Source organism: Chelonia mydas, chromosome 3 (genome assembly GCF_015237465.2).
Source record: "Chelonia mydas isolate rCheMyd1 chromosome 3, rCheMyd1.pri.v2, whole genome shotgun sequence".
Classification (NCBI taxonomy): domain Eukaryota; kingdom Metazoa; phylum Chordata; order Testudines; family Cheloniidae; genus Chelonia; species Chelonia mydas.
The window spans coordinates 151,510,244-151,735,983 of NC_057851.1; the positions used below are offsets into that span (position 1 = coordinate 151,510,244).

General features: G+C 46.1%; 1 protein-coding gene and 1 long non-coding RNA gene across 5 annotated transcripts; one reads left to right on the plus strand and one right to left on the minus strand.

Annotated features, from left to right (window-relative positions):
* Nucleotides 1–10,134: 10,134 nt before the first annotated feature.
* On the minus strand, nt 10,135–200,316 carry GALNT14 (polypeptide N-acetylgalactosaminyltransferase 14). Of its 4 annotated transcripts, XM_043543546.1 has the most exons (16): nt 132,416–132,468; nt 125,038–125,144; nt 118,435–118,604; nt 82,492–82,590; nt 64,855–64,922; nt 61,931–61,996; nt 59,178–59,299; nt 51,397–51,484; nt 49,102–49,186; nt 46,986–47,089; nt 36,700–36,826; nt 33,489–33,581; nt 29,896–29,979; nt 28,645–28,789; nt 16,394–16,513; nt 10,135–15,701 (listed from the first exon to the last, which is right to left on the minus strand). In XM_043543546.1, exons 1-16 carry the CDS (start codon nt 132,453–132,455, stop codon nt 15,543–15,545), a joined length of 1,677 nt encoding a protein of 558 aa, XP_043399481.1. In that variant the 5' UTR covers nt 132,456–132,468; the 3' UTR covers nt 10,135–15,542. The 4 variants fall into 4 exon arrangements, with proteins under 4 accessions (XP_043399481.1, XP_037751526.1, XP_037751525.1 ...); XM_037895598.2 differs by lacking the exons at nt 125,038–125,144; nt 132,416–132,468 and adding an exon at nt 199,467–200,316; XM_037895597.2 differs by lacking the exons at nt 125,038–125,144; nt 132,416–132,468 and adding an exon at nt 199,467–199,734 and having other exon boundaries at nt 46,905–47,089.
* A 63-nt stretch (nt 200,317–200,379) lies between these two features.
* LOC119565832 lies at nt 200,380–207,112 on the plus strand. Its single transcript, XR_006289786.1, has 3 exons — nt 200,380–200,951; nt 205,026–205,085; nt 206,448–207,112. It is a non-coding gene; the product is annotated as an uncharacterized LOC119565832 (long non-coding RNA).
* Nucleotides 207,113–225,740: the final 18,628 nt, after the last annotated feature.

Below are 225,740 nucleotides of genomic sequence, written 5' to 3' on the forward strand. Positions count from 1 at the left end.
CTAGTAGAGCCCTTTTACCCCTCCAAACTTCCTATCAGGACACTCCCCTAGAGTATCAGGTGAGTGAATTTTGGGCTAGCTGGTGATTCTGGTTCTTTCACTCTCAACAACTCACATCCTACTCCCAAAGTAGTCCCATTAACCTCATTGTGAGTAAGGGCGTCACAAGTGGCTTTTTATACGAGCTCCCAGAACGCTCAGTGCAGACGAGACTCGCTGGCCTAACAGCGTAGATAAGGAATTGCTTCTGGACTCTCTTCCTTTACTGTCTAGCGGACGGATTGCACAGTACTGAATGTTGTTGGTGCTGGGAAACTGCCACTGAGGAAACACTGGTTTCCTCCAGCATGGCCCTTCTAAGGCCCGTCCTTGTCAGGATTCTCCAACTTTCTCCAAAAAATGCCCAGGCTTCGACAAAGCCAAAGCCAGAGTTCAGGATTACCGATTTTCACCCACATTTTGGTCGTTTTGGAACCCTGGAGTTTTTGGATGGGGACATGCCACAGGGCTGTGAGCATGGGCACCCTTCCCTCCCCCGCCAACTGCACCTCTAAGCACCAGGCACCCCTCTCTCCCCCACCCACTGCAACCATGAGTACTGGGCACCCACTGCCCTTTGGTTTTGGTTTTTACTGATTTTTACCAATTTTTAAAAGTTGTGAATAAATCCCTGTAAATTCCTAGGAAACATTTAAAATATTGAAATTGAAAGTAAAGGGCCTTGGCACTTTCTATGTTCCTCTGCCACTCGCTCTTCCCTGCCAAGCCCTAGCTTCCCCTCCCGTGTTCTCTTCTGAATCCTGGGCCCCCCTCAGTGTTAAGGGAACTTGAGCCTCTGACAGGTGTATCAGCTCTGGAAGTCCTTTTCCATGAGGCAGGCGTATTCTCTCCTCCATTTATCCTCACTCACATTTTTAGCCAACACTTCAGAGAAACCCTCCTGCCAGCTATAAAGAGAAGAATGCACTTTCAGGGCCCAGTCAGAAGGAGTCACTCAAGAGTAACGGAAGGTAGGGAGCCCAGAGCTTCAATCTCTCCCCAGCACCTGGAACCCTGGTAGTGGGCTGTCAGACCCTAGGGATCTGAGCTATAATTGGAAACTTATCTGTGAATGTCAATTATTATGCATCATGTTCTACTGGAATGATGGACGGCAGTGTCTGTTTTATAATGTGAGTTAAGCGCAGGTGTGACAGTTTGTGCTCCCATGTGCGTGTATGCATACTGGTGTGTGAGCATGCACGAGAGCCTGCATGTGCGTGAGCGAGAGAGAGAGAGCATGCGTGTACATGTGCACAAAGTGAAGGTATACTGCAATCTCTGAACTCCTTATTATGCTTCAGACCAAACCTGACAGCTCTGCCTCCCAAGCACACTCCAAATCCCCTTGCTTGTTTCCATGCAGACCTAATTAAAATGAAGAGAACTTGCCACTCACTTCCAGAGGACTCGTCCTTTCCAGCAGAAATATTTGACACCAGATATGAAATTTACAGTCACCCACACTGATCAGCTGGGCTCTGTTTTGCTGGCTTTTTGTTTTGTGTACTGCTTCCCCATTCTAGTGGAGCTCTGCTGGGCTCCTCAGCAAATAACTCATGCCGTAGTCACTGCACGTCACAGAGTGTTTTCACTGGGGTTGGGGGTAATTGCCTGCATTTATCACTTTAACAGCCTAATGAAGGTGAGATGTAATTAGAAAGGGTGTCAACTGGAGTATAGAGTTTGTTTTACAATTATCTATTCAGCGGGCATCCACTGGCACAGAACAGTGCCTTTTAAAAAGCTAGTAACACCTGGCATAAATGTTCATCATTGGATGACTTAAATGACCCCAACCCATGTTTTGTAATTGCTGGCTTTCTTCCTAACCACTTCAAAGCAAACATGCAAAGATTGAGCCCTTCCCAAGGCAGCTTTACAGTACTGTATTCTAAACTTGGTTCAAACCCATGCATTTGAGCCTTGCTAGTGCCACCTTATCATCACTCCCACTGGCACAGCGATCAGCAGCGATGTTGTCTGAATGACTTTTTGTCTGGGTAAGCAAACATAAATGATTGGAACAAAAGCAATGAGAACTCCTAGTGCTAACATAAGAAAATCTCCAGATCTACATGTACGGCCTCATCAGTTGCAAAAAGCTTGAGGTTGAAAATTGGAAGAGATTTGGGTGGATGGATTCTTTTTTTTTTTTTTTTTAAAGATTTTAAATCATTTTTAGCACCCAGGGTGAAGTCGGCTCTAGATAGTCAGCTGGATAGCTGACTGTTATTTAAGAGATAATGTCAGGGGAATAAAGAACATTGCCACTGGATAATGATCTCCTGCTGCTAGTAAATGCCAAGGTTTGTTGCCTGATGGATGTTGTACAGGAAAGTCATGATTGTTGACACTGCTGTTATTGGATAGGTGTATGCTGATTGGGCTAGAGGAGAGAAATTCAGACTGAGTGTTTTAGCCAATTGCAAACCAGCTGATCCATAAAAATACACTTCAAATTATTCTGTTGAAAGAAAGAAATTGGTTTCACACTGTTTTTTTAAATTATGAAGTCTCTGAGAGCCCTCCAGATTACTAGAAAGTGGATTACTTCAACACACCAAGTTCCTTCTTCTGAAGAATGGAAGTGCTGCATCCTTACAGTATATTTTGGTCCAAAAAGTTTTCACTGGGGTGAAAAAGTTCTAGCAGCAGGATCAATAACTTGGTAGGGTAACATTATCCAACATGGAGTTTAATTCAGTGCAAAAGGCTAACCAGAATGAAATGCAGAGCTTGAAAATTTCAACTCACAGAATCAATACAGGAAGAGTTGAGGCCTGAAGCCAAGGTCTTTCATTATATGGGTTGAGGCCTGAAGCCAAGGTCTTTCATTATATGTGATGTGCCACTTGTTCATGTTACAGGTGTGCACTCCTGTCTGGGGAACGGGAAAACATTGCCTCTGCTGGGCAGGGAGCTGGTGACATGAGTGATTGTGTTTACTTGAACCGGCAGGCCATGTAATGACAGTGAGGGTTTGAGAGAAAGCAATGTGAATAGTAATTGCAGCAATTAAACTGTAATGATATAATTAATGTGAAGATTATGCATGGCTCAACTCCAAGCTATCAAAGTGTGAGAGTTGTTTATCAGGCCTAGATGAAAATTATTCTTGTTGAGATCATATCAGTTCTGCTTTTACGACTTGATCCTGGATAACAGTTTACAAGAATTCTGGGAACAGTAACCCGCGATCACTAGTGATAACAACCAGGCTGCTGGGGACAGGGAGGAAACACAGCAGGATTGTGAACAGGGGTGGACAAACTGGACAGTGAAAATGAGAACAGCCTGGGTACGGTAAAATACCTTCCATATTCACTCCCAAAGCCCACAGAGCAGTTGTACTACCACATATCAACCGAATCCAGCCTCTACTCCTTCCTGAAATCCATTTCAGGGTCTCAGTCAATCTGGCAACCTGACTGCAGAATTTATGAGGGGAAACTGAGGCCCAGAGCAGTGAACTGAAGTGCTCAAGCTTACACAGCAAGACTGGTGAAGAGATGAGGCTAAAGGCCAGATCACGTGACTCCCACTCTGTGCTTTAACCACAATGCAAGCAGCCTTCTTCTCCCCCAAAGCTGTTAGGTGAGAAAAATACATTGAAAAATGACCTGATCTCAGGATATTGCTGTTCAGGTGACATGGTACAGAATTCTCCAGGTCTTGAAGGGCTACATATTTTCCAATGGCCAGTGAAGAAAGGCCCCTATTAAATCCTGTTCATTGTGTTTCCACTGTGTCTGCCCTGGCCCTGAGCCCCCTCTCTAATCTGGCTTCTAAGTTCTCAAAAGCCAGCTTGTCATATTTCAAAAATCTCTCAGTTGTAAAGACAGGTAAAAATTATGGGCGATAAACCCTCATAGATCACACAAAGGGACTTGTCAGTGTCAAAAGCCAGCTCTGACCACCCAATTCAATACAGTGCTCATGGATCCAGCCAATCACTTGTCAAGCAGGCATCCTAACTGAGGAAATTGTGCACATCGTACGGAGCAAAAGAGTATCTTTTTATTCACCAATTGGAACCTGTGATGACGTTCCTTCCCAGAGGCGGCTGCCTTTTAGTGGTGGATCTTTGTATGCACAAAGCCAAATTCTGGTTTCAGATATGCAGATGCAGCTACCAGTGATCTATCTATCGGAGGTAATTTTTAATGTACCTGTCATAGCTCACTAGGAACGTACAGAGTAATAATACCGGAAATCTCTTAGCTGCCCCCGGCTGCCACGTAACCTGCAAATACAGCCTTCCTTCAAAGCATGAGGCACCACTGTTGGTCCCATTCTCTCACTCAGGCAGATCTTCAGATTCTGACCCTTACATCCTGAGAGGCAAATTCTGCTCAGATGAGTGCAACAGCTTCCACTGAATGGGGCCTGTGGTTTGCAAAGCTGGTTGGGAACCCATCAGGATTCCATATTAATTGTTGACCCCCTGAAGGCAGGGGTTGCAAAACTTGGGGGGGTCTGAGGCCTGCAGAATTTTGCAGCAGGGAAAGGACAGAGTGCCAAGGGCTGCATAGCCAGAGCACCAGGGCCAGCTCCGGTTTTGAAGGCTCCCTGGGAAGGGGATGCATAGCAAGGGGCAGGGTAGGAAGTTTAAGGTAGTGTTAGACCACAAGGTCCAGATCCACAAAGGTACTTTGATGCCCAAGTCTGGGGTTTAGGTGCTTAAGTCCCAGTGTTGGCTCCCCTGCGAGCCACAGAACTCCCGCTGAACCCTATGGGGTTCCTAAACTCACTCCGCACCTAAGTTTTCAGGGTAAAAGTTCCCTCGATGCCTATGTTTCTGTCTCTGAGCATGTGCATTGCTGCCTCCTTCTAGGCATCTGGGTACCTATCTTCTGCCTAAGCCCCAGAATGATACATCTGTTCACCCACCTAATTGCATGCGGGGCCCAGTCTGGTGGCCATGCTCAGAGGCTACCTACTGAATCAACCCCATTCAAAATGTGACTGTGGCAGTGCTTGCCTTATAGGCTAAGATTTTATCATGGATATTTTTAGTAAAAGTCAGGGACAGGTCACGGGCTTCTGTGAATTTTACTCTATTGCCCGTGACCTGTCCCTGACTTTTACTAAAAATATCCATGATAAAATGGGAAGGCACTGGGCAGCTGCAGGGGCTGACTGGGAGCTCCATGGGCCCCCCCACCACCCAGGGGGGCTCAGAGGTCCAGGATCCCCCTCCACCCACAGCTCAGAGCTCTAGGATCCCCCTGCTGCGGGACCCTGCAGCTCCCAGTCGTGTGAGCCAAAGTCACAGACAAAATCATAGCCTTGCTTCTACCCCAGCAGTTACAATACTTGCATAGGATATGGGAGACCCAGATTCAATTTCCCCCTCGCTGCCTTTTTACAAAGCATGGCCCACATGCCCTCTCTCTGTTGTACCCAGAATCCTTTGTTCTTTTTCTCATGGAGTCACTGTGGGAACTGGCACAGTGGTTTATGGGTCACTCATGGGACCAAAATTAATACCTCTGGTGTAGGGTTTTGTTCCTGAATAGTATAATTTGCGGTTTTATTTGCCTCTAGCCAAACACAGAAAGCCCAGAGGTCCTGTAAAATATATAAAATAGCCCTATATTTGCCTTCGTGCTAGCAAGCAATATATTGGCCGTTCAGCTTTAAAAATGCACCTTGTTGAGCATCTAAGGAAGAATAATGGTTTTCTATTTAGATTGTGTAGTGTGCTGCTTAATAATAAATACATTCCTGACATTGTTCAATGATAGCCTGCTTCTAATAAACCCCATGCTGATCCATGCATTGGTTAGAGTGGGTAATTCATCTTCCTGGGCTGCTAAAACTTTAGCTGAGATTATAAAGACAACATGAATCAGACGAGTCGGCTTCTAAAATAAGCTATTCCCCTAGCTGGTTTGCTCATTTTCACACCATAACAAAATATTGGCCATTTTACCCTTTGGTTTTTGGCTCCCATTACTAATTTATTTGGTTATTAGTCACTCATAAGGGAGGCAGTTTCAAGGCATATCAATGAGGGACCTGTGGGATTTTTGTTTTGTTAAAAAACAAAACCTCTCCCCTTCCCCCTCTCCCAAATCTACCTGATATCAAGCTGTATCACATCCATGGTATTTAATAAAGAGCCTGTAGCCAAGCTCCGACTCCACTAGAATGAATTGAGTGCTCTAATTCTTCCCTTGATTTGCTACTGAGTGCAGGGAAAAACCCTATTATCTTCAAATCTAGTTATGGCTCTAGCCGCTCCTGAGGAGTTGGCTTCATGAAGTGGCTCATAAAAGTCTTTCTTGTCATCCTGCCCACTAATACCCTTTGGTCTCGTGATCCAACCAGAGTCTGAATCCTAGTCACAGAGCGTACAGCCAGAACGGATCACCAGACCAGCCAATCTGTATATTACAGGTCACCAATACCACCTATCCCCCCACACGCTAAACCCAAAGTATCCACAGCCCACATGAGACTAGACTCTTACGTGCCACAGGAAGAGAAGAGGAGGGACAAAGGTACACGGGTGCTCAAGGCCCCTGCAGTGGCAGTCGTTTCAAATTTGGTGATAAAAAGCCATCGGGTGGGCTGCAGGATGTGCAAATCTAGTGTGCCCTGCAGCCTGTGACTGAAACATACAACTTCATTAGCTGAACTGGATGGAGCAAAAAATCTAGAGCCTGATGGAGGGCTCCATGGAATTCCCTTTGATTTCAGTGGGCATTAGATCAGGCCCCTGGTGACTTATTTCTTCACCATTTTTTTCCTGGGTATCATGTTACCAAGGGGGACTGGATAGTTCAAATGCTTGGTGATGGACTAGGATGCCTTTCACCTCTAGGTCACTGGCTCAAATAGGCCCCAGGCAGCAATGAGTGTGTAACCAAGTTATTTCCTTCTGACCGCTTAATCCACCCATTTTGAAATGGATGGATGTACAGAGATACATAGAAGTGCCACAAAACATTGGTACCTTTGCTGACAGGCTCTGCAGAGAGGTCAGAGATTGAATGGGCGCTGGAGACAGAACAAGCATGGGGGTGGTTCTTCCAGGTCATGTTTGAGGCATATTAGCAGGGCAGTGTGGAAAAGCTGGCTCGGCGGCTGATCAATAGAGGAACTCTGTTCCTTGGGCCGTGGCTGTGGCACCTTCCATGTGAACAAATAAATGGATTTATATACCAGAGCTACCTTGAAAAACCATGGGCCAGATCCCCAAGTCCTTACTCAGGCAAAACTCCCATTTGCCTGCCTAACATTCACAGTACACTCAAAAGCAGCTCGCTGGGAGTAATTCTCTGTATGCCCCTGTGCTTTTACAGTTAATGAGTAGAGGTCTTTGTGTTTCACAAAAAGCTCCTTTCCCTCAGAGGCCAGACTAGGAAATAAAGAGCAATCTCACACATTACTGGGACTCTGAAGACTTGGCTTTTAATCCCAGCTTTGCCTCAGACTGACTCTGCGAGTTATATAGGGCCTGTCTTTTAGCTCCCAGCCTGGATAGCTAGAGCTATTTACACCTTTCAAAATTGTACCGGCTATTATTTGCCACTGCAGAAAGACAAGTCCGGTTAAGGACCCTCTTTTCATCCAGTTGCTCCTAGCTATGGTGCCTTGAACCACCATACATGTTTCTTCTCCCTCCTGGGCACTAGACCTTTCAGATAAATGTTTAATAAATAATAGTTGTTGTCAACAGCTATGTGGGTTAGTAAATTTCAACTGAACTCTACAAACAGAGATAAAACCACACATTCCTTGCCCTCAAAGACCTCACAAACAAACAAGACAAGACACAGGGCAACAAGGCAGAAGAAGGAATCAGAAGAGGCCCTGTGGAGTTGCGATGAACTCAAGGGAGGAAGGCCTACTTGAAGACAAGGGATTGCTGGAGGAGGGTGTGTTCGCTTGGTGAATGAGGGGAGGGATCATTCCATGTGTAGGAGATAGCATGGTACAAAGATAGAAGATACAAAGCTGAGAGGGGAAAGAAGAAAGCTGGAGAAGTGTGATAAGAGAATGGGAAGCGAGAGGTGAGAACAGAGATAGATGGGGACAGGTTATGCAGAGACTTGCACCAAGGAAGAAGTTGAATCAGATATGTTAAAATCTAGGAGGCCAGTGGAGGGATTCAAAAAGGGTGGGAGGAGGAAGATGGCTTTAACAGCAGCCTTTTGGACAGACCGGAGGAGGGAAAAGGCAAAGGCAGATAGGAGAAGACTGCACAAACCCAAGTGGGAGAAAAGCAGGGTGTGCACATGCCCCTCCTTAGTTGCTGCTTATCAGAGTCTTTCTCAAATGATTTCTAGCAGTTTAGACCGAGCTTTCTGGACCTAGCTTCTGATCATGAGAAGAGGTTACAGAGTTGCGCTTGTCTCAGTTTGCTGGTTTGCTATGGTTAAACCTCCACATCCTCTGGGTTGTCACACCAGACATCGGGAGTCTTTGTAACAAGATCAGGAAATATGACACCGAAGTTCTGAATCAGAGCAAATAGACGCATCTCGTTTCAGAGTTGGCTCACGGATGGGTAGAGATCAGATCGGCTGTAAGAAATTCCCTTTATTGTGCAACTTGTTATTCATGCTAGGGTGAAAACAGTTTCAAAGGTGATCCCGTGCACTCCGAGGGATATCTTCTTATAGCTAATGTATTTTATACAAACCAAATTGTTTTTTGCTTCAAACGTCTCTCCGCAAAGGAAAAATCAATTTCAAGTTACAATGGCTGTGATCTTTCAAGCTAAAGATCCATTGCAAATGTGTTAAGCAGTGGGGATGCAGTGCTGTGTAGCCTGAATGTGTAAAGTGCATGTCCACACACTGCTGTGCTCAGATCAAGGTTTGGGTTTTCACCCCCACAACGCTAGGGGTTAAAATACATCATTAAAGATACTGGAAACTGTCATCTGAACAGGCATGGATCATTTCTACAAAGCTGAGATGAGGAGCTGCATTACCGAGCTTCCTCTGCAAAGAGGCACAAAGAGACACTTGGGGGGCTTTCATTGTTCAGATCATGTCTCATTGGCCACAGTCTGTTTGCAGCATGCTCAGTAATGCATGATTAAAGTGTGATGCAAACATACTGTACCTTTAAGAATGGAGGCATTGCAATGCAGACCAAAACCCCAAATCCAGTAGAATTGGAGTTTCATTACAAACCTGGAACTTGGGCCAAGTTCATTTTGACCGTGAGAGGGCTAAATCAGGACTGAATTTTGGCTTCAGGTGAAAATGATTTCAATCCACAGCTACAGGGACAGATTGCAGCTGACCCTACCTGCCCCCTAGGGAACTGAGGCAATCAAGATACCCCTCACCCCCTGAGAGTGTTACCTGAAATGCAGGTTACAGCTCTGCCAACACAAACCACTGAGTTTCACCCATCTGTAATAAGCTGCCAATCAGTTGTGTAAGATGAAGGCCAGTTACAGCCGGAGCAGATGGAAAGCTTGTGCACGAATAAGTGCGAAATTAATGCTGGCAGGTGAAATGCTACATTTAAAAAGAAAACAAACCTTTGACCTGTGTTACTGGAATTATTAAAACTATGCTATTTTTAACGTTTTGTTTTGATGTGAGTTGTACATTTTTTTTGCACGTCTCTCAATCTGACCAATGGAAATGAACTAGTCAGTTTTTTTTTGTTTAGAACCAATTTTACTTTTAGGTTTTCATATCCTAGCTCAAGGCTACAGCATTGGGGCTGCAAAGAAAACAGGAGGAGGTTTGTTTAGCATAACCTAACATCCGTTTCCACTGAATTTTATTCCCCAGAAAAAAATATTTCTGTTGGAGTTAGGGTTTCAGAACGCTATTAACTTGGGACCAGACCTGACCTGACACTGTCCTCCCTTTAAATACTTGTTTTATATGAAATTGTGTGTTTTTTTTTCTTTTTTGGCACAACTAGATTCAGAAGTGATGTATTTACATGAACATTTTTCACTCAAATCTACTACATGGCTGCGTATGTGTATTACATACAGAGGGAGACATCAGTTAGCATGGCGATATATATATAAAGAAAAGGTGTGCGTTTGGTGGAGGGGATTTTTGAAAGGGGGTTTGAACAAACATATCCATGAATGCAGACCATAGCTTTTGTCAATCACAAAGCACCAATTTGGACTTCTTTAATAGGGCTAGCTGTTATTTAACACCAAAGATGTAAAGAAGCTAGAGAGAAAAAGCAGCAGTCTTACCAGCAAACATCCCAGCAGCTCAAGAGCACCTCCATCTTCAGCCTAATCCAGATTTTAATTAGACTCAATTAGAAAGCATGTGCAAACCATCAACTGTGACAATGTTTTACTCTTAAATGGTTCCTAGGCACTTCTATCCAATAACACAGCAGACATGGAAATTCTAACTCCATTAAAGTTGTCCCCTTGGGCTTCAGTTTAATTCAGTGATACTTAGACCTCACTCTTTCAGGAGCCAAATTAATGATCAGCATTACCCCCAAGAGCCACAGTAGTGTCAATTCATTGATTCATTTACTATTTAGATACGTATAATTCTCACAGCAAAATGACTGACCAAGTATTCGACAATTGGCTATTAACATAAAAGCATCCTGATTGATTAATAATTAAATCACACAATGTTTTAATATCATGTGCTGAAAAGAGCCACTTGTGGCTCCCAAGTCTCTGTCAGAGTATCACTGGTTTAACCTACCTGCACGTGTTCCGGTATTAATGAACCCAACAGCTGATGGACTAAACATTGTGTAAAACTCTCTGTGTAGATAACATTGAAACCGGAGCTGAGAACATAATTAAGAATAACTTAACCAGAAAAATAAGCTTTAGCTTCTTTTGCTAGTTGTGAATTGACCCTTACCTTGAGCAGTTCATGATTCTCTTGAATTTGTTATTACAATTGTTTTCTTTATAATACCTATGAATAATTCTTGGTCTGTAGTTTGATGTCTGAATAGTCAATGTCCAAAATATGAATGGGGCAGGTTAAATTTGATAGGACACATGAGTCCTATTGTAACTAGGGGTAGTTCTAGGGGCACGCTACGAGGGCAGCTGCGCTCGGTGGCAACTTCCAGGGGGTGCCGTATCACTTGGCTTTTGGGGGGGGGCAAAACACCTAGGGTGGCTCCTCATTGTACCCCTGTGGCCAGTGGTTTATCTGTCTGATCCATAAAGGATGTGAGTCTGTTACAGCAATAGAGCCTGGCTCCTTAGCTCAAGCTATAGAGATTAGCATACTTTAGCTCTGAAGTTTGCTCGTATAGTCTTTAGTGTGCTGGGCAAGGGGGTGGCTGCCAACATATGGTATAATAAATAATAACACTTGGCACTCCACCAGTTCAAAGCACTTTACAATCATTAACTAAGTCTCGCAAAACCTGTGTGAGATAGGTATGTATTATTCCTATTTTACAGATGGGGGAACTGAGTCCGCACTGAAACCACTACTGCAACTAGTGGAAGAAGCAGGATGAGAACTCAGCACATTTCCTCTGGACCACATGCCCACTCCATGTTAGGTCTTTTCCATGACTGGATAATCATAAATCTTCAAGTCAGAGTTCCTGTGTAGCCCCTTCATTTCTGAGTTACAAATTCACTTTCCATTTATTTTCCCCAACAACTGAGTAAAATTGGTGTTTCAGCCACTGCTCTTAACCTTAAACTCCATTGCTATGCTACTGACAGGAGGTGAAGGCAAAATGGCCTGAAATCAGGGGAACCAAATGACGATCTTGGGGAGGTGGGGAGTGTTTGGTTCCGCACTTCACACCATCTTTCAGATTAGCTCTCATTAGGACATCAATATATTTTATAATTATATTGTTAACATAACTTGTTCACCCAGGGTAGCTCATTTTAAAAGCAGCAGAAGTCTGTGTCCTTCTCTGAGTTTCCTGCTTTGGATCCAATTTTCCAGACGGCTTCCACTCAGGCACAAGGACAAGTGACTTACCCAAAGGTCACAAGCCCAGCCAGGATTAGAACCTTATCTTCTCTTCCTCGATCAGTGTAAAAAGCTGCCAAATAGCATTGCTGCTGAGAGCACAGAGGTATAAATATTACAGCCTATTTAGACACCTTGTCAACGGTCTCCCAGCTCCCAGTTTATGGCAGGTGGAATCGTAATAAATATGAAGGGGAAAAAACAAACATTAAAAAAGCAAGTTAATCTGTAGCCAGAATATTTTAACAAGATAATTAAACCTGTGGGGCTGAGTTGGATTTCACCAACGCTTGCTTTTCTCCTGACACCCAAAGCAAGGCTTTTCGTGAGGGCAGTAAAGAGAACATTCGCAAAGTGCTGGAGAGCTGCATGACTGCTCATATTGAGTGTCATGGGAGTCGCGCTGACATTGCTCTAAATATGTTGCTGATCTCGCGCGCTGGGCCACGAAACAGGCTTCAGATAAAGGGCTGCATGGTGGACACGGGGGATGGACTCATCCTTCCAGGCTGCTCTGTGGTTGCTTCTGCTGCCTCATCACTGCAACATACTTTGCAGCTGCTGTGCCTGCACTAGGTGGGTGGAGGGCTGGCTGATGTGTTGTTGCAATTCCACAGCCACCCACCACACCTACGTCCAACTTATCTGTGCCAAGCCTTCTCAGGGGTGCCTGATGGAGCACCTGTGTGGCACAGCTCCACGGTCACAGGGGCTGCAGAGCCTATCTTTATGCTCGCTGTCTCCTGCCCCCAACCATCTCACAGCAGCTGCACTGCAATTAGCGCCTTCTACAAACCTGACTTGGCCCAGAGGGTTAGACCCCTGGAATAGTATTCAGATCTACCTCACCATATCAGGGAAGTGAAGTGAATTTGAACCAAGAGCTTCTTCTAACATACATTTACATACCTAGACATAAATGCACATGCACACCTATGTACGTACAAATGCACATACACTTCACATCTATGCACAAATGCAGGTGCATGCACACATATGTACTGACACATAAATGGACACATGTACACGAAGACACATATATACACATACACCTGTGCACTTGTGCAGTGAGGTAGCGCTTTGATTTTCTGCTAAGGTGAAAAACAGGGTTTATTGTCCAAAACACTGGTTTTGGCCATCAGCAACATGGATGTTTTGAACCCAAGGTGGGAAATGATTTGTTATTTGCACAATAGTTTATTCACCCAGTTCTGGGTGGGAGCAAACCTGCTAAAGCAGAGAATTCCAGATTTAGACCCAAAGTCAAGTTGTTAATCGAATGCCTGGAGAACGGTGGAGAGCAGCGGCAGGAGTTCTTAACAAAAATGGCAAAGACAGCATTTTGCCTGCTTATTTTGCAGGGAGCAGAAATGATGCAGCATCAAGGTATCACAGTGCAAACACGACACAGGTTTGCTCAAGGTAAAATCCAAGCATTTGAGAGCTGCTTTACCTCTTGGGCCCTCCCATCACTATTAGACGGTAAATTATTACAGCCTGCTTGTCATTTGCAGTGGGAAAAGCAGTTATGATAGTCACTGGCTCAATTAAATAAGGTAACCAGCAAGGTCATTGACAGCTTTGCGAATTGGGGTTTCTTTTTTCCCCTGTTCTATTTTTAATTGTACTGTTTCCCACCGGAAAGCTAAGCAATGAAAATGGTGCAATGCACTGCTGTGAAATGACGGCTTCCTTTAACCCTTTCACAATTCAAGTCCTTGAGGTTCACACCATGGTGGCATATTTGATTAGTAACCTAGTCTGCAGCAGATGGAAAAGCATTTATAGCCTGGGACCGTTTGTAAATAACAATAGCTATGCTGGTGCTGCGCTTGATGTCCAGGTGATTTACATGCATGACTCCCTCCATGCACTGATGGGAGAAGCTAGTGTAGAGGAAGCCTATCCCTAGCACTATATCCAAGAAGGTGGGCTAGGTAAACTGGATAAGGGGGTGCTTCACCTCCAGGTCACAGGTTTGAAACCGGCACAGAGGATGGGACTTTTGTAGGAGCTTACATGATTCAGGAGCACAAATCTCACTGACTTTCAAGTCACTTAGGCCCTTTTGAAAATCCCACCCAGCGTTGTTCTCAGAAGACATGTATGCGGGGCCCTATGTGGAATGTCTTGGTGATTCCCATGCTGTTGGAAAGTCCTACTCCCCACCATTCCCTTTTGCTATGCTGGGACCTAGCCTGAAGACCAGCTCAGAAAGGACCGTTTCCCCTCAACTTCGCATCCTGGGGTCTCCACTTCCCTCTCCCACTGAATCCCTTCACCCCACACAACCATTATCTTGGCATTTTACATCTGGCCAATGCCTGCTTTCTGGAACCTAAACACGTTACCTCTATCATGTCCAGGAGCACTAATGACCACAGGGGAGAGAGAACCCTCAGGGATCTCCTGAGTTGGGGCTTTCTGCTCAGTGATGCAGCTGGGGGAATCCCAAATCCTTCCTTAACCACTCACATTCTGGGAGGCAGCAACTACATTGGGGTGGTTTTCCTCTCTTCTGCTCTCTACAACAGTCCTCTGGGTGACCCCCACCTTCATCTGTACCATGCAGAAGGAAGACCCATCCCCTCAGGGCCCAGGGTCTTGTGCTAGCACCAGCTTTTGTATTAAGCAGATTGGAAAACGCAAATATGGCACAATTATCTTCAAATAGTAAAATATTACTTGGGTGACATAGTGTGGACATTTGAGTTATGCCAGGTGTGAAACACGAGACATGTATTGAGGTTAATGAGGAATACTCAATTATCTTGGCTTGCCCGAGCCATTCAGACAGGAGACGTAACAGTGTTATTGCTCCCCTCACGTCATCAGAAGAGTTTGTAGATTTAGCGCACTCAGACGTTTGGCCCCCACGGCATTGTTTGCTGGGTTCCATGCCTGGAGAGCGGTGCAAACCCTCCGTCATCTTGATTCTGGTCACACGCACCAGATGACAGCATGGGCTCTCTGTACGCCATGTGTACAGACTATATACAAAGGAGAACGTGCAATATAGCGTCATTCTAGCTGCCTGCAGAAGACAGGCTCATTCACATCCATGAACAGTGCAAGGATTACTTGGCATTTTCCGCTCATCCCCCAGGCAACCATTTTTGTTTCCCTTTAGCATCTCCTTTCCCCACCCACCAGCCTCCCCGCCACCTACGCAGCCAACTAGACACTTGTCTCCACTTTCTCTCCAAGGCTCTTCCACCAAAGTTTCCATCTTTGCAGTAAAACAATAAATACTGTACACACCGTATTTCAGTAGGGCCGTCCTCAGGCCTCAGCCGGGACTCAGTGTTATTGAAAGACATTTAGGGATTGGTTGTGTGCGGTTCTTACTCATTGACTCTATAACCCCAACTGGCCACTAACTGCAGGTCTCACAGCTGACATCCCTTCTTCAACCTGGAGCTCCCCGGCCTAACCCTTTTTTTCTCTGGCTCCCACCTCACAATGAACAAGGGCGCCCAATGGTTTTGCTGTTGAGTTCCCAACAGCCTCTGCTGTGTGCCATGGCTGCTTCCGATGAAGCCCTTGTGGCTGGTTTTGCTCGATGACAGGCGGTCAGGACATCACCATGTCCCAGCGCTGACTCATGGCTGTGCTCTCACAAGGGTTGATGACGAGCTCTCTGGTGCTCTCGTTGGTGTCCCCCATCATTTCAGTGTCCAGGCAGAGGCGCGAGGCCATGTGCTCAATATGAGAACCAACTTTACCCCATCGCTGTGCAGGGAGACACGGGAAGAGGGATATGAGCGAGGCCTCAAGGGATGGCGCTAGCAGTATCAACAGCTGTATAACAATAATCACCCTTTAGATATACTGCTGGCTCCACCCAAGCTGCAGCAAGTACCAGGAGAGGGCAGAAGATATTTGAACAAGGAAATCATATTCAATTCTGTTTGCCCTGGTCCTAGGAGGTGCTGAGCACCCACAGCTCCCACTGAAGTCACTGAGGACACTCCGCAATCCTTGTCAGCAGTAGGCATGTTAGGTGGTAGCCTCTTCCTAGCCTCCAGGCTTCAAAAAATAATACATCAGCACAGGTTTTCTCCTCTAGCTCTGTGGTTCAAACACCACCCAGGACATTAACTCCTGAGACATGGTAGCATCTGATGGCTGGCTGGCAGCCTGTGTGCAATGAGCTGCTGGTTCCTGTTGGGTTTCTAATGGGAAATGTCCTCATGGCCAAGAGTCATGCTCACTGACACACTCGGCTGAGAGGCCAAGGATTGAATGGGCCATAGAGACTCCAGTGCCGCTAGCAGCTGTATCTCCAGGATCCAGAACACACTGGTGGGATGATGTGGGGGAAGCTTATACTGCCATCGCCAGTGCTGTACCTGCTCTGGGGATAAACAGGACTCCAGCCTCCAGGGCTGTCAAAGACAGCAACAGATCAATCAAAGACTCACCTGTTTGCCGTCACCTTCTTTGCAGGGGGACAGCAGCACTTGGGAGCCGGGGAAGAGGGTGTACACTGACCAGCAGAGCTGCTGCTGGCGGACCTGATGGTTGTATGTGTATGCCCATTCCTGAGAGGAGAGAGAGGAGAGACCAGGACAAAATCAAACTCATTGTTTTAGCATCCTTTCACCTTGAAAGGTGGAAACGAAACAGTTTGGCCCAGAGCCTGATCCCTTTTAAATCAATGGCTAAAATCCCATTGGCATTCGTAGCAGTAGGGACTTCTCATTTAGGGACTAGGGAGTGTCATTTCAGTTAGTTTACCTACTACTTTGTTACCACTACACCAACGATTGGCAGGGCAGAGCCAGTCCATTTGGGCACATGGGGGCACCATAGCTGCAGATTCTTGAGAGCGTGCATCATGAATTTGGGAATCCACATCTGCATAAGCCAAAGGGAGAGTCTCAAGACCTGGAGAGAGCTGCTGGGAAAAGGCCCTGTGAGGGGAGGGACTCAAAGAGAATGAGGGGTGAGGACAATAGTGGTAGAAAAGATGATCCCTTCTCTCAGTAGGGGAAGAGAGACAGAAATGGTGCCCTCTCCTGTGGATGCTTCCCCTGTGGTGTGGTTGGGGGGGAGGAGGAGGACATGACGTGTAGTAGCTTTTGCTAGTCACCTGGGGTGTGATCCAGCTCCCATACAGTTCAATGGCCAAACTCCCCCTGATGCCAATGGTGCAGAAGGGAGCCCCAAATGTTTGAAGCGGTCACACATATTATTAACTAGCTATTGGGTGCTGCCACCATGTCATTCATACTGATCAGAATCGCCTTATAGCTTCCCTGTGGTCCCCCCACCCCATCTGCTTGTTGTAGACACCTGTGGTCTCTCATCTTCTACTTACATTGTAAGTTATTTAGCGCAGGGACTGTCTCTTTGTTATGTCTGTACAGCACCTAGCACAATGGCGACCTGTTTCATGATGGCCAAATAGATAGTAATAGTAATATGCGTGTGAGATGCCTGGGCTGGGTGGTGCTCCCCCTCCTATTCAGGAGGAATTCCTGTTGGCTTCAATGGGTATCCACAGAGGGGAGAGTTGAGTCTGCTAGTAGTTATTGCCCCATTAATGCCCCCCCACTGTTTTTTGGCAAGCTTTCTCCCAGGAATGTTTCCCTCTCTGGGAAGGGTTCCTTCTATTCATGTCTCATCCATTGCTTGCCTCTATGTATATGTTAACCAGGCGTACATCCTGCAACGTCTCACCCACATGCTCAGGGTCTAACTGATCACCATATCTGGGGTCAGGAAGGAATTTTCCCCTGTGTCAGATTGGCAGAAACCCTGGAGGTTTTTCACCTTCCTCTGCAGCATGGGGCATGGGGCACTTGCAGGTTTAAACTAGAGTAAATGGTGAATCCTATGTAACTTGAAGCCTTTAAACCATGATTTCAGGACTTCAGTAACTCAGCTAGAGGTTAGGGGTCTATTACAGGAGTGGGTGGGTGAGGTTCTGTGGCCTGCAATGTGCAGGAGGTCAGACTAGATGATCACAATGGTCCCTTCTGACTCTAAAGTCTAAGTCTGAAACTGTCCAGGCAGGGATGGCTTTGTTCCACGCATGTGTGCGCTGATCGGGTGAGAGCTGGTGGGAAGTAGTCCACCATTCTGCACTATAACTGGATAGAGTAACTCAATGGGCACATTCTTTGCTTCTAACTTTACACTAGGCTCAATCCTCATTGAGTATTCCTCATTAACCAGCTTTTTAAAACATTGAGAGACAAGGAGGGTGAAGAGAAGGGAAATCAGCAGCAACTGGAAGTGGGTTGCTGAGAGGGGTTGGTAGCGGGGGAAGGGACTGGTTCCTAAGGGTGTAGTCACCAGCCAGGGGAAGGAGCTGGAGGACATGAAGTGGAAGAGCACAGGTCAAATAACTCCAGGGGGAAGCTGGAGGATGGGGCAGCCGTAGTAGTGGGGGAGTCAGCAGTGGCAGGGGAGGGGCTGACAAAAGGAATTAGGAGGCAGCTGTAAGTCAGAAGCAATGAGAGAGGCAAGGAAACCTCTAAGGAAGCAGGCAACAAGACAGGAGAGGTGGGAGGGAGCTGATGCTAACTTAGAGAGAAGCAGGGAGGAGCTGCAGCTGTTAACAGATGACCCAGTATATGAGAGGAGCTAGACTGGGGTGGGTCAGTGGAGAAGCCTCCAGGGCTTGGAGCAGTGACTTCCAGGCTGGTACTGGAAGATGGAAAGGCTGCTTCACAAAGCCCTGCAATGCTTTGTTAATGTGAAGGGAATTAATGGAGAATGAATGGCCTGATTTTCAGAGGTGCTCAGCGCCTGCAGCTCCCATTGACTTTGATTTGTAAAGGTTTCAGGCCGCATTATTTTGCATTATTAGAGAGAGAGAACACCTTCTGCCCCCAACAGTGCAACACAATATGGTCAGCAGTTCTAACCCCTTTGATACGAAGATAGACAGCAACAGGCTTTTAGCTCTTGGGCATACAAATTCTGTTTGATCTCGGCGTTTAGCCAACTAAAAAGGAAAAAGTGCATTGTACAAAAGGCCCAAACCTACAAAGACTTTACACTTTGTCTCACTTTTCTGTGCTTCTTAGGACCAGCATCCACTATCTTCTACCAGAAATCAAAGCTAGCTGCTCACATGGGCTGCCCAGGATTTCAGCACAAGCAAGCAGCATGCAGTCTGGAGATGTATACTGCGCCCAAAGGGCCTTGCGGCAGCTCATTTTTCTTTGTCAGAGTTCGCCTCATCTTACAGCTGTCGAATTCCAACCATTCTACAGTTCGTGCTGTCAGCTGCTGTGCAAGCGCCCAGCCTGGGAACCTGTGCACCAGATTAGTCCCGCATCTGTCAAGAATCAAGCCCCCCGGGGCCAAATCCAACACCCGTTCTTGATGCCTGTACCTCCCATAAACTGCTCTGAAAATTGATGTCACCCTCTTAACCAATTCTCCTTTTAAATAAAGGGGGGCCCAAGCCCAAACCATGGCTCTGAACGTGCCTAACTCTGGGGGAAGTTAACTTTGCACCTCCAGCTCATTGCTCTGGGCCAGCACTGATTCACAAGGTATTATCTTACTAAACAAGTAGCCCCATTGGCTTCAACTGGACTACTAGAAAAATGTACTATTCCAGTGAGACATCAGGAGCTCCTTTCTATACTACAACCCCCCCTATACACACCTCCCCTCTAAATGGGACCATCCTCCCATTTAGCAGTATGGAAAGGGTGACCCCTGTGTTGAGATTCTCATCTACTACTCATTGTAAGGCAGTAGACATGAGCCCTTTATAAGCAGGTTTATACGGTAGCAACACAATAGGGAATCCTCAACCGGTTCGAAACTGTGATGGGGGAAGGAGAGGGGCAATAAGAACCAGTTTCAAAGTCATCATGACCCAAGCCCCCTTTCTTAAGGATTGGATTGGTAATGGGAGAACATAAGAATGCTCATACTGGATCAGACCAATGGTCCATCTCACCCAATATCCTATCTTCCAACAGTGGCTGGAGCCAGCTGCTTCAGAGGGAATGAACAGAACAGGGCAATTATTGAGTGATCCATCCCCTATCATCCAGTCCCAGCTTCTGGCAGTCAGATGCTTAGGGACACCCAGAGCATGGGGTTGCATCCCTGACCATCTTGGCTAACGGCCACTGATGGACCTGTCCTCTATGAACTTATCTAATTCTTTTTTTGATCCCAGTTATTCTTCTGGCCTTCACAACATCCTCTGGCAACGAATGCCACAGGTTGACTGTGCACTGCATGCAGAAGTACTTCTCTATGTTTGTTTTAAACCTGCTTCCTATTAATTTCAGTAGGTGACCCCTGGTTCTTGTGTTATATGAAAGAATAAATCACACTTCCTTATTCATTTTCTCCACACCAGTCATGATTTTACAGCCCTCTATCACATCCCCCCTCGTCGTCTCTTTTCAAAGCTGAACAGTCCCGGGTTTTTTAATCTCTCCTCATACGGATGCTGTTCCATACCCCTAATCATTTTGTTGCCCTTTTCCAATTCTAATATATCATTTTTGAGATGCGGTTACCAGAACTGCATGTAGTAGTGAAGGTGCAGGCATATTATGGATTTATATATTTGCATTATGATATTTTCTGTCTTATTATCTATCCTTTTCCTAATGGTTCCTAACATCCTGTTAGCTTTTTTCACTGCTGCTGATGAGCTTTTTTCACCACTGTGAGCAGATGATTTCAGAAAACTATCCACAGTGACTCCGAGATCTCTTTCTGAAGTGGCAACAGCTAATTTAGACCCCATCATTTTGTATGTACAGTTGGGATTATGTTTTCCAATGTACATTACTTTGCATTTATCAACATTGAATTTCATCTGCCATTTTGTTGCCTAGTCACCCAGTACAGTGAAATACCTTTATAACTCTTTGCAGTCAGCTTTGGACTTAACTATCTTGAGTAATTTTGTATCATCTGCAAATTTAGCCACCTCACTGTTTACCCCTTTTTTTCCAGATCATTTAGGAATATGTTGAATAGCAGTGGTTCCAGTACAGATCTTTAGGGGATCCCACTATCTACCTCTCTCCACTGTGAAAACTGACTGTTTATTCCTATCCTTTGTTTTCTATCTTTAACCAGGTATTGATCCATGAGAGGACCTTCCCTCTTATCCCATGACTGCTTATTTTGCTTAAAAGTCTTTGGTGAGGGATCTTGTCAAAGGCTTTCTGAAACTCCAAGGCTACTGGAGCTAGTTGATCACCCTTCTCCACGTGTTTGTGGACCCCCTCAAAGAATTCTAATAGATTGGTAAGGCATTTTTTTTTCTTTACAAGAGCCCCGTTGACTCTTCCCCAACGTATGGTGTTCATCTGTGTGTCTGATAATTCTGTTCTTTACTATAGTTTCAACCAGTTTGCCTGACACTGAAGAGAGGTTCACCAGGCCATAATTGCTGGGACTGTCTCTGGAGCTATTTTTAAAAATCGGCATTGCATTAGCTATGCTTCAGTCATCTGGTATAGAGGCTGATTTAAGCTCAGAGAAGGGCGTAAATGTTCAGAGGCCCCTCTGAACTATCTGAATATCAGGTGGGAAATCTCAAGACAACACCATGCGCCGGACTTTTTAGAACTGATGATCTCCCACAGCCTGAGCTGAAGTCAACTAAAAAAAAAAAAAAACAGACTCTTTGGGAACTGCTTCTCTCGTGGCATTATGGCACTTTCACTTTCAGCCCTAGTGCTGACAAGGTACAAGAAAAGGAAAAATACTGGAAAAACAAAGTGAACTGAACACTTCTAAACCTGCAAGATGCTTTGCTTTGAAATATGGGGTGGGTGGGGGCAAAGGCCCATGTGGGTTCTTATTTTATCCCATTCAACCCTTGTTTGGATCATTTCAGGTAAGTGTACCTACTTCCTCTTCACAACAGACATGTTATCTTTCCTCAGGTTCTTAATGGATCAGGTAAAGGTAGGTACACCGTAGGGCTGAGTACAAGCTTCAACTCTCATATGATCTAGGGCTGGAGGTGCGCAGACCGTTCTGGGATAGCTCTGATCCAGGGGAGTCCCCATAGAGTGTACCAGATGTAAAGGCAGCAGATTGTCCAGAAGAGGCCACTCTGCAGGCTGAAGGCCTACCACGGATAGGATGTGACAGTAGACATGAGGTGATGCAGAGATTACAGTTACAGCTTTTCAAAGACAAGCCAGCCTCTTGTTACAAGGTGGTGGAATTGTGTCTGCTAGTGGCTGGGGGGGCGGGAGGAGGGAAAGGGGAATGGGGCTGGATAGAGCAGAGAGGGTCACCAGCTGATCACAATAAATGGCAACGCCCCCCATGTGCTAAATGCTTTCCTCTGAAATCCCAGCTATGCTAACTCCAGCTGAGGCTTGGGACTATTTTTCAAAGCTTTAACATCATTCAAGGAGGCATCTGTCACTGCTACTCAGCATCGTTATGAATTAACGACATGGTTTTAAATCGGCACCTTCGGCTTAGTGTAGGCTGGTTGACATATAAAAAGAACTCGTCTCAGCCAATCAGAGAGCAGCCAGCTGGAAGCCCTAGATAATGCGGGAAGCCTAGCGAGGTTCTACCTTTGAGATATAAGAGCGCAGCTGTGCCCTGAGGCTGGAGAAGGAACAAGGTAAGGAAGGGTTAAAGCAAATAATTGCTGGAGAAACCTGGGGTGATCTCAGTTTATTAATAATTAATAACTCAATGTAACATTATAATTAGCATTCTATAGTCCCTTCCATCTAAGGCTCTCAATGTGCCTCACTGCTATTAGTTGATCAGCTTTTCTCATGCCCTGCTGAGGTAGGTATTATCATCTCCATCTTACAAACTGGGAAGCTGAGGTACAAGAGAGGTGACATGTCTCAACTAATATCACTTAGGGCACCAGCGCTGGAACAGGGTCGAGAACTCCCGGGGTCGACTGACTTCCAGTCACCTACTCTAACTATTACATTACACTGTCTCCCAGGGCAGTGAGCAGCTTGATTTTTTATGTGTTTTAAAAAGCTCTCATGGCCAGACCAGGGGCAGTGCAATAGCATACTTAATAAATTGCCTAGGGGGAGGTTGTGGAATCTCCATCATTAGAGATTTTTAGGAGTAGGTTAGACAAACTCCTGTCAGGGATGGTCTAGAATGATAATATTTAGTCCTGCCATGAGTGCAGGGGACTGGACTAGATGACCTCTCAAGGTCCCTGCCAGTCCTACAATTCTATGAATCCTTTGTGTGCTACCCTCTACCAAGCCCATCTAAGGCCACACCTTTAAAGTACTAGCCTTTATTTGCAATTGCCCAGGAAGGCTGATATTAAATGCCAAGAGCCTCACTGGGGCCACTTTAGAAGATGTGTTGAATATTCCAATGCAGTCAAGTGAGGTGAAGGGAGAGCTGGTCTCAACACTTCTATTAGCTCTCCAGTCCCTATTTTGCCACATAAGCCACAGCATGTGTTCAGTAGGTAGATGCTGCCTTAACACCCCTCACCTGTTGGCCCTGATTCTGGACTAGGTTGCTGCCTCTCTGCTGTGACTGATCCACCATAAAGTGACAGTTAAGTTGGCCTAACTGTTCCCAGTGAACATACCTGGTGTAGGGAAGTGCATGACTCAGTGACCCTGCACTGCCCCGTTGCAGTATCCAGTGTAGGGGAATGGCAGGGAAGCAGCAAGAGTGGGAGAGGGCATATTGGGAAAGGGAGGAGCTATGAGCAGAGTGCTCTGCTCTCAGCTATTCATTCAAAATTGCAATAAGTTAGAGCTTCCCTTGGGGCAAACACTGAGGTCTTAAAGTCATGTTTGCTGCCCCCCGCCCGCACCCAGCTCAGAGTTGGGGCCACTGCATTTAGCAGGATCACAGTAGGATCCTGGGGACCTGGATTCAGTGGTCCGAGAAGGTCCTAAGTACGAGGGAGTCTCTGAGAAACCAAGAGTCTTTCCAGGAGGGATTAAAGGGGAAGATCAAAAAGTCTGATCAGGTGAGGTTGGATTGGGCAAGTAGGCCAAGTTCATTGAGGCTTCGGGGAGGAAGATCAAGGAGCTCATTAAGGAGGGACAGAGAGAGGAAGAGAGTCTGAGAGGCAGAGCAAGGATTTAGGAGGGAGACTCTGTGATGGGGGATGGTTCTGATGTTTTTCAGACCCTGAAAGTTTTGGTGGATGCACAGTTTTTGTAGTGCTAGTCCTCCCCTCGGGTGGCTAGCAGTGAACCGCGAACTTTGGGACACAGCTGCCACGTCAGGTCACCATACTGTAGTTCTCTCGCATCAGGACTCAATGACGCAGCATCACAGCGTTCTGTCGGAGAGCGGCAGCTTCTCTCTCCTAACGCACAGTCATCTTGCTACTGCTGCTGCCGTGCTCAAGTGCATCGAGGCCTAAGGGGCTTCTGATTTTTCTTCTCAAGCATGTCAGGCTGCCAGGAACTGCTAATGATTAATGGATTTATTAAATGAATCCCAGAGTCAGAAATCTATTCCAAAAAGGTTCCTGCACAGCCTACTATCAACTGATGCTCAGTTACAACAGAAAACAAATGCACAAGATCACCGGTGACATCTTCCCTAGAGGATCCAGGGCAAAATTACGATCAATTATTTACTCCCAAATGCATTTTGCTAGTGAAGAGCTAAATCAAACAATTCCTTTAGTAAATGAGACACAAGATGGAAAAATACCAAGCTTCTGGCTGGGAGCACTGTAGAGATAGCACACTCAGCCCTGGAAAATCAGCATCTAGTCCTGCTCCACAGAACTCCCTCCACACAGCATCCTTGGACTCAGCAGGGAGCAATACCACACCTTCCTCACCAGAGGGGAGAATGCCACAATGCAGGGAGGGAGGGATGGGACCAGGAGGGAGGCGGCCTGGACTCTCCTGGCTCAGCCACTGATTCACTGTGGCAAATCAACACATGGCTATCGTTTTCAAAGGGGCTTAATTATCAAGTGACAAATCTGCGGGGCCTCAGTTTCTCCACCTCTAAAATAGGCATTATACTAAACTACATCAGAAGGGTGTTGTGTGAATGAAGGCCAGATCCTCAAAGGTGTAAATCTGCCTCGCTCCTAGATCCACTGAAGTCAATGGAGCTTCATCAGTTTATACCAATCGAGGCTCTGGCTCTTAATTCATTAATGTTTGCAAAGGGCTTTGAGAGCATTGTATGGAAGGAGCCATGGAAGTGCAAATAAGTAACCAATATACTACTACTAATACTCATGGGGAAAGGTCTTGGAGAGACAGGATCCTTTCAATGTATTTGGTGCACATCAGGTAACACAGCCTTGTTTTAGATAAACCCATTTTCCAAATAATCAAGCTTTGATTAAACAAGATTGGACTCAACGATGATAGGACATAATTGACAGGAACTGCACTGTTTTCACAGTCATAAATGCACATAAGCAGGATTTTGAATTACTGCCTATTCTATATTTTGTGATCTGTTAATGGAAGTCCCAATGGCAATGCACACATTTGGGCTTTGCGTACACTACCACTTTTGTCGGTAAAACGTTTGTCGGTCAGGGGCGTGAAAAAAACACACTCCTGACCGACATAAGTTTCACCTACAAAAGTGCTAGTGTGGACAGCACTGTGTCGGCAGGAGAGGCTCTCCTGCCAGCAGAGCTAACGCTGCTCATTGGGGGTGGTTTAATTACGCTGGCAGGAGAGCTCTCTCTTGCGGGCAAAGAGTGGCTACATGGGAAAACTTACAGCTGCACAGTTGTAACAGTAGAGCTGTGCTCCTGTCACGGTCCATAGTGTACAGATTGCCTTAAGGGACAGAGTAATTTCCAACATTTTTGTGATAATCTAAACTTTAAAGGAACACTGCCAACTTAACAATCATATTTTTGTCTCTACCTACTTTAGTTACAAGTAACACCTAAGATCACTACAATTGCCAGAGACTGGAAATCAGTTTTTTCTATTTTTGTCTGTTTGCTTCCTGCAGTTGTTACTATTTTGTGGATCATCACTTTCACTGTTCTTCTGCAGAGTTAGTCCTAGAGCTGGACAAAAAATGGATTTTTCATCCCACAGGAAAATTTGACTTTTTGAAACGATTTTTCACCTTGAATCAGAGCGGAAAGTCGAAAATGTCAGAAACTGTTGTGGAACAAGAAATTTTCTGAAAAGTTCCTAATTAGAAAATGTTGTTTCCTTTTGATCAAAAATGTTAATTTGATTTGTTGAAATTATCATTTTTCATTCAAAAGTACCATGACACTGCAAATGGCGTTTCATTTTGAAACGTTGGCTCAAAGCAACATTGTTCATTCTGATTTTCCCAATTGGAAAAATTTGAAAATGGCGTCAAAATGCATTGAAACTTCCAGTTTTGACTAGGCCGCATTTTCTGACAGAATTTGTTACGCAACATGTTTCAGCCAGCTCTAGTTAAGCCTTTCCCCTGGTGTTTGTGTGGATCACCTACACAGCAGCGGACAAAAGACAAAGATTTTTAAAACCAGGATAATGTGACCATTATACTATAAAAACTGTCACAGAAATTCCGTGGTAACACCTGGAATCCGACTTGCCGTTGTCTATTTAACAGTACAGAAAAGTAGGCTTTTTGCTTGTATTAGAGATGCAGAAAGGTAGGTTAAATGCATATACCACAGCGGCCCTCATTTGCACATGCAAATTAGGTAATTCTGCAGCAATATAGCCACTTTTGGTCACTTATGTGACTAATTACCCACTTTGCATGTGTAACCCCCACACACTTAGGCTATGTCTAGGGTGACCAGACAGCAAGTGTGACAAATCAGGACGGGGGTGTGGGGTAATAGACGCCTATATAAGACAAAGCCCCAAATATTGGGACCGTTCCGATAACATCAGGACATCTGGTCACCCTAGCTACGTCTACACTACAAGCTAGAGGTGGGATTCCCCTGCTCTTGTACACACACTCGCACTAGCCGGCATAAATCGCAGTGTAGCCATGGCAGCATGGGTCGTGGCAGGTTGGCTGTGCCTCCCCTGCTGCTACCCGTGCTACTTCAGCTACACTTCTACTTACGCTTGTGTGAGCCTGAGGAGAGCTAGCATGAGTATGGTACACAAGCAGGGGAATCCCACCGGGCGGGCTGGTGCATTGATGCAACAGCGCCCCCTCTGGCCGCGTAGAGTGTTGAACCAGAGTTCACACAGTCTGGCCAGGATATGTGGTTTTCTCTTTATTCTTGGTGGGGTCAGCTGGTCCTGGTATCCAGGGGTGGAATTTCCCTCAGTTCTTAAGTCTCTCAGGGGTTAGTAGGGGAACCCAGGACTGCCCACTCCACGGAGTTGCAGCTCAGCACCCTTAAGCCAAATACGCAGAATTGGGCCTACACAACTCTTCCTGCTGCACCATGAGCTCCTTCCTACCTTCCCTGGTTTTCGTAGGTTTTTCAGCCTGTTGGTCCAGTTGTCCTTTTTCAGGATGTGGACTCTGTAAGGATCCTTAGCAGCTTGCTGGCAGGAGTTTCCTTCTCCAGACTGCTTGCTCCTCTGACAGCAGCCCTGCCCCTCTGCCTCCCAGCTCTTATTCTCACAGCTGCTGTGAGGCAGCCTTAACCCCTTGGCTGCAGGGCCAGCATGGGGTATATACTCCCCATGACACACCCCTAGCTCACAGTGTAGACGTAGCCCTAGTGAGAGTTGCACATGTACAGTTATTGCATTTGTGTGCACAAAATAGGTGTACAGTTACATACTATCCATTTTTACAGCTCCCATCACTGGAGTATCTGAGCACCTCATAGACCTTAAAGAACTTATTTTCATAGCACTTCTGTGGAGTAGGAAAGTGTATTATACCTGTTTAACAGAGGGGGAACTAAGGCTCGAAGAGATTAAATGACTTGCCCAAGGTCACAGAGGAAGCCTGTGGCAAAGACAGGATTTAAACCCAGATCTTCTGAGTCCAAAGACCTCAGCAGAAGACCACCCTTCCTATTCTAATGTGTCTGAGAATCTGGAGCAGAGAACACATGCTGACTGATGTTGCAGATTTCTTCTCTCAGTGAGATTTTGAAAAATAAATGAGGTCACGCTCATTAAGCTCTTGCTAGTTTAATGGGCAATTTAATATTGAATGAATGCAGACTATGAAGTTATAAATACCATCGCAATTCAGTACATTTTGAAATAGAAAGAGGAGTAAATAGGTCACAAAGATGAGGGGAAATTATAGTTCTCATTTTCTTCCTCTGATCTCTGCATTTGAATTGCAAGTGAAAAGCAGAGAGGTCAGGATGACCTGAGCTGCTGAGGAGGAGTGCTCAGTGCAGCTCAGGAAAGGCGGGTTAGGCCAAAGGTGGTCTTAGGCCATCTTTGCATTCACTTGACTCTGGGGCTGTCTGATTGCAGGGCTAGTCGCCTGGTGGCTGCGGCAATTGACAGGGGCTGCCAATGGCCCCAAGTGATTTTGATTGATTGATTTATTGGCAACTGGGGATGATCAGGGGTTCCTCATCACACCCCCACCCCCTTTTTCCAACCACTGGGACGGGAAGTGGTAGAAGCTCAGTGCCACACAGAGATTGTCCTGCAGGGGGCAATCTTCCAGCGGCCGACTATGCGGGCAAAGCTGTCCCCATAAACTGGAGGCTCAGGGCCCCTGACGGATCAGCTTTAAGAGCCCCAGGTGAACTCCTATGTGTAGCTCAGCTTTCTTTTCATCGGTATTAGAGGGGCAGGCCTAAAACAGTTACCTGTGCCACTGCTGCCACACCTTTGCTGCTGATACAGGGATTTAAGCTCAGGATGGGGAACTCCTGATCTTCAGACTTCTGGGACTCCAGACACCTCTGTCTCTGCCGGATCATTCCAGACTGATACAATGATTCCTCAGGAATCCTGGGGAAATAACCCAAGATGATGTTACCTGCTGCTGTAGACATGCCCGGCATTCAGAGAAAGGGGGGGCTGTTCACCTAGTTGGATGGGTTCGTTTCTGAAACAAAAGAACTGCAAGGCCCATCACAGTGATGAGTCGCTGTGTGTATTGTAGAGGATGGCTATTTACACTGCAGAACAGGTATCTCATGATGGACTGAGAGCCTTCCTACGTGGCATCACTCCAGGCGATAGGCTAAGAGCATGGCATTTGGCAAACACAGCAGACAGAAATAAATTGGGTGCCCGTTAAAGGTCTGTCTTTGACTCACAAGTGTGAGGGAACCTCAAATTCAGCTGCCCACCAGGCTTTCACTCTCAGTGCAAAGCCTCTTTGTATGAAGAAAGCTCTATACAGTAAGAGCTCATCTACACGTGATATGCTACAGCAGCACAGCTGCACCGCTTTAGGGCTTCAGTGTAGACGCTACCTAGGCTGATGGGAGGGGTTCTCTCATTGGCGTAGGTAATCCACCACCCCGAAAGGCGGTAGCTAAGTCAACAGAATTCTTCCATCAACCTACTGCATTCTATACCAGGGAATAGGTCGGCTTATCTACGTCACTCTGGGATGTAGAGTTTTCACATCTCTGAGCAACATAGCTGGGTCAACCTAACTTTTTACTGTAGACCAGGCCTATCTCTCAGTCTTTTTCTCTCTCTGACTCCACATTCAATCACTCCCAGTGGGTCCCTGGATGCATCTCCAGAATCCTTTGCACCATTTCCCAAGATGGCTGATGGTAGCCACTGAGGGAATTGCTGCAATGGCTTCTGGTGCCTGTGGGGGAGCCAGTTGAAAGTAGCGAAGAAAACACACGTTAGCAGAAAACCTGAGACACAGAGTGAGATGGGCTCTGGCTCAGCAGCCCTCAGGCATCTGCTGTTGCCTCCGGCAGAGAACAACTTCCTGAAAAAGGTTCTCAGTGATGATTTCTGAGTTCTCCCCTCTCCCACAGAACCTGAAAGCACTGGTGGAAACGGAGGTCCGTGACGTATCGGTCACATCCCAATCAGCTGGCACTAAATCTTTATGAAGAAGCATATAACCAAGAATTGTCCAATACCTAAGTTCTGGATAAACATTTTCCAGGTACCACTTGAAGGTCTGGCATTTCAAGCTCTTCCTCAGTTCCAGTCTGCTCTGGATGCTGTGGGGAAAAAACATGACATAGTTATAATAATTGCAGTGAACACACAGATGTTACATATGGAGGCAAATCTGAGTCACGAAGATCAGGTCCAAGTCACAAGGGAGGAAGAAAAGGTTTGTATATGTACCAAGCCAATAACATGCAGGCCTGGGAGTCAAGAGATCTGGCGTCTATTCCCTACTCTGCCACTAATATGCCGTATGACCTTGGGCAAGTCATTTCACCTCTCTATACCTTGGTTTCCCTGTCTGTAATATGGGCCTAATGATACTTCTCCACCTTTGTACAGTGCTTTGAGATTGAAGGAAGAACAGGCTGATATAAGAAGAAAATATTTAATATATGCTATTTAATGTACTAAATAAATATTAAATTAATAGAGGAATTTTACATGAAATGAATATGTATTATATGCTAATAAAATAATAATTAATGTCCTAATTCAGCAAAGCACTTAAATATGTGCTTAAATCCCTTTGAAGTCAGTGGGATTTAAGCACATGCTTAAGCACCTCTTGATGTCCAGGAGGCAGGCAGGCAGGCACAAGCCTGCCCGCATCTGAATGCTCCTTCCCCAGCCTAAGGGAATAGCTACTGGACCCAGGATTCAAATGAGGACAGGGGACAACCGTTTTTTCCCCCCTTCTTACTGGTACTTTGATGAATCAAGGCCAAATTTACCAGATGGCGGAGCATACTGTACAGAGTAGCTGTTTCCTGGTGCCAATCCACTACCTGGGTAGGCCATGCCCTCTTTTAACCGTCAAGCTGAGCAAGTGTCAAGTGAGCACATGTGGGCTGTTAGTAACTATGAAGCAGTAGGAAGCATCTCACACAGTTTGCTTGCCCCATCCCAGAACCCTGTGTCTCTGCAGTCCTGTTTGCCTAGTGTGACAGAGCTTTTCCTTCCCTCCGTGCTGGTAGCAGAGAAGAGGATGTGGCTGACTGTAAACAGGTCAGGCTGCACAGTATTTTAATAATCTAGATTCTCTGAAAATTGAAAAGCAGGAGAGACTCTGCTCCAGCAATTCACCTTTGGACTGAGACCCTGCATGCTCATTCTGAGCTTGAAAGGAGAATCTCTGTGAAAGCAAGGAGAATGTGAAACTAGGGGATTAGAATGCAAGGCTGGCTGCTATCTGAACTCAAGAGTTTGCTGCCTGTGAATACAGACCTTTTTTTTAATAAGAAGGATATCTGACTAGCCACGATTATAAGGGACAGAATCATAAATGTCCTGGTGGAGTATAAAGCAGTAATTCAGCTTCCATAAAGCCATGTCTGCCAAGACGGGGTCCAGAACATGCCGATTATTTTTCTTGCCTGCTGGTTTCACTTCTAAACTACAACGTTAAAGCCCATCTCTAGGATAGAGCTACTTGAAGTCAAGAGCAGGAATCTGGCTGGGAGCGTTCGGGGGGAGGGGTGGATTCCCCAGCAACAATTCAGTCCTCTCCTTGGCATGACCTAACAGCTTCTAAATAGGCTGTCAATTAAAAAGTGATTAAAAAAATGAATTGCGCACTGTTAAACAATAATAGAATATCATTTATTTAAATAGTTTTGGATGTTTTTCTACATTTTCAAATATATTGATTTCAATTACAACACAGAATACAAAGTGTATGGTGCTCACTTTATATTTATTTTTGATTACAAATATTTGCACTGTAAAAAACAAAAAAAATAGTATTTTTCAATTCACCTAATACAAGTACTGTAGTGAAATCTCTTTATCATGAAAGTTGAACTTACAAATGTAGAATTATGTACAAAAAACCCTGCATTCAAAAACAAAACAATGTAAAACTTTAGAGCCTACAAGTCCAATCAGTCCTACTTCTTGTTCAGCCAATTGTTCAAACAAGTTTGTTTACATTTGCAGGAGATAATACTGCCCGCTTCTTGTTTACAATGTTACTTGAAAGTGAGAACAGGTGTTTGCATGGCATTGATGTAACCTGCGTCGCAAGATATTTACGTGCCAGATACGCAAAAGATTCATATGTCCCTTCATACTTCAACCACCATTCCAGGGTACATGTGTCCATGGTGATGACGGGTTCTGCTTGATAATGATCCAAAGCAGTGCGGACTGATTCATGTTCATTTTCATTATCTGAGTCAGATGCCACCAGCAGAAGGTTGACTTTCTTTTTTGGTGGTTTGGGTTCTGTAGTTTCTGCATCAGAGTGTTTCTCTTTTAAGACTTCTGAAAACATGCTCCACACCTCGTCCCGATCAGATTTGGGAAGGCACTTCAGATTCTTAAACCTTGGTTCCAGTGCTGTAGCTATCTTTAGAAATCTTACATTGGTACCTTTTTGGCGTTTTGTCAAAACTGCAGTGAAAGTGTTCTTAAAATGAACATGTGCTGGGTCATCATCCGAGACTGCTATAATATGAAATATATGGCAGAATGCAGGTAAAACAGAGTAGGAGACATACAATTTCCCCCAAGGCAAATTAGTCACTAAGTAATTAACACATTATTTTTTGAACAAGCATCATCAGCATGGAAGCATGTCCTCTGGAATAGTGGCTGAACCATGAAGGGGCATACGAATGTTTAGGATATCTGACACATAAATGCCTTGCAATGCCAGCTACAAAAGTGCCATGAGAACGCCTGTTCCCACTTTCAGGTGACATTGTAAATAAGAAGTGGGCAGCAGTATCTGCTGTAAATAGAACCAAACTTGTTTCTCTTAGCGATTGGCTGAACAAGAAGTAGGACTGAGTGGACTTGTAGACTCTAAAGTTTTACATGGTTTTGTTTTTGAGTGCAGTTATGTAACCAAAAAAAAAAAAAAATCTACATTTGTAAGTTGCACTTTCACAATAAAGAGATTGTACTACAGTACTTGTATGAAGTCCTTGAGTGGTCCATTTAAAGATCTGGGGCAAAAAAAATCTGCAGGGGATTGGTCCTGCTTTGAGCAGGGGGTTGGACTAGATGACCTCCTGAGGTCCCTTCCAACCCTGATATTCTATGATAATACACATGTTCAATTCAATTCTATGAAGTGCCTTGAAAAATACTATTTCTTTTATCATTTTACAGTGCAAATATTTGTAATAAAAATACAATAAAATACAGCATTTGTATTCTGTGCTGTAATTGAAATCAATATATTTAAAAATGTAGAAAAACATCCAAGAATATTTAATAAATTTCAATTTTATTTTACTGTTTAACAGTGTGATTAAAACTGAGCTTAAATCGCAATTAATTTTTTTTTTAAGTTAATCGCGTGAGTTAATTGCGATTAATCGACAGCCCTACTTCTAAACAAACTGGATATATGCTTGGGAGCTGGGACTGTATCTCCTTAAATGTAGCATCTGCCTATTATTAGCACTTAATTAACTGTTACCACAGAAACTACATGGTGACGTCTCCACAGCTGCATACAATGCCCCTGTATCATCACCTTGAACTTTTCATTGCATCAGGCACACTGGGCACCTTTGCGCTTCCACTGGCCACCAGAACCACCACTTACTCTCCGTAAGGTCTCCCTTGTGCTGCAGGCCGGGCAGCATAGTAGTATTGTTTGAACTCATCCATCCACACTTCGGCTGTGCGCTTGGTATTTCTAGAGGGGCAACACAAATGGCGGTGGTGAAAATCTATGAAGCGTATAAAGGGACTTCGAACATTCTATCAAGGGAGCCCACTAACTCTGTGACTATACCGGTCTCTCCACCCCATCACCAACATATCTGGGGTGCTACTTTGGCTCCACCCAGGCCACACTTGCCTTAATTCCTGGTTACCACGGAGGTTCCACTTCTTCCCTTTTCCTGCAATTGCTGTACACAATCTAGGCAACAGCTTAGAGGAGGAGTTCCTCATCTTGGCTGGTGTAATAAGATAACTGGATGCTTTGCAGCTGTTGTGCTTGGAAGCACAGCTAATTCTCCTCATGGTAACATTCCCGACAGGCCTGCTTGGGGCTTGGTCTCACAGCTTGGTGGGGGTCTCTAAAAGGCTGTATACAATTCGGCTGTTTTGCTTCTCGGGGTTTCAGTCAAATATTTCCTTCATTTCAGGCCATGTGCATTTGCCCTCTTTGCCTCATTTGAATAAACTCAAAGTGAAACTCAATAGAAACCATTAACGCCCCCAGCTTCAATGTGAGACCAGAAAATGGCTCAGGTGTTCTCCATGTCAGCTCGGAGGTGTGCAGAAGGCTTGCAGACTTTCAGAAATCTTGTAATGACCCTGAGCGGAGTTTAGAGCCAATAACAAACCCCTGAACCAGGTGAGTTTGATGAAGCTTCAAATTTACTTGCAAATATTTCTGGCTGCTCTATGTCTATTCTCTCACTTCTCTGTGTTTCAGGAATACTCCCTCTGCAAGTAATGGCCTCAGGATTTAATGGTCCAGACTATCACTGTAAAAACCACCGGATTGTAAACTCCTCAGGGCAGGGACTGACTTTAGATTTATGTCCTGTTTAGCACCAAACTCACTTCTGGCAATTAGCAAGTAACAATCATCATGTGAATTGTGCATGATTCTGGAACCTGAGCAGTCTTTCACTGACACTGGTACAGAAAGGAGTGGCAAAGAGGCTGCATGGAAGGAGTTAATCCCTGGAAAAAAGCCTAGACACGTGAATTTTTTTTGTAATATCTTTGTACTGGGTTTCTTTTGGGAGCCCTGAAGGGAGACAGGAGTATTGGGCTACCAGAGTCCACACTTCAATCAAATTCACATCTTGGAATACTAGAGGTTAGGGCTACAAGGCAACACAGGCCTCATCAGGTCCCAGCCCTCGATGCCTTGCTATAGCCTACACACACAATTCCCCAGAACAGTTTTCCAATCCACTTTGGAATGGTTCTATTGACAATACCCCAGCTACCTCTCACAGTGGCAGTTCCATTTGCCTAATTGCTCTTCTTGTTGGAGATGGACCTACATCACAATGTTCCAACCCTGATCTAAACTTTGCCTAAGCTCAACGGCATTCTAATCAGAGAGTTTAGTTTGGCCTATAATAGAGATGGCGGCCAAGAGCAAAGCTGAAATCTGGCTTTGGAGCCAAAGCGTCCCAAAGTTCAAGGGTGCCTGTACATGAGCTATCGGGTTGGGCTCCTCTCTTCTTAAATTCATTAAAGCTTCTCTTTTTTATTACGAACATTGGAGCCAGAACCTGTTTAAGTTCACCCTGTTCATCCCCAACAGGGACCAGCTCAGGTTTGTTCCCTATAGCACCTTATCAAATACTTTGTCTATTCCAGGTTTAAATGACTCCAGTGATGGGGCTTTAGCCACTTCCTAACCTTTACTTTAAGGTCCAGACTTCTTGTCATTACTGAAGGCAAGGCCATTCCATCCATGGTCAGCCTCAAAACTTGTTTCCTTCCTCCTTTATATTTACTAAACATCTATATACACCTCTCCTTCACTGCTCCCTTTGTGAAGTTAGGTGATGTATTCATTTCTGGGCACCTATTTGTGAAGGTCCTTTCCTTACCCACTTTGCTGCATGACTGAAAAGCACACCTAACATGCTATAACTGAGAATGGAAATGAAAACATAACTGACTTGTAGGTCTCGCCCTCTTCCAATGCCATTAGTCCATGATAAGCCTGAGTAAGACGTATAGTGGACAGGTAAGAGGTGACCATGCTGCAGGCAATTGGCTATTCACATTTGTTGTTAGTTATTCTTATAACATCAAGAAATATACACAAAAAAGGGACCGACAAACACACAGCTTATCTGGGAAACAACTGGTGATAAGAGCAACTCTTTCCAGCTGTGGACAATGCTTTCCTTATTAACATATCCATGGACAGCCCTCAGCTTCGAAACTTGAAAGGGGAAAAAGCCCTTTTTGACTCCATTGGCTCTTCTGCACTTTCTCCTTAGCTAACGATTTCCAACACCTTCCCAGACGGGTGAATGGTGCCTTCACAGGGTAATAACTTGGCCATCTTAGCTGTGCAATGGAGTGCTTAGCTTTGCCCACGTGAGCCTGTGCTTGAAAGGCTATACATGTCTTTACAAGAACCCGGGTCTAGTGGCCTCTAATCAGGGATCCCAAGTCCCAGCCTGTCACTCAGCATCCTATATCTTAAGCAGCCAACCACAGTGGAGCCAGTCGCTTCCAGCTGTCAGAATTCCAAGCATTCCCGAGGGTCTGCTCTGGAGGCAGACCCAACTTGGAGGGGGGGCGGGGGTGTGAAACTGTTCGCACCACATCTCAATCCGACACGCTGCTCTGCTCGGTCTCCATTATCGCGATGGTCTTGCATGCATTTGGCTCAGATTTTCTGGTCTGGCAGAGCTGTCCTCAGCCCCAGGCCAGGATCAGTGGGGACAAGGTAGCATTATGACACTTCTATGTTTCCCTGATTTCAGAACCGCTAGCTGCCAGCCTGGTGGCATCTGGGAATCAGCCAGGGGAAGGGGCATTCCCCACCACAACTCTTGTGTTAGGGGACAGGGAAGGTGGCACAGGAACCACTACCACAGTGGTGAAGGAATCCCCTGCTCTGGGGAAATCCTGAGAGGCCCAAATGCACTGGGTTTATGTCTGCTTTGGGCTGGGAGACTGCTGAAATGCTGACACGTCCAATCTTTCCCCCTTCATCCGTTACCGATGTGGGCTGCGCTCTTCCAGCAACACCCAATTCCTTTTCACATAGGAACAAATCATTCAGCAGTACATGAAGGCAGCCAGAGCGCAATACCTACTTTATATAGGTGTTGGCATTTCCCTCTGGAAAGACATAGGGGTGTTTCTTCCGGAACACGTGTCCAACCCGGCTGCAGGGGATAATTTCCAGGCTCCCTCCGCACATCCACACACGGAAGGAGATTTCTGCAAGAGAATCAGCTTCAATCTTTTATCTCCTGACTCCTGGAGCAGGGTGGATCCTGGTTTTCTCTCTCACTTCACCCACTGCCACACCAAAGCCAGGTAAATCCATTATTGGAGGGGCTTTCCTAGGCTCAGCTTTCTTAAAAGTGCATTTCAAAGCTACTTACTCTCTGTTTGAAGTTAGCCCACTTCAAACCAGCCTATAGCGCAGCGGGTAATAGCACACTGGGAAGAGCAAGACATGCAGCACAGCTCACATCACGGACGTAGCTTGCTGTTTGTTCCTCTTGTAATCACTTCTGCGAGGCATAACTCAGAGCCCCGTCCCTCCACGCTGGCTCACCAAGAAAGGGTCTGAATTCGGTTTATTAATGATTGCAACGTGCCTTTAGAAGGCCCACGTTTTTATGAATCAGGGCCTGATCCTGCAAAGCACTGAGCTGATCATAAAAGGTCCTGAGCACCCTTCAGTTCCTACTGGAATCAATGGGAGCTGAGGGCGTTTGACACATCCCAGGAAGTGCTCAGCAGCTTGTAAGATGGGGCCCTTGGTGCCTATGCTGCATGCACATATACAACAAGGTCACTCAAACATACATTTGCCTGCGCAGCTCTCTGCAGGATCAGCCTGGAAAACAACGCCGCTGGTGTCAGGGAATTTAGTCCAAATTGCCCACAGCCAGTTTCTGACCATCTGGGTGGGCCTTTTTGGAAGCTTTTATATCCCCTGTGGATCAAGGATTCAATACTGGAGTAACTGGGTGAAATTCTATGGCTGTGCTATGCAGGAGGTGAGACGAGATGATCTAATGATCCCTTCTGGCCTTAAAATCTATGCATCATCACCTTTCGACAGAATAGGGATTCGCACACCCGCTGGGAAACAGAGAGAAAATAAGAAGAGACCAGTTTCACAGTTTCTTGTATCCTGGATAATGATAGTGATTTTTGAAATTGCAGTGCAATATTTAGCACTCATCAAGCTTTACAAACATTGACTCGCTCCTCCCCTGGAAGACAGGAAAGTACTGTTTGCCCCCTTTTACTGTTGAATCACAGAAATTGGGCATGAAAGACACCCATTAGATCATCCAGTCCATTGCCCTGCCCATGCAGGATTGTTCCTTACACTTCATTTTCCAGTGTTAGCACACTGGTGCTGCTCAGTTGCTACTTCAATACAAATAACCACCAATAACAATGGGGGAGATTTTTAAGGCACAGGTGGTGATTACGTGCCTAACTCCCATAGAGTCAGTGGGAGTTCAGCACCTTTCAGCCATTTGTACCTTTGAAATGTCCCCCAGCTGGCCTAGTTTTAAAAGTCCTAAGAGACGGCTCTTCCACCTCTTCGCTTAGGAAACTGTTCCTCAGCTTAATACATCTCACTGTCAGGAGGTCTGACCTGACATTCAGCTTTCTTAATTCCACCCCATTACTCTTAGTTACACCTCATGCATCACTCTAATGATTCTTCGCTCGCCCTGTGAACACCCTGCAAATATATGTGGAGTGTTATGTCCCCACCTTTGGCGTGGGGTGATCAAGCTCTCAAAACAATCTTTGGCGCTTAACATTTTCCCTAGTAATTTCTGCTGCTCTCCTCAGAATGCTCAGTTTGTTAATACCTGATGGGGGTAAACTGAGGCACAGAGGTTAGGTGACTTCTCCAAGGCCAAACAGAAAGTCAGTGACAGAGCCAGCACCAGATCTCTAGATGTCCCTGGGTCTCAGATCATTAGACAAGGCTTTCCCTCTTTCTCTCTCTTTGAGGGTTGAGTCCCCTGAAGGGAGGGACTCCTCCTGTATGCCCTCTCCCTTGGCACTGGGATGATTACTGTGCAATTTTTGTTTTAATTCATGGAAGCGTATCTGTCAGTCAGGTTTTGTAAAAGGTATTTTTTAATATATAAAACCCAAATTTGGGGGAGGGGGAGGGGAATTGGGTGAGTATCCCTTTAAGCATGGTGATAATAGTATCAGGTAGCGCAAAACAGCCAGTCATGATCATAGCACTCATGTGACAGCAATGAGCCGCATATGCACTGCTTTGGGGGGTGTTCAGACACAGCTGTTCCCAGCCCTCACCACACACTGCGGCGTCTCTCTGGGAAAACACAGGAGAAACCAAGCTAGCTGCAAAGCCTTCTTGACTTTGGGATGCTTGACATCTGGATCCAAATTTCATGGCTTGAGCCCCGCTCTAACGACAAGGCCCCAGCAGGAGGTGCTGCCAGAGGTCGGGAGAGGAAGCACAGCAAGGAGAACAGATGCGAGTCCCTCCTTTCAGAGGTCCCCTCCCTGCTGCCACTCCCCCCCCCCCTTTTCCCTTTTGCTGCAGCATTTATTGCGTAGAAGGCACCAGCAAGAAGGGGAACCTCACAATTCCCCCAACGGCGGGTATTAATGGGCCAATAAAACATGCCCTTGTGCCGTGTCTTAGTGCTATATTGGGAGCCACCTTAATCGCAACAGAAAGGAAATGAGATTAGTGAGGGGTTTGGAGGCTCTAAGTTGTTACATTCAGCTCTCTTCACAGCCGGGTGCTTTTCTTCATCAGTCCCTGTGTCCCGTGCTGTATGGTCCCTGAGTATCGCTGCAGTCAAAAGGGGGCACTTATGAATGCACAGTTAGCCCAAGCAGCTGGGAACAGGCTTGTGGATGCTGCACCATTCATCCCTCTTCCTCCCCCTTTCTGTTTAGCCCGCTAGGGACTATGGCTCTCTGAAGGGTTTAGAGAGAAGGAGGGCTGTATATTTCAACCCCCTGCTTGCTTGTGTCTTCAGTCACAATGAAGAGGAAGGATGATGTGATTTCAATGCACTGGAAATCAGCCTGAAAGCACAGTACTCAAGCTGCAGGAGACGCTCTGTAAGTGAAGCGGCAACTTCCAAACATCTAGCAGCCTTGCAGACATCGGGTCTAATCCTAGCAGGAGCAATTCAAAGCCTTAATTTCTTCCCAGCTTACTGGGTATGGAAATAATACTTGACCCTATCTATATCTCCTTCCCTCCAAGGATCTGAGTGTGCTACTGTAGTAAGTAATCCTCACAACCCCCCCAGAGGGAGGTGGTTTTATGCTCATTTAGCAGATGGCAAAACTGAGGCCCTGCAAGGTTAAAGCATGGGTCCAAGTCACACTGAGCCAGGAATAGAAGCCCCAGATGCCCTGGTGCCTAGACCTGGCCCTTACCCACAAACCATTTCTGGAGTTTAAAGCCAATCCCTGGTGCATTGTTATTTTTGCCTCTGTTACTGCTAAATCCATCCATGTTCTGTTAAACACATTTCAGGAAGCTGGTGTGTAACAGAAAGTATCAGACTCTAAAGTATCCCCAGCTCGGCCACGCAGGGCTCTGTCCTGACAGGGGAACACTCTTCTGCTTGTACCACGACTCCATCCTATTCTTCCTGTCACCGTTTGCCACCCGCTTGACACGGCTACTACAATGCACACCTGAGTTACATGGCACTTGGTACCAAGGCCTGACAAGAGGAACTGCAACATCTGCAGAGAGGGAAAGACAGCAGACAAACGGAGACAGCAAAGCAGAGGGTGGACTGGGTGGTGGAAGGGATTGCTAATGGGCTACCAAACTGTTCTTTGCCAGGTCTCTAGCCTGAATCGATTCAGGGTTGGTACTCAATGGATGTTACCACTATCCAAAGGATGTTCTGTGGTCTACATGAAATATGTGGCGGGTCTCACCGTAATACTACCAGCTAAGGGTCCACATCCCATTTAGCATCTCTGCTGGCACTCTCGGCAAAGAAAGTGAATGGCCAGGGGGACTAACCACCCCAGCCACAGTCCTAGCCATGGTCCCTGCAGGTCAGGTTTGAGGTGTGCTGGAGGCTTGCCCATGCCGTAGTGGGATGAAGCACCTTCAATCTGCAGGCTGACACTCGGCAGCCTGGCACCAGCAGCAGTACATTCACTGACAAAAAGCTCAAGAACAAAGTTTCAAACCAGTTTGGGCACTGACAACATCCCCAAAGGCCTCCCTCTAATCTGAATGCAGATTCCAACTTGCTTTTGTTTTCGATGGAGTCTGGCAGTCCCCTGTGGCTGTCAATCACACGGCCATAAAGCAGCGGAGCTCAGTTGTTAATGCTGAAAAAAACCCACCGCTGCAGTGCTACATCATACTCCGAGGGCTCCATCTAATTAGGAAGAAGAGTAAATCACCAAAGGGCTGAATTGTATTTCACTGCAAACATAATGAAAGGAACAGTCAGTCATTCCAGTCCTGCAAAATGCACCACAAGATCCTGACTTCCCAGTCACTTACCCTGAAGCCAGTGGAGTTGCTCTGGCGCAAGTGAGATCAGACTCTGGCCCCATGAATGCCTGGAGCAGGGGAGATTCTTTTCTGTCACAGCTGGAAGGTGAGCAGCGCTGTGACTAGGACTCTGAGGGGCATGCTCTGACCTCCCTGAGTGGGGCTGTGCAGAGGTGCGAGCAGGAGCTAACCTCACGTAGCTGGAGGCACAAGTTCACCGCTTTGGTGTCACTACGTTAATCCGTTTGGTCTATTTTGTGTCATATTGCTTTCCCTTTTACACACAAGCTGCCGTCCTGCTTCTCAGCTACCTCGTGTCTGAGTGCTCCGAGCTTGCTGACTGAGCAGTCGCTGCCTGTTACGAAGGGTCAGACACACCACCGTTGCTGTAGGGAGAAGCCAACTTTCCCTCTCTGGGCCAGTGAGACTCACTGTGGTCCAAGTGGGGTTTCCACCCTGCCTACCCTCATGAACTCTGCTGATGGAGAATAAAAAGGACAATTATTGCTGCTATTACACCAGTGCCCAGAAGCTGCAACCGAGACCAGGGCCCCTGTGTGCTAGGCCCTGTATATACACACACAGTCAGAGACATTCCCTGCCACAAAGAGTTTACAGGAGGCCCAGCGAGATGAAGTGGCTTGTAGTCCAAGGTCACGCTGCAGGTTAGTGGTAGAACTGGGAACCAAACCCAGGTCTCCTGCCAGTCCAGGGCCTTCCATAAAGAGTGTCTCCTCCACCCTCCATGATCATAATCCAAGCTTGGCCAATGTCACTTGTTTTTGCACTTCATTGTACCCCTGCAACTCTTGTCTCGCTTAATCTAGCAGTGAGATAGGCAAGCCCCATGGCTAGCAAAACTTGGGTCTGTTACAGTTTGAACCTTGGTTAAATACTGCCTGGGGGCTCCATGACCATGGCTGCCCTCTGATACTGGGAAGGTAAGAACGAGACATTATCAGGACCAGCCTCAAAGGGAACTTTGTTGATAATGAAAACAGCCAGCGACATAACATAGGTTAGAACAATGTATAAGGGGTGTAAACCCTCATGCTTCAGCGCATGAGCCAACTGCTAACTGATGGGTTGGGAAGAAACTTCTCCTACAGGCAGGCTATTCCACAATAGTCCATTTTGGTCCCTTCCTGGAATGAGGACACCAGACTAGATGGACCACACGTCTGATCCAACATGGCACGTCCTACATTTATGTTTCATTTTCTTTGCAAAGACATGTTTTAGACGATTAATCCAAGAGGGAGAAAGGGGCTCACTGCGGCTTTTTGTGATTAATTTTTTCAGACAGCAGTGCAAGAAAGAGCAGATGCTGCAAGTCAGACCACTGGCAAGAAATTCTCTCTCTCACACAGACACTTTACATTGCAAGAAAGAAATAAAATACTTTAGAGAAATAGTGTATGGAAGACAACAATAGCTCTAAACAATGGATGGGATTATTACAAAACACAAGCATCTGTTCCTATGGATCCCTGACAGCGTTGCTACATCTGTTAAGACAGGATTTTTTTTTCGTTGCTAGCCACACTCCCCAGAGGTGCTGAAGTATTAAAACCAGCTTAAGATCTGTCTCCGTGTCATCAAGTGCCTCGTTCTTCTCTTGTTTTTTCATAGATTCATAGATTCCAAGACCCGAAGGGACCACTGTGATCATCTAGTCTGACCTCCTGTATAACACAGGCCAGAGAACTACCCCAAAATAATTCCTAGAGCAGAACTTTTAGAAAACATCCCATCTTGATTCAAAGGCTGGCAGTGATGGAGAATCCACCATGATCTTCAGTAAACTGTTCCATTGATTAGTTTAAAAAAGTACCTCTTATTTCCAGTTTGAATTTGTCTAGCTTCAACTTCCAGCCATGTTTTACCTTGCTCTGCTAGACTGAAGAGCCCATTATTAAATATTTGTGCCCCATGTAGACACTGATGGCCTGTAATAAAGCAACCCCTTACCGTTTCTTTCTTAAGGTAAATAGATTGAGAATCTTGACTCTATCACTATATAGCATAAAAGAAAAGGAGGACTTGTGGCACCTTAGAGACTAACAAATTTATTTGAGCATAAGCTTTCGTGAGCTACAGCTCACTTCATCGGATGCATTCAGTGGAAAATACAGTGGGGAGATTTATATACACAGAGAACGTGAAACAATGGGTGTTACCATACACACTGTAAGGAGAGTGATCAGGTAAGGTGAGCTATTACCAGCAGGAGAGAGGGGAGGAAAAAACCTTTTGTAATGATAATCAAGGTGGGCCATTTCCAGCAGTTGACAAGAACATCTGAGGAACAGTGGTGGGGCCGGGGGGGAGGGGGGGTTAAACATGGGGAAATAGTTTTACTTTGTGTAATGACCCATCCACTCCCAGTCTTTATTCAAGCCTAAGTTAATTGTATCCAGTTTGCAAATTAATTCCAATTCAGCAGTCTCTCTGACTGAAGTGTTCTCTGACTGGTTTTTGAATGTTATAATTCTTGATGTCTGATTTGTGTCAATTTATTCTTTTATGTAGAGACTGTCCAGTTTGGCCAATGTACATGGCAGAGGGGCATTGCTGGCACATGATGGAATATATCACATTGGTAGATGTGCAGGTGAATGAGCAAGAATTCAAAAGTGGCAATTCTTCAACAAAAAAACTTCAAAAACAGACTCCAGCGAGAGACTGCTGAATTGGAATTAATTTGCAAACTGGATACAATTAACTTAGGCTTGAATAAAGACTGGGAGAGGATGGGTCATTACACAGAGTAAAACTATTTCCCCATGTTTATCCCCCCCCCTCCCCCCACTGTTCCTCACATGTTCTTGTTAACTGCTGGAAATGGCCCACCTTGATTATCACTACAAAAGGTTCTCTCCCTCCACCCCCACCCCCGCTCTCCCGCTGGTAATAGCTCACCTTACCTGATCACTCTCCTTAGTGTGTATGGTAACACCCATTGTTTCGTGTTCTCTGTGTATATAAATCTCCCCACTGTATTTTCCACTGAATGCATCCGATGAAGTGAGCTGTAGCTCACGAAAGCTTATGCTCAAATACATTTATTAGTCTCTAAGGTGCCACAAGTCCTCCTTTTCTTTTTGCTGATACAGACTAACACGGCTGCTACTCTGAAAACTATACAGCATGTTTTCTAATCCTCTATTCATTCTTGTGGCTCTTCTTGGGAACACTCTCCAATTTATTAACATCCTTTTTGAATTGTGAGCACAGAACTGGACCCAGTGTTCCTGCAGTGGCTGCACCAGTGCCAAACACAGAGGTAAAATAACCTCTCTGCTCCTACTCAAGATTCCCATTTATGCATCCCAGGATCGCATTAGCTGTTTTGGCCACGGCATTGCACTGGGAGCTCATGGTCAGCTGAATATCCACCATGACCCCTTAATCTTTTTCAGAGTCGCTGCTTCCCAGGATAGAGTCCCCCATCCTGTAAGTATGGCCTAGATCCTCTGTTCCTAGATATACAGATTTACATTTAGCTGTATTATTGTTTGCTTGCACCCAGTTTCCCAAGTGATCCAGATCACTCTGAATCAGTGACCTGTCCTCTTCAATTTTACCACTATCACAATGTTTGTGTCACTGGCAAACTTTATCAGTCATGATTTAATGTCTTTTTCCAGATCATTATTCAAAATGTTAAATAGTGCTGGGCCAAGAACTGATCCTTGTAGATTTATAGTTTATAAATTTACAGTTTATATTTACATTTACAGTTATATTTTGAGACCTATCAGTTAGCCAGTTTTTAATCCATTTAATATGTGCCACGTTAATTTTTTATTGTTCTAGATTTTTAAATCAAAATGTTGTGCAGTATCAAGTCAATTACATCAACACTATTACCACTTTTATCAACCAAACTTGTAATCTCATAAAAAAAAATACCGATTTAGTTTGACAGGATCCATTTTCCATAAACACACATTGATTTGCATTAATTATATTACCCCCCTTTAATTCTTTATTAATCAAGTCCTGTATCAGCTGCTCTATTATCTTGCCTGGGATGGCTGACAGGCTTATAATTACCCAGGTCATCCCATTTACACTTTTAAAAAATTGGCACAATATTAGCTTTCTTTCAGTCTTCTGAAACTTTCACATTTCTTCAAGACTTCTTGAAAATCAACATTAACAATCCAGCAAGCTTCTGAGCTAGCTCTTTTAAAACTCTTGAATAGAAGTGAACTGGACCTGATGATTTGCAAATGTCTCATTTTAGTAGCTGCTATTAACATTCTCCAGAGACACTGATGGAATGGAAAGTGTGTGATCATCACCATATGATGAAACTATATAATCTGTTTTGCCTCAAATACAGAACAGAAATAGCTATTGAATGATTCTGCCTTTTCTGCATTATTATTGATCATTCTATCATTTCCATCTATTAGTGGACCAATACCATTGTCAGGATTCTTTTTGTTCCTAATATATTTTAAAATATCTCCTTATTGTCCTTAACTCTGCTGGCCACATATTCATCCTTGTACCCCTTGGCTTCCCTGCTTCTGATTCATATTCATTACTGTCAACTTTCCCTTTCTTCAATTTGTTCTATATTATTCTTTTATTTTTTTTTTACAGATGTCTTCCCTTCCCCTCTAGATCAGTTTGGTCTTTTAACCAGTAAAACCTCCTTCCTTGATTGTGGCTTTTGGGGCCTCTAGTAAGGTGTTCTTAAATGATTCCCAATTATCATTCAAATTTTTCTGATAAATTCTTCATCACAGCTGATTTGGCTCATAATTGTTTTCAGCTTTGTGAACCTGGCCTCCTTAAAGCACTCTCTACATATTACTGATCTGCACTTTATGTGGCTTGCACATTACAAATGTTATCAAATCATGATCCCGTGTAGCTAAGCTGTTTGCAACCCCCCTGCCCCTTCGAGAACACCTGAGCTAATATTTCAGGCATGCTGCAAATTCAGGCAGGTATTACTGCATCCATTCACATTTTCAAGGTGATGTCTGTGAACGTAAGAGCTAGAAACATAGCTGGATGTTTTAAAGAAAAAAGAAAGAATGAGAGGGAATGGGAGATTCCTGGCAGTGCCCCAGTAACATGTTCACAATCACCAGGTTGAGAATCTTTGGTTTAGTGTATTTAGCAGCACTATATCTATTGCCATGGAGGAGATGGAGTACTATGGACCAATAATGGCAGCCCTGTCAGTGTTGGAACATTTTGAGACATTGAAAAGCTCCCATACTTGCACAGGATACAGATGAAAATAACTAGGGGAAACCATTCAGAGCATTTGGAGTGAACCCAGTATTAGTCAGACACTACTTGAGAGCATGGGTGGTGCATGGAACCCCCCTACCCCAGTTCAGGGAAGCTAGCCCCCAGCCCCACCCCTTCCATTCGAGGCCCCCCCTCTACCTTGCCCCTTCTGCCCTTCTCCCCCACCAGAGCCCAGAGCCCCCCACTACAGCTGGGGGAGCCCCGCCCCAACTCTGGAGCGCCGGCCCGCCCCAGCCTCAGGTGGCCCCAGCCCCAGAGCACCAGCTGGCCCCAGCCCGGCCAGCCGGTCCGAGCACCCACCCTAGGTGCCCCAAGTCCTAGGCCACCAGCCAGCTCTCCCTAGCCCCAGCCCTCTTCGGGGGGAGAGGCTAAGCAAGGGCAGGAAGAGGAGCAGCCTGGTCTGGGACCATGAGGGAAGACTGGGAGGTAGAAGGGGGCCTCGGGGTGGAGCGTGGGTGGGGCCATGCCTGGCTGTTTCAGGATGCTTAGCGTCCCCTGGCCTATGATACCCACCAGCCATGCTTGAAAGGAAGAGCCAGCCCCATCTCTTGGGAGGATGAAGATCCCCACGTCCCTGCAACAACAGAGACTCACCAAAGTTCTCCCCACCCCAGATGTCCATGGCAGTGTCGTACTTCCCCAGGTGGTTGAACCAGGTTTTGTCGATCACAAAGAGCCCCCCTGCAATGATTGGAGTCCTGCAGAGATACAAAGGGAAGAGGGGACAAGCCCTTACTCAAAGACTGGAGTAGAACGCGAGATGCACAGTAAGCCACCTCCTTTCTCTTCCTATTCTGCTTTCAGAGCGATATATCTGTGAATCTTCCTATTATCCCGAAACAAGGACACATGTCTCAACATGGCAGAGCCATTTAACTGGCTGGCTTGGTATTTTTCTGTCGATCATAAATTGCTCGGCACTTAAAAACAGGTTAATGCACACATTAACACAACTCCTATGAGCCCAGAGTTCACAGCCCTTATTGTACGCTTCAGAACCAAAAATGCACTTAGCACTTGGGAGTTATTTACATGGCATTACCCAAATGGCCTTTGTGCCAGGAGAGATCTTATTAGGAACACCACTGTATCAGGGAGAGGAAGCCTGTGCCTATTCAACAGGGGATTTTTAAAAGCCATCACTGTGAGTTTGATCTAGAATTTCTCAAACTAGGGGTCCCGACCCAAAAGGAGGTCACAAGACTATTGCAGGGGGGTCACGAGAGCGGTGGCTGCTGGCTGGATGCTCAGCTCTGGAGGCACCACCACAGTCATCAGAAGCAGCGCAGAAGTAAGGGTGGCACGGTGGGGGGCAGTTTGTCCCTTTTTAGGGGGGATCGTCACAGCCTGAAATATTTTCAAAGGGGTTCTCAGCAAAAAAAGTTTGCGAACCCCTGGTTTGATCTTTATTTCCAAACAGGACTACTTTTTGCCTTCTGGATTAGCTGAGGTTATCAAAGAGAAGTCATGTGGAGGGGTTGGAGAGAGAGAGAGGAGGATCATTTTAGGAGTACCACCCATTCGATGGGGCAGGCCCCATGCCTATGAGCCTGTGCCACATCCTGCAAACATATACAATTAAGATGCATTGGATTTGTCTCGGGTCTCATGACCTCTCTGCACCGCGAGGGGGCTCCAATTGTTTCTGCAGGCAGGACAATCACGAAAATGAGATGGGGCACCGGGAGATGAACATGAGCTCGTTACAAGAACCAGGACAAGAAGCAGCAAGATTTGGTTCCCCATGATGTGTGTCCTCTGCATCATTTCTGGAGCTCTGAGCTTTCACCACCACATTCCCTGTTCCGTGCTTCATGTCACAACAACGACATTTCTGCTCAAGGACCGGACAAAATACCAGCCAACATCATACCTTAGCCAGCAACAAGGGGTGAATAAGGTGAGGCACTCCCTCCAACCCAAGGGATGAGGTCAGATTTTTTTCTCTTCCTGATTTGATTAACTCTCCTGAGATTCATCACTCACTTCCTATTACCTTCAGACTTGCTGTCCGCCCCTTAGGCGGCTTAGAAGGGCAAGGCTGGTTGGGAATGCATGATCTGGATCACTTGCTTTCATCAAGGGTTTCACCCTTTTTCAGGGATTCCTCTTGTTCTTGGATAAAATATGAGTTGTGAGAAGTAAAGTAAGAGTCTTTGTTGGGGGAAGAAGGGTCTCGTTCACAGGCTGGAAGAACTAGGAGCCTTCACCTATTCTTACTTAGCCTTTTGGGGTGGGGGAATCATGTGGAGCCCTTAGGCACTATCTTATTACAATAATAATAATTGTGACCCTGAGTTGTAAAACCCAAAGTAAACTGGAACTCAGGACAGACCCATGAGACTCAGGACTGTTATGGGACGGGTGGGAGTACCTATCTGTCTCCTCCATGGTGCCATATGTGTTAAACCAGGTCCCTAATTAGGTACTTAGATTTCCTTCTGGACCAGCTAAATAGAAACATGTGCTGTATCTACAGAATTGGGCAATATCTCCAGTCAGGGTCAGATCCATAGCCGGTGAAGTCAATGGAAAGACTCCCGTAGACTTCAATGGGCTTTGAGTCTAGTCCTTAATGTGCAAATTTCCCTGCAAGTGAAAAGGGGAAAATCAGACAAGGCCCTGGACACAGTCTGGCTGGCACCAACTTCCACAGAAGAAAGCCCTCCATTCACCCCAGTTTTCCCCCCTCTGCTGCCTTGCTACTTACTTAATGGGTTCTGTAGGGTCAATTCGTTTGGCTTTCTGCTCTGGGGAAAGCTGCTCCCATTTGAAATGTAGACTCCAGTCAAACCCTAAAAACAAAGTATAGAAGGACCATGGTGAAATTGGAGATGGACACAAACTAGGAGATCACTAAACCCATCCCCTAGCCAGCACAAAATTGTTTTTGATTCTCCCATTTTAAATGACCCAGATAATGGGTGTGCAGCCAGTTCTCTGAGGAGACGATTCCAGTGTCTAACACATTTAAAGATTACAAACAAAAAACTACATGAAAGGAGAGCTACAGTTGCAATGTCCAGCACTCAAAAAAGTCAGAAAGTGCCTGAACAAAGGTGGCCTGTAAAGCCTTAATTCAGCACCCTTGTGCGTATGCATTAGGATACAGTCTCTAACTTACGTGAGCACACACTATTGTTTTCACAGGAGCCCTGCCTCATTCAGTGAACAGAACGGACAGGGCTCAGTTGATGATCAGCAATATAATATTTCATTTTACCACCATCGTTCAACATGTGGGCCCATGGCCTTATTTATTTATTTATTAATTTCCTCATGGGCTTTTCTATTGTGCTCATCACTGTAATACCTGAGGATTCACAAGCACTGGCGAATTTACCTTCACAACCCCCCTACAGAATGACGGGGTGACACTATCCTCATTTTACGGATGGGAAACTGAGGCATGGAGGCATTAAGGTCCAAAGTGTACATTAACTGTGGGTGCCCTGTTGGAGAGACGTAGGGCCTGATTTTTCAGAGTACTCAGCATTACACAGCGTTTTGAATGTTCAAAGCACAACTCCTATCGACTTCAGTTGCATTTGTGAGTGCTCAACACACCTGCAGATCAAAACAGGCGCCAAAAATTGAGGAACACACAAGTAGTGACCATCTCTGAAAAGTCTACTTTAAGTGCCTGTTACAGCATCACACAGGAACTCTGTGGCAGGCATAGAACCCAATTCTCCTAGAGGCCTAAACTCCTGCCTAAACCCCGAGACTCTCCCCTCCCTTTCTGCAGTCCCCTGCCTCATTCACTACCCACCTTTCAACTCTGCAACAAGTGAAACAGGGGCCCTCAAACAAAAGCCTCCTTTGCTGCACAGCCTGGTTCATTCTCTCAGCATGTGGGAAATGTCGCATGTTCTGGGGCTTCTAGACAGAGAGGTGCAGAGCACAAAGGGGCACAGAGACAGGAATCTCAGAGGACCAGCAAGTTTGCACTGAGGTCGAAACTAGAGACTGCCTCATCTGCTGGGCCCCCATCTTGAGAAGGGGGCTCAAAGATTGTAGCAAAGAGGCAATGAGCCAAGCCTGTCTGAACTTGAAGAATGGCTTTGGTTCTGTTTATAGAACTGTATAAATTGCCATACCAGAACACATTCATGGTTCATCTAGCCCAGTTACCTCTGCAGAGGTACCTCTGCAGAGGCTATAGAGACTGGACTTCAGTATGGGCCATGTCTCCTCTGGCACAAACCTGTTCATCTGTCGTTAGTCTCATAATAGATTCCATTTGCCTCTGTGTTAAAACCACCAGACAACCAAGCTTGGCTGATAGGCTCTGCACAGAGCATTAGCTGGCACTTTCTAGAGAAATCCAAGGACATGAGTAAAAAACTCCAGGGGCGCGTGCTACACAAGAAACAAGGAGAGGAGCCACTCTCTCTCTCTCTCTCTCTCTCAGAGTAATCAGAGAACAGCATTCTCCAGGGAGGGAAGAGTCATCTTGCCATTTAGCAGAGGGAAGTCATATTTCAGGGCCTGATTCTTCACTGTGTCACTTTGGTTTTACACTGGCATATCTCTGGAGTGACACAATGGGGAAATCAGGCGACCAGAAATGTGCAAAGCTCAGAAGGGGACTTCAGCTAACAACCCACTTACAGCTGTGGACATATGTATGGCAATACTATCCCTCTATATCCCTCCCCTTCCATGACACCTGGTTTTCTCTGCTGCTAGGGGTTAGCTTAGATGGGATACTTCCCCCGCATGGCCACTGCACCCTAGTAAGGAATTCCATTCCCTCAAGTCAGTGGTATGAAGGGCCAGTCTAGCCTTGCAAACTGATAGAGGGGGAAACAGGGTATTTTTAGCGTGCCTTGCAGCAAACAGCTGTGTATACAGAGCGTTATAAATAATCCTTACAGTAGGGAGCTCCGACTCAGTGCCTCCTTCACACTGAGTCACCCACTTCCCTCTGCCAGTGTCTGCTGAGCATAGTACCTGACAGATCAGCATCACCCGGCAGGGAGTGAGCACAATACACACTCACCTCCTCTCAGGTCCGAGGAAGCGGCCACATAGGCAAAAGTGTCCAAGTTGATGATGTCGATAACTGGACTGACCACGCGGGTTGGATCCTGAGAACAAGGAACAAAACAACTCATGACTTTTGACCTGGTGTAGCTTCTCCTCAGAAGCCAGCTCAGGAGCAGGGTGTTGGGAAAACCTGTCTTATGGGCAAAGATGTGAGGAAGCTGGTTTGCCACTGAGGTCTGGAGTCCTCTACTGATCCACAGGACAGACAAGTCAAGGGGACGGCCAAATTCTTAGCTGTGTTCACTGGCTGGAACTCCTGGTGTCAATCCAGTTTCTTGTGGACCGGTGTCCATATCACAAAAGCAACCCTCTAGATAACTTGTTGGCTGTCTTATCAGAAAGGCTAAGGATTGAATGGAAGCATCCGCTCAGACACTCTCCTCCCTGGAGGACAAAGTTGAGGATACACTACCAGGGTGGTGTGTGGGGAAGCTTATACTTCCCCTATTATGAACAGACGACTTAGTCTCCAAGGCTGTCAAGCCAGCATCTTTCACTAGCTCTAAATTCTCTCACAAAGAAACCCGGACTGCATAGGCTGTGGGTGGGTTTTATACCAAACTTGGCTCAAGAATCTCTAGCTGAGTACAAAACTCCATCTTTCTTTTACAAATTCATCAATTTATTCCCCCACTACCTCCTTTCAATTATTTTTATTGAATTTCAAAAGTTAAGCCACAAGCAAGAAGTTTAAAGAATAGACAAAACAAAGCCAGCCAGCCAGTTAAAACATATAGAAAAACACTACATATCATAAATCCGCAAAATTACCATACAGCACTGCTTTTGTCAAAGGAGGGGAAGGGGTTAAAGAATGAAATGATGTTAAATATTTGGTACTAGTGATTTAATTATCTTCTTGTTATAGGAAAAGAGATTATACAAACAGTTAGGGACAAAAATATCTACAGGAGGATGAGATTTTGACAGCTTTGACTGGTCTCTTATCTTCCCTTTTCTTTTCAAAAATCCCAAACTCCAATTATAGCTCAAACTTCAAGCTTTTCCCCTCACCAGATCAAATCGCTTTTCACAGACATGCAGACGAATGCGTCTTAGCACATGCAGGCTTGCTCTCTCACTCTGGGAAAAGATTTTGTTTTAGAAATCAGTCCTAAAAAATAGGAGCTATGTTCTGGTGCAGTCACAGAACAAAGGAGCTGAGCACTGAAAGTCGTGCTGCTCGGCCATATTGGGGACTCAGGTTTTATAAATCGGAATGACAATTCTTGGCATTTCTATGATATTATCTATCTGAGAATCTCAAAGCACTTGTATGGACATTGATGAATTAAGCATCATAACACCTATGTCAGGTCAGTAAATATTGTTATTCCCATATGGTAGATGGAGAAACGGAGGCACAAGAGATTAAAGTCTGTGACACTCTGTACCTCAAAGGAGCACCTGGGAACCCCCATATTCACCACTGCCATATAATTATGATATATTTTGTACAAAGTATACCTTGTGAGGATCATTTTGAAAGTCTTGATTTGTTGAACACTAATATCCTGTTGGATTGTAGGTACTATCATTGTATGTGAAGTTATGAAGTATTGCTAAATATGCTACGAAATATGCTGTGAGGTTGGGAGATTCCCACAGCCAGCCTTTAAGTTGCAACAAAGGAGGGCACAGACAGCATTAATGGCTCATCAAGAAGAATCAACTATCCCAGAAGACTTCTCAGAGAAGGCACATACACAATGGAGCTGCCTGACCCCACCTCACAGCTAGGATCTTTCTAGCAGCTGGAAGAAGGTATAAAAAGAGAGGCAGTGAGATCACTTGGCTTCTTCACCTCCCCATCTCAACACCTGGAAAATCATCTGGAAAGAAAAGACTTGGAACTAGGGAGATTGGTCCCAGGCTGTAAGGGGGTCCAGTCTGTGTACTGAGGAACTGTAAGCTGACTGTGCCATCTGTTAAAGTGGGACTGTTTGATTCAAATCTTCCATAGTCTAAGTTAGAATTAGACTGAGAATTTATTTTTGTTTCTTAGATATCCAGTTTTGATCTCTATGCCTGCTACTTATAATAACTTAAAATCTGTCTTTCTGTAGTTAATAAATCTATTTTATATTTTACCTAAAACAGTGTGTTTTGGTTGAAGTGCTTAGGAAATCTCAGCTCATGTTAACAGGGGCTGTTGCACATGCACTACCCTTTTGTCGGTGTGGCAAACAAGTTAATGCATTTACACTGGCCAGGCTTCTGATCAGGGCAAGACGGTACAGTTCTGGGGCATAAGGCTGGAGCTGAAGGGAATTGGCTGGAGCTTCTCCACTGATAGTTCATGAGAGCCTGGGAGATCATTCATGTAACTCAGTTGGGCATGTCCCTGCCTGTGGATGGTTGTGTAAGTGCAGTGCCTATCAGAGGCTTGTACCTTGGCATCAGCATCACAGTGTGAGAGGCAGCCCAGGCTGGTGGGACAGAGGGCTTTGCGGACCCACGGTCCAGGTTGCACCTTGGGGACCCTGTCACAAAGACCAAGTCCTGCTCCTGATTAAGTCAATGGCAAAACTCTCAATCATTGCAATGGGAGCAAGACTGATCCCTAAGTGGCTTGATCAAAGTCAGTGCACAGAACGCGGACACCCAGACTTGTGTCTGAACCCCAAGATCACCCTTCCCCTCAAACAGCATACCTTTTTGCTGGAAGCTTTTCTACCTCCTCAGCATGATGAGCTTTTGAAATTGATTGAAAAATCCTTAATGTAAGAATCCAACCCATACAGAACAGAAAGCCAAATAAGTGACCCCAGAGGTTAGCGCTTTGCTCTAGGGATGGTCGGGAATTTTTTTTTCCCATCCCATGAATATTTTTTTGATGCATTCAACATTTTTCCTATAACAAATGAAGACGAAAAGTCAAAATCTAACAAATACAACCCCCAAAATTGTTTTTTTCATTTGGGGTCAATAGAAACATTTTGTCATATTTCATTTCGATTTCACCTTTTTCTCTTTGTTTAACCTTTTTTTTTTTCAGTCTCTGTAGCTTAAATTTCTAAACAAAAAGTTGTTTCGAACCAGAAAACTGGATGTTTCAATTTTTAAAACGTCAAAATGAAACATTTCGATGATTTTGAAACCTTTGGTCTGAACATTTTTCAAGTCAGGAGAGTCACTGAACCTGCCCCTGTTTCACGAACCATTTTGGTTTTGATGAATTGGAGTTTTCAACCAAAAAAAAAAAAAAAGTTAATGGAAAATGTCCCCACCAGCTCTACTCTGCACTATGAAATGAGAGATCTCTGCCAATTTCTCAGTTCTGATTTCTGGACAGCTGAACCAGCAAGAGGCTGAGGAGAGGGTGTCTCAAGGTTGCTTTCTAGTGACCCTTCTGGTTGACCCAAAGAATGGCACTGATGAGCTCAAACTACAGTCTCACTCACTGGCTGAAGGAAGGTCTCCATGAGATGGGGCAAAAGGATTTAAACCCAGGATGGAGAGGAAATCAGAGGATACTGTATATGAAACTTATGTTGAGGGGGAATGACTATGTATGTTAACATTTTACCATGAGCAACTTGCTCATGAATGCATTTAGAGAGCCATAATTCATGCCCACATTGGATTCTACTCATCCTCATTACAAAGCTAAGATTCTTACAAGAAAATCCCCATGAACATTCTCTGCATTTCTCAGCGGAGAGAAATACTGCAGGGATTTTAGCTTTCAGTGACATACTTAGAATCTCTGTGCCTCAGTGGCCACATCTATACAGCAGGGAAAATGATCTTACACAGCGTGCACAAAGGGCTTTGAGATCCTGAAAAGAAAGGCACTTCTTATAAGTATAGTTACTATTTGATTTATAGCCAACTTTTACTTTAGTCAGTTTCACCTTCTGGCTCTCACATGGCTAGCACAATGCTGCACTGTTGGGGCTCCAAAAATGTCAAGAGCATGTTTACCTCTAGCCCGCCCCTCTCCATATTCTCAAATTCTTAATTAGAATTTTCAAAAATTCATGAACGGATTTCTACTGATCTTGTTGTCACACAGACTAAATTACATCTGCAAGTCAATCATGCCTTGTCCCTTTAGAATGTTCTTAAAAATCAAATCAAATATTTCAATGGAAAAGGAAACGTATTCCAGCTATTCGGGGCTACAACCACCAATGTTGACCTCCCATTCATTCGAATGGTTAGCAGGAAGGCAGAAAGAAAAGGAGTACTTGTGGCACCTTAGAGACTAACCAATTTATTTGAGCATAAGCTTTCATGAGCTACAGCTCACTTTCGATGAAGTGAGCTGTAGCTCACGAAAGCTTATGCTCAAATAAATTGGTTAGTCTCTAAGGTGCCACAAGTACTCCTTTTCTTTTTGCGAATACAGACTAACACGGCTGTTACTCTGAAACCAGGAAGGCAGTGGGCATCCTTCTCCCTTTGAGGTGGATTCATGCAAAGTTATAGCTTAACATCCCACCTTAGAGCTCTCTCCACAGACTGCAAGAACATGCAAAACTGTCAGGGGCTTCAGCTGGAAGCGGAACGCCATTCGCTGGCTCATTATAGTGGCATTAGCAAAAGCCAATTTTCAGGTGAGCTGATTAAGATTGATTCTTACTGTAAAAATGCCTTAGGCTTGATAATTACATTTTAAGAACAGTTATTCAATTGAAATAAATGGGTAATGGTTTTAGATATACCTCTACAAGTAAAAACGAGAGACCATGTGCTTACACGTTTGCAGTTGTAAACAGTCTTGGAACATGTGCACGCTCTCTCTCTCTCTGATACATACATACACACACACACACACACACCCCTCCTTTTATTTTGACATTTGCCAAACACCCAGAAACCTGCCTGAACCGCTGCTTTGCCCAATGAAAAATGGGAAGTGACATGCAGAGTGGAATGGTACTGGGAGCAAAGTCAGATTCATTTTGGGCCAGTCATTCTTCATTTGCTCGAGACTTCCATTTTATTACCACAAAGACCATTCCTGCCAGTAACAGAGCAAGAAAAGACTTTTTATGTAACATTAATTCCCACTGTAAAAGAACATGGCAGGGAATTGGCTGGTTGTCTTTCCAGCACCTGCCCAAAGGTGGCAGCAGTAACATTTCATACAGTTCAGTGATCAGTATCTTAACCCCGGTGTAAAGGACGGAGGCAATGAGCCAGGTAACAAGGACACTAATGGACGGGGGTCAGGGACCCCTTGGACTTTTAAAAAATTTCTCTCAAGGGTCACATTTAAAAAAAAAAAGATATATTTTCAAAAATACCCTCCAATCCTGGCCTGTAGTACTACCCACCCCTCCACCCCCACTACCCTTTGATATTCCAGAACTAGGTCCCCACCCATCTCTGAGGTGCACCTCAATCCTGACTGAAGCACCACCTACAGTTCTATTTCTGTGCACCCCAGACACCTTTCCTCTAACGCATCTCCATCCTGACCCACAGCACTGCCTGCTGTTCCAGCCCTGGGCTCCCCACACACAGCTTGGTCTATTGCCTTCACTCCTGACCTGCCACAACCCCTGCTATTCCAATCTCAGAAACCATGGAGTGCATCGACCATGCCTAGATGGTGGCTTAGCAAGCTGGGGGAAACGTCCACTAGGAAGTAGGATGAACCCACTATGGTGGCTTTGTCCTAAAGTAGGATTTAAATCCAGGTCACCATAAGTGGGGAACCTGTCGGTGGATTAAGCTGCTGAGCCTTTTTCTAGCTCTTTAAAGTCCTACTTCACAGTGATCTCACTTGGCCCAAAATGTCAGCAACACCCTTCAACAACGTCCCTGTCAACTTCTAGGGAGTGACTGAACCCAGGTCCTCTGCAGCATGGCCAGCTGGGAGTGCGAACCACAGAGCCAGCTTCTACTTCAAACCATGCACATATTTAAAATAGAATTACAAATCAGAAGTTAGCAGAGGTGAGGGTCTGCTTTAATGTTACATTCAAACCATGCTCCTGCCGCTCTGTTGTAATGAAACTCCTCCAGCTTTGCTCCATCTGCCATCTACATTCATCCATCACATCGACTCTGAGCATGAACTACGGGCCCCAGCGCTGCAAGGGAAATGCAGTCCTGACTGCCACCCTGCTCGCTTTCACTCTGCCAGAACACATCAGCGGGAATGATGCTGTTGCTCTTGAGTTGAAATGCAGGGCGGAGTTGGCTGGGGTAGGGAAATGTGGTGGTGGGAGGAGTGTTAAAAGGCCATTCCCAGAGTGAAAAACAATCAGTGAAATAAACGTTAGTGGAAGACCCGGTATTGGGGCAGGTGACAGCGGAGTCTTCATAATATGTAAGTGTCATTGTGATTACATCAGTATTTATTAGATGTATTTTAGTGCCACCTTCAGTCAGAGATTGGGGCCCCGTTGGGGTAGGAATTGCACAAACACAGTAAAAAGGCCTGACCCTGAGAGCTCACAGGTTAGGAAGTTAACCTGGACCCGTGCCCCCACCAAGCCACCGGGCTTTCACGTGGAACAGCATAGGTTTGTGACAAGGGGCAAGGCAGGTAAGAGACAAGGGGCAGGATTATGGCAAAACAAGCCCATTTTTACATAATATTATGACCTTAGACAAGGTATTTCACCCTATATGCGCCAGTTCCCCAAAGATATGTTCATATATTTAATAATAAAATATATAAATAACTGTTTTAATCATGAATAACAGTATTTACTAGAAAAAAAAAAAACTTGTGGGACCTTAGAGACTAACACATTTATTTGGGCATAAGCTTTCTTGAGCTAAAACCCACTTCATCGGATGCATGCAGTGGAAAATACAGTAGGAAGATATATATACACAGAGAACATTTACTAGGAGAGACACATTCCTGATAATAGTAACAATAATGACCTTTCTATTGATCCTTAAACACTTATCTTCCAAGCACAGCTAACCACGCAACTAATTAAAATCTGCATGTGATGTCCCTGAGAGGTGCATACATATAATTATCCCCATTTTACAGAGGGGGAAATTCAGGCACAGCGAGGTCCAAGGTCACAGGAGTCAGTGGCAGAGCTAAGGAGTTCCTTGTTCCCAGACACTACATTGAACCCACAAGATCACGGCACCTTTTATTTGAATGACAAGGTGCTGTGGCGGGCAGGGCAAGAGGAGAGGTGTTTCTAGTGGAAGGAGAATATCATTGTCTGCTGTGAAATCAGCAGAATTTAAACCTATTAAATCCATGTATTAAAGCTTAATTAGCATGAAATTAAATCCAACCCTTATTCAAAGAGCCCTAAATCATCAGTATTGGGCATTTTTACATGAGCTTAATTGAAAAGTCCCTTGGAGCAATGCCCACCTATTCCCCTGGCACCACTCAGCATTTGCCTCTCAGCAATTGCAACAGGGACCCAGGGGTCCAGCTAGCTTGATTTGCACACACACACTGGCCAGTTCCTTGCCTCCTGTCTCTGCAATATACCCATCATCTGCTGGGACTGACTCACTATTGCACACCCAGGGTAATCCTTTTGACTACAGCAGCGGTACATCAGGGATGAACTGGGCCAATGGGGATCCCCAGTGGAGCAGGAGAGAGAGAGAGAAAACTCCAGGTGCAGGCTAAAGAAAGGCAAGAGAGAGAAAACTTTGGCAGGTATCCCACTGAGGGTCAGCCCTGCACTTTCCGACACATGTCCACCACTGGCCATAAGAGAAGCTATTGGTGGATTTTACCAAGACCTGTGCTAATTGAGTGGTGACCTGGTTTTCTGAGACACGTACCTCTTTGATCCTCTGCAGGAGAGGCAGCAGCCAGTCTTTATTCACCTCGCAGTGACTGTCTAGGAAGGTCAGAACTCCTGCCTGTGCCACGTCTGCCCCTCGGATTCGGGACCGGATCAAACCTGTTCAGATACACGCAAGCTCAGGTGCATCACAGATCGCATCCGTCTCTCTGTGCAGGGGATTAGTGGACTCCCCAGAAGCACATTCTACACACACAGAGAGGCCCCTTGAGCCCCAACCCATCCTCCATCCCACATGTGCATGCCTGGGTTGTGGTGTGAGCAAGCCACCTCCCTCATTTTCCAAGGTCATTAAAGTATTTAGGGTCATTTAGATTACTGATTTATGGCATTTACACCAATTCTTAATTAATGCAATTATTTCTGCTGCCACTTTCCTGGGGGAAAAGCGAGACTTAAAACGCTTCAGTAACCCCCACAGGTACAATAATCTAATATAGATTTAATTCAGCTTGGAATGTGCCTGTAACAGCAGTGACAAAGGAGAGGGGAATTTGAACAAATATTTTATCACACCACCACCAACAACCCCCAACCATCCTCTGCCACAGAGAGTGAGTGTATCTCCTTAGTAAGTCTGTGGTTTCAGTCTGTACGTTCACTGGATTCACCAGCGACGTTCCCACTTATGTCCATGGAAGCCAGGCGTGGGGATGGAGGACTGTCCATAACTGAAGCGTCAATCCATGCATAGGTCTCTCTCTCTCTCTAATCCCTAAAACTCATCTTGACTTCCCACTGCTGGGTCCATCTACTGACCCACTGATGTCTTGCCCCCTGTGGCATCAAAAGTCATTAGCTCAGGATGCTCAGCAGAAACATCTTTTATCAAGGAGGGGGACATCTCAAGTGCTGGTCCCAAGGAGCGACAAGCCTGCTGTGTCCATTATAATGCACTTACCCCACCTTGCTGTTAGGAGATGTAGGAGGTGGATATTTGTGTGTGTGAGAAAAAGACAGAGGTAAATGCAGTGGGTGTATCTAGCTGTGATGCTACAGTCCATGAGGAACTACTCAGACACACAGATTTAGGGCTGGATTGTTTGGTTAATTTTTGATCTCTAAAGATGAACACAAAGCCCTCCTTCCACCAGTTACATCTCTCCACTGTCTCTGTGTATGTGATATCTACCATCTGTACTACAGTCAAATGGCTCCTCCCCACTCATTCCTCCAGCACACTGCCCATTCGCCAGTTAGCAGCAGCATTAACAAAATGGATGTACCCTCCACAAACGGAAGGACCTGCACCTTGACCAAGGATAACTGACAGCACTAAACGGGGACACAAGAATGGAGGCAGTGCTGGAAAAGCACCATCCGTGGTAGTGGTGACAGGAGTGAAAGGAGACAACAAGGAACTGAGGGACTCTGGGAAACAGAAGATCACAAAGGCAAGAAGCAGCATTGCAGGGACAGGCAGAAGGAGCCCATTGATAATTATGTTACAAGAACCTGGAGGAAAGGGACTGAGACATACCCCAAGAGTCAGAGCAAGAGCGAGAGACAGATAGAAGGCCAAACCCTGGAACAACATGAGTGACTATGGGGTTTCCTGGGGATATCCTTGTGGACTGGAGAATGGAGGCTCCTCTCAGACTGCACTCTATAACTTCTATGGCAGCTCCAGGCTCTGTCATCTAGCTAGGGGCCTACCATCTCCACCACACCCTTGCCCCAACTGCCTACAGGCAGCATGCAAAGAGCCTCGATGGAGTATAACTCTGTGGTGTACAAGTGGATGTGACCCCTCTGGGCTGGGTTCCCAGATCCTGACTCCCTACACACCAACATCTGCAGCAGAATCCATCTCCACTGGGTCAGGGCCCTCTGATGCCATGGAGGAGTGTGTGTGTATGTGGAGTACGTGTGGTGGGGTGTCACAGTTTGGCTGGGAGAAAGACAGACAGAAATCCAGAAACAGATATAGAGAGAGGGCAAGTTTGTGACTCACTTACACCAGTGTCAATGCAGAGAACATCTCTGACATCAAAGGGGCCACTCAAGATTCACCCCAGTCTAACAGAGCAAATCCAGCCAAGCAGGAGAATACTCAGATAAACCCCCTCTACACCCCATCCTCCCTATCTCCCCACTCCACAAAATCCCTATAGCTCATGCTTTTGGCTTGCCGCTAAAAACATTCTTTGATATTTGTGGGTTTTTTTTAATACTGTAAAGCAGCATTAGAAAATATCCATTTAGATTTTGGGGCTGGGTGGCAAAGTGTATCCAGAGGTCCGCAGCAATAGCCCCCTGGGGCATGCGTTCATCCGCCTTACAGATCTTCTTAATCTTTAAAATATAATTAATTTATATTTTTTTTTAATTCCCATGGAGGCAGCAGGAGCTGATCTCGTCTGTTTCATTAGAACAAACAGCTTTAAAAAGAAGTCCCGGGGCTTTGTTTTGCCTTTTCTAATTTTCTGGCTAATAAGCTGCAGCTGAGCCTCATTGGATATCTTAACAGGTCCAATCTCTTTGAATGGGGGGGCGGGGGAGATCCATTTTGATTCTCTGGTCCTTCTGAACATCTCTTTTTATTAGTGCTCTCACCCCTCGGATCCAAAAGTCACTGATATTTGCAGAAGTCCGGCAGATATCCCTGTGACCACATCACCCCAACACAGTCACTCCTGCCAACTCAACTGGGCATCCATCTCTCTTCCCACCTCCAGGAATTTCCCTGTCTCTCACCAACCACCCACCTGTGTCCTGACAGGATCTTACCTTCTCGTTGCCTGTTGCGCAAGCATTTCACCTTGGGTAACTTGCCCAGTAAATGGCAGTCGTCAGCTTTGGAAACACAAACAGAGGCACAGAACACATCAGTGTAGAGGCTATAACTTTCACCAGACATGGGCCTCACAGGGTAATTAAGAGGGCAGGAAGGGTTATTTTTTTATGGGTGGCACATCAGATAGAAACTGGGCTTGATTTTGATCACACACCTGTGTAAATCATGAGTGACTGCTGAAGTAAATGGACCAGTTACCTGGTTGGTGTAAATCAGTCCATTTATTCCAATGGAGTTAGATGGATTTCCAAGGGCTGAGGATATGGCCCAATAGAATTACAATGTAAAATCAGCGGTCAAGGAGAATCAGGGCTTAGGTTGGATTCTGACCTCATTTACACTAGAGTAAATCTAGATAACCTGCCACATGAGTAAACCTGAAGAAGAGCTCTGTGTAGCTCAAAGGCTTGTCTCTTTCACCAACAGAAGTTGGTCTGATAAAAGATATTACCTCACCCTCATTGTGTCTCTGTTCCCTCATGAAGCAGAAAAACCCTTGGGTGGCCTAAAGGGCATGGCCGAGGTGAAAGGAAGGGATGAATGGAGCACTACTGCACTCTGGCGATCCCAGCTGTAGAATGGCTCCTTGGGGGCTGTTGCAGCTGGGTGCAATGTAGAGCAGCCCTGAGGTTGCTCAAAGTTAGGCAGACACCAAATTGACCTCTGATACGTAAAGAACTAAGAGGAGTGCAAAGGTGACTGACAGCCACCTTTGCTTCCTCTCCCCATCTTGTCCCACGTGGAGCTCTGATGCAGATGAAGATCTAGCCCAACAACTTTCCAATTGTAGGAAGGTAAGTGCCTTAATTTTTTTTGCCAAATAATTGTCATTTGTTTACTCTATCCCTCAAACATCACACCTATTCTCATCTCTTCCAGCAGACTGAAAAGCTCCAGGTCTGGTTTGTATCTCAGTCACAATAGTTTCCCATCAGTGTAACTCCACTGATTTCAGTGTAGTTGCGCTTGATATAGAATATGATCCAAAACTCACTGAATTCAACAGGCGTCTTTCTGGTGACTTCAGTGGGCTTTGGATCAGGCTCTTATGCCAGTGTGAGATCAGAATCAGACCAGTTGTGCTTAATATGCACTTCAACCAGCCCTATTTATAGCCTTTGAGTGTTGGCAGGTAGAGAGTAAATTGCTTGGAAAATGGGTATAAAGTGTATTTTACATCCTCCTTTTAGTTGCTTTTCTGCTACACCTTGCAGCCCCTTGGTGTGCAAGTTAAAGTGATGCAATGAGCATTCATTGTATCAATTAAACCTGTTCTCTTATTCACTTCACTCTACGGCCCTGATTCTCCACTCAATCACACCAGTGTAACACCAGTGGGCCTGATCCTCAGCTGGGGTCAATCGGCATAATTCCACTGAAGTCAATGCCTATTTACACCAGCTGAGATCTGTCCCACTTCCTTCAATAGAGTGACACTGTGTAAAATGGGTGTAATGGAGGGAGACTCAGGTGCCATGTGTAATTTACAGCATCATTTTATGACAAATGGTCACTGAGCAGATCTGAATCCACTCTCCCTTACACCAGTGAAAATCAGGAGTTACTCCTTTGAAGTGAGATTCTCCTCACAGGTACAATGGTGCAAATCCAGAATAGCTCCACTTGACTCAAAAGGTGTTCTGGACTTACAGCAGTCTAACTGACAATTAGATCTAGCCCAGTAGAACACCACCAGTGTAAAACTGGTGTGGGATCAGAATCAGGCCTACTGTGAACAGAAATGATTTTTTTGTTTCAATTAAAACAGATCCTCTCTTTTGGAATTTGAAATTCTTATGCAGCATTTGCAACCCCACTCTTTGTAGAAAGGGAAGTGTGAACTGTGGTTCAAAATCTTTAAAAAAACAAACAAACAAAAAAACAAATTTCCTTCCTAACACCACCTTAGATTATTAAAACTGGTAGACTCTCACACAGCTGTATTGATTTTGTATCATACAAACTACTTACATACTTTTTGGGCATGGAAAATGAAAACAGACCAGTCAGTTTTACTTCTGATTTTAGACAGTGACTTTCAGAGTCTCATGCACCAGTATCATGCTGCAACATATGGGCTGCAAACTGAAGCTGGATGGGAATTTTTCGATTAAAGGTTTCTGGGTTGGAAAACGCTGATTCTTCAAAACCACAACATTTCAGGGGAAAGGGTCACTTATGATGAATTTCTTGTTTCAAAAGTTTTTTGAAAAAAAAAAAAATTAAATGGTCTACACATCCCATTTGGAATTGTTTTTTGAAATCTCAAAAATTTTCACAGGCTGGAAAAATGGATTTCCCATCCAGTCCTACTGCAAACTCTGTATGGCAATGTTTATTTGTTTAAACGAAAAAAAACTATTTCCATTAGAGGTTTTTTTTAAGCCAAAGACAACTTCTGGATGTGGCTCTACTGACCCTTGGGTTTTCTCAGAGCTTCCTAGTACACAGCCTAAATTTTAGCCAGATTTTCAACCAATGTCCCTGCAGTGAATGGAAACCAGAAAGTGAAACTGACTATAAACAGAAAATGAAACTGACCAGCCTCGTTGTACTGTCTATCCTGAGTTAAAGCACGAAAATTGAACAGACAGCATAAACTGGCAAATGAGATATACAAAGTTCTTCCAACTTAAAGAATCTGTCTCTAGTTCCACGCCCAACCCCACACCCTCAAATCCCAAGCTCATTGCAAAGGGGGCTATATGGGAAAGATAATACAGCTCCCATGTACTGCCATCACCCAACATAGGGCTATGTACTCCCCACCCCTTTGCTTATTCTGTCATCCCAACCCAGCACAGCCCCTGTGTGTGCAGTCTGTCTCCTAGTGGTTAGGATATGGAGAGTCACTTACGATCATCGCTGAAGTCATCCACTAATATGATTTCATGGACCAGGTACACAGGGGTGCGGTTTAAAACACTGAGGAATGAAAAGAGAAAGTCCATGATAGTACCTGAGTAGCTAAACAAGTTAGGAGATGGGGAAAGGTGGGAGCTGACCTTTGACAAGGGAAAAAAAAAAGGGCAGGTTTCCAGTACAGAGATAGACAATGGACGTGCCCGTGAAGCAATGTACAGGAAATCAGTCCCCATGCATCAGATACCTGAAGTCACATCTAATTATTCTAAAGAGAGCAGAGTTCCTATTCCCCTCCCTTGCCCAGCCCTACAAAGCTTAGAAGAGATTTGCCTTTAACCTTAATGGGAAGGGGGGAGATGTATGTTTACCAATATGCATGTTGCAAGCTAAGTTTCACATGGGAATGTACAACCCTCTTAAAATCCCTTCCCCTCCCCCGGAACTAATGTTAGGTTACTGGCAACAGGACCAACACAAAGCAAAATTACCTGTCAAAACCCATCTTTTCATACCTTACAGGCATGGGAGGAAAAGTCCTGTTTTTACTGTGAGCTGATTGTGTTTCAAAGGCTGCAGAGAGGATAACAGTGGGTTTGTATCCTGGCTGTTTAATAAAAGAAAGAAGCTGGAGATGATAGTTTAAACTCCCCTCCAGGAGTACAGTTATTGTGAAATGGGGATGAAAGCTACAATCTATTCTTAATTATACCATCTACATGTTCTGTCATTAGAAATGCAGGGCCTAATTCTCTCCTCACTTACAGTAGTATAAACCGGTGAAGTCAATGGAATTATACTAGTGTAAAACCTGCCTATAGAAAAGAAGTCAGGCTTGACTTTTTGAAGGGGCATTGGCAGCTGATGGATTGATTGTTCATATAGAACAGGGGTAAGTCAATTATTTTTTGTCAAGGTTCAAATTTCTTGGTCAAGGTATAGTTAAAGTCCAGACTCTAGAGAAAATAATAATAAAACCCCCAATCATAGTATGTAAATAAAAAGATTTTAGGGTCCATTGGATGTTGTAGGTAGGTTACAGTCCTTAATACACAGGCTTTCCTTTTAAGCCTGGGACCAGTCTCCTCAATTTAGGTCTTTGTCTTTCCAGCATTCTTGTTGCTTCCAGTGTAGGTGGGGAAGGAGAAAGGTAAAAGCATGATGCCACTGTCCCTTATTTTATACTCTTAGTCCATGTCCTTGGAAAGACACTAGCCCAGGCATGTCTGGTGGGCCTTGCTGAGTCACAGAGTTGAGCAATCCCCATTGTGTGGTGCTTCTGTTACAGAATTGTAAATCCCTTGTTTACAGCTCCCCTGTGGATTAATGGTCGTTCAGTGCCCGATTGGGTATGGATCACCTCCTTTGTTGTCAGTGGAGAACTAGCAATGGATGATTCCCAAACTTATAACATATTTCAGTAACAACCATACAGCAAAATTCCATAACTTCATACACACTAATGATATGCATAATTTGACAGAACAATGGGTTTCAGCAGTTCATGTTTCCTATGATATTTTATATGGCATGCTTTGTATGAAATATATCATAATTACATTACAGGGGTGAATATGGGTTCCAGGGTGCTGCTTTGAGGTACAGAGTGTCACAGTAGGTTTGGCAGAATTTACTTTTTTTATTCTGAGGGGATAAGATGGATGTTTATTTGTAAGCATCTTTTTAGATTGTTATTGATTTAAATGTTCAGTTATGCAAAATTATGGGTTTTAAGCTTTTTTTATTTTTATCTATTTAAATTTTCACGGTTGCAGGAAATTATTGGGGGGCTTAGACAATAATTATTTAAAAACAGTAGATATTGAGATTCAAAAAGTTCAGGTTTTATAACCATTAAAACACAAATTGTCAACATCGCATGTCAACATATGCAAAGTAAACATCCTTAAATCAAAGTGTAATAAGTTGTCAAGCAGTGTTTTCTTCCTTTGCCTATTTGTAGATTTCAGTTCTCCATAGCAATATTTTTCTGTCCCTCTGTTTGTGTATGGTGAAATTGACGAGATAAAAATCAGGCCCCCTGTATTCATTACAATCTCCCTCTCACACACCACTCCTTTATTTCACACACACACACACACACACACACACTATAATTTCTTTACTCTCTGTCTCTTTCTGCTCTGCTCCCACCTTGTCTGTTCATTACACTTTGCCTCTCTTTCTCTGAGCCCTTTGCTGCAGTCTCTCCACCCTGATAACTGTTCAAGCTGAAAGTTCAAACCCAGTGTTCAAGTGGGTTCAGAATAAGTTCACCCCCTCTTAGGTGGCACAACATTGTATGTGGAAGTGATGCCTTACCCCACCTTGTCCTTTATGGAGGGTCTGATACTGTGGGTTGCTGAGTACCCTCAACTCTCATTGAAATCAATGGGAGCTGGGGGTTACTCAACCCTGTACAGGATCAGGCCTTTGAACTGCAAACAGTGAGCTAAATTCTGCAATCACTGATGCTGGTGTAAATCTGAACTAACTCCACTGAAAGCACCACTGGTATAAAACCAGAGTAATAACTCCATTGGTTTCAGGGGAGCTAGTCTGGATTTACACCAGTGAATGTGAGAGCAGAGCTGGTCTCAAGCCTAGTAGGGCCAGGTCTTTGCCCGGTGTAAATCAGTGTAGCTGCACTGACTTCAGTGGAAGGACGTCAGTTTGCACAAGCTAAGGACTGAGCCTGTAAATGCAACATCTGAGTGACACTAAAGCCTTGATCCCAGCCCTTGTGCACAGTAAGGTTATCTGGGGAATATTCCCACACACTCTGTTGCACTAGCTCCTCCAGCGATAGCAAAGGTGGGAGCCTCACTAATGCGGACAAGGCCCCCAGGGCTGCTGGCCTTTTTAACACCAGGGGGTTAGACAACACAGCATTCCAAATGCCTCCCGCCAACACAGCCACAGCGTATTAGCAAAAGTGTCTGGCCACCCCTCCTCCCTCCAGAGTTTGCACGCAGCCATTTCCACGTGCTGTTCCCGCCTGTCGAGTATCTTTTAAAAAAATTATTATTATTAATAGATTTGTCATAAACATACTAAAATAGCCCAAACGCAGGAGCTGAGTTCAGCAAATTACTGCAGCTGAGTGTCAGTACAGAGAGACAGGAGAGCCATAGCACGCTCGGTGGAATAGTTAACAGGCACTGATTGCCTGGAAATCAGACTTCAGAGAACTGGCAGGAAAAGAAGAATTGTAAAAGAGCCAGCAAAATAAAGAAATAGACCACTGAACATGTGTGTGGGGGGCAGAGGAGGGGGGGAAATAGTGCAGTGTAGGGCTGCCTAACCTGGTAGGAGGGAAACATCAGTGGCGATAGTTCTGCTCTTAATTATACCAGCAAAATGTTGGAGTAACTTGACTGAAGTCAACGGAGTGGGTTGTATGCTCAGATCTGCCCCTTACTATCACTCCACCTGGGAACTGGCTGCAAGCCACCAGCAGAAAATTCCCCACCCTTGCTAGAGGGAGGACGGTCCAATGGTTAGAGCTCTAGCTGGAGACCTGGGTTCAAGTCCCTTCTCTGCCACAGACTCCTGGTGTGATCTTGGGCAAATCACTTGACCTCTCTGTGCCTCAGATCCCCCTCCGTTAAAATGGGGATACAGCACTGCTCTACTTCATGGGGGTGTTGTGAGGATCGATACATTGAAGATTGTGAAATGCTCAGATATTACAGTAACTAGTAATAGCCTTAAGCCTGGTGTGCCCTCCCTTCTACGAGTCGGGAGCATGTTGTGGGCAGCAGGGGCTAGGGAGGGGTAGGGGGTGGAGTGCCACATCAGTCTGGCTAGCCTCCATTGGAGTAGGGTCCATTAAGGATCCTGCATAAGTGCTAAAAATTAAAAGCAGCCTGGAAGCTGCTCTGAATGTTGGCTGCAGCTGGTCCTCAGTGTTAGGGAGACAGAACAGGGGAGAATCAGGCCCAACAGAGTTACACTGAAGTAAAACTGGAGGACATCAGAAGAAAGTTAGGTCTGAATCCCTGCTCACTGACACCAGTTTTCCCCTGGCGTAACTCTGTGGACATAAAAGGAATTACCTTTATCCTGAGGGAAGCGGGAGCAGATTCCAAGGTACCAAACCAGGGGGAAATAAAGAAAGATTAGGGGCCAGATTGCGTCCTGCTCTGGTGCTGGGGGAGGAAAGAGACACAGGCAAGAAGCACCCGCACCACAGGCTGGCTTATGCAAGAGCACACTGCAGTAGCATCTAACGTGAGAAGGGACAGCTTAACCCTTGCTCCATCTGTGAAACAAATCACTCAGAAAGGGGAGAGGAGAGGTGAGGCCATGAGCCCATCCCATCCCCTCCACACTAGCCCATGGAGAGAGGCCAGCACCTTGGAGAACATAATCAGTCTATGCCATGTTAATGGGTGATGATGACCAATGTAACCTCTGTCCCCAACCTACACCTCCACGTGCACCCATCAGCCCTGGAAGAGATTGTGGCACAGTTCCCCCAAGTACTGCCTCCTTCACCAGCTAACCCTAAAACAATGACAAGCAGCAAGCAAATCAAATCGATTATTAGACTGAACATACGTGACATAACCAAAAGCCATGGGATGCTCTCAGGACTGGTAATGTTTTCATGCTCAGTTGTTTGGGGAGGAGATTGTACCAGATCATGGAACGCCACAGGATTATGATGTCACACACTCCATACAGGTATGGGCACCACAGATGGAAACATTAACGTTAGAGGGAATTTTTCAACAAAAAACTTTTTTTTTTTTTTTGGCTGGAAAATACCAATTTGCCAAAGCCAAAGCTTGTCGCTAGAAAAGGTCAGTTTAGACAAATTTCCCCAACTTGAAAAAAAATGCGACCAAGAAATTTTCAGAAGGTCTCCTTGACATTTTTGAAATGAAAAAAATCCCGGTTTTCAACTTTTTGTTTAAAAATTAAGCTAATTATAGTACGAAAAAAGTTTAATAAAAAATGGTCAGAATCAAAACAAAATGTTTCAAAATTATCAATTAGCGGGACCACCCTGAATGCAATCTGAAGAACCATGAGGGTCAGGCTTCCAAAAAAGGCACCCGACCCTTAGGCCTGCATTAAAATGATCAGGATTTCACCACCCGTTTGGCAGTGACTTGCTCTGTGTATTTTTTTGAATGGGTGGGTGGAGGCAGTTGCACTGAGTCATGCATGAACATGTTACATGCCCCGAACGACATTGCCTGCTACACTCAGAGCAGATCACATTAAACTATGAAGATTTTATGTATATATTTTCAGCCATCATTGAAATGCGGCAGCTGTTCTGCAACAGCATCACTGTGCATCTGTTCAGGACAGTGCGTGAAGAAAACCTTATCCCACTGAAAGCACCCGAGGAACTTTAAAGAAGCACAATGCAGTCTGGCCAGAACAAGTCTACTCTTGCCAAATGTGCCCTAACATCACCTTATTTTTACCTCTTATGAAAGACAGCACTTTCAAGCAGCACAGCACCCCCCTTGCACCAATCCACAGCACTAGTAACTCACAGAACAGGGCGCCCCTACTGAATTACCCACATCAGTTCCTACAACACTTGAGCCTATCCTTGGGAGTTTCCCATCCAAGTCCCAAAACTGCTTAGCTAAAGACCTACATCACAGCCAAGGTGCTACAGGCCAGATTTTCCGTTCACCTGCACGAGTGTAAATCAGGAGAAATTCCTGAAAGTCAGCAGAGATACACTAGTCTAAACCCACTGTGCGTGATGAATCAGAATCATATGCCTGCAGGCCCTAAACGTTACCGCTCTGGAGTTCTTGGCTGCACTGCTAAAAACCTGCCCAGTAACAACCATCTGCCACTGGTATAAAGAGTTGTGCAACAAAGGATGAATGTAATAGAAGAGTAAGTTACTACCCAAGAGGCTGAGAGAAAATGCATTCACTTGCCAGCAAGGCCAAATTCACTATTCCTGACAGACATTTGCAACCTGAGTTGTATGAATTGGACAATAAGTTACCAAGACCACTGAATACACAGCAGACACCCCGCCCCCGCATTGTGATCATTTGCAGGAACAATTGGAAACAGAAACACTGAACACTTTAGCTTTTTGGTGTTACAGGGATTTCATCAGATACTCTATAAGGCACTCTTAAAAATGGAAAGCCAGCTTTTCTATTACTCAGATCTTCACTCAGCTTGCTTTCTTTTTTTGGTTCTTTTTCCTTTTGCTTTTTACACGTAAAAGTACTTGGTGATTTGCCCCTCTTTGAAGTACCTCTTCTTTATAGACATTTTTCTTTCTGAAATCAAATACAGGCAAATATATTGCAATAAAAAAAATAAAGACAAATCAAAATATTTTGGGTCAAATCCCAAGGTCTTTATTCATGCCTTCCACACAAAAACACCCATTGCTATCAAAGGGAAAGATCTCAGGATTTATCCTAGTGAATTTACCTACAGTCAGTTATGGAATAAGGGCTAGATTCTTTTCTGAGTTACTTTGAATTGACACCAATGTAGCTTCCTTGACTTCGTTGGGTTTAATCAAGAGTATGCTGGTGTAACCAAGCAGAATTTGACCCTAACTTTTCATCATAAGGATAGGTTTCATCTTTCTTTGTCACTTGCATTTTCCAGGGATTCTCTTCATTTAGTTCAGGACAGGAGTAAGTGTAGAATCAGGTCCATCAATGCCACCTGTAAATAATTATCAGTGCAAAATTAACACTGATGCAGGCAAAATGTGAATGCAGACAAGAGAGGCCAGTGTTTGCAGACCTGAGCCTACATCTTTTGCTGGTGTGTACTTTTGTCACCCCTTAATACTTGCTGGTTTATAAAAATGACTCCGGACCTTGATTTCTCTGTATTTACGAACCCTTAATTCTCTCCATGGCAACATAATGGGGCCTGTGGAAAAAAAAGCCCAACAACATAATAAAGTGCCAGAGGGGTTGGAGGTCATGGTTATTGAAATCAGACAGAGTGAGAGAGAAGAGACAATGCCCGTTAAAATGAACTGCTCCACCAATCCAAACTGACTAATTATGTAGGAGATGGAGAGAGACATTACACCAAGAATAACCATAATGAGCTTTGATTGCACTGCAGCTTCCGCATTTTGTTCTCTCAAATACCCACCAGCTCTTTGAAATTCAAGAGTTCTCTTATGTTAACATCCAAAGGTAAAAGCATCTGTAGAGCTATATATTTACTCACTGTGAGAGATGATTAGGAAATTATAAAAATGGCCAGGGGTTTGGGGGGAGGAAAGAGAGAGGAAAAAAATAGTCAGCACAAAGTGCTAATTATACAGTTTCAGAGTAACACCTGGCTTGTTTTTGCTCTTTTAATCAGAGTCATTTGAGCTATGGCACAGCCTCTATACAGGACCTACATACTGCCTAGGGACTGGATGCATGGCTTCACCACTCCTTTTTCTCAGCAACTGTAAACACCAGATTACGCGGAGAGGGGAGGTTGCAGACAGGGCCTGCTTCTACTTGTGAGTATTGGAAAATGAAAGACATGATAGCATACCCACTAATTAATTACCTAAATATTTGATCTGGAATGTGCAGTCCCCATATCAAGATTTTTGCCCAAGAGTGTTTTTTGGGTTGTCAGTAAGAGGTAAATAATTAAGCCTCCTGATTCCAACTCTGAAGACTCAGATTGCAGATTTAAAGAATAAATAACGACCACACAGTGGAGTAAAACCGCACGTCTCCCAACACAAGAATTTTGTGTTTGGATAGCATTCTCGACAGCATACCACAGTGGAGGTGACAGGCTAAGGTGGGGCAGTTGTGAAATCATTGGAAATCTGGCTCTCGAAATGAAAAAAAAGAGAGCAAAGTGAAACCTACGCATTTAAATAAAAGAGAAGAAGCTGGTATATGCAATGAGAAGAGATAGAGTCTAAGCCAGATGTTAGCAGTAGGAGGGATTAGATTCTTGGAAAAAGGTAAGATCCCACGTACCACAATTGGGACCTATGTTACAGCATCATTAAAACTCTGTTCAGACTGACACTATACATGGGACTGAGCCCTGTCCTGATTTGGCTACATCCTTGGATGTTGCAGTTCAGGGACAAGGTTATAATTCAGAGCCAAACCATCAGCTGGTGTAAGCGTATCTCCATTGAAGTCAGTGGAGCTGCATCAGTCTAGACCACTTGTTTAAGATCGTTTGGCTCACTCTTGGTCTAGCATGGTTAGTTCTCATTCAAGTTCTTCCACAGAAGTATGAGGTGCTGGTTTCCCTTGTCATCTGAGGTGCCCCTCTCTTAACAGCCCAGTAAGCCTCTTAAAAGCAACTCTCTTACAATTCGTTGACCCTGCTTAAAGAAGCAGCAAGTCTTCCTGAGGGGTGCAGTCTCCATCCCCTGTTGATAGATGAGTCATTACCTCTTCCCCTTGTTGGCTTGATGGCTTTGTTTACCTTTTATGTAAATGCCTCTGCCTGATGACCAGGTTGGTTAGACAAGCACACACATGATCCTTTCTGACCCAGACATGGTGATTCCCCAATCACCTTGTGAGCTTTGACAGTTCCGTTTACCGCATATGTAAATTGCAATTCCATTGTCACTGGTCACCCGCTTCATTTGTATTCGAGACCTGAGGAGACCTGTTTTCTACTTTGTTCAAATACAGACTTTAAAACATAATAGCAGAAGACATCTCTAATTCCACAGGCAGCCTTGTCACATATGTTTCACAATCGTATAATTGACCAGTGTGTTATTAGTTTTCAAATGATACCTCACAAGGCATATTTTGTACAACTATCATTGCAGTAGTGTGTAGGGTGTTAATAGTGGGGTGCTTAGGGTCACAGCCTCCCAGAACTGCTGGCTGGGACAGTGTCCATCAGCAGCTTTCCCAATGCAGACCTGTGTGTTAAAGGCATAACATGAATGGAATAACATTTCAACAATAACAATGAGGAGTCCTTGTGGCACCTTGGAGACTAACAAATTTATTTGGGCATAAGCTTTCATGGGCTAGAACCCACTTCATCAGATGCATGGAGTGGAAAATACAGTAGCAGGTATTATATATATATACATACACAGTACATGAAAAGATGGCAGTTGCCTTACCAAATGGGTGGTAAGGCAACTCCCATCTTTTCATGTACTGTGTATATATTGTGACAAAGTTCCTCCTCTGCCTTGGTGGGTCATGCACTTTTTGGCGGATTTGCTTGCCTCAGAGGTTCATGGCAGCCCTCAGTTTGGCCGCTTCTGCTAGAGGCTCAAACCTACCGTTCACTCAGCTAACCTCATCACTGGCCAGCATGGGGGAAACGGAGAACAATCCCTGCAGACTCTGTGTCCCACCTAGTGGGTCAGGGGCAGGCCAGATCCCTTTTACAAATTAGACCTTCCCTTCTGGTATTTCTCACAGACCAGGTCAACTCCTCCTGTGTTTGATCAGGAGTTGGGGGGATGGGGGGAACCCGGGCCCACCCTCCACACTGGGTTCCAGCCTAGGGTCCCGTAGATAGCAGCTGTCTACGTCTTCTGTATCAGCTGCGTGACAGCTACAGCTACAACTCCCTGGGCTACTTCCCCATGGCCTCCCCCCAGCACCTTCTTTATCTTCACCGCAGGATCTTCCTCTTGAAGCCTTATCACGCTTGTACTCCTCAGTCCTCCAGCAGCATGGCTTCTCACTCCCTGCTCCTTGCACGCCCCCACTAACTGATGGGAGGTCCTTTTTAAACTAGGCGTCCTGATTAGTCTGCCTGCCATAATTGATTCTAGTATGTTCTTAATTGGCTCCAGGTGTCTTAATTAGCTTGCCTGTCTTAATTGGTTCTAGCAGGCTCCTGATTGCTCTAGTGCAGCCCCTGCTCTGGTCACACAGGGAACAGAAAACTATTCATCCAGTGGCCAGTATATTTGCCTTCTACCAGACTCCTGCACCCCACTGGTCTGGGTCTGTCACAATATATATACCTGCTACTGTATTTTCCACTCCATGCATCTGATGAAGTGGGTTCTAGCCCACAAAAGCTTATGCCCAAATAAATTTGTTAGTCTCCAAGGTGCCACAAGGACTCCTTGTTGTTTTTGCTGATATAGACTAACATGGCTACCACTCAAACCATTTTCAACAATATTAGTTTGGACAAATTAAGACGACCCAAAGGAATAGCAACCCTCATGCTTCAAGACTTAAGCTGAGTGATCACCTATGGAGGTTAGGAAGAAAATTTCCCTAGTGATAAAATGCTGCATAAAAGACACTGAGATGGATACAGGCAGTGCTGAAATTTGTCCTTCAACATTGACATGAATGAGACTGAGGGAAATTCCTCAGCAATGGGTGGACAGCCCATCCATTGGCTGGAGAAAGCAGCCCAACTAAGAGCACGCTCTGGGAAGGTTAGGACAGGACAGAGCAGGGAGGTGGATGCAGAGATAATACCCCGCATGCCCCTCCTTTCCTTCCTCACTTCAGGCTCTGGAGTAGCCTGCTGCATCCCTGCCTCTTTTCTTGCTGCCCAGTTTGGCATCTGCCTCTCCTGCAGCTCTGAGGACAGTAATTCCCCAGCGAGCTTGGGTGCTTTGCCTACAGTATCATACATTGCAGTAATTCCTCACCTGGCAGGCTGCCAGTCACTGGCACTTCGCAATTCCTGTCCTACTGAGTTCTTACAAGAGTTTGGCTGATTCTAAAACTTCCCAGACTGCCCCAGCTATCTTTGGGATGAGACATAAAACAGAGGTCCTGATCACCTGGGTTCATTAAAGATGACATATGGCCCATTTTACAGGCATAGGCCCATCAACTCTGCTGTTCCGGTCAGATTCCAGTCTGGGAAATTCCATTGTGTCCCCCTAAAATCCCCCTTATTGTTTCAGGCGGATGTAGGATTTATCTTCAATTTTTTGTCTTGCAAGGTGCTGAGCAACCATTGACTTTGATGGATGCTTCTCAGGATCAAGCCCATAAAGCCCGGAATGCTCCACCCCAGAGGTTGCTGCACTTCAATGGGAGATGCAGGAGGTATTCCCACATGCTTGTTATATAGCTTGAAAAGCACCTTGGGATCCTCCTGGATAGACAGGGTTACATGATGATAAGATGTTACCAGTAATCACTGCTGAGCCTTTACGGTCGATCCAGGCCTTGTGGAGTCCAGCTCCTTCACTTCAGTATTGCTCTTTACCCTCCAATAACTGCTGTGCCACTGTGGATGTCATTCAGCTCTCCCTAGGGAGGAGCAGGGCAGCAAGGGCAGGAAAATAACATGGAGTTTTCTTTTTTAATTCAAGTTCATAGGAGGTAGAAGGAGAGATCAAAAAGAAAAGAATGTGGGAAAGGAAATAAAGGATGGCAAGCATGGCAGACAGCTGAAAAGGGGTTCAATTTCTTTTCCACTCTCTCTGTTTTCAGATATTTATACGGCCCCTCACCATAGTTTGTGAATGTCTCACAAGCTTTAATGTATTTATCCTCCTCACAACTGTCCTGTGAGGTAGGGCAGTGCTATGTTACAGTTGGGGAACTGAGGCACAGAGAGACTAAATGACTTGCCCAAGGTCAAACAGAAAATCTATGGCAAAGCCAGGAATTGAACCCAGGTCTCCTGACGCCCAGTGAAATATACCCTTAATGACAATGCCATCTTTCTTCCCATCTGCCACTGGTTTCTCCCTTCCCATCCTCCTCTTTTTTTTGTTTTGTTTTGTTTTCTGCTTTGGCCCTAAGAACCTACTTAGTCCCTGAGATGTTCACCTATACTAATGCTGGTACAATAATTCCCAGAGAATCATGCATTCAATCAATTTTGCCTTTTTTCCCCGTTGGCAAATAGTGGGGGAAACGGACCATGATTTTCTTGAACCGATTCATTATTCAACATGATCTTTTAATTTTTGCCAGTGACTAATTCTTGGGATGCAGATTGGTCACAAATGGTGCACTGCAGATGTTCAAAGCGTGACATCCACACGTTGTGTCACACTGACTAGTGACGGAAGTCACACAATATTATTTCCATCCCCTGACTGAATCACTCATGCCACTGGGGATTGAGCAGGATGTGCAGATTTTACAATCCAATTCAAAGTTTGCTCACAGTGAGTATTAAATCTTCAAGCTAAAACCCCACTTTAGATGAGGATACAAAATAATAAGGATCTCAGATGTCTATGGAAAAGGCCACAAACACGGTCAAATTGACACGTACTTTTGAGTTCAAAGGATTATTAATGGTAAATTTCCCCCACTGTTTTCTCGTCTTCAGTACATACATGCAACGTGTTCCAATGGGCTGATGTGTCCAGTTAGGACACTACAGCCTATCCCCGCTCTTGTGAATTTTACAAGACACAATTTCTCTTTCCCATTCTTGTTCCTCATGTTGATGATGATGATGCCCATTGATTTGTTATGAAGACTCTTGGGAGTGGTCATTATCTTATTTCACTGCCAGGCAGCCAAACTCAGAGCCAAAGCTCTGCCCCCCAGCCAGACACAAAATATTATTAATTATTATTATATATATTACTATAGCACCTTGGAACCATAGTTAGAGACCAGGATCCCATTGTGCTAGGCACTGTACGGGGCTCAGGGATAACTTTGCAGGGAAGAAGGAACCCATGGTAGAGAGAAGATGAACAGTGAAACAAAGAGGCAATGCTGCCCAGTGATTAGAGCCTGAGTTCTCCCCAACTGCCATTCATTCTCTCTGTGACCTGGGACAAGTCAAACAAACAATCTCTTTCTGCCCCACTTTATCCCCATTTATAAAAGGAGGATAGATAGTGCGTACTAATTTCACAGTGCCAGTGAGAGGCTTAATTCAAAAAGATAGTGGATGGAGCACTCAGCTGGGACTCAAGACACCTGAGGTCTCTATTCCAGGCTCTACCATTGACCTGCTGGATGACCTTGGGCAAGTCAGGTCACCATTCTGTGCCTCAGTTTCCCCATCAGACAAATGGGAATAATGATACTTACCATCCTTTGCACTTTGAGATGTACTGATGAAAAGTGCTATACAAGAGCTAGGTATGACTATTAGTATTGTTGCACATAAAGTGCTCTGAGATCCTTCAACAGAAGCTGCTACAGAAGCAAGAAGTAGTATTAGGACAGATTTCATGTTGACTGTCACATGAGAAAATGATCCAAGAGGTTACCGATGTCATGGAACGGAGATCTGTAAGATTTAATTAAGCCAATCATTTGCTGAGTGAGGAAAAAACAGACCAGGGGGCCAGATAATTTGCCCTACAAAGGCTTAAGAGGAGACAAGATCTGAACAGGGTCCAAAGGCAGGCAGGAAATGGAGGTTTGTGCATGTTTGGAGCTGAGCCAAGGTGGGGCAGGAATTGAGTCACCAGTCCTCTTTCCTAACAAGAGCTGGAGCCGCCAGGGTCTGGCCTAGGCCTGGGCAGCCTGTTCAGGACTGAATCCAGACTTAGTCTGCTGAATCCAGCCTCAACATCACAAGCCACGTGAACGGACAGCACTGGCTCCAGGATCCCATCCCATGGGCATAGGAGGGATGAAAAAGCCAGTCATTTCCCAAGGACCAGCGCAGAAGAGCTCTGGGAACCCACCCCAAGGAAGTGGGAGAGTTTGGGGTTGGGTTTGCTTCACCTTTAATTTGTTTTATCTGTCCAAGTTTGTACAGCCCTGGTTTTGACCCAGTACAAATAGTAAAACTGACCATTCCAGGCCATTGCACTGTGGCTGGAAAGGAAATAACCTTGAAATGTCACCAAGGACCTGTGGATATCTTGTGGCAAGTAGATGCTGTAATTAGAACCAACTCTTGAGGTGCACATCACCAGATACAACATGTGAGTCAGATTGGACAGAGAGATGTGGAAGGGGAGGAGGAGCTACAAGGACAGAAGCCGTGAGTGAAATCACAATGGCTCAAGAGAGGAATCAAAGTAACCTAACCAAACCAAACCCCTCCATGAAGGAGCAAAAAAAAGGATGAATGAACGGGCTGTTAATGACATAGAAATCAGGGACAATCCCATGGGGAAAATATGATAGAGGAACAAGGAATAAGAGGGAGATCTACTTATTTTGCATTACTAATCCAACCATAATTATAATAAACCAACTGTACCTGGCTACATGTGTATGTACCCATCATCACAGCAGCTAGACATAATATGAGGAGTATATTGTGATCCTAACACTTTCACATGTCATCATCACTCCTAGAGTTTGTCTCCCAAGAGTAACACTTCTGCACCATTCTGCTACTCCATTACTGGGGAAAGCCACTTTGAAGTGAGGAGCTAAACAACAGACCTTAAAAGTGGTAAGAGGTTGGCTCATCTTGACCTAAGGTAGCAGGGAATTGCACAGTGCCTCCCCCTGGAGACCTCCTGTCATGCATGATTGTGTCAGGGAGGTGGTCTCAGAGAACTAAGCCCTTGCCCATTGTTGGATTTAAAGATAAGGGGCTGGATCTTGGATCAGTCCAAACTCAGGTCAGAAATGTTGAGATAAATGGGCCTACAAATTTACTCTAATTGAGAGCTCAGCTGTAAAAAAAAAAAATGAGATGTCACAATACCCTATAGTGACAAATGTTGATGGGGAAAGGTACGAAAAGGAGACAGACTAAATTAGTCTAAACAAAAGGGCCTACTGATAGGATTCAAGGAATATGTTAAAATCATACTTGGTAAAAACAGAACATGTGGAATCAGGAATTTATGAATCAAAATTGGTGTGTCAGATAGTAGGTCTAAGTGGTGGACAAAATAATGAGGGGATGGGCTATTCAACCCATCAATCCCTTTGTGTGTCCTTAAAGAAAGGGACTTTGGAGGAAAAATAAGGAAAGAACAAACAGAAGCTACTGAAGCAAGCGTCACCATCATGGCTTCCACCCCCACTGTCTCCTGGGATTTCAGACCTTCTTCATCCTAACCCTGAGGAATGACCTGACCAGAGTGGGCCAGAGATTGATGTACCCAGATGATATCACCACCCCTACCAACTCCAGCGGAATCCCAACCACCACCTGAGATGAAACGGGACTGGACATTAACAGTGCCAGCCCATCTCAACTAATTTCTTCTCTTCTGTCCCCAAGGACAGTTATTACCATCTTTGATACCCTCTAAGAGGCTATCAAACATGGGATTTTTTCCCCCTCCACAATTCTCTCCAGCTAAAGGGAAAGGTAACAGGAAATGTTGTTAAAATGAACATTTTTTCTTCTTTTCTGTATCTATAATAAAAGGTTTAAAAGATTTTAATGGGGCATTTGCCATGGTATTATAAGGGACCTAGGCATAGGCAGTCTGACCTAGAAGTCATAGCTGGGCTGCTGTCACTAAGCCCAGGGTGGTCATGAGGCAGTAGTCAGCATGGAGGGATCAGACTAATTGCTAGAGCTGGGATCAAAAGGCAAGATCCAGGGTCAGAGTCAGGCCAGGTCGGAGACTGGAGATCAGCAAGCAAGGTGAGATCTAGAGCCACCACAAACCAGAAGTCTGCATGGCTGCCCAGACAACTTCCTGGGGCACCCTCCAGGGTTAAATAGTGAGCCTGGGCCCATCAGATGGTCACAGGCTGCTGTCACTATGGTCCCTTTGAGCAGTTCTTCCTAATGCACTTAATCTCTGCAGTGCTCCTTGCATATGATTCTCTGAGGCCTCCAGATGGGGATGTGGGAACATCAGCTGTGCCAGGCTCCACAGACCCGGTGTTCTAGTCCAGCAGCTCCTTACCGGTACTAAGGATGCTGAGATCTCTGTATACCAAACCCTGAGCCTTGTTTAACGCTGTTTAACGTTGGACAGTGACTGGGTTATGCTAAAACCTTTGGCCTGTATTCCATCTAAATGAACTTAACAGGCGTCAGTACAGAGTGAAGAGACGGTGCTGTGTGTCTATTAGATCCACCCAGACAAAGGGAGGTGGTGACACAGTATGAGGTGAGACGTGAAGGAGCTGGGATGGGGAGTGATGCCATGAAGGAAAGCAGGAATTCAGTTGCAGAATGGTCAAACTCGCTACAAGCATGCATGTGTCTTCCCAAGAAAGGGTTCTGCTCTCAGACAAATGAAGCCATCAGGGGCTCAAAGGAGTGAAGGAGATGTCTAGCAAGCAAAGATGAATCTGGCCTTGGTCAGCAACCTGTGCCTGATGGCAAAGGGCTCTTTAATGTCCGTGGCTCTCACCAGTGCAGGCCTGAGGCCAGGTCCTTAGCTGGTGTAAATCGACCTAGCTGTCTAGACCTTAATGGAACTCCGCTGCTTTACAGCAGCTGGGGATGTGGTCTGAGTTGGAGTGGCCACAAAGAAACATTTGCGGGTGTATGTCATACTCTGTGGAAATTTCTCCATGTCACCAAGCCAGTACCATCAGTCACATTTGGCAGACTCGGCTCCTGAGAGGCCCAGGACTGTGATAGCAGGAGGGGCTGCAGGCCACGATGACCAAGTCACAGATCTATGAGAAGGAACTTTACGCAGCAACGGCCTGAACTGCATGCTCTATTGCTCCAGGCAGTGATATCAATCAATTCCCTGCCATTGCAGGGGTCTGAGGCATTGGTGCATTTCGATCCTTCCTGTTCTCTGCCTGGGTCACACAATAGTTTAGTCTCCTGTAATACTTTGGTCTAATTCCAGTTATTGGCTTAGGATGGGGGTGAGGGTGGATGGTGTTGACCTCCTGTGATATACCGGAGGTCAAACTAGAAGCTTTGGTGGTCCCTTCTGGCCTCAAACTTGATGAGTCTATACCCTTCCCTTACTTACATGTGTGTGAAATCTACCTGTCAAATGTTTATTATAGAAACAGGACTGAATGCATCTGACCATTGCTATGGGATAAGCCACCGGACAAGGTGCACAGATCTAACAGGACAGAAGGTGTGGATAGGTTACAAGAAATCTTTCCATTCCACAGCAAAGAGCTATGTAGATTCAAGACCCACACTGGAATTCAAAGCTGCTTTTAGAAACCTGCAATGAAAATGAAGCATACACTATATCCCCCTACAGTAAACCACAGCCAAGAACAAACCAACAAATGGAAGAATGGCCATGTGCCCAGACCTCTCCACAGCTCATTTAGAAGTGTTCAGAAACTGTCTTTGAAAATGCAGCCTCTTTGTGACCCATCAGAGCTTCTCAATTAACTCTCCTTGCTGGCATCACATGTGGCCTACAGGTGTCACTGGAGAAGCTCAAAAAATGAAACTAAAGCAGACCTCTGCAAAGCCACAGATATCCCTTGCTGGCTATGGCAAAACACAGCATGGATAGTCAAATGAATATAAAAACTGCCATCCCGAGATCCATCCAGATTGGTGACCTGCTTCCGACAGCAACCATTGTCAAATACTGCAAAGGAAGCCACAGCATAATGCACCTCCTTGTGCAAAACTGCTTTCCAGGGGTCAGATGTCATGCTATCCTCAGCTACTGATCATCTTAGGGCCTGAGTGAGTAGCCTTTGCAATTTTACCCTGGTAAGCATAGCAGAAAATGCTATTGTTATTCATGCAAACATCTAACCTTTTTTGAAATGTGAAGGAGTATCTGTCATACTGTGAGGAAAGTGGCACACATGTTTTTGGAGCAGGATCATAAAAACCATGCTGCACTCACATATTCCTTTGCATAAGTCTGTCTTACCTTCTGATAGTTCTTAACAGAGTGGACCTGGCTTCGTTGTGGAAGGTGATGATGATACTTGTTGATGGCAGATCCAGACGATAGTGCAAAGTAGTACATCTGAGGAGGTGGAAAAGATACAGGTATCACTAAAGTTCCGGAATGTAACATGGCAGCTTATTTAATAGACACAAACATTAAAGGCACAGTACAGAGGTAGACGGTACTCATTCAGAGTTCTCCTGGCACGACTAAAATAGTGGTATTCTGAGCTATTCTTTTCTGTTTGACCCAGAATCTATAGAATCCTACTGTGTGGGATAAGATGCCTGGGAATTCTACCATCCCCCTTTCATTCAGCTTTGTTTCCGGGTGTGGGTAAGCCTACTGTGACTAGCAATGGACATCCCGAAAGAGGTTCAGCTTATATAGACACAGTGTTTGAGGAACCCAAACAGACTTTTGATGTGCATTCCTGGCATAAATATTGTTACATCGCAACACAAACAGTATTAGGCACTGGGGCCAGCCCAGTCTTTCTCCTGAACTTTGGGGATTGGGACCCAGGGCATAAGATTCTTTCCCCATGTAGGTGGTCCCTTCCAGAAGGCTTGGGATAAGCTCCCAGATCTTGGGGCTCTTTTGACTGAGAAGTGATCACACCACACTGAAAACATTTGCTTATCCAGCCCTGAGTGTTGTATGAGTAAATGCATAAAGAAGATGTCTCAAATGCAGCTACGATACAATGGTCACACTTTCTGCTTCTCTAGCACCCTTCATCTAGGGAATCTAAAAGCACTTTACACACATTAATTACTTATCCTCACAATACTGTACAGCTGGTATTATTCCTCCTACTTTACAGAAGAGTCAATTGAGGCACAGAGAGGTTATGTGAATTGCCCAAGGCTACACAATGAAGTAGTGGCAGAGCAGCAATTAGAACCTAGGTATCCTGGGCCCCAGTCCTTTGCTCTAACCACTAGACAATACTCCTTTCTAGTTCAGATGCCCTCTTGGATCTACCAGCACTACATCCCAGTTCCTCTCCCTTCCCCAAGAAATGGAGAACAGAAAGCTCTTCCTTTTCCGAGTCACTCACCAATGCAAACATATACTTGCTTCAGTTTCTAACATGAGTGAGCCAAACCTACAAACAAGTACACACTATGTAGCATTTCACAGAACCAAACAGAGTTAAGGAAATTGGTATTTCAGTGCTGACTGGGGAGAAAACTGTGGTCAGCTGAAACTTTGGGTCCTCAAACTGTGGGGCATGCCCCCCTAGCCCGCACAGGGGGCGGGGATGGAGCACCACCCAGCCTCACCCTGCCTCCAGCTCTGCTCCGGCCCTGCCCACAGCCGCAGCCCTGGCTCTTGGCCCCGTCTCCAGCCTTGGTGGCTTCGCTCCCGGCTCCACCCTCAGCCCCCTTATCCCTGTCTGTGTTCCCCCACTCCCACCGGAGGGGCGGGTGCAGACAGGAGCAAGGGGGCACACAAGCCTGAAAAGTTTGGGGACCACTGGTCTAGTGGCTAGAACACTGGTCTGAAAATTAGGAGACTTGGGTTCTGTTCCTGCATCTGTCAAGGCCCACGGGCAAATCACTTCACCTCCCTGTACCACCCTTTATCTTGTCTATTTAGTTTGTAAGCAATCTGGGGCAGGGACTGCCTCTTTCTTGCTAATGTTTGCACAGCGCTCAGCACAATGGGACCTTGATTTCATACAGCTTGGGACTCTGGTGCTTCCATAATGTAACAAACAATTCAGGCCACTTCATTGTTCCCATATATGAGTCTCCCTTTGCTTCTTGCCCTTGTGTGGTAGAAATAACCTCATGCAGAAGTGGCACGTGAAGTTCTACATCAGTCTATAACAGTGATAGGCTGAATGGAGAGCAATCTCCCAATGTTCATGGTATGTAGGGACCCAGCTTCTGCAGCCCCCCGCACTGCACTGTGTTCACTCCTCTGGTGTTTCACGCAGCCTGCAGGAGCTTTGTAGTTAGATCCCCAAGACTTTGCCATGCATCACCATCAATGGGTTTCTCTGTGGAGCCTGAATACGAATCGGTCTCTTACAAGAGAAACCATTTTTAAAAGGCTCCTTTGACATATTTAATTGGATCATTCTCCTGTGTCCTACAATAATACACTCACACTCACAGTAGTTTTTCCTATTAGCTTATATGAGAACTAAAACTAAGACATGTCTCTGATCTGAACACTGCTTGCTTGTTACAGACTGTATAATTACTCTCTCCACGTAACTTATAAACAATTATCCCCTAACTGCTCCCAGATGTGTGTCCTTCCACCCATTTTGAACCTGGCACCAACAAGGAGTTCTGTGTATCAAACAAGGGATGCTATTTTTGGCAACGTAATGAAAGGGCGTGGAAAGCACTTGCAAAATACATCACCCGGACAGGGGGACAATTTAGGAGATGCGCAGATTTATTGATTCCACAGAGACGTGAGGCAGACTCCTTGTATTTGGGTGTCATACACCTTTAAAACTCCAGCTGCAGTTACGGTACAGCCACTTATGTACAGTATCTGATTAGCGAGCTGCCAATGTTTTCTTCAGGCTGGAAGTTGGTAGAACGGCCAAATCTCCAAATCCAAACACTTCCAGGCTCTGCAAGCTTGGGTCCTAGCTCTGGATAATGGGCTGAATCAAAACCCCCGGGCCTGATTCTCTACTGCCTTGCCTCTGGGGGGCCTGATTCATTATTCGCCTGCACCTATCAAATGGGTATAAAGTGCCATTGTTCTGACCTGGTTTTACACCCAGGTGTATATCACTGCACAAGCTGCAGGGCAGTGGAGACTTGGACCCGAGGTCCGAGTGCACCATTGCGCGGGTAAAGTTCCCTTCTGGCTCTGAATTCTGTGGCTCAGGACCAGCTATAGTAAGGCACCTTCAAATCATGCTTTGTATATCTGACACCGAGCAGAACAGCACCAGGTCTCCTCCCACCCCAATTTTGTACGTGGGTAGCTTCAGTGGTGTTATTTCTGATTTACACCAGTCTGAGCAAGAGGAGAAGCTGATGAATGGGGACATTTGTCAGTCGACTAAAAAGGAATGAAAAGTTCTAGCAAGGTTCTTCCACCCAGCCCCCATGTTTGTTTCCCAATGTAACAGCAGCTAAAGCCCCTGGTTCCTGAAGAGGCAGAGCACAGTTTAAGCTGTTGACTACAAGTGTTCTTTTGGCACTTGCTTGGGCGATAAAAACCACAGCTTGGAAAGGCATTAAATTCAACATGTCCAGGCTTATTCGGTGTGACAATTACATCTGGGGTAATTTCAATTTAATACCTCCCCGCAAGTGAAAATTGCAGCATGCCACCCTAAAATTGCTGTAATAATGAAAATAAACCCATTAAGAGCTGCCTGTGCTACCTCAGGCTGTCACTGGATAAATGCTTTCTGCTGCTTATGGTACCTCATCGGTCACCCAGTTGCCAAGAAGGGGAAAAAACCACAACATTTTTAGGAAACCAAGATTATTCCTTAAAAAACAAAAATTACTGCACTGCTTGTGTTTGCACTGCCATGTAGCTCACAGTCGATGAGCGCTGTGCATGCTCTGAAATCCTGCAACGAGGCAGGGAAGAAGGACTAGTAGAACTATTGCTTATGACAACCCCATGCGAGCTTGGCTGACCATAGCATGGGGTCTGTTCAGCCTCTGATGTGCATGAAAGCCCACAGCAGCAAGGCATGCCTGTGGATAGTGAGAATTAACAATCAGTTCTAACGACTTGCCATAGAGAGTTCTCCAGGGGATCCCAGGCTGTGCTGATTAGCTTCAGATCAAAATAACATTAAGATTTTGTATTGCCATCATGGCCTTCCTTCGCAAGATCGCAAAGACTCCACATGCAGTCAAAAAAGCTAACAGAAGGTTAGGAACCATTAGGAAAAGGATCGATAATAAGTCAGTAAATATCATAATGCCACTCTATAAATCCATGATACGCCGATACCTTAAATACTGCATGCAGTTCTGGTCATCCCATCTCAAAAAAGATATATTAGAGTTGGAAAAGATATAGAGAAAGGCAACAAAAAATGATTAGGGGCATGCAGAGGTGAAAGTAAGCCAGTACGGTCCAGTACGCCATACCAGCAAGAGCCAGTACACCACCGATCGTATCGGCTTCCCCAGCTCAGCAATTTAAATGGTCCAGGGCTTTAAAGGCCCCGCCTCTTCTGGTTGAGGCCACGCCCCCTGCTCAGGACTCCCGTGTACCAGTAAGTCCTTTAAGTTACTTTCACCCTGGAGGCATGGAACAGCTTCCAAATGAGGAGAGATTAAAACAAGTGGGACTTTTCAGCGTGGAAAAGAGACAACTGGGGTGGGATAGAGGTCTATAAAATCATGACTGGTGTGGAAAAAGCAAATAAGGAAGTGTTTATTTAGCCCTTCACGTAACACAAGAACCAGGGGTCATCCAACGAAATTAATAGGCCGCAGGTTTAAAACAAACATAAGGAAGTCTGTCTTCACATAACACACAGTCAACTTATGGAACTCATTGCCAGGGGATGTTGTGAAGGCCAAAAGTGTAACAGGGCTCAGAAAAGAATTAGATAAGTTCATGGAGGATAGATCCATCAATGGCTGTTAGCCATGATGGTCAGGGATGCAAGCTCATGCTCTGAGTGTCCCTAGCTTCTGATTGCCAGAAGCTGGGAGTGGACAACATGGGATGGATCACTCTTTGACTGCCTGTTCTGTTAATTCCCTCTGAAGCACCTCGCATTGGCCACTGTCAGAAGACAGGATACGGGGCTAGATGGACCACTGGCCATACTGGGTCAGACCATTCTTATGTTCTTGCTCATTAATGAACTAAGCCTTCCTGCCCCCCATGAGGTAAGCTAACCCCATTTTTCAGCCTGGGAAACTGAGGTAAGGAGAAGTGAAAGGCTTGACTCTGCCTTATTCACACTGAGCAGTTTATTGCTCTGCAAGGAGTTCCATTTACATCAGTGAGCCTCCACATGTCTTAACCACAGTGGCTCAGAATGTCTGTTTTAGAGACTGGAATAGAAGCCAGGTCTGATGATTCCCAGAGATCATTTGACTCTGCATCCCCTCTTTTGTAAATCCTCATTACAGAAATAAAGATTACGCCCAAAAAGAGCTGGCGGGAACATGGAAGTTCCATTGAAAATGCCTTTTCATCAAAATCAAAACATTTTGCGGGAATATGCCGATTTCGACTAGATTTCATTTAAAAAATCCAAATGAAATGTTCTGTTGAAACTCTTCTCAAAGTTTTCATTACATGGAAAATTTTGGAATTTGTTGGGTTTTGTTCTGCATTCTGGTTCCCACTCAGATCTACTTCCAAGTAAAACTAATAGTTTTGTCAAGGCGTGAGAAGATCCATTCTCACATACAATCTCTCAGCCTGTAGAGAAAGAGATAGAGCTGAACACATCCCTAGCACTCCACTCACCACTGAATAGCAGATCAAATGCCAGGCTCTGGTTTTGCTCTTCAAAGCCCTCAATGAGTTGGGCCCAGGACGCTTGGGGGACCATTTCACGCTTCATGACCAGGCCTACTGGACACCAGGCTACTGTCTGTCAGCTACATGGGTCAAACCTGACTGAGCAGAAGACAGCAGTTTCTCTGTGGCTGGCCCACACTTTGGGACCTCCCTTCCAGAAGAGATAAGGCTGAGGTTTTCAAAGGACTCTCAAGGTATTCCATGCCCAACTTCCATTGAATTTCTCTGGGAGCTGGGTGCTGTCTCCTGTAGGTGCCATTAAAAACCCCAGCTTGAAGTGACCACAAATCTTACTGCCTTCAGGGCAAAATGCACAACTCCTCTCATTAACATGGCTCTGCCGTATTGCCCACAACACTAATGGTAAATGATTATGTACCCTTCCCTCCCACATGAGACGAGGGGGAGCAGAGAACCAGAGACCGGCATTGATCCGACCCACATAGTTCTGTAAAATGCTCAGATATCAGTGATGATCATGGTATAAACTGCACGAGGAAGGGAGAGGGAGATTATATATGTTAATGGGAGCGCTTCCAATGCTACAAAGCTTTACTAGCCTTCTTCTATCTCTTCACTATTTTTCCTTTCTTCTGCTCCATAGTATAGTGTATAAGCTCATCATGTTCTATTATTTGAAAGCCACCAGACACCAGTCAGAGCAGCAGTGTGTACATAGTGAAGCCTTGCCTGTTCCTATATAGTTAGTAAATAGGGTTACTTGGGAACCAACTGTGCCTGTGTAGTTGCTTCATATGGTTGATTGCTGTGCAAAGAACAAGCGACATAATGCTCTCCCACAAAGCCTAGGCATTTCAACAGGTCTACATTTGTAGCCACTCATCTGAGAAGACATTCCCTTTGAAGAGACATCCTGGGATCAGTTAATCACCATTTCAACCCCTGTCCTCCCTATGTATGGAAAGGCACAAGGCATCACAGCCCCTGACCTCCAAACATGTCCACACCAATCATAGAATATCAGGGTTGGAAGGGACCTCAGGAGGTCATCTAGTCCAACCCCCTGCTCAAAGCAGGACCAATCCCCAATTTTTGCCCCAGATCCCTAAATGGCCCCCTCAAGGATTGAACTCACAACCCTGGGTTTAGCAGGCCAATGCTCAAACCACTGAGCTATCCCTCCCCCCAAATATTCCTGGAAGTCCTTGCACAGAGGATGGAGGCAGGATTCATGGGTTCCCAATCCATTCCCATAGGTTTCATCATTAGAAAAGTAAATTTAAGGCTGGTGAAGGGTGCTAGATTGATAGCCCTGGAGACCGAAGACCCCTGTTCATCCACAAAAGTATTACACAGGCAGCAGTACTGCATCTTCCCGTTGGCTCCACCTGCCAGCATGCCTCAGCCCTGAGCTGGAGGGACTGTGTCTTGGCATGGAGCACACTAGATCAGTCTCAATGCATATTTGCTCCTTGCCTTCTCAATGGAGAACGATTTCCTCCCAGCCCCAGTGCTCAAATCAGGAATCCTTGCAGACTCAGGGGTTTTAACTGTGCTATTTAGAGCAAAACCCTTTGCTGCTTGTTTATCAACTCAGAGAGAGATCATTTGGGTACTCCCCTCTGTAGCTGTCTGCTGCTTCTAACCCAGCTGTGGGTCTGCTATGGGCACTGCCCCACCCTGGGAGTGCAAGCCATTGCAGCCCTGTGTTTGGTTCAGGGACTTTATAGATAATTAGGAATGCTAAAAGACACAGCAGGGACCATAGTAGGGCAGAAGAGGGAATAGAGGAGTTGATGATTAAAGCAGCTTCTCCTTTGAGTTACCATATACAATAGAGATCTTTATTATGAGCCAAACCATGATGCTGCATCAGAACTCCTCCTAAACCTTGTGGTGTTTGAAATCCATATCCAGACTTACTGACATGGGCCCATCTATATAACAGAGTCCCTCTCCCTATTCTGCCATACCCCCCACCTAAATGACAAGGGCTTATACTGGAAACACCAATGAGACACTTGACCATGCTGGTGTGTGCCACTGAGGGGTCACCAGTGGTAACCGTGGCGTATGTAACCTTTGTACCTAGTTCATCAGCAGGTCGATTACTGTCCCAGTCAGCCAGGGTGTGGTTTCCAAATTGCTTCTTTCTCCCACCTTTTCTGAGTGTGAGTGCTCTGCAATTGCAGCTTGCGCACATTTGATGAGCAACAATGAAGCCTGCTTCTCTCTCACACATTCTCTCTCTGTGCCTTTTTTCAGAGTAACAGCCGTGTTAGTCTGTATTCGCAAAAAGAAAAGGAGTACTTGTGGCACCTTAGAGACTAACCAATTTATTTGAGCATAAGCTTTCATGAGCTACAGCTCACTTCATCGGATGCCTTGTTAACTTTCCTTAAGAGATGACAAACCTTGTCCTTCTCCCCTCCAGCCCTCAGTCCCCACTCGCTATGTTTCTGCTCATTATTCCTTTCTGCTTCAACACCACTCACTGGCCAGCAGCTCTGTTTTGAATTTTTAACATTCTCCCTGTGATCCTAACGCTCCCTCACCCAGCCAGCATCTCACAAAGCATTCTCTGCATATTCATTCTTAACAGCTGGCCCTGTCTGCAGAGCTACACTACCTTTCAGCTCCCTGCAAATCCCCCTCCTCTCCCTTCCACTCAGAAATACAGGGAAAAGAGATTCACCCAGAGTTTGGCTTGCATCACTCAGCTTTGCCCTCACACTCCAAACCAGAGTTGTCCATAGAATGCCAAACTGCAGTACAATGTATTGTATAAATGTATCTCTCAGGTTCTCAGCTACACACGGACAAACCTAAAAACATTTCCAGGTCAGGGGTTCAGATGAACAGCCCACAGTCTGCACCAACATCCAAACTAGATACACCTTTTTGAGCAGAGATGTTGAGAGTGTTACATAGTGATCTGATGTGCATGAACCAGGAGCCATATACTCCAATACTGAATCAGAGGCAGAAAAAGACTCATGAGAAAAAAATACTGGAAAAGAAACATCCTTCTTTTAAGTTTAGGTCCCTGTGACCTGTTAACACCAGTACCGGAAGGGGTTAAGCAGCTGTTCTGAGGCCACCCTACCCCATCCACACCTACAGAGCATGCATGGCTTGTAGGAGGGACTCAAAAGGAGAACAGGCCAGTAGACACAGAGGTGAACTGACTTATGCTCTGAGTTCCTGGCTGTTGTGGCCCAAAGGGATGAGACTTGTGATTCTCAGAAGGTCTGACATTTTATAGTTGATTCCACTTATTTAATGTCTTGTCTTTACCTGTTGGGAAAGAAGGGACTGGTAGGGAGTGGTCCAGGAAGGCAGCAATATAATGCTTTAGGGTGCAGGATTTAGCTGCCTACATGGTGCCCTGGATTGGAGCCTGAGGAAGGGAGTTGGAATGTCTTCCCCTGCCAATCACTAGGGGGTGCTGAAGGCAGAAGCCTACCCCGATAGAGGGGGTATAGAAGAGAGAAGGCACTCAGGACAGACGGGTCAAGATCCCAAGATGTCAATCCAGAGCCCCCTCTGTGCCACTGGCAGAGCAGGTGCCAGCTCATGTCAAGGTCCTCATGTCTCAGCTGAATGCAGACAAGTACATAGCTGGAATCAGTCTGGCTCACTCATGCGCTGGTATTGTTAAAACACTTACTAGAATTCTAAGAATGTGTTTAGACTTCATTGAATGCTTGTGCATTGCTGCATGCCTTAATCTCACAGCATCTGCATCCCATATTGTAAGGGAATATTTCAGCAGTTGCACTGTGAGCCTCTGTGACTGGGTAAGTCACTAGACAGGAGTGAAACATTAATTAGTGTGAAGGGCTGATCTTCAACAGAAGGTTTTACACCCTTCCCAAAAGGAAAGGTCCATCGATACCAGATAGACTACTGTGGGATGTTGCAACTAGAATTTCCCTACATAACATTAACAAGAGGACAGAAGACTTTGTTGTTCTTCCCTCCTCCCCATGAAAATGAATCATGCAAGTGGATTCTTGCCATCAGCTGAGTTTGCAGCTCAGAGCACATGGCAGGAGGGGCATGGACAAGAAGGAACTGATTATTTCTATGCTGTTTGGACTCTTAGGGGGAAAGGATTTTCTAAGCATAAGCAAGAAATCCTCAGCTGCTTAGTCTTGGTTAGTCCTGAAGGACATATAGAACTTACTCAGCACAGATGCTTCTATTATCTTTTGAAACTTAAGATTGTAACTCATTTGTGTATGTATGCTTACCTGCTTTAACCTTGTAAATAACTTCTTGTTTCCTTTTCCTATTTTATTAAATCTTCATATAGATTATTATAGGATTGGCTACAAGCGTTTTCTTTGGTGTGAGATCTAAGGTGCAATTAACTTGGGCTAAGTGAATAGTTCTCTCTGGAACTGGGAGTAACCTGAATATTGCTGTGATTCATGGTGTATGGGACCATCCATCACAAAGGTAAGCTCACCTGGGTGGCGAGATAGACTGGAATAATTAATGGGACTGTCTGTGACTCCATGTTAAGGCTGTTAGAGTTTTCATTTGATAATAGGTTGCTGAAATCTAAGGACAGAACTCGCAACCAATTTGGAGATTGTGTCCTGGATCCTAACAGTCTACCCTCAGGTTGGTATTCACACTTGAGTCACTGCAGACAGCGTTACAGCCCCACCTAACCCAGAGGGTTAGCTGTTTGCTGGACTCTTTATATACCGCAAAAAGGGTGGTCTTCAAACACGTAACGTGGCCACAGTTATGGAAGGGGCAGACCACTGCAAGACCACAGCGGCTGTCAACAGAGGGCACCAAGAAAGAGAGAACCTGCCCAGCCACTGGATGGTGCCTGTGGTGAGTGATCTCCTTCAGGGTTCCATAGGAACTGAAATAACTTAAGTTACAAGAATTCCCACAGAAACTTCATAAAAAGAGAGCTCCCAGATAAAGCAAAAAGCCACCCAACTCTTTGTCCAGCCTAAACAAAATCTTTTTGGACTGGCACAGACCTCTGAAAAGCTCCCAGGCTGAACTCAGTCTTTCCAGGCCAAAACAGGCCTCTGCTCAACCCAAGCTCCCAGGAGAGACTGACTCTTCCAAAAGCTGGGAGAAGCTTTATAACCCCGTACTCCACCCACATTAAACTCCAGCCAATCGGCGATCAGGCTGGACCTCTCTGTCACAGTGAGAACAGCAGCATTCATGTTATTTTGGTTCCTGATCCACCAGGCATGCAGGGGTGGGTGGGAAGTTCAATTTATAAAAGAGGCTGGTGCCAATCCAGTCCTGGATGAAGAGAGGGTTGTTTTTTGTGAATCAGTTCATCCCTCTCTAATCTCAATGGCTGATTCCCAGCTACTGGAGCAGTGTGTCCTCTATTATTTCATTGTAATTCTTCTCTCCACAGACTTGACTACACTGTGAAAAAGTGAGCCAATCTCGATAGCAGGTGGTGGTGAAAATTACTGCTCTGTAGTAATTTTAGAGAAGGTCAGGTGAGTTCACCACCCACTGTTGCAAAGCATGCTAGACACCTGTTGTGTTGGGGAAGAGAAGATTGGATTCCCAGGTCCTTTGCTACAACAGGTGCTGAACTTGATTGAACTTTCCATTCCTGCAGGACAGCCATTTTCAACACAACTTGGGATGAGCCCATAGGACACCAATTGTCATAAAGGAAGTCATTTCCCTAATGACAGACACTGCTCAAATCTCTCAATGTTGTTTGGCGACTGACCCAGCTGGAGCACAAATATATGTGACGTATATTGAAATGCTGTAGATATTGGACTTCAGTGAGACATCATCTAGCAACTCATTTGCCAACTAGTTCAACAGTTCATAGATTTAAAGTCCAACAGAGTACAATTTGATCATCTAGTCTGACCTCCTTTACATCATAGACTATAGAACTGTACCCAATTATTCATGTTGTTGAGTCAGCAGTGTGCCCTTGTTGCCAAGAAGGCCAATGGCATTTTGGGATGTATAAGTAGGGGCATAGCGAGCAGATCGAGGGACGTGATCGTTCCCCTCTATTCGACACTGGTGAGGCCTCATCTGGAGTACTGTGTCCAGTTTTGGGCCCCACACTACAAGAAGGATGTGGATAAATTGGAAAGAGTCCAGCGAAGGGCAACAAAAATGATTAGGGGTCTAGAGCACATGACTTATGAGGAGAGGCTGAGGGAGCTGGGATTGTTTAGTCTGCAGAAGAGAAGAATGAGGGGGGATTTGATAGCTGCTTTCAACTACCTGAAAGGGGGTTCCAAAGAGGATGGCGCTAGACTGTTCTCAATGGTAGCAGATGACAGAACGAGGAGTAATGGTCTCAAGTTGCAATGGGGGAGGTTTAGATTGGATATTAGGAAAAACTTTTTCACTAAGAGGGTGGTGAAACACTGGAATGCGTTACCTAGGGAGGTGGTAGAATCTCCTTCCTTAGAGGTTTTTAAGGTCAGGCTTGACAAAGCCCTGGCTGGGATGATTTAACTGGGACTTGGTCCTGCTTTGAGCAGGGGGTTGGACTAGATGACCTTCTGGGGTCCCTTCCAACCCTGATATTCTATGATTCTATGATTCTATGTATTGAACCCAATTGTTTGTGTCTCACTAAAATATATCTTCCAGAAAGGGATCCAGTCTTGATCAGAAGACTTCAAGAGATGGTCACTCAAGTGGCACTTTTCTTATTACAATCCACATACACATATAACACAATACAAACAACATACCATCTACATAGACACAAGTGCTTCCCATATGAGGACATCTAGGCTGTTTTCTTCACACCACTCACTCCTCTGTTACCAGACTCTGACCTCTAGACTCTTCCCCACGATTATGTCCTCTTTCCTGCATATCCTCTCAGATTCCTCTGTCAGGCAGCTCTGACATGCCTGCCATATCCAGCACCAACCAGTATTATTCTCCCCATCTTAAATGACTAGACTTCCAATCTCACTGTTCAGGAAGATTTATAGTGAGCCTGCTAAGGAGACAGCCATGCATAGCCTGATACATCACCTAAATACTGGAAAGAAATCCACACAAAAAACAACCCACTAGCCAATATGAAAAGCACAGTGCCCACCCCACAGAGAGGAATCATACGGAGTGTCTGACATAGCTCAGTGCTGCCCAAATTCAAATTAATTCAGAGAAGCTATAAATAACAAAACCAGATGAGCAATAAGTTAGATCACAGGCTCTCAACCTGGGGGTCATTGGCAAGTCCAGGTGATTGCCACATTGCTCTCTTCCTTTGTAAAAAGTGGTCGGCTCAAACCTTCTGACTGTTGTAACATGGGGTCATAATATGGGAAAGGTTGAGGGGAAGGAGAGAGAAGAGGAGGTGTGGTGACTGTGGAATTCTAAATTATGCAAACCACCAAAAGTCATAGCACAAGACTGGAACGGGGGAGGGCAATTGGCACATCACATTGAGTTTTTGCAGCGTGCTCGTCTGGTGTTTCTGTAAGGCCATACGTTGTACTGCTGTAAATCTATTCTCTGAACACCTGGCAGTTGCACAGCCCTGAGTGGTATGTAGTGTTGTGTAGCACCCTGGCTACTTGCCTGGCTTTTAGCAAGTCCTGCATTCAAGGTCAGGCACAGTTGCTGACCTGCCTTAACAGCCTTGTCAGAGCAGGTCTTTGTAACCGAAAGGATTTGCAGCACATAGGGTTGTGCTGCTTTGGTTGGTTACAATCATTTGCTTCTTTTATGGCTGCTGGGTGAGGCTACTGGGTACAGCTCAGAAATCTCCAGAGATTTCAGTGTAGGTCAGAGAGCTGTGACTTTGTACACAACTGTAACGTAACCAGAAGCAGACAGCAAAGTTCAATGACCATGGCATGTATGATAACCTTTACGGATCAAAGCCCAGCGGTTCCAGGTGAACTGAATGGTTCCGGAGATTATTAGGCTGTAGAACCTCTCATTTGTAGATTGTTTGTTCAGATCCACCTCAGGTTAGTAATGACTGAACGATGTGATATGAAATGAGCTGGTGACATAGAGGATAAATACTAGATTGGGAGGAGTTGCAAATTCAAGTAAGGACAGAGAAATAAAGGACCTAGAAAGATGCGAGACAGAAAAGTAATTTGAAACAAATTCTTGATGTCACTGAGGAACCTGGAAAGCAGCAGTGCTGAAAGAGATTGATAATGGATAGCTAATCAGACATCAGATTGCAATATAATATGATAGTAAAGAGAGCCAACCCAATTTCGGCCTGCATATCCAAAGGCAAAACATTGTGGAGCAGGGAGGTAATCGCCACTTCTCTGCATAGTTATAGTGCAACCACAACTAGAATATTCCACACAGTCCTGGATACCACATTACTAGAGGAGAATGACAAATCAGAGGGAGTTCAAACAGGAGCAACAGAAACAATCAGGAGCTGGAAGGGATGAGGAAAATTAAAACAGCTAAATATGCATAGCTAAGCTAACAGATGACTGTGGGAGTGGGAAGGGGCTTGGGTGGGAGCGGGAAGACACATGATAACAGTCTACAAATATTTGGAGGCTGTTAACACCAAGGATGGAGAGGAATTATTTAGCAGTGTTTAACTAGAATTAATTGGATGAAACTGAAAAAGGGAAAAAAAGAATATCAGGAAGAATGCTTGGCGTGTAAGATCTATTTGGCTATGGAATCAACTCCTGAGGGAACTAGTAGAAGCCCCATTGCATGAGATGGGTCAAAATCCTAGAAAAGGGGATGTAGCAAACAATCCTACATTGGCAGGGAGATGGAGCAGATGAGCTAGTTAGTTTTGGCCATTTCTGAGATTCTGTCTAGCACATGCGGTGCTGAGTGCAGCCGATATACTGCTACAAGAAGCGTACAGGACCGTAAGGGGGTCAGGGTCCCAGAGCTGAGTCACATAGGGAATAACACCCAGAAGATCGTGAAATTGTGAAGTGGAACTTTCTAGTACTTGGCTTGGCCCCAAGGGAAATGTCTAGGCTAAGATGTTGGAAGTGGGAGCCCTGAGAGAGAGAGATCTAAAAAATTATTCAAACAGCTAAATTTCAAAAAGGGGAAAAAATGCAGAAGAAAACAAAATAACCGTGTGTGTGATGTGCTGCCTGTGAACTCTGAGACTTGTCAGATGATGCATTTATTAAAAATTCACAGGATTTTTGTCTTTGGAAAAGGAAAGAAGGGGGAGAGCCTATTAAAACTGAAGGAGAGAATAGCACGGCTGCATTTAAAAACAAGATTAACCAGATTGTGTGTCTTGATTTTCAAAGCAGCTTGTGAATAATTTAGACTTCCAGGGCCCTCCACACAGATTCGGGGTTTGTTTTGCTTGATTCCTTTCCCCCCCTACTTTTTTGGAGCAGGGGAATAATTACTTCTCCATTTGCAATAGGATCTAGAGTATTGGCCAGATTCTGATATAAGTTTTACCAGCATATATCTGGAGAAACAACACTGACTTATGGATTTCATGTTGTGTAATTAAGAAAAGAATCCAGCCACATGCCTCCACCTGGAAAGCTACTGACCTTTTTGTCAGGATTTCAGATGCTAGGAACCCTTGGAAATTCCATTTGGCGTGTTTAAAAACCACCCATGCAAAGACTCAGTAGGGGTAATAGTTTCTACCAAAGCTCTGTGATTCCACCTGTTAGGGTGAATCCGAGGCACTACATCATCCCTTTTGTTGCAAACCAATTAAAAACAAACTCAGAAGCACCCATCCCTGACCATTCAAATCCCTAAGCTAGAAGGGTTTCCCATTATATCCCTAACGGCTAAATTTTGACACAGGAGTCCAACAATATTGCCAATGGCCACCCTATCTCTGTAACTGCAGGGTAGATTACAATAGTGCCTAGATACATAGATAGACGGCCGGACATATGAGTGAAAGGCAATGGTAATAACCATAGCTCAGACAGCTAGGTATTTTTCCTTGAGAAAATGCCAGATGACAGCTTAAGGGAAGAAAGTGTCTGATAGACTCAACTAGAAACAGCAGTGAAGCTCAAGGAATTAGTTTCCCTATTTACTAAAACTCAGGTTCGATTTTAGTCTAAGCAAATACCATTGGCCAACAGAGACACTGAGACAAAGCTTAAGTTAACACATTTTATTCCATCAGAACTATCTGAGGCAAGTTATCAAAGTAATCGAAGACTCACAATAATGATATGACAAATGATCAATACATTAAAGTGGTTGGAGGCATAGAGTATTGGAAGAAAGAGTGATCAATGAACTAAAAGAACTCAGCACACAGAGTGATGAAGCAATATGCCTTCTGTGAAATAATCAGAAGGCATCAGTACAGTTTAGTTTACACACCGTGCCTGCTCTTTTGCTCTTGGTGAAGGGCATCAAGACAAAGCTTTGTCTTATCTAAAAAGAGAATCCTCTCTTTCCACTTGAGGGACGAATGGAAGCAGACTTAGCCTGTCCTTGCACACTTTAGCTCAAAGAGGAGGCCTGCTTTGCTATTTGTGTCACCCTTCTCTGGGATAGTCCCAATAATGAAGGTGCTATAAAATTCAGTGTAACCTTGATGAGTAAATGCAAGGTCAAGCCTGCTTGCCTGCTTTCTAAAGATGATCCAGAATGGGTAGGCTTTATGAATGGTATTATGGAAGTTATCTGGATTGTCAGTTGCAAATGCACTGGTATATATCCTTAACTTTACTGGGTTTCTCCTAGGAATCTGGCTATGGTATCTGTGCAATTGTTTCCAACAGAACAAATTACTCAATAATATTAGTTCATTCTCTCTCTTTGTGTGTTTCTATTACAATAGCCACTTGTTCTCCCATAGAAGATCAGTTGTCTTCCTAGAGTCAAAGAGTTAATTTAAATTAGCTCCTTGACAAGGATCATCACATTCAGCCTCAACGCCAGACAGTCCATAGAGTTGGCTGGAACGTCATCAGAGGATTTCAGTCTCCAGACTGCTGCTGCACCTTTTGGGAAAGAGCATGGCCCTTTAAGAGATGAGGGGATGGCTTCCTTCCTAGGGGATGGCTAGAAACTGTCTTTTGAATGGCTGGCTGGTTTCTCAGCATGGTTGCTCTCCACTTGTGAGTGATGGCCTTAGGCTTCACTCGCCCTTTGTGCCTGTCAGCCCTTTCCAGAAGCAACTGTGTCACTGGCTGTGAGCGGTGGCCATTCCATAGACCCAGATTCCACTGAGCTGAGGCCTGGGGCACTGATTTCAGGTGGAAGAGCTAAGATACCGTGACAGGGCCAACCCACAGGCCCCTCCAAGCTGGGAAGTGGGAAGGGACAACCCACAGCTATTGGGGGGGAAGGGTCATACCATTTCTAGGGCCCTCCCTCGCCCCCCAATATTGTTCTTTTGAAACTTTCTGGAACTTCCTGTTATTTTGTCGCCTTAATGTTTCTAAAACCAGTGTGTTTTTCCAAAGGATATTTACAAACACCGTGACACACCACTTTGCCCCACATAGGTGAACAAACCCAGTGTCAAATCCCCACCCGCCACAGGGCGGTTTATGGCACGGCAGCTGTCACCTAGCTAATCATCTTCCCTCCCCACCCCCAAGCTTCAATCTCCCTTAATGAAGGTAGCAGTGACCATGCCGAATGTCATTCTCCTAAGGATGAACTGCTTCATTGCAAGGTTACAGAAAATGCAAGGTCACCATCTTATTTTTTTCCCCTCTCGCCAGGCACATGACCAAAGATCACGGTGACTCCGACAGATTTCCAGAGATTAACTTTATTCTCCAAGGGGATGTGTCACAGAAGTGGAGCTAATTAACTAGAGCTCAGTTTCAAAAAATGGTTAATATTTTATCTCCTGCCTTCTGTCTTGGGGAATAATTAGCTTTGGCAGCACTAGCTCTGTCACTTCCCAAGTGCCCGAACGAGACATTAGAATGTGGAGACGCATATGCAGTATTTGATGGAAAGTTGATCAGTGCTTGATCCTGGGGGGCGAACTTTATATCCCGCCAGTGGTTACTTTTTAATACAAAAAACAAAACAAAAAACCCTTGCAGTAGGAAACGACCAGAAGGAAAATTCTGCTCACAGGTCCACCCAGCCAGCTCGGCTCAGATAGTCTGCTCTGTCTATGTTAGAATCATCAGTTACTGGGAGTACGCAAAAATCAAGGCACTGAGACACAACAGGGAGGCATCAAACCATGAGCTTCGTTGTCCTTGTGTACCCCAAATCCTGCCCCAGCATACAGTGAGCCGAGTATAAAACCTGGGGTGGATCCTCTGGACACAGTCTCTTCCCCAGTTGTTTCAAAACCCAGGTCTGGATGATAGAAGAGATGACCCAAGTACTCCTTGCCTACATCTCTGGATCTCCTGTTGATACCAAACAGGAGATCTGCACTGGTTAGGAGAGCAGACTATGGAAGGAAAAGTTGATGGGAGAGAAGAATGTTACCCTAAGTTATTGTGTGGTGATTCTTCAAAGAGCAGATGTAGGATCCGGATCCAAGCGTACATTAAGAGGTGACTGGTCAGGAAATGATGTCCTGCCCCTCAGGGAATCGAACCAAACTCTGTGCAGAATAGCCAACATTTTCTTCTGAAGAGGGACCCTTCTAACCCATAGAGGGAATACAGAGCTGGGAGGAGCCAGCATGTGTGAAAAAACTATGGTCCCACTGTTACCTTTTACCAGCTGCAGAATTATCCTAATATGCAGTGGATTGTCCCTCCATCTGCCCCTCATCTCCCAATCATTCCACTGTTTGGCTTGCTTGTGGCCCATGGAAAAGTCACCAGGGAGCTGGCTTTATGTATTAGATGAGCACAACATTGCCCATGGCCCTATAGCATACAGAGTCTCAATGGCTTGTTAACGGCACAAAATCCACCACAGCCCAGTTCTCTAACGCAGAACTCCATTTGGAGACCATTCCATTTCCCACCCACCCTGCAACACAACCCTTTGCTAGCCTCCACTTGCCCATGACTCCTGGATCACTCTGGCCCAGTGTAAGGATCCCCTCCCTCTGCATTCCTGGCCCTTTAAAATTCACTCTGTCCTGCAGGAAGGGGAGTGTCTGGTTATTTTTTGTTTTATGGGACCACAGTGTTTTCCAGTAGAATTCACCCGTAGGCCAGGAAATTCACTGCAGACTCAGAATAATTTTAAAAGGCTGAGACCTCATTTCAAACAGCCAGAATTCCTACAGAACATGCAAGTCACTCACCCCAGCTTTCCATTGTGAGCCCCTTTCTACTATAAATGCCTTGTAAGCTAGCTTGACCCTGCACACCTACCAAGGAGAGGGGCCAGGGCTTTTTTTTTTTTTTTTTTTTTTTGCTGTGCTAGCAGGTGCCATCACAGCAAAGCACTTTCCTGCACTTTCAAACGTAGTAGCTTTACCCTCCAGGAAGATGAATGACTCAACCACCTAACTAATGTGTTTTCATGCAGTCAAAAAAATAGCCTATATATTTCCTTCAGATCCACATATATGCTGGCTCACACTTCAAACTCCTCCCAGAAGTCACCACCCTCCCTGGATGATGTTTTTGCTTTTATTTGGAGGGGGGGGGGTGGGAGGGAGATGGAGCATTTTCGTGATTTTTTTTTTTTTGAAAGTCAGCTCCATCCCTGCAGACTCCGCGCTTCCATCACCATTTTCCTATGGCACTCAGAGGTGAGAGGATCCAGGAACAGCTGATCCTGCCTATGAACACCATCTCTCCGCAGAAGAAGGGCTTAGCCCCAGTGCCCTGTGTACAAACAACCTCATCTCTAGAGATTCCCATGTAAATTCATTTCTCTCTCCCCCTCCCCGGACAACATTGTCCCAAGTTACTTTCCAGTCCTGCTCTCTCCTCTCTAGCACTATAAGCCTCTCACCACCCCCAACGCCAGTCTTTTCCCTACAAGGAGCTCTCTGAGATAAAGCTGCAGCAGCTGGGGATGGGCCAGATCCTTCTCTCATTTACCCCACTGTAGTCCGAAGTCCCCCTGACACACACACACTGACTTTAATGCACAATTTACAAGGTGGGTTAGGTCCAGCTATAATAAATAGATACCTTGGACCAAATTCACCGTTCGTACGAAGTGGGTGAAGCTCTGTCAACAACAGCGTTACAGCCATTTTGCTGCAGGGAATTTATCCCACTAATAATTGTTGACCCTTATCTGTTTCTGGAGAGATGACTAGACATTGCTCATTGGCTGAATTCACCAGTCATGAAACCCTCTGCCCCCCATGGTTATAGGGAGAGGGCAGCCAGGGGCTGGGTTTTAGGAGGCTGCAGACCAGACAGGAACCCCAGACCGAACTCAGGTGCTATGACGTGCTTTACTGTTCTAAACAGCACAGGGCTGGAGTCTCCTTTCACAGGGGTTTCATCACAGTGTAACTCCATTGATTGTTGAGCAGGGGACCATGCTGCAGGGGGAGCCCTGGAACCACCAACCACGGATGCTGCCTTCGCTCTACAAAAGTGGTGACTGGCCCTTGTGCAGCTACCGAAGGGGAGCTATACTTCTTTGGCCCTCTGCCTAACTGCCTTCCCTGGCATTCATGTTGGGCAAGCCCTGAGGGACCAGAATGGTTACTGTGTGCTCCACTGTATACACTCCCTTTGTCACATCCCCCTCCCCATCAGTTGTGTGAATGTAACACCAATAGACCCTATCATCGGCAGGCGGGATCGAACCTGAGACCTCTGAAGTTTAGCATCTGAGCCTCTACTGCATGAGCTAAAAGCCACATGGCTCTCAGCTAAGGCTGTAGTAGACTCATAAATCGGTAGCTGGGCTAGGTGCCACTAGAGGGGGACAGAGTGCACACCAAGCAGGCATGGCTTACGGGGGGTTTTTTGTTTAACTGTACTAAAAATTAAAATGCTTCAAACCACCATAAGAGTCTGGACATTTCTCTCTCCACATTTCCCGCAGCCCATGGGCTCGTGGCAAACTGCCAGTGTGGCCCACTGGCTCGCAAAGTCCAGGCACCCCTGAAATCAGTTTAGAACAGCTCAGCCTGCTGGGGTCACTCATTAGTCGCTTCCAGGTAGCTTAGATACAGCCATTGGCTTAACCCATGTGTGTTTCCAGACCAGTTTGCAGCCCAGGGATCACGCCAGAAACTCATCACTTTCCTGTATGTACTTTTCATAACACTGTGCCATGCACAATGGGTGAAGCCGTCTGTCAGACAGATTGTATTAAAGCCTCCACCAGGCCTCCTTCAGCTGGTCAGCCCCATGTTAATGAGAACAACAGAATTTGGTTATAAGCACCAGGTATCTCAAAGAGCATGAACCAGGAGTTAGATACCAAGCACATTAGATAGCAATCAAGCAGATAGCTACATAGTTTTCAACAAGATTGGGAGGATTCTGATCTCTGTTACACCATACTAAATCTGGACAATCTCCACTCGATAAAGTTACTCCAGATCTACATTGGTGTAAGAGAATTAAAATTTGGCTCTTATTCAGGGCTGTGCCTTACCGAATACTTTGTTGAACAGTGATCAGGGTTCATGATGTCTATTAAATAATTGGAGATAAATCCAAGATGGAAACTTAAATCCAAACTACAGAGGCACCTAGTCTAGTTCCATGTTTGGGGTCATCTCTTATTTTGCTAGCAATGACCATGATTCCCTAGTCACTCACTCTGTTTTATTCCAGTGTAATTCCAGAGTGAAGTTTCAGGGCTAGGACCCCATCTCATCTATTAACATAGGAAAGAAAGGGCAGGATGGAGCTGGATCTCTCTTCTGTTCCAATCAATTCACCCAGTCCTAGTAGGAAACCAAGCCAGGCTACATACCCTGTTCTTCTCTGATGTAAATTCAGAGACCCTCTATCAAAGCCAATGGCATTACTCTAGATTTGTACTGGTGTAACAGAGAAGAACGGGGCCTTCTGTATGCACAGTGTTCCCATTGTGTCTCCCAATCTGTGCATTCTCTTTTATATTCAAACACCAATTGTTTGGTCTTGTATGGAAATTAGCTTGAACCAGGACTTCAGCTCTAATACTCCTCTGATTTTTGGTCCCTTTTCTTGCAAGACACAACCTTCAAAGGTGATGAGGACCTGCAGCTCCCACTGCCTCTAACTGGAACAGTGGGGGCTCAACAGTTCTGAAAGCCAGGCCCCTCATGAGCTGAACCAACTCTCTGGATCTGAAACCCCTTGAAATATTAGCTCCAGATCTCAAAACTTCTGTATCCCATCTCAAGGGCGAGACTGTAGTGACACAAGACACTGCTTGACGAAGAGAATAAGACTGGGAAACAGGCTTTGGTGGTGAAGAGCACTTGCTTTTCCCTGGGTCTCTTGACTCATGATGCTTTCAGAAGTGTTGTCTGATGCTTCACAAGTTTTCCTGCTCTACACAAAGCAGGAAAGTAAATCCCCCTAGGGAGGAGAAGGAAATTCGGCCTCTCCAACTTGGGGGAGTGGTAAATAATTAAGATGACAGGTCACTGGTTCAGAGCGATCTAGATTACTTGGTAAACTGGGCACAAGCAAATAGTGTGTGTTTTTACATGGCTCAATGTAAATATAAATACGTATCTAAATACAAAGAATGTATGGGTGGAGGAATCTATCCTGGGAAGCAGTGATTGAAAAAGATTTAGGAGTCATGGTGGATAATCAGCTGAATCACAAGCTCTCAACATTGCACTGTGGCCAACAGAGTGAATGTGATCCTGGGATGCATAAACAAGGGAATCTTGAGTAGGAATAGAGAGGTTATTTTATCTCTGTATTTCGCACTGGTGCAACCACTGCTGAAATACTGTGTCCAGTTCTGGTGCCCACAATTCAAGAAGGATGTTTGTAAATTGGAGAGAGTTCAGAGAAGAGCCAAAAGAATGATCAGAGGATTAGAAAACATGTTTTACAGTGACAGACTGAGCTCCATGAGTCTATTTAGCTTAAGAAAGAAGGTCAAAGAGTGACTTGATTACAGGCTATAAGTACCTATGTGGGGAACAATTATTTAATAATGGGCTCTTCGATCTAGCAGAGAAAGGCATAACAAAATCCAAAGGCTGGAAGTTGAAGCTAGATAAATTCAGACAGGGAATAAGAAAAAAATTAAATGGCGAGAGTAATTAACCATTGGAATAAATTACCAAGGGTCATGCTGGATTCTCCCTCACTGACAATTTAATTTTTAAATCAAGATTGGATGTTTTGCTAAAAGCTCTGCTCTAGGAATTATTTGGCGGCAGCTCTATGGTCTGTGTAATACAGGCGGTCAGACCAGACGATCACAATGGTCCCTTCCAGCCTTGGAATCTATTAATCCCATTTACCCTTAGCCTCTCTGCTACCTAAGGTGCCAGTTGTGGGGTGGGTTTTTTTAGACAGACTCCTGTCCCACCAAGAAGTGGACTAAAATCACCACTGTTTTCACATCAGCCACCCAGCAGCAAGTAAAAATTTTCATTTACTATTAACCTAGGCAGAGTGTAAACCATTGAAAGACTCAAGATCTCCCAGCCCTTACCTGGTGAGAGCCACCCAGTTCCTTCACCAGGGTGCTCCTTTATTAACACTATTGTGAAATGCTACGACACAGAACTGCTCATGGCAGAGCAGTGACAAGTTCAACAGGAGATGTCTTAAGGGCAACAGTGCTCAGAAGGTTGCAGGATCAGGGAGCAAATACAGAAGTGCTATATTCTGGGTCAGCTAGCCTAGAGGCCACACCCAACCTCTCGGCTTGATTGTCTTCTCCTCCATATCAGTGCAAGTCAGGAGTAATCACAATGAATTCATGTGGAGTCACATTGGAGTGAAATAGCTGTAGGTGACAACAGAATCAGGCCCTCTGAGTAGGCTGGGAAAAGATGATCTTGTGGTTAACAAACTGGATTGAGATTCAGGAGATAAGTTCCAGACTTGGCCACAAGTCCAGACTTTGTGACCTTGGGCAAATCACTTCATCTCTGGATCCCATCTGCAAAATGGGAATAATAATAATTCCTTTCTCCCACATCTAATTAGAGTGTAAGCTCTTTGGGGCAAGGACTGTCACTTATTCTGTGTATGTACAGCGCCTAACAGAATGGGACCCTGATCTTGGCTATTGTAGAACAAATAAATGCTAACAATGAGAGGGACACATGGTATGCAGAGATGGCCATAGGCTTCCCAAAGGCATTTTACCCTGATGTTGGTCTATTTCTCCTCTCATTGAATCCAGTTTTACAATTCAGTGGAGTTTGATTTCATTGGCATTACTCCTGATTTACAGCAGCATAAGTGAGGGAAGAATCAGGCCCATAGTGCCTGGAAAACTGGAATGAGATGGGTATTTCAAGGACATCCATACAAACCCATGTCACATTAATGTGAACTGCTCAGAGAGAAGGACTACAAATCACGTACACTACAAGCAAGGTTTGTCAATTATGTCAACTGATACAAAACTCTGCCTCAGAACTGGCTTTCAACCAAGAGTGACACAGAGAAGGTCTGGAGGCCTCAACAGACTCTGCAACAAGACCTAGTGTTTAGTTATGCATCTCAGATTGGTTCAGATTTAACCACAGATAAATTCAAAAGCCAGACTCCTGGGTAGGTTTGTGTGAGCTCAGTGGTTCCTGTTCCCAGGGGTTCATGCAAACAAGTTCTCCAGGACTGACCCATGTATGTGCACCCCCCTGAATTTCACTCCGAGTTTCAAGTTCAGATTAACCCAAACCTCAACATGAAATTCAGCTGAAACGTGATTTTGATGCTAACCCAGACAGCGAACTATGGTTGTTCAGAACTAAAGGTGGAACGAAGCTAGAGGGGCCAGAGTTCAGCTTTCCTAAGGTTTTGGATGTTCAGATCTACGGATTTGGGTTTGGGCCCATCACAGGCAGGCCAGGGTCACCCAAAAGGTCCAGGAACCTTCTTGGAACTTTCTGCAAACTCAGTCTGAGTTTCAAATCTGTAACAAGACCCGGAACCAGGTGAGTTTCCCAGGGTGGCAGGCTTTGTTGGGAATGTTTGTGCAGTTCTGCTGCTGGCTTGTTGCCCGGGCAGTTTTGACAATGAAAGGAGCACACCTCGGGTCACACAAGCAGTGTCAGTTCTGCTCTCTAGACCAGTGCTTCTCAAGATATCTGATGTGGGGGAACCAGCAATTTTTTTTTCCCAATGTGCGCGCAGACCGGCAGCCGATGGCTTGCGGACCGGCACCGGTCCGCGGACCACCACTTGGAGTAGCACTGCTCTAGACAACAAAGGATATTCACAGTTGGCAAGACATTAGAGGGGTGCAGTCATGTAAGACATGAGAGCAGGACTTATCCTTCCCCATCTAACACTAATGACACTGATGGATACAGCCCCCTTTTTACAACATGGATCCCCAAGGGCTCTAGAAACAATAGATGAGATGGAGGAGTTCACTGCCTTCCACTGGAATACCACACCTGTGGGGAGGACAGATCACAACTGTATCTGAACGCAGCAATGCCAACAACACTCCTTCGCAGCAGGGAACCAATGTTGAGTTCCCATGTTCAAGCCACTGAAGGGGTTTTCCAGACTGGCCCGTAGCTCATTGTTGGGGGAAGAAGCAAACTCTGGGTCAAACTCTGACCTGAGTTATAACAGCTGAAGCCTTTGAGGTGAGAGTCGCGTCAGGATCTGACCCTCTCAGTCAGCTGATCCTAGAGCCCAGCATTGGGAGTGACAACAGGTATAAGCTATGGCATATTGTTTGTAGTTTTCTGTTACAGCTGGGAAGGGGTTTCGTGGAGGGAGGGCGAGTTCTTCATCAGGACTTTTTTGTAGCATTTGGCTAGATCTCCCTGGCTAGTTAGTGAACTGGCTCTGTTAATTGCGAGCTTGCGGGTGGACTGCAGAGAGCTGACTGGCTACATGGTGCTGCCACTCCAACTTGTTTTCAGCTTCTAAAGTGCACTAAAAGAAACTAAAAATATATTAGAGCCTTTCCTAATGTTAACGTTCCATGCAAGCGATTGCAGTGGTTACCAAAGGGTCGTAGTGTGATTGGGCACAGGAGGGCAGGTGCCAATGGGAAATCTCTCTGCTAAGATGTTGCCCACTCTACAAAAAGTCTAAAAACCACTGATTTTGTTTTAAGCTGTCACAGTCAAGTGTTGATTGGAGAAATGGAACCATATCCATTTGATCTGCTCACAATTCATCATTGAAGCACAAGCCAGTCCCCATCAGTACAGAGTGTGTTTCCAGAGTCCCACTCCTCACTATCCAGTAGGTTCTGGAACAAGCACAAAGGTGTCAAGCAAAAGTCATGCTGCACTCTCGGGGCACCAGCAATTGGGAAAAATAAGTGACTAAGCCATTTCCCGCAGGAGACATTTTCACCTTGCCTTTATTCCCAGCTGTTCCTTGTCACAACCGTCCCTCAGAAAAGCACGTTTTGCTATCCTGTAGGTCAGCCACAAGCTGTGAGAGGCTGGGCTCGAGAGGAGAAGTCCAGCTCAGGTTCTACTTGGCTAATCCAGCCTCGGATCTTCCTGCCACCGACCATCCTCTGTTGTCTAGGGAGCCAGAGTGATGGTGCCCACACACACACACAGGAGTTGGATCAGACACTTGGCCCAAACATAATAAATCTTATTTGGGAATGAAATCAATCTCCTGGATTCACCCTGAGAGTACACAAATGGCTGGAATCGCAGAGCCAGGGACAGGACAAACCTGCTGGGGATTATTGGCTCTGGGGTGCTGGTGACTAAAAATGCTGTCTCCAAGCTTCGCCAACACTCCTGAGTCCCGACACGCAACATCTGCTCCTATTCCAGCACTGTCTCCCCCGCTGCCCCCATGCACCCTCAATCCTGATTTGGAGAACTCCTACCACTCCTTGTCCCATGGCATAGCTTTGCCTATGGACCTGAGAGTGCCCTTTCATCGAACCCACTAATCACCATGTTATTATCATAGAATCATAGAAGATTAGGGATGGAAGAGACCTCAGGAGGTCATCTAGTCCAACCCCCTGCTCAAAGCAGGACCAACACCAACTAAATCATCCCAGCCAGGGCTTTGTCAAGCCGGGCCTTAAAAACCTCTAAGGATGGAGATTCCACCACCTCCTTTGGTAACGCATTCCAGTGCTTCACCACCCTCCTAGTGAAATAGTGTTTCCTAATATCCAACCTAAACCCACTGCAACTTGAGACCATTGTTTCTTGTTCTGTCTTGAGGAAGCGTTTGGGACCACCCCTGCAGAATACTGTGGCACCAGCTCCCTGCTCCCCCACCCTACAGCTCAGCCAATATTCCTCAGTCCTGACTTACTGCACAGCACCTCCTGCTCACACAGCACTGAGCCACCTCAGAGCTCAGACAATGTACCCGAATCCAGGCCTGAGTGCCCCTTGCTTTTCCAGTGCCCTCTTCCACCTTCACCCCCAAACAGTGGATGACAGTAAGCCCCAATGCTGACCTGCAGCATGCCCCACTATGCAGACGAGCACTTCAGTCCCAGCATAGAGCAAGCACTATTATTCCCATCCTGGGGTTTAACACATCTCTGCCAATGCCCCTCAGCCCTGGTCTAGAACTCCCTGTTATCCCCCCGGCAAGGATTCCCTTGAGCAAAACCTACACCAGTCATGTCAGATTGGACAGGGGTGTGTGTGTGTGTGTGTGTGTTTATATAGGGCCAGGTTCGGCATCGATCAAAGTTAACGGGACTTCGCCTGAGTAAACACTGACCTCAAGACTTGGTCCACATGGCATAGGACATTGCACTAGCCCAGCCACACTGCAGCTGCCAACCAAAAGAGAAAAACCACCTAGGGTCAGCAACAGGAAAGGCAGCAATTAAATCATGACAGCTTTAAAGCACGGGTCTCCTTTGAAATATATGGGGATTTATCTATCTGTTAGCCATGCAAACCTCACCTGGGATCAGAGAGGGACCCTACTGTATCGCCAGTAATAAAGATACTGCAGGCTAAATTCTGCCCTCACATTCACACGCACAACCCCTCGTGCTGTCTTCAAATTCTGCCCTCAGTTTTACCCATGCAACCTCAGTAACGAGGGTAGAGTTCAGTTCTGCAGCTGGGCGTTACCAATTGTTATGAGGATGTGAGAGCCAGGAGAGGGTCCAATTCTCTCCCCCAAAGACAGGTGTTGGCTCTGAAAGGAGCAATGAAAGCATTTTTCTGTCACAAATGTAAGCAAGATATGAGACTCTGTATACACACAGGGCTCAGTGGAGTGAGAAGGTCTACACAGGTCACTCTGCAGACACTAATGATTTCAGGTGATCCTCTGGAGGGATAGCAGAGAAGGTTACAAAGAGCTCTGAGGAAGCTGAGCAAGGAAAAGACATAAAGCCAAAATTTCCTTTGGTGGTACAAAATATTGCAGTGTTGAAATTGTTTCTAGTTGTCAGGACAAATTGTTCATTTTGATTCATTTCTAAGCAGGTTTAGTGCAGCAGGCTTCAGAAAGGTAACTAGATTTGGAGAATGACAAGGCAATAGGAGAAATAATACAGGGGCTGAGGAGTCACAGAAAACTTTCAGGCAAGGGGATGTTGTCAAAATCTAATTGTTCCCATTTATGACTTTTGCTATTGTTGAGATAGTATATAATTATCAAGAGTGCTTGAATGCAATCCAGTGCCCAACCAGAGTCTGGAATGCAATGGTCCAGTGGCTCTTAACCTTTCCAGACTACTGTACCCCTTTCAAGAGTCTGATTTGTCTTGCATACCCCCATTTATACCTCACTTAAAAACTTACAAAATCCAGACATTAAAATACAAAAAAGTGTCACAGCACACTGTTACTGAAACATTGCTTACTTTCTCATTTTGACCATATAATTATAAAATAAATCAGTTGGAATATAAATATTGTACTTACATGCCAGTGCATAGCGTACAGAGCAGTATAAACAAACCAGCATCTATGAAATTTTAGTTTGCACTGACTTTCCTAGTGCTTTGTATGTAGTCTGTTATAAAACTAGGCAAATACCTAGATGAGTGGATATACCCCCCGGAAGACCTCTGAGTACCCCCAAGAGTACACGTACCCCCTGGTTGAGAACCACTGCAATAATCAACTCAACAGGAAAATGTAAATCCAAAGCACACATGAGCTCACAGACACTATACAATTGCCCCACTCATGCCTTGCAGCACACATTTGCACTGCACACTCACCTTTCAGATGCCACTCACACAAACATTTGAACTACCTGCACACACATGTACACAGATGCACACAAAATACACACATGCACAGACCCCAACACCCCAGCGCGCACCATGTGTACCATCACACAAAGGATAGATCAAAATAGTAGGGTGATGTGCTCCTGCTCCAGTCTGTGAGTGGCTTTGTGCTGACAGAGCCCTGTGCTGAAAACAGCTTGGGCCCCTGAGGTCTCCAAATACCACCCGGCCCCCTCTTTATTGCAGCCTGGGTCGGGAACAGCAGTTTTAAGCCCCTACCTCTCTCTAACAGGGACCCCCTAACTGCCTCTACAAGCACAAGCTCCCATTCTGGAAAGATTATCCACCCAGGGGGAGACAAACTCTCACCAACTACCACAAGCTGGCCTACATAGACCATGGGGTAGGAGATGAGAAGAAGGTGACATACTGATTCATGGGCCTTGCAGCAAAGGGACTGGGAGAAGGACAGTACGTGAATGGCTTGGCAGGGTCACACAGGTTTATTCGAGATGGCCCTGGATCTGCCAAAGTACTCCTAGCTCTAGCAGTTTACCCTGCAATCCCATCAGTCTTCCTACCACCCTCTGACTTCCCACTTCAAGTCCAGCTTAGTTTTAGCAGCGGCTCTCTCTCAGGCAGCAGTAGAATTAGAGGTTAATACAGATGGGCATGTGCGTAAAACACTGTGGGACCCTCGGATGGAAGGTGCTTAAGCAGAGTATCACTGCACTACTCCAGGATTTCAGAGGGCATCAAGGCTTTGCCTCCTCGCTCCAGCAGCTCTTGAGGTAGTAGCTGCTAAATTCGTATTAGAATTGAGACGGAAAAAGCAAGGCAAACACGGGAAACTAGGCACACGGGGAGGCCCTGTGCTGGGCCATGTCATATACATGATAAAGACAAGTCCTTCAGAGGCTCCCTCGCTCTTCCCCTCCCAGAGTTTGTCTTCTAATGTACCCCCACCACCAACCCATTTTCTCCCCTTCACTCTATCATCATCAGGAAGAGCACGCTCAAGGCCAGTGCAGCACCACCACGTGTGCACCTATAAAACCAGCGGAGCGCTCTGACGGTGGAGGTCAGTGTGACTAGCATATGGAAGAGTAATACCATGAACACCGGAATGTCTGAACTCCTTGGGAGGTGCCTGCTACAGCTGGAAGAAACCCAGAAGCCATCACTGAGAATTCTTAGGGCTTTGGGTAATGCATCCTACTCTCTGACCGTTTCCCAACTTGCTGAGCAATAGCACACCCCTCTGCGCTGCACCACACACAGACCCACAACCCTGACTCTCTGTGACCTGGGTTCCCATTTTATCACCACGTTTGCTAGTGGGTATTTAAGGGGGGGGACATGACAGGGATGCAATCCAAGAGCGTGTGTGTGGATCACAGTCCTCAGTGGACTAGCTAGCTTGCACAGAGAAGCTGTGCATTAGAGGCACTCGTACAGTGCTATGGATTCAACCTTCTGGCAAAGGCCAGCCAGCCATGCTTTGGACTTGCAGCATTTTAAGAATGATGAATTACTAACTTTGAGCAGAGCATGTGGAAATGCCTTTGTTCTGTGGGAACGTGAAGTGTTTAACGTTCAATGGTTTGGTAAACGGGGTCGGGATGCCATCTGCCATCGACAAGTGCTTAAAGCAGGGAGAGGCATTGCTTGGAGCAGTGGTTTTCAACCTTTTTTCATTAGCAGACCCCTAAAAATTTTCAAATGGAGGTGCAGACCCCTTTGGTAATCTTAGACACAGTCTGCAGACCCCTAGGGGTCTGTGGACCACAGATTGAAAGCCACTGGTGATCCAAGGGGGTATAAAACTTTTAACCAGGAATGCAATTAAAGATAGGAAAGGTTAGGCTGGTTACCAGGAAAAATTACCCAACTGTGAGACCCTTTAGACTGTGGTCTCCCTGGAGAAGTGGTGGAAGCCCCATTGCTCAAGTCATTGTTCCCTGTGGACTGTTTTTCAACCTGGCTTTGGGAGGGGATGGATAAAATGACTTAATAGGTCTTTTCCTGCTCTAATTCCACTGACTCTACATTTCCTCATTGTCTGAGACAGAGCACCACCTCTGAATCAGCAAAGGGAAAAAAAATATTGCAAAGCAACTGGAGATTGGTGCCAGATTTCCCTCCTGCCCCCTCTCCCCAGCCCCACGCAAACATTTGCCCCTTTTCTCTGACTCTTTAACAGGAGTTTGCTGCTCTGAGCCTGCCAAGTTTTCCTGGCCATTCCAGCTGCTTAGCTGGGCTGGGACAAAAAGCAAGGAGATCTTCGAGAACCATCCCGGAGAAAGCATCACATTCAGAGTGGAAAAGCTGCAAGCACAAGAGCTGGGAAGTTCTCCCATTTCTTTGGGCAGGTGACACTGGCTGGGAATGACTGCTTTGGAGGTTTGCTAGTCCTGCTGCAGTCACACATGCCCTACGGTCAGGGGTGGGAGAAAAGGGTTGGAGAGGAAGCAACCTGAAACTCGGCTCGAACAGAACCTTGTCCGAGAGGTGGGCCCACAGCACTCCCACTAGGGCTCTGAACCCTGGATCCACCCCCCACACCCTGCAAATTTTGGGGAAGTTCAGATCCAGGAATGAACTTCACAGCTGCTCCTCATCTCTTCAATGGGCTGACCCAGAGCACCAGATTCAAACACGCCCCCTGCCAGCTTTGGAAGGGGAAGGGGCCAGGGGGCAGTGGAGGGACTGAGAGGAGCACATCTCCCGTTTCCACTCCTCCTGCTGCAGGCCCAGCAGGTGACCCTTTGTGGCTGATACTATTGCTCTGAGAAACCACCTGTGGTTCATCACAGCCAACAATGCTGCTGGAGGAGTTACAGAGCTGGAGGGGGGTGGGCATAAGCAGGGGCACGGCTAGGGAGAGCAAAGCACTTTGTTGCAGGCAGCAATCCACCGCTGAATTACTGGCTAAGGACCTGCACTCCTGGGGACAGGGGTTTACTGGGGGGGACATGCAGAAAGGCCCCCAGCAAGGGGCAGAAGGGCCACTCTCAGCCAGCCTTCCGGCGGGAGTTGAATCTCTTGCCTAAGACGACAGCGACTCCACCTGAATCAGCGTAATGCTGCTTGAGGGGGGAAGCGGAAAGGCAAAGCTGACACTGCCCGGGGTCAGTAGTGTGGACACACTCCATTGACCTAAAGCCAGAGCGCTATAACTGAAGTAAACAAGTTGCTCCCTCGGTGTGGGGCCAGCACCTAGCACAAAGGGCCCCCCTCCTAATGGGAGGTGCCGCCACCAGGGCCCGCTCTGGGATTTTTGCCGCCCCAAGCAAAAAAATTTTTGGCCGCCCCCGGCTTTTTTTTCCCCCCCGAGAAAGCCTGTTCCCAAGGGATTCCAAGCCTGCTCATTAGACCGAAGTTGTCCTTTGGCTGCTTGTCCGAACGGAGCCTTTTGCAGCTCGCCTGCCATTAGTGACAGCCACTGTCGGTCTCCCATGACCTCCCCAGCCCTTCGCAGGCTCAACTCTTCCTGCCTGGGAGGAGGTACAGCACCAGTTTCCAAGGCGTTCAACCCCAGCCTGACTCCCCTCTACCCTTTCCCTCGTGCAGCCCGTCAGCCGCTGAAAATCTCCCTGCTGCGAGAGTCTGATATGACAGTTTCCATTTACCCACCAGGCTATGCTAAGAGAACAAACAAACCCTCCTCAGTGCCTCTATCCAATGAGACGTAGCAGCGAGGTCTGTTTGCAAAGCACACTGTAGTGCCGGGGCGTACTGCTGCATCTCCCCAAACAGCTGCACAGGGAACAAAAACCTTCTTCCATGGAGCGCTGTTAGACCGGTCTTCCTGCAGCCCCCTCCTCCCAGCTGTCTGGTGCTCTTGAATCTCCAGGCAGCCCCCGTTCCTTAGTGGCTGCTCTAATGCTCGAACAACACTGTGGATGATGCACCATTAGCCAGACATATTCAATAAATCAGAATCCAATTATCAGGTTAAGGAAATTGGAAGTAAATGTAATTAGCCCAGGCCCCTCCACACGCTGTGCCCTTGCTTCCTCCCTTAATGAGAGCTTTTCTTTTCCAACACACTCAACACCATGTCCGGCACCCAGAAAAAAAAAAGCAGCCAGACCACAACAGGGTCTGGAGAAAGGGTCAGTCTAGTTGATTTTCCTTTGAAAACAGGGCAGATGGTTAATATCCCCTGCATTAATTCTCTCCAGGAATAGCAGGATCTCTCTGCTCAGCTATAGCATGTGTCCATCAGGGCTGTCAGCTCCCCTTCGGAGGGAAGAGCATCTGGGCTCACTAGGCAAGGGAGTGGGGAAAAAAAAAAATCACAACAGAAATTGTGCTACAGAACTGGTGCAATTTTGTCATCAGAGATGGGCTCAGGCCCCAGCCTTAGGAGCTGAATTGGGGAAGTTAATGCTGGCAGTTTGGCTCCCACATTTCGGTTCTCCCCCTTTACACAGAGGCAATTTAGGAATTTCAAATCCAGACCCAGGATCGGATTCTGACCCAGATTCAGACCAGGGGCTCTGGTGCAGGTCCGTCTCTACTTATCAGAGTACTAAGGATTATGGTGGTTGGATGGGAACTATATTAAGGTTGGGCCAAGTCCTTGGAAAGCAAGCAGAGCCCCGCTATAACTCAAACCAAATGAATTGCGGAAGGAGAAGCAGGACTGGGGAACACAAGAGAAAGGAGTTCTAATTTAGCTCTCGGAAGGCAGAGTTCAGATTGCATCAGCCTCTCCAGGCAGGGCAGATTCCCTACCCATACATCAAATCCACCCCTAGGTGATACTGTCCAGGAGAAGATGCAGCTCCTTCACTGTACTGCCAAACCAACAAGTCTCTGCTGTCTCTTCTAGCGCAAACCTTTTAAATAATTCTTTGCACCACCTGTCACTGCCCTGCATGAAGCAGCACAGAGCTGGGGGCCAGGAAGTCCTGGTTTCTCATCCTGGATCTTCCCCTGGCCACCAAGGCAGCCTTGGGCAAGTCCCTCAGTGCTTGTATTGCCCCATGTGTGAGTAATGTACTTCACAAGGAGGTGAAGAACCCATTAGTGATTGATTGTTCACTGCACTGAAAGGAATACTGCTTAGAAGCATAGTCATTGGTCCTGACTGTATCCCCTAGATGCCCACTCATGGAGATCTCAGCTCTCCCCTGTGAAAGATGGGATAGGGATGGGATAAGTCTCCATAGGGCAGCAGTCACTCTTTCTGCAGGACCCTGAGAAGGGTTCTCTGCAGGTCTGGGGGTCCAGGCCTGGGGAGTGGGTAGGACGTGCAGCACCCTGCATCAGCAACATGGATCAGGAGAAAGTTATTAGAGCTAGAGGCAGTGGGTAGTGTCACAGAGACTGCTGCTGGCCAAGAGAGCCCTGAGAGCGTGACCCTGTTGGAACTGCACCAGCAAGAAGCTGGCTGGGAAGAATGGCCAGGGAGAACACTTTGCCACAAGAACCTCAGGGAGATTCCCTACCACAAGTTTGCCCACAGGAGGGGATGATGGGGGTCGCTATTTCTACATGCAACTGACTGACGAAGGGACAAGATGTGCCGAGCAGGTAGGATACGGCCTGTGGCAGCATTTCCCCTTAAGAGCCTCATGGGGAAAATGGGGATTAAAACTGGGTGAGCTCTTGTAAAGGAAAATATCATAATCCTTTGCCTAGATACTGTATAGTGAAATCAGGCCCCTCCACATCCTCCCCCCCCGCCCAAAAAAAAAGCTGAAAGCACTCGGCTGCTGCCTGTCAGTAGGGGAGTCCATCACCCCTAAGTCAAGCAGCACTGTAATTATGAAAGATGACAATCCCCCAGATGGCACAAATCCGCCTGCAAAGCACCATCCAAATGGCCCTCCAAAGCAGAAAGATTTCTTTGAGTGAGCCACTCAGAAGCCCTTTCCTTTGGCTGATGGAGAACTAGCCGGATAAGTCCTTACATTTCTCTCCCTGTCCCCGCATTCCTCCCCCCCCCCCCACCCCACACACACACACTTTCACTCTGCAATAATCCCTTCCGCCCTTTATTAGCCCCTTGCCCTGCTGAATAGAATAGTGAGCAGCTGTGCTACACTTGGTTCCTCCTCTGACTGTTTCCTCCACAGCACAAGATCTCCTAGGGCCAGAGGGAATCAGTGCTGGGGGTATGTTTACACACACACACACACACACACACACAGAGTCCTGTTCACTCAAAATTCTGCCTGCCTTGGAGGAAGGTGAGGTGTATTTTTCCCCTCGAGAATCTGAATGGAATCCAATGGCATTCACCCTGCTGAGCAGGTGAAGTTTTCACTGCATAGAATGTCAGCGTCATACATGAGACGAGACAAACACAAGGGGAAAGTCTCATCCTAAGAAAATACGGACCAAATCCTCTTCATTTGTGGGTGGATCAGTGAATTTACTGTTTACTCAACACAAGCATCCAAAAACTAATGAAAGGGGCACTCAATAAATTTAGGCCTAACACTTAGGTTTGGTTTATATTGAATAAAGTGGGAGAGGTCACAAGCATCATAGAAATAGAATAAAAAAAAAAAAAATCACAGTTGCTAGCTCTCAGGATTTTATTGCATGTCTCATGATATTTGGTGCTTCTCTGAAAGCCCTGGCTTCAGGAGGCACATGATTAGGAGACGATATCTGCTTTCACTTTTAAAAAGTAAAGTTTCTAACCCTAATGGTTGCAGAGAAAAGCTTGAAAACAGGACTTGAATGCATCCTAAAGGAGCAGAAGCCAGACTGGCTTAAAATAAATGTTGAGTGCTTTTTATTTCCCATCTCATGATTTTGTGGACCCATCTCATTCTTTTGGAGGTCAGCATGTAAATCAAGAAACATTCTTTAAGTTTCAGTGCAATCAGTAGGGATTTTTGAGGATTTAAACATTCCCTTCCAATTTGGAAAAAAACTAAAACAGCATCATTGTGTTTGCACAAGAGAACCAGGAGTAGAAACTGACTATAAACAAGAAATAAAATTGACCAGTCTAGCTTCTCTGCCCTGGTGAAATGCAAACAAAGTATCAAACAGCACAAAAGCTGTTTCAATTAATTGTCTAAGGTGATATTAGTAATGCATGTAACAAAATTATTTTTAAGCCAACATGTCTTATCTCATCAGGGTCTCTTTGAAGACAAAGATATACCCTAGGTATGTTCCCAATCCAAGAACACAGTCTGCTACATCTTTGGCCCATTAATTTTCCCCAAGTGTAGGTTTTTTGTCTCCAGTGCACACCTTTAAGGAAGGGCCAGTCATGTCCCTTTTTGACTAGGGCTGCCTGATCAAGGAAGAGGATGGGAAGGATGCAAGAACCTGTAATGCCGGGTGTCGCGGATGGCACGGTCACTGGGAATCCTCTCGCTCTCCCGCTGGTTAAAGGCGTAGAGGCGGTATGGGTCCTCTCCGCCCTTCCATTTCCGGGCACTCAGGTACCTTCTCTCTTCGAACTGATCCCAGAGGTCATCCCAGTCGACATCTGAGCCCTGCACACACAAACATTGAACCCCATCAGAACACAGAGGCTTGCACATCACAGGTGTCTCTGGGTAGAGTGCAGGGACACCCAGCAAATGCTTAGCAGCTCCTCAGCACGTGTGCTCTCTTGCGCCCTCTCACAAATAGTAGTTGAAGTCAATGGAGTTGCACCAATTTACATCAGCTGAGGATCTGGCCTGCTACAGATTAAAATGACAGACCCTTAGCACGGGGGACCCTTAGTACTGCCCTTTGGCGGCCAGTTCCTCAGGCGAACCTCAGCACCATCCCACAGCCATGACTCGCTTGGTTAAATTATGATTGTGTGTTTTAATGTCTTCTCACACCTGTCAAATATTCAACCGCCTGGCAAGGGCGCTTGGGCTCAATCTACACTTCCTTTCAGATGGCTTAGAATCATAGACTTTAAGGTCAGAAGGGACCATTATGATCATCTACTCTGACCTCCTGCCCAACGCAGGCCACAGAATCTCACCCACCAACTCCTGTAACAAACCCCTAACTTATGTCTGAGCTACTGAAGTCCTCAAATCGTGGTTTAAAGACTTCAAGATGCAGAGAATCCTCCAGCAAGTGACCCGTGCCTCACGCTGCAGAGAAAGGTGAAAAACCCCCAGGGCCTCTGCCAATCTACCCTGGGGGAAAATTCCTTCCCGACCCCAAATACGGCGATCAGCTAAACCCTGAGCGTGTGGGCAAGACTCACCAGCCAGACACCCAGGAAAGAATTCTCTGTAGTAACTCAGATCCCAGCCCATCTCACATCCCAACACAGGCCATACCTACTGCTAGTAATCGAAGATCAATTAATGGTGCAACATCTGTTCGGAAACACTGCCTGCTCACAACTCCCCTGCCCCCATATTATTCCAGACAGCAGGGGGTCCTGCAAAGCAAGGCTTCTGGGGATGCATCATCCCCACTGTTTGCTCAGGTATAGGGGAGCCGCAGGGCTACTTGGTTGCTCGCCCAGCTGTACAAGAGTCAAAGTGTCCTTTTATTAAGCAGCACACAATGGCTCTGGGCTGGCTCCGAGGTGCACATGATAAGATCACATCGTTACAGCAGCACAAGCTCTTTGATCTCAGCCTACGTGTAATACGGAGCGATTCAAACGTGTACAGTAATTTCAGCCCCAAAGAAAATTGTGATCTTATCGAATAATTGATTTTTTTTTTTTTGTTACTCCATCTCACTGCCACTCTCCCCTGCTAATGGCACAAAATGAAGCTTTTGAAAGAGGCGATTTTTATCCCATAATTGATTTTATTCACATCGGACAGCACATTCTCCATGTTAATAGGAAAGGGAAGAGGGAGGGGGAAGTGATGGCTCTTGCAAATGAGCAGCCTGTATCCCATACATCAGTTTAAGAAAAAAGGGCTGGATTGAGATTCCCCTGGAATGTCCCTTCTCATGCTGCAAGGCCGCTGGAGTGAAATTTAAGGGAACACAGGCCACCTTCAAAGGCATGGCACTGCTTCACAGCACAAAGACTCCCAGGTCCCTCGAGACCTCTCCGGCTTTAACCAAAGGCGGCTTTATTTCTTGACCTCCCTCCGGAGCACTCCCAATAGTTCTTACTGTTGCTCACCCTGTTGGGCCAAATTCTGATTTCAGTTACACCAGCGTAAATCAGGACTAACTCCGTGATCCTCAGTGTTATTACTGATCAGTGACATGTAGATCAGAGTCTGGGCTGTTGAATGTAAACTCTTCAGGGCAGGGACATCAAGGCTCATTCTGACCTTACACTGCTGTAATGCCATTCTTCTCCCTGGAGAATACGCTCGCTCTCTCTGTTCCCTGGGGGCCAGATTCATGCTGCTGTAACTCCAGCTGAATCCACCTCCACCAGTGGCATTATCCCAGAAAGAAATTTGGCCTTTGAGTTCCATCTGGTCAATTTATAAGCAGAGGAAGCGATTCCCCTCTTGCACCTACTCAGCCCATGCAACAGAGGAGCAAGCTCAATTCTATCCCAATCCTGATCTAAGCATATTATCAGCCCTGGTCTGATTGCAGAAGCTTTATTACCAGCCATGCTGCAGTAGGCAAGAAGACCATGACTTTATTTTCATATCCCAAGGTGAGCATACAGTTGCTGAGAGTCATAAAAATCATCTTTTAACTTGCAGACACAGCACATTCAGCAGAGGGAATAAATATGGTGCACCACAATGTCATTTCTTACAATTGCTTTGCTGCTTGTAGCCACTCGACCTGGGCTGGGCTGCCTCTGATGACAATCACAGAACAGTCCACCTTTCTGAACATCAGTCCGGTATCCCAGGACACCAAGAATGAAGGAAAGTTATTAAAATGTTAAGGCCACTCCAGTCCATCAGGAGGTTTATGAGCAGAAGGCTATCCATAAAAGTTTGTAGGCTCTTGGTAGGAGTGCAGAATATTGTGCAATAAATATAGTTTATGTTTTTTTAAGGCATCTTGTAAAACGTGATTTACCAACACAGTGAAAGATCAGGGAAAACTGAGCTGATTGCATCTCAGAACCACTGAAGCCCTGAAATTTACAAGGGCTGGAGAGGACCCTGAGATTCCAGCTCTGTTGAAGAAAGGGTCAGCAGTTTAGATCCCAAAGCTGAAGTTGTGTTTTTGAAAAAAGTTTTATAAAACTTAATATGAATAGAAATGTTTCCATTTTAAAATGGTCATAAAAACAGGTCATTTAAAAAAGAATGTATATGAATCAGTGTTATTGAGCTAGACAGGAGACCCAGAAAAAGGAATGGACTATAAACAGGAAGTGAAACTGACCAGTCAAGCGAGGGAAGAGCAAAAATTAAGCCATCCACAAAATATTACACATTTCTTTCAGCTTTATATAGAAGAGGTAAAGAAATTTATCCCTCTTTAGTGTGGCCCTAAATCTCCATTGCCCTGTACCTTGTGTACTCATTTATACCAGTGCTCAAGTGGATGTCGGGCAGAACAGTGGAGAATCAGGCTCTGCACTGAGAGATTTATCAGCACAGCATCCCTTTAAAACCTTGGCATAATGGCAACCTATCCCTGTACAGTATGGCTAAGCAGCTTGGCCCTTTGATCTCTGAATAATTGTGCTGCAAGGGTGTGCGGGTAGTGGGCAAGTCTCTGCCAGCTTGAGCTTGATGCTTGCCAAGTTCACATGGCATAATGGACAGATGCAGTTCCAAGACAACGCAATTAGCCAACTGCTGTGACGTCAACCATAGGTTCTAGGCACCTCTGTTTGTACTTGCAGCATTACAAGGACACCAGCCATTTACATACGGTGGTGAGGCTGCAATGTTAAACTCTGAAGTTCTGAGGAGCCTAGCCTGTGAGAAGGCACAGTGGTTGAGTGTGCTCCAGCTACGATTGTGTGCTCAGCAGACAAGGCAAGGAAACAAGCTACTGTACATGACTGAATAGGACTTTTCCATTTATAGTTTCCAATCCTTGGATAGAAGGCACGCAATGTCTAGAAGCAGAGCTGGTTTATCAGACAGTGAATGCTTCCTGCAACTAAAAATCGAATGTTCCCCCATGAAGTTTGGGGCACGGTGCTGCTGGGAGGCGCATCTAGGGTGACCCTCTGCATTTTAAGGAAATGCCACCAGAAAGACTATAGTCCAGCCCACCCTCACTTCCAGAAGCTCGGACCACGCACAGGCAAGGTAGCAGGCTCTGCCTTTTGTCTGGCCTCTCCCTGGAAGCTGGGGAGACTAACAGCCTGTCATTACCTTCCTCCTTCTCCCTCCCCTCCCCCCAAGCTGCCTGCCTGCCCCTGAGCTGACTTTGTCCCCCTTTAAACTCTTCCTCCACTCCTGGCATACCTTGAAGGTGCTGCCAGGCAGGGCCACCTATGAGCCCAGAGTAACTCCTTAACCCCTTCCTTCACAGTGTGGGGCTTGCATACCCTGCCATATGTGGTCACCCTACACAGATGGGACATCAGATCGCAGAGCTTCAGCACTTGATTACATTCTGCAGAGTTTACCCCAGTGTCCTGGTCAAATTCCTACTGGATAATTACACTCTCTTTACTATAGCTAAATACCCCCTCGGAGTCTCATTGGGATGCAGTATTCTTCCACCTCCTCTCCTAAACTTCCTGTGAGGCTGCATGCAATCCGATGGGAATGTTTAAGCATACACTCACTGCAGACAGCAAATCTGCACTGGATATCAGGAAGGATGCATTGTATAGGAAGTGTTCAGGCTATCCACGTGTTTTACTGAGAAGACAGCTTCTCCAACTTGTAGATCGATGATTTACCTGTTCCTGGACCCCCAACAAAGGAAAGGAAAAGCCCTATCACACATGCAGGGACCACACATCACTTCTGGATTATTGGATAAGATCTTCATTATATTTCCACCATGTATTATCACCTCTTCCTCACACTAGAATTCTGTCTTGGGAGTTATTTAACCGATGTGCAGAAATTTAAATTTAATTTATTATGATCTAACTCACTTTAGAAGCCAAATTACCCTGCACTAGAGAAAGATCAAGTCAATATTCCACTTGCCTTTCTATTTATCTTCTGCGGGGCTCTTCTCTCTCTGTCTCATTCATTTTCTCTCGTGTTCTGGTAATAAATTGTATTTTTTTCCCCCTCACAATTAGGCAATTTCTCTTTCAATGCTGCAGTTTAATGTTTGGTATTAATTATAGGAAACACCAGTCACTTCTTTTGGCAGAAGAGTTTGAGAGACTGAATAAGTCTACAGCAGAGGGAGAAAAAAAAACCCCTCATTCTCTGGTTTAAAAAGAGGGGGAGGGGCAGCCTACCACTTTAATGAAATAGGTTCTTCTCTCTTCCTCTCAATAGCACCAGGCAAACCACTCTGTTAGGAAACTTGCCTGTTAAGATCCACTTACAGTAGTTAATCATGCTCACCAGCTGTGAAAAGCAAGCTCTGCTTTCGTGCTTTAGATGGGTGAATGGCTTACAGAGTTTGAGATCAGTTTAGTAGAGCTGCATCTAAAGCCTTTCAGGACTGTACAAACTGGCATCAATATTAGCCTGGATACACCAGGAAATAGGCATAGTTGTGAGATTTGTAGTAATTCCATGGGGCTGGAAACCTGCACAGTGAGCAAATATTTGTCCCTGGCAGCTGCCACCTTGTGCATTAGAACTTATGCTTTTTTTAAGGAAGCCTCCAGCCTCTAGGATAGTGGAGAAAGCTATTGAAATGGGAGCAGGGTATGAATGGATGCCAATAACTGCCATACATCAAAGGAATGTTAATTCTGAAACTTACTGATGACAATTTAGATTTCAGTAAAGGTAACTATTTCACTGCTTGTCAAAGAAAGAAAAACAATCATGATCATGTCAGGCATGAGCCAAAGTCTATGGAAGACAATCCAAGTCTTTAAATTGACTTCAGTGGGCTTTAGACTAGGTTCATTATGAAAATTTGAACAACTGACCTTGAGTGCCAACTCTTGGACAGCAGAAGCGAGTGAATCTTGGGCGGTGGTGGAGCTTCTGACAGCACTGGAACCCACACTGGCTGAGTATGCATCTTTGTCCCCCTTTAGTAGCTGAGCCACATAAGAGGATAAGAGCCTACTACAATTGCCAGCTGCCAATCCCTGTGCTCAGATCACCTGAGCAAAACTGTCCCTCAAAAGTGCCTTAGGATCCTTCAGGATCCTAGATTATTATTTATAATTTAAAATACCCAGTGACTTCTATTGCTTCACTACACATGGACTGAACAGAACCGGATGGGGACAACTTTTAAAGGGACTTTCAAGGTTTTTGGATCCCAATATTCCCCTACAAGTAGCTTTTCCTGTTCAGCTGGGAGTAGGGTGACCAGACAGCAAGTATAAAATAATTGGGACAGGGGGTGAAGGGTAATAGGTGCCTATATAAGAAACAGCCCCCAAAATTGTGGCTGTCCCTATAAAATCAGGACATCTGGTCACCCTAGCTGGGAGGGCAAGGTTCTTTCCCTGCATTGCTTCAGTGAAGGGTGTCCAGCAAGGAGACACTGTTAGAAATGAACAAGTGTAGTGTCTGGTGCATCCCACACAAACAAGAAACTAACTCAAGAGACATTAGACTAGTCCTCGCATAGAAGCATCAGAGTGCGACCAGCTGACAAACAACGAGAATGCATCAGAACAACACACCTGGATAAGGCCTTGGGAATCAATTATAGTGCCACGGGAGTGGGGGCGGGGAGAGAAACTGTGTATGCTCTAAAGAGAATTGACTGAGTTCATCCCTGGTAGAAATCAACGACATTATACCAGAGATGAACTGGGTCTCATCAGCATAGTCTCCCACTCTCTGACCCCCACCTGCTTTCCCTAATCAAAGCCCTGAGCTATCATCCCCCGGGCACGTTACAAAGAGAATAGAAAATGCCAAAGGCAGGCTAGAGACAAAATTAAATTCAAAGGGAATCTACCTTATTACACCAGATATTTGACACTTTCCCAGCTGAGAACACACTCTGAACAGCCTCTTCCTTCTTTACCAGCTTGCTAAGCGGGCTCCTCCAAACCACCTGTAGCCCTATTAAAGAGAGAGAGAGAGAGGTCTCTCACTGTGACAGTACATTAAAAATTGAGAGTCTAAGCACAGAGATGTACTTCCTTGTCTGCCTCTTAAATCAAGGCTCAGAAAAGAAAGGGGGGAGAGTGCACAAAGAGAGTAGGTCATTAGCAGTAAAGACTACAATTTTCCAGAGATTGTTAATGCTTTGTTTATGTGGATTTCTATGAATATGACATTTTAATGGCATAATAATTGTGTGATTACACTGCAGCTGGGATTGCTGGAGCAGGAACAGAGAGTGAGTGGCTCAGACCGATGCAGCTGTGGGTTCTTCAGTTTCCCCTGGGAAGCTCAGGCTGCAGCCAGGTATCCACAGCATTTCCATCCAGGGCGCATGGATGAGCCAGCCACCACGCCAGGGCATCCACACACTCCCACCACGAGGGTAGAAACCGCTTCAGTAACAGGTGCTGTAAGTGGCAGGTCAAGGCTGCCACGGAAGGGAGAAGGATGCAGTTACAAGAGCATGTCACCCAGCATGCGTCACCCAGCATGGTGCTGCATGGGGTAATGAACAGAGCTGGTTCGAGATGCCTCGCCTCCTGCTGGGCTTTACTCAGTGTGGTGCTACATGCAATGACCAACGGCGCTGCAGGAGGATCAGGTTCATGTCACCCCAGCAAGTTAAAGAAGTATGGGCTGGATGAATGGACTATAAGGTGGATAGAAAGCTGGCTAGATTGTCGGGCTCAACGGGTAGAGATCAATGGCTCCATGTCTAGTTGGCAGCCGGTATCAAGTGGAGTGCCCCAAGGGTCGGTCCTGGGGCCGGTTTTGTTCAATATCTTCATAAACGATCTGGAGGATGGTGTGGATTGCACCCTCAGCAAGTTTGCAGAGGACACTAAACTGGGAGGAGAGGTAGATATGCTGGAGGGTAGGGATAGGATACAGAGGGACCTAGACAAATTGGAGGATTGGGCCAAAAGAAATCTGATGAGGTTCAACAAGGACAAGTGCAGAGTCCTGCACTTAGGACGGAAGAATCCCATGCACCGCTACAGACTAGGGACCGAATGGCTAGACAGCAGTTCTGCAGAAAAGGACCTAGGAGTTACAGTGGACGAGAAGCTGGATATGAGTCAGTGTGCCCTTGTTGCCAAGAAGGCCAATGCCATTTTGGGATGTATAAGTAGGGGCATTGCCAGCAGATCGAGGGACGTGATCATTCCCCTCTATTTGACACTGGTGAGGCCTCATCTGGAGTACTGTGTCCAGTTTTGGGCCCCACACTACAAGAAGGATGTGGAAAAATTGGAAAGAGTCCAGCGGAGGACAACCAAAATGATTAGGGGACTGGAACACATAACTTATGAGGAGAGGCTGAGGGAACTGGGGATGTTTAGTCTACGGAAGAGAAGAATGAGGGGGGATTTGATAGCTGCTTTCGATTACCTGAAAGGGAATTCCAAAGAGGATGGCTCTAGACTGTTCTCAGTGGTAGCAGATGACAGAACAAGGAGTAATGGTCTCAAGTTGCCGTGGGGGAGATTTAGGTTGGACATTAGGAAAAACTTTCACTAGGAGGGTGGTGAAACACTGGAATGTGTTATCTAGGGAGGTGGTGGAATCTCCTTCCTTAGAAGTTTTTAAGGTCAGGCTTGACAAAGCCCTGGCTGGGATGATTTAATTGGGGATCGGTCCTGCTTTGAGCAGGGGATTGGACTAGATGACCTCCTGAGGTCCCTTCCAATCCTGATATTCTATGATTCTATGAACCTGCCCCTGCGCATTGCCCACTGGGTTGCTGCATGCAGTAAGGAAGACCTCGGTGGGCTGAGCTGATGAATGCTCCCCTGCCTGCTCCTCCCAACCCCTTATCTAGAAAGGTGCTGTGTGCAATAATGAGCCTTGCTGGGCCATTCTGCTTTTATAATTGGCCCCAGGGCTATGAGAGCCAGTACCCTGGAAATTAGTTCCATTCGACAAGCAAGCCCATTGTGTTTGCAAATGCGGCCATGCCAACCCAAGAGAAACAGGTTGGGAAAAGTATAAACAGAGCTCAGGGCTTGAATCACCAGCACTCCCTGCTGCTCCTTGGGTTTTCCTTGGAGTGCTGCCATCCAATCTTGCTTAGCTTAAATCAAAAAAGACCATTGCCCCAGAGGTGGTATCTGCAAATTGCAACTACATTTAGGGCAACAGTAAATTAATTCAAGGAGAGAAGGGGCATAAATTTCACCCTGGGAGTACAGGCCAACCCTTGTTTTACATATGTCTCAAGGGACTTCCAAGCCCTTCCAAGTAAAGGCCGGTGAAAACCATAGACCAGGCAGCAGATCTTTGCCTCAGCAGATCAGACTAGGTGAAGTGGCAACAAAAAAAGCATACGGAGAGATCTGCAGGAGTACAGTCTGGGATGTTTTTCCAATCACAGGCCTAAAGACACCATTTGACGAGGCCCAATGTAGGAGAACCACTCCAAGTTTTGTTTACAGAGGTCCACTCCCAACGCCTAAGGCCAATGGGTATCCAACCCAAATATAACAAACACAGGCAAATGTACCCTTACCCCAGGGTGAGTCTGACCGAAGAATCTATCCAAATTCAGAGAGAGAGAAAGTGACTCTCAACACGCTCCTTTTTTATACTTGCTAAAGGAGCCGTAGACCCCAGCTCAGCCTCTCTTCATTCCCCCTTGGCTGGGAATTTTGGCAATGCCTGCCATGAGGGCAGCCATCTGCTGTAGATTAAAGGTTTTTAATTCTCTCCCTGCCAACCATGAGGTAGGGCCTCCATTCCCTGCCATACACATACCTCCCAAGGGGCCCAGGATTATCCTGCTTTGAACCCCCAACCCTCTTGTCCTGGTCAAACAGCAGTTAGGCCCCCAAATCAAGTGCTGTTGCAACCTGTTGCATGGGAGCACAGCGTCACTCAGGTTTCGTCCCTCTGCTCCTCTATCTCAGTCTACAGAGGGAGAGATGGGCCAACTTAAATGGTGCTGTGTCCCGCTTTAATCACTTGTAATGTTAGAAGGTATGCACCCTGGTTGCTTGTCCATCCTGAGACATCTAACCTTCACGGTGTACTAGGGTTCTCACTGGTTTCAGAGTAGCAGCCGTGTTAGTCTGTATTCGCAAAAAGAAAAGGAGGACTTGTGGCACCTTAGAGACTAACAAATTTATTTGAGCATAAGCTTTCGTGAGCTACAGCTCACTTCATCGGATGCATTCAGTGGAAAATACAGTGGGGAGATCTATATACATAAAGAACATGAAACAATGGGTGTTTCTCACTGCATTTCTTTCCTGTACCTTATCCCTAGGGTGTATATACCATCCACACATTTCATTCACTATGGGTTTACTGATCACAGCCACCACACACAGTTCCCACAACCAGCTGAGATTAGAGGCAACAAGAACAAGTGGTATAAGAAACGCACTGATGGGTATGGCGGGAGAGGTAGACCTGAATTGGGAAAGAACCAGAGGTTCTGGGAGCATGCAAACCACTCTCCTCTTCAGGATGGAATGAGACCTGCGCAAAGTGTATGCAATGAAGTTGTGGGGCAGTAGCAGTCCTGCAAGGAGTAGACAAAGCATTAATGTGAATGGGGATTCTTCAGGAGCTTGTGCAGCAACAGCCTGTGCTCTGGGAAAAGAGGGTCCCAAGTTCTAATGTATAATTTAACTGCTGACTAGGTTCCCTACTTGTAGGCAGCCCAGAGACGTATACAGAATGCACAATATGTGCTGCAACAATTATAAATACCTAGTCTGGGGGAAATGTTCTGAAACTGAAAATTAAAGTTTCCAGTAAGATGTGAAAGAAATTAAGAAATAAAAAGGAACCCCTCAGTTAGGCACAGCCCATTCTGTTCACCAGTCTTCGACAAGTGTCAAAACACTGCCAGTTGCAGCGTGAATGCCAGCTGTCTGCAAAATATGCTGCCTGTCACCTGTAAAGAGTATTAAAATTCAGCTTCTGCTACGAGTATCCAGGAAAGAAAACACCTTGCTTTTCTTTAGAAAAAACTAATCATCAGGTAAAAGAAACGCATCAGATTGTAGAACTGTCTGAGAAACACAAAAGCAGGTTCTGGCTCCCCATCCTTCTCTCTCCTGCCTCATTTCCAAACGAAGTGAGACAGCCCATCCCCCATCACCTCCTGCTGCCTTTTAAAGTGATGGCAGTTTGAACAATACAGATATCAGATTACTAAACGCTGAACTGAGACCACTAGGCTCGTTGCATGTAAGACACCAGGCAGCTGTTCTATGGAACAGTTTTAGTCACCAAACAACAGAGCGCTTGGCTAATTCTCGTTGCCACCAAGACTTTTTCACCCATGGTGGCAGAGACAGCTGATGAGTTGTCCATTATGGGGCAGTAGCTGGTGGCCAATCAGTGCCATCCACATTGCAGCATGCCAGCCTCATACACCACCATTCCTCGGGGTGCTGACAGAAGAGGAAGAATCTGAATGAGTCTGACAGACAGAACCACGCAGGGAGAAGTATGATGCCCCATCACTCTGGTATCAGAGTATTAGAAGTGATAGAATGCATGTGGGAGAGACAGAGAAGTACAAGTGGGCTTGCGGGGGTTGGCGGGGGCAGAAGGATGAGACTGGAGAAACTTTGGGGCAGCAGGAATCTGGCCCAAGCCTTCCCAGCTCTTATGCCTCCAGCCCATCACATGTCTCCAGAACAAAGATGGGGGTCAAGAACCCAGCATCCTCTCGGCCTGTCTCTCCTGCCAGGCATCACAAAAAAAATGCATCAGCACTGCACCATATTGTCCGGGATGCTGGGTCAAGGCCCAGGGCTCCACACGACGGGCTGTGGACTTACACTGGAGGCAGAGTATCTGTGACAGAAAACATCATAGCCTGGTACAGCAAGATGGCACCATAACCAGATCTCTGACAACTGGTCCCAAGATGAAGGGGGAGCAATATGGCGAAGGGCTACAGGCAGCTCCCTGCTCAGGAAGCTTTGCCTGCCTTTAGTGTTTGATGCCCAGGGGTTAGAGACTGAGCAGCTGCACTCGCGGTCAATCTGAGGATCAATGGGCTTTGGATATGGTCCTGCCCAGAGCCAGCATGTTCCTGGAACGGCAACACTGTGTGTGTTACCCCTCCCTGGGAATGAGGCTCACATGGCACAGGGCTCTCCAGGCTCCCATCTCTTTCCCCTCTAACCACGGAGCTACAGAGTCACCTTCTCTCTCTCGCCCAATGACTCTAAGAGAGTCTTAAACATCCTGCAGAGACCAGCCCAGGAGAGAGCCAACCAATTGGAGCAGAGAACCTTGTCACACTGGTGCCAAAAAACCATAAAAGGAACTAAAACAACAGGCTTGAAAGAACGAGCCCGTGTAGCTGGCAGACACGTTAGGGACTGATTGTGCCAGGCCTTGCACAGGTGCGCAAGGGAGTGGGGAGAAGCCCCTGTGCAAAGACCAAGCTTCACTCATTCTGGGTGCTTCTATAGTATCTCCACGGGGAGCCAGGTGTCCCTGTACCAGCCCCTGGAGTATACAGTAGCATGTGCTTCTAATAGCCGCAAGGAGTGCTGGGTGCCTTTGTAATGCCCCCAAGGGGTATTCTACCCTGTGCCTCTAACATCCTGTCTATTTGCCATGACTGAGGCATTACAGAATGAATATAATAATATACCAACGGCACCGCAGCATCAGCAAACACCAAAGAACTCCTGGCCATCTGGCACAGCCTGCCTCTGGGGACTCTGCTGTCCTGAGGTGTTTGTGCTCGCTAGAAGTGCGGTAACTCTCTTCCCTGCTTTGGGATGGCTTGAAGTTGTTTGTTTCCATTCAGGGGTACTGGAGGCGGACAGTAATCTCTCGGCAGGAATTGTAACCAGGCATTATACAAACGAGATTTAAATATCTGCTGCAGCATCGGGGGAGGCTCAATTATAGATCTGTTACCGTCCGAGGCACTAATGCCAGATGAAAGGATTATATCACTTCACACAGAGAAAAGCTCATCCCACCTTCTCCTCTGGTGCCAGCGTGTGCTCTTAGCAAGGAGCACAACCCCAGCAGGGGCAGCTGGTGGAAAGCAACAAGCTTGACATAACAGGTACTTCCCCCACACAGCACAGTTAACCCAAGGGGAGCTGAGAGGGCCATCCAGTGGGGGGTGAGGGGGAAGCCAGGTGGGTGAGCGGAAATTTGATGAACGGTGTCAGCAAAATGGGCCAGCATCACAGCCTGACATCCTCTGTGTGGCTCAGAACAGCGATTACATATATTACATTCGTATCCATAAGCCCAAGTTGAGATAAGGCCCCATGAGTGCTGTACATATACCTAGTAGAGACAGTCCTTTCCCCCAAAGAGTTTATACTCTAAATAGACAACAGAGCATGGGAGAAAGCATGGTTTATCCCCATTTAACGGATGAGGAGCCAAGGCAGAGAGAGACTATGCAAATTGCCTGAAGTCACACAGGGTGTAGAATGGAACTCGGGTTTCCAGAGACCGTCTAGTGCCTTCACCACAACGCCATTATTCTTCTCTGGAGCCTTTCCATGCCACCCTTGGCAAGGTGTCTCCTCCCTAATCTGGATGGTGTAAGAGGGTAGTTCTGTCTCCACAGACCATTTAGGCCCTGAACCAGCAAAGCACTTAAGCACGCATACAAACTTTAGGCACTTGAAGGATCCCCTTGAAGCCAATACTCACATGCTTTAAGTTACAGGCTTAAGTGCTTTGCTGGGTCGGCGCTTGGGTTGCTAGCCTCTGTACTGAGGCTGCCAGCTGTGGTGGTCGTTTTGTGGGGACACCGTCCAGATCCTGGTGCACTGTTGGTGTCAAGCCAGTCACAGAACAAAAGCCAGGGACTGCTCATTTTTATTGAATTTCTTCTTGTGGCAAAGTTGCCACCTCAGCTCACCCCTCCAGACTGGCTGTGGTACTGCAGCAACTTTTGCCACAGTTCCTCCCCGGCCAAAAGTGTCTTTTGGCCTCCTGTAGCCAGAGGCGCATCCTGGCCCTCCAGGCAGATCCCGTTATAGAGTCCTGCCCCTTCCAGTACCACAGAGTCCTTTACCTAAAGTAAAGTATATATACAAAATCCAAACCTTGTTGCTCTGGATAGTCCTCCTGTTGAGCCATATGCTTCTATGCCTCAAACTCTACAGCCCAGCAGCTGATGTGCTCCAGGGTTCAGGCCAGCTAGAGCTCCTCAGAGCCCCTAGCACCAGACAGGCTTTCAGCTCACCCCTGGGGTAGCCTGTCTCGTCCGCTCTGCTCACCTTCTTTCAGGGTGCTTCCCAGAGAAAGGGAACTCTCCATCTCCACTCTCCAACCCAGCTCCTTATGGAAACACGCCCTGCTCTGCCCCAGCTGGGCTTTATTTCTAAATTTCTCCAGGTGCCAGCAGGCTGGTTAACTGGACTCCCTGGGCCATATTAACCCTTTCATAGCATGGGTATGATGAACACCCCATCAGACTTCTGTTCTGAAAGAGTTTTTGGCAGCTTCTGGGAGGTGCTGGCTCCAAGTTATCATTCACCTTTAAAGCAATCAGTCTTTTGATCCTGCTAGGATTTTTATAGGGGGGCTGTGTGTTGGTTTTGTGGGCTGTGTGGTTCTCCTCTATATGTAGCAAGCCTGGATCCCAATGCAACTCACAGCCTCGCCTTAGCAAGCGTGATAGAGCAAAAGTGCTCAAGCCCATGATCCAGGTGGAATGAACAGTGGGCTAGGGCCTGCTGGGGACCTCTCCAACACCCCACCCCACCCCAGCCTCTGTGGAAGAGCGGGGATCTTTGATGCATGAGGAGTTGCAAATCAGAAATTGATCTTGCCCCTGACAGTGTGGGGAAAACCCCTTTTAAAATAGAATATTCATCGAAATAGCTAATTAAAGCAAGATGCTTCCCTGCAAAGTCTGTTCTGCAGCCGGGCTCTCCAGAGAACCTCAAAACACTTGCTCTAATGCTTTTTCTTGCCAATGACCATTGCATACGCCCAGAGACACACACGAGCTACTCCCTTTCCAAAGAAGGTAAACAGAAAACGTCTATACATCACCTCGCATTGTATCAGCGGGGCAGTGAGGTCTGTCTGGGCTCCTCAGGCAACTTGTCTCTTACTTATTCCCAGAGGCAATAACCACCTCCCCTCCCCGTCCTGCCCCCCTGCTCTTTGGCTTCCTTCAATCCAGAATTTAGGTGCTAAATCTTCATCTTCTCTCACCTCTCCATGGGTCTGAGCCAAAACCAATGGAAAGATGCGCATCAGGCTCTATGTGGCCTCCTTCAGTCTCATCACTGCTGCCCAGTCTCTTCCTGCCTAAAGTTCACACTCCTTGTCCTCCTTGCAAAGGCTCTGCTCCCGCCTACACTCATCTCTCCTTCTCTCACTCCTGCACTCTGCCCTCTCTTCTCGGCCTGTTGCTCCCCCTGGGCTAGATTCTGCCTTTTGCATGTCCATTAGAGGGGTACCTCAGAACAGTGCTACTCCCCAGCAGGAATTCTGGATGAATCGTTTCTTCCTGAGGGCTCGCTGGGAGCCCCACCAGGGCAGGAGCACTACCACGGCAGGCCATTGCTCTGGTTTTCAGCCAGACAGTCCTCTTTCTATGGTTGTGTTCCCAGTCCGGTTTTGTCCAGTATCACAGGCAGGGGATGCCATCTTGAAGAGTGCACCGCCCCGCTCCCACCGGCGTAATCTCGCACATACAGAGCGTGTGAAGTCATGCCATATGGATGATGCCATCGTCAAGAGCGTGCTGCCATCTCATACACAATGTGCGTGCAAGGTCACACTGGTGGGGGCAGGGTGCTCTTCAGAATGTCATTCTCCGTGCGACGCGACCTTGCACACACCATGTGTGCCAAGTCATAGGAGTATTGGCGGAGCACTCTTCAAAATGAGTTTGTCCATGCAGCATGACTTCACTCGCACCGGGCATGCAAGGTCACAGCAGTGGGAGCAAGGTGGCACAGTCTTCAAAATGGCTCTGTCCAGGTGGCGTGGTGCGTGCAAGGTCACACCAGTGAGGGAGGGGTCACGCTGTTTCTGGAAGTACCAGAATGTCCAGTATTCTGGGGATGCAGCAGCCACCACCCTGTTACCCATACTGTGGGTGCAGCATGTGCTCATCTCTGCATGTCCTCCCTCTAACCTGCCCCCTCCCCACAGTGCCCTCGGGGGGCTAGCAGGGAGCAGGATCCACGTCCCCCCAACCAACATGTGTCTGGCTCCTGCTATCCCAGTTTCCTCCTCCCACACCCAGCCTCATGCTGCAATCATATCCCTTTTTCTTTTGTCTCACCCTGCATTCTACTGTGACTTCCTTTCCAGAGCTATCTGCTCTTTCTTCCTCTCTTGTCCTCCTTCAGTGCCCATGGCCTGCTCAGTCTTTGGCCTCTGCTGAAATGGTCAGGAAAGGTGCCAGTTCTGACAATGATCAAAGTCAGCTTCTAGTGTAAGGAAAGCAAGCTAATGCTTGGGTATTGCTTTTCCAGGAATACCAAGCCACAAGCTAGCCCTATCTCCATCTGCAGGATCAGTGGGCATGGCAAAAACTCACTACCAGATCCCCCTCTCCATAACAAGACTGGAAGGGGAGAAAATGGCCTGATTTACATGAAGGTTGTGGTTCCCGGCCAATGGGAGCTGCGGAGGGTGGCGCTTGCGGGCACAGGTAGCGTGCACAGCACCGTGGCTCCTCCACCTAGGGGCCGCAGGGACATGCTGGCAGCTTCCGGGAGCAGCGCGGAGCCAGGGCAGGCAGGAAGCCTGCCTTAGCCCTGCTGCACTGCCAACTGGGAGCTGCCTGAGGTAAGCACCGCCCACCTGGAGCCCGTGCCCCAATCCCCCTCCCGCATCCCAACACCCTGCTCCAGGTCGGAACCCCCTACTGCACCCTAATTCCCTTCCAGAGCCTGCACTCCTGCCCCAGCCCTGAGCCCCCTCCTGGAGCCTGCACCCCACACCCCCTCCCACACCCCAATCTCCTGCCCCAGGTCGGAACACCCTCCTGTACCCAAATCCCTCATCCCCGGCCCTAACCCAGAGTCCACACCCCCAGCCGGAGCCTGCACCCCCTCCCACACCTCAACCACCTGCCCCAGCCCTAAGAGCTCCCACACTCTGAACCCCTCAGCCCCAGCCCAGAGCCCCCTCCTGTACCCTGAACCCCTCATTTCTGGCCCCACCCCACAGCCTGCACCCCCACCAGAGCCCATACCCCAGCCGGGGCCCGCACCCCCTCCCACACTCCAGCCCCCTGCCCCAGCCCACTGAAAGTGAGTGAGGGTGAGGGAGAGTGAGTGACAATGGGATGGGGGGAGTGAGTGAGTGGGGAGCAGGGCCTCGGAGAAGGGGCGGGGCAGGGGTGTTCGGTTTTGTGCGATTAGAAAGTTGGCGACCCTACGACATACCCATTCTAGCTTTGATTGAGCCAGCTCCAGCAATAATAGCCGTGAAGCCATGGCAGCACAGGCTAGCCACCAGAGTACATGGCCAGGTCCCAGGCAGGCTTGTATTTTGATAGCTAGCCCGTTCCACCACAGCTTCACTGCTCTTTTTAAGCAAGCTAGCTTGGGGATGCTTACATCTGCTGCAGTCACATCTCCTGATTGCAGTGGAGACATACCTTTTGAGTCATCCACAGGGAGAGAACCTAGGAACGCAGGCACTGAGGTACAGGCCTCCACCGCTTGTGCTGTAGTAGCGGGAGGGGCACCGGGCATCCTTCACAGCCATGTCTATTTGGCTCAGTGCACCCCACCCTGCTTGGAGCTGGAAGCTCTCCTTGGCCCGGCTCTCTGCTCGCTCTGCCTAAAGCCAAGCCGAGGCAATGCAGGCAGAGCACTCTGGTCCAGTTTCTCACCAGCCTGGATAAGCGTGGGAGCTGCATGAGAAGCAATTTCATACTGTGAGGCATGAGCTCCCCAGATCCAAACGCTCCTAAAACATGTGCGCACGCACGCCTGAAATACAAAACTATACCCAGATACGAATTTCCCTAGTGCTGTAATGCCTCCCCATGCCCACACCACCACAGAACACCCCTGATACCGAGGGAAGGGGTCTTTGAATTCCAGAGGCACGCAGGACCCAGCTCCATTTAGAATCACTCATGAGTGCCCAGCACCCAGTATCTAATTCCTTAAAACAATAAATTAGCCCAGAGGCTAGCCTGACACCTGGAGACAAATCCTGTTTAATTATAAAGAAAAGGAAGGCGATTATATCTTCCTGGAGACCACTTCTGCCTGCTCTGTTTTATTTATACATGATACTGTATAATGAGCTGAATATTTAGGAGGTCAGCATAAAGCAAGCTGTTGCCTGGAGAAAAAAAAAATACCCAGCTCTGTATAGATCAACAGCCAGACAGTGGGAATGGTGGGGTGGGTTGCTCATTTCACTGCTGGCAAAGACCTCTTACATGGATCATCTCTTTCCCCCCTATCACACACATTTCCAATCAGACACTGGGGGATTGTTCCCTGTGGTACATTCTCCTGTCTAGCTCTAAAAGACACATCTGTTGGAAGACTATTTCACATTCTACCCCACATCAGAAATGTTTCCTAATACTCAACATAGAACAAATGGATACAAACTGACCATCGGGAAGTTTAGACTTGAAATTAGACAAAGGTTTCTAACCATCAGAGGAGTAAAGCTCTGGAATAGCCTTCCAAGGGAAGCAGTGGGGGCAAAAGACCTATCTGGCTTCAAGATTAAACTCAATGAGTTTATGGAGGAGATGGTATGATGGGATAACATGATTTTGGCAATTAATTGATCTTTAAATATTCATGGTAAATAGGCCCAATGGCCTGTGATAGGATGTTAGATGGGGTGGGATCTGAGTTACTACAGAGAATTCTTTCCTGGGTATCTGGATGGTGAATCTTGCCCATATGCTCAGGGTTCAGCTGATTGCCATATTTGGGGTCAGGAAGGAATTTTCCTCCAGGGCAGATTGGAAAAGGCCCTGGGGGTTTTTCGCCTTCCTCTGTAGCATGGGGCATGGGTCACTTGCTGGAGGATTCTCTGCCCCTTGAAGTCTTTAAATCATGATTTGAGGACTTCAATAGCTCAGACGTAGGTGAGAGGTTTATCGCAGGAGTGGGTGGGTGAGATTCTGTGGCCTGCATTGTGCAGGAGGTTAGATCATAATGGTCCCTTCTGACCTTAATATCTATGAATCTATATAGTTTCCTTTTGCTGAATTTAATCTCTCACTCCTTGTTACCTTCGCCTTCCACCTCAGTCCACTCCTCGCTCCTTGGGGTTCACACCTTTCAAGGACTTGTGGCCAGGTCTGTGCCCGCTTGATCATTTAATCAAGCTATCTAAGATTTCACTCCTCATCTTTCTTTGTATGCCAACCCCTCCTGCCCTCTGATCATTGTTTGACTTTGTTGTTGCTCTTCACAGAGGTCCCTCTAGTTTGTTGGTATCTTCCTGACACTAACATCCCCAGAGCTGGATATGTTCTGGGCTATGCTGCTATTCCATGAGAAAGGATGGGATTCAGGAGACCTGGGTTAAGTCCTTGCTTTGCTACAGGCTTCTCGGGTGGCCTATGGCAACTCACTAAGGCCCATATGCTCAGAAGGCATTAAGGTGCCTGACCCCATTGATTTAGGCTGGTCTACACTAAGTTTTGCCAGAACAGCTATCTCAGTTAGAAGTGAGAGAGCTATGTTTGCAAAAACCCTAGAGCAGACACAGTTATACCGGCAAAGAGTCCTTTGAGCAGCAGAGCTTAGTGTGTTTGGGGAACTGGTTTAAAGTCTCTTGCCAATATATCTATACCAGCAAACCCTTTCTAGTGTAGACAAGGCCTCAGTTTCTCTGTGTCTCAGAGTTCCCCCATAAACGGGTGGGGGATACTTTCTGCCTCACAGGTGTTGTGGAAAGGAATACATTAAAAAGTGTGCTCGCTGTGGTCATGTATAATCAGTATCGTAGATCGCTCCCAGGCCTATCAAATTGTGAAGTAAGATCGATAAGACTCATCAGGCCTGCACTTTTGTATGACTCCGAATGCTGGGCACTGAGGAAGAGACAGGAGAAGATCTTGAACACAGTGGGAATGAAAATGTGAAGATGGATGCTTGGAGTTACAATGATGAGCCATGTTCAGAATGAACTAGTTAGGGGAAGCGTGAAGATGGTACCAATTACAGAAAAGTTGAAAGAGTCCAGGCTTAGATCATTTGGGCATGTGAAGAGAAGATCAAAAGAATATACAGGAAACAGGTTGTTACTGTCCACTTCTCAATGTAAGAGAAGGGTTGGAAGACTCAAAGCGAGATGGATGGATATCACACAAGAGAGTTGTGGAGTTTCCGAAGAACTGCTTCAAGACAGCCTAGAATGGAGGAGGAGGACTCAGAGCCCACCCCATATAGATGGGACTAAGGCTAGAAGAAAAGGACAGCTCACATTAGTATCACAGCAGCTGTGCGTGCCACTGAAGGGTTGCTTCTCAATGCACTAAGCTCTTCTTTCTACCTCAGCAGGCGGAATTAAATTCAGCATAGGACTGAATTAAATTCAGCATATCTTCCCATGCTTCTGCCAGTGATGCCCTTGCGGCTGATTCATGTCTGCTTTAAAGCAGATGAGGTTTCCCCAGTGACACCTCCGGAAGCAGAATGTAACTGAACAGCCTCTCACAGCCTTCGAGAGTGTCTCGCTGATGCTAGGAAGGGTTACGTGCAGCATGCCAGGTGTGATCAGGAGGTGCTTCCACAGTGTGTGTTTAGGAAGAGAGGTGGGATTAAAACTGAAGGGCTAGGAGAGGGAGCATTTCATGTAGTTGCCAGAGGCAAACTCTAGGAGGAAATGATTCTGAAGCAAGCTGAGTTTTGGTTGCGTCTCCTGAAATCCATACTGCATATTCATTGCCCCTCTCTGCTCCCTCTGCATTGCCTGAGTCCCCAGTAGGCAGAGAGCAGGCACAGCCAGCCTCTACCTCCTCTCCAGCCAGCTTCTCCAGTGGCAGGGGCTGTGCTGGGGATGGGGAGCAGGAGGGAGAAAGCAGAGTAGGACTGTGCTGTGCCCCAGCTGGCATTCGGTCCCCTGGGGGTTGCTCTAACCTACACCAAATCTGGGAAAAGAATCAGGGAGCTGTTATCAGTTCCCTGACAGACACCCCCATCACACACATACAGGTACATCAAGGAGAACTTGGCTGCAGCAGATAAATTAGCCCCCTAATTTTCATGGGTCTGAAATATACATGGCCCAGGATTTGTATTAATAAGTAAATATTATCTTATTATTGTATAGCACCTCCATCCCACTAGTACTCTGCTACTGGTATGTAGATCGCTGTTGAATGCTCCCAAGCTGGAAGTTTAGAGTAAAGCAACAAAAGTGGATTCGGGGCTGGAGAAATTGATGTTTGAGGAAAAACTGAAAGAGTTAAATTATATAGAACCTGGTTAAGGGGGTGCACATGAGAACAGCTTACAAATATTGCAAAGGGGGGGAAAGGAACCATTCCCATGGAGTCATATATGGCGATCACAGAGTAATCAAATGACATTCAGAGAAGCAGCATTTAAGCTATTAACCATATTTACAAAATGGTTTTGTAAAATACAGTTTTTTCCAAGGGGCTGGATCTCAGAAACCCCTTTCTCAAAGGACTACAAATTTGTACCACTTCCACTACCTAGCACTGCCATAAGATACCACCAATTTCAAGATAATCTGTGCAAGAAGCTAAATTTTAGAGGACTTAGAAGAGTCGACTTTTAAACAGAAAGCAATGCAACCCTAACTACAGCAGAGTGCAGGAGTGTTTCCTAGAAGTATTAGGCTCAGACTAGCCTTCCTGGGGAAGCAGTGGAAATTAGTTGGGATTGCTAATACTGAACAGGACAAAGCACTTGCTAGACTAATGAATTTAGGGAACAAGTCTGCGTTGGCTGGAGGAGAGGCTGGGTGCTGCATTAGGTCTCTCCTGTCTCCAGCTTCTGGGATTCACCTCTGGGGGGCTAGGGCAAATTCTCCAGCACATGGTGCAGTGCAGAGGGGAGGTGTTGGTCAAAGACATTAGGCTTATGTGAGACGCACAACAGGAACTTTAATTTCCCCTCGGAGGAGACAGAGCCTTGGTTTCTATGATCCCCTCGATGTGATGAGCCTGTATGGAACCCTTTTCTACTGGGCTGGGCTGCATGCTTTACCCTGGCAACCTGTCTACATTCGCTGACTGCCTCTCACAAGCAATGCCGGCCCCTTGACCCCCTCCCCTTTCTACTGTCCTCCCTCCTTGTGAGCCAGCTCCTCGGAACAAAACTCCGGCTCTGCTCTGGCGGGCTCCCCAGCGTGTCAGGAGAAGGCAGAGTGCGTCTCAGCTGCTGTTGAGCGCCTCATTAAGCGGAGCACCGCGGGCAGCTCCTCCACGGCCTAATGCGAGTGCTTAATGCCATCTTTAGCTGGCTTTCTGCACTCCTGCAAGGCAACCGAGCAGCAGGCAGGCAAGCCGGAGCCTCACTCCCCCGAAGGCTGGCAGCAATTAAGAGGCACAGAAATTGGAAACAGGAAGGCAGCGCTGTCTCCCCCATGCCGGCCATGCTCGGCTTTTCCCCTGGACCTTCCGAGGTCAAGCACCTTTGGAACCAGCCCAGACACCCAGGGGCAGCGGAGGGAGCAAGGCACGGTGCAGCGAGACGTGCTATTCTTTGTTTTTGTCATAAGCTTTCCCACTGATTGTGCCTTTTCGGGATATACTGGCGGCACTTCACAGCCGTCAAGGTCAAACCAACCTCCCCAACAGCGGGTCGGTAAGAACAGAAGACGCTTTCTATTTCGGAGCCTGGCATGCTCAATCTCAAGCCAGGATTTGCTCCTTCACTTGCTAAGCCCAAAGCCTCCGAATACAAGAAGGTTCAGTAGCTCTGAGGTTGGAGCAGGTTAAGCCTGTCCCTGCAGAGACGCATGTTCCAGTCTCAGGAGGACAGCGGGAGATGGAAGGGGTTTGTAAAGTGACCCTCTTGTCTAGAGAGGGGGGAGCAGAGGAAGAGTCCCCAAGGAAAATCCACTGCTCAGAGAGGAGTCTGTTGAAAGGAAGCACATAATCACCGCTGCACTGGAGGAGCCCTCCAGCTGCAGCTCGGGAAAAGGGATCTTGAGGTTAATACACTTGGCATCCTCAAGCCGATGTGGCCTTTTCACAGCAGTGCAGCCAGCAGTAAAACATCCAGTAATTGCTTCTGTGGGGATATTTACCTGGCTTTAGAGGCTACTGCTGCTATCATTCCCCTGGATGACTGCCCTTCCAACCCAGCCTGGATTGTGGGGTGAATGGCAACAGCAGTGTATTGACTTGAAACAGCACTCACTGAGCAGCCAGGCGTGTGCTGCTCTTCGCCTCCTCCCCTCGATTGAGGGAACTTCGGTTTTCTTTTTACCAGTCGACATTTTCAATGCACCTGAATTTCCCCTCAAAAGTGGCTCATGATAAAGATACTTGACAGTGTCCTACATTACAGGACAAATATCTCCCGCTCTAGACTTTTCTGAGAAAGGTGCTTTTCCCTAGGCACTTTGCCAGTTAAGAAATAGACATTTACAACGCTGATGCTAAGACAAGAAGAGCAATGCACCCGTCATGGAGAAATAAGAAATGCTAGAGGAGAGGACTCGGGACTCCTGGGTTCTATTTGCAGTTCTGCCACTGACCTTGAGGCAAGTCTCCAGGCCTCGGTGCCTCAGTTTCCCCATTATTTATGTACAGTAATGCCCACAAGGTGCAAGGCATGCTCCAAACACTGATCCCTGCTCTGAGGAGTTCAGGGTGATAACTTTCACCAAGTGTGGTGAGATAATCAAGTGAAAGGTGCTGTTTATAAATGGCAATTTTTACTAACCTGTGCCAAAGAGCTTTACACTACAGCTCTGGGGCACTGCCTGTACCATATTCATATTTTCCAGCAGACCCTGTTTGGAATAACGGCAGCACTGCTGCTGTCCTAACAGCACTTGGGAGAATCTGAGCCCTACCGAGACTCCCATGAGTTATTCAAAGGCAACTGCACAATGCACTGTGTGGCTGTGTCCTGCATTGGCAGAGGGAAGCTGACTGGACAGGCTAACTATGGCTTTTGCATTTTTAGGGCCAGATTTGGAAAATCTGGTCTCTATATGCGGGAGCAATTTAGGCCACGTAGATATGGAAATCCCAATGCATCCACCAATAACCTTGGTGCATCAAAGGGGGATGGGAATCCAGTTAGGGACAAGCAGAACGTTATTCCCTTAGAATCCACTGCATCTTGTAATGAAAAAAAACCCCAGCTTAAGGGCTCCAGCATACAGAACAATGCCCGCTCGACCTGGCTTTGCAAAGGGACAGGTGTTTCCGTGGGCCGTGTGCTAGAGCAACAGACCACACTGAGGATGGGGCTCAAGTCACAGTTATAGTATTACAGAGCGCAGCTACGGAACAGCCGCCAGCCCACACTCCTGTCAACTCTCCTGGAGAAGGAATTAGATGTAAAATGTTTGTGACAGCAGGAACTGATCTAAACCTTTGATCACTTGGTACCTGCTGCTGCAGTGTTCACTAGGTGCCAGGTCTGGAAGGGACATGAGTGACAGCACAGAAAATACAGCAGGCATAATTTAGGGAATTGTGTCAGCCTATAGCTTCTCCTATCTCAGCTCAGTAATGGAAAATAAACCAGCCTGTTCCGAAAGAGCCACATAATTCACTCTTGGCACCATGTAATTCACAGGTAGCTACTCTAAAAGGGCCCGACACAGTGGGGAAGATGAGGGGCTCAGGGGAAGGTGGCTGGGGTGCAGTGGCCAGGGAACTTGGGGAAAGGGGAAGGCCCAAGTAATTCATTCAGGCAGACTGAGAAGATAAGATCAGGCAGAGGTACTTGGAGCAGTGTCTGCCCCCTCCAGTGCAGAGAGAAGTCAGGGGTCATGACAAATGGAACAAGCTTTTATTACTAGAAATGTTTGTATTATCTGTGTAAATTCTGAGGCTTACCCAGTGGATGGGGGAAAGTTTCACTGGTGGGGAGCCCCAGGATACCCTGGCTGGGGAGCCAGAGAACTCCTGGGGGAATTCTGCACCACTGCGCCGGTGTAGAATTCATGTCCCCCATAGATTTCTTTGCTTCCCCGCAGAAAATGACAGGAAAGCCACAAGAGCAGTCATGCGCCCTTCCCCAGCAGCACAGGTGCGTCGTTTCCTGTGCCTAGAGCAGCCTGCAGAGAGGTAAATCACTGCTGAGGGGCACTGCCACCCCCCAAACAGCGGTGAGGTGTAGGGGGAGACACGTGGGGTCACATGCCACTGCCCCCCCACACACACACATTTCTGTGATCACAGAGCTACCCAGGTGAGGAAGGCTGACTCTGCAGCTGGACGCCACCTCCTGGGTTCTCATGCCAGTCATCTTCCCCTTCTACGTGTGCTAGCCACCCTGCATGGCTACTATCCTGTTTTCTGTAGAACAGTGAGTACCCACAGTGGGGCAGAGGGAAGAGGCAGTGCAGAAGGAGAGGGATGGCATGGGGTAGGGGGAAGGGGATGTGGGAGTGAGGGTGGGGTGGGGGATGGGGAAGCAGGAGCCTGGCATGCGGCAACCCCTCGGCAGTAGCTGGGGCTTGCCCATTAAGCAGGGTAGGCCCATCGAACCCCCATCCCAACAAGCCCATGCACCTGTACCCCGACTCCCCTGAGTCCCAACCAGCTGCACCAGGGCCCCCACCCCACCAAATCCCACTCTCCCACACACCCAGACCCCCCACTAGAGCCCCACTCCACCACACCCAGACCCCCCCAATGAACCCCAACCACCTTCACCTGGACCCCCCTGCCGAGTCCCATTGCCCCTGCACCCGGAACTCCCCGATGAGCCCCTGTGCATCCAAATCCCCCCTGCACCCAGATCCCCCACTGAGCTGCCCGCACCCAGATTGCCCCATACAGAACCCTCTCACCTCACACCTGGATTCTCCCCCACACTAAGCTCCTCCACACTCTGATCCTGTTGGGCTGAGCCTGCCTGTGCACACCTAGTACACCTGGCATGGAGGGGCAGGGCCCTGGGAAGTTTTGGGGCAGGCGTGATCCTGGCTGTGTATCAAGGTGCAGCCTCACCACAGAGTCTCTGTTCTGGGGGGGAGATCTGTAGGTTGATCTCCCACCTCTGTGCAGCCAGTGGCCTGTGCTCCCCAATGCCATGCTGGAGCCTCCACATTTATTTATTGACAAATAAAATTTGCAGAATTTTAAAATATTGTGTGGAGAATTTTTAATTTTTTTGGTGCAGAATTCCCTCAGGAGTAAGAGAAGTGATCCACGGAGTAGCAGAGCCACAGCAGAAGAAACTCAGGAGAAAGAGGCTGAGGAGCTAGCTGGTGTGGCTGGGGCTGGCGGCAAAAGCTCGTACCACTGCAGTCCACGTGCAAGACTTTAATAGCCTGGCAGAGAAAGCTCGCACGGCTGCCCGCAGCCCCAGTCGCTGTCTTCTGAGGTCCTTCCCACCTCCACAGGCTCAGCCCTATTAGTAAATATTAAGGTCTCAATCCCCAGAACACTTGGGTACATCTAGACCACAAATTAAGGTGCAACTGCGGCACAGTAAGGCACACCCATGCCAGTGTTCATCTAGATAGTGAGGGTAACATCAGCAGTGGTGGCACTGACTCCGTCATGGGCTAGCAACCCAAGGTCCCTTGTGGGATTGCATTGGGGCTCTCTGTGAGACAAATAACAAGCCTCCCTCCCTAGGCTTCAGAGCCCAATCTGCAACATCTACAGAGCTCTTTTTAGTGCCACAGCGCAAGCCTGAGTCTGGCGACCTGGGCTCAGAGGCTCACCGCCACGGGGTTTGTATACAAGTTTGAGGGTGTGGGGAGGCGTGGGTCTTTGATCCTGCTTTTGGCCCATCTCCAAAATTCAAGTGCCACATTTGACATATTCAGCCTTATAAATCTGAGGCGGATCCTTGGGTGGTATAAATCAGCCTAGTCCCACTAAAGTCAATGGAATGGTGCTAAGTTACACGAGCTCTGGATCTGGCCCTGCGTTTGGAACCGAAACCTGAATTCCTAATTCTTTAGGCTGCTGAATCCCCTGAGAGACAAACTTCTCAGGGTCCCCTCTAGAAGGGCTCCTCCCCATAGGAAGCTCTCACCCCTTCACCCCTGCCTCTCCAGAGGACATCTCCTTGCTCACTTTAATCATGCAACTCACTGCAGCAACATGAGGGAACTTGCCAAGTGAGAGAATGTCACTGGCTGACCTAACGACACTTGGCTGCCTTACAGAATTCTCTACAAGTGTAGAATCATCCCTGCGGGGAGGTAGGAGATCACGCTGGGAAAAATAACAGCATCTGCCATAGCAAAAAACCCCTCCGCCACCACAAGCAACACCTGCTTTCCTAGAGGGACAGAATTACAGAGAGTTTTCTTCCTCAAAAGAACTAGACACCCCCTCCCTGCCACCGCCTCCACACTCACTTGAAGGAAGCGCCTAACACAGCTCCCTGCATTTCTAGGAAGCTCACTGAGATGTGAAAGGAAAACAAGAAAAGCTTTAATTGGCATTGTAGCAAATGACAATTACAATCCAGGCTGCTTCTTGGTGCATTAACAATTTTATTGGAAGAGGAGGTTGGGATCTGGCAGGCCACCAGCTCGGCTCAGATGACTCAGTTCATCAGCACCACCAATTACATGATGAATCCAAAGTTAAAAACCAGGAAGCTAAATGGCTTTGCAAGGCCGTTTCAGTATTTTTCAGGTCTGGCACATGTGCCCCCTTTTCCCTCTCCTCCCTGGCTGGAGTCTAATGGTTTCATGACATGTGGGTGATGGGTAGAGTCACACTGGTCCTTATTGTGAGCAATGATTTGTTTTCTCTCATCCCAGCCGCTCTGCTGCTCCTTTGTGGGAGGGTTTCCCCAGGCAATAGGAGTGACAGGACAGGGAGCCTGGCAGCAGCAAATAGAGGAGTGGCAGAATGATACAGAATGAATATGGAGAGATCGTTGGCCACTGCTCCGGAATGGATACACAGGAAGCAGTGTATATTTTGGGCCCCTCTGTCCCACAGCCACAACTTTCTGGTTTTCAAAACCCTCCATTGCCCCAGTGTACCTCAGACCTTGTCTCACTCTACGCCCCTCACTGTTCCATGTGTCCACCTGCCACCAGCCTTCCGTCTGTCCCTCCTTACAATCGCTCCTCTGCTGGCGAGAGAGCCTTCTCTTCTGCCCACCAAACAGCCTCTCCACGTCTCTCCATCTCACTGATCCCTCAGCCCTTCTAAAAGTCTAATCTGAAAACATCTCTTCCCAGGACTCCGCTGGCCCCACTCCCTCCACTATTCTAGATCATTTACATCGGCCAAGGGTTTGGGGAGAGAATTTGCAAGAAAGGTGCTACACACATTCTCTTGCATTAAAAAGGTCCTGGCAGCCGACTGGCTCCCAAAGGGGCAAAGCCCAGAATATATTTCAGTCCAGCACAGGAATCAACTCGGCTACATTCTCCAACACGAGATCATTATAACTTGGAAAGAAAGCCGCGTTACCGCCAAAGGCAAAAACACTGGCGCTATCTAATCCTTTTACCCTGGCTCAAATTCAGAGAGCATTTCAGTGTCAAAGACTGAAGCTGCAGCAGCACCACCCCGCCCCCTGCAAGCACGCACGCACACATACACATTCTGGCATGTCTGGATGGGATCAATGTTGCTGCACAAGCCTGTAAACTTGGAGCAAAAAATAAACCAACGCAGCCACTTGATAGTCATCTGACAAGGCAACGGTGAAAGAGCCCCATGAAGCATGTGGTTCTGGATGAAGATGAAAACCCAAAGGTGGAAGGTTTTTTGTTATTGTTATTAGGTATTTTAATTTCACACTGATTACCGCCACACGTGTCATTATCGATAAAGAACAGAGGATTTTGCCGTTGTCAGTAACAAGAATGCAGCCTAGAAATCTTGATGTGCAGGTATTGCTCAGGCATAAATGAGTTCCCTTTGCTGACACAGGAATGAGTTTTCATTATAGCCAAAATATAAGGCTGCAGCATGAGATGCAGCTGGTTTAATAACTCCCTGAATATTTCTGGTCCATTTCCAGTGCTATTCTAGCCACTTTGATTGACATGGAACCTTTGCTGCAAAGCCTTCTTGAACCATGAAGGCAGGTAGGTTACAGCTTGGAAACTCTGCCAGGTGTCTCTCTCTCTGCTTGTGTTCCAGGGAAGCAGGCAAACAGGCACAGCTGGCCTGGTTTTGTTTTTTCCCCCTGTAGGTTTTAAACATTGCTTGAGGGTACATTTTTATCATTTGCATTTGGAGCTGGGAGACGCTGGAAACTCAGACAGGCCAGTCTGGACTGTGCAGCAGTTTTGTGAGGTACCCAAATATGGATGAAGAGGAAACCCAGCAAAGCCGTTTTCTCCTGATGCATACCTCAGGCCTGACCCCAGAGGGGAGCTGCTGGGATTCGTAATAGTCTGGGATTCAAAGCATATCAGTGCTCACACTCACCCTTAGTAAACAGTGACTGAAAGTTATCACCATTTGATGGATGTTCAGTGGCCTGTTTGAAGTGAATTGGTGGGTCTTTGTCAGCTTGCGACTGAGCAAGTATCTACATCAACCAACTGGCTTTAATCAGCACTCCGGTAGGTGATGTCAGCAGAGACGCCCAGGACTGGAGTGCGTATGGAGACTCAGCTACCATCCCACACCTGCACTGGGGTCCCTCCTGCTAGTTAGAGCTGAGGCTCACAGGCAGAGCACTGTGACCTTCAGATCGTCAGGTGCCAATCAGGAACCTTTTGCAAGCCGCAACTTCACATGAAGTATTTGCTTCAATATTATAAAAAACACACACAAAAGGTTGATGGCCTCAGAGCTCCTCAAGTGAAAGGCTAGCACAGCCATGAAATGCTCACGAACCACTGCAGGCAACAGGGAGGAAACAGAGGGGTCACACATGCCCGTTTAGCTGTAGAAAAGAAAACCATGTAGGGTCAAGAGCAACCTAACAGTGCAGCAAGCTAAGGGCATAGCAGGTTCTAAAGACCTGGGTAGGAAGCAGAACTTCTGGGGACTCATCAGAACCCCGGATTATGCTTTCCCAAACATATCCATATTTAAAGAACATCTGAATCAAGAAACGCTGCTCACCAGCTTCGAATGCATTTCTAGTTCCTGGGGCCTGACTGGCATTTTCCCTTGCCCATTTGCACTCCATCTTGCCATTTGGGCAGGAAACGCAAGTGTTTGGTTAGCTAATATACCTACTCCCCTCTTCTACTGCTTCTTTGAAGGGCTGCAGAATCACAGTAGAGGCAGAGACCATCCTGGGATACCCCAAAGTCTATCCCAGAATGCTCTCTACTATGCCTGGTCACCCAAGCTGTTTACTCCCCTTCCCTTTGCCTTACTGCCCTGCCAGTCTATAAACCAGTCACTTCTAGGACCGTCAGGCTGTCTTGTGGGGTTTGAAACTCCTGAAGTAGAAAACCATTCAAACTCTCAGCTTCTAAACTAGAAGAGTCAGCACCATGGCAGCCTGCTGTTTTCCTTAACTAAGGGGTTTTTTTCCTCTTTTCTTGCAGACTAAACATGTTGGCTCCATTAGAAGCTATAAAATATTTACTAAGCACTAAGCACTTTGCTTTCAAAAATCCTCTTTGGGGATGGGAGAAGACCCAGGGAGCACAGAGCAAGGCTTGAACTTTGGTTTTAGTCAGTCATTCTGTAAGGTTAATTCATGGCCCTCTGTACATGCTTGATTCACCGCAGTTCTCAGGGGGATGGGTTCAAGTTGCTAAGAATCTGTAGCATCCAGAAGCCGAGAGGATCAGACACAATACTGCAGACAAGATCAGAGACTGCTACTAACTGGCTGCAAAGGAAGCCATGAACTTGCCCTCCTAGCCAAAGATAAAGAGGTGCTACAGAAGCACCGTAAAGCGGGTGGGGAAAAGAGAGAGAGGAATATATTGCATCTTCGTCTAATACAATCAAAACAGTGTTCATCTTGTGCGGCATTCTCTGTACAAGCCATATTCCAAAACCACTTACAGAGCTAAGTAATTCAATTACAGAGTCAACTACTAAGCAGCAGCAGAGGGCAGGGCCCAGTTCAGGAGAGACAGGAGAAAAGTTACATCTGCAGTTGAAGTTTTAAAGGAGGTGGAAAGTAGATGAGGTGGAGAGACAGAGGCTGTTCTGCATAGCTGGAGCTGCAGAGGCGAAGGTTCTCGCACCAAGAATGAGAAGATTGTGGGGAGGTACAGGGAGGAGGCCAGTGTGAGATGAACAGAGGGAGTAGGAAGGGCAGAGAGAGAGAATGAGTGTGCACAGCTGTGAAAGGAGCTTCTCTGTCTGAAAAAAGTCAGTTGGCACAGACATCAGAGTAGTTTTACTGGGATCTCAGGATCAGGGCACCCTTCCTACTAGGGATCTGTGAACCAGAAGAACATTTTGAGTACTAGGCAAGAGTTGGGCAGCATTACAACTACCTACATAAATCATTAACACAGCAAATACAGGCGCTAGAAACCAGGGACTGGCTAAATCCTGGATCCAAACACACCCCAAACTTTGCAAGAATCCAGATCTGGCTCCAAACTTTGCATCAGCCGTAGCATTGCCAAAATAATATTCTCACATTATTTCTGCCTCTGTTGGAACTAGGTAGCAAAGGAAGTCTCACAAGAAGTAAAGAGCTTTGGATAAGACTATCATTTTGCATAGGTACAAATTACACCTTTGAACCTTCTGGAGTTTGCCCGTCACTAGTCATATGAGACCATATTCTGAAGGTCCAATCCTGCAAGCCATTTGCAGTCAATGAGCATTCTGTGCACAGATGCATTGGTTCCTCTGTTTGTTTTTTACCGTGTATATTACTGCCCAGATGAACAGAGAGGTCCAGAGAGACACAAACCTTTCCCCTTTGTCTCCCCAGAGCTAAAAATCCAAATCACTACAACTCAGCACTCTCATACCTTTCTCCATTCATAGTGAAAGTAATCCTACATCAGCTGAAAAGAAAAAGACCTCAGAAAACGTTCAGGCAAGAACATCAGGAGGCGGCAATGTGGTCTAGTGATAGTTAGAATGAAGGACTGAGAGTCTATAGACTCCAGAGCACTTTTCCCAGCTCTGCAACTGACCCCTTTGTGCCAGCTGTAAAATGCAGATCATAATGCTCACTTACTCCTCGGGGTCATGGTGAATGAATGCATGTAAAATGTGTTAAGATCCTCAGATGAAAGATACAAAGTAAGTGCAAGGTATTATTATCATTAGAAAAAATACCTGAGAGCCTAATGGTCCATACCACACTATATAATCCAGATCAATATCTAACCCTATCTGATGCCACTTGTGTCAAAGGAAGGGGCGATCCAACCCTACCTCACCTAACTGCATTAGATTAATTCCTTCCAAAACGCAGTTGGCAATAGGTCCATGCCCTGAAGACTGAGAATTGACTTGCAGAAGGAGAGAAGCCTCAATGCTTCCTCTGCCCCATCAGCCTGACAGTTTTTGCTTCCCCATCATGTCATCAAAACACATCACATCTGCTGAGCTCCTGGCATTTTCATGCAGACCCTACTCCAGTTACACACACAGCCTCTGCTGTTTTCCCAGGTCAGCCAACTACCTCTTTAAAACCACTGAGTCGGGGAACGGAGTGTTCAGAGGGATGGGAAAAAAACATTTCTATTGATGCTAAAGGAAACATATCCAGGTTATTTTAAAAGCTTCCCTCTTCTCTGCCAGTGCCTGGCATCCCCCTTGGCTTTCTATTTCGTGGTGGGGTGGCATTCCATGGCTTCAGATCTGGGCGGGGCCATGGGGAATGGACACAGCAGCTGCTGTCCAGGGGCTGGTATTTCTGCTCAGAATAACAACACAAAGACCCAGAGCAAAGGGCCTGAAAGTGTCCACACTTTGCAGAATGGAACCAGACAGCAGTGGAGGGAGATCAGACCAGACCAGAGTGGGGGATAAAAGGCAAAACTCAAAGGTTTCTGTCCCAGAAGGTAGTGTCCTCTGGGGGCTGTCCTCTCCCCACCAGACCCACAATGAAAGAAGCCCTGCAGCCAGCCTACACCCAGCGCTGTCTCTGTTGCTAACTGTTCATTCCCAGAACTGTCCCTCTTTGGTGATTTACCTCTGAATTACACAAGATATCCCTGCAGCCAACATATTTATCTATCTAGTGTCTAATGTTTTCTTAAAGGGACATTACTTTTTTTTTTAAATGACAGTCTAATGGTTCTGTTTTTCACTCACTGCTAGCAAGAACCATCTTAGAAAGATGAAAATGGTTTTCACCCCCGAGTGATTTCTGCTGTTCCCTCATACAGAGACAACCCGTCCTCAGCCAGCTCCTCGGCTATAATATACCTGGAAGATCTTCCCAGCTATTTATATTACAGTAGCAGCTAGAGGCCTCATTGAAGATCAGGAGCTGACTGCGCTCAGTGGTGTACAATCATACAGTCCCTGTTCCAAAGAGCTTCTAAATTCACATGGCAGACAAAGGACGAGAGGGGAAATAGAGGCGACATGACTTGCCCAAGGTCATACAGCAAAGCCACCATTATAACCTGGGTCTCCTGACTTCCAGTCCCATAACCTGTTACGTTCACAGCTTCCAGACAGAGAAGTTGGATAAAAACAAATACTCTTGCTGGAAAGTTGCAGTGTAACCCTACTTTATTTCTTAGAATTTAGAACAACAACACACAAGAACCCAAAGACAGAGAGGAAGAAAACAGGCTGCTCCCCTCAGGCAGTGAGGTACAACTCACCACACCTTGCTCTAGGATGGCTTTTTGCAGAATGTTTGCATGCTTGCTTCCTTACAGAGATTCCCTTGCCTGCAGGCAGGACCAGGAAACCCCTGTGCATTTAAAGTGTTAGGTCTACAATTTTAATACAGTTTTCTATACACCCCACTATCCACTAGTCATCATTGCCTCTATTGAACAGTACCCCTACCCCAAGCCACAGAACAGCCTCCATGATGATCATGCTCTCTCCTACTATGTAGGGAGGGGAGTAGCTCGTGAACCTGTGAGGTAGCTGATCCACTTGTCCTGCCCCTCTCCTAAATTCTTGCCTTGCCTTGGCACACAGGGAACCACCAAGGAGCTTGCCGGATGCACATCCCATGAGTGGGCTCTGCAAAAGTGCCCCAGCTCCACTCCAAAGGGGCCCTCTGCAGGTGCAGCAGAAGGGGGAGGATTTGGCCCTTAATCCACATTGTGTACGTCTGTTGGTTCCTGCCTTGGCCTTGTGTCTCTAGCAAGCTGGTATAAACACATCTGTTATTGCTTTCTTGCTAGTGTCACCACCTACAGCTCTGAGAACGTTATTGGTTAGAGCCAGGATGGGGACACTCACAGCACGGCTTATTTTTGTTTTCGTCACTCCCAGTGGCATTTGTTTGTTGTTTGTTAATTTCTTGGCAACCCAGTGGTGAACCACAAGAGAGGTGCAGAGATGTTTCGAATCCAGAGGACACTCCTCAGCAGCATGGTACATGTCAGACATAACTCAGAGGCTCTTTGATGCTCCTGTCATCTGTCTCAAAGGCAGAGAAGGATTTTTCAGAGAAAGTCTCATTATTCATAAAAACAGGTGCAGGTCACTCAAATCTACCAGAGCTGCTGGAAATACAGAACCGCAACTAGCTGTTCTGCTGAGCTGAGATCAGGGACAAGTCTGCAAGATGTTCAGCAGGGGAGAGATGACTGATATATTAGTCCAGCAGGGCACAGTTCTTGTAAGCACATAGGCTTGGTTTGGTTTATCCCTGGTCATGCTCAGCAACATGCAGTGAAACCTACTGATTCTGTCACTAGGAGCATGGCGATTTCTTAGCTTTCTGTTTTACTGCTGGGGAAAGGTAGAAAATTGACAGCACTGGAGATTGCTCTGTTTACCCTCACCAAACCAAACTTTGTTTGCCTCCCCAGTTCAGATTGTTCAAGTGGAATCCCACCAACACAATCCCTAGAAACCACCAGCTAAGGCAAGCATTAGTCACATGCTGTAACATCCAAACAGTGTCCGACTCCTCCCCGGAATAGCAAATCCCCTTGCACTTCCACCACAAAACCAACCTCAGTGCAAACTCCTCTACATCACCCTCAACCGTATGACTAACGGCAGCTCGATTGACCCAGACGCAAAGGAGGTGGTAACATCTATCATGTCATTTCTATATGAAAAACATAGGTCAGGGGAGTTAACAATGTGCACATATAACCCTATCCCCACTCAAGCCTCCTGGCCTCCCTAATTCCCCCATCGCAGAGCTCCTCCACCCACTGAGCCCCTCTAGAATCCCCCCTCATGACCCCTGCTGCCCAGCCTACTCCCTAAGGTCAGAGGATGGCCGTAGCCAGTGGAAGACAGTTCCATTGGCTTTTTCCTGCAGTGATAAAGGAGGCTGATACAGAACGAAGCGTATAACGCTTGTGTGTTTAAATTTAACAATTCCAAACTGGCCTCTGTCCGAGGCGGGAATGAACATGCAGGGAAGTCTAGAGCTGGCAGCAGCTGGGCTTCTGCAGCAGGAGGAGCCCGAAGAAACCTTACTGTTTTAGGTCTCTCCCAAAGGGCTCATTCTTAAACGTTCCCTCTGCCAATGTGGGTAAATATTTGAGCAAGAAAACACTGCAGGCTCACGAAGAGTGAGTGTGTTAAATATGGAGAGTAAATTCAGTAATTAAATGAGGAGTTTTAGTCCTGCTTTGAGCTCAAATCTCACCGTAACCTTAAGCTCAGAGCTACCAGGGCTCCTTTATAGAGCCCTGAAACTGGACCCAAACCCAGTGGGACCTGACTACAAGTGTCAGGTTCAGGTCAGGTTGGAAAACAACCAGACCTGCTCAGGTCAGGTTGTCTCTGCTCACCTCCTCCTCCTCGTGAGGTTGGGGTGGTGGTGGCTGGGTGCCCCTCTCCTGACGGTCGCTGCCACCTGACTGGACGGTGTGCGCTGTGGAGCGACCGCACTGAGGAGTTGCAGTGCCTCTCACACACAGCACAACTGGGGTGCAAGCAGCTGTTGCTCTGCCAGCCCCAGAGGCAGGAGACAATGGCAGAGGCCATTACTCAGGTTGAGGGGGAAAGGTTGGGTCAGAAAACTATTCAGTCCCCTTGGGCTCAGGTCAGACGGGCTTGGGTCCAGTTCCAGCTTAAAAATTAGATCTGTGCAGACCTCTAATCCATGGAGAAGGTCTAACATAGACAGCAGGGCAAGCTTTCCCCAAACTGCCCTCAGCTCTGTTGTGGAGGGTCCATGTCCATGACTGGGGCTCCTTGGTGCTATAGCAATACACATTATTATAAATAAATATTGAGTCCTGGGCCTCTCTGCTGAGACTAGTGTGGTGGCCTTGTCTCTCCAACCCTTGTCTACTTAGTAAGTGGACTGATATCCTCCAATTTGTTTCACAAAGGCCAAGCACCTTCCAGATGGGAATGCCTTTCCAGTAGTATTTGAACAGACAAAATATTCACGGCAGACCTCAAGAACAGCTAGACGGGGCTGTGGGTTTGTAGTTCGATGTGAGCCCACCCTCAGGAAAGTTTGGCACACGTTTCCCAAAAGCCTGGCTGAGGTTTTTCGCAAATCGCCCTTTCCTCAGCCAGCCCACTCTCCAAGACAAACCCGGTTCACCCTTTCTCCTCAGTCCTTCGGTGAGAAGCCGGGGCCTGAGGACTCAATGGGGGGATTTCCCCTGGAGTTCATCAAATTCTAACGGCAAGGCCTGGTTTACTTCCCAAACCCACCAGCAGCTTTCAGTTTCCCAAAAGGCTTCACACAGACACAGTCACTACCAACATAAGCCAAATGAGAACGACTAACAGAGAGGAGACGGCAGTGCACTGCCATTCCCCTGAGCCAGCCAGTCCTCTTTGGTTTCTGTTTTTGTCAGAGTGAAGCCAACAGACGGCAGATGAATAGGACCCCGACATGCAGGCTCAGAGAACACATTGGAAAGGAAGTGGCTCTCTCAAAGACTAGCATGTTAACGTATACACTTGAATCAGGATGATGATGATGAAATGCTTGTAAGAGTTTTAATCAAGGAATCTGTCACCTCCTCTGACTCAGCAAACTATGGAGAGAATTGCAAGGAAGGTGATTTTTTTAATTTACATAACAGAAGTAGCATTGTGGGGGGGAAAGTCACAAGCACAGCATGTGAGTCTTTACCATTCTAATAAGCGCTAAGTAAAAAAAATTGAATATCATAAATCAGCTTGGTTTGTATTGTTCTCTCCCCTCCCCATGAAACATCATAATATTTGGAGATTACAAGAAGCTATGGCCTCACCAGTCTATTTGATAGGCCCCCGATTACCAAAGCATCTCACAATCTTTAATGCATTCCGTCTCAACACCCTTGTGAAGTAGGGCACTATCCCCATTTTACAGATGGTAACCGAGGGTATGTCTACACTTAAAATGCTACAGCAGCATAGCTGCAGCAGTGCTTCAGTGTAGACACTACCTATGCCAATGGGAGGGGTTTTCCTGTCAGTGTCAGTTATCTACCACCCCGAGAGGCAATAGCTAGGTCAACAGAAGAATTGTAGCACTGTCTACACCAGGGGTTAGTTCAGCATAGCTATGTCTCTCAGGGGTGTGGTAGGTTCCCAATGTAGACCAACCCTCACTTGGCCAGGCCACATAAGTTTTGGGCAGGGCAGAGCAGAGACTTGGACCTACATCTCCCAATTCCTAGGCAAGTGCCCTAGCCACTGGACTCCTTCTACGTGCAAAAAGCAGTGCTGTACATACATGTAGTGAGACGGTCCTAGCCAAAGGGCTCACAGTCCAATTCAAACTAGAAGTAACCCCAAGCTACATTCCTCGCTCCAAATACACTCAAAATTTGAGGTGAGGGTTGTAACCCAAACCTAGGTTAGAATTTTACAGCCCAAGCCTATCATTCTCAGGGGCCAAACCTCCTGACTTGAACATGCTCAAACATTCATGTCCTCCAAACCCATCTCGGACTCAAACGCAGATAATACAGTTCGGTCACCTATAATGCACAAGGTGAAGGTGCAAACTTGAAGCATCGGCGATGTCAGGGAGAGATCACCATTGGTTTATGAAGGTATGTATTGGTCCCAATCCAGCCAGGATTGGTAGCCTGGTGACTGTTTGCTGGGCTGCATGAAGTGGGGAAGTACTCTCGGTCCATTCCCTCATGGCAGCTGCATTTAGGATAGTCAGGGGTGGGGCTGGTCAACCATTTTCCATGGCAAGTTGGATTTTAATACAATGACAATTTTCACTGAAAGTCTCTGCTGCTTCCCTTGAAAGTGTCCAATTTTTCGCTGAAAAAACAAAAAACAACAAAAAAAAGGAAAAAAAAAACAGTTCAGGTTTTTGGCTCTTCCAACAAAAAACTGACATTTTCAGTGGAAAAATAAAACATTTCCCAGCCAGCTCCAGTCAGCAGTCCCTTATATAACTGCTCAGTTATGGCCAAGACCCAGCAAGACCCCTGGGGGAGAGGGGCAGAGGACATCAGACAGCACAAGCTGTAAGCAAGTCTGGGAACTAGAAAGACAGCCAAAACTACACCACTGTCTCTGCTCAGCAGCCTCAATAAAAAACAATACTGCAGTTGAGTCCTGTCTCTTCTCTATTACACGGGACATCACAGACTCCATAGGACAAAACCTGGCTGGCAATAGCTGACACACTTGTTGGACAGTCACAGCAGAGCCCAAGAACTGAGCAAGCTGGAGGGACAGAACTACCCTTTAATCTCCAGATGTGGTTCCTCCAAGGTCCAGATCAAGCCACCATCAGTAGTGTGGGTGGGCTGATGACAGCTTGCCATGCCCGTCTGATGCTGTACATGTTCTGAAGCTAAGCAGAGGTCTCCGAAGTCTAGTGCTTTTTGCCAGTACGCCATTGTCTTTCAAATCAAAACTCCCTCTCTGAGTCAGCACAAGCACACTAAGGTAGAAGCTGGGAGGTCATTGTGGTCTATCCAGTACAGAACCAGGAACGAGCATGTCTCTTGTTTTTAAATGATCGAGGGATGTGAGGAACTGCAAAGGCAGGAGAACATGTAAATGCTGAAGTGGATTGTTATAGATCAAGTCTGCCAAAAACAGGGCAGAAATTAAGAGCTCTCCCCCGCAGAGTTATACAATGCCAGTCACCTTTGGTGTAGCTGTTTGAAACAAGTTGGGATCTCGGCCTAAGGCACATCACAGAAATTACTGCTTTGACGGGCACTAACTGGGCCCACGTGACCATCTCAACAGAGAGGCCAAGGATTGGATGGGCACTAATGAAAAGCTTGTTTCTCGGCCTCTGGAGACAACGAGGCACGCCAGGTCTGTAGGCAGTGCGTGCTCCCCAGCATTAACAGAACCCTTCCGTCACCAGGGCTAGCAATCAGGCACAAGCACTGCATTCACTTTGTCAAGATTTTGTAAGAGACAGTAAGTGAAAGAAGTTGGCAGTAAGGGAAGTGCCATGGAAAGAATGCGCTCTGAGCAGCCTTCATTCAAAGATGCAGCTTCCCCTTTCTCAACTCCAGGTCTGACTAACTCTCTCACACATACACGCCCCTTCTCCTCCTGCCCCCCACTATCTCTAAATGGGAAGAATCTCATCAAGGGCCATATTGTTTACGCTGCTGCAGTTCTTGAGTCACTCCAGTGAAGTCAAGGGACGTATGCTGTTGCATATCCAGACTAGCAGTGGGTTAGTCTTGGCAGCAACAAGCTTACTCTCAGTGCAACAGAGGCATGGGAAGAAGAGGTGGATCTAAGCTACCCTTCAGTTCCTCTGACACTGGGGACTACAGCAGCTTCTGGCACAATAGACAGTAGCACAAAGGCTGCTCCAAGTTATGCCAGCTGCTACAATTCCATATAGACTGTTCGGCTGGCCAAGAATCTCTGTGTGCTCTGGCCCTAACCCTGGCACTCCCACCTCCCGTGCCAGCACCGCCTATCTGAGTCTCCTCTATGCCACTGGAACAGTGTGAAGGCATTTAGGCCAGGCAGAAGGTCTGACCTGGTACCTGGTGCTAAAGTTGCACCATAGCATAATGGAACTATTTCCTTCCTACTGTAACTCTGACAACATCTCCCCGGGCCAAAGGTCTGCTTTCATCACCTCAGTGAAATGTCACCAGTGGTGATGTAGAAGTGTTGACAGAGCAAAAACTGGACCCAGATGTACTGTAGAAGTTACCAGACTGGAACATACCAATGGTCAGTCTAAATCCAGTATCCTGTCTCCAGCAGTGGCCAGCAATAGGTGCCTCAGAGGAATGGGTGATGGAAGGAATGCCGCAGTAATGCCTCTTATTGTATACTGGCATTATATAATATGTAGGGATTTTTGTTCCTGACCACCACTACTGATGTAGATAATAAAAGGAGATATTCCCTGCAATTTTATCCTAGCTAGTATAAGGAATCAGTCTCCGAATCCCAAAGTTTGCTTCTTAATATCCTCCAGCAAAAAGTTCCATAGGCTACATTACATTAAAGTGGTTCCGAGAGCTGTGTAAAGAATGGCAATTCTGTTTCATGGAGGATTTTGAGATTTGGCTTTGCTCCAAATTGGAACGAAACCTGAAAATTTCAAAAATTCTCTGTGAAGGAAAAATTGCAAAGGAGTTTAGTTTCAGGCTGATGAAAATGATTCAACAAAAATCAGACAGACAATCAAAACATCTCATTTAAATTGGCCTTTAAAAATTTTGTATTATCATAATAGACTCACGTCTTCGGAGTCTCAGAACAGCACCCTTACTACTGGCCCACTTTTCCTCCCATCATTATTCATGATCTGTTATCCCATTCACTCTTCTTTAAGCTTTGTATCATACTTGCTACAACTCCTCCTATGACCACACTAATACTCCTGAACACGACTGAGAAGAGATTAAACTGCTACATTACATTAACGGATAGAAATCAGAAATAGTATCAATCTAAGCATAACACCCGATTCATTTTGTCCCAATATCTGCACCATGGAATTACACGTTTAAGGCTGATGGTCCATCAAAAGTGCAGCAAAAGAGATGAGTATGAACTCAAGTAGCTGCCATTAAGAATCATTAATAACTGGGCTTCAGTTAATGGTTAACAAATGCTTTATGAACTGGCTAAATTTCTCTCTGTGGAGGCTGATTCAATATATTCAAACTGCATTTGCCACCTGCAATTAAGGTCAGACGTGTGTCATCCATCCCCTCCTTTTAGTGATGTCACTTTAAAACTGAACCCTGTACTTATGGAAATGCCACATATTGAAGACTGGTGGGATCAAGGTCAATCTTTAAAAGGGACACTGTCAGGAAGTTTAGGCTTAAAAATTAATACCATGTTCTAAAGTTAGGTACCTAAAAATCACCCAGTTTTCAGAGGTGCAGAGCACCAACAGATGTCACAAAAGAGACTAGAAGATGCAAGTGCATGGTATTGCTGAAAATCACTCCTCGTTTATTGATAGTGCATCACTTTAGGTGCCCAGATTTAAGTAGTTTGTCCCATAAATCTTTCACAAAACTCAGTGTTAATAGAGATGTTTTCATGTTTCTTTCTTTCAGTGAGTAACATTCTTTTACTTTCAAAAGTCCCCTACCATGTCTGCAACTCAAACATGGCAACCTTAAGCTACTAGAATCAGACAGTAAAAGTGATCATAAGCAGAGGCTGAAACAGACTGATCCAGTTTCACTGTCCAAGATGAGGGAAATGCAAACAGCAATCAGCATAGTAAATTAGATTTGTTACATACTTTCATTTTTAATAAACTAAGAGTTGACTGGTAGCAACACAAAGAGGGAGACGGCTCCAAGGTCCCTGCATACGGATGTAGGGCTATTTGTAAAGCCATCTGGATGTCAGGTGTTTGAACCCTGCATGAAGATACAGGGTAAATTACTGCTGACTCATATTAGCAGATAATCTTGTTAGCTGCAACAAGGTTAGAGTCTCTCTCTGGGCAGAGGGGATTAAGGTCTGAAACAGAGTTATACAGGGGAAAAGCTAAGCACTGTTGATGTTAGGGAGAAAACTTAGGCAGAAGTTTGTTTGTTTTTTTATAGCTTTTATTTATTTAGGAAGTTTAACAGATTTACAAATAATTGCCCTGTAAATGCCAGAAACAAAGTGACAATCATTACAACAGTGAGCTTATTTTTTGTTTAAAGAAACTTTATATAATCATCCAATCTCTAACAGGGTGTTTACATAGAATCATAGGACCTCAAGAAGTCATCAAGCCCAGCCCACTATGCTGTGGCAGGAAAAAGTGAACCTAGACCATCCTTCCCAGGGTCAGTCCAACCTGTTTGTAAGAACTTCCACAACCACTCTTGGAAGCATCTTCTAGAGCTCAACTACCCGGAGGGTGGTGAAACACTGGAATGGGTTACCTAGGGAGGTGGTGGAATCTCCTTCCTTAGAAGTTTTTAAGGTCAGGCTTGACAAAGCCCTGGCTGGGATGATTTAATTGGGGATCGGTCCTGCTTTGAGCAGGGGGTTGGACTAGATGACCTCCTGAGGTCCCTTCCAACCCTGATATTCTATGATTCTATGATCATAGTTGGCAAGTTTTTCCTAATATCTAGCCTAAATTTCCCTTGCCGCAGATTAAAAGCCCATCACTTTTTGTCCTGTCTTCAGTGGACATAGAGAACAATTGATCACCATCCTCATAGAAGCCCTTAACATATCTGAAGACAGTTATCAGGTTCCCCCCTCAATTTTCTTTTCTTACGAACAAACATACTCAGGTTTTTTTAACCTTTCCTCATAGATCATGTTTTCTAAACCATTTATCGTTTTTGTTGCTCTCCTCTGGACTCCCTCCAGTTTATCCATATCTTTCCTGAAGTGTGGCCCCCAGAAGTAGACAGTCCTCACCAGCACTGAGAAGAGCAGGACAATTGCTTCCTGTGTCTTACGCGCAATACACCTCAGAATGATTAGCCTTTTTCCACAGCTGCACCACTCTGTTGACTCATAGTCAATATAATCCCCAAATCATTTTCAGCAATACTACCACCAGTTAGTTCTCATTTTCTAAGCAAGGTACTTTGCCCATGTCCTTACTGAGTTTCATCTTATTGAATTCAGGCCAATCCTCTAGGGTTGCCAGGTGTCCAGTTTTCGACCAGAAAGTCCAGTAAAAAAGGGGACCTACCAGTGTTCGGTCAGCACTGCTGACCGGACACTAAAAGTCCAGTTACCAGAGTAACCACGATCAGCCTCCCTGCCAAGAGAGCAGGAAGAGCAGTAACTGATGATGATGATGATGATGATGTTGGTGGAGAAAACTGGTTGGCTCCCAGACCCAGCTCCAGACACTCCAGCGGAAAAGTAGGGACTGGTGCTGCCACTGCCCAGGGAGAGGGAATCCTGTCCATCCCCTCTCCACCCCGCTGTGCCCTGATTTCCCCGGTCTGGGGACCCACACACACACTGCACACAGCATGTGCCCCCCACCTCTTACTGCTTCTTCTCCCACACATAGCACATGCCCCCTGCTGCCCATTACCACCCCCACACACACAGCCCCCTTTCTGCCTCTTACCACCTCTCCCTACCACACAGAAATCGCTCTCCTCCCTGCCCCACCCACTGCCAGTTAGTGGTACCCCAACTCCAGTGCCCCCACTCTGCCACTTAGTACCCCCACGCACAGCATGCCCCATCAATTCCAGTTAGGCCTCCCTCCACACCCCATCAATGCCAGTTACTGCTCCCTCCGCACCCCCAACACCCCTATTTAACCACACAGACTTCCAATTAATTTAGTTAAGACTGTACAACATTTCTAATACAGGCGCGCCCTAAGTATTAGGATACAATTGCAAATAGATGCACACTGGGTAAGTGTCAATGTGTATTTGTATATCCACACTGAATCTGCTCATTAGGTTTGCTTCATCTGAGAGTGCAATCAGTTTTCTCTTTTAAAAATAAAAAAGGTCCCTGAGAAGGTGTGTGGGGAAAGCCTACCTAGAGAACAGGTGAGACATTTAATGAACGCTGCTAAGGCTGGGGCTTGGGGGGAGGGGGTTCTACATCATTTTTCTGTGGAGTTTTGTTGTAGGAAGGAATCAAGTATGAGAAAAAAGTTTTCCAAAAGGCAAAGAACAAACACTTCTTTCAAATCTCCCTTGCTGTTCTATGTCTCATGAATCATCACTATCTTGCTCAATCACACCAGCTTCCTGGGAGTGGGGAGTGAGCCAAGGCCAGGGCCTCAGGGGGCAGGGCCTTGGAGGAAGAGCCGGGGGCATGGGCTCAGGGGAAGAGGTGGGGCATGGGTGTCCGGTTTTCAGCAATTAGAAAGTTGTCAACCCTACAATCCTCCAATTTGTCAGGGTCATTTTGAATCCCAATCCTGCCCTCCCAAGTGCTTGCAACTCCTCCCAGGTTGGAGCTGTTGGCAAGTTTTATAAGCACACTTTCCACTCCATTATCCAAGTGATTAATGAAAACATTGACTACTACTGGACACAGGAATGACCCCTGAAGGACCCCATTAGATACACCCTCTAACTTATTACATCTTACAGAGTGAGCCTCTTTACCCCCTCCACGACATGTTGCCTCTGGTTATTTTATTAGCCAAACCCCAGGAAGGGGATAAATTTAGACTATGTACCCTGTATCTGTTTATTCTGTTCAGAGAGGGTGGCAATTACATTTGTGTACAGACAGATAAGAAAATTAATGTAGGATTCTTATCTTGACACTGTCCCTTTAAGGAACGTTCTAGGGAATTTAATATGACTGAAACTAATAGGATTCTATATTCTGTTTACTCTATAAATCTACAGAATGTAATAGTTAATGGTATCCTTCATATTGAATTGAATAGTGATCTCTTCTGTGAAATTCTATAAGCTAGTTTCAAAATCACAGAGACAGCTTCCATAATTTTCCATTAAATTCAATAGGACTTTTCCTTTAATGTCACTGTTTCACATATTAGCAAAAAGCTAAGTCATTAAAATAAATTACGCTTGTGGAATGGAAGAAGAGGCTTGTTGACCTCTTGCTACTTCCCCACTTTGCATGCACAGACCCAGGGACATAATCATGCTTGTGCACTGTCTCAAAAGTCTAGATTCTAAGTAAATCTGGACCACCAGCTGCCCACAAATACAAGAGGTGTGAAGTAAAAGTTACATCTCCTCCAGGGTTGATTCATGAGATTTATCTTCCTGTAAGAGGAATTTCAATTTTGGGGACTGAAGTGGGTTGATCTGGTCTCAGAAAATGACACACATGCTTCAGGTTGTCAGCTTAGACGTCAGGAGGATATCTGACTACAATATGTAGCACGGAACTGCTATATCTGGTGGGTTTATTTGTTTGTTTGCCTTCTCTGAGGGCTCCAGTATTCGTCATGGATGAAGACAGGACACTCTACTAGATTGACCAATAGTCTGATTGACAAGAGCAAGACCTAGAGTGTTTTTCCCCAACAAAGACTTGAAATCTCCCTCCCTGCAGAGGATTTCCAGGGCTGAAGAGTGAATTGTGTTAACTAACCATGAGCTCCTCCCGTCCAGCCCACATCTTTGGGTGGGCCAAATCCAGTAGTTCTTGCTCAGAACAGTGCCCCACTGAAATCAGTGGGAGGTTTGTTTGGGTTTTCTGTTGTTAGTTTTCATAAAGGCTGCATGATCTGGTCCTAAATTCCTCAATGAAAAGTTAGACCGAGGAGTCTGAAAAGTTCCATGGTACTGGCCTTTCTGCCTTCAGCAAGTGTGTTTCTGAGGCTGATTCCCTTATAGATGTGTGAAAGTTTCTATCAAACAAGCAACAGGATTGGATCTAGCTTTCTACTCTACTGCTCAAAGTAACCCCTTCCTCCCTCCCCCCGCATCGTCTATACAGACCAGCGGAGATTGAGTCCTAGAGAAGAGTCCACCATAAACTCAGAAATATGACAGTGTTGGGTTAGGTTGAAGAGAGCACATGTGCACATACAAAGCAAGATAACTTTTTAGAAAGTGTAAAGCAGACTTATATGCTCCCCTTCCAAGTGACCACTTCCTCATAGTAACCCTCTACTAATTCAGACTCGATCTGAGTTTCTAGCTAAAGTACCGATCAGGCCCCCAGCACTGTAACATCTGAGTATTTATCCTTTGAGGCAGGGCAGTGCTATTATCCCCATTAAGTACAGAAAGACTAAATGACTTGCCCAGGGTCACACAGAAAGTCTGCAGCAGAGCAAGGAATTAGCTATGAGTCTCCCACATCCCAAGCTAACCACTAGACCATCTTCCTTCCTGGTTGGGGTCTCTGAGCGCTACCATAATACAAACAACAGCATCTTAGGGTCTGAGGAGTCTACTACTGGCTGACTGCCCCCTCTCTTCTGTTCTCCTGTACTTTGTTCAGGATAGTTTTAAATGACTGGTAAACTGGGCTCCCACCACGTCCTTAGACTATTCCTTACTCAAAATTGATATCACAGTTAAACGTTTTCGTATAGTTAGCCTACGTTCTTCTGTCTGGCTCACTTCCATCCCACCAGGCCCAGCCGTGGCCACTTTTCCCATTCAAAATAATTCCTCCCTTTAGTGCTTATGTAGCCCACTGGTGAGCGTGTGCTACAGGACGCTTCTGTGCCAATCCAGAGAGGGTATGAGCTGCACAGCCCCCAGCTAGAGAGCACTGCCTCTTTAGCTCAAGCTGCAGCAGCTCCACTTACAGCATTTCGATCTCGTGTGTGTTGGACAAGATGGCAGCTGTCACATTTACATGTTTCGGATATTAGTCCCTAGTTAGCATGGTTCCCTATTAGTCACTGATTAACGATTTTCTCTGCCTTTCATTCTTCCTCCTCTGTCACACTATAACAAGGTATCCCCATCCACTCAGGCCACTTCCTCCATTCTGCGCTCAGGCTACCACCACCCTGAGGCTTAACTTCATGTGTATCCACAGGCCATGAAGATTAACAGTGCAACAACCTCCCACTAACGACTTCACAGGACACAATGAGGAGGGGGAGGGCAAAAGATCCAGGCCATTCTGTGAAGGCAAAGCACTGGCAAGAGATGCCCAGACACTCATAGACTCATAGATATTAAGGTCAGAAGGGACCATTATGATCATCTGGTCTGACCTCCTGCACAATGCAGGCCACGGAACCTCACCCACCCACGGTGCATTCTGCGAAATCAGAGCAAGGCCCTATTACTGTCATGCACGCTAATGTGTTTGATCAAACCATGTCAATGCTGTGCTATAATAGGTTACAAAGAGATGTTCTCCAGGAGGCTCATCGTGCAGAAAATATTGCTGTCCATTTCCTTACCGTACTCAACAGACTTCTAGCTGCGCTTGACAAAACACCCGTCTGCCAGGGACTGCCTCATTTCATAAGGCCAGAAAGGTTCTTCACAAGTGACAGAGTGGGAGCCACGTTCCACCGTCTTCCAGGCATTTCACCATGTTGGTTGCAGCAGATTTGCAATGCATCCCCAGTGTGTTACAGCGAGCCATGGGCCAGGTTTGGATAAAATCACCAGCCCTCACAAACCCAGGGCTGTTTTGCAGGGCCTTACATGAAGCAGTGTGTGTTGGATCCCCATCCAGTTCCCTCCCTATGATGGGCTCTCACTATTGCTGTGTACATGTAACACACATACCAGCCATCTCTGCCTGCCCATGTCTCTTCTCATGCTCTGCCAACGGCCTCCCTCATCCTGGTCTCAATGCCCTTCCCAGTCAGCCACATGGGCTGGCAAGCCAGGAAGTAGAGTTTAAGCACAACTTTCCAAAAGGGAGGGCTCTTGGGAACCTGAGTCTCTGAAGACAGGTGGAAATGCAGTCAGAGAATCTGGGGGCGGCAGGGCGGGGCACAGGGAGAGTGGGCCTTAGAGGAAGGTGCAGATACGGAAAGAGGGTTTCCAATGCTCCAGCTGGAATTTTGACCCAGAGCCACCACTACATACCTGGGATAGTTAGGAAATAGCTCAATAAATCTGTCCGCTGCCTGCTTTGAGCAGAGTGTAAGGCATTCATTAAAGGGATGCTGACTAATAAACCATATGTTTTTAAAAAACAAGGGTCAGATCCTGAGCTGAGGCCAAGGAGCACCCAGCACAGTTGGGGGTGTTTTCAAAAGTGGCTTTGAAACATGTCCACACTCCCCCAGTTCTGGGGTCTCTTTGCACCAGAGACAAGGTGGGTGAGGTAATCTCTTTTATTGAGCCAACCTCTGTTGGTGAGAGAGACATGCTTTTGAGCTACACAGAGCTCCTCTTCAGATCTGGATGAGGTACTCAGTGTGACACAGCTTAACACAAGGTACAAACAATGAAAATTAACACAACCAAGGTTATACCATTCCTGTGTTACCCAGGGGAATCCCCACATAACTATTTATACAGGCTCTCTTTCCCCTTTGCACTTTCAAAACAGTGCCAAGGCCAGGGAGCAAGGCCAAGGATCAAATCCACTTTTCTTTGCTGGTTTTGACCACTGAAAAGCAACCAGATTGGCAACGTTTAGCATCAATAGGCCTAATTATGATCTCATTTGCCCCATTCACCAGCAGTGACTCCACTGACTTCAATGAACAGAAATGGATTTACACTGGTACAAGAGAGACTTAGATCCAGAGTAGATCAATGGGACCTGATGTATTTTGGTGTACCAGATATCAGAATCTGGCCTTCTGAATGTACATGGGGATTACTGGCCCCCGGCTACCATTCTGCACCACAAGGCTTGTGTTTTGCTTTGTTTTAGGAGGAGACTGTGAAGAGTAACTTCAGCAGCTGAACACCGCAAGGAAAGCCTTTTAGATAGGTGGAATATAATTACTCAAATTGGAGTTTAGTCTGTATGCCAGGATTAACATTCTGTTCCTCCACCAACATTGCTGGATATGTAATGACCTAGAGTGCTCATGGCTTCAGCTTTAAATCCCACCCAAAACTTTCCTGATCTCTTTCTCTCTCCTCACTGCAGTGAAAAAATAAGACCCTGCGCTTCATCTGGGTATCAAAATGGTCTGAAGGATAAACAAAACCTACCTCTCTGGCTCTTTCTTATAGGCCAGAGACATTTGTGTTAATCTACAGATGAGAACTAGACCCCCAACAAAGGCTGTTTAGTCATTGCAAGCTTCCCAGTTATGGCTAAACTGTAACTAACTGTAACTATTTGCTTGGGCCATTGAAAAGTCGAGCTACAAGAGACTGACTCCTAGAAAATGCAGTAGTTAGAGAAAATACGAATGTATAACCAGATTCTCCCCTAGAAATAATGTTCCCCAGCCATGTTGCTCTCAAAAATAAATGGGGATGAAAGAAGAAAGTGTGTTCTGCCCTCTGCAGTGATCTCTCTCTCTCTCTCCCTCTCTGTGGCAGGTTAAAGGCTTCAGAGAGATGCCGTTATGTTGTAAGAAAACTAGGCCCTGACTACTCATGGTCATTAAAGCTGCCATGACACATTGCACAAGTTTATGTGCATTCGCCTGGCCAAATTTTGACATAGGGACTTGCAGTGACCCTATTGCAATCCCCCTGTGGTTTCAACAAGAGAGGTTTTTCTTCACTTCTCCTTCCTAAAAAACAGGGCTCAATTCAGAGGGTGTAGGGCAAGTGTAAGCCCCCTTGGAGAGTATACACAACCCAGGAGGCCCTCATGCCAGCCACACAGCCAGTTCTGTCCCATCAGCTGTGCTCCTCCTCTCCTATCTTCCCAGGCCCAGGAGGTGTTCTGGGGCAGGCCAGAGGAAAGAGGAGTTATGCTGAGGGATGAAAGGGTGTGGCTGTGGTGGTCCTGCACCTCAGTAATTCTAAGCTGCCTGTGCTGGGAGCAGGACCAGTAGCATTGCCAACTTTCTAATTGCATAGAACTGAACAATCCTGCCCCGCCCCCTGCCCTGAGGCCCCGCCCTGTGCCTTCTCTGAGGCCCCGCCCCTACCCACTCCAGCCTCCTTCCCACCATTGCTCACTCTCCCCCACCCTACCTCACTTTCACTGGGGTGGGGCAGGGGGTTGGGATGTGGGAGGGGGTGAGGGCTCCAGCTGGGGTTGCAGGCTCTGGGGTGGAACCAGAAATGAGGAATTCAGGGTGCGGGAGGGGACTCTGGGCTGGGGCCAAGGGGTTTGGAGTGCGGAAGGGAGCTCAGGGTTGAGGCAGGGGATTGGGGTTCAGGGTGCAGGCTCCAGCAGGGAGTTTGGGTGCGGGAGAAGGTTCCAAGGGCACAGGGTTGGTGTGTGGGCTCCAGAAGGGTGGCGCTTACCTCATGCGGCTCCTGGTCAGTGGCAGAGTGGGGCTCAGGAAGGCTCCCTGCCTGCCCTGGCTTCACACTGCTTCTGGAAGCAACCGGCATGTCCTGCTCCTAGGCGGAGGCGTGGCCAGGCAGCTCTGTGCAGTGCACACTTCCCATACCTGCAGGCACCACCCCCACAGCTCCCATTGGCCATGGTTCCCAGCCAATGGCAACTGTGGAGCTGGAGCTCTGGGCAGGGCCAGCACACAGAGTCTCCCTGGCCTCTGCACCTAGGGGCCACAGGGACATGATATTGCTTCCAGGAGCTGAATGGAGCCAGGGCAGGCAGGGAGCCTGCCTTAACCTCTCTGCTCCGCTGATCGGAGCTGCCAGGATCCCTTTTCAACTCGGCATTCCAGTCAAAAACCAGATGCCTGGCAACCCTAAGGACCAGCAAGCCCTGCAAGCCACTTCCCGTCTGACACCAGTGCAGGGATGACTCTGCTTAATAGCTTGACTACAATGCCTTCCCCTCCTTTGTTTCTCATTTCACCGTGAACACCACCACCATTCTCCCTGTCACTCAGAACTGTAACTTGGGCATCATCTTTGGCTCAGCCCGCTCTAGATCCTTCTATTCATGAAGGAACCATCCTGATTCTTCCTGCATACGATCGCTAACATCTGGCCTTTCTGGTCCATCCAGAGAGCTAAATCTCTTCCAGGCTCTCATCATTGTGCATCTCAGTTACTGCAACATCTTCTCGGGCCTTGGCAAATGCAGTCTTGCCCTGCTCAGAACCACTCAAAAGGCTGCTGCAAATATCATTTCAGTTTGAACACGTCACCTCTCTTTGCATCCCTGCATCGGCTCTCCTTTTCCGCATTGCATCAAACACAAACTACTTGTCTTCACTTTCTAGGCCCCTCACAGCCTAACTCCATACCACCTATCATCTCTTATACGACAGATACATTAGTATATGACCATGTAGTGCATACGCATAAAGTGACTGACTCTTGCACGGGCAACCTGAATTCTGGAATTTTCAAACTGATGAGTGCTTGATTTTGCAACCTTAATAAAGTTGTTTAAATTTAGTCTTTTTTGGATATAAATGCAGGTTGTTACTAGAAAAGGTCCTGGACCCTAACTCCCAGACTTTGGAGGATTGTATACCCACAACTTCGTAGCTTGCCCTTGTGTCGTTAATGAACCAATTCAAATACCAACCTGGGAAATTCAGATCTGAATCTGGATCCAAACTTTGGCCTCGTCTCTGACTGTTCTTATTCACAGTGTATTATTTATTTTAATTGCACTTACAGAATTGCCTTAACAAATCGCCACACAAACCAGGACCTGCACTTTGGTGCACAGGTGATACACAGGAGACATTAAAGCCTCCAATCCAACAATCATGGGACAACAAGGGCCTACTTTGTGCCCTAGCTAGCAAAGATAAAACAAAGGACCAATTATAATCACAACTCTCCCTTCATTAAAGCTTTGAAAACTGACATGAAATCAACACACAGGCATCACTGCCTGCCAAAAATCCCTTACATTTATATACTTCCTCTTGAATGATCCAAAAGCCCTGGCACAAAAATCACTTTATGCACAAGTAGAATGCAACACCTCTGGGGTAGAACCCAGCAACTGTTTAGCAGGGCACAGCAACCCTACATACCAATTTAGCAAAAGGACTGAAAAATATTGTATCCAACTGAATCTGCATTGGACAGAATGATTAACCTACGTGTCCTGGCCAAATTGTAGTGGAAATAATCATTTCAAATGAGCATAGCTCTGGGTATTTGAAACATCTGACCTCCACTCCATGCTCTGCCACTAATCTGGGGGGCTTTAAGCAAGCCATTCAGGAGTATAGGAATTTCCATACCAGATCAGACCAATGGTCATTCTAGTTCAGTATTCTGGCTCTGATGGTGGCCAGTACCAGGTGCTCTGAAAGGTGCAAAAAGATCCATAATGGGAAATTGTGTAATTAGCTATCCATAGGTGAAGTTTCTTCCTAACTCCCGTCAGTGACAGACTGATTTATACCCTGAAGGATGAGGGTATATCCTCTCATATGTAACCATGTATGCGCTTAGCATACAAATGCTTAGTGAGTCTTTTTTTAATTCCTAGTTAGCTCCTGATCCAAATGCTATCTAGCAGCTACATAATGGGAATTATGTCCTCCTATCAGTTGTGCACTTGTTGCCTTTCCATTTCATTGTCCATCCCCTTGTTCTTGTATCACGTGATGAGAAACTGGAGCATCCAGATGACTTTCCCTATATATCTACCATGTACCCTCTATTCATTCTAATTTTAATTCTATCCCTCCTGCTATAGACATCTTTCCATTCTCATATCCATCTCAATCCCTCATTTCATGAGTCCCTTCCAGATGAGGTGCCCAGCATGGAACACAGTATTCAAGATGAGAGCACACCATAAATTTCTGTAATGACTTTCTAACATTATCAACATTAATTCCTTTTGCATTATCCTACCAAATTGGTTGCTTTTTGACCACCCCTGATGTTTTCATCGATCTGTCCACTGTAACACCCCATCCCTGAACAATTACAGCTCATTTAGAACCCATCCCCATTAACAAACTGTGTCTCAATTTCCCCCATATGTACAATAGAGCTAATCATCATTGCTGGTTTGTATCCAGGATGACAGTGGCTGTAAATCGTTGTCAACTGACAGCTATTGTGTGACTAATGAGAAGTTCTGGTTTCCATTCAGTTCTGAGTGGAGAATTGTCCACACAGCAAAGAAGGCAGTGACTGAACTCCAAACTCTTTCCCCACCCCCAGAGGTGTGCCAGGTCTGCAGCACAGTGGCAGAGTAATGGGGGGAAAAGAAACAGATTGATAGAGCCAGAAGAGTTCCCAGAAGTCACCTACTACAGGACAGGCCTAACAAAGAAAATAAAAACTCCTACAAGATCTCTATCAAGCATTCTTACAACTACAATACCCACCTGCGGAAGTGAAGAAACAGATTGATAGAGCCAAAAGAGTTCCCAGAAGTCACCTACTACAGGACAGGCCTAACAAAGAAAATAAAAACTCCTACAAGATCTCTATCAAGCATTCTTACAACTACAATACCCACCTGCGGAAGTGAAGAAACAGATTGATAGAGCCAAAAGAGTTCCCAGAAGTCACCTACTACAGGACAGACCTAACAAAGAAAATAACAGAACGCCACTAGCCGTCACCTTCAGCCCCCAACTAAAACCCCTCCAACGCATTATTAAGGATCTACAACCTATCCTGAAGGATGACCCATCACTCTCACAAATCTTGGGAGACAGGTCAGTCCTTGCCTACAGACAGCCCCCCAACCTGAAGCGAATACTCACCAGCAACCACATACCACACAACAGAACCACTAACCCAGGAACCTATCCTTGCAACAAAGCCCGTTGCCAACTGTGCCCACATATCTATTCAAGGGACACCATCACAGGGCCTAATCACATCAGCCACACTATCAGAGGCTCGTTCACCTGCACATCCACCAATGTGATATATGCCATCATGTGCCAGCAATGCCCCTCTGCCATGTACATTGGCCAAACTGGACAGTCTCTATGTAAAAGAATAAATGGACACAAATCAGATGTCAAAAATTATAACATTCATAAACCAGTCGGAGAACACTTCAATCTCTCTGGTCACGTGATTACAGACATGAAAGTTGCGATATTACAACAGAAAAACTTCAAAAACAGACTCCAAGGAGAGACTGCTGAATTGGAATTAATTTGCAAACTGGATACAATTAACATAGGCTTGAATAGAGACTGGGAGTGGCTAAGTCATTATGCAAGGTAACCTATTTCCCCTTGTTTTTTCCTACCCCCCCGCCCTCAGACGTTCTTGTTAAACCCTGGATTTGTGCTGGAAATGGCCCACCTTGATTATCATACACATTGTAAGGAGAGTGATCACTTTAGATAAGCTATTACCAACAGGAGAGTGGGTTTGTGTGTGTGAAAAAGGTGGGGGTGGGGAGAAAACCTGGATTTGTGCTGGAAATGGCCCATCTTGATTATCATACACATTGTAAGGAGGGTGATCACTTTAGATAAGCTATTACCAGCAGGAGAGTGGGGTAGGGGGAGAGAAAACCTTTTGTAGTGGTAAACACCCATTTTTTCATGGTTTGTATGTATATAAACATCTTCTGTATTTTCCACAGTATGCATCTGATGAAGTGAGCTGTAGCTCATGAAAGCTTATGCTCAAATAAATTGGTTAGTCTCTAAGGTGCCACAAGGACTCCTTTTCTTTTTGACACTATCACTGCCTCTTCTGTAAATAAATACAGGGCTTCAGTCTTAAGGGCTGTCAGGCTTTCCCCAGTACTGAATCCACTTAAAGTCATTAAAAAAACCCAGCTAAGCCAGGTAGCAAATGGAAAGGTTGTAATCTTCTGAGTTGTAGAGGCATCTGAACAATGGTATCTCAGATCAAACCTCTCCAGCAGCCACAGACAGCGAGAGTGTAAATTAGGCTGTGATTTAGCTCCATTTAGTGGCCTTTCTTCAATCCCTCATTTCATCACACACTATGAGAACTGAGTCGTATCCTTCATCTTTTACAGCTGTTGCCTGGAAATGGAAAGTGAAGAACTTAGGGTGAGTGTGTGCCAGGTGCTTTCCCACGTATGTGACAGTACACCTGTGTGCCTGGGATGTGCGTGTGTAGCAGATGGAATATACCTGTGTGCTAGTGCACATATGTCTGCCCGGGGCATGTGTAAGCAGAAGCACGTCAGAGAGAGTATATGTGTGAGAGTGAGCTGCGTGTGAACAACCATGTAGGAGCGTGACTGTATATGCATGCATATTTCCTTCCAGTGGAGCTCCAATCCCAGAACTTCATGAGAAAAGTCCAGTGCTCTCCGACCCTGGCCTCAATTCCTCCCCATTCTGCTAAGGGCCCTTGATCAAGATGGATTTTTCTTGGGTATGATCATTCTAGGGTTTTTATCTGATTCCTCTCAGTTCACATTACAGCTGCCACTTGTCTCCATGGTGCCCACATTGATTTACTGCCTCGTTCAGCACAGCTCTGGCACAAGCTGTACGAAAAAGGGACGGATCAAAGCTGGCATGAAACAAGGGTCTGGGCACGTAAGAGTGCAGGGAATGGGATGTGGGGCCGGGGTAGGAGGGGAATAGAAAGCCATTTCATAAACAAATCGAAAGAGGGCAATTTTATTCCCTATCATGTCCATGAACAACCATGAGCTCATCTTAAGGCCTCCAGGCTACAAAGAAGAGACAAACCCATCAGAAAGCATCAGCCCCACATCCCACTGGCAAAAAGCAGCAGCAGTTCAGAGAGGATTACTTTATTGCAAGGTATTTTTTTTTGGTACACTGGATTAAGGCTCCTGTGACATGTGGCATCTAATACACAGGGATATCTTGTCAGAAGGCAACATGAGCTGGAGTGCCTTTTTGTTGGTTCCCCCCGTCCCCTTCCTTTTGAAAGCCAGAAACTAAAGGATTTGGGAAAAAAATAAATCAACTTAAGCTTTTGTGTAGGGAATACATTGGAATAAAGAACGAGGCCTGCTGGAAGAGATAAGGGAACTGACAGTAATAACGCCAGGGGTCAGGAGGACAGATATCATGCCAGGCAGCCACTGCAGTAGGGGTGGATTTCTTGTGGCATTTGATCAGTCTGATTAAATCAGGACAATTAAAAAGGAGCACATGTCAACTGCTGGGTTTTGAAATAGTCTGTGATAGCTATATTTCACACGCACACGCACACTCTCCACTGTTTGTGACGATGACAATACTGAGAACTTCTTAAAGTGCTTTCCATCCATAGGTCCCAAAGCAGCATACAAATGGTGTAAATGCAGTGCACCACCCCCTACATCTTGCCAATGAGGAAACTGAGGTATGGAGAAGTGAGGTGACTTGCCAAAAGTCACGTGGCTAGTCAATGGCACAGAGCTCCACTCTCTTGACTCCCCTGCCAGATGTCTAGCCCCAGGGGCTGATTGCCTCCCTCTTATGGAAAACATGGGGATGGGCCAGAACCTGAGCCTGATAGCCAACCTCCTGGGGGGGAGAAAAGAAGCTTCTGGATCTGAGCCAGCCTCTGGTTTTGGTTTTGCAAACCCAGCGGTGGCTGGGCTGGTAGAGGCCCGTGTAGTTACAACAGAGAAGTGCTTTATTGATGGCAAGCCCTAGTGACACAGCAGTCAGCAGTATTACTTCCCAGTGTAGCAAGAGCTCTGCCAACGTTAACTCCTTCAGTGCCTACCAGTACCCCAACACCATGCCTTGGTTTTACCCTTCTCTCTTGAGTAAGCACTGATTCCACCCACCTGTCCCTTCCTGCCTTTCTAATGAAACAGAAAGTAACTGAGGAACTCTGTGTGACTTTCTTCCTTTATGGAAAACAGTCCTACAGCATTTCACGGAAAATGTTAACTTCCCCACAGGATTTATAGAAAATTATATCCCAGTGATAGAATTCAATTGGATGGCTCAAGACAACTACAGAAAGCATCACCTTTTATTACATTCTAAAGGTTAAGCATGCCTAGCCCACCTAGTCTCCCCCAATTGTTCCTTCCAATGCTTTGTCTAATCGAATGTCTAGTGACCCAAATGAGGAGCTTCCGCCACTTCCCTTGGGACACTAGTCCCACCACCCAGTAACTCCCAGTGGGATAAATGGTGCCTTCTGAACAAGGGGTGGTGCATAAGCTGCACAACTGCACCAGTTGCCCTGCATTACGATTACTCTCCTGCTTCCCTCTCACTCCATGGGACAGCCTATACCAGCATTAAGTTACTACCCGCTGTCTGCTGAGTCAGCCGTGCAGACCTGTGAGGGGGTAGCTGTGGAACCACTTGTTCCCGACCTGCTCCACCCCTACCTGCTCTAGGGAGTGAGTAAATAGGCACCTAACCCTGCTTACTCCTGTGTGCCAACATCCAGGTAGCCCTTATAGAGGTTTGTGGGTGGGGAGCATCTTATTCCCTTGCACAGATGCATAACCCAAGTCACCATCTACCCCACTGAGATATTCATCTTACAGTTTCCTGTGCTCAATTTTATCCCATTATTCAAGGAGCATAGACCCTTTGGGTCACCCTGAATAATTCCACTCCCTCCTTGATGTTTGCCGCTTTCTAGTGGTCGTAGATGGTTTTCACCTCCCCTTCTTTAGCCCTGGTTGGACAGCTTCCCACCCCGACAGATGAGCACTGATATCCCTCCAAGAATGAGGCTGATCAGGTGACAGAGTTGTTGTGGGGGTTGTTTGGGGTTTTTGACTTGTCAGCAGAGAGATTCCTAGTATGCTGATGAACTTGGTGTACTTTTAATGCCAAAGAGATCCAGCCTCAATATCCCTGTGAAGCAGCGCGACAGAACGACTTGCTCAAGATCAACTGAAATTCACTGAACCTTGAGAAGGGCCTCCTGCTGCAACCTAACTTTATGACTCTCCCACTACTCCCACCTGGGTGTTCTTTCTAACTGAAACTGACAGGGCAATGATTAGCTGACAAGTTCATTACCGTTCCCCTCATTGGAATTCTCTCCCTCAGATCCCTTAGACGAATATAAAAAGTGTTTAAAACCCTGGTTTGAGGAGGTTCTCCTGGCCTGAGAGTGACAGCTCAGAAAGAGTGGAAAGAAAGAGACGCTGCAGAGGGATACGCTGGCTGTCCCCAGCCCACCTCACCTGGTCATCTCAGGTAGTCACCATCACTAGGAAACCTGCCGACATTCACTCAGATCTAGGAATTAAGGTTGCTGGGTTTGGATTCTCTTCCCCGCCACCCAAAGGAGCCTAATGGAGTTAGGTGTCCAAGTCTCACTGAAATTCAACAGGATTTAGGTGCCTAACTCACTTAGCTGCCTTTGAAAATCCCCAACTTAAATTACTACATTCTGGGATGGCAGAGCTAAACTGAAGCGGTCAGCTGGATGAGGTCGTTCATCCCATCTGAGATTCCTACCCTCACCCCCCTTTTTTTTAAAAAAATAAAACTAGAGCAACATCATGTCAACTCCTCTGCAGCAAGCCATTCCTGCTGGCCAGAAGCAAGTGATGTTCACTGACAGTGGAAGCCACCACCCAGTATGAAGGAATGGAGAACATGGTTTAGCCTGATACACAGAGGTGTAACTAGAAGTAATGGGGCAAAGCTGAGCAAATGAAGGGGCAATTTTCCCATAGGTTCTGTAGAGCGCTTGACACATTTTAGGCCTTAAGCATAGGGACACAAGCTGGGTATTAGGGACAAACTCCCCCACAGTAAGATCTGTTAGATTGCTGAGTGTCCCCAGAAGGGAAGTGATGGGAACCTCAGCTCTTGACTCAGTTAGATGTAGAGTGGAGAGTATACTCTGGGGACAGTCCTCCATGGGCTAGGAGGGATGGCTTGGATGACCAGATCAGTCTTTCTTAACTCTCAAATCTATGACTCTATGCAGCCTGTGCACCACACAAAGCAGTAACACTTGGGAGCATTTCCCTCCTTAAGACCCAGGGAACCCAGTGAAGATCTACTGTGGTTACAACCCTGATATGTGAACAGGGACCGGGTCCAGCCCTAGCCATCACATCCATACCCCTTGGTGATACCATTGTTGAAGTATAGTTGTGCCCTGTAATGTGACTATATAAAAATGGCCCCTTCTTACTCAGCAAGCTTGCTCCCCAGAAGTATTCAGGGTCACACATGCTGACTTCAGAAACAAGAATAAGCATTTACTGCTTTTAGCTTATGTTGCCCCTGCACTGTTGATTCTAATGGGGATTTGTGCTTATAAAAAAAAAAACCACCCAACAATGACAAACTGTATTATCATAATTGTTAACTCACTGGTCACCATCAATAGTGTTAATTCTGGAACCCTGGTGTTTCCCCACTGCATATATCATCTGACAGGCTTGAGCAGACCCATATGGGCTCTGGGTGTGATCAGTAGATGGGTTCCAGGTCTGACCACGAGCATCTCTAGTGACAAGGCAGCTTCCCCTGACAACTTGTTCTGTTGCCACGTCCTTTGGAGTCAGTCTGAATTCCCCCTGCTGCAGCTTAAGCCCATGACTTCTTGTCCTCTCCTTGCTGACTAATGAAAATAATTGGTCCTTGTACTCTAGATACAGTAACATCACTTTTCATATTCATAGACTGTCACCTTAACTGCCCTTGGGGTTCTTTCCCTTACACTAAGCATGCCCACTTCTCTTAACCTCTCCTCAAAGGCCCTTTTTCCCCCTAAATCCCTTGTTGTTTTTATTGCTTTCCTCTGAACACTTTCCAATTTGTCTTTTGAAACCCCCTTACCCTCACTTAGGTGGCCAAAGCCCCCAATAAAATGTGGTGGGCATTGGGCAGAGCTTTAATTTTACCTCTCCATCTCTCAGCCAGTGGGGCTTTGCATGTTATTTCAATGTAGTATTTGTGACTTAATCATCAATTTAACGCTATTGCAGACATCAGCAGACCCTGCAGGAGTAAATAGTCTCTCAAACAGCATGAATATTAGGAGCTCTTAATTGCCCTTGTAATCACATTGTGGCTCCTAAGTAGGAACCTTGCCAGGGAAAGCTACTGCTGGCATTAAACTGAGATGCCAGCTTTTAAATTTTGCAGAAGAAATCAGCCTCATTTGCAGAAAAAGTAAGTGACCTGACAACTGAGATAAACACCATTCTTACTAGTTTCTTATAGACACCATATTAGGCCCTGATTCAGAAAAGCACTTAAGCAATTGCTTAACTTTGAACACATGCATAAGTCTATTCTCTTCAGCAAAGCACTTAAGCATATGTTTAAGTCCCACTGAAGATCCATACTGCCCATATCTGAGCAGTCCATTCTTTTAAGCTATCCCAGAATGTGCACAATATAAAGTCAGCGGTATTTATAGCAAGTGAGGCTTCTCCATGCAAGAAAGTTGCACAGGTTTAACTTAAATTGGTTTAAAACCAATTTAATTAGATTAGTACAAAACCCTGTGTAGACACTCTTATTTTACTTTAAGAAAGGCTTATTTTGGTTTAGTTTAAAGGTACATCCACAGCTGTAGCGCTGTAGACACTTACTCCAGCAATGGAAGAAATTTCTCCATCACTTTCCAAGAGGCAGTCATTAGGTTGACAGAAGTTTTCTGTCAGTCCAGCTGTATCTAGAATAGAGGTTAGGTTGACTGACTACATCACACAGGATATTACATTTTTCATAGACCTGAGTGATATAGCTAGGTCAACCTGAGGTTTTAGGTTGAGACTATGCCTAAATCAGTGAAGAATCAGCTTAGGACTTGTGTATACATTAACTGGTACTGAAATATCTATATGGGTTTTAATTCACACCTGTAGTAATTGCCGAGCAAAAGCCACGTGTAGATATTGTTTCCCCAATTAAAAGAGTCCTATTTTGATTTCACTTAAATGAGTAGTAAATTAGATTGAATTAGGACACTCAATATGAAATAAGTGTCCAAACAGAATTGTATGGAAATAAAAATCAGGCTTAATGAACACCTTTTGCTGTTATTTCGGTTCCAGTTTGTGTGAAGGCTAAATCCACAGATACCACTCAAACTGAAAGAAGAGTGTCTAATGCAGAGTTCAGCGCCAGTTTAACTAAATTAGTTCAAGATCACGCCTTTCGTTAAACTGGTACAAGATTGTGTGCAAACAAGGCCTAGATTTACAACAAGTAGTAAATACGTTTTACTTCTTTAAGCAGCATATAATCAAGTTGTGGATTTCACTGCTGCAGAAGGAGGTCATGGAGCGGAGTCAAAAGGCTTGATTTACCACTAGGGTTACTCCTTTTTATGATGATGCAGTTCCAGTGGTGAATTAGGCCCAGTGATATTGATAGATTTTTTTATCTCAGCAGGAATTTTTCAATTAAGTGCAATGTTTCATTGCAGCATTGGGATTTGGTCATGGCATGCAGGTACGATACCAACCCTGACGGAATGAGAGTCTGATGAGGTCTGGAAAACAGGATTTCTCCATGTGCCATAACACCAGTTCTGATTATTCAGGTATATGGATCAAATTTCATCTTTCAAAAAGCAGCACTCTTGAGTGCTAATAATTTTTACCCTTTGCTTCTACAGAGCAGCGTGGCATCTGGTCGGAAAAGCCAAATTGAAAGTTCCTTGTTTCTTGGAGTCATTGGATGTATCATGGAGATCCTTGTTACGGAATTCCTTAATGTGTACATGCATTACGATAGGCAGGGATTTGGGCACTGTCTATTAACGTTGCCCAATACTTCCCATTATAGGATCTTGTTGTCAGATGCTTTAACAATTTTGCCAAATTTTAACTATTGGGCTGAAATTTCCCATGCTGAGTGTCTGCCTCAGGCAGAATTTTGGGGGGACATTTCAGCCAACACAGTTCAGCAGTTTCCAAGAACAAGGCCAGGGAGAAATAACATTGTTTTGCCGATGTTCTGGTGATCTTTTGTTTGAGCCGCTCTAGCAGGGGCTTGAAATTTGGCAGGAAGCTGATCTGTGTGTCAGGGATGTGCCTTGTGCTGGTCTTGTGAAAATCTGCACAAATTTGGCCAAGTTACAAGCCTTTGAAAAAAAATCTCAGTTCTCACATGCTCAGTAGGAACTTTTTATAGTTTAGCACCACAGAAAAGCCTACGAGGAAATTAATAATTCCATCTACAAAGCAGGGTTTGAATAGTGTACAGTAAATAAGGCCTGGGACCACACATTAAACAATGGGGATAAAAGAAAACATTAAATAGCTACTCATTCTATGACTGCCATCCATCTCATGCATTAAATGACACAGGGGTCTAGTGGAAAAATAGTATGTGATCATGTAATTAAAGACTGTTATAACGCACACGCACAAGGGGGCTGAATTAGGTTGCACGGGGAACCTTAATTCTGGCATTTCCTATTTCTGAGTGCTTGACTTTGCAACCTTAATAATGTTCTTTTAATGTAGCTTTGTGTGTGTGTAATAAAATATCTCAGTTACTACACAACAAATGACATGGCTAGTTCAGTCATCCTCTGACTTTTGGTAGATTTCCGTTCAGTTTAACTATGGAGTGGCTATCAATGCCTCTATATCAGAGACCTGGATCATACCTTCATTCCCTGCAGAAAACCCACAGGAAGAGTCAGACAAAATCTTTGTGAGATTCCCCCCACAAACATCATCTATGGAGCGGGGGGAGCAAAGCAGTTTCAAGTCGTAGCAAACTGCACAGCACAAGTCACAATTCATAGCAGTTTATATTGTCTATACTAGGGGTTTGCTCCAGCACAGCTACACTGGTGTCTTGCTACTAACAGTTGAAATTGGGATAAATCCCCAGTGTAGACAAGGCCTAATACTTTAAACAAATCTAAACCAGATGATCCTTCCGCAGAGTATGACAGCATTTTACGAACCATTTCACGCGACTGATGGTAGGAATGTGCCTTGTGCAACCTAGGTATGCATTTTAACTCTTATTGTTACTTGGAAATATCATTCATTAATTTTGATTTTAGCCACAGGAAATCAGATGGCTGGTTAATTTGTGTTTCAGGTTGTTTTCCCCTTATCCTCCCCACAGGCTGCACTGCATTAAAACTCTAGGAGATCGCTGAGGGCATTAAAATACCACCACTGCCACTCTACTCCCACGCAAATGCATGCTCCTGCAAAATGACCAGCTCCTGTGGTTCTCTGCCTTCAGCGCCAAAACACCCAGTCAGGCAGCTCTCTTGGATCTCAGCATTGTCCACTCAGCTGAGAGAATACTCTGCGTTCCTTAGCCAGTATGCGGAAACACGAAAATCTCAACACATGCAGAGCCTAAATTTAGGTCACTGACCAAACTTGAACTCTGGGTTTCAAACTGCAGCTGTCAACGGCCAAAGCATAAGGGGCTACAGTGCCTTAGCACCATGTCACAGGGTGCACTCACCAGGGGCACCTCGTCGTGGTTGCTCTGGGGATTAGCTCCTTTCAGGTGCTGCACCCTCCTCTGGTGGTCTCTCCACCCATCGTCCTCTCTCACCCTGTGGCCACTCTCACTCCAGGAGCTGCAGCTTCCCCTTGGTGATTTGGCCCTCCGGCCACCTCACTAGGGTCCTGCCCTTCCAGGGATTTCAGGGCAAACTGTTCCAAGCAGTCCACTCTCCAGCCTATGCCACTTCCCCAGTGGCCAATAGAGGAACTCAGACCCACCCTCTACTTTGGATTCTAGATCAGGGGCCTTCTAGTCAGCAGCTAAGGTCTGCACCTTCCTGAACCTTGCTGCCCTTTCCCCTGAGCCTTACTTTACCTTCTGGCTCTCCCTCCTCCCAGGGGGTAAATGTAGACTATACTGTATAGTCCCAAGTATGCCCTTCACCCAGGGAGTGGCTACACTCTGCTTCCCTGCAACTCCCAGCTGTCCTCAGATATTGGGCTTTATACAGGCCCCTCCTGTTCCTGTCCAGCTGAGCCTCCTCTCTGATTAATCCCCGCTCCCTGACTCCTCCTCCAGGTGCAGCCTGGGCACTTCATTGGCCTGCCTAGCTACCTTAACCACTTCAGGTCTTGTGTGGGGTGGACAGCGCATCTCATGGCATCACACACACACACACACGCATAAATATCACCCTTGGGAACTTAAGTGGCAGATCCAAATATAAATTCTTCAAAAGCTGCTGCATCACCAAAGACTAAGTAGCATACGAATGAAGTGTGACCAGTACATTTTCCCAAGTTTTAGAAGCTGGAAGTACGGGGAACTATAGCTTTGCAGTCGTCCTCAGGAAGGAGCGGGCCTGGTTTTCCATCTGGAATTGCAATGTCTGTTTTCTTGAAAGGAAAGGACAAGGACATTTTGCTTTTCACTGCTCAGTGGAAGCTTAGAATTGAATGGCTGAAACTCCAAAAAGATGATGCTCATTGGAAAAAGCTTCCCTCGGTCTGTCCCTGGGAAAAGAAAGGCCCCATTTGATAGCTTGCATTGCATATAATCATATTTTAAATGAACTTATGGTTTATACAGCACCTTCCATCCTATAAGATCCCAAAGCAATTTACAAACTATAGGCTATGTTCTGACTGCATAGGAAAATATTCCCAAGTGGTTGAATTAATATGGTACTAAAAAAAGCTGGACGCCATCAGAGATTCATCTGGCCTCGGGTTCCCAACCAGTGACAGCAGCAGTGGGGATTTTACAAAAACAACCAGTCATTCCTGGTACAGACACAGCTTAGAAGAGAATGGGATGAGAAAATGACAAGGCTACAAAAAGGGGCCCCATTCTTTTCTCAATGACACCCGTGTAAATCTAAAAGCACTCCATTGAAGTCAGCAGAATCTCTCCAGATTTCCTTGAGAGCGGAATTTGGCTCAAGGAGTTCAAATGAGCCCATCGTAATCTAAAATTCTGTTCTCACCCTGATTTTGCTCAATTGTGCCCAATTATAATTAAGCAAAAACGAAATGCGCACACATAAACACGACACTTCTACAAACCCCTGCAGAGTGAAGAGGCTGAAACTGCCACTATGCACCACGACCATCAAACATCTTTTTGTCTTATCTGCCAGCCACGCAACTCTATACTGTGTTATGAGGTGTGTTGGTAATTGTCTGATGCTGGCACTGGGCCTTGAAAAGGAAATGGTGTGTGTCTAAGTGCAGACAAAGCTATTCAGGAAGTCACGACAAAGCAGCTTTCCCCCTCTTGCTTGGGCCAAATTGGAGCCTTTGGACTTACTCCTTCCATGGCTTTAAAAGAAAAGAAAGAATCTCTCTCAACTGCCTTGGCTCTGGAAACAATAGTTAGAGGCTAGAAGGTGATTTCAGAGCTCATTTGTTTTTGCAGTGCACAAGCCCCTTTCTCCTCACATCATTTTCTAATAATTTTATTGTCAGCATCTCGGACTATAAAACCGAAGAGTAAAAGCCTCAGTTCCACTTGAAATAGTAAATAATAATAATAACAATACAATCTTTTTCTTTTCTTTTGGCCTGATCTTCAAATGAACCAATTTTGTTTCTTCTGACACTGTATTTCCTGCTGTTGCTGCAGTTCTTTTTAAAAATGAGATGCACTGATTAGCTCACTTGCTCCCCCAAATAGTATTCGGTTTGGAGCTCAACCTTGTTTATGGTAAATTATTACCATTTTCAACCTATATGCTGAAGGAAGGGGAAAGGGTGGGATCTAGTGGTCAGAATGTACGGCTAAACACACAGTCAGGAGTGCTGGGTTCTACTCCAGCTTCTGCTCCTGACTCAGAAAGTAAGGTGGCACAAGTAATCGAACCTTTCTATACCTCAGTTTGCTCAGCTGTAAAATGGGCTCATATCATGACAATGAGTATTTGTGAATCACAAGCAGCCCCTTGGATTTCCTCAACAAAACGCTTCACTGTGATAAAACAACAAAAACAGAGTCCAACGAGTGACTGATCAAAACAGCAGGCTAACCAGATTCCAGACAGCTCTCTGCTTTGAAGTATCCTCCAAGCTGCTGCCCTAAACAACGAACCCTGTCTACTTAGAGACAGCTGCAGACAAACACATTGTTACAGCTAATGTGTCACCAATTTTTGCTGTTCCAAAGATCATTTTTGCTTCCAACACAGTAACTCAAACTTTGAGGGGCCCAATTCTCTCAGCACTGGGCTCAGATCCAGCATATACATGGCCCCAGCTTAGATCATATTCATGCACTCTGCGGCAAGTCAACCCATTAATTCCTGAACTAAAAGTTAACAGTGAAAAGCACAGAACACTGTATTTACCTTCCTCTTGAGGATGCCGTAAGGGTTAATTAAAGTTTATAAGGAGCTTTGATATATTTGGATGAAAGGCAAATGATTAGTATTACAAATAGTGCCTTGATAAATAAACCAGTGGATGCCTGATGAAACTGTCATCACCGCGCATTTTCTGAATTCAAATGTTAACGATGATCGAGCCCTGCTCCCAGCACGTACGCTCAGCACATACCAGGTGAAAACAAAGAAAAGAGCTGAATGGATCCATTCTGGAGCCTGGACACACAGACAAACGGAGCTCCAGGAGCCACACGTATAGACTTGGCCATTAGTGGCACAGTCTTTCATTGCCTTCAATTGAATCAGCTGCCTAAGGAAGTAGCCGCCCCACTGCAGAAGTCTGTTATCCCCAGCCGACCAGCTGACATGAAGGTCTATCTCCCGTTGTCTAATGCGTCCAGATACGGACCCAGTGCAGGGCTATCTTCATTAGTCTGGAGACAGACAGACAGTCTTAAAAGGGTCTGTCTACATTACAATCAGGAGGTGTGATTGTAGCATGCGTAGACATAACCAAACCAGCCTTGATCTAGCTAGCTCAAATTAGAAGGGCAGTGCAGCCACAAGCGAGCTGTCAGAGTACAGACCCAGGCAGCTTGTACTCAGGTGGCTAGCTACTGTGAGTCCAGCTAGCAAGAGCAAAGCTCTCTCAGGTCTGTCTACATGTGCTGCTATGATATCTCCCCATTGCTGTGGAGACATACCCTGCCACAGCCATTCTGGGAAGAGCAAACAGTCCCACTAAGCTCAGTGGCCTATTGACTCTGGAACGTAATGGTGTCAGTTGGAATTTCAACTTTTTAAGCAGCCTCATGGACAACAGTTCACAAAAATAGCAGATGATTAAGAGAGCTTGTGTGAGATATGCCACCCAGGTCACAGCTTGGTCCAAGAATCAGAAGACCTACTGTATGTTGTTAATGCCACCACCTTGGATTATTTGTCCTGAAAAAAGTTATCCTTTGTTTACTTTCTGCCCTTCCACTAGATTGGTCAGCTTCACTTATTGTTTCAGAATAATATGCTAAAGCTGAAAGTGTACTGCTGGCAGAGCGTGCATTGCATCCTCTCCTAGTGGCTGACCTAGTAGTATATAGCAGCCCACAATTGCTACTAGCTAATGGAGTAATTCCTTTCATTTAAGTGATAGAGATCTGTGCTTTGGTGTTGAAGGTCCTGGTTTCAAGTCCTACCAACGACCCACAAGGGAGCTCATTAGGCAAGCCATGAAAAAAAAAAGTCAAACTAAGTAGCCGAGTTTGGAAAGGCCAGAAGACAGGGAGAAATAAATCATTACGAAGAGCTGGGACCTGAAATGTTCCTCAACAGCTAACGATAATGGATGTAGTATCTGTTCTGCATCCCACCTTGAAGGGACTCGCCCACCTCTTGTGACTTACATTCACAGCTTGGGGTCATGTCTGATCCTTGGTTGCTTCTGGCTATTCAGACCACAGCAGTGGTCAAGAGTAATTCCCAACCCCCATCTGCTTATAGCAAGGAGAATGGAATCCATTTTCTCAGATGGGAGACCTCAGCAGAGTGACTTGTGCACTTGTTTCCTCTAGACCAGCTCACTGTACCACAGTCTGTCTAGGGCTGCATCTTCAGACCACTGGGAAACAGCAATATAGAATGAGACTGCCTGGTTACTTAGCCACACTTCTGCAAGAAGCACATTACCCTGAGCTGAAGAGGTACCACTGGCTTCTAGTTAGTTACTGGGTGCAACTCAAGATGGCACGTGTGATCTAGGAAGCCCTATATCATAGCTTGGGACGTGCATATCTTAGAGACCTGCTTTTCTTCTTGTGTTTTAACCCAGCAGGCATTATGAGCCTGGATGCTCAAGCAAGGTAGGAGGCTCAATGGGGAGCACTCAACTACCACCCAGCCAAACAGCACTTGAGCTGGCTTTCAGGGCATGTTGTCAGATCCCTTCAGCCAGGCTTAAGGGACCCTGCACTGCAAGCTTTGCTCATGTGAGTAGGCTTTACACACATGCACAGTCCTATAGAAGTCAATAGGAGTACTCCCATGAGTAAGAATTACTCACATGAGCAAAGCTGACAGCATCAGGCCCAGCCCAAGGGGAGGGGCTAAACAGGCGAGCAGGCCCGTACTGCAGGAAGGTCACTGATTCAGCTTTGGATTGCTCTGAGAGACGTTTTTTAAATACTGACTTGTGCATGTGCTTCGAATCTAATGATAAGTGTCTGGAACACAGCAAAATACATGTAAACAGACAGGCAATCAGCAATCACACGCATCCCATTGGGAGGGAGACGGCTGCCTCCATCCTTAACCAATGGAACTGGACATAAGTCAGATGTAAAACATTCTCAGCTACATCCCATTCATCTCCCATAGCAAAGGCAGTTTAGTGGCATCACCGCACATGCACTTTGATGATGCTGTTCAGAAGAGACCGTATAAGTCCCTTTATATATTAATAAGGGACAGATTCACAACAGATGGAATTCAGCACAGCTCCACTAAAGGCAATGGAACAAGGCCAATTTATACCAGCTGAGGATCTGGTCCAAGGTCTCTTTCCCAGCTGATCTTCCTGTCACATTGACTCCCGCAGCGGCTTTGGAACCAAGAAGGGGAAGAGGGAGAGAAAAATCAATTTAATTGCAGCTTAGTAAGCAAATGTGCTAAGTGTTGCTGGCAAAATGTGAGCACTTTATTGGGAGGGGAGGGGGGGAATGGCTCTTTTCATTGCATGGGAAAGTGGGGTGATAACAAATCTACCAGGCTGTCATCTGGTTTTCACCCCTTCCCCTTCTTTAAACAGGAGGAAGCCTCCAAGAGGCACACAGCTAATGGTAGATATTTTGTGCTTGTACTATTCCATTTAATAGTCAATCCACTGCACCCTTTGTTGTTATCTGACACGTAATTACCCTTTCATGCAAAGTGTCTCTCTTTAGCAGATCCCAGTTTTGCTTTCTCCGCAGATACATCCCAGTGATTGGTTTTATTGCACCAAATGCTGGGCTGTCCTCGTGGAAGGGAAATGGCTCTAACTACATTTCTCTTGCACAGCTGCAGCACATTGCTTGTGCATTTTTTATTATTTCTCCCATATTTTCTTTTCCATCAGCACAGAGACTCAAGCTAACAAAAGTACCAAATTGGCATCCTCCAGGGGCGTGTGCGTTGCCAACCCTAATACCATCTGCAGAGCTTGCATATAAAGCAACATGTGTGCTCACAGGGATGGTGTTTTTAAAAGAGCTTGTTCAGTCATGTGCAAAATACTGCACCCGCCTCTGGGATTATGACATCGAGCTGAGAGGTAGCACCACTTCTAGGGGCTGATCCTGCTGCCACTGAAGTCACTGTCAAAACTCCCATTGACTTCAGTGGGCCAGGCTCAGCCCCTGAATGACTAAAAGGGACTGACTGTAATGGGGCTGCTCAAAGGCCTTGGTGCTAGATGAAAGCAGGGCTCTTCGCTCCGGAGCTGAAATCCAACACTCATTACTGCCGGTGCCTTCTGCCAATCTTTGTGGTTCTTTGGTCACGAAAGCTGCCCAGGCAGCTCCTTCCAAACAGCTGTCCTATATCTGGAAAAAGTTGTCATTCCCTTATTTATATCCTGAGTAAACAACGTGCGTCCTTCCCAAAGAACAACAGCGCTGCACCAAGTACATCTTTGTATAAAACCTCTACTCAGCTACTAAGACTTATCAGGATAGAATAATAATGTACCAAATACATTGTATATACTTCGCTGTATGGTGGTGTTATGCAGAACACTGCTCCAAGTATTAAACCTAAAATTTGTATACTTACCTGTGCTTTATACATGTATATTTACCTGGGCATTGGCCCATAAATATCATTATAAAGCACTGAGAGTTTTTTTTAAATGGTTCAATAGACTATACCTTATACTTTCTGCAAAAGATCTTATTCCTGTGACAAATTACTGTGGTAGGGGAGGAAAACAGTGATCACCCTCACTCTCTTTGAAATGGAAACTGGTATGAAGATCTTCCCACAAAGATGATGCTTATGAAAGGCACGAAGCCACTGCACCAAATTGCAGCATATACATTATATATGTAATTTACTGTATATTGTGTAGCACCCAAAGTGTGCTAGGCACCCTTCAGCCATGCAGACGGATACAGTCGCTGTCCCAAAGAGTTTATAATCTGAGAGCAATTTGGGGGCAGATTTTCAGAAGAGCTCACTCAACGGGCTGGGTTCTTCAGAGCTCCTAGGGCAATCTGGTTATAAGGGTCACAATGGGAGCTGCTGAGCGGCTAGCGCTTTAGACAGATTTGGGGCCTAAGTGAGAGCTGAGCCCCAGTTGTGCGCACTGAGCACTTGAAAATCTGGCCCTAAGGTCTTTGGAAAAAAACGAACAGTCACTTCTCCTGACACCCCTCAGATGGAACAGAGCAGCTGTTTAGCTGCCCACAGCATTGCCGTGCTCGAAATGGAGAGTACTGTTTCCACCTGGAACTTTAGGGGGAAGTTTAGGTAGGTGGGATGCAGTTCTCGGAGTTTTGCCAGGATACCAGGATTACAAAGGTGCCAGGAGATCTTGCAGTATAGCACCCCCAAATATTCGGGTGAGATACAAGGCTCAGCACTGAATCAAAGAGGACAATGCCTCCTACTAAACTGTCACCAGCACTTCCCACAGCATCTAGGTCAGTGGTTCTCACTGTGTCCCTCATGGCTCTGAATCAGGGACGTCCAGGGCCAACTGTGTTAAGACGAAAATCTGTATTTGATTATGAACCAAATGTGTGTTCCCTGAGCTTCACCCTGTGACTTTTTAGCTGACGTGTCTGTGTCCCTCTGAGGAGGAAGCAGAGGGCCCTGCCTCCCTAGCTACCTCCCACAGCTTCCGCTGCTGCCCTAGTACTAGCCAAGCCAGGAGTGCTTCCAGCGCCAGCTGTCCAGCCCCAGCTGCAGCTGCTCACCAGTCCCCCTGCTGGCCCCCTTCTGCATGGCCGGGGAAGGAGAAGAGTAGCTCTTGCTGCACAATCAGCCGCGGGAATATGGAAGATGAGAATAGGAGCTCTCCTGGCTCTGCTACAGCTTAGGGAAGTGCCTGACAAAGGTCCTCTCCCCAGCACAGCCACTCAGGGTACCCTAGAAAAGAAGAAGCTGAGAACCAACACCAGGTAGGCGAAAGGAAGCAGAAACCACCTGCAACTCCACTCCCAGCGTTTCTCCCAGCACTGGGGAGTCCTTAGCAGGCACAGAGACAGCACCTACACCTCTCTGTCTCTCTCTCTCTCTCTCTCTCTCCAGAGCACCTCGTGCAGAGGTGGAGAGGCAGCAGCATGTTGCATTAGCACTATCCTCAGCTGGCATATGACCCCTAATGAACTGTTGCCAGCTGGCACAGGTTACAGCAACCCCTAAAATATCAGAGTTCTGGCTAAGTAGCACAAAGAGAGCAGAACAGGCCAGATACTCTGCCCCACAGTGCTGATTGTAACCGCCTGACCTTTCTGAAAGAACATTTGGCCCTCAGACTGGCCACTGCCGATCCAGGTGTTTCATGCAGGACTCCCATCCACATACTACTCTAGTTCAGAGCTATTTAGTTTAGGAATTCTGACAGGATTAACCCAGAAGGTCAGACAGTCACAAGCTAGCCTGAGCCAGCCCCAAAGGAATAAAGATAAAAAGCAACATGGGGGGGGGGGGGGAGAGGGGGAGAGAATGACGTAAATCTAACCCTCCTGACACTGAATATATAGAAATTCTTTTAAATAGTTCAACGGCCTTCTTCATAATGATCTTCAGAACCGTATCTTCAGAGTATTTCTACCAGGGTCCTGCCAAGGGCAGTCAGGACCAAGAGTCAGAGCAGGGTCAAACCTAAGGCTGAGAGTAGCAGGGGAGCTTGCAGTCAAGTTCCAGGCCAGGGTCAATAGCAAGGATCAGAGTCTGAGTCAGGTTTCAGGGTCCGGGGCTGGAGGCAAGGTCCAAACTGAGCTGAGATCAAAGCCAGGAACTGAGGATCAAGAATGGTCATGGTAGTTACAGCAGATCCACACTGTTGCCTGGACACTTCTTGGAACGACCCTTAGGTTTGTAGAGGGCAAGGAGCCAATCAGGAGCCATGAGGCTGCTGCCTGTCAGACCCCCTGAGGTGGGACTTCCCACAGCAGCTAATGGATAGTGAGACACAAATTAGTTACAGCCACTGCTGGGTGACCGCATGGAGGTGTTCGCTGGCAGCTCTGTAGGCCTGTCTTTGAGACTCACTGGGCCTTCCAATCTCAGTCCAAGAGTGAATGGCTTTGAATTTTCTTGGCAGCGTTGGGGACTTCTCAAAATCTTTGTACATTCTTTCAGAGAAAAAAGAAATTTTTCTCCTCCTTCCTCTAAAATGTCAAACAAAAGGTTTTTTCTGCATCCAAGATTTATTGGGCTTCTTCTAAGTAAACAGCCAGCAATTTTTTGCCCTTTTTAAAATTTTTCTTTTTTTTTACAAGCACAAAACACTGGAAGGTTCCTGGATGCCTGATGCTCATCATTTCATAAAGTAAACAGGCCTTGTTCAATCAATATTTATGCCCCTATCACTCACAGCTGCACCATGAAGCTGTAATGGAATGTAAGGGGGGCAAATTCATTCATTGTAATTACCAGTGAAAAATTAACAAGGGTTTCATTTACTGCCTATTGTTTTTCAGATATCTCAGAGAGGCCACTCATGCGCAGTCAATAGATTAATTAAACAACACAGATAATATAAGCCTGACACCGTTTGTCTATGACAGTTTTATTATTATTATAGTCAGCTGAGTTTTGCCTGACCAATTGGATTGCTAAATTCTGACAGAACTTTGTGTCCCGCTCAATGTTCAACAAAGACGCAACTGTTAGCAACCCGGATGGATACTGTGGAAGAAAACTATTTTCAAAGCCTAGCTACAGTTAGGAAAGTGACTGAGAAAACAGCTCCTTCTTATTCAGCAGGTCTGCTCCCTGGCTCATCTGAGTCACACAAACACAAAAATGAGGGTGTTGTTTTTTATCACTGTTAGACATGCAGCTGAAATACAGGTATGGGAGAGCAAACTAGATTTGATTCTAACAAATTTATTTGAGCATAAGCTTTCGTGAGCTACAGCTCACTTCGTCAGATGCATTCAGTGGAAAATACAGTGGGGAGATTTATATACATAGAGAACATGAAACAATGGGTGTTACCATACACACTGTAACCAGAGTGATCACTTAAGGTGAGCTATTACCAGCAGGAGAGCGGGGAGGGGGGGTGAAACCTTTTGTAGTGATAATCAAGGTGAGCCATTTCCAGCAGTTGACAAGAACGTCTGAGGAACAGTGGGGGGTGGAGGGGGGGGAATAAACATGGCGAAATAGTTTTACTTTGTGTAATGACCCATCCACTCCCAGTCTCTATTCAAGCCTAAGTTAATTGTATCCAGTTTGCAAATTAATTCCAATTCAGCAGTCTCTCGTTGGAATTTGTTTTTGAAGTTTTTTTGTTGAAGAATTGCAACTTTTAGGTCTGTAACTGAGTAACCAGAGAGATTGAAGTGTTCTCCAACTGGTTTTTGAATGTTATAATTCTTGACGTCTGATTTGTGTCCATTTATTCTTTTACGTAGAGACTGTCCAGTTTGACCAATGTACATGGCAGAGGGGCATTGCTGGCACATGATGGCATATATCACATTGGTAGATGTGCAGGTGAACGAGCCTCTGATAGTGTGGCTGATGTGACTAGGCCCTATGATGGTGTCCCCTGAATAGATATGTGGACACAGTTGGCAACGGGCTTTGTTGCAAGGATAGGTTCCTGGGTTAGTGGTTCTGTGGTGTGGTGTGTGGTTGTTGGTGAGGATTTGCTTCAGGTTGGGGGGCTGTCTGTAAGCAACGACTGGCCTAAAAGTTGCAATTCTTCAACAAAAAAACTTCAAAAACAGACTCCAACGAGAGACTGCTGAATTGGAATTAATTTGCAAACTGGATACAATTAACTTAGGCTTGAATAGAGACTGGGAGTGGATGGGTCACTACATAAAGTAAAACTATTTCACCATGTTTATTCCCCCCCTCCACCCCCGACTGTTCCTCAGACGTTCTTGTCAACTGCTGGAAATGGTCCACCTTGATTATCACTACAGAAGGTTTCTCCACCCCCCTCCTCCTGCTGGTAATAGCTCACCTTAAGTGATCACTCTGGTTATAGTGTGTATGGTAACACTCATTGTTTCATGTTCTCTATGTATATAAATCTCCCCACTGTATTTTCCACTGAATGCATCCGATGAAGTGAGCTGTAGCTCACGAAAGCTTATGCTCAGATAAATTGGTTAGTCTCTAAGGTGCCACAAGTACTCCTTTTCTTTTTGCGAATACAGACTAACACAGCTGCTACTCTGAAACCCTAGATTTGATTCTGGCTCACGCATCACCAGTTTGTTAGTGTTCTAGACATGCTGCAAAGCCTGCCTTTACTCCTGGACATTTCAGGGAGGGCATTCATTGACGAGTGTCATTATAGGTCCCATCCTGTGACCATGCAAGTCAGTGCCAAATCCCCCACTGGCGTCAATGGGCACAGGATCAAGCCCTCCATTATGTTAAATTGGCAGACTTGTGTTCATGTTGGAATACACAGTTCAGATAATTAATGTGTTAAGATCTTAATTTTGGCAGTGTACATTGTTGTTTTAATCTATGTTAAACACCTCCAGGAGACTGGCACTGTAAAACCTGGAGAAATTAAAAAAAGAAAGATTATCAGCTGAACTCTGGATGCAGAATCTTTCCAGCTGGTGCTGATGCAGAAAGAATGCAATGTGATATTCAGATCCCAATTGCAGAACTGGTAACCACCTTTCTGACTACGGGCCCAGCCTTGCAGGGTGCAGAGCAAGGGTGCCGGAACCTTTGTAGAAGTGTGGGAGGTTGCACAGTGCCCCCCACTTCCCCCGCCCCAGTTGCTTATAGAAGGAATTGTGGGTCCTCGGCAACTTATAGAAAGCTCTGATCACTTCAGAGGATCACCCCCCCCCACACACACACACACACACACTGCATTTTAACATTAACCATTCCCTTTTGTTGAACAAACTATATCTACAGTAATAGTTACAGGATATGTCATGTCATATATTTTGCGGTTTAAATTATTTTTTATGCCCTTCAGTGTTTGTAACTCCTCCTTGGAAACATGAAAATAGCATTTGTTTCTCCAGGAGGTTTTTAGTTCCATGTTTCTTACCATGACATTAACAAGGCCTTGATATTTTTGATAGTTGGAGAGTCTTCTGGGATGCCTAGATGTCTCCTTCCTCCACGGTTCAGCCCCACTCATAAAGGTCCTGCTCTCCTCTACAATCCATCAGCTATGCTTCATCCATACACTAGCGGGAGCAACAGGGGGCTCCTTGCTCTTTTAAGGCCCTCCCAAGCCCCGCCAGCCCCCGAAAGCGAGAGGCCAACCAAGCTGGAAACCTGACCACTGCCAGCATCAGCACAAGCATTGGGAATTGGGTTTGCCAGCTCAGTGCCACTAAGCAGAGCCCACTGCATGTATTCCTGACAAACCAATCTGCGAATTTACTTGTAATTAATCCAGCATATCAATTCCTCTCATTATTTCTTATCTAACTAAATTATTAATTTCTATGTGGGTTTTTTTTAAAATGAAAGAAAGACAAAACTCCTGCATAAAACACAGGGAGGCAGTGCTGTCTAGTGGTTAGAACAGGGGCAGGGACTCAGAATTCCTGGATTCTGCTCCAAGCTCTGACACTGACCCACTAGGCGGTTTTAGGCAAGTCATGGATGACCTAATTTTCAAAGGTTCTGAGCCACTCTCTCTCCCTTGAGTCAATGGGCACTGGACATGCTTAGCGCCTTTGAAGGCCTCAGTTTGTTCCGCTGGAAAACAGAAGGGGCAGGGGGGATTGGCTGACACTGATTAATGCTTGTGAAGTGCTTGGAGATCCTGAAATGAAAGGCTCCGTAAGTACAGAATATAAACCACTGAACCTCAGCTGATCAGAAACACAGAACTGCTGTACAGTTGCTCCCTCGTAAACCATCCAGCAGACAGGATTAATTTTACTAATCCCTTGCTTGCTAACTGGCTCACCTGATTAGGTGTCTGCTAGACAGCAGACACAAGAAGACAGTCACACCATTCCAGCGGGACTCGCCTCACCTACCTTTCTTCACAGCTTGATGGGACTCCAAAAAGAACAGAAGAGAAGCACAAGAACGTTTTCCCCAGCCAGACAGATAAGATTCAAACTGTCCATTGCAAATGCAAGTGGCAGCTGTAGTATCAGCCTGGATGGCAGCAGCCGATGCACTGGGGACTTCATTCCATAACCAGCAAGGCGAGACACCTCTTGTGACTTTGAGTGGGACACATTTTTAATTCCATGCCCCATTGTTACTATGAGCTTATTGCTTAAAATAAAGGCCTCAGCAAGAAGTCCCTGCTTGAGTGAACTGCTGGCAGTGTCTTCCTTGGACAGGAAATGTTCCATGGCAACTCCTGAATGTGATAAAGGGCTGACTTGATGCAGCCATTAGCCAGTGATGCTCTGAATTAGGAAGGAAGGAAGAAAGTGACTAGAAGAAAAGTGGGCAAGGCTAGGAAAGAAGCAGAGAGAGGATCAATAAGGTAATAGCTACATCTACACTGCAGCTTGGAGCATGCTTCCCAGTGTGGCTAGACAGATATGCTAGCTCTGCTTGAGATAGTGCCCTAAAAATATGCAGTGTAGCCAGGGGTAGCAAAGGCAGTGGCTCAGACTAGCCACCCAAGTACATACATAGGGACTCTACGGGTTTGTACTCAGGCGACTAGCCCGAGCTGCAGCCCATGCTTCGCCGGCTACGCTGCTATTTTTAGCGCACTAGCTCAATCGGAGCTAGCGCGTACCTGTTTACCCATGCTGGGAAGTCTGGTCCCAGCTGCAGCATAGACGGAGCCGCAGAGTGTGCGGTGCAGGGAGATAAAAGTAAGAAAGAGGAGGTGAAATCAGGTAAAATAAAACAAGCATGCTCCTATCCATTCTGCCAATAGAATATCAGCATAGGGAAAGCATAGCCACTGTGATAATGTCCTGGATTCCTATGTAGGAGACTCGGGTTAGATTCCTTAGGCCTAGTGCTCTTCTCACCAGTGTAGATTAGGAATGCTTTGCCATGGAGGTTGATGAATGGAGACACCTCATTTCTCCATTAGGAGTTGCACAACCAGTTTACCCCATTACTTTACATATGGTGTTTCCGCCATTACAATATAAGCTCCTTCTAGGAAGTTGGAGAGGGTGAGGAAGACCTATCTGCATACTGCAAAAGTATTGCTTTCTACTGGGTTAGCAGCTAGCCAATATCCAAAGTACATAACCTCATGGCCAGACGATTGTACTGTCCTATACCCAATGACCTGTTCTCCCTTTATTGCTGCTTCACTGGCTTTGATGCACATATATGAAACCAGATTTGGATCCCTTAAGAGGGGTTAAATGAAGTGACATCATGTTCCTTTCCTCACAACTAGCTCATATTTCATATTACTCAAAAGTAGTTTCCAAAGCCAAAAATGTAATGCACTAAAAAATGAATCTGTACTGTATGAATCTCAGGGGGATGCAACTGTTTTGATGGAAAATTCAGAGGAAATGAAGGAGAGGCAATTGCAGCTGTCAGATTTCCGGAGTTATGGCAACTTGGCAGGTGTAACTTAGAAATTTAGGGCCAGATCCTGTAGCCATGAGGAAATTACCCTTCACTTTGAGGGGGGAGGGATAGCTCAGTGGTTTGAGCTTTGGCCTGCTAAACTCAGGGTTGTGAGCTCAATCCTTGAGGGCGCCATTTAGGGATTTGGGGCTTTGAGCAGGGGGTTTGACTAGTTGACCTCCTGAGGTCCCTTCCAACCCTGATATTCTATGATTCAATAGGAACAGGATCAGGCCACTAACAAGGTGGTTAGCAGTCCAAAGAGCAGGGGAGAACACAATCTGTATGTGTTCTGTGGATATTCAAAGGGGGCTGTAAAATGAAGAATCAATTCTACTGCAACTGTTGTTAAGTAAAAAGGTTCATTTGAAGGAGAATACAGGACATCATGGCTGACAAGCGAGGTTTTATTTTGCCGTTTTGAAGAGTGCATTTTCAATACAAGCCTATTTACCCAAAGGGATAGTTATGGTTAAGAGAGCACTTTCATTCTAAACCTCTGTTTCCAGTGACTTGTTACCTTCCCCCACAAAAATGATCTTTGGGCCTGAAATTGCACAAACTCATTCTTCCATCCTAGATAGGAGAGATTATGGGAAGCCTGAAAAATCCATTCAGTCATTGTTGTTTGAAAAAAGCGTAAAAAACCAGTGACTTTTGCCACATGAAAACCAATGTATTTTTACCAATTTAGGAATTTTTCAAACAGAGACTTGGATTTAAAGTTCCAGACTTGGCATACACATAGTCATTTGTGAGAAATATCTTAAACAGACACAATTTATATTAAAATCATGGGCCAGATGCCCCTTTCAGTTACACTGGTGTAAATCTGGAGTGAAGATCTGATCCAAAGCCCTTTAAGATTCCCATTAACTTTATTGGTTTTGGATCAGATCCTAAACCCTCTGATTTCAACCAAGTCACTCCAGATTTACTGTTTCAGAGTAGCAGCCATGTTAGTCTGTATCCGCAAAAAGAAAAGAAGTACTTGTGGCACCTTACAGACTAACAAATGTATTAGTCGCTAAGGTGCCACAAGTACTCCTTTTCTTTTTGCAGATTTACAGTGGTATAATCAAAATCAGAATCTGGTCCCATGTATTTCAAACAGTCAGTTATTTACCACTGTTAGTACCACCATAGGTTATTAAAATGGAAAGAATTTTGAAAATGTTCCTGGTTTATGCTGCTTGCCTACTTTTTGCATTTCATGCAGTTTGGATTGTGAAACTAAACTGGTCAGTTTCAGTTTCTGTTTCTAGTAAGTTGCAGGTTGCTGTCTCATGCACTGTACAATGCTGTTCTTTGGGCCCAGAACTCTGAAGGGGAATGCTCAAGTCCAACCAGAAACTGCTTTCACTGAGACAAAAACGAATGTCTTTGAAATATTTATATTCATATTAGGACCCTGACTTTTTTGTTTAACTACATAAGTGTAGTGATTTAAACCAGTTGATGGCATCTGCAGCTCTGCCACAGACTCACTGTGATGGACAAGTCCATTAAATTCTCTCTGTCTGCTTCTCTATCTTTAAAATGGGTATAGTCATGCCTACCTCAGAGAAGGGTTGTGAGGATCATTCACTTATTGTTTATAAAGTGCTTAGAAATCCACAGATGAAAACTGAAAGTGTAAACTGCTTTCCTTGTGTGCTACATGTCTCCCTTTGTGCCTGATCCACAGAGGACACGGGTCTGCTAAAATACCCAGCTAGGGGACTTGGCCCAGATTCAGCGGTCCATCTGTATTCCACATAGCACACATTTAACTTCAGGAATGTGTTTAAGTCCCATTGGGCTTTGCTGAATAGGGATGGATTTAAGCACATGCAAAAATGCTTTGCTGAATTGGGGCCTTAGTTCTCCATTTCACACTATAGAGATTCATGCTTTTAGCCCTGGAGCTCCAATCATTAGTGATGATGACCATTACAAGTGTGCAAAGTTGTCTTCGTCACTATGCCGCATGCATCATTTTCTTACCAATTTAGTTATACACCAAGCACAGAGCTATCCAGAGCATTCAATTCAATTACTATTTTAAATTTAGAATACAAGGGAGTGTGCTCACAGCAAGCCAAATAACAAGAAAAGTTTATATATCTCTAACAGGCAAATATCAAACTTGAGACTGATCTAGGGAAAGGGGAGTGGATAGAAACATTAAAACTTTTGGCACAGATCGTATAAGCAGAAAACTAGAGCATGATAAAACTATCTAGCCGTGGTAAGGCCTGGTGAGGTCATAATTTGGAACACGTAGCGCAGTTACAGTCAGCATATAAAAACAAGTAGCATAGGAATGAAGATGACACAGCAGACAGAAAAAATGATACATGGACTTGAGAATCTTGGTTAGTCAAAAAGTTCAGAGAGACGTAGGCTGGCATTCTGAGAGAATACTTTAATTCCCAGGGCCAACAGAACAGGTAAGGGCTACAAGGCTAAGCACAGTGGTATCAGACACCTGAGAAGGTGGCATGAACTTCAGAGAAGGTGTCCAACCAGTAACAGGAACTGAAGCAAGAACGTCTGTACACGGGGCAGGATCTGACTCACACTGGTATAAATCAGGAGTAATTCCATTGACAGCAATGAAGTTACACGGATGTAAAGCTAGCTGGGGTAAGCAAGAGGAGACTCGGGTCCATCCTGAGCAGACAATACACAGATTAAAAACTATCAGAGGCAGCAATAGGTGCCACTAATCTGACTCGCAGAAAGGAATTAAGCAAGCCGCGAAGAGGGAAAAATACTTGCTGTACTGTATGTGCTTCATACAACTGCAAAACCTCTGGAGAGGGAGCAACCCGGGAGGGGCTTTCTGGCACCCACCCCTCCCAAACATTTCTTACAGGGTCCTTATCTCAGCTTTCACAAATGACAGAATGATCAGGTCGGGTCATATCCTTCAGATCTTACTCAGGCAAAACTCCTGCAGATGGCAAGGAAACCAGCGAGCTAATCTCCAGTCCCATCACAGCACACGCTGCTTGCCTTTGGGCTATGGCTAGGCTGCCCTGCAATCCTGTTCGCTCCTCCAGCCCTACATTAAAAACCCTTGAGGGGAGGGGGGGCAGGAAGAGATGGTGGCAAGGGTTTAATGGACAAATGTAAGCCACTGGTGATGATGCTCTCAGTGCATCATGCTCTGGTTTGGTTGCCTCCTCTAAGGGAAGTAAGAGCCTAAAGGACTTCACTGGGAAACTGTTGCAAAGAAGTTGGCATCCAGTTCCCCAAGCCAGGCTACAGCATGAGCACAGGGGGAGCGAGGGCACCGAACCAAGCGGTTCTCCCACCTGTGACTGTTCCCAAAGCTGCCCGTGTGCTCCGGGCATTTCCCCGCGGGACAGCTGGGCACACCACACTGCTCTTGCAAAGCCCCCTGGCGCCGATCCGGGCTGGACCCCAGCCACCAGTCCCCGAAGAGAAGCGGGTGCTCCTTACCTTTGGCGTCTGCCCTTCGGGTCCTGCCACCTCCAGCCTCCTCCTCGCCCCCAAGAAGAAGAGGAGAGCGGCGATCCCCAGGATCCCCAAGAGAGACAAAGCCAGCCGGCGACTCGGCCGTCTCATCGCTCAAAAGTCCCGCCTGGCGGCGAGGCGCGGGACAGAGGGGCTGGCACCCCCGCGGCGGGCGGAGCGCGACCCGCGGGCTGCTTCCCCTGCGCGGGGCACGGCTGGAGCCGGGGCTGCGCCGAGCCGGGGCGGAGACAGAGAGCGGCGAGTCCCGGGCTGGGCGCTGCGCGGGGCGGGGGAGGAGGAGGGAGCGGGGAGGGAGAGGCTGGCTCCAAGCAGGAGCTGCAGCGCCAGACGGTGTCAGGCTCTCCGGGAGGCAGGAAGGTGGCGGTGTGTGTCTGGCTGTGTCACCCGGGCTGGCAGCGCCCCGGGAGCAGGGGGAGGCGCTGCCGGCTGCGCTGATTCCCCTGCCGCTGCCAGCCCCGGCTCCTTCCCCCAGCGCCGCCGGGATCACACCGGCTCAGCCGCTGGGCCGGGCCCTGGAGCTCGGGGCGGCTCCGGACTCGGGGCGAGCGCTAGGCGCTGGGCGGAGCGGGGCGGGTCCGAGGAGATCGGGAAGGCTCCGAGCCCGCCTGCGGGGCAGGGGCCCTGCAACTTTCCAGCACTTCCGAGCCGCCAGGTTAGGCTCAACTCTCCGGGAAAGCGGGGCGGGGGCAACCTGCAGCCAGGCAGCCTCTCCCTGCAAGCTTGACCTGACCGGCTCCTGCCAAGCCGCCTGGCCACTGCTGTGCTCGGCGCTGCTCGGAGCCCGCAATGGCGAGGGGGCTTTTTCCAGGGGCAGGAGATTTACACGCCAGCAGGGTCCCTCCGCTCATTACAGTGCGCCTGGTTCTCCGCTCCCTCCGCCCGGGTAACTCCAGGGAAGGCGGTGGACCTACCGCCCGCCTGAGGCTGGTGTGATGAAGAAGAGGAGAATCAGGTGGTCTGTGTGCGGGTAGCCTCGTAGTTCATGGGTGATAGCCTGTGTCCACCCTCCTGCCTAGGGTGATTTAGGATTTTTAAAGCAGGCGGGGGCTTTATTTCAGGGGGGGGGGCACGAAGATGGCTTGTTTCTTTGGACATTACAGCACTAAAGTCAAGCGCTTGTGAGAATCAGAATGTTTCATAAAAGTGACCACGCTGGAACCAGAGGTTCTTTTACTGAGCTCTCATTAACAACGTCAGCGGCATAAGTGCAGGGGGCAGGGCAGGGCAGGTCTGCTGCTGTTAAACCACCATCCCTGGAACCTGGCACCTGCAAGTGAGCAGTTGAAGGACACCAGCAGGGTAGGCTGGGGTCAGGCCACTTCACATCGGTGGAGCATGTTTCAGGCTGAACAAACCCAAGGCCCATTGCAGAAATGTAACAAAGTGACATGGAAAGGGGTACTGTGGTGAAAGGAGGCACCTACTTAACATTACATAGGCGAGGCTAAGGTAGGACACGGGAATTAATTTATCCAATTGAAACAGCAAGGGGAATGGAGGTAGATAATTTAATTACTGGAGTTGGAAGAGAAGACGGAAGGCTTTAGACCTGACATGAGCCCTTAAAAAGTAAAATCATAATCCTCAACCCAGAATGGATCTGCTTGAGGTAGAGTGGTGGTAGCTCCAAGCAAAGGATAAGGTACTGTTTTATTACTAGTATGAGAGCCAGGGATGAGGAGCAGTAGCTAAGGCCCTGCTCCTGCAAGTGGTTCCCTGGCATGGGATTTCTGAAGTCACACGGAGTCCCAATGACTTCAGTAGGGCTCTGTGTAGATACAGGGGTTGCCTGCCATGAACAATTTACAGAGTAAGGGCTTAAGGTAGATAGAATATTGTAACTGGAGTTCATTTGGGATCATACGCTGCTAGAAAGACTATAGTAAACACAACAAAAAGTCACATTTCAGACCCGAGCTCAGTTCCCTTCCCCAGCTTACTACTTTTCCATTTCTAACCTTGGCCAGAAGTGAGTAAGCTGACCCTTCCCTGGCCCGAGAAGATGGAATAAATTAGATATCAGAGCAGATGTGAATCATTCGTGTTAGTATAAAAGCTATAGAACAAATCCCCATAAAAACAGGAACCCATGCATAAAGCAACATATGGAAGGAATCAGAGATAAGCTGTCAGAAAGCTGGGCAGTCCACTGCACTCTCTCCTGTGCATTTTTCCCACTGCTTCTGTTTTTATGATTTCCTCCAGTTGTTTGTGTCACTTATTTACTGTTTGCAGTCTCCATCCTTTGTCTGCTTTTGATTTATTCCAAGGCTCACTGACTCCTCTTTTTATATAATCCATGCCTCTTAGGCCTGATGTGCTTAGAAAGATGCCCAGATAAAAAATTCATTAACAATGAGACATTTAATCTTTTCTTTGTTTTAAGGTTGTGTGACTTTTCTGTCCAGGGGGTTTGTGGAAGGATAATGTGACGAAATCCATGTCCATATGCAGAAGTTTTTAACAATGGCAGAAGCAGTTGGTGCTAGTGTAGAGAAGACAGTCTTTGCAAGAAAGCAGGGTTGAGCTCCCTCAGCACGTGACTAAGGAAAACAGGTGCTGCAAGAAGTGGGGTTAGTAAATGTGATTCTACCACTCTTCCTACTGAGTTATTCTCCTAGCAGTCTGTATGCAGCTGAAGAGGGCCATTTTTTTCCAGGAGACAATACAGAGATTTTTTCCCCCTTGTGAAAAATAAATTAATATTCTTCTGCCAGTTAATATGGTTAAAGAGTCCAATGTTCTAGTAAGATTTCAGTTGGGGCGATTCTGTTTACATATAAACTTTGTCCCTAGTTTCAACACATACAGTATTCTCAGGTTCCCACCTTACACTGTTTGGTACTATTAAATGGAGTGGAGAACATGCTTATAAAAGTTGCAGATGAGATCAATGAGGGGGCGGGGCTGCCAGCACTCTGAAGGACTGGATTTGAATTCCAAATGACCTTGACAAATTGGTCTGAAATCAACAAAAATGAAATTCAGTAAAGACAAGTACTGCGTGTCGGAAGGTGGAAAAAAAATCAAATGCACAAATACAAAATGGGGAATAACTGGCTAGGTGGGAGTATTGCCGAAAAGCCTTAGGGGGTTAGAGAGGATCATGCTCTGATGCAGCTGCAAAAAAGGCTAATATTCTGGGGTCTATGAGTAGGAGTGTAGCATGGGAAAGAATTGTCCTGGTCTAGGCAGCGCTGGTGATGCCTCAACTGAAGTACTGTGCCCAATGCTGGGTGCCATGATTTAGGGAAGATGTAGATAAATTGGAGAGAGTCCAGAGAAGACCAACAAAGGTGAGAAAAAGGTTTAGAAAATCTGGCCAATGAGCAAAGGTTAAAAAAGACTGGACCTGTTTAGTTTTGAGAACCAAAGACTGAGGAAGGACCTGATAAGTCTTCAAATATATTAAGAGTTGTTATAAAGAGGATGTGATCAATTGTTCTCCATGTCCACTGACTGGCAGGCCAAAAAGTACGAGGCTTAATCTGCAGCAAGGGCTATTTAGGGGAGATATTAGGGAAACGTTTAACTATAAGGGTAGTTAAGCTCTGGATTAGGTTTCCAGGGGAGGTTGTGTAATCACCCTCACTAGAGCTTTTTAAGAACAGATTAGACAGACACTTGTCAGGGATGGTCTTGGTTTACTTGGTCCTGCCTCAGCACAGGGTGCTGGACTTCGACTTCTTGAGGCCTTCAGATGTAGGCTTCTATTCATATTCTTCTCACTTTCATTGTGCTCCCCCATCTGCTTCTTGTATCCAGTGAGTTATAAACTAAGTGTGTGACAGCCTTTTATGGCAGGGACAATCTCTTTATTAGATTAGGGTACGGGGTCTGGCACATTGGAGCTCTGATACAGTACCACCATACAACCAACCCTTTACTTCAGTATTGGCATAGATCCTGTGGTTTTGTCAATGCAACACAGCTGTTGGAGTTTTTAATGGAAGCTAGTAATTTTGTTCCCACCTGGTCCTCAACATTTTTCTAGAATACTTCACAGTGGGTCAAAAGGATAAAAAAAATGCAGAAGGCACTTGAGCATGACAACTCACTGGTGGATTAAAATCTTGTCTTTTTTACAGTACAGACTTTTCAATAAAAAGTTTATAGAATGGCAAAGGAAATACAGTACAAATTAGATTACAGGTAAAGGTAATAAATAAGACATGCCTGACAAAAATGCAGTCAGATGATGCTCTCTCATTACGTTGAGAAACAACTCCCTCTACTGAGGGAAAGAGTTATTGACAGGAGCCCAGCTAATGCAATAAATAGCCAGTGATTTATGTATGACAAGTAGCTCGGAGCCCATTCTCCAGTGCATTGCACCTCGTGGTCATCTATACCTGTGTAAGATGGATGTAACACCACTACTGAGACTGCAGAATTCCAGTCTGATAACGTTCTATAGCTTCTTTGCACGGATGTCAGTGACTCTGCAAAGTATAAGAAAATCCCGAACGATGGACCGATGAACCACACAAGGGTCTTGCATCTGTAGGCTGAGGCAAATCGCACACCGTAATATATTTAGCAGGCGATCATGCAAGCCACAGAAAAACAGTTCAGAGGAGAAGGAGAAAGTACATTCATTAGTTAGGAAGTTATATTTAGAGGCGAGCTGATTTTACACACACACACACACACACACACACACCCCAATTCCCATCAGTTACATTGCTGCAACCACATTGCTGCCAAACAAGTTGTAGCAGTAGCAAGGAGAATTTGGTCCTCTGTATCTAGATAGATAAGAGCAATGGGGAAGAGTAGGTCCAGCAAAGCTTTGTGTGTTCCAATAAGAGGGCACCTGCCTACTTCTGAATATTTTGACCCTGGGGCTGTTTCCAACAGGTTGAATATTTTGGATTAACCATCAAGAGTAGCTCTTGGGGGAACATCAGGTGGACATGTCCATTTTCCCAGTTTGCTGCTCCTCAGCTGGTGCAGTAGCCGTGAGGCTGTAGAAAAGCCCCACTCTCTCAGAAAGGTGTTACAGCAACAGGTGGGTGACTGATACAGTATTTAGATCAACCTAGAGCTGAAACAACTTAGGAGGATGAAGGCAACCATAAAGGCCCAGAGAGAAGGAATTTTAGGCAAATTTGAGGAGTGGGAAATGATCAACTTAGAAATGGGTCACTAATTCCAGGGGTAGGGGAAATCAGGAGAGTATAACCAGGATCTGATTTTCTGGGTGGAAGGGCCGGGGTGGGGAGGGGGCTGTCTCAAAGCTCCATCTCCCAGTTGCTACCAGTGGTGCCCTGTGAATGTCATGGAGTGGGTGGAGAGAAAAGAATAATTGCTTCCCAGCATTTCAATGTCTGACTATGCAGAGTTGGTTGGGACATTTGATAAAATTAAGTTTCAACTAAATACGCTCTGCCATCAAAGGCAGAACATTTCAAGGAGAGTGGTTTTAACAAAGTTTTCCTCCCCAGCATGGATGGGGAGGACCTATCCGAGGCTGCTAATGTAGCCAAGCAAGGAGATTAGATGTATTCCTTCATCCCCTAGCTCCTGATAAGAGTGCTGCAGAGCCAGGATGGTGTGAGCCCAGGAGAGTGGGAGGAAAAGGTAAGTAGATATTTTCCTCTTCACCCATTTCCCTCCCAGCCCCTGGGCAGAGGCATACTGGTTGCACTGTGCAGTCATCCGACCTGAGAGGCAGTGGGCATGGGGGGAGGCAGATTGGGAGGAGAGAGAGAGAGAGAGAACGAACATCTCAAGTTGCTTTAACCAGCCTGTTCTGGCACATGCTCCATGTTAGAGTTCAGAGGAATCCAGCCCTCCTTTGCCAGAGGAGGGATTCGTTATGGGGCCTGCAGAAAGAGGAAATCCTGGAAGAGCTCCAAAACAAGCCTACCCATTTAGAAAAAGGTACACTTTGTGCTCCCTCTCCCACCCAAATGCCCTTGCACTGTAGCTTTCCGAGGAGAGTCACATTAAATCTGCACAACATTATACTCTAGACTAGCAAGCCCCCAAAATGTGTCCTCACCAACAGCCCTGGAGAAGGAACCCCAGAAACTTAGGTAACTGAGTATGCTTATGGGCTTGAAAGTGATTGTAAGTGGGGAATTACCCTGGGCCCATGAAATCTTTTAAACAAACAGCAGTTGAGACATTCTGAACTTGTAACGAAAGTGCTCAGCCATCAGTGCAGCCCCCCCGAGACCCAGGCAACGTGTTTGATATGCAGACTTGCTGGACTGAAATCTGGGCACATATCCTCAATCATAGGGCCAGATTCTCAGCTAATATAGGCTGGCATAAGATCTAGTGGAGTCAGAATGACACTAGTTTGCACCTGCTGAAGATCTGGCCCACAGTGTCAGAGGCGCTCACAATGGGTTAGGCCAATTAAACCAACAGGTCTAAACCCAGTGACACCCCCACTACATGATCTAGTATGGCAATTGCAACCAAGTTGGCCACTTGAACTAATAGGCCCATATTAAAGCCTGAAAGGGCCTAGTAACTAGTTTTGTTGGCTTGAGTGATACACCAATATCTCATGGCTTAGTTTTGTCACTACCTCCTCTATGAGGACGGATTTTAAAATGAAACTTGGAGAGGATACTAACATTCTTATTTTACCTACCTAAATTCACCTTCCAACTGCGACTGGATACTGCTGCCCATTTCCTGCCTTAAACTACTATGTAATAGTGCTTGACCACTGCTGCGTTCCACCATAGCAGTGGCTGCATATTATTTGTGGGTGAGCAATCTCTGTGTAAGGCCTTTTAAGATCATTTCTGATGAGGTGCTATATAGTACATACAAAGAATTGCTAAAATAATGTTAAAGGCTGCAAAATCAGAAGTTAGCAAACTCCAGAATTAAGGTTGCTTGCACAACCATAGTTTGGCTCCTTGTCCGTATGCCTTATGATACAATCTTTGCTTACAGGATCACGTACTATTCTTTCCATAGGAGCCCTGCCTAATTCAGTGCACAAGCAAATGGTCGGTTTTGTCTGTGGCTGCTTCAGGGTGACGCAAAAGACTCCGGAGTGTTTGGGACAGTGCAATTGGAATGTTTACAAAAGTTGGAGGAGCCAGTGGTTCCCCCCACCATCCCTCAGATCTTGTAACTTGACCAGATCTGGATTGTCAAGTGGACAGCAGCAGATACCTCTATGAGCCCACAACTATACCTCCTGCCAAGTTTCAGGTTCCTACTGCAAACAATGTAGTTTTCAGACCAGTTCAGAAAAAGATCAATTTAAAAAAAAATAAAGAAAGAACTACCTGTTGTTCCTAGCCTCTGTCTCGATGCTAAATGGTTCAGGCTTCTTCAATTATTCTTTTAAATCTCAACCTCAGAGAGCATACATAGAAAATTTCAGATTGAATGCTCAAGATTTGCTAGAATTAAAAGCAAGGGAAAAGAGACCTTATTAGGCAACCATCAGAGAGATGCTGCTGCCACAAAGGTGGGCTCAGATATCCATAAGGACATCCCCCATTTAAAAACAAAAGACACTATTTCTTTGTTGAAGTTTAGTTGCCTTTAATTCCTTTGGGGAGGTCATTCCTCAGGAAGAATTCCCAGCTGTGGGAGTTTGACACAAGAGATTCTGGTGTACTCTAGCACAATGAAAGAGTGCTCTTTGTATTAGCCTTTCTTCTGAGGGGACACCACACATGCAAAAACCATCCACACCCTAGAGTGAAGCAGAAATCATGGTTGATATTTCCAAAGTCATCTAAGAGACTTTGGACACATTCAGTGATTTTTCTTTTTAATGGAAGGTATGTCTATCTAAATCCCCTAGATTTAGACAGACAACGAAAAACATCTCAAGCCTGCTCCTAACCACAACCACATGGAAACTTAAAAGACTCCTGCATCAAGAGCTGCAGATGAAGGCACTGAAATCTCCAGCACAGTTCACTAGCTCTGCTGCAGGTATTGCACAGAGCACCACTTCATTTCAGGAAGTCTCAGAGTAGATGCCTAGAGACTTTGCTGATTGGCCCAAAAATACACACCAGAAAGATGAGCTTCACCCTTGGCAGTGTCTTTGTAATGCAATACAAATGCATTTCTCTTTGTTCCTAGGAGTCGGTTCATTTTAGTCCTTCCAGAAGTTAGCTCCTGTGTAGAGCAATGAATTCTCCAAATATGTATCCCCAAGGAGAAATCACACAAAACAATTGCTTCTGCTTATGAGCTAGCAGACTGAGTGTATAGAAAGTTTTCAGTACCTTTTCCATTGTCAGGCTAAAGGACTTCTAGCTTGTTTCACAGCTGCTGCCTGAATTGGAGATTCAAATTTGATGCTTTAAAAGTGCTTTATTTTCCACCAGAGCTGTCATGTCAATACTGCACATCACATGTTAGCATTAAATGCATCAAAGATGGAAATAGAGGAATTCTCATGGGCTTTTCTTCACTATTATTAGGAATGAATTGCAAATAGATTTTTTTTCCCCCACTAACTATTGAGGATCTTTTTTAATTAAATCACGAACATTCTTCTCTGGCAAACTTTCCTTGATGATGTCTCCAGCTAATGAAAAGGTTTAAGCTGTGAGGCGATGCTATGCATAAAAAAATTAAAGAGATCTTCTTTAGTAGTGATGGTTAATTGAAAATCTCCTCAGACTTCCACAGTAACATGGGCTGTTCCATGCATATGGGGTCAGGAGGATTAGGACTCACTCAAGGGTTAATTAACAGAATTGTCCAATAGGCCTGGAAACTGGACTCTTGCTTTCATTCTAATTCACACTGAACTAATTAAGAACTTAATGTAGGAATTCCTCCACTGTAGAAGGTAAATGCAAGAACTTCCCTCACAGAAGAGGTAAAAAAAAACAACCCAAAAACAGTCCTTGGTGATAATATTAAAGCTTTCCAATCTTTAGCATCGGTAGTCTGATTACTGAGGTTTATGAGGTGCCGTTCATTCTCATATCCCTCCCTCCCCGCTGTAACTCTGGTTAGCCAGAAGTAGACCAAACACTGGCATTTTTACCCGTATCATTTAACCACGTTCCAAGCAGGTTTCTGGCATGGTGATAGGAATGATAATGATCAGCAGTGCCAGCAAAGGTGGGAATGCGAGAGTAGACTGGAGCTGCACAAGTGCTTTAGAACAATGGGAGGAGACTAAGGGAAAAAAAAAACAAAACAAAAACAAAACCACACTTCATTTTAAAGATCACTGTGCAGCTGGGGGATGTTTTAAGAAGTTATCCAGTGGGGAACATCCTCTGCGTCTAACTATGTTAAAGTCAGTCATACGTGGGGTTTAAATTCATGACGGTGTCTTTTTAACTCTCTTGCCTATTGCCTTAGTGCCTCAAGATGTGGTGGAACCAATAACCAGGTCCAGATGCTCAACCTCTTTGGACTGGATACTTTTTCCCCACAGTAAGCAATAGTCAGGTGAAGCAAAGCACAGAGCCTCCGTGCAATTTCTTGCCCAGAAAGACTGGAAAAGCAATTTGCAGAGGTCAAGGATGTCAAATGCTCTGGGAGGTGCTGGGTTGGGCTATTGGCAGACTTAACTATGAGTCAGGGCAATAGCCAGAGGATTAAAGCCACTCAGGGCAGCCAGGAAGTCACCAGCAGCTGAGCAGGGGAAAATGTGAACGGCATCTATTTTCCTTTAGGTGCCATTACAGCTATCAATTTACCTGTAGACTAGCACAGCAGAGTTACCGGCTTATATCAAAGCTACTCTCCCAGTGCCTGGTGCTGGTTACCTTTCGCTTTCACCGACTTCAGTGTGGGAGCTCAGCATCACACAGGAGCAGGCCTCTGAGAAGCCTGGTGTCTTAATTCCAGGTCAGACCAATGGAAGGACCCAGCAGCACGGGTAGGGCAACAGTGAGTGTAATATGCCTGCAAGACAGCGCACGTACGTCCTGGTCAGTTTATCATGGGGAGCACCCTGCTGGCAGCTCCCTACCAATATCGTAGTGCATCTGTCACCACCAATATCACAGTTCTCATTAGGCTGTACGCCATGGCCCCTGGCAGCCGTGCCCAGTTCTCGGACCCTCTTGCTCCAAAAGGGCACTTGAGCTAAAGGAGTATCTTGTTTAACAGCAGTACAGGGCTTATGATGATACAGTTGGGCAGTTCCGATTCCATCCAGTAGAGGGCAGTGGCGTGCATATCCCCCCCCCCCCGCCCCCCAACTGCACATCGACAATGTTCATTAGAGTGGAGCCACATTTCAGATAAAAGCTTATCCTGATCTGAATGCATGAGCTCATCAGTCTCTCATTTGCCTGCATGATTATCCATTAGCCACATTCAGAAATAGAGTCACACTTCAGACAGGTGAAATTCAGACAGGAGAATAAAGAAACCAAGCAAAACATGTTTATCTTGAATTGGGTGTTTTCCCTTTATCGCTATCCCACGTGCAGCTGCTGAGTAGTGTTTAGAGCCCAGTCTCCACAGGCATCTCTTTGGCCTGATGCTGGTGAGCACTCAGGCTCCAGTGAACACAGCTGGCAATGGGTAGCGTTACGCCTCCTTTGAGTGGCTAGGAGTGTTTTCACCATTGGACTCCAGGCTTTGCCCCACGCCTTCCTCCTGGAAAAGCTTGCATGTGTGCATAAGCCTGACGAAAAAAGCTAATGAGATCAGGTGACAAAGCACCCAAATTAAATTTTTTAAAAAACTTTTAAGCAAACGTAGGAAGAGAGTCATGCCCCCTAAGTCCCCACAAAGCGGGAGATCAAATAGCCAGCTAGGCAGCTTTGAGACAGCTGTCTGCTCAGGAGCAACTCTCAGCCCTAGTCACACTATGAAATGGAGTGTGTAAGTGCAGTTGGTTAATAAGCTTGGACAGTGCTTAATATGTAATGAAAGGTGCCAGGGCTCAAGCAATTTTTTTACATTCATAACTGACGCAGCAAGCCCAGAGGTGCCGGGGCTATGGACTGCTAAGCCCAGAGGTGCAGAGTCCCAGCCCTAGCACAAGTTAAGCACGGAGCTTTTTGGGAGGGGGGCAGTCATGCAACAAACAGTGCAGTCTTGCTTGGGAGCAGAGGATATTTTCCAGAGCTCACTCATGGCTTTATAAGTCAGTGAGAAGAATTCAGTCCCATCCACGCAGTTTGGAAGTTGCCTGGGTTAGAACATGGCCAGGTCTAATACACTCGGTGCAGAGCTGAAATGTATAAACGCCTTCGGCTTTTGAGCTCAGGAGCTTCTAGCTCTAGGAAACACACATGACCCCAGTTTAAGCCATCTCCGTAAGTGCTGAAAACGAATTATCCCTTTGATCAATGGACTGGTACACTGTCCACAGCATGGAACTGAAAGCTCATCGAGGCACTTTGTTTCTTAGATGAAAAATTCAAAATGAGACTAACCACTCATCCTCTTGTCTGATACAATCAAAGCTGTGTAAATGCAAAGACTGGGTGACCCGCCATCTGATCACACCACCCTGGCTTTCCTCAAAGCATCAGCTCCAAAATGCTAGCAATGGACATCTATAACCCAACTACTCAGCTCCCTGAAAGAGACACCACGACCACTTCTTGCTGGTGATCAGGAGAGGGGGATAATCAGGTGGTGTTGGTCTGTCCCCGATGAGTCACATCCATTTATTTTAGTGGCATAAGCAAGTGTTTACCTCTGCAGAGCCAGTACCACTATGGTAGAACAGGCTGGATTCTATTTGGGCTCATGCATATTCATCAGAACTGACAGCTAAGTTCTGATTGCAGGGCCATTACTACTCATTGTCTAAGAGGCAGAAACAGCTTGATTTTCAGATCCCAGGCTGAGGTGTCAGGGCTACTGGTTAGGAAAAATAAAATTATCTTTCAACTTGCCAATAGCGTGAATTTGATCTGGAGTCACCGAGGCCTAATAAAAAAAAAAGTTAGGAATCCAACCGTGTAATTTTTTTTTAAATTAAAACCATAAAACTTCAATAATCATCATAAAACACTTCACTAACATACAGAACTGCTAGAACTTGCTAGTCCCAAAGGCTGTTTTTTTAACCAGAGAGAACAGATACGAACAAAGTAGGTAAAATCAGGCAATCGGCTTTCTAGCAGGTCTGAAATAAAGCCCGGCAAGGCATTTGTAATAATTTCCACTGAATAAGCAATTAAACAAAGACAGATACAGGACAAGGAGGATTTCCAGGTAGGATCAATTCAAACAGGAAAGCACAAGCCAATTGGACTGAATTGCACTGGGAGGATTTTGCTCTAGCTGGCAAAATATGTTCTAGCCAGAGTGGGTTGCCCCCTTTGGGGGGAGGGGGAAGAAAGGATGTTTCACAGGAATATACATTTCAGACATGCAGAGGAACCCATTCCAAAATGTAGGTTTCTGATCCCCTTGCACTAACAAGTACATGGGAAGTTAGATTATGCATATGCTTGAGAGCATAATTAAGAACGGTAAAACCTGGAAGGTTTCCAAACTCCATGGCAATTACCAACTTTAAAAAAAATTAAAATAACCTTGCTTTGGGTGTCGGGCTATTATTCAAAGTGTCTTCCCTCATTATAGTTAGCGCAAGCAGCAGGGTAGGAAACAGGGGAGGGTTGCCTTCAGTTAGCAGCAGGTGCAGTCCCTGGGAGGAGGAGGAAATGCTGCTGTTGCATGGACCTCACAAATCCCTTATAGATCCTTTATTAGGACAAAAACAAGAGGAGTAGGGAGCATGTGAGTCTCAGCTCGGGCTCCCCTGATGCTCCTTGGGCCTCTTTGGCTAAGAATGTTCATGGACAGAGCTACCCTGGGTAAACTGATTCAGTAAATAGATGTAGCAATTACACAGACTATCATTCTGAGAGGAGCAGCAGTAGAGAAGAGGATTTGCATAAGAAATGTGGATTATTCATGTAAATGAATGTGTTATTTGTTTATAAAAAACAGATTAAGGTTTGTCTAAAGACCTAGAACTAAACTATATGTAAGAGTTAGCATTTAGCTAATGCCTTACGCACTTCAAAGTGCTTGCGTGCATTTATCTAATTAATCGGTAGGTGTGTCCACAGTCAATTTCATTCGGATTTTGTGCATTATGGAGAGGGTAAATATTCCCCCTCGTTAAGGTGATAGTCATCTTTGTAGTAGATGCTTGATTTTGACAGCCATTAAAAATGCTTGTTTTAAAATATATATCGTCTTTTCAGCTTCAAGTTTCAGCAAACAGAGGTGGGTGTCAGGAAAAATCAGAAGAGTTCTTCTGGGATACAGAAATTTGAAATCCTGTCTGGAAAAACGTCTGGGTTTTGTAAAGCACACACACGAATGGTTTGGCTAATAGGCTAGCTACTCTTCTGTGTCAGAACTCTGCTCAACACAGGGAGGTGGCGGGGCAAAGGGCATCAAGGAGTTGCATATACGTCCTGATTTTCAGGGCTGGCCCCAGCCCTGAGGCAACTAAGCAGCCCAGCAGCTGCTCTAAGCTGTGCCACTGATGTTGGGACCTCCTGGTGGAGGCACTGACACCATACCCCCTCCCTGAGCCTCCCTTTTACCTTCAGCACACCCCCTTCACAGATGTAGGACCTGGCCTTGGCACACATGCCAACAGGCAGTTCTCCTCTGACAACTCTGCAGGGCATTTGCAGCCAGGTAACAGCCGCTTTGTACTATCTGCGCGGTGCAATGGATTGTGGCACAGTAGAGAACCTGTATGAGAATGAAAGGTTTTAGGAAGGCTTCTAGCGTAGCTTTGAGCCGTTTTCACACACTTCAAGCAGGAGGAGACCAACCTACGTCTCGTCGCACAGTTACAACGTAGTATCCAAGTTTTAAAGACAGTCAACAAAAAGCTTCATGGGACCAGTCTGGCTTCCTTGCTGGTGGCTTACAACACACACAATTAATGTCAGGCAAATAACTTCATTGGAGAGAAGTTTGTAAATAGGTATTGTTAAGTCCAACACCCACAACATGCTCCATTAAGGTCAGACTTAAAAAAAAAACCAACGCCCCCACAGATGCTGGAAGTATGGCAATGCAATATGTTTTTCCCATAGAAAAGTTAGGGTAGGCCATACAACCTTCATTCTGCCCCAGATCCCAGCCACCCTATGAGCCCTCCAGTTTCATCCTCTTATACCAGGATTAGGTTTGGCCCACTGAGTCTGGTCACCAGAGGGGACTCTTCTTGTTGGCTAAATCATGCAGGGCCAGCTCCTCAGCTGGTGTAAGTTATCATACGGATCCGTTATTTTTCCAGTGTGTGCCCATACTCTTAAATACTTAAGCAGGAGTACTACAGATGCTCAGCCTCCCCTCTGAATTACTGCCATGACTCAAACCTAGGTACTTCTCTCTCCAGGTTAGTTTTTCAACTTTCAAAAAACCTAATGGTCCCTGCTGCTCCACTCAGCAGATTATTCCCTGCAGCACATAAGTTATTTTCTATGGAAATTTAGCCTCTAAGTTCTTTACAGTCTGACCTGTTCCTGAGTTTGATAGCAGATCCCTTTCTTCTTGGGTTTGATGCAACTAGAGCTGTGCAAAACTCAGCAATTTCAGCGGTCAGAGGGTCATGCAAGCTACAAAATGCCGATCCAGATTTCAGACGCCATGTTGTCCAATGTGGCTGAGCTCTGGGGGTTTGGTTCATTCATGTACACAGATGGGGAGGTGGAAATGAAATCAGTATTGCCAACCTGAAGTGTTCAGAACTCAGGAGTCCAGGCCCAAAGCGCATGAGCTTTTAGGGGGAAAAAAAAAGCCATGATTTTTAAACCTAAAAGTTTTAGGTTCTTTGTGTTTGCCATCTGGTCTTTCAGCATTTTGGGTTCATGTTCCCCCCCACAACAGGAGGACTAAAAGCTTACTTTTTTAAACTGATCACATGATCACCTGATGCCCGGAGCTGGGCCTTTAAGAGAAGACCACAGAGATCAGGAGACTTGTGATAAAATGGCAAGAGTTAGCAACAATGACTGACTCTCCAAGATGAGGTAATGGTCTATAGCAGTTCATTGAAAAGAAATGAGCAGGGGGGTGGAGTTTACCCACGTTTACAATGGGCTTCACTGTTAACACAGTCTGAGAAAAGCAAGTGGCCTCCCACTTGAAAGGTGACCTGCCAAGGAGATTTAGAAAACTGGGCTTGTGACTCTTTAGGGATGTCTACAGAAAGCCTAGAAAGTTAAGAAGAGTGGGAAACAGTGTGGTTTAATTTTAGAGTCCTTAATTAACAAGCATCAGCCACCCCTTACCTGCCACAGTTTTGCCACAGGATTTCCTGTAGGGTACCTGAGAAGGCACAACAAGAGTCTCTCACCTGAAGGGTGTGACAGGTTGAACCCCACTCCTGGGGTGCCACCTGATGTGCTGGGGTCTCACTGAGCCCGCCCTTTCCACCAGCCTGGGTTTCCCTCACCCTGTTCTTGCTGTGCTTGGCACTCAAGCCTTCTCCAGCACACACACAGGTAAGGCCACACCCAGCTGCAGTCACAGACTGAAATCAGCTCTGTGTGGGAGGATTTAGCAAAGGGAGTGGCCAGCACTCATATGCACACCTCCTTTGGAGTAAAAACCCAAAATAATATTGTCTTGTGCTATATAAAAAAGATCTGCACAGTGCAAGCTCATAAAAATTCACCCCCTCCCTCAGTGTGGAGGGGGATATGCACAGATTTTTGGTGCCTCCCCCTTAGATATTAATTGCACAAACTGGGTTTTGTAATGAACAAAAAATATGTTTATTAACTACAAAAGGTAAATTTTAAATGATTATAAGGGATAGTAAACAGAACAAAGCAGATCACTGAGCAAACAAAACAAAAACACACAAACTAAGCTTAATACACTCAAGAAACAGGTTACAAAATGTAATTTCTCACCCTAAATGTTGTTATAGGCAGGTTGCAGAGTTTCTGTAGCTTAGAGTTCTAGTTATTTCTCTTTGCAGACTAGACCTCTGTCTCAGCCTGGACTCAGCCCTTGCCTTTCCCTCAGCTTAGTTCCTTTTCCTTCAGATGTTTTTAGCAATTTTCCTTCTTGGACAGGGAGGCAATGGAGAAGAGTCCTGACTGACTTACTTCCCAGCCTTAAAATAGAATTTACATAAGGCTGGAATTTTTTGTTTCCTAGTTTGGCCACCCCACTCCCTCTTAATGGAAAAACACTGAAAGTCCAAGATGAGGGTCTAGTACCAGGTGACCCACGCACTTGACCCTGTTGTGTCAAAGCAGCAACCCCGGCAGCTTCTCAGGAAGGTGGGAGATTAGTATCTTCCAAGTCTTATTGTTCTTCCTCATGGCCCATTGAGGCTGATTGCTGGAACACCCCCCCAGACAGTAGGCATTCCCCCAAATACACACACAGCTGTAATTGTTACATAGTCAATATTACTAACCTAAGATAGAGAAATTATACATGCATACAAATTGAACAAACACATTCAGTAGATCATAATCTTTTCAATGATGCCTCACATGACCCATCTTGCATAAAACATATTTTAGGTAGGTCATATTCATATCATAACAATATTTCTATGAAGAATATGGGGTGCAGTGTCACAAAGGAAACTGGGTGTTGTATCTTTAGCAAAACCATGTCTCCAGAGTATTCTTCAGGCATTGGGGTTAAATAGGTGTTAACAAAAACAAGCAGTTTAAGTAGTCTGGTTGAGAAGTCCTTTCCCCTTTCATTTACTCAGCATAAGTCTAGATAAAATGGTGTTTAAAGAAATTAAAGCACCCCTTGGTGCCTCATCATGCTAGCACTTATATGCAACTGGACCAGTGGAAAAATGTAAGGGGAGTAGGTTAGTGCAGACACAGCTTTGAAGTCTTTTAGACTAGGCAAGGCCTGAATTTCTACTGTTAAAAAAAATAAAGACTTATTTTCCGGAATGGGGGGCAGGAGGTGTTAGGGTTACAGCCCCCCAACTAAAACCTCTCCAGCGCATCATCAAGGATCTACAACCCATCCTGAAGAACGATCCCTCACTCACAGACCTTGTGAGACAGGTCAGTCCTCGCTTACAGACAACCCCCCAACCTGAAGTAAATACTCACCAGCAACTACACACCACACAGCAAAACACTAACCCAGGAACCAAACCCTGCAACAAACCCCGGTGCCAACTCTGTCCACATATCTATTCAGGGGACACCATCATAGGACCTAATCACATCAGCCACACCATCAGGGGCTTGTTCACCTTCACATCTACCAGTGTGATATATGTCATCACATGCCAGCAATGCCCCTCTGCTGTGTACATTGACCAAACCAGACAGTCTCTATTTAAAAGAATAATTGGACACAAATCTGACATCAAGAATTATAACATTCAAAAACCAGAAGGAGAACACTTCAGTCTCCCTGGCCACTCAATAACAGACTTAAAAGTGGCAATTCAACAAAAAAACTTGAAAAACAGACTCCAACGAGAAACTGCAGAACTGGATTTAATTTTCAAACTGGATACCATCAAGTTAGGCCTGAATAAAGACTGGGAGTGGATGGGTCACTATAAAAACTAATTTCCCCCTGCTGACATTCATACCTTCTTGTTAACTGTTTAAAATGGGCCACCTTGATTACAGTGGCCTCATTAGCACTAGAAAAGTGATTTCCCCCCTTCCATTGTCAACTGTTGAGACTAGCCCACTTCTACCTCAATTGAATTGGCTCGTTAGCACTGACCGACCCAATTGGTAAGGCAACTCCCATCTTTTCATATGTTGTGTATTTATACCTCTCTACTGTATTTTCCACTCCATGCATCTGATGAAGTGGGTTTTAGCACAAAAGCTTACACCCAAATAAGTTTGTTAGTCTCTAAGGTGCCACAAGGACTCCTGGTTGTTTTTGCTGATACAGACTAACACAGATACCACTTTGAAGCCTGCTGAGTCCTATCAGAGTTTTCTTCAATCAAAGTCAGAGCAAACTGATCCGAAATTTCTAATCCCCACTGTCTCACTCACGGGTTTCAACTCCTGCACCACAGGCTCAAGGCCTTCTCAACTTCCTTTCTCCTTCCATACAGCAACAGTTGGCTTATACCTATCAGTGTCTTACAAGAAGGAGAGAAATTCTGCATCTTCCCAAGAAAGCAAGCTACAGGAGGGGGGAATCCCCTCTTTATTTTGTCAAGCCTTAATGAGCATCACCTGGAAGCATCTTCCTCTTCCATAACTGGCAGCTCTGCTGGGTGGGGAGGAACATCTCCTTATTTCTTTCTGCAGGTGATTAACCTCTTCATACCTGTCTTGCTGGGGGGGGTATGTATTCTCCACCACAGGCCCATTATTAAATTGGATCTACACCTAGGTTCAGATTCAGGGGCCCCCTCAAAGACTGGGGTTATGGTTATGGTTTGGACCGATGTTTAGTTTGGCAAATCTTACTGTGGGAGGAGGGGTTAGTTCTTGTGGGTTTGTGTTAGGGCTGGTTACAAATTTTCATGCAAAATTGTTTTTCAAGGGAAAAATGATGTTTTCATGAAGTAAAATTTTGCACTGAAAATTTCTGCAGAGAGAAAAATTCCATTTTCTCACGAGCTCTAGTTTTCACACTTGGAATGTTGCTTTGAAGGATTCCCCCTGTCCCAAAGCAGATCTCAGCTAATGCTGCTAAGTTTTACATAGTTTCTAGATGAAACCACAATGTATCACATTGTTTCCCCCTAAAAGTGGCCCACATTGTACTGAAAGTCCCCCTGGGAGTGTGGAAATATTTGCAAAGCTTGGTGAAAAATTATAGCGCTGACTTCTTATATCACGCTTTTTATCAATAGATCTCAAAGCACTTCCCAAAGGAGGGCAGTGTCATTAACCCCATTTTACAGACTGGCAAACACCAAGATCCACAAATCAACTTCTATTGAAATGAATGGAAGTTAGGAGCCTAAATCCCCAGGTGATCCAGGGTGCAGGTCATAGGAATAGAACCCAGGGCTCCTGATTTCCACTCTAGCACCATATCTATTAGGCCACACTGCCTACTTGGTAGGGGTCAGGTTCAGAATGATGCCCCAACCATTTTGTTGCAGGGCTGTCATACAGTTCTGACGCCCTGGACTGTAAACAGCTGATCATTCAGGTCGCTTTAACTTGCACCAGGGAGCAGACCAGCCTCGGGATCACTGCAGTGAAAAGGTGACTTGAACCCACTCTCCGTTTGGTGCTAAACGCAGCTTGGCTGGATCAGAGGATCTGCCCCACTCTCTGTGTGTTATGTAATCAGTAGATAAACCAGGGACTTCATTCTCATTCATCTGAGACATTTCATCAGCAGTCAACAAAAATCTACATTGCCAAACAGGTAGCTTCTGCCCACCTCAGATAGCAGCAGACATCTAAATGCCAGACATGGGCAGTCCTAGGCCTTGCTTTGTATTCCAAGTGGCATTAATCTCTGGTGTCGCCTTGCTGGGGACAGCGAGATTGTATTTTATAGGGTTTTTTTCCCTTCATCTGTGGAATGTCAGCTGCTTTCATTACACAGATGATTGGAGAAAAACAAAGATTTGCCCGGAACGGGAGACATTCGTTTCCCTGGAATAGGTGGGGTAACAACTCAATCCTGACTGCTCTGCTAAATTGAACTTCCAGCTTGGTGAGGGTCCTTCGCAGGTGTAATCCAGTGTAAGACACAGCAGGAAGCCGAGGCAAAAAGAAGCATCGTTTTTAGCATCTCATTTTGTGAAAAGCGGCTTGCTGGGAAAAACATTTCCTTTCCCCCCCCCCGCACCTTTTGTGTCACAACATCTCAGAAAAGTAATAAGCTCTGTCTATCTGTCTGTGCGTGTGGCGGGGTGGAGGGGCCTTCCCTGATCCCTGCTGAACAACGGGTAATTTCAAATGAGCTCTCCTTGCCCCTCCCATTCTCAGGTGAGGGATCATCAATGGGGTGCTAGGGATGGAAGAGACGTCTACACTGAACACTCCTTAAGGCAGCGTGTGGAGAACATACCCACATAGGCCCCCCGCATGGGTATTACTAGTAATGTAGATGGTGAAGTACTGCTTAGGTGAGTAAAGACACACCTGAACCCTAGTGTATGTGCCCTACACAGCTCTCCACACACCCAAGCTGTGGTCCCACATCTCTCCTGCTCTTGTTCAGCAGTGTAGCACCCCGCTTGCCTTCCCGCCACGGGGAAAGGCTCCAGCAGGGGAAAGGCTCTGGCTGCATGTAGGCCGTGGGGAAAAGCTCTGGCTGCTCCTCTCTGCTGAAGTTTTTCCCCTGCCACAGGGAGCACTGGAGACTCTCCCCACCACAGGGAAAGACTCTGGCAGGTAGAGGCAGCAGGGAAGGCTCCGACAGTATCCACATAAGACCAGCTTCCTCGCGGCCGAAGTCCTTTCTCTGCTGCCTCCCCTCTGCCATTGCTGTTCATTGCCATTAGTAGCTACACACCACAGTTTGGATGCAGCCTGCTTTTCTCTTTGGCATGTAGCTAGACATAGCCTCCATGCCCCGCACCAGCGGTGTTCAATGCAGCCGAACCTCGAGAGAGGGGATACTGCCCATGGGAAAACAGGGCTCGTAACAGCGTGATGAACTCGAAGCTGAAAGAGCTTTCGGTTACAGATAGAAAGAAGAAGCCTGTTGCTAATGCACTGAACTGAACGCCTGAGAGCTGGACTCAATTGCAGGCTCTGCTATAGATTCCCTGGGTGACCTTGAGCAAGTCACTTAATCTCCCTGAGCCTCAATTACCCAGCCGTAAAAAGAGACTAATACTACCTCTGTTCTCCCACCCTTTGGCGATCTCGACTGTAAGCTCTTTGGGGCAGGGACCACCCCACCCCACCCCTCATCTCTGCCGCTTGCACCTGTGTTTCATTCAGGGACAGTCAGTGCAGCAGCACGAAGCTTGGGAAGAAAAGAATCATCCTGCAAGCAGCTAGACACTCTCTGCCCAGCTCCTAATGGGCATGTGGCCACGCACACACCATTGGCAGATCTAGCAGGGAGGCCACCGACCCAGGGGGTTGTGGGAGGGAATTAGCATCTCACCACCTTCTTCAGGTCAGCCCTGGAGCACTCTATGGGGGAAATGGGGCTCTGCCTCACAGTGTCTATAGCAGTGACTGCCATTCAGTACCAGCATGACCAGGATTCAAACAGGTGACCCCCAGAAATGAAATGCGGCCCAGCGTTGCCAACTCATGCGATTTTATTGCAAACCTTGTGCTATTTCGGTGTTTTTCCTAAAGCCCCAGCTCCTGGGGTCATTTTATGGGAGAATTGCAACTTTCATTTTTAAAACCAAGGAAGTTTCTATCCCTCATTGTGGAGGAAGTGACCCTAAAGGCCCCAAGTCCCCAAAGGAAATTAAAAGGACCCAACCTTTACTATTTTTAAAATCTCATGAATTTTAAGCCAATCATGATTTTGGAGGAGCTGACCCTTATGAACACTGGGGTTTGGCAATATTGTATTCCATAGCCAATCACCAGGCTCTTGATCCACCCCACAGCCGACTTTTCCTAAGCTGCAAAAGGAACAGGATACCTTATACCTTGTCATTTTAAATGTCCAGCCATCCAGATGTATTTCCTAAGGGAAAACATTTTTCTCGGGATCTCATACTTCCTTGCCCGTGTTTGCAGACCGGCAGTCTTCCCTATAAGGATGGAGCACCATCTACTGGTGCTTTGTGTAAGTCATGGAGATATTATTACTATTCCTTACTAATGAAAAATCTTTGAATGAAGAAAAACCTGTTTCCGGAACTTAGAGTCTGTTACTGCCTCAACGTGCATGCAAACTGCGATGGTATTGTATGTGATAACTGATTGCATGCATACGTCTTCCATCGAGGATCTTAAAGTGCTTTTAAGAAAGGTGGATGAGTTATTACAAATGGGGATATTGAGAGACAGAAAAGAAGTAACTTGCCGAAAGTTACACAGCGAGGCAACAGTATTCAGAAAAAGGACTCTCCAGCTCCCCAATCCCTTGCTGTAACCAATAGGAAGCAGCCTGAAAACCATCTTACATATCTGGCCAGAAGCATTCAGTGTCTGAAGGCTGTTTGATGGGGTCATGGGGTGTATAGCCCCTATGCTGCCTTGGCACCTACAGGGTTAATAATGAAAACTGCTTGCTCATCTGGGGCTGATTGGGGGCCTCAAAACAGCTGTAAAGATAAAAGGGCCTCAAGGCAGAAGGTAGGGTGGCCACCAGAAAGTGGAGCTCCCTTCAACAGATTGACAAGGAGCTGCTAGGGAAGCTGGCCCTCCAGCGTGGGTGCCTTAGAATGAGAATCTAGGGAAAAGCTACAGAGGAGATAAGGTTGAGAGCAGCAAGGCATTGGTTCTAGCTGCTCAAACCATGTCCCAGAGTTGGAAACCAGTGGAGTGGGCAGGTGGGGGTCCCCCATCACCTCCAACAGGAGGCATAGTCAGACTACCCTGTGCTAGAGCCATGGACCTTCTGACTCTTTATTACCGTGAAAGGGCCCTTGATATAACCTCAGCTCTCTGAGTGGGTCCTCAGCAGGCCCAGCCAGAGGTGAGGCTATGACAAGGACTCTGTGTTTGTCACAGAGATCTGGAAGTCACAGATCCCGTGACTCTGTGTCCTCAGTGGCTTCTGCGGTGGCCAGTGTGGCTGACCCCGTGGCCACCCAAGCAGGGGGCTCTGGGACAGTCACACCGGCCGCTGCTGGAGTGACTCCACTGCCGCACCAGCCCCTGCTGGAGCAGCGCCGGGGCCAGCTGCACTGGCCACTGCTTGGGCAGCCCCAGGCAGCTAGCCCCCCAGGACCACCCGAGTAGGGGCCAGCTGGCCCCCCGGGACCACCCGAGCAACTGTTGGCGGAAGGCTGTCTCGGATGGGTGGGTGAAGGCTGTCTTGGACGGGTGGCCTAGCACTCTGACTTAGATTTGAATTGATAGCCCAGAAGTAGAAAGGTAGGAATGGTCAGACTGGATCAGACCAGGGGTCCATCTATTCCAGTACCCTGTCTTCAACAGAGGCCAGTGACGGTTGCAAGAAACCATGCAGTAATTTGTAACAGGATATGGGAAAGTGCCACCAGCTAAGTGTGGGCGTGTGAAAAGGAAAACTTTCTCCCTTTCAGTTTCATGTAATGTCCCCTTGCTCTTGTACTCAGAGGGGGCATTGCTAGTCACCTTCTCTACATTATCCATTATGTTGTATGCCTGTACCATGTCCCTGGTTGTTCATCTCTGCTCTAGGTAAACCATTCCAATCTTTTCATCAAAAGTCTCTGTATTCCCACGACTATTCCTCTGTGGCATCCCGTCCCATCTTCTGCTCCTTCCTACCCATCTGCTATAGCAACACCACCCACTGCAAAGATCAGTGTCTCTGTAAATGCTGGTGGTTACAAATGAATGCATCCTTCAGAAACCTTTTATATCATTTTCCATGACGCACATTGTAAACGAGGAGTAACAGATCTTCAGAATTACCCAGGAAATATTACTCTGCGAGCGATATAAAAGCTTTACAACACGCGAGTATGCACGATTGCCAAAACATTTTATTGTGATCCAGATAATGCCGTTTGGATTGTACACGTTTTGGTATAATACTGGTTTCAGAGTAGCAGCCGTGTTAGTCTGTATTCGCAAAAAGAAAAAGGAGGACTTGTGGCACGGTTAGTCTCTAAGGTGCCACAAGTACTCCTTTTCTTTTTGGTATAATACTGTAATTCCAGTAAAATATTCTTTACAATTGTGTAAGAGCAAGTCACATGGTTCAGTGTAGTTTATTGTTACAAATGCTTAGTGATACATGGCACAGATGAATTCTGTTCCTTTTCTGGATCAAATAATCAATAGCAAAATAATCTCCCTGTAATTATGTTGCTCAGCACTAAACGGTGAGAAAATAAATATGTATAAAATAAACTGGATATATACAGTGGTATGATTGTTGTCTAACATAACAAGCTTGGAAATGGATCCCCCACCCCAATTTTAAGTACAACCTATGCAAGAGGCTATTCAAACCATGCCCAGCACTTAATACTATTATTATTTGGCAAACTCCCCCAGCTGTAAATTATTCCTGTTCACCCTGATCCCACTTTACGTAGCAAACCCAGTGACAGGTCTTCCTCCTCTGTAATGCCAGGCCCCAATCCGCAATGAACTGCTGAGCACAGGGAGTGTCTGGGCAAAGCTTATGGCAAGATCAGGCCCCTGATTCCTCAAATGTCCACGTGGTTCATATGCTGTTGGTATTACACTCAGTAAATCAGTGAGCTGAGTGCTAATTAAATCAGCCTTGTTTAGTTTGCACTGTCCCAACATGTTCACCTGCAGGTCAGGAAGGAGGCTAGAGGGTTCCTTGCTTGTGGAAAGCCGCATGTTTTATCACAGGATCTGCTCAAAGAACTTTGGAGGGGATGGGTCTGGGTCTGGGATCTCTGAAATGACACCTATGTTCGGGAAGCCATGCCATTTTCTATGCACTGTACATATTTCTGCTAACCCAGGGACGGGCACATTGGAGAGATCTGAGCACTGGTATCTACCTATGTCGCACCAGGCCACACAGGCAGACAGGTTGTCTATTATAAATAAAACCGGATACAAAAAGTACAAAGAAAATATTTTAAGAAGAATACTTTAAGTTAGAGTAACGACATGAGAACAGACTAACTAGACTAACTGTAGAAATAGACTGTAACTGCTGGGGGACAAAGCATTGTACTTTAGTCCAGCTAATGAGCGATAAACATGAGCAGTGGGTGAAGGCGCCCTTGGGGGAGGCTAGCCCCCGGCCCCTACCCCTCTGACGGAGGCCCTGCCCCTTCTGCTCCCCTGCCAGCGCCTGGAGCACACCGCCCCCCTCTGCAGCGACTGGCTCCCCACCCTGCCCCAGCGCTGGGTGGGCGGGCAGTGCCCGCCGGAGTGCCCCCAGCCCCAGCACTGGGCGGCGTAGCGGCGTAGCCCAGCCCCAGGCAGGTGATCAGGCAGTGTGGCCAAAGCGCCCCCAGCCCCAGCGTGATCCCAGTGCTGGGAGGACAGGCGGCGTGGCGTGGCCCCAGCCTGGGGGTCTTCCGCACCACGGCCCCCAGCCTGCCTACCCCAGCCTCTCGGCCACAGAAGGGAACAGCAGACAGGAGGGGGCCTGGTGGAGCGTGGGCGGGGCCACACCAGGCTGTTTGGGGAGGCACAGCCTCCCCCGTCTATGATACCTGCCACCCATGGCTATAAAGGCTAACTAATATATAGGGAGTGGTGTGTTTTAAGGGCCAGTTCTACTCATTACACATATGCTGCTCCATGGACTTCACTGGGGTATTGCACAGTATTCGGTAACCAGGATTTGAATTTGGCTCAGTTTCTTGTCTTATCAAACACACACAGCCCTACATTAAAAGACTATCAGTGAGGCTGCCTGTGTAAACTTAATTTGGTCCCCTTGTGCGTATGTATTATGATACAGTCTTTAATTACATGATCACATACTCTGCCCCACACAGACACAACCCCTGGCTCATTCAGTGCACAGGCTGGACTTGCTCTGGGGATGAGTCAGGTTTGTACAATGCAGGAGGCTGTTGTCAGTAGGACCGTTGTTTCATTTGTTGCCGAGCTGGAAGGTGTGTAATCAAAGAGGCAGGGAACTGCAGCAAAAGAAAGGTTAAGGCAGCTTAATGCCAACCTGGGGAATCGGATTTTACCCATCTGTGCCACACAGTGCATGTGTGATGCTGGGCAAGTCATTTCAACCAAACTTACTCGGTGATCGTGCGATTGAAAGACTGTCTCACAAGGCATACACACAAGGGGGCTGAATAAAGGCTGTACATGCAATCTTAATTCTGGCATTTCCTAACTTTTGAGTGCTTGACTTTGCAACCTCAATAATCTTCTTTTAATGTAGTTAATGACTTCCTAGATTTTAAAACAGAACACGGCAAAAGCCAGCAATTCCACTGTGTAGCATCATCTTGATGCCCACATGGGTCATCAGCAGGGTGGGGACCTTTAGATCCCTTGCACAGCCCTGTGCCACTCCAGCTAGTTAGCAGAGTAGCTGAGAGCAGGACTATGTTCCAACTCTCATTGTGGACCAGCACTAGAAGGAGATGGGACGTTCTGCCAGTGGGTATCACAGCTATTTGCTGACAGAAGAGGAATGTGAGACTCAGGAATCTCGAGTTCCATTCCCGGGTCTGGAGGAGAATGTGCTCTTCTGTCCATTTCCCCCATGATCCCTTTTACCCATCTCTTCCAGCCTGCTCCCACCCCAGTCCTGGGTCTTCTCCTACCCTGGTTCCTCATCCCCAATCCCATGTTTCTC

Coding starts and splice junctions, on each gene's coding strand:
- GALNT14 (XM_037895597.2), bottom strand. CDS start 199,592: ATGAGACGGCCGAGTCGCCGGCTGGCTTTGTCTCTCTTGGGGATCCTG. Junction 82,591..118,434: donor CGCGACACCCGGCATTACAG/GTTCTTGCATCC, acceptor CCACCTCCTCAG/ATGTACTACTTTGCACTATC. Junction 47,090..49,101: donor GACCCTACAGAACCCATTAA/GTAAGTAGCAAG, acceptor GTATCTCTGCAG/GACTCCAATCATTGCAGGGG.